The sequence below is a fragment of the Emys orbicularis genome, chromosome 20 (genome assembly GCF_028017835.1).
Source record: "Emys orbicularis isolate rEmyOrb1 chromosome 20, rEmyOrb1.hap1, whole genome shotgun sequence".
Taxonomy (NCBI): domain Eukaryota; kingdom Metazoa; phylum Chordata; order Testudines; family Emydidae; genus Emys; species Emys orbicularis.
In genome coordinates this window covers 4354264-4639441 of record NC_088702.1, presented here as the reverse complement: position 1 = coordinate 4639441, position 285178 = coordinate 4354264, and the positions used below count along the sequence as shown (strand labels likewise).

The 285178-nt window shown below is 50.2% G+C and overlaps 3 protein-coding genes across 3 annotated transcripts; 2 read left to right on the top strand and 1 right to left on the bottom strand.

The window, feature by feature from the left end:
- Positions 1–413: 413 nt before the first annotated feature.
- TTC24 (tetratricopeptide repeat domain 24) lies at positions 414–11451 on the bottom strand. Its single transcript, XM_065419806.1, has 11 exons — positions 10695–11451; positions 9584–9799; positions 8289–8417; positions 7835–7956; positions 7218–7337; positions 5317–5423; positions 5034–5197; positions 3734–3887; positions 2094–2176; positions 884–941; positions 414–516 (listed from the first exon to the last, which is right to left on the bottom strand). The coding sequence occupies exons 1-11, from the start codon at positions 11449–11451 to the stop codon at positions 414–416; spliced, it is 2013 nt and encodes a 670-aa protein (XP_065275878.1).
- Positions 11452–20004: 8553 nt separating this feature from the next.
- IQGAP3 (IQ motif containing GTPase activating protein 3) lies at positions 20005–56991 on the top strand. The gene is made up of 35 exons (XM_065419995.1): positions 20005–20084; positions 20940–21096; positions 23483–23560; positions 24318–24394; positions 26020–26087; positions 26910–27023; positions 27575–27753; positions 28128–28215; positions 31151–31314; positions 31652–31812; positions 32481–32605; positions 32692–32855; positions 33326–33416; positions 34060–34227; positions 35143–35285; positions 36230–36400; positions 37063–37146; positions 37959–38030; positions 39642–39711; positions 40170–40378; positions 42146–42298; positions 43209–43372; positions 44123–44347; positions 44439–44579; positions 45745–45829; positions 46296–46528; positions 49606–49738; positions 50240–50342; positions 51898–52045; positions 52346–52433; positions 53496–53708; positions 54312–54478; positions 54963–55064; positions 55588–55696; positions 56878–56991. The coding sequence occupies exons 1-35, from the start codon at positions 20020–20022 to the stop codon at positions 56989–56991; spliced, it is 4626 nt and encodes a 1541-aa protein (XP_065276067.1). The 5' UTR covers positions 20005–20019.
- Positions 56992–106434: 49443 nt separating this feature from the next.
- MEF2D (myocyte enhancer factor 2D) lies at positions 106435–273651 on the top strand. The gene is made up of 11 exons (XM_065419815.1): positions 106435–106754; positions 158678–158747; positions 203372–203649; positions 221424–221627; positions 242066–242203; positions 248515–248725; positions 250352–250408; positions 256448–256638; positions 264482–264608; positions 269068–269284; positions 273324–273651. The coding sequence occupies exons 3-11, from the start codon at positions 203596–203598 to the stop codon at positions 273649–273651; spliced, it is 1527 nt and encodes a 508-aa protein (XP_065275887.1). The 5' UTR covers positions 106435–106754; positions 158678–158747; positions 203372–203595.
- Positions 273652–285178: the final 11527 nt, after the last annotated feature.

The window sequence follows — 285178 nt, the reverse complement described above, 5'->3', positions numbered from 1 at the left end:
TGCCCCAAAGAGTTTATCATCTAAATTTGCATCGTGGATTTGTAATGTCAGGAAGGACCTCCGTGGTCATCTAGTCTGGCTAATACACGGCTGGGGGATTGCGCTCAGCCACTCCTATGCTGAGCCCGACCACTTGTGGAAAGACATCCTGTCTCGTGTCTCAGTCGAGATGAGCTGGGGATTCGGCAAGATGGAGGTTGCTCCAGAGGGCGAGGGATGCAGAGGAGAAGGCCCTTGCACCAGTGGTGGAGGGACAGAGAGGAGGACGGTGCCTTGAAGAAGTTGGGGGGAAGTCTGTGGAGGGCTTTGTAAACCGAGAAGGGTAAATGTGCCCTGCACCCTGCTACGACTCAATGTCTAAGCATCCCTGGTTTACTCAGAGCAGAGCAAAGCCGAGCCGCTGTAATTTACCATCACATGAGCGTGCACATTATGGACTCGAACCTGCGTCTCCATTGCTGTGGCCAGGGCTCCGGTCTCTCGCCAGGGAGACATCCAGCTGGGTTGGCAGCAGCTCTAGGAGGGGAGCAAACACGAGGGGAGCAATTAACGTTGTTTTTTAGGTGTTCCAGCCGTGACGCAGGGCGAGGAGTTGCAGTGACTCCGCACGCCGCCGGGGGAGCAGACAGGTGAGCTGGCGGGGCAGCGGATTCCACTAGCTAGCAGCTCTAGTTTCTCTTTCCAAGCTCCCACCGCTAGGCCACACTTCTTCCAGCTCTACTCAGTACCCGAGCAATGGCCTTATTTCCTCGCTGGGGTGCTGCAGAGAAGTTGGTGGGGTGAATTCAGTGCGCGATCCCAACCCAACTCCCAATGGACCTACTCCCGACAAACGATCCCGCCCCCATGGCCTGGGAACTGTTTCCACTGCAGCATCACCTACCGCTCCAGGGTCCTCGTTCTCAGTCGGAGGGTTTCATAGTCGTGAGGGCCTGTGAAATCTGATGGAAAAGAGCAACACTCAGCAACGCCCCAAGCGGAAACATTTACTTCCAGTCGATACAAAATATTCTCCGTTTGCTTGTATTTTACAGCTCGGTTTCAGTGGAAGACAATGGAGTTATACCAGGCATGAACCTGGCCCGATAAACATAGGAACGGCCGAATGGATCACTCCCAACGTCCACCTAGTCCATATCCTGTCTGTGACAGTGGCCAGCCGCGTGGTCAGAGGAAGAACCTTCCATTTCTTTAGGTCTTCAGAGCAAGCCTGTCTGCCTGCCTGGAAGAGACGCGTTAGCCAAACCCAAGTTCTTGGGCTCAGTTCTGCGGTGACTGGGTGGAATTTAAAGGCCTGTGTTATATGATCTGACCTTAAACTCTATGAATTAAACTCTGTGCAACCCCTGCAGTAGGCAGATGGGGGATTATCTGTCCCCTACGTAGATCTCATGCTGATTTTTAATAGTTAGGTCTCAGCTTCAGCCCTGGAGCATGAGAGATTCCTTCCAGAATTTGCTGTCATTAATTATGAAAGCTCCGTCTACTCCTGATACCCACCTAAATGTCCAATCCCTGATACGCACTTAATCCAAACCAGTGGATCACGTCTAATGACCACACACAGCCCCCATGGCCCGTTTTAAGGACTTATTCAGGAATAAGAGAACCCAGGTCTCTTGACACCCAGTTCAGCGCTCTATCCACTGGACCGTGCTGCCTCTGATTTGGTAGCATACTATGCACACTTTGCATAGGCGTGCATGCAGAATTGCCGCCCACAAGTGTTCAAAATGCATCAGCCCTCCTAAAATCAAGAAATTTAAAATAATAATAATTAAAAATAAAAGTTAGGGTTGTTTTTATTTAGTCTGGGGTATTTTTATCCTCTAGTGTTACACTCAATTCACATTTTCAAAGCTTTTCTTTGCAATCACAAGGGCTAGAACCATTTAAAAAGAACCCTGAGAGCTGAGATTCTCATGCAATCACCTGACTCCAGCAGCTGGGGCTTGAAGAAAACCCCCAAATATCGTAAGACTCGCAGAGCTTTGGACATGCTGCAAAGGACGGCACAAGGTGCAGGCCAATGGGGAATCAGAACCTAGCATTGCTTTCTTTATAAGGCATCAATATTTTGTTTTCCTGCTTACTTTTCGATGAATGATGGCATCTCCCATTCTGCAGGCAGTTGTAGTAGAAAGGATCTGGGTGCAGGTAAGTGTTGTTCAAATTGCTAGGCGAACAAAGTAAAGGCACTTTGATATGACAGTGACAGGATAATCAGAAACATGACAGGCTAAATTAGAGTCTGAATTTTCATTTACACTAGGGCCCCTTTACATTGCTGTGGCAATGAGAATTCACACCTAGATCTTCATGTATAATTCATAAACAAAACGACTCCATAGAACCCGAGCTACCGTTGCTCTCATTGGTCATTTCTCATTTTCCAAACCATACAAAATTCAGAAATACCAAGGCAAGGTTTAATTGTTAATTTCTCTGTGTAATGAAACATCAAGATTCATGTATTTTCCCTTTACTAAATCACACCCCAGCCTTGACTCCAATCAGCATACCAATTACAATTATTTTTACACCTGCTTGGAGTTAATATTATGTATCTTTTATCTAATAGGATGTGTAATTTTAGCTAATATCAATTCTAATTATTTTTATACCTGTTTTAGCCCTTCATTTTGAGTCTTATAAGGGTGGGAACTATCAGTGCTTAAAGTGGGCTGAAAAAAGTGTGTGTGGGGGGGGTCTATTGCCGTCTGGGAGCACCCGCTTTGGTAAAATGGTGCTTGAAGTCCACCACATGGTGACCCTGCTCTATTATTATTATTTTTTGGCTGGGTCTGTGACCCCTCTGACCCTCTCCCCACACATGTTAGGCACTAGTAACTACTATATTACAATCACTGTTATCATATTTTTCCATCAGTGTTGTGATGGGTGATCTAGGCATTTGCTGCCCCCCACTGGAGGCCCCACTGCCTTGGTGCAACCCCCTCGAAGAAGGCATCCTTTTGAAGAAAAAGAGCAGTGAATTCAGACCTCCAAGAACTGCCTAGAGAGTCCACCCAGGGTCAGTTGCTGGCAGGACCAACAAGAATTGGTCCTCCACTGGCTAGAAAGGCCAGGAGCAGGCAAAAACCAATCAGAGCCCATCATGGAAGATAAAAAGGGCTAGTTGCTTCTTCTAGGGGCAGGTTCTGGGGGAACTGGGACAGGGAAGGAAGGATCTCTCCTGTTTTTTTTTTTTAACCCAAGAAACCAGTCCCAAGATAAGCCCCTAAACCATCTTCCTAGTCATCCTTTCCCTGGCCATTGAGAGTGCTGCTCCCAGGAGTCCACTCTGTGTCCATTGCAGTAACTAGTAGACAACACTGGGGTTACCTTTGACTTCACCATTTTGGTTGGGCCCCTGAAGGACTCTAGTTCTAAAGGCCAGGCGGCCATCTTGAGTTAGACACTGATTTATTGCTATTAAATTAAGGCACACTTGCTTTGCAAGATGGCTCAGATGAACCTGGGACAAGTGTATCTACAATTATGTATAAATTTAACATACAACGTGGACGCTAAACTTTGTGTCTCTCCCAGAGGCCGCCTCAGTCTTCTTGTGAAATTTGTATCATGATACAACATCACTGAGCGTCTTTATGGTTACACCACTTCATGATGCAATGGCCCGGTGCACCATCAGTGTCACAACTTCCTGCTGAACAATTTCCTAGGGCACTTTTACCAGCCAGCACCTATTTTGAGTCTCTCTTTTACCCACCTATTAGCCTGGGGCTGGTTGTGATATTCTGGAGCCGTGACAGCGCTGTTGAGCTCCTCACAGCGATTGTGTGCTAGCACCGGGCGGCAGCGTGGGTCTCTGTGATCTAGCATGGATCCTTCCCCCAGGACCGTTGTCTGTGCAGCACCCACCTCTTCAAAGAAGAAGTTTAAATGGTTAGGTAATAATTATAATTAATACTATAATGCCTATCTGATATATTGCATTTTTCATCAGCAGATCTCAAAGCGCCTTACGAAAGAGGTCAGTATCATTATCCCCATTATACTGATGGGGAAACTGAGGCACAGAGCAGGGAAGTGATTTGCCCAAGGTCACCAAGCAGGCCAGTAGCAGAGCTGGTAACAGAACCCAGGAATCCTGTGCCTAAGGCCCTGGATTTGGGACTCAGGAGAGCTCGGTACAAATCCTGGCTCTGACACAGACTCCTTGTGTGACCTTGAGCAAGTCCCTTATATTTCTCTGTGCTGTAATTTGCCATTTGTAAAACGGAGATAATCCTTTAGAGAGACAAGGTGGGTGAGGGAATAGCTTTTATTGGCCCAGCTTCAGTTGGGGAGAGAGACAAGCTTTCGAGCCACACAGAGCTCTTCTTCAGGTCTGGGAAAGGGACTCCGAGCATCACAGCAAAATGCCAGGTGGAACAGATTTGCTTGGCATAAGTAGTTAGCTCAGATTGTAAGGGACCATTCAAGGCAGAGTGGCCCATTAAAACTTCTGCAGTCACAGGATAAAAAGAGGAGGTTAGTGGGTTACAGATGGTTGCAATAAGCCATAAATCCAGTGTCTCTGTTCAGTCCATGATTTTTCGTGTCGAGCGGAGTTAGGAATTTAAGCTCCCAGACTCGTCTTTGGAAAGTGTTGGGCAGGTTTCCTTTGAGAATGAGAACTGATAGTGATAGACAGCGATCGCTCTATATATCTGTGACCCTGGGAGTACCTTTCCCAGACCTGAAGAAGAGCTCTGGGTAAGCTCGAAAGCTGGTCTCTCTCACCACCAGCAGTTGGTCCCATAAAAGCTATTACCTCCCCCACCTTGTCTCTCTAACATCCTGGGACCGACCCGGGTACCACGACACTCCATAGCATAATCCTCTGTCATTGAGATATACATCCTTCAGGGCTGGGACTGCCTGTGCAGCAGTGTGTAGGTCAGACTAGATGATCATGCTGGTCCCTTCTGACCTTCAAGTCTATGAGAACAGGGCTTAGATCTCAGCTGGGACCTTGACACGTCGCTGTAGAACCAAACCTTATTCCAATCTGCCCAGCCTCTTACCTGAAGCCCTGTAACTTGGTCCCTGCAGAGGCTGCCTCCCAGTGTGCTGTGAGCCACCCCGGGCCCTTCGCTGTGGAGAAGGTCTCGGATGCATTGAAGCACCCAGCACGGACTCATATTGCTCCTCTGTGGTCTCTGCTGGGGGGATGTGCTTCACGAAGGACCTGTTATAGCCACAGAGAAGAAGGTTGGCTTTCTGGTTAAGGTACTGACCGCGTCCAACAAGACGGGAAAGGAAGGGGAAAGACCCCCACAGTGATGGGTGTCATGCTGTCCTACTTACGAATTGCTTCCCTGGTGCAATGCCTGGGGCCTGTTCCCATGCCCCTGGTCCAGTGCTGTGGAAAACCGGACCTGACTGGAGGTCTGTAACTTCCCAGGAAAGTGTTTCTGAGCAGAGAGATAGAGAGTGTCAGTGCCTAGAAACTACAGCATTGGGAGTGATAGAGATCCACCTCGAGGGGATAGATAGATAGATAGACAGACAGATAGATGGGTGTGTATGTAGATAGATAGATGATGATGGGTGTGTATAGGGATAGATAGATGTGTGTCGATAGGATAGATAGATAGATCGATCGATCTCAGGAAAAGCAAACAAACCTCTTTTCCTTGTTTAGCGATACAGAGCAGATTGGCCACTTGAGCTGTATTGTCTCTTGTTACCAGGGCCGGCTCCAGGCACCAGCCCAGCAAGCAGGTGCTTGGGGCGGCCAAGGAGAAGGGGCAGCACGTCGGGCTGTTCAGCGGCGGGTCCCTCTCGGAGGGAAGCACCTGCCGCCGAATTCCCACCGAAGAAGAAAGCGGCGCGGTGGAGCTGCCGCCGATCACAATTGCGATCGTGGCCTTTTTTTTTTTTTTTTTCCGCCGCTTGGGGCGGCAAAAACCCTGGAGCCGGTCCTGCTTGTTACTTGACCTCTCTGATCTGGTAGCATTTTTCACCCGCTGTAAATAAGTGGACAAGGAGCAGGGCAGGGAAGAATCAGGCCCTGAGTATTTACCCTCTAGTTTTCTCCACTAACAATCCAGACCCCCTGCAGAACCACCATGGTGAACGTCAGCGTTACGAGCCATTACTGTCAAATAGGTCAGACTAGATGACCACACTGGTCCCTTCCGGCCTTATAGTCTAAGACGCCATGTTGAATTTCTCACCGTGGGGAGCACTAGAAGGAAGTTCTCAGGGACATTCAAAGGTCCCTTTAGCCTTCATGGAATCACAGGCATTAAAGATGGAAAAGAACTATGGCCGACATCTCTTCTCTGTTACAGCTATGCAAGCTTATACGCCAATGGGCTTACACGGCTGTAACTGCGAGCAGGTTTTGCATTAAATCCCCTAGTCAACCTCCTCCTCCACATTCTGGCGTGGCCAAGGTAGGGGTGTTTGCTGAAGCATATTCCGCAGCACCGTGAGATTTTTTCGGCCTTGGTTCCATAGATTCCTACAGGACTGTTCAGGTGAGTCAGGGATGCAAACCCAGGCCTAAAGGGATCCAAGTGACGAGGCTTCCCCGACATCCCTAGCAGGACAATTTCATTAACTGTTCACCAGGGGGCCCATAAGGCTTGGGCGGGGGCGGTAAACGCTGCAGCAAAACGCTGCATTGGCTCTATTGCCGAATAACGCAGAGCTCAGTGGATTTAAAAAACCCGCCGGGGATAGAATCAAAGACGTGATGTGGGGAAGAGATACTCGCAACAGCCTTGTTCCAGCTGCAGCTGCGTCCCCTGCCCGACGGCGACACGCGAGGAAGGACGGCCCAGTGGTTAGGGCACTAGCCTGGCACTTACAAGACCTGGATCCAGTTCCCTGCGCTGCCTGTGGGCTGCTCTGACTTATGCTCTGCTCCCTGTGGTCCCAGGGAAGCCGAGAGAATAGCTGGAGCACAGTGCTCTCTGGCCACGCCCCACTCTGCCCCCATTGGTGGCGTCGTGTTGTGCCCTTAGGCCTTAGCTCTGCCCCGCCTGGAGGTTTTCAGGGGGCAGTTTTGGCCAACTTTATGCAGTCACAGCAGCATACGGCGCCTTTGTGCATGTGAGAATCAAGCCTCAAGAACGTGCCAGGGTCAGCCATGCAGACCCACCAGGGACCGCTGCTCTAAACACCCTGCGCCTGCTGATCACGCAGAGCAGGGCTAATTTCGGTCCCCGGAGGCCAAGGGGAAGCCGTTCGTGACTCACCAGAGGGGCAGCCGCGGCTATCCCGCCCCCGTGGGAGAAGCGGCTGTTCAGAGAGAGCTGGTACTGGACGGCATCCGTGAGCTTGTTCACGATCCGCTCCTGGGCCGTTTCGGGGACATCCTGCCGGGAAGTGGAAGAGGGCCCCGTTAGACCGAACGGGGAGAAGGGGTGACCGGTGCTACAATCCCGCACGTGGGCGTGGGTCGCCTGTCTGACTGAATCGTGCTTTTGAACTGCTTGGCCCCCCCCACGTTGCTTTCCTAGCAGGGATCCCAAATTAAACGGGAAGCGTTCGGATGAATGAATAATATCCTAGTTCACTCAGGCCTGAGGCTCTCCAAGAACTTTACAAGCCTAATAAAAGCCTCTCACCCTCCCCCACTGATCAATCTGGTCAGTATCATTCGTTCCCTTTTACCCGGGGAGGTCTCCATTTGCGAAGGCCGTAGCAGGCTCGTCCTCCCAGCCGTCACTTGAGGAGGAGAGACCAGCTCATTACGAGGGTGCAGACACCCCGAATTGCACAGCCAGGGCCTTCATCCTGACAGACGGTGCCCACTTGCTTTAGGGTCAGGCTTGGTGGGGTGTGGATTGGTCTACGCACCCAGACGCCTTACCCGGCACTTAGAGAGCAACGTTAGTGCCTCCTTGTAATGCAGGATCGCCTTCTCGGGGTCTCCTAAGTGGAAGCGGGCTGCTCCTAGCCCTTCACAAGCCTGCCACTGCCCAGGGAGGTCATCTGGACACAGAGGGGGAGACTGGGTCAGAAGAGAGAGCAGTAGGGTCAGACGTCATCCCAGCATTCCCTAGCGCTGTGCCAGCCCATTCCTGCAGTGCCGACTCCGAGGGAAGAGCAGCACCTCCCCAGTCACCAATACCGCTTCTTTTAGCTTCCTTGGCGGCCTCCCACCCAAGGGCTGATCCAGCCTGAATCTGCTTAGCTTGGGAGGGCTGCTAAGAGAACTGAGCGGCGCAGGCTGGTACCAGGCCCCCAACATGCTCCTAGGGAGAAAAACCTGCCCACGGGCTAGGGATGGCGAACGCCCCATCCTGAGCCGCGGCTCCCCTTACCCGAATCCTTGAAGGCCTGCATGGCGTGCAGATAGTTCTCCCCCGCGGCCTCATGGTCCCCCAGCTGGCTGAATGCATAGGCCAAGTTGCCAAAACACTGACCTTGAGCCTTTCTGTTCCCCAGCATACCTGGAAACAGACAAACACATCCCCTTTCAGAGCTGGTGTCAGGCTGGGTACGTCCACACTGCAATCGGGAGGTGTGCCTGAACTGGCTTTGATCTAGCGAGCTCAAGGAACATTACAGGCTGTGCGCTGGAGTATGCTGCACCCTTCTAGTAATCTAATCAACTAAAGAAGCTGCTGTTTGAAAAACTGCCAGGTCCTACAAGAAGTCCACCAGTCCTGAAACATCTTTGGAAGCTAAAGCATGAAGGACTTGCTGTACATAAAAAAAGGCTCTATATTTCCCTCAACAGAAACAGCACCACTTTGCTGGCTCAAAGCAAAAATTATTTAACCCCAATTGTCTGAAGAACATATTTTAAAGTTTCTTACTTATTTTAAAGTTTCTTATTGTGGGATAGCAACCTTCCCCATGGGAAATTGTGGAAGCTTGAGGTCAAGTTCCCATAATTCCCTTTGCTCCATCCCAAGGATACTTTTTTAAAATCACAACGCCTATTTAACTTGTGGAACTCACCGCTACAGGACAGCAAGGACATGATTTTAAAAAGGACTAGGCATTTATCATCCATGATTACATTAGATAAAATAAAGAAATTATTTGGGTTATAAACGCTCATGCTTCAGCGTACGTGTCTCATCACTAACTGAATGGGCTAAGAAGAGACGTTCTGGTTATTCTATAATTGTCCACTAGGGTTTTTTTTCATCTTCCTCTGACTCCGTGGCTCCTAGCCATGGGTCAGATCCCCTGTGGCAATTTATGTGTTCCTAAGATGTTCTAACTGCCATCATCAATGAGCCAGAGACCATCAATGCTGCATCAGCTCGGAAGTGCTGTGAGCGTCCGCTGTGTCCCATTGTTTGCATGTCAAAGAGAAAGGCACATGGGGGGAGGAGAGGGGTGCTGTTTAATTTGGGGTATCCAAGACGGGTGACATCCCCCTCCATGCTGAATCAGTAGCCGGGGGTCTGTGCTGTTAATGGATGGAAGACAAAATGTTATTGGTCTCCTTCCTCTTGTTATAGTCTAGCGCCCCTGAAAGGTTCTAGACTGAGAGGCCCAGAGACCAAAATTCTCCCTTTAGTGTTTGCGAAAGGTTTTAGATGGAGAGTTCCAGAGCCTTCGATTGCAGCGCTCTGCGTTCTCCAGCCCCGCTGCCACCTACCGTGCAGCAAAGCCGCTCTCTGGTGGAACCCCAGAGCCATGCCGAAGTTCTCCAAGGTGTTGTGGGCAGCGCCCAGGTTCTGCAGCACCACGGCTTCCTTGCGCCGGTCTGCCTGGTTGGCTTGGCAGAGCGGGAGGGCTTTCTCGAAGCTTTCGGCTGCCAGGGAGAAGACCTTGAGCTGGGCATAACTGAGGCCCATGTCGTTGTAGACCTTGCCTGTAGAGTGAGAGAGAACTGGGTTGTGGTCTTGGGTTCTCAGATGAAAGGTCGGAAGACAAGAGAAAGGGGCAAGAACTCAGACTTCAAATGCATGACTAAGTGAGCAGCATAAACCAAATGACCTTATCGGAGAAGTTAGAGTCGGGAACGACCGACTGGCCCATCCCACAGGGCGCTGGATCGTTCCTCACAGTCCAAACATCCCTGACTACCCATCATTGGACTACTCTACCCATGGCCCATTGGGTCCTCTGCTGAAAGGAGACAACTAACGTCAACTTTGTTGGGGGCTTTTGTGATGTGGTGAGTGGCCTGTGGAGCACTCAGACCCACCAAGCCCTGTTGGGTAGAGGCCCCCAAGCAGCTACTCCCTTCTCGTCTCTTCTGGTCTGTATACTGCTGGTTGGACTGCAGTGGTTTTCACTCCTTACCAACCTTGTTATTCTTTCCGTATGAAAAGAGCCACTATGTACTTTTGGCCTAAACAACTTTGGTTTTAGACAAAGGAGAGAGAGAGAAAGAGAGAGAGAGAGAGAGAAAGTGCAGGCACAGTGTGCGTGTCTCCTTCACAACAAGCTCCATCTGGACGGGACACAAAGCGGCAGCAGAGAGCTCCGAGGAATTTACTGTGCCATACAAAGGAAACCGCATTCGTACCGGGTTTGATCCGTAGCCTGCGGCCTCCATGAGGAAGAGCACAGCGTGTGTGTCTCCTCTGTAACATGCTGCGCTTCAAGGGACACAAAATGGCGCCTGCCTCCAGCTAGGTTCCTAGGAATGTAAAAGGGCCTTACAAAGAAAGGACAGGGCCGTGCACTACAGGCTTGTTATAGGCTTGAATCACTGAGCTGCAGCTTGCATGGCTTGGTAGTCCCAAGTCACCCAGCCTTACCCAGCAAGACTTTGTTTGGGATGTTCTCACACAGCAGCTGGCATTTGTTCAGCACCTCGATGATCTCCCCTGCCCCGTACCACCGGCTCTGCAGCATGTAATTACTGGCCTCAGCCAGGGCCACCACGGCACCTTCTAGCTTCTCAGCCGCGGTGTAGGCCTGCCCGGCTTCCTGGAAACACTGGGCTGCCCGTGAAGGGTCCTGCATCCCCAAGTAACAGTAGCCCATCTTCATATAGGCACCGGCCTGGTTGCCAGCCTGGGTTGGGCAGTAGTGACCCAAGGCCTTGCGGAAATGCTCCAGGGCCTTGGGGAAGTCCTGTAGCCCCTCATGGGCCACCCCCATGTTAAAGTAAAGGTCCCCCAAGTGCTCCCCAGCCTCTCCCTCCTTGGGCTGGGACTTGAGTAGGAACTCCAGGCCCTTTTCTGGCTTCCCGGTCTCCACGTAGGCCGCCCCCAGGTTGAAAGCACAGGCCTTCTGGACCTGCACGCTCGGGATTTCCAATGACAAGAGAAAGGCCTTCTTGAAGCAAGCCAAGGCCTCCTGAGCCTCCCCAAGCAACAGGGCCTGGTGGCCTGCCTTGGTGAGGTCTTCGATCTCAGCTTGGCTCTTCAGAGGCTTGTCTCCTCCTTCCCCTGCCTCCGCAGGGGCCTTGGCCTTCTCCTTCCATTTCTTCTTCTTCTTGGAGGCCAGAGGTGGGGGGGGATCCGGGTCCACAGGGGGAGCTTCTGACCCAGTGGATTCTACCGAAGCCATCGACAGTTCTGGCGATGATGGGACATGGAGGGCCTGCGGAAGACAAGAGGAGGGGTCACACAGATGGGTCCATACAGGGACTGATCCAACATGGGAGGCTTCCCACTGACTACAATGGCTGTTGAATCAGACCCAAAAGTAACATTAGGTTAGCCTCTAGTCAGGCCACTGCTCCCGTCCACCATTATCCCGCCCCACATCTGCGTGGGATATTTCATTGCACGGCTGCGACCACCAGCATTTCCTTGCAGGCAGTCGCTCCCACAAGCAGCACTTGAGCAGGGAAAGGTCCAACACGAGCCAATGGCCGGAAGTTGAAGCTAGACCAATTCAGACTGCAAATCAGGTGTAAATTTTTGACAGTGAGGGTAATTAGCCACTGGAACAATTTGCCAAGGGTCGTGGTGAAGTCCCCATCGCTGACGATTTTAAAATCAGGACTGGATGTTTTCCTAAAAGCTCTGCTCTAGGAATTATTTTGGGGAAGTTCTCTGGCCTGGGTTACGCAGGAGGGCAGAGAAGATGATCACAATGCTCCCTTCTGGAATCTACACATCGATGTATACAAGGGCGCAGATTTAACACCAAGCTCCAAGAGCAGCCAACGTCTAATTCATGGGAGATGGGAGGAATTTTTCCCAGGTGTGGGGTCATGGCGTGAAGGGGGGGCTATCCCATAGCAGCCTTCTGCTGGTTTCCTCTAAAGCTGTTGGGATTAGAGACAGGATAGTGGCCTAGATGGACCACTGGTCTGATCAATTCCTAAGTTCCTAGCCATGATGGCTAATATTTTGCCATGCACCACTCTGCCGCTGCTGCATATGGGGCCAAATGCAGCCCCTGGGATACTTGATGTATTTCTGAAAGCCCCTGCTCCTAGAGTCAGGTGATGACATGCCAATCTCAGCTTTCATTTTTTAAAAAATAATTAAGTTTCTAGCTCTTATGGTTGAAGAGAAAAAGCTTCAAAACGTGACCTGGGCACAGCCCTAGAGACTATTAAAAAAAAAAAATGCCTCTGCTCCCTCTGCAGATTCCTACTTGAATCGGGGTGAGGAGTAGCCTGCGGAAGACAAGAGGAGGGGTATAGCTAACGGCACAGTAGCTGAGGGAATATAGCCAGCTGGTTAATAGTCCTGCCTCTGCCACTGACTTGCCAGGTGACATTGGGTGAGTCACTTAACTTCGCTGGGGTCGATTTTCAAAAGACACACCTTCCATTGGATTTAGGTGCCTAAATGCCATGAAAAATCTCCCTCTCTGAGCCTGAGTTTTCTCAGCTGCAAACCAGGAATAATCCATAACATTACTTACCTAATGCTTCATGATTGTTTGCAGAGCGCGCCCAAGATCTTAGATGGCAGGTGCAGATCACGGTTCTGATGCCAAAACGCCGGTGGTCTCAAAGAAGCATCATGAATGGTTCTCAGGAATGTCTAAGGCTCCTTGAAATCATCCTTAGGCCAGGCTGCTTCAATGCCCAACCTTGCAACACCCCAGAAAGTTGGAGCTGCGTGCTCTGATCAGACCAGCTCCCTGTGAATTACACTCAAGCCTGCAACAGGCTGCTTGTTCCTCTGAGTGTTAAGAAAGCGCTAAGGAAATGAGCGAAACCCAGGCAGGTGCACCTGCATGGTTCTGTTGAGCTCTGGGGTTCTTCCTCCCGGGAATGCTTCCCCATGATGGCCCTTAGGGCTCTGGTTTCTTCTCAATCGCCTTCCCATTGCTTGAGACACATTGGGCCGCCCCATGGCAACCAGCTGCAACAATGCTGGGCCCTCCTCCGCTGGGGCATGTCACCTGACGGATGGTTAAATCGGCCTCTCAGGGCTCGCGGTTGGGGTGGGTGTTTATGAATCACACTTTATGGATTTTAAAGGACTAAAAGGTGGGTGAATAGAGCACAGGTGGAAGGTGCCAGATCAAACGGCCTGGCGACTGGAGTCCTCTTTATCCACAGAAAGGGGGACAGCCCTGGTATCGCTTCCCCCGCACACTCTTCATGTAGGGTGACCAGATAGAAAGTGTGAAAAATCGGGACGGGGTGGGGGGTAATAGGCACCTACATAAGAAAAAGCCCCGAATATCGGGACTGTCCCTATAAAATCGGGACATCTGGTCACCCTATCTTCAGTCGTGGAGCCTCTAGTAAGGCAGCCAGCAAAGGAGCCCGTTAGTAACAATGAGGGTGGCTGGTTTGGTGGATGGCTGAGACCCACCAAACTCACTGCACATAAGCCACCGATTTGCCATCAGATGCTGCTGCTCCCCTGCATTTCTGTGGGAGTTTTAGCCAGACCCAGCTGTTGTTCTGGTGCCACTGGCGGGGAGCTGGTAGCTCTTCTCCTGAGACACCATCCGCTGCATAGCTCTGTCTCCTGCCACAGTCAAAGGGCATGAAGAGATTTGCACACCAGTCGAACTACGTGATCATTTGTATTACATTAGCACCTAGAAACTCCAACTGGCAAGGCACAGCACTGTCTGTAAACACAGTGAGAGACAAGTTCCTGAACCAAAGAGCTTACGCTCTATAAGACAAGACAAAGGGTTGGTGGGGAAACTGAGGCACGGAGCTGCAGTGAGTTGGCCACGGTCACCCGGCAAGTCATTGTCAGAGTCAGGAACAGACCCCAAATCTCCGGAGCCCCAGGCCACCGGACCACACTGCCTCTCAGTCTAATTGTAGGGCTATTCTCTTCTCCTTCCTTAGTTTTGGCACCCTGACTTCCAGCACTGGGCAGGGTGTGTGGGGGTTAGGGATATACCCACAGCCCTTGCAGCTGCTGGGTATTTTAGTGTGCAAGCCAACAGGATTAGCATGGATCACTTCATCAGTGGCTTTTGCAGGGTGCTTTGTAAAACAAAGGAGGCCAACTCCTTGCTCCAGCTCATTCAAATAGGGACATGATGCATGACAGGTGCTGAAGACATGCCCCTTTCCAAGTAGCTGCAAAGAATCACAGGCAAGAGTTAGCCCAGGTGTAACTCCCAGGGCTCCAGTGGAATTGACCCCAGGGATGGATCTGGCCCTGCATTCCGCATTGTTCCAGGTCATGGTTGCATGAACAGCACAAAACAACCTGACAAAGCAGCACCATCACCTGCCTCCACTGACAACATTGGAGCCCTTTAGGGTGTATTAAGAGAGTGAACATAACACCCTGCCATTCTCACTTGTGCACCTCAGTCATTAATTAATTAAACCTCACAACACCCTTGGGAGGTAGGTGAAGGCTGTAAGGAACTGGCTAGCATGTGCGGTCTGTTGCCCTCTACTGGATGGAATCAGAAGGGCTCCGCTGTGTGTCACAGGCCCTATACTGGTAAGAGCTAATGAAGATTCTCTTGTAGTTCAAGTGGCAGGGGTCTGTGTGCTTGGAACAGAGGGGGCACATGTTTCAGTTCTGTCCCTGCAAACTTCTGAATGACCCCCATGGGGCACAGCATTAGTGACAGCTTTGAAGAATTAAGTGGCAGTGACTGTGATATCTTCTCATCCTTCCCATTTCACAGATGGGAAAACTGAGGCACAGAAAGGGGAAGAGAATTGCCCACAGTCAGATAGTGAGTCAGTCCCAGAACCCAGGAGTCCTGACTCTCAAGACCCCACTCTTCTCCCACTGGTGGGGACAGAACCCAGGAGTCCTGCTGTCCATTCTTCCTGCTCCAGCCACTAGATCTGCTTCTTCTCTATTGGTTTATATTAGGGGTGCAGATGTCAGAGGCTGCGGGAGAGAGAGGTCTCTATTCCCCACTAATGTAAGGGCTGTTTTGCAGGGGACTCAAACGCCAATGAGAGATGCAGTGGCAGCAGCTGCATTTTGCAAGCTGCTCCATCCGGCCTGCCTTGGCGAGACAGCCCCCCATTCCCTGCACACTACAGGGCTACTGAGAGCGGGGGTTGGGACAGTCTCTTTGCCCCTTTCTAGCACTTCCTCCCCCCCCCCTCCTCACACATCCTATGGGCTGCAGTGCATGGGGCAGGGAGGTGCAGTGGGGAAAAGGGGTAGATGTGGAGCCTGGTTTGTGGAGCCAGGCAGCAGATGAGCCCCTGGGGAGGGGAGTGCAAAACTACCCCCACCCCCAGGCTGTACCCAGTGCCCAGGGTACCCCCAAGCTGTGCCCTGGGTCCTCCCTGTCCAGGGGAACCCCCCAGCTGTGCCCAGGAACCCCCTTGTGTCCAGGGGAACTCCCCACCCCCCTGTGTCCAGGGGACCCCCCCTGGGCAGTGCTCAGTGCCCATGGAACCCCTCCCCCCTCTGTGCCCACCTCCCAGGACTACATTCCCCAGCCTCCCCCGCGGCGCAGCCACGTGTCCCGGAGCAGCTGCGGGAGGACTGGAGGCGGCGGGAGATTCAAATCCCGACTCCCGAGCCGGGCGGAGCCGAGCTGAGCGGAGCGGGATGGAGCCGGCGGCGGAGTCCGGGCCGGCCCGGGCGGGCTGTGAGTGAGACCGGGCGGGCAGGGGGGTGGGGAATGGGAGGAGAGGGGACAAGCAGCCAGGCTGGTGGACAGGAGCAGTGGGGAGTTGCTGGGATGGACAGACAGACATTGGTGTGGGGCAGGGGAGGAGAGGGGACAAGCAGCCAGGCTGGTGGACAGGAGCAGTGGGGGGCTGCAGACAGAAAGGGGTGTGGTGGAAGGGGGCAGACAAGCTGGGGGACAGACTGAAGGACAGGAGCTGTGGGGAGTTGCTGGGATGGACAGACAGACATTGGTGTGGGGCAGGGGAGGAGAGGGGACAAGCAGCCAGGCTGGTGGACGGGAGCAGTGGGGGGCTGCAGACAGAAAGGGGTGTGGCGGAAGGGGTCAGACAGGCTGGGGGGACAGACTGAAGGACAGGAGCTGTGGGGAGTTGCTGGGATGGACAGACAGACATTGGTGTGGGGCAGGGGAGGAGAGGGGACGAGCAGCCAGGCTGGTGGACGGGAGCAGTGGGGGGCTGCAGACAGAAAGGGGTGTGGCGGAAGGGGGCAGACAAGCTGGGGGACAGACTGAAGGACAGGAGCTGTGGGGAGTTGCTGGGATGGACAGACAGACATTGGTGTGGGGCAGGGGAGGAGAGGGGACAAGCAGCCAGGCTGGTGGACGGGAGCAGTGGGGGGCTGCAGACAGAAAGGGGTGTGGCGGAAGGGGTCAGACAGGCTGGGGGGACAGACTGAAGGACAGGAGCTGTGGGGAGTTGCTGGGATGGACAGACAGACATTGGTGTGGGGCAGGGGAGGAGAGGGGACGAGCAGCCAGGCTGGTGGACGGGAGCAGTGGGGGGCTGCAGACAGAAAGGGGTGTGGCGGAAGGGGGCAGACAAGCTGGGGGACAGACTGAAGGACAGGAGCTGTGGGGAGTTGCTGGGATGGACAGACAGACATTGGTGTGGGGCAGGGGAGGAGAGGGGACAAGCAGCCAGGCTGGTGGACAGGAGCAGTGGGGGGCTGCAGACAGAAAGGGGTGTGGTGGAAGGGGGCAGACAAGCTGGGGGACAGACTGAAGGACAGGAGCTGTGGGGAGTTGCTGGGATGGACAGACAGGCATTGGTGTGGGGCAGGGGAGGAGAGGGGACGAGCAGCCAGGCTGGTGGACGGGAGCAGTGGGGGGCTGCAGACAGAAAGGGGTGTGGCGGAAGGGGTCAGACAGGCTGGGGGGACAGACTGAAGGACAGGAGCTGTGGGGAGTTGCTGGGATGGACAGACAGACAGACATTGGTGTGGGGCAGGGGAGGAGAGGGGACGAGCAGCCAGGCTGGTGGACGGGAGCAGTGGGGGGCTGCAGACAGAAAGGGGTGTGGCGGAAGGGGGCAGACAAGCTGGGGGACAGACTGAAGGACAGGAGCTGTGGGGAGTTGCTGGGATGGACAGACAGACATTGGTGTGGGGCAGGGGAGGAGAGGGGACGAGCAGCCAGGCTGGTGGACGGGAGCAGTGGGGGGCTGCAGACAGAAAGGGGTGTGGTGGAAGGGGGCAGACAAGCTGGGGGACAGACTGAAGGACAGGAGCTGTGGGGAGTTGCTGGGATGGACAGACAGACATTGGTGTGGGGCAGGGGAGGAGAGGGGACAAGCAGCCAGGCTGGTGGACGGGAGCAGTGGGGGGCTGCAGACAGAAAGGGGTGTGGCGGAAGGGGGCAGACAAGCTGGGGGACAGACTGAAGGACAGGAGCTGTGGGGAGTTGCTGGGATGGACAGACAGACATTGGTGTGGGGCAGGGGAGGAGAGGGGACGAGCAGCCAGGCTGGTGGACGGGAGCAGTGGGGGGCTGCAGACAGAAAGGGGTGTGGCGGAAGGGGGCAGACAAGCTGGGGGACAGACTGAAGGACAGGAGCTGTGGGGAGTTGCTGGGATGGACAGACAGACATTGGTGTGGGGCAGGGGAGGAGAGGGGACAAGCAGCCAGGCTGGTGGACAGGAGCAGTGGGGGGCTGCAGACAGAAAGGGGTGTGGTGGAAGGGGGCAGACAAGCTGGGGGACAGACTGAAGGACAGGAGCTGTGGGGAGTTGCTGGGATGGACAGACAGACATTGGTGTGGGGCAGGGGAGGAGAGGGGACAAGCAGCCAGGCTGATGGACGGGAGCAGTGGGGGGCTGCAGACAGAAAGGGGTGTGGCGGAAGGGGGCAGACAAGCTGGGGGACAGACTGAAGGACAGGAGCTGTGGGGAGTTGCTGGGATGGACAGACAGACATTGGTGTGGGGCAGGAGAGGAGAGGGGACAAGCAGCCAGGCTGATGGACGGGAGCAGTGGGGGGCTGCAGACAGAAAGGGGTGTGGCGGAAGGGGTCAGACAGACAGACAGACACCGGGGAGTGGCTGGTGGGTGCAGACAGGTGGGGACGGACAATGGGTCGGAGATGGGGTGGGGGAACCGATGGGTGTAGGGCTGTGTGGTCCCGATCCTGGGGCAGAAAGGAGACAGGTCTGGGTGTGCAGGAGGGGGCAGAGAGACACAGGTGGGGGAGGGGCCAATGACCTGACTGTAGATAGGGCACAGAAAATGGGGAGGTGCAGGGATTGGTGCCAGATGGACAGACAGATGGACAGGCAGGCTGGGATCAGGCAGAGAGCTGGGTTTGGACCAGCCAGCCAGTGGTGTGTGGGCAGGGCTTGAGAGGGCTGACAGGATAAACAGCGTCCAGGATGGACAATCAGAAAGGAATCTGGCGGTGGGGGGAAGAGTGCTGGCCCCGAGATGGACAGAGGGACCGTTGCCAGTTAGGGTACAGTGTGTGGGTCTTGTTGGGTGATTCCTGTTTCTCCTTTAGAGTCAGGCGATGATCTAGTGGTCAGTTTGGAACTTGGGACATCCATGGTCAACGCCTTCCTCTGCCACAGACCCCCCGTGTGACCTTGGGCAAGTCACTTAGTTGCTCTGAGCCTCCGTTTCCCCATCTGTAAAATGGGGACAATAGCACTCCACGGGGGTGATGAGAGAATAAGTATTGTGAGGTGCTTGGATACTATGGTAACGGGGCCAAAAGGAGAGGAGCATAGGGGTAGGGGTAATATTTTGTGGGTAGGATGTCAGTGAGGGCAGAGCCCTTTCAGATGGTAGCCAATACACAGCGGGAGCCAGGAGACGGGAGGGAAGGGCTGGCAAGTTTTCTAGGGAATATGGCAAAACCCTGATTTTAGAGAGAGTGTGTGTGTGTCTGATTTTGTCTCTGTGAAGATTTGAACACACAAGGCGTGTGTGAGTGCAAAAAATACAAATCTGGCTGAAGATGTTTTAAATATGACCTATGGACTGAGTACAACAGGGACTTGTTGTTAATCCAGCTCGCACGCTCTCTCTCTTTTGGCTGGCCATGCAGCGAGGGAAGGGAAAACCAGATCTGTTTACATGTGAAAAAGAAAGTAGAGCATAATAGCCGTTAGATGGAAAGGGTTATTAAGTCATGTCATAGTCCATCCCCCCTCTAGCAATGTACAACTGTTCTCTTCAGTGTGTGGCCTCAGCCAGCTTGTGATTCATAACTGTAGATGAAGTCACTTCAGTTGGTGTTTTCCATGGTGGGAATAGAAGCTTGTGGCTTTTAATTTCTGCTAATGCTCAACTAGTCAGGACATGGCACTGGGGCAGAGTCTGCTGCTGTGGCCACTGAAACATAAAATTCATACTGTTATTGGTGTTAAAAAGTAATTTTGCATAAATCTAAGAGCTGAAATGGGAGAGTGCGGTTAGAAATACATATTTAAAAACTCTGATTTTTGGCAAACGCCTTTTGCTTATTGCAACCGACCGTTTTAAAAAATTGTCCTTCACCACCGATGCTGTGGTTCTGTCTTGCATTTCCTTCAGTGTGGACAGTGAGAAGAGACAGGTTGACTTCACTTTCAGGTTCTCGTGCATGAGCACGGTGGTGCAAAATATGTGCTGCAAACAGCGCAGGAGAGGTTGAGAGGCTATTGGCATTGGAAATCCTGGGAATATTTTTACTAAGTTTTCTGAAATCTTAATTGAAATATTTTAATTAATTATTATTATTGTTTTAACAAAACCTAAACTCTTGTCCACGCTTGACCTGGCCTCGTCTCTCTCGAATTGTCCAGATGAGCGTCTCACCGCCGATGAGATGGATGAGCAGAGGAGACAGAATGTCGCCTATCAATATCTCTGTCGCTTAGAGGAAGCGAAACGGTGAGCGAGCATGGAAGGATGACTGCTTCATTAGAGGGGCCCTGTCGGGGTTATGTTGACCTACCTTAACTGTCTCTTGTATAACAGGTTTTGCCTTCTAAATCAAACACCGGGCGTTTGGACTTCTGAAGTCACTCCTTTCCCCCCAATGTTGGCATGCATGGGCTGATCTGTTTCTTGACAAGTGGGTCGTGACCCCTAGGGGAGGGGGAAGGGACGTGAAAGGCAATAGGGGGGGAGTGGGGAGGAGTAACTGAAAACTGCTTACAATCTAAGCAAAGAAAACTTTGTGCACCCTGACCCTTCAAGGTTGTCTTTGCTGTCAGTCTCTCAAAACACACACACACATCAGCTAGATCGGGTTATAGCGATCAGCAATGCCTTTTTTTTTACTCTGACTTTTATAGCAAATGTAAAGAGGGGGCAGGGGTATGACACTTCTTTTTGCCTGTGAATAAAGGGTGGCCAGCCTGAAAAGCCGGAGGCAGTGTTGTTAGGCTACCAGCAAACAATAAGTGGAAGCAAAGGGCTCCGAGCATGGGCTCGGGCACAAGTGGCTTCTAGTCCTGACTGCTGCATTTTCCACTTACCTTGGGCAGGCCAAGTCACCTCTGTGCCTTGCTGTCGCCTGTCTGTAAAAATGCAGAAACCCAGGAGGAAAAAGCACTATCTGAACAGATGCCAAATATTTGTTCATCATGACACATCTCTGTCTCCTGAAGCCCAACCTGGTGGCTATGCTGTGTCTGGAACGCCCCATAGGGTTGGTGGGAGACCGGCACTTGATGTGGTAGCAGCGTCCTAGTCTTGTAACAACAACTGTCTCCCTAACTGGTTTTCCGTCTTCTGTGCCAGATGGATGGAGGCTTGTTTGAACGAGGAGCTGGCCTCCCCTACGGAGCTGGAGGAGAGCTTACGGAACGGGGTCATCCTCGCCAAGCTGGGCCACTGCTTTGCACCCGACGTCGTCCCGCTGAAAAAGATTTATGACCGCGAGCAGATGCGCTACGAGGTAAAGGAATCGGGTGAAGGGATTTGCTTGGGTTAGAGGGAGTGAGTTTGAGATTGGGACTTTGGAGACTTGGGTTCCAATCCTGGCTCGTTGTGTGGCTTTGGGCAAATAACGGAAACTGCTGGCACCTCTCCAACTGGAGCTGACGGGAACTGCCGATGCTCAGCACCTGTGCAAATCAGATCCTCTCTGAAGGAAATGCTGGAAATGAAACTGATGAGAGGCATGAATGAAATGGACCAGCCTATGTTCACTTAATAATCTGAATACCCCCCCCCTCCAGATTAAATGGGGGCATTGTGAAGGTTAATTAGTGTCTATCCAGCTCTATAAAGTGCTGGGTAGCATTATCAACCCATGTAGAGGGGGCATTGATCAGTAGAAGACCATTTCTCTTCGGATCAAGAGATCCCTGGTTGAAACCTGTGTTGCCAGCAAAGATTTTTAGATGCTCAAATACTGTGGTGATGGGTGGCAGAATAAAATTTAAGAGCTCAGCTTTAGAAATGGAGGTGGCTCAACTGGATAACCGCATGTGGGGATGCAAGTGCTCACAGCTTGTCACTCTGTCTCCCTCGTATAAAGTAGACATGTACCCCTTGAAGAGGCCAGTGCAAACGCTAATGAGCCGCTTAAATCTTCAAAATGGGGCTTTAAAATCTTGAAGTCTGGGAGTTTCAAAAGCCTGCCACACTGGCTTAACTCTGCACCCGTTCAAGTCAATGGGAGTTTTACTGCTCATGAAAATCCCACCTTAAGCACACTTTTCTGTAAAGGGGTGAATTTCAACCCATTCGTGCACAGATGATGTTACGCTGCCAGAGCGCTGTAAAAAGCCGGGGGGTAGGGCGGGGGAGCTTGGTGTGAATGAGAATTAAGGCCCCTAATAGGTTTAACCTAAATCCACTCTGCTAGGTCCAATGACTTTCTCTTAAACGCTCAATTTCTCTTAACACAGCAACATTTTAGCCACAGTATGCAACTGGCATGTGAGATGCTGCCTGTGTTGGATGTGTGACAGGTTTGTTATATGTGACCTAAAACGGAATTTATTTACTCTAACAATTAATTTCTTTGCTGACACAGCGGCATGTGAGTTCCATCCCCCTTTTTGTAAGCTTCCATCCCTGCTGCTTATTAAATCTCTGCACCTTGTTCCAGTCACATGGCGTGAATGGGAATCCAGGCAGAAAAAAGGCTCCTTTTTAAAGGTTGTTGGTGATTCATTCTAGACCCTAATATACTATTTATTGCCAAAAGGCAAGGGGTTGCTGCTGTGTAGCAATGTAGCCCTACGTGTGCCAGCCACATGTCTGCCAGCACCCAGATCGCCCTCGGCCTTTTCTGGGTGCCTTTGAAGTCCCCTTCTATTTCCAACATATCAAAGACTGTCTTGGATGAATGAAGCCCATGTGTCTGTTTCTGATACATAATGTGATGGTGCATAAAACATAACGAATCCAGAGCTGTAGGGGCCGATCCTGTTCCCACTGAAGTCAATGGGAAAATCTTTATTGGGTAGATGCTTTTGAATCCGTTCGTATCCTCTTAGATTAACTAACCCTACTGCATGAATGAAGGCTCTCATTTTGCAAAGAGTTAAGCACATGCTTAATCTGACTCATGTGAGCAGAGTTATTCAGGTGTGTGAGTCTCTGGACGATCTGGCCCTATATGACTGTTTGCAAAATTGTTTGAAAAGCAGAACATTGAAAAAGAAAATGAAATTAACACATTAGTCTCTGATCCTGCAATGCAACCGATCGGTTGATTTCAATGGGTTATTTACTGTGCTTAAAGTTCAGCTCTTTCGGGGGTAGGGACTATGGTTATCTTTTTGTTCTGTGTTTGTACACTGCCTAGCACGATGGGGCTCTGGTCCTTGACTGACGCTCCTATGTGCTACTGCAGTACGTACAAACAAATAAGTCTTTGCAGGATTGGGGCCTTGAATAAGAAATCCTTTAAATTCTAGGTGATGATATTGGTGTGTGCTGCAAGATCTGTCTGATTCCCCTGTGGCTCTCATTTGGCACGTGAGCCATTTCTTTGCTATGGGTGAAACTGGCGTTGCATCAGCCTCTCCTGCGTTGAAGATGGACGGATGGATTTTTTGGGGGCATGATCCGATGCTCCTGACAGAGCTCGCTCCAGACCCTGTCAATGCAGAGCTGACTGTCAATCAGGGTCACTGCTGCATCGTTCATGGCCTGTGCTGGCTTAAATGGGTTTGGAAGAACTAGATGTAGCTGGTGCATCTGGTTCAGTGTCCAGAACCAGCGTCATCAGAGAAAGGCGCAAGAAACCCCCTAGTGGGCAACAGTGGCATAACGCACCCAAAAGGGAAGAGTCATTCTAACCCCTGGTTAATCTCTCCTTTTTCCAGGCAACTGGACTTCATTTTCGACACACGGATAATATCAACCACTGGCGCGAGGCCATGACCCGCCTGGGGCTTCCTACGGTAATGTATTAGCATCAGCATGTCCGGGCCAAAAGCAGAGCCCAGAAAAGATGAGACGCGCTCTCTGCTTTGATAAAAACGCAGAGCCCTTTCGTGTAAGCAAGAGCCACTCGAGTGACTTCACCCAGCCGGGTGTATCATCCACACCTTGTGGAGTCAAAGGCAGCTGGTCAGGCTAATAAAATCTTCATTTGAAACCCTGTGGATGTGAAGGAACCTTCCTTTGTCTCCTGCACAACAGGGGCGTAAAACTTTCTAGGGCGCAGTCAGGTCTGCATGAGCGATCCCTTCTCCATCTGTGAGTTGCAGTGACCCGAGAGTGAAACTCGTGGAAGGAGGGGGCGTTAAGGGGTTGCTGCATTAATAGTAGAAGGCTAGACGCCTGTACAATCCTGCCAGACGCTCGACAGAGTTGTCTGTTGAATCGTGTTCTCCCCATGGGACCATGTAGAAGCCGCTCCCAACATGGAGCAGCATTGGCCCTCCGTGTCAGCAAAGACTGTAACGATAATCCCTAGTGCTTCTCAGCTTCAGGTCTTCAAAGCACTTTACAAAGGAGATCGGCATCACTGTCCCCATTTTACAGGTGGGGAAACTGAGAGGCAGGTCAAGGTTACCCAGTAGGTCAGGGCACAATGGGGAATCAAACCCAGGTCTTTTGAGTCTCCAGCCCATGCCTAGCCCCTTGGCTATACTGTGCTGCCAAATAGTTAAAGCTAATTGGCATTTACATGGGTGCTGTCTGTATTGCCAACAGATCTTTCACCCGGAGACAACGGACATCTACGACAAGAAGAACATGCCCCGGGTGGTCTATTGCATTCATGCTCTGAGGTAAGTGAGAAATCTAGGCTGTAACGTGTTAAAGCGTTGCGTGTCTCTGGGATTATAGCTAGGGCCCTACCAAATTCACGGTCCATTTTGATCAATTTCATGGTCACAGGATTTTAAAAACTGTAAATTTCATGATTTCAGCTATTTAAATTTGAAATTTCACAGTATTCTAATTGTAGGGGTCCTGACCCAAAAAGGAGTTGTTGGAAGGGGGGGTTGCCAGGTTATTGTGTGTGTGTGGGGGGGCGGTTTCCGGTACTGCTACCCTTACTTCTGCGCTGCTGCCGGCGGTGGTGCTGCCTTCAGAGCTGGGCATCTGGCCACCAGCTACAGCTCTCTGGCCACCCAGCTCTGAAGGCAGTGCAGAAGTAAACATGGCAATACCGCGGTTCCCCTAAAATAACCTTGCAACCCCCCCTGCAACTCCCTTATGGGTCAGCACCCCCAATTTGAGAAACGTTGGTCTCCCTGGTGAAATCTGCATCGTATAGGGTAAAAGCACACACAAGACCAGATTTCACGATCCGTGACGTGTTTTCCATGGCCGTGAATTTGGTAGGGCCCTAGTTATAGGAACTGAGGAGTTTTTTGCCTGTAGATTTTAATTAATGATACTTGCGCCCTCTGGTGGCTGTTTTATGTTTATCTCCTGAGGCCAGTAATTCTCAGATTTGGGTCCCGATCCTTAAACTCCCATGCACGTGTTTAACTCCATGTCTGATAGACGACTCCCATGCGTGTCAAGTGAGGGCATGCGTGTGTCTCTGTGGGATCTGCGTGACTGGATTTAGGTATCCAATTCTATGCTTAGGCCCCCTGGCTTTTTAAAAAAAAATGTGTTCCCCAAAGGTATTTCGCTGCAGCTCCCGTTGGCTGTAGCGGGGGTGGTGGTGGTGGTGCGGGGGCTCGGTGCCTCTGACAATCTGGCCACTTATTCTAGGTGCCCAGTCTTAGGCACCCAAGTTTGAAAATATCGGGCCTAGGTTTTAAAACGCACACGGAGAGGCCTGCCATAGACTCTAAATGCCATGACAAAATGTTATAAATATAATCCATGCAAAATACGGGGCATGGGGAGGAAGGGGGGTGCCCCATGCCTGTAAAGCCATTGGGTCTGGGCTGTTTCAGAGCAGAGGGGTGGGGTGATCCCAAAGCCGAGGGGAGAACACCCTGACAGCGTCCCCCTCCCTTTTAAGCCAAGGGGGGTTCTGATTGAACACATGTGACTGGTAGAGGGAGGGGAGAGATGGGGTCCAATTTATTTAGCGCTTCCAGGGTCAAAGCAACCACCTCAGTCTCTCTGGAAGGCAGCAGACAGCCAGTCTGGGTCACAGAGTGCTGGTGTCTGTGCTTTACAAAGGGGTATCATCCCTGTTTTACAGATGGGGAAACTGAGGCACGGGGAAGGGCTGTGACTTGCCTGAGGTCATACAGCGAGCCAGTCACAGAGCTGGCATTGTAGAACTTTGATTTCCCAGTTCTGTGTTCTAATGACCAGACCACAGAGCTTACTGTGTCATCTACTGTATGGATTAAAGAACCCTGTAGAGTGTGTGTTACTGTGTGTCAGTAAAAAACTGAATTGTTCAATTCATCCATGAAGTGTGTTTGTTTTAAATTTTCAGTTTATACTTGTTTAAGCTGGGGTTGGCTCCGCAGATCCAGGATTTATACGGGAAAGTGAACTTTACAGGTATGGGATGGTAAAGGACAAATCTGGGCTAGTTCCTGGGGGTTTCCTTGTTAACTCTAGCTGATCTGTATTTACTGCTTGTATCTCTGGAATTGTTCTGCAGACGGGATGCTTCAGCAGGCTTTTTATTTATAAGGAGCTTTGTTTAAGCTGAGATACAAAAAAAGTCAATTTTCTATCTCTGTAGCTAACTAAGGAGATCAGTGGCCCACTGTGCCAGGTGCTGTACGTACACATGTTAAGAGACCGTTCCTGCCCTGAACTGTCTAAATAGACATGATGGACAAAGGGTGGGAGAGAAAATAGAAGCCCAGGGAGGGGGAAGTGACTTGCCCAAGGTCACAGGGTAGATCAGTGGCAAAGGTGGGAATAAAATCTAGGTGTCCTGCCCACTGGACCACACTCTCTCATTTGGGAGACTGGCTCCCTGTATGTACCCAATTCAGCGCTGTTGACAATAGAGACAGAAGCACATGCTGCTGCTGGCTCCGTTAGCTTTTCCCTTTTGGGTCACTGAATGTCTCTTTACCGTATGGCCCTGATTCTGCACCGGATCCCTGTGCACATGTACAGCTCCAGTGAAGCCCGTGGCACTGCATAGGGGGCTCCTGGCGCGGATTAAATTGGCTGATGTACATTGACATCACCTGCCGTTTAGGGTGGGGGTTAAGTCTCTGTACAGTGCCTGGCATCCCCGGGGCCCGTTCCTGCTTGGGGCCTCTGCTTGCCATCCTCACGGTACATAGACATGTCAGAAAGAGTCTGGTGCCGGCCCTGGCCCAAAAGGGCGTGTATTCGCTGACTGGGCTTGCTCTGTTCCAGAGGAGGAAATTAACAACATGAAGCGGGAGCTGGAGAAATACGGGCTCCAGATGCCAGCCTTCAGCAAGATCGGCGGGATTCTCGCCAGCGAGCTCTCCGTGGATGAAGCGGCAGGTGATTTTACTCCCTGGGTGGTTTTTCCTGCAGCGGCGCTCGTCTGAGTCCCTCCCTGGGGTCTTTTGGCTTAATCCAGCTCTGTAACCCCTGACTGCGTTTGGCCTCTTTACGGGTCGGTCTAGGGCCGGCTCAGCCCGAACCACAGGGCTAATGGTTGTCAAGGGAGAGTTAGGTGCATGCTGCTTAGACCCCCCGACTCCAGAAGAGTGGATCCCGCCTGTGGATCACAGCCTTGCCTCCAGTCCGGGAGAGGGGTGGGACCCGTCGGCATCTCCCATTAGCTCCCTGCCTAGCGTGCTGGCTTTTGTGGATCCCGGTCCCAGGTGCCCCTCTCCCCCTGCATTGTATAGAGAGCAACCACCTCACCCAGGGTTTGTGGATTCTGGTGACTGTTTTTTTCAAGCCCCCCGAAAGCCAGGAGTTGCAACGCTGTGTCCCTGTGTAGATCCGGGCCACAGATAAATGGAAAGACTCAAATCCTCTCGCTCCAGCCTCTGACCACACGATGCTCTTCTGTCTCTGTCTCTTTCTTGCTGCGTCTGGTCTAGTCCACGCTGCCGTCCTCGCCATCAACGAAGCTGTGGAGAGGGGGGTGGTGGAGCAGACCATGGCGGCCCTGCACAATCCCAGCGCCATGCTGCTCAACTTGCGAGAGAACCTCGCCGCCGTCTACCAGGAGATGCTGTACCAGGTGAAGATGGAGAAAGCTGGCAATGCCAGGAACCGGGTAAGGGCAGAGCCCTCGGTGAAAGGAGAAGCTCCGTTACCTGGTGGTAGTGGTAGGCTCTTATCTTATATGTGGACCACAGCGGTGTGATGTGCATCATGATCGGGGAGGATGCGCCTCGTGCTTTGACACCTAAAATTCAGGGCTTGAGTCATCTTTGAAATGGATCGAGGGAAAACGCAGGGTGGGTTTCTCTGCAGCCAGGAAAGGAAGTGGGCCAGATCCTCCAGGAGGGCTGGCCTAAAGCTGGCTGAGCTGGCCACAGGAGGAACGCTGGGTGGGCGGAGCTGGTGGATATGGGGGTGCAGTTGCAGAAAAGGGGTGTGCATCTAGGCCAAGATGTGCAATGGTGGGTGGCTTCTCCCTCTTCTCAGTACCTGCAGGAGAGCCCAGAAAGCGAGGATATTTACGACCGGTGTCTGACTCAGGCTGAAATACAAGGGAACATCAACAAAGTCAACGGTGAGCAAAGCAACGCCCCCCCCCCCCCCCCCCCGAGAGCTGCTGGAGTAAATATGCTGCTTATTGAGCACGTCCCCTTGGCGTGGGAGATCTGCCCAACACTAACTAGCTCTCCCAAAAGGCTTTGTTTCATGTGAGACCCAGGCTGGGTTCTTTAGTGGGGGCATGGCCTCTGCTCCGGTTGTTTTCAGAGTCCTGGCCCGGAGGAATAGGCAGGGAATCTCTCCCTCCCCATTAGAGGGCAAAGGGTTTCATTTCAGGAGCAGCCTGAGGTTCTCCACATGGTTCCTTCACTGACTTCCCCTGGCACAAAGGGAATCCCTGAAGCAGGTAACCTGGGTAAACTCCTTATAAGAGCTTGTCTACACAGGGGTGGTGACGCTCCTATTCCAGGATGAGTGCCTTTATTGTGAATTAGTTTAACTCCGTTTTGGAAGTGGATTAATCAGGAATAGCTAATCCACTTTAAATTCACAACCTTATTCCGGATCGTCTTTCATGTGTCGACAAGCCCTAATGCATTGCCCCTGGGTGGGTGGCTGGTAGCGGGGATCGAACCCCAGACCTCTGGATTTTTGAAGCCCAAGCCTCTAATACATGAGCAGCTCTGTTGGCTGAAGTTGGGGCAGGCTCATGTTGGCCTAGTCATCAGTAGAGGTCAATGGAGCGCCACCTTGAGTGGATGTGGCCTAGTGGTTAGCGCACTAGATTGGGATGCCTTAGACCTGGGTTCTATTCTCTCCTCTGCCACCACCCTGCTGGGTGACCTTGGAGAAGGCACGTCCCCCTCTGTGCCTCAGTTTCCCCATTTGTACAATGAGGATCAAGATACTGACCTCCTTGGCGAAGAGCTTTGAGCTCTACTGACAAGAGCGCTTTGTAACTTTTGTTGCGGGTATGCTAGAAAATCAAAGCTCGTGGGTCATCAGTAGGGGGCAGAGAGTCGCTCCATCAGCTGGCAGCAGTAGCAGGCTCTTCTTATAGCAGTTGGCTCACAGAGGGGACAGGATGTAGCTAGCATATTGCACAAATATCAACCAGCCCTTTCAAAACGGGCTCCTCGACAAAGGACCATCCACGGGACAGCTGACGTTCCAAGCCAGCCAGCGCAGTAAATGGAGTCTAATCCCGTGCTCTGCCTGAGCCGACCCCCAGGCCTTTTAAATCCTCCCTCACCAAAGGACGCTGACGCTAGGGCTCCATGGTACCAAGCGCCCCAGGCTAGTGGCTCTCTAGCGGTGTCTCCGTGCCTCTCTTCTAGTGCACGGAGCGCTGGAATACGTGGACGATGCTCTGGAGAGGCAGGACCCTCCAGCCTTGTGCCGGGCCCTGCAGGATCCCATCCTGGCCCTGCGCGGTGTGCAGCGGGAGAACGCAGCCTGGTACTTGGATCAGCTGAGTACAGATCGGGAGCAGAAAGCACTGGTAAGGCCCAGCAGGGGATGTAGCCTGCATACCGGAGCTGGGAGGAAAACTGCAGGGCTCGGAACCAAGTGGTGCTGTGGGATCAGGCCCTAGCAGTCCAGACACCCTGTGCTGGGGCGGGTCTGGATCAAGTGAAAGCCCCATGCTCTAAAGGTTTCCTGTGACACATGGACATTCAGGAAGCCCTGCAGCCGGTCTGCATGTGAGCGACTTCCCGCGGAGGGATGGCAGGCGTGGCCCTGGGAGGGGAGCAGGCTGGCTGGGCTGGTCCCCCTTGTGTGCAAGCTCCTGCTGCTTTCCTCCTTGCAGGAGCTGGGCTACGTGGACCTGCTGGAGCAGGAGGAGGTGCAGGCGGGGATCTACGCAGCCAATGAGAAGGGAGATCAGGAACATGCCAGTAAGTCATGGCAAGTCCCCCATGCAGCGAAGGGGACCGGTACCGAGCTGGGGGCAGCCAGGGTCGCTGTGAATCTGAGGCCAGATCCAGGCTTCTCGGCCTCTGCCTGATGCGTCTGGGGCTTGCTCCAGTTCCTAGTGACCCTCGCCGCAAACCCCCTGTAACTGGCACCTTTTCTGGCCGCCTCGCCAGAGAGGCCAATGAATCGTTGAGAGACGCCTGCCCCGCAGGGACTCCCAGTCTCTGTTCACTTGCTGCATTTGATCCCGCTCCTGTCTTGGAAATGTTAACGCATTAGTGGCCCAGCCGGAGAGGGTCTGAACATCATGCTTGGCATCTGGCTGCTATAGGGATGGGGCATGTGCCAGCTGGTAGGTAAAAGGAAGGTAGCTTGCATCACCTCTGGGAGCTCCTGGGGCTTGGGCCGTCCCTAACTTGTGTCCCTGCTTACGGGGGACTTTGCCTGGCCCAATGGACCTATCCTGCCCCTGCCTTGCAATGCCGCACTGTTGCCAAGGCAGCAAAGAGCCGCTAGGGCCAGTCCCGTGCCTGGGCAGAGCGCATCACGCCTGCCCTGAGTCCCCTGTGCAGCAGGCGAGCGGCTCAAAATGCACGTGGTACGGAAGAGTTAACTGACCGGCAGCACGTGGTGTCTGGGTTGCAAAGCCCCGCGTAATAAGCAGAATTCAGGCAGCCCGGGCCTGCCTGGGCCCCAGATCTCCGCCCTCACATGCCCCCGTCGTCCCAAATTCAACACCCCACGATTATTGCCGCTGAACGGAACTGGGCAGGGCAATTCCTCAGTAGCCCAGAGCCGGGGCTCCAGGAGACCTGTGTCTTCGCTGGCGGGCTGGCAGCAGTGCTCCCCCTAACCCGGCTCCCGTCCGGACACGCAGCGGGGCTGTAACCTCCAGCTGCCGGGGTGGGGTGAAGCTGGAGCTGGCCACGCAGCAGCGAGGCAGTCGCTCCGTGCCGCTGGAGGGTTAGTTTTTTGCAGCATGGCCGCTCCCGCTCAAGCGGCGTGAACTCGGTTTGAGCGCTGCCTTAAGACCAGCCCCGAGTTCCGCCCCCCCTCCCCAGTTAATTTGCCTCGTTTGTCCCGCTGGCGCGCAGTGAGGCAGGCCGTGAGCCGCATCAACGCTTCGATCCGCCGGGGGGAGGCGACGGGGACGGTGCGAGAATTGATGAGCCCCGAGGCCCAGCTGCCCGAGGCGTTTCCCTTCGCCGCCCAGCTGTACCAGCACGAGCTGGCCCTGCTACAGCAACACCATCCGCAGGTGAGGAGAGGGCAGCGTCTCCGGGGGCGGGGAAAAGAGGAGAGGTGACAGAGGTGGTCGGACAGTCGGCTCTTGGCTGCTGTCCTGGGGGCCACCTTCACAAGCATGCACTTCCCAGACTGCAGTCCCTGCAGGGGAATCGCTACAGCTCATTGGCCTGGTGCTGAAAGCCCTGGACTGGAGATCTGGCTTCAATCTCTGCCACAGACAGCATGGGACAAGTCTCTCTGTGCCTCAGTTTCCCCCACTGTAAATGGATTCATGTTGGGAACTGTAGGGATTGGGGGGCAGAAAAGGATCATTGTTGTGTGTGCCCGTCCCCTCCCCGTTTCTGCAGGGTGAGTTGGGGCAGGAGGAACTGTACGTTGCAGTGGAGATGCTCTCGGCCGTGGCGCTGATCGACCGGGCGCTGGAAGCTGGGGACGTCTATGGATTCTGGAGTAGCCTGGTCAGCCCTGCCCTGGGCCTGTCTGACATCGAGGATGCGAACGCGCAGCGGTAATTGGGTGGATTTGAGTGGGAATTATGCCCGGTGTACCGATTCCAGTGGAGTGAATTGGCCGTGACTGAGTTAAAAGGCTTTGTGGCATTTAAAAATGACAGAGCCAGGCCCCTGACAGTTGTGAGGTGGGTCTAGCTGGGTGGGGAGATTTCTGAGGCTGTGAAACGGGACCTGTAGGAACCCACGATCTGAATGGTTAAACTCTGTCTGGAACCTGGTTCTGTTACCAGATGTCATCTGGGGCTGGCTGCAGATCTTCCCAGGAGCCACCACTTGGACCCAGCTTCCTGCTGGTCAGGTGGCAAGAGAGGGATCTGTTGCTGGAGGAGAAAACAATGTTGGTCCTATGCTAAGAGAGTTAGTGGTGAATTTGTGTATGGAAGTCAGGACTCCTGGGTTCTATTCCTGCCTGTGGCAGGAGGGGGGATGGTCTGGGTGGCCAAAGCCGGGACTAAGAGTCGGAACTGCTGGGTTCCATTCTTAGCTGTTATTGGCTCAACGCGTGACCTTCACTGCTCTGTGCCTCAGTTTCCCCATTTTGGAAACCAAGAGACTGCCTCCTGCGGCGGGGCGTTTTGACATTTTCTGACAGCGTTTTTCAGACCCTTGGATGCGGGACCTTTCAGTCCCGTGCTAAGCACTGGCTCTGTCTTTCCCCTTTCAGCTATTTTGACGACTTGTTGAAACTGAAGCACCGGTCTGGGAAAGCCGGGGTTGCGTTCCTGAGCTGGAACGACATCCAGGCCTGCGTGAACAGCGCCAACTCGGCGGTGCAAGACGAAAACGACAGTAAGTGGCTTTTATACCTGGGCGTTGGGCTCCGTGAGCTGTAGTGAGCTCGGAATCACCGTCTGTCTTTGTTCTTCCTGGCACAGAGATCCTCGCCATCAGACTGATCAACGAGGCGCTGGCGCAGGACGACCCGGAGAAGACGCTCACTGCTCTGCTGCTGCCCTCTGCTGGGTTCTCTGCCGTGACTCTCCCAGGAGCGAGGCGTTACCACGATGTCCTGACCGCCGCGCTAAGGCAGAAAGCCCAGGTAAGACTGTCGGTGTTGCGCTGCCGAGACCAGCTGGCTAGGGAAGGGGTGGAAAGGCTGTTGCTTGGGACACGTTAAAACCAGCATGTGGCAGAGAATGATCCAGCTGGATAGATGTGAGGGACGGGGGAGAACTGTCATTCCAAGGCTGGGTTAAGGATTCACATTCCTGGCAGTGGCCTTTTGCCCTGGGTTAGAAGCCCAAAGCCACAGGGCAACACAGGGAATTTCTGCCTTTTTGTCTCCAGGCTCTTGCCTGCGTCTTGCTCCACCTGGTTCCAAAAGGTCCCATTGCATTTTCCACAAGAGCCCTGGGGCCTTTAAGCCAAATTCCTCCCACTCCGTTAAATGCTGGTTTTGCCAGCCGCCCCTTCCCCAGAGGTGGCTGCATCTCCGTGACGGAAGCACTGTCTCTGCGTGCGGTTTGTAAAGATTCCCCGGCTCATCCCTTTTTGCCTCCTGTCTCCTAGGTGACCAGAGATGATGGAGCAGCTCTCTGGTGGGAGGAGATCCAGCAAGGGGTTTCCAAGGCCAATCAGGACACCGAGGCAGCCAGGAGACGTAAGGGCTCGGAAGCTAACTTGGACCAGGTTCAAGCTGGTGCTGCAGCCCGGCGCTCTTCCGTTATTCCCCTGCGCGCTAAGAAATGCAGGACGGGGAGAGACTTTCTAGCCCGGTCATGCTGGTCTTTCCACCCTCCCTGAATCTCCAGGGCTTGCGAGATACTCTCCGCTGAGGTCTTAAGGGATCAGGGTAGGCCCTGCGAGATGAGCTAAGCTCGGGGGTTCTGGGATGCTGACCCATAAGCCGCGGCAGTGAACGCCACTGAATGCTGTGCCAGTAGCGATCCTTCCGAGACGTCTTGCTTCTCCCCTGATCCTCCAATTGCAATCTGACTTGGAGCAGCCCCTAGGAACCTGTTCTCTGTACCATCTGGAATCCACATTCCCCAGGGGCGTAAAGGGTTAATCTCCTTCTCCAAAGCTTCATGCAACCTGCTGCTAACTACTCACTGGGAATGGCTGTTGCAAAGGTGGACTGGGCTGCCGATGCAGCAGGAACTCGGCTGTTGGAAGCTTGGAGACCACTGGCCGTGGTGACCTGCTTCCAGGCAGGCCTGGACCAAGCTGGGCTCGCTGGGGCTGTGTGGATGAATGCACCCTCTTCCTTTTCTAACCCCTTCCTTCCCCGTCGCTTCCCGTAGTGGCTCTAGGCATTGCTGCCATCAACCAGGCCATAAAAGAAGGGAAGCCGGCTCAGACGGCACGCGTGCTGTGTAACCCGGACGTCTCCCTGCGCGGCGTCGTGGCAGAATGTGCAGGGGCCTACCAGGCACAGCTCGCCGCCCTCCTGGCTGCCAAGAGACAAGCAGGTAAAAGGCCCCTGACTCCTCTGACCTTGAAAACGGCGGGGGCGGGGCTGAGTCTCCAGCTGCTAGCATTGGTTCGCCTCGAACACCCATAGCTCTTTGGGGCAGGGAGCATTCTGTGTCCGTACAGCGCCTAGCGCCGCGGGTCCTGGTCCGTGACTGGGACCCCGAGGGGCTACCGCAATCCAGAGCAATAACCCCCAATTTCCACGCACTCCACAAGAAAGACGTGACCGACCCTAAAGCTCTGACTGCCAGAAGCCAAGAGGGGAAGACTGGGTGGTCTTGCTAGCTGCCCTGGTTTGTACGCTCCCCCTGATGCTCTGGTACCAGCTGCTGTCGGACACAGGATCCTGGGCTGGCTGGACCATTGGGCTGACCCAGTATGGCCAGTTGTGGGGATGACCCACAGCCAGGGGAAGCTGAATGAGGGGGATGGCCTAGTGGTTGGGGCCCTAGCCTGGGATTTGGGAGACCCAGCTTTGCCAAGGACTCTGGGCGAGTCTCTCTGCGCCTCAGTTCCCGCTTATGGAGGAGGAGGAGGATGGGTGACCGCGAGGGGAGAAATAGGACAAGCCAGATGTCAAAACCAGAGAGGGGGCTGGCAGATAGTTGCTATAGGAAGGGCATCCGATGCGAGGGAGAAGGCTCTTGCTCTGGACGTGTGTGGGGAGAGCAGGGAGTTGAAAGCCGAACTCTGAAGCTGGGGACAGGGCTATAGAGAGCTGCCTAAATGTTCCATCAGCTGAGCCTTGGTTTCAAAACCTGATCGGAGGCTGCTGAAATCCATTTTGCTGCTGGATCGGTTTAACCCTGCGGCTGCCTCTCCTCTTGCCTTGTGTGTGTGTGTGTGTGTGTGTGTGTGTGGCTCTATTAATGCTCTCCTTCCCCTAATCCTGTCCCAACGGCAACGCTCAGGGAACGCCAAACGCCACTGGGTCAGACACCAGCTGAAAGATGGCAGCGTGTATTACTTCAGCCTGCAGAGTTTCGAAGGCAGCTGGGAGCGGCCGCGTGACTCTGTCCTTAACTCCACCCACCTCAGCCGGGAGGAAATCCAGGTGAGGGGCAGTCGCTAGGGGCTGTGATCAAAGCCCTCGTGTCTGGAGTAGTGCTGAAGAGTCTGGCTTGCTGCTGCCGGGCCCTGGATGTCGGTACGCGAGGCGTCCAGGCTAACGCGCTGTGCGTTAAATGCTCTGGCTGCATCCATGGTTCTAGCCCGTTATCCCACTGGGACATGTCGGAGCGCTTCAGAGAGGTTAATAACAAAGCCATTCGTTCTCCAGCCCTCTTGTTCTGCCCAGAGGCTTGCAAGAGAGATTGGGTCATATCACTGGAAGCAACAATCCCAACTCTTAAACATCCGGCTCATGGGAGTTGCCAGACTGGATGAGACCCGGGGTCCATCTAGCCCAGTGACCTATCTCCAGCAGCGGTACCAGCTGCTTCAGAGAAAGGTGCATGAATCCCGCTGTTACAGGATAACCTGCCCTAGGGAGATGTTTCCTCCTGACCCCGTTAGAGATTATCTCATGCCCTGAAGCATGAGGGTTTCTAGTGCTTCCAAAAGCCAAGGGATATTTTTATGCACTCTCCAGTCGTAGGATTATTCAATCCTGTCACTGAATCCTGCTAGCATACAGATGCCCCCGGGTTACGCAAACCCGACTTATGCAAAATTTGACATGCACAATTCGAGTTTTGCGTAAGTCGGGGAGCGTCTATATATACTTTTGGATGTAACACACTGGCAAAGTGTGCTTCTGTCTCCCTCTATTGGCTGAACTGAGTAAGAAGCTTATGAGTCTGTCCCTGCCTTTGAGCTGATTGGATCTGGTCCTTCAGCTCAAAACAGCAGTGGATTGTGCTTTTTAGGTCCAGATGGCCTGGGTTCAACCCCAGCTGCTGACCCAGCTGGGGGTGTTCCCTTCTCATTGGTGGATGGTGTACGTGCGTCTGACGCATACAAAGTCTTCCTGAACTGATCTGTCTCTCCTATCTGCAGTCGACGATCACGGAAGTGACCACGGCCCACGACCAGGAACGCCTCTGGGAATCCAACGCTGGATTCGTCGTGAGGCTGCAGGCCCGCATGAGGGGCTACCTGGTCCGCCAGGAATTCATGGCCCGCAGACATCTGTTGCGGGAGCAGTTACCAGCTGTTATCAAAATTCAAGTGAGGAGCGCTGCCAGACTGCCAAGCCGATCACACGCTGACATGCACGACATCATTTATATAGCGCTGGGCCTTCAGGGTGTTGTACAGGCATCCTGACCACTTCCCGTATTACCCCCTATTTACAGAGAGGAGAACACCTTTATTATTCATCCTGTCTATTATGGTAGGGCATCAGGACCGGACAAGAATGGGGGACCTGTGCGCTAGGTGCTGTACAGGGTGCTTACCAGTCCATGCCTCAAAGAGCTTGCCACCTGAGAAGACACACCCAGGGGAGGGGGAAGGGTGGAACGTGCAAGCAGAATCAGCAGTGCAATGGTGACAGTTGAAGGCCTGTATTTTTTCCATAGCCGCCTCGCTCTCTGGGGGCTTGCAGCCTGGGTTTTGGGAGGGGGTGCCGACCCTGGTTTCGTAGGCTGTGTCGAAGACTAACCGAGGCAGGATGAGCTGAGGAGTAGGGGTTGTTGGGAGTATTCTGTGCTCTCCCTAGGGCAGCTTGTGCTGCCAGCGGCTGGCAGAGGTATGAGGATTTCCTCCTGTGGGTACAGACCGGGCCTTCCCACACTGGAAGCTGGTGCCTTGGGTCACCCCAGAAATGTCATGCTGTAGTTGATTGGTGTGTGTGATATATTTTTTTTTTTTCCTCTTGGGGTATCCAGTCATGCTGGAGAGGCTACAGACAGCGCAGCGCTTACCTGCAAAGATTACGGTACTTGCGAAAAACCAGAGATGCTGTGATAAAGGTACTAGAGCCTTGTCTGCTTCTGTAATCCCATCCCCCCCCCCCCCCCCCACCACCACACCCTGCTCCTCTGTTTTCTAGTAGCAACAACATCCTATTTGCAGCTATTTTCCCTGTCTAGATCTGGGAATCCCTGTGGAGATGCAGCCATCTCTGGGGTGGAATGTAGCAGCTGTTTCACAGCAACAAGAATACATTGTTCACTTCTGTCCTAAGTCACTGCATCTAGTTGCAGGGGGAGTTTTAGGGAGGCAGGACATGGCTTCCCAAACTGGATGTTGACCCCAGGTGGGTGACACCCAAAATTCTTGCAGAGAGCGCTACAGTGGTCAAGAATCTTGGCGTTATCTGTGATCAGAAAAGACACCCGGGTGAGCCCAGCGCCCCCTAGTGCTGTGTAGATGGACTAAGGGAGCCTAAGGCTACATCTACACTACGGGGGGGGGTCGATTTAAGATACACAAATTCAGCTACACGAATAGCGTAGCTGAATTCGACGTATCAGATCCGACTTACCCTGTTGTGAGGACGGCGGCAAAATCGACTGCCGCGGCTCCCAGTCGACGGCACTTACTCCCACCTCCGCTGGTGGAGTAAGCGCGTCGATTCGGGGATCGATTGTCGCGTCCTGACGAGACGCGATAAGTCGATCCCCAAGAGATCGATTTCTACCCGCCCATTCAGGCGGGTAGTGTAGAGCTAGCCTCAGTGAAATGGATCAAATCTTTGTCTCGGAGAATACCCTCCAAGGCTTCCTGTGTCCCGTGTTACAATGGCCAAATCCGTCTCTCCTCTTCTGTTCCCTCCTCTCAGATCCAGGCATACGTGAGGATGTGGCGAGCTCGTAAAAGGTACCGGGAACGGCTGCGCTACTTCAGGAAGAACGTGAGTGGCTGATCCGTGAGCGCAAGTGAAAATATAACCCCAGAGGCTCTGAAAAGAGCCTCTTGCAAATAGATCTAGGGTACATTCACACTTGGAGCGGGGGGTGATCCCCAGCTCAAGGAGACGTCATTGAGCTAGCGTGCTTAGCTTACGGGCCAGCCATCCCGAGCGTGTGCCTATCAGAGATGCTAGGTATGTACTCAGGACGCCTCGCCCGTGCTACCGTGGCTACGTGCTATTTTTAGTAAGCGAGTTTGCTGAGAGCTGGTGCGAGTGTGTTACATCCCCAGCTCGAAGTGTAAACGTACCCCGAGAGTCCTTAGACCTCTTCTTCCTCTGCCTGAGGGAGACACTCAAATCCTCAGCTAAATAACTGTGTGGCGTTCCAGCATGGGACCTGGGGATGAGGGAGGAGCTTTGTGTTTCTAGGTGGGGGGGGGGCTAGAATCTGCCGCTAGGTTGCAAGATTTCTATGTAAGTATGCACCTGAAATGTACAAATCTGCAGGAAAAGAATCTGATGAAGAGGAAGGGGTGGGGATGTGTTCAGGTCCAAAGGCCCACATTTGTCAGTGCCTAGTGAGCTTGGATGCCGGATGAGAGCCACCTCAAGAAGGCTGATTTTCAGACAGGACTGAGTGCGTTGTTTTGAGGATGGTGTCGGAATGGCAAGCCGCATGTGTGCGTTTGGTTGTGTGGTTCCTTCATTCCTGGCCCTGCTCGCAGACTAGGGGGTTCTTGAGTAAGTGTTTGATCAGAAGAGCTGGTAAAGACCCAGTTTAAAGCAAGGTGGGGTGAGTGGTGCCTCGCTGCCTTAGGGAGCAGTCTGTTTTCTCTCTCTCTCTGTTTTTGGCTTCTTGTGTGTTTATCGTTCTGAATTCTAAGAAATAAAGTTGCGACGTTGCAACCTTCTAGCAAAAGGTTTTAGCTTTTTAATCTAACTTCTGTGTGTGTGAACATCACACCGAGCACTCTCCCTCTGCAAATCAGACCCCTTTAAGACCTCTCAGGTGTGGCACCCAAGGTTGCTAATCCCTTTTGAAAGTGTGGGGTAGGGAAGTCTGTTGCCTGTGAAAATTAAGAAGCTGAGTGTCTGGAGTTCATTTAGCCTGTTGCCAAATGTAGCGGCTCCTGAAGAAAGCAACAGCTGGTAAGACCCAGGGTAAAATTTTCAAAAGCATCTAAGTGACTGGCTCCTAAGTCCTGTTGACTTAGATGCTTTTGGAAATTTTACCCTAAGCACTCTGCAAACATATAAACCCTCGCAAATCCCCTGTGAGCCAGGAAGAGAGTAAACCCACTTCACAGATGAAGGGGAAATTGAGGCAGAGGGTGGGTCAATGACTTGCTCAAAGCACACAGCCTCACATCTAGGAATAGAACCCAGGAGTCCTGACTCCCTGCCTCATGCTCAGACCATTCCCTCAGGCATCTGGCTAGGAGTTCACTGTCTAGAAGGATCCCATTGAATACGCTCCCTCTGCCTGACAGCCCAGCTAATCAGTTTGCTAGTTGCATGGCTGGTATATATTTTTTTTCTCTCTTTACATTTGCTGCCTGCCACGGGGACGCTGTAGGAAACATCCCTCTTCCCCTTTGTTTATCTTGGCAGATTAATGCTGTAATTAAAATCCAGGCTTTTGTGAGAGCTAACAAGGCCCGTGGGGATTACAGAATGTTGGGTAAGTGCCTGTCTGTCTAGGTTTTATTTAATACAGATGTGGCTTTAATTAATCGCAAGGATGTTGCCTTCTCATTACCATTCCTACACTTCGGGTATGGGCTGAAGCCCCCTTTGCAGTCCCTGTAGTCTGGTGCTGTGCAGAGACCATGCCAGCCCTGGTGTAAAGTAGAGCAGCCTCAGGGCTGCTCTAACTTCAGGCCGTGTTTCCTAAGGGAGCTTGGAATCAACAGATAGCAGCATGCTCTGGCTTCACCACCTATCCATGCCTATGCTGGGAGCAGGCGCAGAGCCCTTGCACTAGCTCCATGCCAGCCGGGGAGGCCCTGGTGCAGGGGGCATTCTTGGTTCCCATTTCCACCCACTTTTTAAGGCCCCTTTATGCTGGCCCGGAGCACGACAAGCCCTCAGTAGCCATTTAACCGCATTCAAGGGAGAGTTCCCTATGTCCCCTGCCAGTCCACGCCAGGGACCCGCCACTGAGCATCGTCCGGCGCTTCGCCCACCTGCTGGAGCAGAGCCAGCACGACTTCTGGGAGGAGTCGGAGCTGCTGAAGCTGCGGGAGGAGGTGGTGAAGAGGATCCGCTCCAACCAGCAGCTGGAGAGCGACCTCAACCTTATGGACATCAAGATCGGGCTTCTGGTTAAGAACAGGATCACGCTGCAGGTCAGGGGCGGGGGGGTAGCTCAGCTGTCCCATGGCTTTTCCTCCACTAACCCTACTTTCCCATTCAGGGGCCAGGCTCTGTTCTCCGTTACACCAGTGTGATTCTGGAGTCGCTCCCCTGGACTGGACTAAAGCTGGGGTTCCTTAATCCCCTAGGCTCCTTTTATGTGCTTGTCTGTGCCTCTGGAAAACCTCCTCCCAAATCCAGCCCTGGTGTAGGCATGGAGCTATGCCAGCTTATGCCAGAACTGAGTTTGGCCCTTCAGGCTTATCTCAGTTCAGGGCAAGTGCACCTGTATTCCCGCTCTGTAATCTACCAAGGGCACCCGGCTCGCCAGTTGTCCCCTCAGGTGGAGATCCGCATCCCTCTCTCTCCTGACCAGGGTATCTACGCTGCCCAGCTCCCTGATTATACTGTGAGTTCCCTAGCAAGTCAGACTGCTTAAGCAGGCCTGCTTTGCTTTTCCCCCAGAGGTGTAAGTGACCACCCAGCCCTTTCTAAGCAAGCAGATTTATTCTTCAGGTGAAAGCATGACTGAGAAAACACAGATTTAAAAACAATAAAACCTACATGTGTGCTAATAAGCTGACCAGAGATCAACCGAGGTCCATTAACAGCTCTGGTTGGTGGTCAGTCCTTCAAACCCCAGCCAGGGGATTTTCTACAGTCACAAGTTCATAACAGCTGGTAGCTAAGAACAAGCCCACCTCCCCTGCCCCGTGAATCAGCCAAGTCCTTCCAACCCTTCCCAGGAAGGACTGCCCCCCCCCCCCCTCCTTGGACAGAAGGGCCCATCTGTTTGCTGGATCTGAAAGCAGGCCCTGAGTCTGTTCAAACTCAGGGGTTTTCTTGGTTGGTTCTCTAGAGAACCCAGTGTGAACCAGTATATGCCAGCCTCTCCGGCCGGGGGCACCTCTTGGGAGCTGTTACAACCTGAGGGACTTTGCCTAATCACACCGCCCACCCCTGTCCCTGGAGGGCTGGGGTTTCCCCTCCCCCATGGAATTGCATACAATCCCTGCCCTACAACGATACCTAACCTGAATTCAATAAGACGTAACTTAATGCGATGACGTTTGTCCAGGTTATTGCCATATCTGTCACCGGGCTTAATCCAGAACCCACTCAAGTTAGCGGGAATCTTTCCCCTGATTTCAGGGGGCTTCGGATCCAGCCCCTGATGAGCTGGGTCAATGTATAAGAGCTGCGTATTTATTTTTATTTTGTGGCACTTTTCATCCATGTGCCTCAAAGCGGGTCAATATCACCATCCCTTTTTTTTACCAGTGGGGAAACTGAGGCACAGGGCAGTGACTCGCCCAAGGTCGCCCAGCAGGCCAGTGGCAGAGCTGGGAATAGACCCAGGTGTCCGGACTCCCGGTCCGGCGCTACGCACTAAGTCACGCTGCCTGCTGTTGAGGTCGGCAGCACCTTGCTGACTTGCACGAGGCCTGTTGGGGAACAGGGAGCCTGCCAACTGCATGCAGAGCGAGCCAGGCCTCAGCCGTGCATGTGGAGCTGGTGGGTGTGGTTTGATGGGGGATGAATTTCCCCGTGGTGTGTAAATAGCAAAGCTGCGTGAATCCCAAGGCCCGAAGGGGTGGAATTTTCCCAGAGGATTTAGGAGCACAATTCCTATTGCAAGTCCAATGAGACCTGTGCTCCCAAATCACTTGCTCTCAACTATGCCAATGGGGCGGATGCTCCTAAATCACTTAGGCACTCTTGCCACCCTCCCCCTTATCTGCTCGCCCGCCCCACGACAGGAGGTGGTTTCCCACTGCAAGAAGCTGACGAAGAAGAACAAAGAGCAGCTGTCGACCCTGATGGCCATCGACAAACAGAAGGGGCTCAAGTCGCTCAGCAAGGAGAAGCGCCAGAAGCTGGAGGCCTATCAGCACCTCTTCTACCTGCTGCAGGTGAGTTGGCTGCTGGGTTTGGGGAGGCCATTTGTTACTGGGGGGGCGCAAACAGTCTGCATCCCCCCCACCCCATCCATCTGGTCATGTGCCTGCTGCCTCGGTTTCCCTGGAGGGACTGCCTGTGGGCTCAAGGAGTCCGCGCACAACCCCGTCTTCAGGCATGGGGTTACCAACAGGTCGGCGTCCGATCAAATGGAAACCCTGCCCGGCCGGGATTCTGCTGCCTCGGCCTTTCCTAAAGCCACGCCCGGCTGAGGCAGCGGCTGCTGCAAATGTCGTCTTCTCGCTGATGCAGAAGTGGGGTGCGGTTCCCCAAATCGATTCCCTGCCGTTGCAGGGGCCTGGGCACTGCTGGCACTTGGGGCTCTTGAGCCAATAGTCCCTTCTGGCCCTACGCTCTGTGCCGATTCCCTCCCCAGCGCCTTCCTCTCCCCTTCTCTGTTTGGACCAGCTCCCTCCTTAAAAGGAAGCGCCACCTCTGAGTTACCATCACCGGATGCTTTGTCACCTGCCCCAGCCAGGCGCAGGGGTGCGTGCGTGCACCCCAGCGGGCTGCGACACTGGGATCTGCTCATTAGTTTTCCTGCGATGGGTGTCCATTTGTTATCTAGTATTACGGTAGCACCTAGAGGCCATAACAGATCAGGGCCCCATTGTTCTAGGCCTGCATGTGAACATAGCAAGAGACTGTCCCTGTTCCAAAGAGCTTTGTCTAATCAAGCAAGACAAAGGATGGGAGGGCACGGAGAGGGGAAGTGACTTGCCCGAGGTCACCCAGCAGAGCTGCAAAGAGAACCCAGGTCTCCTGACTCCCAGTCCAGGGCTGTATTCACCAGACCATGCTGACTGTTCCAGCCCTCAAACCCCAGGATAGCCCTCCTCTTTAACGCCTCTCCTCTGTCCGCAGACCCACCCTGTGTACCTGGCTAAGCTGATTTTCCAGATGCCCCAGAACAAGTCGACCAAGTTCATGGAATCGGTGGTCTTCACGCTCTACAACTACGCGTCCAACCCCAGAGAGGCCTACCTGCTCCTTCAGCTCTTCAAAACCGCCCTGCAGGAGGAGATCAGGTAAGTGCTACGGGCACATACCATCGGCTAGGGAGGCCAAGACCAGGGCTGCCCTGATACCAGGGCTTGAAAGCCTGTCTGTCTTAAGGAGCTGGCAGTCTGTCTCTTCCCTGCATTCAGATGAAACCGTCTCAGCTGGATGCCTCTGGTATTCCAAGACCCCTCTGAGACACGTGGATGCCTAGGAGTCAACAGAACGCTCCCTAGCTGTCCGTGCAAGGATGTAGGGCTAGGTCCTGTCCAAACTCCTATTGACTAGGTTTTGGCACTCATCCCCCTCCGGGGATGGCTGGCCTGCAATCAGGTGTGTGATTGCATCATGTGTAGACAGACCCGAGCTGGCTTTAATCTACGTCGCTTGGGCATCCACAGCAGGACGGCTGCACAAGCCGGCCCGAGGCCTCGGGCGTGCGCTCAGGCAGCGAGCCCGTGCGGCCGTGGCTTCGCTGCTCTTGGTGCCCAAGTTGGCTCAGGTGTGTCTACACATGCTGTAGGTTTTAGTGCGGCCAGGCCTTTAGAGTTTGAGCACCAAAGTCTCTGAGGGGCATGGACACCCTCCTTGGACTAATCTAGACACGCAGGAGGTAGGCAGTGGTACCAGGAGGCCGGCTGATTCCACAGCTTGGCAGACCCCAAAGGCACAATAACTGCGCTGCTTGTCTTCAGTGGCTATTTGTTTGTGCTGGCTGCAGCTTCGAGCCCAGATCAGAGTTTTGTCCTTTCTCACCCCCCCTCCACCCCCCCGTCCAGGTCCAAAGTCGACCAGCTCCGTGACATCCTAACGGGGAACCCCACCGTGATCCGGCTGGTGGTGAGCTTTTACCGGAATGCCCGTGGGCAGAACGCCTTGCGTCAGATCCTGGGCAGCCCCGTGCAGGAGGTTCTGCAGGACAGAACCCTCAGCATCCGCACCAACCCCGTGGACATCTACAAGGCCTGGATCAACCAGCTGGAGTCTCAGAGCGGACAGAAGAGGTCAGGCCCGGCCCATGCCCAGCCTCGCCACAGAGGCCACGTTGGCTTGCCAACGTGCTGACGCTTAAGGGTGTCTTTCTTCTATCCACAGCAAGCTCCCATATGATGTTAGCCCCGAGCAGGCCCTGAGCCACCCCGAGGTTCAGCGTCGGCTGGACATCTCCATCCGCAACCTCCTGGCAGTGACGGACAAGTTCCTCTCTGCCATCACCTCTTCCGTGGACAAAATTCCGTAGGTAGCCCCGGGCCTGTCTGTTACAGCCGGTGAGGCAGCGTGGCCTACTGGAGAGGGTACTGGGCCGGGAGCTAGAGGTTTACTCCCAGCCCCTGACTTGCTGTATGACCTGGAGCGAGTCATGTCTCTGCTCCGTGCCTCAGTTTCCCCATGTGTAAAGCCAGTCCCGACCTTCCTCCATGGAGCGCTCAGACCTGCAGAGGAAAGGGGTCAAGCAGGACTCTTCGTGCTAGTTTAATTAATTAATGCCAAAGGTGCTTTCAAGGAAGAACGTATCTAGCGAGTCTGGTGGGAGGCGTCTCCTGCTGCAGGTGTCTTCTCGCTGATGCAGAAGTGGGGTGCGGGTCTATTCTGACTCCTTTGCCTTTCCTGGAGCGTGGCTCTTCTTTCTGCAATTCACATCCCGGTAATGGAGGGGGAGCATTTCCTTCAGAGGAGGAGTGGGATCTAGCGGTTAAAATGTGGGACTGGGAGTTGGAGAGACCTGAGCTTCCTCCTTGCCTGACCTTGGGCAAGTCATGCCTCAGTTTCCCCCCTGTAAAATGGGGATAATACTTTGGGTAATACTCTGCACCTCCATACGCAGGAGGGTGGTGCCATGGAGATTACCTAAGAGATAGCAGAGGGCTTTGAGAGCTCTCGGAGAGGCTCGCCGGGTGGCATATGGCACCACAGGCTGGCCTGACATGCAGGAAGATGCCACTAAAGAGCTTACACTGTCATTTAGGCAAGGTCTGGCCCAGGGAGCGCCAGGCTTGGCTTGGGTTTTGTTGGCAGTGGAGACATCACTTGTACCAAGTCACTGTTTTTGTTGCAGTGCTGGGGCGCCCCAGGACCCCACAGTGCAAGGTGCTGCACAAACCCAGAACAAAGACACCAACGCGCTTACAGTGAATAAGGAGCAGATTTTTAATGGGGAGGGTAATTGGCCATTAGAACAACTGGTCTAGGGATACGGTGGATTTCCCCCAGCATCTCAAGACTGGATAGCTTTCCCATAGATCTGCTGTCCTGGGCTGGATTCAAGAAGCACTGGGAGAGGTTGTGTCGGAGGCCAGACTAGATGATCGTTAACGGGCTCTGGCCTTAGCACATGTGAATCTAAGCCCGCTGGTTGACCTCTGCCCACGTGATGAGCCTCTTCTTCTCTGATTTCTTTTAGCTACGGGATGCGCTACGTGGCCAAAGTCCTAAAGACGTCCCTGGCTGAGAAATTCCCAGACACCGGCGAGGAGGAGATCTGCAAGGTGAGTAGAGGACGTAGATAGCTGGGCAAGGTGACAGCAGCAAGGTCTCTGCAGCTGGCTGCCTCTAAACATCAAGGCTAGAGAGGCGTTGGATAGCCGTCCTGCCCTCCCCCTGGCATCCCGTCAGAGAGGCAGTGTGGCCTAGGGGATCTGGATTCCAGTTATACCATGTGGCCTCGGGCAAGTCACATGCCTGCTCTGTGCCTCCATTTCCCCATCTGTGTAAGAGGGATAATCCTAGTGTAATGAGCTGGCTAGTGTAGGTGCACTGCTGCCCCCCGTGGGTTGCAACCAGAACTCCTGAACTGTGTTTCATAGGCCCCGTACTGCAAAGCTGTACAGGAAACTACCAATGTGTTATAGCCTGGAACAAACATTTAGGCAGCATCCAGACCAGGCTAGAGCCGCATAAGAGCAAGGCATCAGTAGTAGTAATATTTCCCTTTCTCTGCTCCCTGCACCCTAGATTGTCGGGAACCTGCTCTATTACCGTTTCATGAACCCGGCCGTGGTGGCTCCGGACGGCTTCGATATCGTTGATATCTCTGCCGGCGTGGCCCTGCACCCGGAGCACCGGCGCAACCTGGGCTCCATTGCCAAGATCCTGCAGCACGCGGCGGCCAATAAGATGTTCGAGGGGGAAAACGGCCATCTGCGGGTGGTGAACCAGTACCTGGAAGAAACCCACTCTAAGTTCAGGTTGGTGCCATGCGGTGGCAGTTGTAGCCACGGTCCCATTGCGCTAGGTGCTGTACGTACATGTAGTGAGACTGCTCCGATACCCTAAAGAGTTTAATTGAAACAAACAAGGCCGACGTGAGGTATTATTCATCCCTCTTTCGCAAATGGGGAAACCGAGGTCCAGAGAGACAAGGCGACTTGCCGAGTCTCCTGCAGGGAGTCAGTGGCAGCAATGGGAACAGAATCCAGGTCTCTTAAATTCTAAGCTAAGGTCTCAACCACAAGGTCAGGCTTCCTTTCGCTAGTACTGCGATCAGGGATGGTCTAGACAGTATTTGGTCCTGCCATGCGGGCAGGGGACTTTACTCGATGACCTCTCGAGGTTCCTTCCAGTCCTAGAATCTATGAATCTATGAATCTATGCTGCAAAGCCGGGGTAACAGCAAAGCTTTAATTGAGTTTTGACAGCAGCCGCCGCCTTAGCTAGGGACATGAGTGGAAAAGAGGATCTACACTTAACTGGCCAGAACTGTCCCTTTGTTCTGTGTTTTTACAGCAGGCAGCACCGTGGGGTCGTGGTCCGTGGCTCAGGCGTGAAAGCACTTTGACAATACAAGTAATTAATAGGAATTAAGGGAGTGATTTTTTTTTTTTTTTTTTTTTTTTAACAGATCTAGCTACACCAGTAAAAACCATAGTGTGGACTCTGTTATACCAGAATGCCTGTGCAGTAGAACCTCAGGGTTACGAACACCTCGGGAATGTTTGTAACTTGGAACAAAACGTGATGGTTGTTCTTTCAAAAGTTTACAACTAAACATTGACTTAATACAGCTTTGAAACGTTACTAGGCAGAGGAAAAATGCTGCTTTCCCTTTATTTTTTTAGTAGTTTACGTTTAGCACAATGCTGTACTGTATTTTTTTGGGGGGGGTCTCCGCTGTTGCCTGATTGTACCCTTTCAATACCAAATACGGTGTGTGGTTGACTGGTCAGTTTGTAACTTTGGGGTTTGTAACTCTGAGGTTCTACTGTACTTAGATCAGCATAACTTATGTTCGCTCCCCAAACCTGCATGACTATCCAGTCTACGCTCCTTTCTACTGGTAACTGTATCCATACTAGGTGGGGTTGTATCACTTTAAATAGCCCAGTACAATGAAAGCAGCAAAATGTTCCTAGTGTAGACAAGGCCCTTGGTCTGATCCCAGTTCAGCTCTAAATTAATACATATACACACCATGCGAGATCCCATTGCAATGATGCCTCCTCTTTGCTGTCCAGTTTAAACTGTCCCTGAAGGTAGTCAAAACTCTGTGCAACTCTCCCCCCCCCGCCCCTTCTCCTCCCCAGTCCTCTGTTGTTTCTAGCATTGGGCAACAGTTGAGAGTAATTAGCATGTGCCCCTTTGGTACCTCAGGATTCAATAAGCAGATCAGAGTAAAAACGAATGTGCAATGATTAAACAGCATTCCTGGCACTCCCCTCGGCCTCAGTGAATAAATTAGTCCATAATTAAAAACCTTTTAGGCACTTAGAAGAATGCATGTGTTTGCTTCTCCACCTTGTTCTCGGGGGACAGCTGATGGACTTGGCTAATGCGGAAGTTTGCGAAGCAGAAGAGAAGTGGCAGAGGGTCGGTCTGTACGGGGAGCAGCACAGAGCTCGGGTCCCAGGCCGAGGCCCAAAATTGACCAGGGTCGTCGGGGTTGATTTACTATTTGTATTGCAGTGTCACTTAGGGGGCTCAGTCCTGAACAAGCCCCCCCGGTGCCCCACAGACACAGAACGAAATGACCGTCCTTGTCCCAAAGAGTGTCCCATCTCTAGGATTTGCTGGAAGGGGCCCAATCCCATGAGGTGCTCAGTCAGCACCCCCCATTCCATGACTCCAGTGGGGGACTGAGGGAAGACGGCACTAGAAGTGGGAACTGTGTGTTCTTAAAGGGGCAGGATATGGTAACGCAACAGTCCTGCTGCCTTTCACACCTAGTTGCTTGGTGAGTTCTAGCCTGTTTGGGTGCCCAAAAGCACATGCCGCTAGCTAATGCATCCCAAAAACCCACAGGAGGGAGCATGTAGGCGGTAAGTTGGTACAGTACACCCTGGCTATAACGAACCCCTGGGGATCCAAACCATTTGTTCGTTATAGCCAGGGGTTGGTTCTAGGGAAAGAGACCTGCCGGGAGGTGTCGGGGGGACGGCGGTGGCTGACACCTCGAGCCCAGCAGCAGGCGCTTCTCTGGCCCTGGGGCAGCAGCGGGCTCAAGGTGCGATCCAGGAACCAGGTCTGCTTAGCCCAAGATTTGTACAGACCCTCCCCGACTTAAGCAAGCGTTCCGCTCTGATCCGCCTTGTCTAACTCGAATTTTGCGTAAGTCGGAAACGTCTACCCGACCATTACGCAAAAAAAAACCCTCCTATCTCTAGCTTACAGAACTTTTTCCGTACGTGCGGATTTGCTCACGTCGGGTTTGCGTACCCCGGGGGGCGTCTGTAATTGTGACGGGCGTCGTGCCCAGGGTGTACTGTACAACTGCTACCCAGGCTTCACGGCTATTTTTACTTGAGCTAGCGAGAGCCAAGTGAGCTCGGGTATGTCTACACGTGCTGCACTCACACCTTTGATTGCAATGTAGACATCCCCTGTGTAGGCCCCCAGCCAAATGGACCGTACCGCATGATGGGTGCATAGCCTGCAGCCAGGAACGCCGCACTCACCAGCCTGGGATCTAGCTAGCCCAGGATCATGTCTCGAAGTGCAACCTGGGCCACAGGAAGATACGAAAAACTGGGTCGCTTTGGGCTAAGCGGCCGCATGCTCAGCAGCTGTTGCTTCCCGTCACGGGATCAATAAAGCATTGCAGTGAAATTTCCTACAGTATCATTCCCGCTTTACCCCCCTGAGGATACAGAAGACACAGGCCCGGGCTGTGATGTGGCGTTCTCTCTACTGAGGCTGCCCAACACAGGCAGGCCCTGTGGTTCTCTCTGGTTCCCCAGCCTGTTCCCTACTCGCCCTAAATCCTGGACTGGATTCAGCAGTCACGGAAGGGATACGTTTTCTCCCCCCCCCCCCCCCCATTTCCCCATAGGAAGTTCATCTGTGCTGCCTGTTCCGTCCCTGAGCCGGAAGAAAGGTTTAATGTGGATGAGTACTCGGAGATGGTAGCTGTGGCCAAGCCGGTCGTCTACATCACGGCGGCGGAGATCATTAACACCCACAAGGTGAAGGGGCCCGAAACCTACTGTCTGGAAAGGATTCTGCCTCTGCCGTGGTCGGGAGGGGAAGGAGGGCTCACGCTGGTGCCTGTCACGATAAAGGACTCAAACCTTGGACCCGGCAACCCAACCAGTACCTGCGACAAGTGCTGGGGTGGGGTCGGAAAACAAACCCATTTGCCCCTTCCCCCCGCCCGGGTCGGGTCAGCTCTGCTCCTGCCCGTGGGCTCAGCGAGGCAGTGGCTGCGTGCCCTGGTCCTGTCAGTTACTGCCACCTTGCCGCGGCGGGACGGTGCCGAGCCATCTCAGCCTGCTCTTTTCAGAACCGCGCTCTAATTCTGCAATCTCCTTTTTGACGTGGGGCGACCGCTGCACATGCCGTATTCCAGACAAGGCTGGACCGTACCATTGGTTTATATCATGGTGGGCGCTTGTCTGGAATACGGTTTTTAATCTTCTTCCTTTTGTGCTCTCCACCTCGCTCATGGTCTCCCTCTGGTGATGTAGCTGTTACTAGAGCATCAGGACTCCATTTCGCCCGATCACAAGGACCCTCTGCATGAGCTTCTGGAAGACCTTGATGAGCTGCCTACCGTCCAGTCTCTAATAGGTACGTGCAGACCCCTTGTAAGTTTCAAGAACGCCCCTCCCCTCGTGTCTTCTTTCAAGTGAACATATATTGCCTGTTCCCACCTCTGATAGTAGCCTGGCTAACTTCCATTCACCTGGGCCAAGTAAATTACTTGTTGGGTGAGTAACTAGTGTTGCCACCTCCTTGGGTTTTTGTTTTTTCCCTTAAAGCCTCAACCCCTGAAGTCATGCGACTCATAGAACCTCCGCTCACATTCTTTTTAGAAAACCAAGTTTCTAGGCCTCGTGGTTGCAGGAAAAAAGCTTGAAAACGTGACCTGCGTGCATTAAGATCGGGGGGGCAGGGGGGGAGGCAAAGAGAACCCTATTTATATGTTAGATCTCCTGATTTTTAAGCCCATTTTGTGGGTTTTCGACTGCGTGAGGTGGGCAGTACTGTCGCATCCGTTTGTTTCTCATCCTTATGATCAAGTTGGGAGGGTCCATTACTTATTTCTATGATGCTCGGGGTTATCACTTTTCCTCCTTTGAGCTGGGAGGATTCCTGATTAGCAAGGAATAAGATGGCACCAGGTACCACTCAGTGGGATGGTTTCAGAGGGGTAGCCATGTTAGTCTGTATCAGCAAAAAGAACAAGGAGTCCTTGTGGCACCTTAGAGACTAACAAATTTATTTGGGCATGAGCTTTCGTGGGCTAAAACCCACTTCATTGGATGCATGCTGTGGAAAATACAGTTGGAAAATAGATAGATAGATAGATAGATATACACAGAACATGAAAAAATGGGTGTTGCCATACTAACTATAACGAGAGTAATCAGTTAAGGTGGGCTATTATCAGCAGGAGAAACGAAACGTTCGTAGTGATAATCAGGATGGCCCATTTCCAACAGTTGACAAGAAGGTGTGAATAACAGTCGGGGGGGAAAATTAGCATGGGGAAATAGTTTTTACTTTGTGTAATGACCCATTCACTCCCAGTCTTTATTCAAGCCTAGTTTAATGGTGTCCAGTTTGTAAATTAATTCCAGTTCAGCAGTTTCTCGTTGGAGTCTGTTTTTGAAGTTTTTTTTGTTGGAGGATTGCAACTTTTAGGTCTGTGATAGAGTGACCAGGGCAGTTGAAGTGTTCTCCGACTGGTTTTTGAATGTGTTAATTCTTGAGGTCTGATTTGATGTGGGATGGTTTATTGATCAAAGCCTCAGGTTTGCAAGCAGAAGCACAGAGGGGCTCGGAGTGATTTACCGCACATATAGCAGTCCACCCCAGTGGCAGGGTGCCGTGTAGAACCCAGATCTCCCCCCCCCCCCCCTGATCACCCCTCTCCCCTGATGAATGACCGAGTAGCTACTCATGACTTTCTTTGGCCTTTTTATATATATGGAGATATACCTATCTCATAGAACTGGAAGGGACTTTGAAAGGTCATCGAGTCCAGTCCCCTGCCTTCACTAGCAGGACCAATTTTTTTGCCCCAGATCCCTAAATGGCCCCCTCAAGGATTGAACTCACAACCCTGGGTTTAGCGGGCCAATGCTCAAACCACTGAGCTATCCCTCCCCCCCCCTTGCAGGCGAGAGCGCTCCGAACCCAGGCGATGGCAGCCCCGAGCAAGCACTGGCCCAGCTCGGCAAGCAGGAGGTCTCGCTCACCCTCACCAACAAGTTCGATGCGGTGGAGACCAGTAGCGAGGAGGCGGATACAAGGAGCTTGCTGCTGAGGTGAGAGCGGCCCTCTGAACGTGGCAATCCAGCATCCAGCGAGTCCGTGGCATGTCCTCCTTTGAAAGGGACCCTGTGGCCCAAGGAATTCAGTGGAGCTTTTCTGACACTCAGAAGCCAAGCCAGTAAAGGGCCATCTTGTTCTGGAGTCCTGGCTTTGCTCTGATATGTTTAAATGTCCTGGTAGTGGCATTTGCAAGGAAATCTTCCACTGTTTGGCTCATCGTCTTGCAGCTAACTAGCTCAACCCACCCCCCTCCTCCAAAATGGGTAACTTGTGCTCCCTTTCTTTTGTTTTAGCACCAAACAGATGCTAGTGGACGTGATCCAGTCCCAGCCGGGGGATTCCCTCTTGGAGATCTTACGGACAGCTGCATCAGAGGATCAGGTGGGGTGGAGAATAGCAGAGAGGGGTTGGCCAGCAGAGGAGGATGTTGGGGGCTGGGTGAATCGCAGCCTGTCTTAAACAGGAGGTGTTTGTTAAAGACAACCGCTACACATAACAAACAGGCTTTCACCCAGCTTGAGTTCCAGCTTTGCTTCCTTTGTTTACCGGGGGCTAACACCCTGCCTGGAGCTTGCTACAGCACGCAGTGCCATCTACTGGCTGAGATATATACTACAAGCACACATCATTGCAAAGGAGAGGAGCTTAACTGGAGCATATAGCACAGGTGTGGCTGCCCCATAGCGCCCCCTGCTAGTCGTGTGTGGTGGTGCTGCAGGCACTCCCGGACTAAATTTCCTCCTCCAAGGTGGGCCCCTTCAGCCTTCCCCACACAAGCTGAAGTTGATGCCCTGGCTTAGCCCTCCAGCCAAGTCACCGACTAAAACTTAACCCCTTCCGGGGTAACAAGTCCAAACAAAAGGTTCTTCTGCCCTGCTTGGGCTTTTCTTCAGCCTGCCTTCTGGGCTCTGTTCCAGACCCTTCTAGGCTCCCTATCCGCTCCGGGGTAGAGCAGAGTCCCCTGCTTCTTCCACACCCTATCAGGGCCTTCCCCAGGAGCCCAACATGTTCTCTGCCCTCTCCTGAAGCCCAGCTGTTTATCGGGCTGTCACTGAGCTCAGTTAATCCCACTTAGGCTGGAAGGCAGCTAATTATGGCTCAGGGGCGAATAATTGAACCGGGCTGGCCAGTGGCCTCCTGGTCTTTGAAAGGGGCAGGCCAGCCTGTTACAATCGCACCCTGGCGCGGGAGCATTGTTGATTCCTTCGGCCCACCTGTGCCCCACCCAGTCTGAGAAGCCGGAGTTCACTGTGCTCAGGGAGGAGATGTAGTTCTCTCTGGCCTGAGGCTCGTGTGTGTGTGTGTGTGTGTGTGTGTGTGTGTGTGTGGTTGCTGGGGGGCTGACTTCCTATGCTCTCCCCGCGGCCTCCAAGTCTCAAAACCTGCTTCCGGGGATGCTGCCGCAGGTGCCGTGTTGATGGAAGAAATGTTCCCTCTCTCTAGGAAGCCTTCCATCACCACCAGATGCACAGACGGGCCCTGCGCGAGGCCCAGACCCCGGACAGGTTGAAACGCAACCGCTCCCTGGCTGGCAACAGCCAGCTCTCCATGGAAGAGAAGAAGCGGAAAGTCATCCGGAACCTGCGGCGCTTGGAGAGCCTGGGGGTGGTGGACTCAGCCAATCAGTACCAGGAGATCATCAACGAGATGGCCAAGGTACCACGTCCTGCAGCCTGCCCCGGCTTAGAGAACCTAGGAGAAGGCCAGGGGACTAGGAACAGGCTCAATAACAGGATAAGCTGAAGGTGTTGGATGCACAGAGTCCATTAATACTGGAAGGGCTCAGTTCAGATGGGAGCCAAATTAATCACTAGGGTGGACAGACAGACAGATAGCAGAGGGCTCCAGCAGACAGCCTGGCTCAGGTCCTTACTTTGTCAGAGACTCCCTGTGTGACCTTGGATGAGGATAAAGACACTGATTGTGCAGTGCTCAGATGTGACAATAATGGAGTTCACGTTAGATACTGATCTGCACAACAGAGCTACTGGGGGCAGCTAGTGTTGGAGGGGGCGGATGTGTTCGGGGGACGTTGGCGGCCACTCGGAACATTCCTGTAAGTGCCTGAAAGAGAATCCGATGCTTTAAGCCCCGTGGTCCTTATCTTGTTCCCAGAATCCAACTGGCGTTTAGCTTGTGGTCAGCTTTGTAACCACGCATGAGTCGCTGTGATTCTCACTTCGGTAAACTGGCACAAGGCAAGAGGTTTTCCAGCTGTTTGTTTGTTTGTTTGTTTTTTCATCCCTGCCCGTGCTCCAGGATATTCGCAATCAGAGGCGCTACCGGCAGCACCGCAAGGGGGAGCTAGTGAAACTGCGGCAGACCCTCTGCGGCCTCAATTCCAAGACCTTGTTTTATGAGGAGCAAATCGACTATTACAATCAGTACATCCGGACGTGTCTGGACAACCTGGCTGCCAGCAGCAAGTATGTTGGACTATGTATGGGCTGGAAAAGAGCTCAAAGCTGTAACCGCCAACACTTATGCAGGATAAGCCGGAGGGTAACTGAATGTCATGCTTCATGGCATGAGCTGATCAGGGGTCAGGAAGGAATTCTTCTCCACTCTGTATGTAGCATTATATCCCTCTTTAGTTAACCTCAAGGCTTCTTGCTAGTTGGCCGCCTCTGTTCATCCAGCACTTACTTCCTCTCTTGGCTCAAGAGCCTTTTCCCCTACATCCCGTTAATCTGGAAACCCCTCTGTGCCTCTCCCCACCTCACTGACTTCCCCCCTCCGGCCCCACTGGAGATCTGACTCGTAGGTCCAGATCTGTGAGTCGGACGCGTCAGTGTAAGCGACTCTCTGTGTTTATCGCGTACCAGGCAGGCTGCTGGGTGACTTCATTTCAGCCCCTGGCGTTCTCTGCTTCTAACCCCCCCCCACCACCCCCATTCCTTTTCTTTTAAGGCTCAACGGGAAGAGCAAGAAGCAGCAGTCGCTGCATTACACGGCGGCGCGGCTCTTTGAGAAGGGCGTATTGCTGGAGATAGAAGACCTGCCTGTCAGCCAGTAAGTACTCACCGCCACCAGTGCTGCTCCGGTCTGAAAGCTGCCCCAGTCCAACAGCCACTCGGTTATCTGCCCGTGTGATAAGACCTGGGTCATCTCAGCCTGGCTCTGCTCACTTCCCCTTTGCTGACAGTCTCCGCCTAAAGGCCATACAGGCTGGGAGTCAGAGGGGCCTCCGGCAGGGCAGTGTGTAAGAGGGAAGATTATTCGAGCTGGCCAAAAAATGAGCAATTGAGAGAATCTCAGGTGCTTTCTTCCTCCAAGTCTGGTTGTTCGAATATACTCCTTGTGAAGCAGAGTATAATCTACCCTACTGTACAACAGGAAACAGACAGAGTGAAGGCTACAGAGCTGATCAGCGGCAGAGAGTGGGACTAGAACCCAGGCGTCCGGATTCCCAGCCCCCCACCCCGCTGTAACCATTAAGCAACACTCCCCTTCCAGAACGGGAATAGAACCCTGGCGTCCGGACGCTGCTGTCTCAGCCTTTCCGTTGCCCTCGTTTAACTCTCTCCCCTTCCAGGTTCCGGAACGTGATTTTCGACATCATTCCGTGTGGGGAAGCCGGCAAGTTCCAGGTGAAGGCCAGATTTATGGGGATCGACATGGAGAAGTTTCAGCTCCACTATCAGGTAGGGAACCAGCCCTGGCGCCTTGGCCCATGGGGATGCTTCTGTGCTGAGCATAACAGCAGCACAGAAGAACCGAGGTGGGGTCAATGCACCAATCCGTGGTTGGAGTTCGGAGGTGACACGGCTACAATAACTCTTGCCGTCCTAGAGGTATGCATTACATAGACTCCCCAGGGTTAATGTCACGGTTGGAGCAGGGGACTGGATAGAACCCAGGAGCCCTGGCTTAGGCCACATGCTCTACCCGCTAGACCACACTCCCTTCCCGAGCCAGGAACAGAAGTTAGGGTTCGGCTCCTGATAGGGGAGAGCAGTCTGGTGCTTGGAGCAGGAGATCTGTTATCTCCCTAGGGTCTATTCTTGACAGTGCAGCCAGCTTGCTCCGTAGACGAAGTGAAGTACCTTCTCCCCTGAACCCCAGTATCCCCAGGAAGGCAAACCCAGCAGGCAGTTAGCTTTGACCTCCCAACACAGATGGGCTATGAATCCTAGAATATCAGGGTTGGAAGGGACCTCAGGAGGTCACCTAGTCCAACCCCTGCTCAAAGCAGGGCCAATCCCCAGACAGATTTTTGCCTCAGATCCCTAAGTGGCCCCCTCAAGGATTGAATTTACAACCCTGGGTTTAGGAGGCCAATGCTCAAGCCACTGAGCCAGGGGGAGCCGAGCCAGGGGTGCTCTGGATAGTGAGGCTGATGAGATGTCTACCTAGAATCCTTAATTTATACCAGAGTAAACCCCTCCAGGGAGGAAGAGCGCTTGGAGCAGGGAACTGGTTGATAAGATTCCTGGGTTCTCTATTCCCAGCTCTGGAAGGGAGTGTGATCTAGTGGTTAGAGCAGGGGGGGCCAGGACTCCTGGGTTCTATGTTCCCAGCTTTGTCACTGACTCGCTGTGCACATTGCTTCCCCTCTGCCTCAGTTTCCCCATCTGTAAAACGGGGGATAATGCCTACCGCTGGCGGGGGTGTTGGGAGACTGAACGTTCGTCCGCTGCTCAGAGAGCCTGGGATGCAGCGGGCAATAAAATCCCAGCATGATGTGCCAACAGCAGCTCAGAAGGAGCTGAGGGAAGGATCCAGAGCTCCTGGACGTCGAGGGAAAGATTCTCCCTTGACCACCAGGGGCGTCGGCTCGGGCTTCACCAAAGACCTGTCACCAGTGGGACTTTCTCCCTCCCAGGACCTGCTGCAGCTGCAGTACGAAGGTGTGGCCGTCATGAAGCTGTTCGACAAGGCCAAAGTCAACGTCAACCTGCTCATTTTCCTCCTCAACAAGAAGTTCTTCAGGAAGTAGCTGGGGGGTAGGAGGAGGGGGGGTGGAGGGAACCTGCCAAAGAGATTTCAGGGACAGAATCCGGCTTCTGAACGGTACCTTGCTAAGGAGAGGGGAAAACTACAGAACCGGAGCCATTGCCGTTAACGCTCTCCTGCCCAGAACTGGCACACTCAAGCTCTTCTACATCAAGCTGCAACTTGTTGCCTTGGGGGTTAAATCTGGATCCCAGCATACGTGTAGGGGGCAGGGGGGATGACGCTTGTGCCTCCCCTATTCAGGGGCTGGCGCATGCTCTGGCAGAGAGTACAGCACCCCTTACAGTTGCCCTTTTTGTTGCAATGGTCCCTAGGGGGCTTTGCAGTGGTCTAGAATGACTGGTGTGCTGGTCTGCCCCATCTGCCTGCCCCCTTGCAGCTGGGGGGCTGACGGCTGATCTGCAGTCCCTTTGTGGCAATGGAGCCGGTGCCCCAGGGTCTGATTCCTCGGTGCCTTATCCCTGCTGCTGCTGCTTTGACTAGATAGGAAACACTATTACTCCGAGCTGCCGCCCACTTCCTATGAACAAGGCGATTGTTTATTTTATTTTGTGTGTTTTTAACTAGCCTGAGACTTTTACGCATTGAGTAGCTGAGCTCTGGCTTATCCCTTCTCAGCCACGCGAACGCGAGGCTGAACGGCAGCGAATCGGGCTCAGGCCTAGTTGAACAGCTGGTATTGGACTACTGTTAGCACAAGGCGTGGTTGGTTGTGTGTGTGTGAGAGAGAGAGGGGGAGGGGGTTAGCAGTCTCTGTGGCTTTTTAATGTATATTAAACCCGTTTTTTAAAACTAGTATTTTTAGATGTTTGAGTTCTGAGCTTAGTTCTCTCGGGTCACTTTGCCAGTGGCCGTTTAAGGACACGGAGGGGTTGTAGGCTGCAGACCTGACCTTTGACATTTTAGTTTTTTTAAAAGATACATTGATTGTAATTTTTCCCTACCCCAGCAAAAAAACCCGGCTACCTCTGTTTTCTCAGTCAGAATCAGACTGCCCATAGAAGAAGAAAAATCCCATAACCACACCAGTGTTGGCCACCCTACAATAATAAACACTGTGTGTGGGCTGCTGGGCTGCCTAGTACCTTTGGGCCACCCTACAATAATAAACCAGTGTGTGGGCTGCCTGGGACCCATGGGCAGCCCTCCAATAATAAACCAGTGTGCAATAGAGAGCAGCTGAAACCTAATTAAGGCCACTAACTTCATTTTAAAGCCTCCGAGGGGTTCCAGTGGGGAAAAATGGATCAAAATAGCTCCGCTTACCATGGGGCCCTGGCCAGACTGGTTCACCCATTGCAATGTGTCATAAAGTGCAGGGGAAGGGGGCCCGGGCATGTCAAAATTAGGGAAGACCTCGATGGTGTGATTTTTGGTTTTGTTTTGTTTTTGTTTAAATCTTCATGTTCTCTAGGTGGTCTGTACCCCTGGCAAATGGAGGGAATAGCAGGGTGGGGGCAATCGCTCTCCATCTTGGAAGGATCGGAAAGAGGGTAAACGCGAGTGGGTAACATCTGACCGAGGCGACTCTGGAATGAATAATCCCCAGGGGACAGGAAGGGAAGTACAAACCAGGACCTTGGTCGTGCGAGATGCTCCTGCATGTGTTTAAGCAGGAGTGCTGCTATTGATTTGAACGGGGGGGGGGGAGGCCTGCTCACCCCAGTCGTGGCCCAGCACTCTGGGGTGCTAGGCGCCGTCAAAACCCAGAACGCAAAGACGGCCCCTGCCCCCGAGAGTTTTCAATCAAAAGTGCCACCAGCGTGAGTCGGTGCTTGAAGCCGAGCGTGTGCGTTTGTGGGGGCAGGGGCGAGGATTGCCGATGCCTGTACCAAAAAGCCCCCCTCTTTCTTACGACCTGAATTTTTCTTTTAAATAACTTTTAGAACCCCATTAAGACGCTAATGAAACCTGCCACCCAAGCACCAGTAATACTGCACTGCCTATGCCGAGGCATGTACTGAGAACGCTTACACGTGCCTGGTATAGTCAGGCACCAAAACAAGGCTTGAAATTACTTGTGTTTATAAGATGGCGTCACGGGTGGGCAGGACACTTCGCAGGGCTCATCTTCACGGCAGAGTGAACTCGAGTTCTGGCCCTAGCTCAAATTCCGTCCGCACACGCGCACGCCCCCTTTAACTCAGGTTGGCTGCGGCTTGAGTTAGCCCGACTCGGCGGCTCCCACAGTTGCTCTCTGCAGCTTAAGTGTGAGCAGCCACACTTGAGCGAGGCTAGCTAGAGAGGCATAACCTGAGTCTGCAGCGAAGACATCACCCTAGATAAGGCAGTGTGGTTCAGTGCCCTGGGAGCCAGGAGCCTGGAATTCTAGCCACAGCTCTGCCATGGACCTGCTTGGATGTGCCTCAGTTTCCCTCTGTGTAAAACAGGGATAATATAATACCTACTTCATTATATAGATAACCATTTAACATCCACCCGCATAAAGCCATTTGAGATCTGTGTGTGAAAAGCCTTGTGTTAAAACTGGCAGGTCTCTGACCAACAGATCTTAGACTAGATAATAGATATATAACTCTGAGGATGCTGGCGTTTTCCCTACTGCTGGCCAGATCCTCATCTGATGCGAACTGGCAATGGAGCTTGGCTGACTTACACCAGGTGAGGCTCTGGCCTAGCAGGTCTAAGGGTGCAGCCTTCAAAAGGCAAGAGAAATTCCCTGAGTTCAGTGTTCATAGTAACGAAGGACAATTGCTTTAGCAGCTGCAGAAAATTTAGCTAAAAATCCAGCTTCAGTGATGAACCCCTTTTTCTCCTTTGCTGATCCAATGACACCTAGTGGCCTAAGAGAATATTGCCTTTTAAAATACATTTCAGCTTCAACCTTTTTGAATGAGTATGAATCGGGGACAGTGAGTTGGCATTAGCTTTACAAAGCAGTTTTATACCAATTAGCCTTTTATTTTTTGTCCAACGGCATAATGATTTTGCAGAAGCTGGGTAGTGAGGTGTTATTAAATCGTATATAGTTTTTAAAGAACTAGGAGTTATGGTAGATCAAACTGAGTACGAACCAACACTGTAATGGTGGAGTTGCAAAAAAGGCTAATATCATTCTGGGGTGTAGTAACAGGAGTGTCGTGTATATAAGACACAGGAGGTAACTATCCCACTCTGCTTAGCAGTGGTGAGGCTTCAGCTGGAGTCCTGTATCCTGTTCTGGGCGCTGCACTTCAGGAAAGACGTGGATACATTGGCGAGAATCCAGAAGACAGCAATACAAACGATCAAAGGTTTAGAAAAGCTGACCTATGAGTAAAGGTTAAAAAACCTGGGCATGTTTAGTCTTGAGAATAGAAGACTGAGGGGAGGGGATCAGTCTTCAAATATGATCCGAGTGAGGTATGATCAGAGTGGTCAATTGATCTCCATGTCTGCTGAAGGTAGGACAAGAAGTAATGGGCTTAATCTGCAGTAAAGGAGATTTAAGTTAGCTAGTAGGAAAAAAGTCTCAGGTGTACTTCATCCATGATCATCTCGACTGGCTGTTTCATAACCCCCACAGCTGTTAGATTTATACTACACTCCACATGAAGACAGAGCCAGCTATAAACTTAGGAGTCCTGAACGTCCTTTGTGCCGGGAGCTGTACATACACGTGGTCAGAGACAATCCCTGTCCCATAGAGCTTTGGCCAGGTCTGCACGAGGGTATAGCTATGCCAGTATACTATGCTGCCAAAGTGCTCCTAGTGTGGACGCAGCCTATACTAGCAAACCCGCACAATTAGCAATGTCGCTTATTCCACCCCATCACTGAGCGAAACAAGCTATCCCGCTAAAAGCATGGTTTTGCCAGTGTAACTGGATTGGCACTCGGGCTTTCTGCTGGCTCAGCTGTGTGGATCAGAAATCACTCCGGATTGCCATTGCTACGTCAGCAGAAGGCTGTAGTGTAGACGTGGCCTCAGTCTAAATAGGTAAGATAGACAAAAGTTGGGAGAAAGGGATGGTTTATCTCCAGTATGCAGACGGGGAGCTGACACGTGTTTACGCACCCTCCAGCAGCGACTTGGTCCACAAACTCGGGTTGACACTAGAGCGCTAGCCCCAGCCGGCTGACCCAGACATACCCAGAGTGGCTGGGCTTGATTCTCTGTTGCTCTGATCCTCACAGAGTCCTTTTGTGCCCGGACAGAATGGGTGTAAAATGCTGTCCTGATGTAGCAATGGACACCCTCTGCCAGGCACCAGAATTGAGCCTGCTTTCACTCAGGAAGCTGGGCATTAGAGACTCCGGTCTGGGTCCCGATCCAGCGCCTTAACCGCTAGGCTCTCCTATTAGGAGGGTGGGGTGGGGATTTACTCTCAGAAACTCTGCCGGTTCCATAAGGCTGCAGCGTGGCAGGGCCTTCCCTTTATGATGCTGGGGCAGGGTAAAGAAGCCTTAAAGTGGCTGTAAACCAGTCACACTCACGTGGTTGTGACGCTAAGTGCACTGAAGATTGCAAGGTGCTTGGGTACTACCGTTACTGGAAGGCAGATCAATACCAAAGACACTTAAAGGGGCCTTAATATAAACGAGGATTGTGCTAGAAGGGCTCCCGAACCTGGCCAAATGCAAGATCTACAGCGAAGCGTGTGTGCCGTCAGGATTCTGCCTGTGTGGCTAAACGGGAGCTGCTCGCCCATCCAGCCTGGCGGCTGCTCTCCTGGTTATTTATAGTTAGAGCTGATGCGGTTTGGAATCCGTTTTAAAACGTAGCGTCATTAGGGATTGAGCTAAACCTGTCGCTGCTGCTTTCCATGCAATGATACGTGTTGGATTTAGACTTCCGACCAGCCCAATGGCCGGAAAAGGCCTAAAACAGCCAACGTTTCGGGGGCTCTTTCAGTTGGTTTTTAACCCAGACCAAAGGACATGGCACGCTCTTTTTGTCTAGTGATGTTGCAGTCAATCAATTGCCAGCTGTTCTATTAGGGCCCAATCCTGTGGGGGTGCTGAGGGCACTGGCCCTGATTCGGGAAAGCTCCTAAGCGCGTGCTTACTTGCTAAGCAGGTGACTAATCCCATTGAAGCGAATGGGCCCATTTGCCATGCTAAATGGGGGCTAAAGTGCTCTGCGCTTGTCCAGGATCCAGCCCCCAAATAGGCCTGATCCTGCCAGCTTTGCACATGCTCCATTCCCTTGAGACCAGATCCTGCTCCTCTTTGCATTGGAGTAAACGGAGAATAACTCTGCAGAAGTCAGCAGCATTTCGCTGCTACAGGGAAAAAATGGTGAGCAGAACAGGGTTGGCAGACATCAGTAGGGACAGAGAGTGCTGGGGGTCATGCAGAACGGGGTCCTAAAGCGAGATCCTGGTAGCAATCAAGGACCTGACCCTCATGTACACTCAAGCCCCCTTCGCACCGCTCTGGCAGCGTAAAGGGAGCTTCAAAGGAGTCTAAATTACAGTTGAGGCCTTATATTTTAACTGTAACTTACACTGAATCTAAGTTTCCATTACCCGGCCAGCACAGCGCAAAGGGGCCCTGTGTGTGAATGAGGATCAGACCCTCACACCTATACATTTTGCTCATATAACTCACCTTACGGTGTAGGCTTGCTGCTCTGGGTTATTCTCTCACAGAGGGGTTAAGTGAGGAACTGTAAGTCTGTCCGTCTTGGAGCTCTGTTCTTGCTGTGTCCCTGGAAGGAATTTTTGTCTGTTTTGTGTCTTTTTGTTTTTGTCATTCACTTGCTGTACATAGTGTGTTAATCCTGCCTCTCCAGGCGTGTGCCCGCTGTATTCAAATCTCCATTGCTTCTCTGTGCCCGCGCCTCACTCGGTTTATTCTAAATAAACGTCTCTATGTGGACAAAACAGTAGTTACGTTGTCCTTGTTACAGATCAACTCTGGAGCAGGAGGGTGTAGGCAGCAGACCTGGATTCTATTTCTGCCACTGGCCTAGTGGGTGACCCTGGGCATGTCACTTCCCTGCTCTGTGCCTCCGTTCCTGCCTTATAACCTAAATAGATAAGATGGCCAAAGGGGAAACAATCTATTCCGAAGAAGTGAGGTTTTTACCCACGAAAGCTTATGCCCAAATAAATCTGTTAGTCTTTAAGGTGCCACCAGACTCCTTGTTGTTTTTGTAGATACAGACTAACACGGCTACCCCCTGATACTTAATCTATTTCAAGATTATCTATATAGACTCATAGACTTTAAGGTCAGAAGGGACCATTATGATCATCTAGTCTGACCTCCCGCATGATGCAGGCCACAAAAGCTGACCCACCCACTCCTGGAATAATTCTCTCCCTTGACTCAGCTGTTGAAGTCCCCAAATCATGATTTGAAGACTTCAAGTCGCAGAGAATCCTCCAGCAAGCGACCCCTGCCCCATGCTGCGGAAGAAGGCGAAAAACCTCCAGGGCCTTTGCCAATCTACCCTGGAGGAAAATTCCTTCCCGACCCCAAATATGGCGATCAGCAGAACCCCGAGCATGCGGGCAAGATTCTCCAGCCAGACCCGCATTGACCATTGATACTAATTACCTGCGATGGCACGTTATTGACCTATTGACTAAAATCATGTTATCCCATCAAACCATCCCCTCCATAAACTTATCAAGCTTAATCTTAAAGCCAGAGAGGTCTTTCGCCCCCACCGTTTTTTACCCACGAAAGCTTATGCCCAAATAAATCTGTTAGTCTTTAAGGTGCCACCGGACTCCTTGTTGTTTTTGTGGATACAGACTAACACAGCTACCCCTGAATCTATATCAGTGGGACTGAGACCTCAGTGATTCAGATGCCAAATAAGCGATCAACATTACCCAAAAGAGCCGCAGTAGTGTGAATTCATTGTTTCATTTACTATTTATAATTTTTCTTACAGCAGAATGACTGACCAAATATTATTTTATCAACTACAATTGGTTAAGAACATATTAAAAGCATCCTGATTGGATGATTTAATTATTAACCAATCTAAGTCATTAACCAGTGTGTTAATATGTGCTACAAAGAGCTGCAGGAGACACATAAAAGAGCCACTTCCGGCTCCCAGGCCTCCATCTGAGCATCATTGATCTAGACAGACAGCGCCTGGCGCAGCAGGACTGTGATCTTAAATGGGGCATCTAGATACTACTTTAAGTAACAATAAGGGCCAAATTCTGCCTCTGGTCTATGCATGTAAATCTGAGGGGGTTGAACAGGAGAACCATGCCTGTTTCCAGGGACAGACTCAACGTGCAAGGAGACGGCGCATGCTTTTCAATCCATACTCTTACCAAAAACGACCCAAGCTTGATCGTCTCGAAATGCCACAAACAAACACTTTTATATTGTGACAAAGTCAGGCCGGAGGGTCCTGGAAGGCCGGATACGTTAGCACAAGAATGTTAAAGGCCCTTTTTCCTACAAGCTGAGAAGGGGTTACCTCAGGTCAATTAGGGACACCTGAATCCAATTAAGGGCTGCCTGAGGCCTCTAAAAACCCCTCCTCTGGGAAGAGAGAGACAAGCTAGTGGCAGCTGGGAAAGAAGCGGTTTCCAGGCTGAGAGGCTGTGCTCCTCCCCAGAGGGGAACAGCCAAACCCAAGTGCCTGTGAGAGGAAAGACAGACACCCCCCCGGACAAGCAACAGGACGACACCTTGCCCCAGCGGGGAGGCAGGAAAAGGTATCCCCTTTTGTTTTTGTGTTTACAAAACTGTTTCCTTTTCGTATGGTGGAGGATCACCCCTTAGGCCAACCCTGAGGACAGCCAAAGGAGCACAGAAGGGGAAGGTAAACACTGCCCGGAGTGGGGCTGATTTACCCCCAGGCCCGCCATTGCCAGAGGGGGAAGGGCTAAGTCTGGCGAGCTGGAGGAGGTGCCTTTCCACGATATTTATACAGCAGCATCTTTATGTCTAGAGGGATCTCAAAGCACTAGGTGTAGAGGTCAAAAATCATTTGACCCTCTTGTGAAGTGCAGCCACTGCTGGGGTGAAACGCATCTGTTGTTCCACGGCAACATACAATTCTTCACTTGGAGCAGCTATGTCCAATTCAAACCACAAGATGAAATCTCTTAAAGCAAGAGCAATGTAATTACCCTCATGGGATTCTGGCCAACGTAAAGGCACTGCCCTCCCTCTGCTTTTATGAAGAGTGAAATAGGATAAGTGGCTTCTAATTCTCTCATTGCCCCCTGGCCATCACAGTTCATTGGGAGGAGCGCTATCTCTTGCAAAGCACGCCTTAGCCTGAGCTTACACAATGAGATCCCGTATGGAATTTATGGCTGAGAGGTAAAAAGTGGCCCGACCTACAGGCAGGAAGGCTGGTACTGGGGTGAAAGTACAGGGTTTGGCCTGGCAAGATGTGGCTTCAATCCCTGGCTCTGTTACAGCCTCATTGTGCTGGGCAACTCACTTAACCTCTGTGCTCTGTTCCTCATCTGTAACATGGGGCTAATGTCTCCCCCTGTGTTTAGATTGAATGTTCTTTGGGGGGCAGGAACTGTCTCTCCCTAGGTGTACATACAGCACCAAGCGCAGTGAGACCCCCAGCTCAATTAGGGTTGCTTCTCTATTAAGCCAGGAATTTCCAAAAGGGAGGAGTGATATTCCCCCCCGCCCCCGCCTCCAGGTGCCCAATCTCTTTAAAGGGGCCTGATTTCTCAGCACCTGCCCTCTGACAATCCAGCCCCACGGAGGCCGCTCCAAAATAGCTGTTGGAGAACCTCCACCAAAGTTAATGATTGGCCAGCGGGGGCTGCTGGCCAGGTAGATGACTGACTGTAGCTAGGTGGTGTTCGCGTGGGCAGGGCTTTGCTATTGAGACACTTGTGTAGTTTGAAGTGTGGACAAGCAGGCAAGGTTTGGAGGTCGCATTCTTATTTAATGTTTGTATCCATTGATATTCCACGGAGCTGATAAACAGGCTCCCGCAGCAAACTGCACCCCCATATCTCACCTGCACCTCCCAAAGATTAATCTGCATCGCAGATGACTCGGTTGATAATGAGCTAGATAATAGCAACATTAGCTTGGAATGGGCTTCATTTAAGTCGCACTGAGTCAGATGCTTAGATATCTATTCAGCTCTTGTGCAGGGAATTTAGGCCACTTTCAGACACACTTAATTCTTACATAAATACTATGATTACATCTCATAAAGACTATGATTATATCTTTAAAAGAATAAATTTGTAGCAAGCTGCAGAAACGCTTCACGTTCTAAAATAGGAGCGAGCGGTAGTTAACCTGTTGGCTGCTGCGCCGCCAGGAGAAAGATCATGTGCATGAATAGGCAGGCTGGGGGGTTATGTGGTTTTTCTTCCATTTGCGGCTCAGAAATAATAAATCCTTCTCTGAAGCACACGGTTATCTCTTTAGTTGGGACTCTGTGTGATTAACCCTGGCTCTCGGCAATCTAAATCTTTCTGCCTCAACGTGGTTTGAGCTAGGAAGCTGCCATCGAGACTTTCGTAAGTAACCAGTGATTTTTTTGGGTGTGTCAAGTGGGTAGAGGCCCAGCGGGAGATCCCTTTAATAATAATACTGCTGTAAAGAGGTAGGCATTAAAGCTCTTTCTTTACAAAGGAGGTCAGTAGCATTTATCCCCATTCACACCTGGGGAAACTGAGGCACGGGGAAGGAAGTGAATTGGCCAAGTTCACCCAGCAAGGGAAGGGCGGAGCCTGGAATTGAACTGCAGTCTCCTAAGTCCTGGTGTTCTTTCGCTAGGCCAGACTGTCTCCTCACCCTCTGAAAATCAGGCCCCCTTGAAGGTGTCTTAATTGAATACCTAAAAAATGACTTGCCCGCTTTGAAAATTGTGGTTTAGATTTTGGTGGGAGCTTTACTCCTGAGACACTTCTATCACACTTATCCCAAGGGTGTGTGTGCACCAGAAACCTCACCCCCACCCTGTGTTTGCTCACCCTGCCCAGGCAGTAGTATTCTCTTCATTATACAGCTGGGGAAACTGAGGCACAGAGCATCCGGGTCTGGTTCTCTGCTGCCAGGCACACGGTGGCAGTCCTTTGCAACAGTGCAAAGTGAATGGGGAAACGCGCTACCATTTAGCTCCCTTTTCACTAGTGTAAATATCTGCACGTGTGGAGGGCAATGGTGAATTGGGACTCATGTGAGAGTCTGTGACCAAGCCAGGAATCAAAGCCTGATCTCTTTTGTCCTAGAGCAGCGTCTTAAGCACAGGGCTCCCCCTCCGGCCGTGTATGTGTTTCAACATTGGGCTCACTGGTGTCAAAGCACAAGTCCATGGAGCAGATCCTCAGATCCCCATTCCATAGCCCGCGTCGACTCCCACGACATTGGACTCCAACCTTAAATCTGGGAAGCCGCGGGCAGGGTTTTGGGCCTGCATTATAAGGCTTGCTGGGCAGCTCTCTGTCAAAACCAGGTGACCGCTTTTGTTTCCTCCCTGCCTGCTTAAAAAAGGGGGTGGGGTGCCAGGCTGAAAATGTCAGCAAGCTGCCGCGCCAGCACAATCTCCGGCAGCAGCTCCACTAGATGTCGTCGTAACCTGGGGAACCGCATGCCGTTGGGGGATTCTAGTCTGTTGGTCTGGCGATGCTGTTCTCTGGGATTCGACAAGAATATTTCGAGTTTATATAATAATTCAGCTGTGGCGCTCGGCGATGGACACGTCACGCTGCCCCCATTTTAAGGAGGGGGAAACTGAGGCACGGGGGAGGGCTGTGACTTGGCCGATAAGCTCTTTGGGGGAGGGGGTTGCCTTTTTGTTCCGGCTAGAGCGCCTAGTGTCAGGGGTCCTGGTCCATGGGGCTCCTAGGTGCTACCTCTGTGCCAATACTAATAATTATTATGTATATAATAATACTAGCAGTGAGAGGCTGCAGCCAGGATTGGGATAGTGTTGTGCCAGGCGCTGTAAGTATGTGTACTCGGAGACAAGCCCCTGTCCCAGAGAGCTTCAACTCTAAATAAATAAGGCATTAAAGAGGGAGGGTGCTGCATCAGGCCAGGAAATAGAGCCAAATTCTGCCTCTGGTCTATGCAGGTGGGGGTCAGGTGCTGGGGATAGAGACACAGGGCAGTTGGACGGTCACATAGGACTTTAATACACGCCTGGCCCTGGGCCGCCTGCTGTAAATTCCCACCAGACCGAGCCTGGCCCCTCTACTTTCCCAGCTCGGCATACAGCATGTCACCTCGCCCGGGATGCGGCTGCCGAGTGAGACAAATCACCAGTTGCCATGCAACCCCTAGCAACAGCGTTCCCGCTTCCCAGCCCCGCTCCGTCTCCCTCGTTATTTATTATCATAATTGCCTCTGCGAGCATAAACTATTTTAAATGATGTGACAGATTGGTGCATTCTTGGGGGGGGAGGGGGGAAGTTGTTGTTGTTTTAAAAGTGATGGAATGCTACCAGACACGTGAGAGCGAGGTGGTTGGGAGATGGGGCACCTATGAAATATTTCACAGGTAACGTGGTCAGTTTTCAGGATTCAGAGTTAACCCCCACAGCCCCCCAGAACGGACCATTCTGATCATTGAGTCTTAACCTGTCAGCAATTTGGGGTGGAGACTGTCTTTTTTGTTCTGTATTTGTACAGCGCCTGGCACAGTGGGGACTTGGGCCATGATTGAGGCCCCTAGGTGCTAACATAACATACACACACCAGCAATAACTATGTACTTCCTAGATGTCAAAACACTTTACAAAAGAGGAGAGCATCCTCATTTTACAGATAGGGAAACTAAGGCACAGAGCGGCGAAGTGAGTTCCTCAAGGTCACAGAGCAGGTCAGTGGCAGAGCCAGGAATAGAACACCGCAGGGCTCCTGTGTCCTGACCCAGTGCTCTTACCCCCCACCCCCAAAGCCATGCAGACACTAACTGCCAATATAGTCCCATTGCACTGGGGTGGCATTACCCAGTTTGCACTGGTGAAACAAGTCGCCATGGTTGAAATCCCAGAGAAGAGAAGGCCTTGTAAGTTGGGTCAGGGCCTTATTCTGAATGAGGCTGAGGCCTGTATGGATGCCAGCTGTGTGGAGTGGTTTAGCCAGCAGGTACGCAGCATCTCTGGGTCTCTCAGGCATATCGCGGTAAGGGCACACAGCAGTGTGTGGCTGTTAAATAGCCCTTTTGCATAAGAGGAGGAATTGGCCCCATTGTTCTCAGCAGGGCCGGCTTTAGGCCAATTCCCCCGATTCCCCAGAATCAGGCCCCGCGCCTAAGAGGGCCCCGCGCCTTAGGCGCCTTTTTAAATTTTTTTTTTCACTCCTACTCACCCGGCGGCGGCCCGCTCCGGGTCTTCGGCGGCACTTCGGCGTCGGGGGGGGGGGGGGGTGTGTCCGCTCCGGGTCTTCGGTGGCACTTCGGCGTCAGGGAGTCCTTCAGTGCCGCCGAAGACCCGGACCGCCGCCAGGTATTCGAATCGGGCCCCGCAGGTCCTAAAGCTGGCCCTGGTTCTCAGCCACAATTACCTCTTCTGAGCAGCCCTGATTGTTTCACCTCTGAAAATCCAGATCCCTCAACACTGAGGGGAAACAAAAATCAGGCCCTATTAGATTTAAAATTTCAACATGGGGGGGGGGGGGGTTGCTGCACTCCACCCCAGAGCTGGCTGCCTTTCTGAGGGCACGGTAACTTTGCAAAAGACGCCGAGATCCTGCTGAGAGCAGGGGTGCTGGAAGAGTTTGTATCGTGGGGGTGCTGAGAGCCATTGAACCAAACTGCAAACCCTGGATATGATGGAATCCACTTTAAGCCAGTGGGTGTGGCAGCCCCCCCTAATTTCAGCACCTGTGGCTGGGAGGCAGAGGGCACTATACATGGAAGAATAATATTCTCATTCTCTTCTGCGGGTAGCAGCTTCCTTGCAGGAGAGGGGAAAAAGGACCAATCGAACGGGGGAAGCAAATAAAACAGGAATGTTTGCCGACTGTCTGGTGTGTGTTGTCGCTGTTTGTTGTGTTTCTCTGGTTGCCATGGCAATGCCAGGGAAGACATGCCAGGCTGCAGCATCCTGAGTACCAATGCGCTGATAATAAAAATGTCAGGGGGAGGCTTTGTGGGGAGGGGTCCCCCCCTCCCTCTCTCACTGGTCTGTGGTCATTTCAACAGTCTGGGGAAAAAATCAGTCATCAGGAGACCCTAGTTTGTTAGGGGCATGTGTTTAAATTAAGACATGTGCTTAGGTCCAGTGAAGACGAAGGAAGGGTTTGTCTCCATGGGGAATAGCTATTCCAGAATAAAAATGTCCAAACAGGGAGTTAATCCAGAATAGCTCTAGCTCTTTAAATTCACACCCTGCCTCATTCCCAATTAACTTCCCCACGTGGAGAAGCCATAAGGTTAAGAACCGTCTGATTTCCTGACTCAGTATCTTGGGCAGGACTGAATGCTGCTTGTTCGCATCACGGCCTAGGGGCTAGAGCAGAAGACTCCAAGGCCTGCTCTAAATACAGATTTGACACCAGTAGAACTGTGATCAGTGGTTCTCCCGCGTCCACTGAAGTAATGGACAAGAAATAAGGGGCTGAATCAGCTGCAAAACAGATGAAGGGTGCACATTTTTTGTTTTAAACCAGTAGTTTTGCTGGTACAACCCGCTACTGAAGCCCGGCAGCAGCTCTAAAGGGGTCATAGCCCCCGGAGGAACAGGCCCACGTCACACAGGGAGTCTGTGGTGACTAGGGGCTTGAAGCTGGGTCTCCGGAGTCCCACTGCCCCGCATTAAGCACAGGGAAAATCTCAAGTGCCATCCCCCGCCTGCTCAGTCAGTGCCCGTAACGTGAGCTGCAAGAGAACCAAGCCAGGCGGGGGCTGAGAACAGGATCATGCCCACCTCCAGGGGGAGATGGATGGATAGGTGGGGGCCCTTCCCCCGACTCCTCTACGCTCCCACAGCCCTGAAGCAACCTGCCTCAGCGGGCGGAGCGGCGCTTTCAAGCCCCCAGCCAGTGAGGAACGCCCAGAGGCATCCCCCGGGGCTTAACTTTGTTCACGGGGGGGGGGGGGGGGGGGGGGGGGGGGAGCAGGTGAAGAATTTGCCTCTGGGGCCGCAGAGCCGGATTGAAACACCCACGCATTCCATGGCTGCCTATTAACCCCCGACATGCTGGAGGAGGGCAGCTCAGCGCCGAGAAGATCCACTGAGCTGGGATGTGGGTCATGGCTCTGCTTCTGCAGCAGGCAGCTAGCGTGTTCCACCTTCTTTTGGGGTCATCTGCTTTTGACGGGACCACCGGACCGAGCCCCACTCCTCTCCAGGGCTGGGGGCGGTTGCCATTCAGGGCACATGCCAGGAGAGCAGAGTGGGGCTGTTAACATCCTCAAGGCTAGAGGTGCTCAAACTTTTTTTGCTTGGGGCCCCCCTTTGAAAATATTTCAGGCTGTGATGACCCCACCCCCAAAAAAGTGACAACCCTGCCATAGCATGCTACCCTTACTTCTGCGCTGCTGCTGACGGCAGCACTGCCGTCAGAGCTGGGTGCCCGGCCAGCAGCCGCTGCTTCTGGCCGGGCACCCAGAAGGGTGGCAATACCGTGACACCCCCCCCACACACACAATAGCCTTGGGTCAGGACCCCCAGTTGGAGAAACTCTAGACCTTTGCCTCATTATCCTTGGCCAGACTCGTCTTCTGAGCAGCCCAATCGGTTTAATGATGTGTCAAGTATATTTCTGTTCTAGGCAGGTTCTTATTCCACCCTCATCACTGCCTTTGTGGAGCCCCTTCCAGTCGTGCATTCAGCCATGTGGCCCACATCCCTCGCGTGCGGTTTCTTCGGTCTCAAGCCCAGGGGAGATGGGAGTATGCGCTGGGGTGGGTGGGTTGTTTTGGTAGGGTCTCCTTTTTAAATGGACACACTGCTCTGTGTTCCTATCAGAGAAGGCTGCTTGGAGGCATGGTGAGGAGATCTGGGATGATCCTTAGCTCCTGTGGGAGTTCGCTCCAGGGTCTGGGGCCAGCCCCTGACGTGCCTGAGTCCAGGCCCCCGACTCCTGTATGCTGGTACTCAAATTCACAGTTTATCCCCGCAACAGCATCCCAGGCGTCCAGCCCTCTGCGTCTGCTTGAGGCTGCCAACGAGGGACACCAGTGGTGGTGGTTTGCGACCTGGACGCCTGTCCATGAGTGACTGGGCTGAGGCCCAGCAAACTCACTTCACGTAGATCACCAGTGGATGGTGGCCACTTTCTTTCGCTACCGACCGGAGCAGGAATCGAATGGGTGACCTTGGACCGAAGGGTTTCGGCTTCCATTACTATGGAGGGGCCCAGGTCTATTCTATAGACCACATCCCCTCCCAGGGCTCAGAGACCCCACAAATTCTGATCACTCTGTCTTCCTGATCTAACCATCAGCCACCACCGCCACCCAGAGCTACAGACAGAATCCAGGAGTCTTGCATCCCAGTCTCCCTGCTCTAGTCACTAGACCCAATTTGCCTCCCACAGCTGGGAAAAGAACCCAAGCTTCCTGACCCCCACTCCCATTCCCACGCCGCCCCCTCGTCCTAGCTTCTAGGCAACACACCCCTCCTAATCTAGCCTGCCGTGTAAAGGGGCGAGGGCCTTTCTTTCGGTTTAAATTTCCTTCTGCAGCCAGAGGTGCACAGAAAGCTCCAACTCCGCGTTAATTAAGGGGGTCGGTTGAATTAAATAATGAACGATCCTGTCTCCAAGTGGCACATATTTGAGCCGAAGCCAGGAGGTGCGGCCTTAACAGAAGGGCTCACCCTTTTTGCAGGGTCTGCCTGCTGCCCTGGATTCAAAGCCAACTCATTCTCTTTCTGGCCTCGGGGGTTGCCGCTGGCTCGCAAACAAACCCATGGGCTTCCCAGCCCAAGGAAGGACTGGGAGATCGCTGCGTGCGTGTGCCACGGAGGTTATTCAGTGCCTGCAGGCACTGCGCTTAGGTGGTCTGTGGATCTCAAAGTCCCTTTACAGACCTGCGTCCGTATCGTGATTCTCCTTTCTCAGCTGGGGAAACTGAGGCACTGAGAGGGGATGGGAGCCTGACCGGGGTGCCTGTTCCCTGCTCTAACCATTAGACAAAACTCCCTCCAAGTGCCAGAAATAGAACCCAGGAGTTCTGGCTTGTAATCCTCTGCTTTAACCACTAGGCAACATTCCCTACCTATTTAGCTTAGGTACTTATCTGGCCTCAATCACTGTATGATTTAATTGCCTCAGAAGGCCCCTGTGAAGCAAGGTACTGTGCAGACGGGGAACAGAGAGTGAGTTGGCCAAGGTCACGCAGGGTGCAACGTTACCAACACACACACACGCACTTGCATTCAGATTTCTTTCTCCCTTGCCTCCCATGTGGGCCTTATATTGCTCCAGCAGCCAAGCAGCTCCAAGCAACCCTGGCGCCGCTTCCTGCCAAAGCCTCCTTTGTGCTCAGGTTTGCCAGACCCCTCTGTCCCTGATGCACCACCTCTGCCATTTGGCTGCCTTCCCACGGCCCTGTTGCCTCTGTGTCCTTGATTTGCCCTTGGCGGATTGCAGAGCCCCCAGAGATGTAGCCTTCCACTGCCTGCTCCCAGCCTCTGCCCTGGCTCCCAGCCCCTCCTTTCCTCCCACAGTTACATGGGGAGGATGGTACCAAATCAGCCCCGTTTTTCTTTCCTCTCATCTGTTCATTACAGACTCTGGGCAGGTGGGAGGGGCAGATTCCGAGACCAGGGTAAATCCAGAGTCACTCCACAGATTTATATCAACGTAGCTGAGAACAGAGTCTGCCCTATGTTCTCAGCTTCTGCAGGCAAGATTCTGCTCTCCCACGTGCTAGTGTGACCCCATTGACCTCATTGGAATCAGGACCAGTGTGTCTGACTCACCTAGGTATTATTAATTAGTTAATATGTTGCACGTAAGGATCTCCCAGCACTTTGCAGTCATTAACAACTTAGCACTTTCACCTTCAGATATCAACGAGTTGAGCAGGGCAACCCTCTACTGTCCCAGAGGGCATTTTCTCCCCATTTCACGCATGGGGAAACTGAGGCACAGAGTGGGTAATGACTTGCCTGAGGACAAACAGCAGTAGAGTAGTGAATAGAACTCAGGAACCCGACCTGAGCAAGCACTACGCTAATCTCTAGACTACACTTGTCTCCCAGAACTACGAAAGGAATCCTGATTTCCAGGACTTGGCTCTAACCACTAGACCACACAAAGGTGGCATCAGATCACAGTCGATGCAGTTGTTCGATGATGTGTGGGGATCCCACATTAGCCCATTTTCCAGAAGGGCCAGAGGCTTTGACTGTTGTGAATCTCAGTTCTTTTTTTCTTTTCTTTTCTTCTTCTGTCTCATTCTCAAACAGCCAGGGACTGTCTCCTCCCAGCCACACCCTTTGCATCCCTCCCAGATAAACAAGTACAGCAGAGAATCAGAACTGGTCGAGCCCGGGGTCTCAATTAAAAGTTGAAAGGAGAGATTTTTCTGCCGGGGCGCAGCATCTCGATGCCGTCGGCACGGGAACGACCACTGGGAGGGGTTGAAATCTCATGGGAAATACACGGGAGCCTTTAGTCTTTGTATTACAATAGCACCTCGTGACCGAAACTGAGATCGGGCCCCGTTGTGCAAGGTGCTGTACTGATGTCTAAACAGCCCCGCCCTATGCTGAAGAGCCTACAATGGAAATACACAAGCCGGACAAAGGGAAGATCAGCCTCCTCCGTTTACAGATGGAAGTTTGGGCACAGAAGGACAGATACCCCAGGGCTCAGTCCCCACAGAACTCCGCATTCATTTAGGGGCAGGTTTTCAGGCGTTCATGCCCCAGCAGCTCCCACTGTGACCCTTAGAGCCAGTTACTCCACCCAACGCCCTCAGCTCTTTCGAAGATCTGGCACTTCAACGGGAGCTGGACTCTCGTGAAAATCTGGCCCATTTCTGGTCCGGGAGTCCTGGGGAAAACCACGCCCATGCAACTTGCCCATGTCTACACAGGGAACCCGTGACAGAGCCAGGGAATAGAACCAAGATCTCCAGTGCCTTCAAGCCCGGCCTCCCGTCTCAGCTTAGCCTTCCTGTAATGAGCGAGGGACCTGCGTATTCTGCCAACATTCAACACGGGAGCCGTGCCTTGCTGCTGGTTGGAACGAAGGCCGCAGCCAGGAATCCAGAGCACGTCATGCTGCAAAAGACTGACTTGAACGAGTTCCTGGGCTAACAACTCTTCCCAGAAGGGAGAGACAAGTTCTTCCCCAACACGCTGCGAATGAACTCGGAGCCTGCGCAGAAGTCCTAGTGCCACCTGCGAGGGAATGCAGTGCCGGTCTGGGTGCAGTACCAGAGTGTTTTGCAGTGTGTCTGCTCGCCCTTGGGCTTGGGCACCTTGAGAGAAGTTATAAAGCCACACCCAGTCCATGGGGTGCTGTCCTCTAGTGCCCCCTCGGCCAAGGTTCACGTGTTACACTCCTAAGATTCTAGGTTCTATTCCTGCTGCCGACAACTCGCCCAGGAGGGTGGCACAGAGACATACCCTGGCTATACCTCCCAGCAGTAGGGTGAGCAAGAGGCCTGAACTGTGGCTGGATTAGCCACGGGGATCAAGCAGTGGAGCAATTAGCTAAAGCAGCCGCATTTGTGAGGGATTAGAGCTGGGGGAAGCCAAGGCGTTGCAGGAGTGAAGGAATGTATCCAAAAGAGCGAGCGTGATTAGTCAAGGTGCTGGAACTCCAGGGACAGTGAGAGAGTAGGTACAAGGCCCAGCGATTAGATAAGTGAATCAGGACTTCGGAATGATTAGGGAGAGAAATCAGGTTTTACACCAATTAGGTAAAGTCCCCCAGCGATTAGATACGGCGGGTGTCTGGAAACAAAGCTTCCCAGAGGCCCTCAGTGGAGATGGGGCTGAGAATTGATTAAAGGAGGCATGGGAGGCCAGGAGTAATTTGATAAGAAAACAAAACAGTGGATCAATTAGCTGGCGAAAGAGGCCGAGGCTGGGAGATAATGAGTAGAGGGGAATGGAGCTGCAGAAGGACTGGCTGGTAAAGCAAATCAGAGATCCAACAAAGAAATGCAGTGAGGACTTGAGAGGAAGAAGGATCTAACAGGTTGGTTCTCAGTGTGTGTGTGGGGTGTTCTCCAAAACAGGGGGCTGCAAATAGTCTTGTTTTTTTTATAGCTAGATGAGGGGTTCCCCGAAAGCTTTTTCCCCCCTGTGAGGGCCCTAATACAGTACAGGTTGAGAACCACTCGTGTTGGGGTTAAGACACTGGAATGGGACTCAGGAAACCTGTGTTCAGCTTCTGGCTCTGCCACAGACTCATGGTGTGACCGTGGTCATGTCACTTAGGACCAGCTTTTTAAAAAATATGTAGGTGCCTTTGACATTTGAATTGAAAATTGAAATGAGTGGGAGTCCGGTGCTTTTGAAAGTCCCGCTAGGCACCTATCTGCATCTTTAGGTGCGTAAATACCTTTTAAAAATCTGGCCCTTTATCTGTCTGGGCCTCAGCTCCCCATCTGCAAAAGGGGAGATAACCGTATTCTTCTTGTCTATTAGTTTATAAGCTCTCCAGTGCAGGGACTGCCAGAAAGAGTTCATGTGCCCCTTGTAGCTGAAGCAGCTAGGAAGGTAGATCCAAGCAAGAAAAGGCTTGGAATAACTGGGAGTACATTGGGCCTGATTCAGATCTCATTTACATGTGTATAAGTGTTGATTTGGAGTCATTCTGGATTGATACGTATGTAAGTGGGCCATTGGGTCAAATTCTGCTCTCATTTATACCAGCATTAACCCAGAGTAACTTTACTGGGTGAGGCCAACAACAAATTCCACTCTCTGGCTTCAGTGGAGTCACTCCAGATTCACACCAGTGTAACTGAGAACAGAATCTGGCCCTTTAACTCTTAATTATTCATGAACCAGATTCTGCTCTTGTTTACACCAGCATAAATCTGGAGTAATTCCATTCCCTTAAAACTAGGGTTACCATATTTTGAGCCTCCAAAAGGAGGACACTCCACGGGGCCCCGCCCCCGCCCCAACTCCGCCCCCTCCCCTGCTTCCCGCAAACATTTGATTCGCAGGAAGCCTGAAGCAGGTAAGGGGGGTGTGGGGGAGGAGGCGCGGCCCAGTCTGCCCCCCCCCCCCCCCCGGTGTCTCCAGCCTGGGTCGGCTCGGGCTCTGGGGTGCCGGCCCCGGCCCCTGGGCCCCCGGCCGAGCACCCCCGGCCTGCCCAGCACTGCCAGTCCCCGGCCCGGCCCCCGGCTCGGCACCCCCCGGCCCCCGGCTCGGCACCCCCCGGCCCCCGGCTCGGCACCCCCCGGCCCAGCACCGCCGGCCCCGCATGTCCCGATTTTCCCGGACATGTCCGGCTTTTTGGGATTTCCCCCCCGGACGGGGATTTGGAGCCCAAAAAGCCGGACATGTCCGGGAAAATCCGGAGGTATGGTAACCCTACTTAAAACGGAGTCACTCCAGATCTGCATCCACGTAACTGAGATCAGAACTGACCCCAGGTGCTTGGGGAGCATCTAGATGAGGGAACCAGCCTGGCAGAAAACCAATTAGGTAACGCAATGGAGCCTTGGAATAATTAGACCAAGGAATGCAGCTTTAGCGAGCCCAGTTCAGTGAGGAAATGGAGCCTCAGAGACCGAGATGAGAAGGACAATCAGGTCGTGGTGCAATTATCTAGAGAAAGTCTGATTGGAGGAAGAGGAGAGAGCTGTGTAGGCAATTAGGTGAGGAAGATGACTCAGGGCAGGAGCTGGTGAAGGAAACAGGGCCTGGATGACATGAGAATAGCTAGATCACTGGGAAGGTAGCTATCCAGTGATCAGGAATTAGACCGGGTAGCTAGATCAGGAACTTCAGCCATTGAGGAGGGAATGAGGTTTAAGGAGGCCCTAGATGGGTGGGGATTGGAGAGGGCGTTAGGGAACAGAGCACAGGTTTGGTGCAGTGGGTCAGGGTGCTATCTCCCAAGGATTAAATATGTGAACCTGAATCTCTGATCTGGTGAGGAAGGGGAACCAGGGATCCCAGCCATACATAGAAGGAGAAGAAGAAGAAATGGTAGCTTGGAAGGGTAGCAGCTGGGAGATGTGGTGGCCTAGTGGTTAACACATAGCCCATGGAGTCAGGCTGCCTGGGTTCTACTCCTAAGTCTAGGAGAGAGTTATCTAGTGGTTAGATCTGCAGTGAAGACTCCTGGGTTTTATTGCCGCTTCCGGAGGAAGCGTGGGTTAGAGCAGGGAACCGAAAGTCCGAAAAAAAGGTTCTATTTCAGATTCCCCATGTTGCATGTAGTTTCCCCTAATCTGTAAAATGGGATTTGTACTTTGTGCCTGGAAAAGCCAAGGGCAAGCAGGTATTTTGCACCTTCATGACCTTTATTTTAGGTCAAGAAAATAACAAAACCAAAGACAGAACAGAAATAAAGTCTCCGTGAGAGAGAGCACAGTGTGTGCGTCTCTTCTATAACCGTCTGCACCGAAATAAACACAAAATGGTTCCCAGGCCCTGCAGCCCTCAGAGTCCTTAGAGATTTAAAAGGTAGAGACCACCGAAACAGAGCTGTAACAATGAAGTATGAAGCTATCGATACCACCTGACCATTCAAGGGCATTTTGAGACTTAGGGCCAGATTTTCAAATGCTCAGCACCCACAATTGTGATGGCTAAATGGGAGCTGAGCTCTTTAAAAATTCTGGTCTTTTTTAGGTACTTACCTGGTCCCTATTATCATAGTATGCGAGTACCTCATGTTCTGTAATGTATTATCCTCCTAACACACCTGTAAGGTAGAGCAGTGCTCTTATCCCCATTGCACAGATGGGGAAACTGAGACACACTGACTTGCTTAAGGTCACACAGGAAGTTTGTAGCAGAACAAGGACTTGAACCCAGGTCGCTAAGTCCTAGACTAATGACCTAACCACTAGATTTCCCCTGAACAACCAATACAGCTGGTGATGTTCAGTATATATAGCAGTGGCCTAGGAGTCCAGAGACAGAGGTTCTACTCTTGACTCTGCCACAGACTTCCTCTTTAACCTTGGGCAAGTCATTTAGTTTCAAATCCTCAAAAAGTGCCTAACTCTCCTTGGAATGCTCTTGAACTCCCACTGATTTCAATGGGAGTTTGGTGCCTAAATACCTCTGAGGATCTGGGCTGTAATCTCTCTGTGCTTCAGTTACCCAATATCGCCAGCCTCATACATTCAAAAAGCATGAGTCAGGCCCTCCAAAAATCATGAGATTTTAACACCTCACCCATTGGGGGGCTCATTTTATGGGTCTTCTGGATTCTGAGCCTTTAAGTTTACACTTGGTTCATATTTTCAAGTTTTTCTCTGCAACACTGGGAGTTAGAAACTTGCTCTTTATTTTAAATAAAGCTGTGATTCTCATGTAATCACATGACTGCAGCAGCTGGGGCTTTAAGGAACACACCGAGTATTGCCTACTTGTTAAATTTTCAGACAAGCATCTTTGTGCTTTCTCCCACGCTTGGGAGACACCCCCAGGAACCATCCACAAAACTACCTCATTCCCCTTCCAGTCCCTCCTTAAAACTCGCCTTTGCCAGTGAAGCTGCTGGTGTGCTGATATCTCAGCCAGTCATGCTGACCAATACTGACTCATTGTTTTCCCTGCACGCCCTCCCGTCTGTCTGTCCGGCTCCGTCTGTTGTCTCTTGTCCTATACTTCCGTAACCCTTCTGCCAGGTGTTAGCAGCAGCAGCAAGGCGGGCCGGATTCAATGATCTAGGGATGCCTTCTGTCTGAGAACTGAAATAACACCAGCTCGAGCCCTTTTGTACAAGCCTGGGACAGCTACGGGTGTGTCTACTTTGTGCTAATAAAGTCCCACCGCACCAAGTCCCCGAGTCCATTAATTCAGGCTCGGGCTGTGGGACTAAAAACAGCATGGGAGGCGTTTGGGCTCGGGCTAGAGCCTGGGCTCTCGTGGGGACTCGGACCAGCCGGAGCCCGGAACATCCACACTGCAATTGTGTAGCCCCAAGTCAGCCGCGGCTGTGCCACGGGCCTTTTAGTGCTGTGTAGACGTATTGTAAATTCCCTCCATATGGCCCCTGGGATGGGCAATACTTCCTCACCTGCAAGCACTCAGTCCAGGGGTTAGAAACCAAGCTTGGGGCTGGGGACGTGAAGGGGGCAGGCACAGAATAAACATGGGAAAACCGGCAATTAATAAATCAATAAAATCCATTAGGTATGACCCCCCCTTCCGCTGCCCACCTGGGTGGCTTGGCAACAGCCTTAGTCTTAGCCTCCGTCCTCCACCCACCGTTGTGAGCGACTATGGAGGCAACGTACTCTAGCATTAACCACTGCTGCATGCTCACCCTTTGTTGTCCAGGATTGGCGGAGTCCAGAATTCAGGAAGGTCTGTCTCTAGCCTACTAAGGGAAGTGCTGCTGCTGGAGTTCCACCACCGGTCCCAGCTGAAAGTGATCATAGCTTTGGTACCGGGAAGGGAGGACCCAGCATCCTTCACGTGGGCTGCAGCTTCAGCTCAATATAATATCTTAAAGCCAACACTGTGCTATCAGTGGCTCTGCCCTGACTTTTCAAAGAGAGATCAGGAGCATATAAGACCCTTAATGGATTCCTTATCACCAAAGAAGCATCCTAAATAGAAAAGCCTCTTTTGTGCTTGTTCTGGGCTCTGCTACCCACCCATGCCAGACCCTAGAAAATCAGGGTGACTCCTTCACTCCAGGCATACTTGGTGTATTTTTCTTGCCCTTTCATTTCTCAACAGGGACAACAATGTTCTCTTACCCCCAAACTCAAAACATAACTGTATTTTCACCAAAATGTCCCCAAAGTGACATAAAACTGGCATGCAAATGAGGCCTGGCCCCTTTTCTGGTGTCCTCTGGCTCACCAACAGATGGCAGCAGAGAGCTCCTTCCCTATGGCACCCTGTCCATCTGGCATTCTCAGGCAGCTCTGGGCCACTCTTCTCCCTGTTCACCTACAGGTGTCAATAGGGAGCTTTGTAATCTCTAGGGCTTCTGGCCACAGAGTTTATACTTAGATTTTTTCATGCTTTGGAGGCAGGGCCATCTTTTTGTTCTGTGTTTGTACAGCACCTAGCACCCTGGTGTCCTGGCCTGTCACTGGGGCTCCTCCGATAATACAAACAGTAAATCCTATTAAATTCATGACAGCTGGCAATACTGTTTACCCATCTGTAACATAGGGTCATGTCTATTTAAACTGTAAGCGCCTCAGGGCAGGGGACTGTCTCACTATGGGTTTATACAGCACCCTGCTCTTGCATACTCCAGGTGCTACCATGAAACAAGCAATAACAGTGAGCTGTAAACAGAGCCAAGTCCAAGATCACGTAGCAGGACAATGGCAGAGATGTGACTAGCAGTTGCTGCAACGTTGGGGGATAGATCGTTATTCAATCAGCTTTGGCTGCCCGTTGCTGTCATAGACCTGCATGGCTTTCTCTACTCCAGCGTGATCTTTTGTTCGAGTTTGCACGCTGAGCTGGGATGGGGCTCTTTGCAAGTTTGCTCCATTCACACAAGAAGAGAGGAAAGCGAAGCCAGCAGAGAGGAAAGGACAGAAGCACAGCATCCTCCTCGCACGTGATGCTGACTTGGGCGCTGTCGGAGGGGAACTTGTGGTTTCGCTGTCAGGTCAAATATCAGGCCTTGGAAATGACCCCTGGGAAAGATAAGCGGTGGCTTACCAAGTATGGTAAGGACTAGAGCTCTGCACTGCTCCCTTCTCCGGGTGAGGAGGAGAGATTGCAGGACATCGGAATGTCACTGAGCTCAATGCTCCAGAGTTGTAAATGGTCCCTTCTCAGATGCTTGCCTTGCTGCACATGGTGCGGGGCCCCTCCGATTCCCAGCCATGCCAGCAGGAGCCCAGGAGCTCAGCACTTCACAGGATCGGGCCCTTTGAACGGGACTTTCATACAGGGGAGCATTTTTGAACAGCGATCAGGCCTAAAAATAATAAACCTGTTTCCCTTTTGCAGGCTTCAGCATTTGTCTTACCATGTGGTTGGACTGGAGATAGGGTTAGTCATATAATCTAAGGGTTGGTCCAGAAGTAGGATACAGAGTTAGTCATATGGTCCAGTGGTTGGAGCAGGAAATTTAGATTAGAAGCGCTTTACATAGGGACCTTTTCTTTTTTTTAAAAAGCTGTTTTATTTTGTACACAGTGCCTAGCACCATGGAGCCTAGGTCTGCGACTACCACAATGCCAATAATACAGGGTTAGTCCTCCGCTGATATAATTCAATCTACACCAATTTATTCCAGCTGGGGATCTGGCCCCTGGATTTTATTCCTCTGCTGGTTGACCTCAGACAAATCATTTAACCTCTCTGTGCCTCGGTTTCCCCACCTGGAAAAATGGAGGCAATCAGATCGGAGGCGGTGAAACCGGAATGCCTTTTTTTCAGTCTACTTCCACCATACATCTTTCTGGAAACTGCCTGTCTGCTGAAGTAGCAGCCTTCTTGTTCTCAGAGCTGCTGCAGGCTCTTAAAGAAGAGATGCACACACCGTGCTCTCTCTTGTTCTCCACGGAGACTTCACTTTTGGTCTTTCTTGTGGTTCTCCTTAAATCTAAAATAAGCTTCATTCAGACTAAAAACGTAAGATACAGGAAAGATAACAGCCCCTGGCTTTTAACTGCCTAAGATCCCTGAGTGAAAGGTGCTATGTAAGAACAATTGGCGAGATCCTTATATGTTGGGGAGGGAGAGTTGCCTAATGGGTAGTGCACTAGGCATCTGGAGACATGGGTTCTATTCCTGGCTCTGCCGCTAACCTGCTGTGTGACCTCATGCAAACCACTTCCTCCCTCTGTGCCTCTGTTTCCCCATCTGTGAAATGCAGATAAGGATTCTGACATGCTTTGAGATCTGCTGATGAAAGCAATAGCTCTGTTGCTATCCCTGCCGCTAAGGATCTGGTCCAACAATTGCAATTCCCTCTCTGGAGCATTGACCTTACAATGATTCTCCTCCTTCTTACACCACCAGGAGCTTTCATGGCGCAATGCCTGATTTGCAAGTGGAGGACGCAGCTCTGGGATCTCTGATGAGCCACCTGTGGCATTGTCTACTTTAAGGACATTGGCTTGGCACGAGTGTACTACTTTGGAAGCAGGGCCTCAGTGTGCTAGGCGCTGCACACAGTAAGACAGAGGCCCTGCTTCCAAAGAGCTCGATAATGTAAGCAGAAAGGTGAGAGGGGAAGTGACTTGCCCAAGGTCAGCCAGTAGGTCAGTGGCGGAGGTGAGAGATTAGCAGCTAGGTCTCCTGATTCCTGCCTCTCAGCAGTCCAGGCGGGGAGCCATGTAGACAAGGCCTCTTCTCCCCCTGACAGGCCCTATAGCAAAGCTACTTGCTCGTGTCCCTGTCTTTCGCTCAGAGAGCCGCGCTGCAGCAGGAAAGAAGCTGTGCTGACAGCACACGGGGCGGCCTTCAAGACGATCAGCTTGAGCTGTCACCAAACGCCCTGCAGTGTAGTAGGAGCAGCCTTCGCTGCCTGCCAGTCAGCCGTTTGCACCACACAGGGCTGCGGGGGAGCTGACTTCGCCCCGTTCCTGCATGAACAGGCCGACCCCAGAGGGGTTGAGCTGGAAGAGGCGCCTGGAATTCTCTAAGGCCCCCACACGAGCGCTGTGGTTTTTGGCTTATGCAAACACTTAGCATTTTTTTAATTTAAATTTCTTAGTGGGCTCTTCAGAGCCAGAGGCCCAGCTGTGGTGGTGGTGGGGACGGGGACGTTTCTGATGGCAAAGCCTGTCCGCTAAGAACTGAGACCCACCCTACTGGTGTCATACAGACCCCCAAAGAGCTCTCGGGTCCAAAGCGGCAGGGTAGACCAGTGGGTAGGAAGCTAGCCGGCCGTTCTGGGGAAGAAGATTTAATTCCGCCCTCTGCCATGGACTTCCTAGGTGGTCTTTTAGGCATCTAAATATCTTTGTGAATCCCACCTTACGTGATTTGCCTAAGTCTCACTGATTTCAGTTTCGAAGCGAAGCACTTTGGAGCACGTGTGGACCTCTCTGCCTCCGTTTCCCATCCACAGCATGAACTAGTAGTCTTGTGCACCATAGATCCCTCAGGGATGGTGAGGTGCTCCGTTACTGTGGGGACGGGGGTCACAAATCTACCAGAGATCCAATGATTATCAGCCTGGGCTGAATTTGAGCTTGGTAGCCTAGAAATTCTTCATCTCCCAGGCCCCTCGGGACCACCCCAGCCCTTTAGACAAGGAGCCTGCACCTTTTCTGGGACAACCCTCACATACGTCATCCCATCAGCATCTTCGGAACGTGGGAAGAAAAGCAGGAAAGGCTCTGAAACGATGGGGCCATCGGGGAATAGCACAGAGCTGTTTGGGAAACCATCTCTGGGCTCGATTCTGATCTCTCGCTAGATTTATGCCAGTGTAACTCCATTGCCTTCAGTGGAGTTATTTCTGAGGTACAACCGCATGAGAGGAGACTGAGGTCACGTCTACACTTAAACCTGTCGCACTTCAGTGTAGACACTCCCTCCAGCCATGGCAGGGGTGTGCCTGTTGCTGTCGTTAATCCATCCCCCTGAGAGGCGGTAGCTAGGTTGACAGAAGAATTCTTGCGGGGGTCTACACCTAGGCTCCTCACTAGGTCAGCCTAACTACACCGCTCAAGGGTCACACCCTGAAAGACATAACGAGGCCGATGTAAGTTTTCAGTGTAGACCAGCTCTCATGCATTGACCTTTGTAGAGTCAGGAGTGCCTGAGAACCGAGGCCCCGCCTCACCGTGCTGTGTCATCCCCATGGCCCCGCCCATTCCTGCCTAGGCCCCACCCCTCACAGACTTTTCTCCTTAAGACCCCACCCCCTGTTCACTCCTCTTCCTCCCATTGGTTGCCCTTAGGGCTGGTAGGATCATAGAATCATAGAATATCAGGGTTGGAAGGGACCTCAGGAGGTCATCTAGTCCAACCCCCTGCTCAAAGCAGGACCAACCCCAACTAAATCATCCCAGCCAGGGCTTTGTCAAGCCGGGCCTTAAAAACCTCTAAGGAAGGAGATTCCACCACCTCCCTAGGGAACCCATTCCAGTGCTTCACCACCCTCCTAGTGAAAAAGTTTTTCCTAATATCCAACCTAAACCTCCCCCACTGCAACTTGAGACCATTACTCCTTGTTCTGTCAAAAGTGTGTGTGTGGGGAGGGGGGGGCATGGCTTCACTGCGTAGAGTTACTTCTAATCTACACCAGTGAGCGGGGAGACTTGGGCATTGAATTCTGTGGAGTTACTCCTGATTTGAGAGCAGATGCCGCACCTATACGTCTAGCTTTAGTCTTCTCCCTGCTGTCAATTGCTGTCGTGCCATTAAAGTCGATGGGCCAGATCCCCGACTGACGGACAATATGGGCTTCAGTGTTATGATTTTTTTTTAAATTGCTTTTTACATTTCAATGAAAATTGATAGGAGGAAAATAGAAACTTTTGGGCATTTCCCACCTGCCTGCAGGGCTGGGAGCGTTCTGACCGTGGAGCACGGATTGCGTGTGTGGTTATGAACCCCAGCACAAAACTCAGGCTCCAAAGATGTGTGTGTGTCTCCAACTGCCTCGCTTTGAGTTCACACTAGGATCGAAAAAGTTTTGCACATCAAGGAGGAGGAGAGATGCAGCCCTGCCAGCCCCACCTGTTCAAAAGCGGTGACACGCAGGTCCCCCCGAAATCACAAGGGATAAATAATTCTTGGATACTCATTTATTTACCCTTCTGGTTTTTGAAGCTTTATAGGTCAGGTTTTTCGGCTTGAAGCTTGGGCCCGGCTCCTCAAAGGTTTGAGAATCTGGGTCTCGGTATTTATTTGTAAATGAAAGTTGAGCGTCTCGCGTCATCACTTGAGTCCAGGAGTGGCAGCTTTAAGCGGCGCACAGAGCAAAAGGCAAGAGCTAAGACCGCCAGAGGTTGGGGAGTGTTAGCTAACAATGCACCACCCTCTCTCTGCTTGCAAGTTCAAATCCACCGTGTGCCAGCTGGGTGGGTCTCTGTTATACAGACCCGATTCATCGTTGCCATAGAGACCGGAACAATCCTGCTCTATTTTAGGTACTTACGGGGCTCGTATAACAAGAGAACCTCACAATCTTTAAGTCACCTCCCCCCTCTGGGGCAGGGCAATGCTATTATCCCTCTTCCACAGATGGGGAAACTGAGGCACAGAGACACCAGGAGTACTTTAGGGAAAGTCATGCAGGGAGTCTTCGGCAGAGCAGAGCCCTGAATGTGGTTCTGCCCAGCCCTAGGGAGGCAGGATGCAGAAGGGACAGGGTGTAGCTGGGCAGCCCCGTACCACTGCAAAGGCCTTTGTGGTGTCACCTGAGCCTACCCTGACCTGCGCCGGGGGCTGAACTGGCCTCCCAGTAAAGGCACAAGCTGCCCGGGCCGCTCCCTGCCTGTGCCAGTGGAGGCATGAAGCTGCCCCCTAGTGGGCAGGTGGCCATACTGCAAAATCCTCCATGCACCTTGCTGGCAAGCTCAGCAGAGAGGACTGAATGGGCCATGGAGACCCAGCTCCCCCTTTCCTCCCCAACAGAGGTACCCCTAGGGAGCGAGGATGGAGCTCACTGCTGTGGATAAATGGGGGGGGGCTCTGAGGTTCCAGGAGGCTCCTCGATCCACCGCTACCTTCCCAGGACCCAGAGAACTCCCCCCACCCTGAAACTTGCTCTGCCCCACCCCATTTTTCTATCACAGCCTCATTCTTCATCTCAGGGAGATCCAGGAGAAGGGGCTAGACCTGTTCCCCAGAGCCCAGGCTGGGCTGTAACCCCACCCGCGGCCAGGGGGGACTGGACTATCAGGACTGCAGAGGCCTCTCCCTCCCTCTCCCCTCCCCCAGGTCAAGGGATGCTCCGCTTTTGTTACGTGGTAATATCAGCACCTCCCCCCCCCACCCCCGCCTCAGCCGCCGCCTGGCCTTCCCACTCCCATCTCATGACTGGATCTTTGCTGTCAGCCCCCCTCCCCCCCCCGGCACACATGCTCTGCCGCCCGCCGAGAGGTGGGCATTTCATCCAGACCTAGTGGCCCTCACTGGATCCATCACTGCCCCATGGCTCCTCACGCAGCCTGTAGAGCCTTTTGTCAGAGGGTTTGCGACTGTTTCCCTCCAATAAAGGATCTCACAACAGCTCATCTGATCATCCCCCCCCCCCCCAGGGTGCTGGCATCATAGCAGTGTGGGGCAGGGGCAGTCCTGGGGCTCAGGACACCTGGGTTCTATTCACAGCTCTGCCCCTGATGGAGGGCAAGTCACTTGCCCTTTCTTCCTCTTGTCTATTTAGACTGTAAGCTCTCGAGGGCAGGGCATACTATGTGTGTGTACAGCACCTGGCACCGTGGGGGGGGGGGGCCTCTGGCTGCTACTGTAATACAGGGATGGGAGCGGGTTAGATCAGAGAGCTGCAGAACTGAATGGAAGCCTTCCAGTAAACTGGGCCAAAGGGTCCTTTAGGTTGCCAGAGGGCTGGGACCCAGTTAGCCACAGGGCGATGATGTTCCCAGAAGGCCCTTTCCCACCTCTAACTCCTGCGAGTCTACAGATCTGTTAAGTTTGTCTTGTTTCCTCCCGCTCCCCCCCCCTCCTCCCCCTTCCAATGAGTCACCAGGACAGAGAAAAATAAACATGTCTAAAGAGAGCGACGCCTGTGACTGTGTCTAACCAGTGGGCTTGACAGCACTGCTGTCTAGATCAAGCCTTACGTTCCACGGGCTCAGGAGACAGCTGTCCTCTTTCAGACAGAGCCGGGAACAGGGAATCCGGGCGCCTGGGTTCTGTTCCCAGCCCTGGGAAGGGAGCATGGGAGGGGTGTAGGGGGTAGAACAGGGGACGGGAATCAGGAGTTCTTGTTCTCCGCTCAGGCAGGGTAGGACCTAGTGGTTAGAGCAGAGGACTGGGAACCAGGATTCTAGTCCCAAATCTGCAGCTGTGTGACCTTGGGAACCTAGGGGGACCTAGTTCCCCCTTCTCTATCTAGGGCGCAATGAGCCCCACCTCCCAGGCGCGAATAATTTGTGTTTGGGAAGCGCTCTGCAATCCTCGCACTGAAGTTGCTACAGGAATGCCAAGTATCCTCACTAGCTGCCTTGGGAGACAGACTTACTCTGCAGCTCTGCTCTGAGAGGCGATTTCTCCAGCTACTTTTTTTATTGGCTACGAAGAACCTCATACTCCCAGAGCCTTCGCTGTATGAAAGGTTGAAACTTTCAGCTGCGTCGGGCCAAAAGTTGGTTGGGTTTTTTTTTTAAAGAAAAATGATTCTACTGCCACCTACTGGATAGAATCAGAACAATTCAGGTATGTGTCCAATGCCCTATATAGCTGTTGGCGATTCTCCCATCGCTCAAGTGGCCCAGGCTTTAGAAGCAGGAGGCCCCGAGTTCTGAGCAGGCATGAAGTCTTAAATGGCTGCATCTCCACTGCAAGGAGATTTTATTTGGAGATTGTGGATGGATCAACTCATTAGCTGACCCCAGAGGCAGAGTGCTGGGATCTGTGTTGGCAAATCCTTTCCTACGGTTTCACACTCGGGGTGGGAGGCAGCCAGCAATTTGCAGGCCCCAGCCAGATGCCATTTACCTCGTGGGTGGCTCGGGCTGTGGGTGGGATCCAACTCCTTCCCCCCACCTCTCTCTCTCTCTCTCTCTCTGCACTCGTTAACGTGACCCCTTATTACACTCTGCAGGCTCTGCATCGCTGCCGTTGCCGAGGCAACGTGTCGTCTCCACGGCAACCGTGACAACCTTATGTTCATTAATTTAAAAAGGTTCACAGTGTAACAAATGAAATAGTTATAAGCTTGTCAGGGTGTTAAGGAGCAAGGGCTGGGAGCGCACATCCCCCCCCACCCCGTCTCACTAGTTCTAGAATATCAGAGCCCCATCTGTCCCCCCTACCCACCACCCTAGACTCATCCTTGCCCAGTAGTCCCTGAGCGGCCCATTTTAGAGGCTTGCCTGTTGTTTTACATAGGTAAGGAAGAGGGGAGGTGTGCCCTAGAGACCTGGATCCAGACGCCGATCCATCTCCGGATATAGAGTCCACTGGGCAAAGGTGGCTTTCCATCACCATTGCGCTTCCCAAAATCTGGGTCTGGCTGGGTTGAAGAGGCCCCTGTTTGTCCCCCAGCGTAAATTAGAGCAGTCCCAGGGCTGCTCTGACGTTTGGTGCTTGCAACGGCTCCCTAAGGAGCTGTCCAGCAGTCCAACTTAGCTGTTGCGTGGAGCAGTCTGGCCCTGTCCCCTTCCACGTCTGATTCTTGCTTCTTCAGTGGGTGAGTGATGTTGGGGGAGGGTGGTTCCCAATTAGGGAGACCCCTTTGAGGACCCCAGCAGAGAAAAGGGGCTGAAATGCAGCCCAGTCAGCGTCTTGACTTGGATGTTTGACTGCACTTGTGTGTTGTCAGTTTCACTCTTTCCCCCATACGGTCAGTTTCCAGGGCTGTTTGTGTGGGTCTCACACAGCCATGGGGCAGAGAGACAAAGAGGACATTTGCGATTGTAAATCCACCAAAAAATTGGCTCGGGGCAGGTGTGGTTCATGAAACTATACTCAGGGCCAGATCCCCCGCTGGTGCAAATCAGTGTCACTCCATTGAAGTCAATAAAGCGATGCTGATTTACATCAGCTGAGTAGGTTGCGTGTAATTCATTTTTTTTTTTTTTAACCTGACTAGACTGTTTGACAGCGTCCCTTTAATCTAAAACAAAGGCCACGCTGGGCTCCAAATGTTGTGTAGAAACATGAAAGGAACGGGTTATAAAAACCTCCTGCCATTGAGATGCCACTCAATGAGCTGAAAATAAGGTCACTTTTCAGCAAGAAACTCCTGCTTTTCTTGCTGAAAAGTGACCTTATTTGGCGTTAAAAACTCCTGAGCTGTGAGCCAGGGGATCAGCTGGTCTAAATCAGGTTAGCGGTGGAGCTGCGCGGATTGACAGCAACTCAGAACCTGGTTCTGTATTTTCAAGCACAAATAGAATACAGTTGTAATATTTAATATTTCTAGAGGGTACCATAGGTTTGGATGGAACCTTACAGCGCGCTTTGCAAAGGAAGTCAGTGTCGTGACTCCCCATTGTACAGATGGGGAAACTGAGGCACAGAGAGGGGGGGAAGACGCACAGCGGGTCAGTGGCAGAACCAGGAGTAGAATGGTGGTTTCCTAACTCCCATGCCAGAATTTTAGCCACTAGGCTGGACCGTCTTGTACAAGGAATCCGACTGAAAGAAAAGTTACTCACTGACTTCAGAGTCTGCAGGATTGGGTGCCAGCTTGGAGGCAGTGTGTGGCAAGGGAGTATGGCCTAATGGGGCCCTGATCTTGGTTAGGGCCTCTGAGTGCTGCTGTACTACAAATAATAATCCCTAGCTCTTATATAGCCCTTTTCATCAGTAGACCTCATAGCACTATACAGATGGGGAAACTGAGGCACAAAGAGGGGCTGTGACTTGCCCGAGGTCGCCCAGCGGCCCTGTGGCACAGCTGGGCACAGAACCCAGGTCTGTGTCCTAGCCCAGTGCTCAATCACTAGGCTACACTGCCTCCCCTACAGCGTGTGAAGTGTCTGTGGTGGATGTTGGCCTCTTCCCACAAAGAAGTGGTGCAGTGGGAAAAGAATTGCATGGGTGCGCCTGTCATCAACTCCTGAGCTTAAATAGATCCTTCAAAATCTTTCTCAATAATTAAACAAGCCAGGACTAAAAATAGCAGAGAGTTCTACAATCTGTGGCAGGATAATTTAAGGGGAAAGCAGGGCTCTAGGGAACAAAATGTCCTACCCCCAGTCTCTCCTGATGATTCAAATAACGGGCATTGGACGGGCATATCAATTTTGCCACATATTAGATGAAAGACTCCTGCTGATGGATGGTCTGGATGTCTTTCAAAATGACTGGGCAAAATGGGCACTGAAAAATTTTACTCTGAGGAGGTGAAGCTGTTTATTCTTTCTTTGTATTGCAATAGCCCCTAGAAATCCCCAAATGTTCTGCCCTGTACAGATTCATACACAATCTCTGCCCCAAAGAGCTTGCGAGCTGTTGTGTCCCTAGCACGCCCATGGAGAAGTTAGATAAAAACATAAAATACTCTTTCTGGAAAGCTGTGATGCAACACAGCTTTCTTGCGTAGACTCCGGAATGATAACACATAAGACCAAAAAAAAAACCCAGAGAGAAACAAAACAGGCTGCTCCCTAAGACAGAATGGCACCACTCACCCCACCTTGCTCTAGTATGGCTCTTTGCAGACTGCCTCAGATGGATCCCATGCTTCCGGCCAGAGCCCCCTAGCCTGCAAGCAGGCCCAGGAAATTAGAAATTAAAATGACAGCATGTTGTTTTAACACACTTTTCAATGCAAAGAGACAAGAGGTGCGAGAGGAAACAGAGGTGGGAAGTGCTGTGATCTAACTCAGGGTGATGGCACAGCCTGGAACTGCACCCTCAGGTCCTAATCATAGGTCACAGCCAACCCGCAAACAATGGCGTCTCTTCAATGTGCTACTACGTCGATACAGTCCTGCTGTTGAGCCGATAAGAATATCACTTCTAAGGTGAACTCTCCTCGGTGTAGCTTCCATAGGGAGGAAGGCTGGTTTGTGGTTCAGGCCGTGTCTACATTACAGTGACTACAGCAGTGCCACTGTAGTGTAAGTGCTTCCTACACCAACGGAGGGAGGAGTTTTCCCGTTGTTGCAGTTAACTAGGGTGCTCCTGGCACAGCATTTCCCCCAGCCCTGAGTGACGTAGCTAGGTTGATCTCTTTTTTCAGTGTAGACCAGGCCTCAAGCACAGGGCTAGGACTCCAGAGACCTGGGGTCAGTCCCTCGGTTTGCTACAGGCACGGTGAGTGACGTGGGGCCGAGTCCCGTCATCTCTCAGCTCGCCATCTGTAAAATGGGGCTAGCGATTCTGACGTCTCCGTTTAGACTGTAAATTCTTCAGGGCAGGGACTGTGGCTCTCCCTGTGCGTGGCTGCTTAGTAGGCTAGGACCTTGCTCTTCGCCGAGGTTTTTGTGTGGTCCTGTAAGTATAATCGACTGATTACGGAGCGCTGCACCAGGGTGAGTGAAAGGCGTATCGAGCCCTATGGATCTAAGATCTGAGCACCAACGGGTTTAATCTCACAACTCTGCTCTGGTAGTGTAAATTATCCTGATTCTCATGGGGCCTGGGTGTGACTCTGTTGGCATCAATGAGAGTTACTCCTGATTTCCACTGATGTAACCGAGGGTATGTCTACACTACAGAGGCACAGCTAGAGTGTAGACACGGTGGCATAGATGCTTCCTGCATCAACAGAAGGGTGTATTTCTGTCGCTGTAGTTAATTCACCTCTCCAGGAAGTGGTAGCAAGGTCAGCAGAAGAATTGTTCCCCTGGCCTAGCTGAATCTACAGTCAGGGGGTTAGGTCATCAGAACTATGGCTCTCAGGATGCAAAATTTTTCACAGCCGTGAGCGATGTAGAGCTATGATTTAGGTTTAGACCAGGCCCAAGAATCAGGTTGTACTAATCAGATGCAGTAGCATTTCACCCACACTCAGTACTGGTCTAAACGATTGCACAATGCGCGGGCAACAGACTTGCCCAAAGTCACCCAGCAGGAGAAAGTCAGAGGCAGGAATAGAACCCGGAACTCGTGAGTCCCACACCGGTGCTCCATGACAGTCTAAGAGCCAGATCCTGCAATCTGAGCAATGCAGAGCTCCACTGAAGAGAGAGAGAGAGAGAGAGAGATCGATCTTGGCTGGCCAAGTGGGTCCACGCACATGTATCCGAATGCAGAATCCAAGGCCTGACTGGCCGTGACTCACGCAGGGTGGGGAAAGGAGAGCCAACAGCCAACGTACAAGCAGAGCGAACCAGGGGATGGAAGGCGAATGTCATGACAGCTGAACACATGTTCAGCATGAAAGGAATGACACTAGGGCTATTACCGCTCATTAATGTAGTCATTATGACAGTAGTGCCTAAGGACCAACCAAGAATGGGGCCCTGGCGTTAAATTCCACTTAACGTCAGACAATTACAATTTCCCAGGCTCAACGTGCATACGGCCTCTCCTCCTCACGCTAGGCGCTGTACAGATGGTCTCTGCCTTGGAGAGCTTACAATCGAAATAGACCAGACCAGGGTAGGAGGAAAGGGGAAGAATGCACCTGCAGAGGAACAATGGGGGGGGGGAACATGCAATTTTTTGGGTGTGGGGAGGGGTTTAGTTAGAAGGGGATCAGCTAAATGGAAAGAAAAGTGGAGGGAGGGGGGACACGGAGGGGAAGGAAGATGAGGGAGGCAAAGCAGGGGAGAAGAGGCATTATGATAACAATCCTTGTGATTGCTGTTCCCTGCAGTGGAATAATCAGTTGGCATGGGGTTCCCCTCCCTGGCCCTGTCTCCAACACGTCCCCTTGCAACACGAAGAACGCAGCTCAGCCACACATTACATAATCAGGAAAAATGTGTTCTCTGGAGCCCAGTGGCTCCTGGCCAGCATTTGGCATTAAAGCAAAGGATGCTGGGAGGGAAAGTTGGATTACATGGGTAGGGGATGGCAGCAGGTCACTGTGCAATAGCAAATGAGCAGCAGCAAATGCCTTGGAGGGGCTTTGTTTTAAAGGGGAACAGTCTGGAGAAGTATCACTAGCAATTGATTCTCTACTGCCCTGCACCTTTATGCCACCGTCAAGTGGGTGTAAAATGCTCCCAGGCCAGCTCCTCGGCTGAAGGCAGTGGGACCATGTGGATTTATGCCAGCTGGTGCCCAATCATGTTTTGATTGCAGACTCACTTTGCAGAGGTGTAACAATTTGCAGGACAAGCCAGAGTCCGGTCCTATCATTAAAGCCTGATCTACACAGAGAAGTTGCTCTTAAATTAACCCAGCAACATTACCATGGAGTGCCAGCTGGTATTCTTTGCATGATGAGAATGGGGGAAGTCTTGTAGATTTCCACTGAGGTGTTCTAGCCACATAACCTGGGGCCTGAGTCTGATCTACTGGTGGAATGCCATTAACTTATTTGCAGTTCCTTCTGATTTAGGTCAGCAAGGTGTCCGCTGAAAATCAAACCGCAGCCGTGCAGCGGTACTCCTTGTGGGTGCCAGAAGCTTGCTGAATGAGTGCCGGACTGAGCTCAGAATCGGGCCCAAGATAAAGCCACACAGCTCACCAAAAAAGGGAAAGCCGGGGTGTCATTTTGTGCTTTAAAAAGAGAGTGAGAGATCTGGCTAATTTGAAATCTCAGACGCTTTGCATTTTTGTTCAGTGAGATAGACACTTTCACAGCCGCGTTAGCTGATAAGCGGCACTGCTGGGCTCAGTCCTCCAGGGTGCTGCAACACACCTCCCTTGCCAATAAAGCGAGAACACTGGGGATTGGGAAGGGATCTCTCCATACGGCCTTGTGCATGCTGGGAATTTGCCCCAGTTACAGCCACTGGGGTAGCTGGAAACCCCCAGGGTAGCCAGGGAAAGCTGTGATTAGCTCCGACTGACTTTATCCCAGGCAGGGGTAAACTCCACCAGTGCTCATAGCAGTTTTGACAATGTTCAGCAGGTTTAGTACTGCCACCGATGCAATTGTACCAGTGACTGTAATGTTATGTCCAGGTCCTTGGAAGTGATGAGTCCTAAGGCCCCTTTACACCACTCTGGCAGCAGAAAGGGACAAGAACAGTGTAAAGGTGTGAATCATCTGTCGAAAAATTTTCTACAAAACTTTTTCCCACTAAAAAAATGCCACTTTGTCCAAACTGTTTCTCAGGCCCAGGATGGGCTTTTCTGCTCATGAAGGAAACACCCTGGAAGAGGGAAGGGTGTAGTGGTTAGGGGAGTCGCCTGGGATGTGGGACACCAGCATCAAGCCCCTGCTGCAAATCAGATATAGCAGGGATTTAAACGTGGTTCTGCTACCTCCCAGGGGAGTGTCCCAAGCACGGAGTAAGTGGATACCCTTTGGTTGGATGGTCTCGTATTTTGTCATGAACGTTTTTGGAAAGGGCTCTGTTTTGTGCCGCTGCGGAATGAAAAAAAGTTCCAAAACCTTGAAAGCTTTTGCAAAATGGAAATGTTGTTTTCCAGCCAGCTCTACAAAGAGGATTTGAAATCCAACTTTGGCAGGCAGGGCCAGTGGGCCCTCAGCTGAGGACAGTTGGCTTCACGGCCTTCAAAGGTGCTGTGCTCATTGACATCAGCTGAGGACCCAGCCTTTTATGTTTATAGCTAGAGCTCTGCAAATCTGCAGATATTCGCATCCGGGGATATCTGTGGACCTGCAGATCGGATGCGAATACAAATTTTGTATCCACGCAGGACTATATTTATAGGGGACAATGGGCCAAATGAATGGATCTGAATGCTAGGATATTTGAAATCCAGCTCCAAATTCTGCAGCTTGATCAGCTTTACTAAAAAGGAAGGTTGCCCTTTCCCCCCCAACCCCCGATCTGAAAATAAATTCAACCAACTGGAATGAATAATAAATAATAATGTAACAAATTAGATCCCATTCCCTGCAATTACCCACTACCCTGCACCTGGCACAGTTGTTATAGGGATGTTGTAGCCTTTTCCACTCATGCCATAGAAAGGAAGGTTGGCCTAGTGGTTGGGGTGCTAGCATTGAACCTGGGATTTGTGGGTTCAATGCCTTACTCTACCGCAGACTCCTTGTGTGATCTCTGGCTGGTCTCTCTCTGACTCACTGCCCCAGCTAGAAAATGGGGACAGGGGTGGTGCCCGGCTTCACAGGGGGAGTTGTGAAGATGAATACGTTACAGGCTGGGGGGTGCTCAGATGCTATGGCAATGGAGGTATAAGTACCTAAGAGATACTTGACGAGGAGCTCTGTGGCAGCTCGAAAGCTTGTCTCTCCCCCCAACAGAAGCTGGTCTAGTCAAAGATCTTACCTCACCCACCTTGTATTGGGTGAATGGCTGCATGGTTTCCAGCTGTCACTTTACTGAGAACTGCGCAATAAAACTGTTGCAGTGAGGGAGGTCTAGGTTGGATATTAGGGGAAACTATTTCCCTAGGAGGGTGGTGAAGCACTGGAATGGGTTCCCTAGGGAGGTGGTGGAATCTCCTTCCTTAGAGGTTTTTAAGGCCCAGCTTGACAAAGCCCTGGCTGGGATGATTTAGTTGGTGTTGGTCCTGCTTTGAGCAGGGGATTGGACTAGATGACCTCCTGAGGTCTCTTCCAACCCTAATATTCTATCAAATCAGGGCTAGAACTTGGGTCCTCCAGCCTCTAAAAGCCCTTCTTAAGCCAAAGGAGAATCTCTGTTAGCTGTATAAAGTCTGTAACCCACAGCTCTGGTGTTCCAATACCATCCAGCAGAAGGCAGTGACACTCATACCAGCCACCAGTTTGTTACAGTATTATTAGGTAGAGAGGTCAAACGATCCTATTTCAAGGCAGAGGATTAGGCATAGGGATGAAAGTGCTCATGCAAATACTATAGGAACCTAGAGCCGCAGAAATGTATTGCAAATAATAGAGGGGAAGGGAGCAAAAATACATCTCACTGCTGCACTGTTGGCTTACGCAGGAAGCGGAGAGTTTACAAGGGTGGGGTGGGGGGTGGAATTTCTTTAGCTCCAATGCCCAGGAGAAAAAACGGCAAATGGATCTAAAGGATCACACCTGTGACCTTGCAAATTTCATGTACCTCCCGTCTGAGATCGTGCACAACTCATTCTACCCAAGGTCCTGCATATCGCATTCTGCCCAACACCCCAGGCCACACACAACTCCTTCCATCCCATCCTCAAGATCCTGCAGAACTCAATATACCACATGCCCACGCCCCGCTCCGACCAGTCCGTGGCTGAGACCACACACAAGTCATTCCACCCCACACTGCAGCCCCTTCCCCTCGTGTGCAAACTAAAGCCATGTGATTTCAGCGAGTGGGGACATTCAGCCAAACGTCATTCAGGGGTTTGGGTTCATTGGAACCCAGACCTCAAAGCAAACCTCAGCTGAAACCAACAGGCTTAGCTGGTTCAGCACGCCTGGTATGTCAATAACAGAGGGACTCAGGGGGTTGACCTGGCCACAGAGTGTCCTGGGGCTGCAGCCTGGAAGGTTGGAGAAACGCTGTGGAGCGGAGCGTGGTTCAAGGCCGTGACGAACGGTTTGCACATGTGGCTCTAACGCAAACCACTTTGCTTGGCCCATTGCGAGTCCCTGACAGGGAAGGGGTTTCGGTTCAGGATCTGGTGGAAGAGCAGCAGCTGTAAGGACGGAACATGCCGAGATATTGGCCTGGGGGCAAAATGCGCCAGTCACTGTGCCCTCCTTTCCTGCACCCACAAACTCGAGGCCTGCAGTTTCCCTAGGGGATCTCATCTCTCAGCTCACCCCAGCCCCTGCTGCAATCCAGGGCTGCAGGCCCTGAGGGTGCCCCCTGCCCCTGATGCAATCCAAGCCCCTGGAGGCTCCCTGAGCCCCCCTGACTGCTCTGGTTGAGTTTGCACCCGCGACGCCCGCCTCTTGCAACCCAAGGGGGCTGCAGCAGCCCCCAGCGGCCGGGAGCCCGAGGAGGCGCCTGCCCCTTTAAATCTCTCTCTCCCACGTGCTGTCTGGTCGTGCTGGAGACGGTGACGCACGCGGGACGTCAATGGAGGTTGTGGGAGAATTTAGAGGGGGGGGGAAAGGGAGCCCCTTTGCACTAAAGCTCTGCCCAGCCAGGAGGGGGGGGGGGGTCGCGGAGCAGCAGTGCCCAGAATCTCGTGCATGCTCTAGCCGGGGGGGGGGGGGGGCAGCCTCAGCCCCTCCCAGGGTGCATTCACCCCCCCCCCACCCCATTGCCCAGCCTCTGATCAAACTCCATTTTCTCCCTAAGTGACAGCTTCACCGCCCAGGCCGTGCAGTAAACACGGTGTCCCTCCGCCACCAGCTGGGGAGGGCAAATAATCCGCCGCCCGCGCGTGCCAGGGTCAGCCTTGGCTGGGGGTGCGGACACGTGACGGCACACGGGGGGGGGGGGCAGCTGGGCTCTTTGCACTGGGAGCAGCCAAGCAGCTGATTAGGGGCATAAAGCCAGGGCTGCCCCCCAGCCCCACTGACCAAGCTGCCCCTGGCATCCCGCATGCACCCAGCCTGGCTCCTTGTGGCAAAGGCTGGTGCATGCCCAGATCCCAGGGCTGCTGCTCCCTGCAAGGGCCCTACTCCTGGCATGGCCCCAGGTCAGCCCCTCACGTTGCAAGGGTGACCCACTGGCTGGTGTGTACGTGTCCCCAGCTGTGCCTGAGCGGGGCCGCAAGTGGGGTGCCCCATGGCTGCCCCTTGTATATCCTGCATGCATGCGGCCTGGGAGCACTGATTCCCCGTTCCTCTTATCTCCAGGGGCCTGGCCCAGTGCATACACAGTGCTGGGTCCTAGATAGAACTCTTGGCCAGTCACCAGACCTAGGGAGAGGCCCCTGGGGAGAGGGAGATGGAGGAGGGAGTGGGCTTTTTTAAATGTTGCCATGGAAATACTGGGGGGGGGAGGAAGGGGAGGGAAAAGACAATAACAAAAAAGATGAAATATTTTCATGCTGGGTTTTGAAAGTCAAAAAAAAAAAAAAAGTTTTGGTCTCTTTTTTTCATCCACAAAATCAGTCATTTTTGAAAAGCAGGACGTTTTTATTTTTGCAAAAACATTTGTGTGTTTGAAAAGGGCGAGTTTTCCTGGGGGGGAAAAAAATGTCAACTAGGTCTAGTGATCCGGGAGCATTTCGCACACCGTTTCCACTGGGGCGGGTAACACTGCAAGGTAGAGCCCTGCGCCGGACGAGTGCAGAGCCCTGCAGCTGGACCAGGATCCCACGGGTCCTGCAGGATCCGCTGCCAGGAGCGGGATTAAGAATAGTCCTGGTTCTTGCGCAAGATGCAGGGCTACAGAGGATGGAGGCTGCAGTCTCAGGCTCCCTCCTGAATTCCCTGTAGAGCCTTGAGGGGTGGGGTCAGCCATCAACCATGGCCCAGCGGGACTGGAAAGAACAGCCTGCAGTGTTGTGGGATTAAAGTCGATCTTGAGGGAAATTGCTGATTGGGGATATGCCTTTTGCACCAGGGAGCAACTGGGAGGATTTACATCTTGATGAGTGAGAGACTTTGCCCTTATGCTATACAGTGCTTCTGTCTCACGTGGCTTCACAACAACCGTCCTAGTGGCACCACACCCCTGCGTGGTAGGGAAGTATTAACATGCCCATTTTGGAGATGGGGAAAACTGATACCCAGAGTGTGAAATGAACATGAGCCCAAAGTCAGCACAATGGGTGTGGGAAAGGCAGTGTGGGATCGTGGATAGGGCAGTGGGCTAGGAGACCTGGATTCTGTTCCCAGCTCGCCCATTAACCTGCTGTATAACCTTGAGTGAGTCGCTACTCTGCCTCTGTTTCCCTTCCTGACCTTTGTCCTGTCTATTTAGATTGTAAGCTCCTTGGGGCAGAAGCTGTCTCTGACTCTGTTTGTATAGCACCTGGAGCCCTGGGCCCTGATCTCAGCTGGGGCTTTGAGCTGCTGTTATAATACTATCATTCATAACAATGACAGAATTAGGAAGAGAACCCAGGAGTCCTGGCCCTGTTGTCCATCCGCTAGACCATGCTGCCTCTTGCCAAAGGTGTGAAACTGTTCACATCTGCCATTGACTCACTCCTTTGTGCCTCAGTTTCCCCACCTATAAAAGGAGGCTAATGGCACTCGCCTACCTTGGGAGGCGGTTGTGTTAAAAATACTCTTAATGATCCTCAGAAGAAAGGGGCCACTGAAGTACCAAGTATAATTATACTTATACTGAGCTTTTTCCAGCTGTGCATGGCCTGCTGCAGGGGAGACCCTAGCGCGTCGGACCGCAGCTCAGGAGACCCAAGTGCTGTCCATGGCTCTGCCATGGGGCAACGTTGGGCAAGTCACGTCACTGCTCTGTGCCTCAGTTTCCCTATGTGTATCACGGGGATAATGCTGCTGACTTCCCTTTGTTCTACGGATGAACAGTGCGATATAAGAGCCAGGGATTGGTTTTTAACCCCATGATAGACCCAATAAACTCACCCCACAATAGAGGCAGTTCCCACAGCAGCCTGATTGCACTGGAACCAAATCCCAAAGGACTTCTCCCGGCTTGGAGGTGGGCTGCGGGGGGGAGGGGGTTGTGTTTGGCAGGTGGAACAGCACCAGTGGAAACAAGCAGAAGTGGCTGACCGGCCAGAGGCAAGAAGCACTGGGAAATGCCCATGTAATAACAACCCTCCCGGGGCTCATCAGTGGGGTCTGAATGCAGGACTTTCAGCTCTGCTGCTACTTGGGCTACAGGAGGCATGCCACGGTGCACTGTGACTCTTCCTTGTCCTGTAGTGGCTACTCTGCATACGTTGGCTAATGGAATCTAAAGCTAAAAGCCCTGTGAATTTGAACCCCACCGATGGCCCCAATGAGTGCTGGTTCCTCCGGCAGCAGTAGTAAGTCGTTTTCCTCTAGTTGACTAACCACTAGAGAGGGATGTGGTACATGCCAGTGTGCTACCCATAGTTATGCCCGAAGGGCCAGATCCCCAGCTGGGGTAAATCCACATAGCTCTGTTGAAGTCAATGCTGACTTACGCCGGCGGATGATCTTCATCCCAACTGCGGGGAAATTATACTCCTGCTATTTGCACAATGTGTGAAAGTAGCAAACGTTTTTCACCCTTCGTCTGAGCTGCCCGAGCCTAGGTGGCGCGTATTTATGTTTGAGCACCCAGGAGTCCTCCTCCTACCCCGCCCCTCCCGGCGTGGGGCAAGGGAAAGTAATTTCCATTGTCAATAGACTGCATACCAGCCGTACGAAAAGATCAACCCATCGCCGTGGTGTGGGAAGAGAGTTACTCAGCATTTGGTTCCCAAGAGAAAAATTGCAGCTGAAACTGACTTTCCAAAATACTTTGAGGCTCACAGAAATGTTCTAATCTTCCAGGGGCTGCCAGGAGCCTTGGAAATATCCTGGGCTTCATTCTTCCCTTGTTTGCACCAGTGCAGATCAGGAGGAATTCTCCTATACTAAACTGGCGTAGGAGAGAGAGTGGGGCCCATTGGAGATGATTTTTTTCCCCTGGTTACATGATTGCAGCTGATTGAAAAACAAACACGCCAGATTCTGTGCAAACAACCCTCAGTGGGATGACTAATTCTGTCTCCGCATAAACTGATATGGTGCTAAAAATAGGACCAGTAACAACAATAATAATAATAATAACAATAATAAACCCAACTGCAAACAGCCCCAAAGCCAAACAAACAGAAAAGTCCACCAGCAAGATGCATCTTGAGATGACGTGGGAAGGATCTGACATGAAATTTGCTAGGATCAGCTGGGCATATCTTCTTCGTCGATTCCACTGGCATTGTTCCCCATAATCCTCCCTGTTCTTGGCCTGGGGTACCACAATTATTGAGTCTCCTGAGCTCTAGGTGGTCCCTTCTTGCCTCTATGAGTCCATGAAACTGTAACCACGGCAGACAAAGGGAAGATGGCAGGGTTGTTAATTAAACAATCCTTATCATTGAACTCAGGTCCAAAATTTAGATCTCCTAAAAATAATAAGGTATAAATATATTTTGTTGCACAAAAAGAAAATCTAATATGGATAGAGGCCTTCGCATGAAACGGATTCCTTATAGGTCAGTCAAATGCTTTTAGGCCCCGGTCATTCGTGTCAGAACTTTCCATTGGGACTGGAAACTCTTTGGGGCAAAGGCTGGGTGTTTGTTCTGTGTGTGGATGGTCTCCCGATCCCAGAGTGAAGCCTGTTCGTACTAGTCCTGTTTATTGTGGTCGTGCCAAGGGGCCAGCGAAGAATTGTGCTAGGCACTGATGGCCGTATTTGGGGTCTGCAAGGCATTTCCCTCCGGGTCAGATTGGCAGAGACCCTGGGGGTTTTTCACCATCATTTATTTATTATTTGTATGTCAGTAGCACCACGGAGCTCTTCTTATGGACCAAGACCTTGCCGTGCTAGGTGCTGTACCAACACAGAACAGAAAGACAGCCCTTGCCCCAAAGAGATTGCAGTCTAAGGATCAGACGAGAGACAACAGCCGGATACAGACCGACAGGGTAGTACAAGGAAACAATGAGACAGCATTGGTCAGCATGACAGGCGGTTGTCTCCCTGCCCCCCACGGGAACATACAACGTCCTTTATTAGCTCCGCTTTAGTATAAATGCAATGTTTATGTACCTCTCCCTGCCATAAAGTCTCCTGATGCTGCGTGTGTGTACACACACACACACACACACACACACACACACACACACACACACACACACACACACACACATATATTGTGTAATTCGCCGCCTACCTTCCGTGCACTAGGAGCCTCCTCCTACACCAAACGTATTGTAAAACTTCCCTATTCCTCCTCAGCCTGAGTCACTCGCTTTGTGGATCCTCCCACCGGCGCTGGAACTTATGTTCTGGAAGAGGCTGATTGCTTGTGTCAAAAAGGCTTAACTGGAGTCTGCATACGGCTGAGCCCCTAACTCGGAATTCTTTTTGGTCTGTGTCTGTACAGCCCCTAGCACCGTGGGGGGGGGGGTCCTGACCCATAGCTGGAGCTACTAGGCGCAACTGCCACACAAATAATAAATAATGATCATAATTTTTGCTGGCAGAAATACAGTCCTCGCCCTGTCATCCTTCCCATTCCACGCTTCCCCTGATTATTCTATGGGCCTGACGCTCATTTGCTCCGTTCCTGTGGCTGGGGCAGGGATGAAGGTGGCTTTAAGGCCACCTTTGTGCTTCTCAGATTCTGAGGCCATGTAGGGCTCTGCACAGGTCCTGATGTAAGTGGGAGCTGCCCGATGGCTGTCTAATTTACATACTGCTTCCTATGCTCCCATAATGCAGTGTGCTCTGGCTACACCACCCTTATTTCAGGACTGGAAGCAGGGTCCTTATACCAGCGCCACGCTGGCTAGAGAGGATCCCTGTGCAGGAGGGGATTCTCAGGGAGCCATATCCACCCACTTTAAGGCCCTCTGTGCTGCCTGAGCGGCCTAAGTGGGCCTTATTGTCTCTGGGAACCAGGTCTTTCAGATCCTCCATCAAGAAGGAGGCAGGTGTCTGCCGTGTCTGCAGACCACATCACAGAGGAAGTGGGATGCTATGTAACAGTTGTGGTAAGTGCGTGGTGCTTCTAGCTGTCCTGAGGATTATCTCATTTCCCAGAGAAGTCATTCCCAACCTGTCACTCACACACCACTCTCCAGGAACTTATTATTTAAGGTCTCAGTCAAGATCAGAATGGGTGTGGGGGCCTGGTGGCTTCTCCCTTGGCTTTAATGGCTGCTGCATTGGTTACACTCTGGGCAACTCTCTGCTTTCAGAGCAATTGTCTCAGGCTCTCTGCAGACTCAGGCAAGACATCACTGTGCTGGTTACATTCAGGTCACATATCCAAGCATTTTATCACAACCACAAGGGCTATAAACATAAATTCTTTTTTAAATGAAAGCTGAGATTCTGAGATGCTCTCCTGGGATGCCATGAACGGGAGCACCAGGCATGGGTCTATATAGTCTGTGCCTTAAACTGGCCTTACTCCAGGGGGTGGAACATTGCAGCTAGAATCATTCCAGGAGACCTTCCCCCCCCCTTTTTTTTTAAAGGAGTGTGATCCCAGCATAATTAATCCAGATTGAAACTACATATAGGAAGAATTTAAGAAGGTGGAATGTAATTAACCTGGGCTGGAGCTGGGCCAGGAAATTGTGGAACACAAGAAAAATATTAGTATTGGAAGTTGGGTATATGGATTTGATTGGCTTAGTAAAGTAAGATTGTCATTTAAAAACAAAGAATTAACATCCTTAGTTTTATTCTTATTGTGGCCAAATAGGCCAGTGAAGGGCTAGAATAGAATGGGATAGAATTCCTATTAATGCCTATACGAGAGAGGCAGTCTGGTCCACTATATAGCGTCCTGGGTGACCTGGGGGGAAATCATTTCACCTCTTTGCATAGTGTGAGCTCTTTGGGACAGGCACTGTCTCTTGCTAAGTGTTTATACTGCACCTAGCACAGGAGAGCCCTTAGGTTGGTTGGGGCCTCGGGGTGCAACCAGTATTAAAAGTGAGCAAGCTGATTTGTAGACCCAGTAGAACTAGCCCTTAGCCCAGCTTTCCAGAGCCCATCCCACGTTTCCGATGATGTGTTTGATATTATTGGCCCAGCACTTTGAACAAACTATTTTCAGACAATGGGCGTGTTTTGCAAACTACTTGCTTCAATTCGTGTGGTGTGATTGCCCCCCCCCCCGAACCACATGGTATTGGTTCTGCTCCCTGATTGGGTGAGTGGAACTTTTAATTTCATTTATGTAGGGGCCACCCTCCCCCTGCTGTCTGAGCACCTGACAGACACTAATGGGCATGACATTAAGGCCCCTTTTCCTTGCCCTGTCAGTAGAAAAGGACCTTAAAGTGGATGTAGGTATAATTAGCACAGCCTTTAATGGCAGAGAGGTGTCAAGGGGCCTTAGAGTAAATGAGGATCAGGCCCTAGTTGTTCGCACCCTTGTCACTAAATTGATGTAGATACACCAGCGCAAATTTTCTTAGTCCAGACAAGCCCCAAAATTGGTGAGGGGCGGGGGAGAGAGGGGAAATGATCCAGTGCAATCAACCATTCGGGTTAGGCTGTAAGCTTCATACTGGAATCAAGTGACTTGCCCGAGGTCATCTGGGGAGGCTGTGGCGGGGCTGGAAACTAAATCCAGAACTCCTGGGTCCCATTCTGAGGCCTTAGCCACAGGACCAGCCTTGAAACATTAGAGGAGCAAAGAGTGACACATTTTCCAGTGTGAATTTTAAGACTAGTAATGACTCATGCCGAGGGATGGGGCTAGGGGCCAGGAACTCCAGAATTCGAATCATGCCTCTGCCACTGAGTTGATCTAGTTGCGTCACTGCTCCGTGCCTCACTTTCCCCTCTAACATGCTGATAATCTGCCACCTCCCCATACAGAGGGTTGTCGGGTGTTAGTGAATATTTGTACAGTGCTTGGAAATGGTAAAACACTAAGTATTATTATTATATGTTATTATGTAAGGTGAAAGTACATTTTTGGCTTTAAATATTTTGGGCCAGAGCCTCAGCTGGTTGAAATTGACGTAGCTCCATTTAAATCAATGGGACCGATTCCTACTGTGTATACATCACCTTAGTTCTGTTGAAGTCAATGGGTTAGATCTCTAGCTGGTGTAAAGTGGCATTCATTGCAATTCAGGGCCCAGTTTCTTGTTCTCATCCCATGCCCTTGTGGAGCGAGGAACAAAAACCCAGGAGTCCTGACCTCTACCCTTCACCTGTAACCACTAGATCAAACCCGCCTCCCAGAAACAAGAATAGAAGCCAGGAGTCCTGACTCCCAGCACCCTCTTCTCTAACTACTAGGCCACACTGCTTGTTATCTGAGATACAGCTCGCAGTATTGCTCGCTGCATGTCTAAAAACACCCCACTGCCTTCCGAATTTCACCATCGGTGCAGGGGCGCTGCTGGAACAAGGCAGGCAAAGAGGGAGGGGCTGCCGCACCGCCTGGCTTGAAATGGTTTCCATCATATACTGGGTTTACAGTTTGGTTCAATGGCTCTCAGCACCCCCACTGTACACATTGTTCCAGCCCCGCTAGTGCATGGCTGGAAGGCGCTCAGATGCTACGGTGAGCTCGCGGCATGAGAACCAACGCAGACCAGAACTAGGGTGACCAGCTGGCAAATGTGAAAAATCGGGACGGGGTTGGGGGGTAATAGGCGCCTATATAAGAAAAAGCCCTGAATATCGGGACTGTCCCTATAAAATCGGGACATCTGGTCACCCTAGACCGGAACTGGGGTTGCAATTGTCCACGCCTGGAGGATTTTGCTTGAGAACAATGCCCGGGGGGGGGGGGGGCAAAAATAGAGGTGCAGAGGGTCTGAAGGAGCGCTCTCCTGATATAGGGTGACCAGAGAGCAAATATGAAACATCGGGACAGGGGGTGGGGGGTAATAGGAACTTATATAAGAAAAGGACCCCCAAAATCAGGACTGTCCCTATAAAATCAGGACACCTGGTCCCCCTATCCTGACATCTAGTGACGAGTTGGGGAGGGGGATGGAGACCAGAAAGCAGCCAAGCCCCTTGAAACCCTGCAAAGATCAGGCTCCTAACTAACCCTGCTGCTAATCCTCCAGGCGGAAGGATTCGCAGCAAGCCACGCTGCAGCCTAGCTTGGGGGGAGGTGGCTTGGGTGCAGGGGTGGGGGGGTGGAGAGGAGGGTGCTGGGTAGCTAATCCCTCCCTCCCTGGGCCTTGCGTCGGGCTTGGCCATTGGTGGGTGGGGAGCCATCTGTCCGTCCCGGCATGCTAGGCTGCACTAGCTGGTGGTTACGTTGTGTCTTTTCCCCGGTGGGTTGGAAGTAGTTACCTTTGTAGCCAAAAAGGAGGAAGGAAGGAATCGACACACACACACACACACACACACACAGGCAACCCAAGGGAGGAAGTTCATTGAGACACTGAGATTGCTCCTGGTTGCCCGGGCTCGCCTCTGAAGTGTGGCTGCGGTGCTGCTGTTGTTGTTGTTTTGTTGTTGTTGTTTCTTTGGAGCCTCCACTTCTCCAACAACACCCCATCCCCGGAGGGGGGCTCCTGGCTCCTGGCAGCGACTTTTTTGGGGGGGGAAGGCAGCGCGGGAGCGGACGCTGGAGGGTAAGTCGAGTCCTGGGGTGTGTGTGTGTGTGGGGGGGTAGCCTGGGGGTGGCGGTGGACTGACAGCTCTTGGGAGTCCGGGTGGGGATGGTCTTGGGTGGAAACCATTTGGCAACAGCCGGGGTTAGGGTGACCAGAGAGCAAGTGTGAAATACAGAGGCGGGGGGATAGGCGCCTCTATAAGACAAAGCCCTGACTATGGGGACTGTTTTTATAACATCAGGACAGCTGGTCGGCCTCGCCTGGGTACCACGGTGATGGGCGGCTGGGGGCGGGGGGGGGGGGCTGTTGTACAGAGATGGATCCATAGATCGGGATCGATTCTGGCTGCGGGGCGGGAGGGTGGCGAGCGCATCCTCCAGCAGCCTCTGACATTTCAAAACAAACCCTCGCCAAAATGGTGCAGAGGTGAAGGGAGGAATACAGGCGGCGGCGAGGTGTTCCCTCCCTTGTGTCTGCCTGACACCAGCGGCTGTTTGCAAAGGGGGGGGGATCAGAGCTGGGGGACCGGTGCGGGGCCAGGGCACTGACAGCTCCGCAGGGCGGCCGAGGACGGGGTGGGGTCGATCCCCCTGTCCCTCCCCCCGCCTTGGTCTTAGATGTCGCTTGGGGTGGGTGACAGGAAAGAGAGAGAGGTTCTGGTGCCATTTGACAGCAACCACCGGAAAAAAAAATGGTGCAGACGGGAAGAAATGTTGCCAGGGTTGGAGGTGCCTGGGGGAGGGTGGCTGGGAGACAACAGCTGGGAAGGGGGGGGGGGGAGAGAGTCCCAGATCTGTGGTGTTCGCCTGTTGTTTGGGGAAAGTGTGTGTGTGTGTGTGTGTGTGTGTGTGTGTGTGTGTGTGTGTGTGTGTGTGTGTGGCTGACAGCTGAGGTTGTTGCCGAGGGTTACGGGGGGGGGGGGGGAACGGGGACTTTGGATTCTGCCATTTAGCAGCAGCCACCAAAATGGTGCAGAGGGGAAGGAAGATCTGTCCCAGGAGGGTGAGTGGGGAGGGGGGGCTGGGCGAGCAGCGGGAGTCTGGTGGGGGATAGGGGGTGTCTGGTAGCTGGGGGGGCAGAGGTGTCTGATGGGGGACAGGGGGTGGCTGGTAGCTGGGGGGATAGAGGTGTCTGGTGGGGGGCAGGGGTATCTGGTAGCTATGGGGGTCAGAGGTGTCTGGTGTGGGGCAATGGGGTGTCTGGTAGTTGGGGGCAGGGGGTTCCTGGTATCTGGTAGCTAGGGAGATAGAGGTGTCTGGTGGGGGGCAGGGCAGAGGTGTCTGGTGGGGGGCAGCAGGTGCATGGAGTCTGGAAGCTGGGGGGATAGAGGTGTCTGGTGGGGGGCAGTGGGTGCATGGAGTCTGGAAGCTGGGGGGATAGAGGTGTCTGGTGGGGGGCAGGGCAGAGGTGTCTGGTGGGGGGCAGCGGGTGCATGGAGTCTGGAAGCTGGGGGGATAGAGGTGTCTGGTGGGGGGCAGGGGGTATCTGGTGGAGCATAGGGGGGTATCTGGTAGCTGAGGGTGGTGGGCAGGGGGTTCCTGGTGTCTGGTAGCTGGGGGGGGGGCAGAGGTATCTGGTGGGGGGCAGGGGGTGCCTGGTAGTTGGGGGCGGGAGCAGCAGTGTGGCGTAAGTACAGAGAGAGGGTCCCAGAGCTTCTAAATGCCAAAGTGTGCGTCTCTGCCATGGGGAGGGACAGCGCCCTGGGCAGCGGCTCCTTCCTGGGGTGATGGGCGACAGCTAAAGCCACCAAAATGGGACGGGGGATTGGAGCAACACCCCCACCCTATGCTTGGGGTGTTGGGAGGGTGGGAGCAACAGGCCCCCCCTGTTTGGGGAGCTGGGAGCAGTGCCCATCTCTTTGGGAGGCTGGCTGGCTTAGTATATGGAGCACCGGGGTGGGGATGGGGGGTGGGGGGGAGGAGGGAGAGATATTTGATTGGCAACAGCAGCTTTTAGGAAGGGCGATGGTAAATAGAGTCCCAGGGCTTCAATGACTTGGACGGCTGCCTGTTCTGGGGACTGACAGCTGTGGTTGTTTGTTCCTCTCTGGTTGAAATGCTGCTGAAGGCTGGTCTGTGTGTGTGGGGGGGGGGGGGGGGGAGAGGTGGAGAATAAGGTGCCATGGTGAGGAGCCGAGACTCCCCTCGGGGTGGGAGTAGGGGGGCGTTAGGTGGGGGTGGGTGCACGCCTCGGGGGTGGCAGCAGTCGCCACAGGACAGTGTGCGTGCGGGTTTCTGGGACCTGGCAGCTCAACGGGATGCTGAGGTTTGTCTCGGAGGGTGCCAGTGTCGCTGAGGGTGACGGGAGACAGAGGCACGTCCCACGACCTGAATGGGGTGGCAGGCCAACAGAAATATCGCGGGGGAGAATGGGGGGTGGAGGACGGGTTTAAGAAAGACTCTGTGTCTCAGAGGCCCGCTGAGGTGCCGTCGGATCTGGGTGTTGTTTGGCATATGTGTTGCATCTGAGATGCTTGTTTGCCATCAGTAGATCTCTGCTTGCCCCTTTGCTTGGATGTTGTCTGTCTCTTGCACAGACACAGACATGCACACGGCTCTTTCCTTCTGCGCTCTGGGTGTCTGTTCTCACCCGGTGCCAAATCCCCAAGTAGCTGTCTCCGCATGTGAAGGAAAAGAGGGGCTGATGGCTGGGAAGGGTCAGCCATAAGTTGGTCCATTTCCTTCTCCTGCGTGCTCCCCCCCCCCCCCCCCCCCAACATCCTCTGCCCCAGCTCTCCCGGCTGTGCGGAGCTGACATTTCACGGAGGACCCTTTCTCCACTCTCCCTGACGGTTTGGTTTTGGGAAGGCAACGGGAGCTCAGTGCTGGGTCTTTCGACTGTAGGTGGAACAGAACGTGGAGCGCACCTACCGAGGGCTGCTCCATTTGGAAAGTGATCGTTGAGCGCCATACCACCCATTCGAATGTCTGATTCTCAGTTGCACTAAGGACCCTTTACCCATCTCTGTCTGCACAAAGGGGCCTGAGGCCCGGCTGAAACACAGATTTTGCACCCCTAACTGACCTAGTTATTCTGTTACAATTCCCCCCCCCCCCATATAGTTGCATCTGAAGAAATGAGGTTTTTTACCCATGAAAGCTTATGCCCAATAAATCTGTTAGTCTTTAAGATGCCACCGGACTCCTCGTTGTTTTTGTGGATACAGGCTAACATGGCTACCCCTCTGATAGTTACACCAGGACAACTACTAGTGTGGGTACAGTTATAAAGGTACCTTTATACTGGGATATTTATTCTCCTGTAGCTAGACCAGTATAAGCACCTTTATCCTGGTATCACTGCATTCACACTAAGGGAGGGGTATATATCACTTTAACTATACTGCTATAATTAAAGTGGTACAATTTGTGCCTTGAACTATTTTTCTCTCTGTCTGGGCAAATGTGTTATAGATGGACAGGGCCTGGTTCTCCGTTGTCCGACAACTTGCGTAGGCTCTGGAGGGAGAGACACGTTCTCCCCCCATACACCGCGAACCAGCTCCTAGTACGGCTCCAGTCAGCAAGGCGCTAAGAACCCTGCGAAACACCCCCTGAAATCCTAGTGTCAAACCCGGGTCACTGCAACGTGGCTGCGGCTAGACGGGTCTGGAGGGTGCGTGGCTCTGCCGTGGGGGTGCTCAGCAAGCGCAGGTTCAGTGCATCCCCTCAGGCCTTGATTCAGCAAAGCAGTGAAGTTCGTGCTTCACTGTTAGCGTGCGATATTGAAGTCAAGGCCACTCCCCTGCTTAAAGTTAAGCACGTGTTTAAGTGTTAAGCGGAACGGAAGCCTCACAAAGTGGAGGTAACAAAAGGTACCATTCTGCTCTGGTAGCAATTAGCACCCACCTGGCACTGGTGTAAATAACAACTCAAGGTGAAAAGCAGGGGAGTTTGCACCACCCTGGATTCCCTGTATGACCTTGGACAAAACCTTGTCTAGACGTTAAAGTCTTAGCGATATAACACTTTTTTTTGGAGAGGGGGGGAAGTGAGGGGTGGGATTTTATTTTTTACCAAAATAATTATGCTGATAAAAGCCCTCGTGTGACTGAGTTATACTGAACTAGCTTATTTTGCTTCCTAAACTACAGTGTGTTGTACTGATATAAGCACTTTGATGCCGCTATAATTGCATCCACAGCGGAGGTTTTTTTTTGCCGCTTTTATTATGCTGGTATAAAATCAGAAAACTGTAGAGCTGGAAGGGACCTCACGAGGTCATCTAGTCCCAGCCCCCTGCGCTGAGCCAGGACCAAGTAAACCTAGACCATCCCTGACAGGCGTTTGTCCAGCGTGTTCTGAAAAACCACCAATGACAGGGATTCCACAACCTCCTTTGGACGGCTTAACTCCCCTTAGAGTGAGAGAGTTTTTCCTAATATCCTAAATCTCCCTGCAAATTGGGCTGGTTTTCCTTCTTGTTGTATCCTTGGTGGACGTGGAGGAACAATTGATCACTGTCTTCTTTCTGTCAACATTTTGCTGTTCTCATGTTCTTTCTCAGTCTTCCCTTCTCTATGCTAAACATGCCCATTTCTTTCAAGCTTTCCTCATAGGTCATGTATAATTAAAGCAGTACTACTTGTCAGTGTTCACAGGTCCTCACTGTCCCTATGCCTCATTTTCCTCATCTGTAAAATGGGCATAATAATAGCTGTCTGTCTCATCCTTTGATGTCTGTCTATTTAGAGTATAAGGCTTTTGGACCAGGGACTGTCTCTTAGTTTTATTACTGAACATTTGTATTGTGGTAGCGCCTAGAGGCCGATCAGACCTAGATCCCATTGTACTAGGTTGCCGTGTAAACCTATAGCAAATGACAAGTCCCTGCCCCCAAAGAATTGAGACTTAAAGACATAACCGGTGGCTGTGATAGGCGGGGTGTCAATATGTGGGAGAGGGCAAGGTAACAAAAATAATAAAACGTGCACAATGCTTAGCCAGTTGGGAACAGTAATTGGAATGGCCTTGGAATGCATGACTCTGTTAATGTAGTCTTAAGTGTGTGTGTGTGTGTGTGTGTGTGTGTGTGTTTGTGTGTGTGTGTAGAACCTAGCACAGTAGCAATACCTAACCCCCATCTAGCGCTTCTCCTTAGTAGATCTCAGAACCCAAAAGAGGTCAGTTACCATTATCTGCAAGGGAGCTGTGATCTCAGTTAGAGTGTCTGGACCTCACCATAACGCTCCCAAAAATAATAATCAGGGGAGAGAGAACGGGTCGCTGTTAAATATGTGTATCTAAAGGAAATGCTGCTTTTTTTTTTTTTTTTTAATATGTTGAAACAGTTTCAGATTTTCTTTTCCCGAGTTGTTTCTCTCTGTTAAATTACTTTTGTGTGTATGAAAATCAGTATTTGGACGTTGGTGTCTCTAAATTCGTGTTTGTTGTCGACAGGGTGCTTGCCTGGGATGCTCTATTCTCCTGGCTTTGCTATTGACCAGGAACATCTCTGTGCGTCTGTTTCCACTCCCACTCTTGGTCTGTTTTCATTGCAAGCTCTTTGGAATAATAATACTACCACCTAGCTTTTGTACAGTGCTTTACAAAGGTCAGTTTCATTAGCCCCATTTTACAGGTGGGGAAACTGAAGCAGAGAATGAGGACAGGGCTTGTCCAATGTCAGATGGCAGCAGAGGCAGGAATGAAATTCAGGTCTCTGGAGTCCTAGTCTGGTGCTTTATCCACTAGGCCACACTGTTTTTTGCTGGGCCTTAACCTATGTGCAGAACTTGCTCTGATCTAACTAACCGTGTTTCTAAATTAATGTACTTAAATTGGTGTGACTCCCTGGCCGTAAATTGGTTTAGAAAAGTCCACAGAAGGCGATTGCAGTGACTTAGCTAAAAGCTAATCTCCACACACATTTCCACTGAAATAACAAATAGTGTGAATTAAAACCAGGGCTGATTGTCATTTACTCTAAAGCCGTGTCTACACTACAGGCACTACAGTGGCTTTACCCCTCGCCCCAGCCCCAACTTCCCAGCAGCATAAAAGGGCCTTTAACTGGGGATGTGGTAATTTACACTCGTTTTCAGGCTGATGCAAAGGGGCCAGAGCGTAAATGACAGTTGGGCCCAGCTGACTTTAGTTGAGTGCTTGGCTCGGCGCTGGTGTAGCTTTAATCAATGTAGTTGAACGGAAACGATTTCGGTGTAATGCATTGCCCTGCCGTTTGCACTGGTGCAATTCATTTTAGCCACTGTTAACTCCAGAATAAGAATTCCCACACTGGGTAGCTTGGAAAAAAGGAGTGTTCTTAATTTGAGTTAGGGCTTGTCTACATGGGGAAAGTTAATCCAAAGTAACTAGGGGTATGTCTACACTACAGCGGCTACGGCAGCACAGCTGCTTCCGTTGCATTGACCTTGCTGCATCTACAGCTGGGGTTAGGTTGACCTAGCTACGGTGCATACAGGGCGCAATTTTTTTCATAGTTTTAATTGTACAGGAGACCCTCCACGTGTGACTTTGAAGCGGATTGGTTAAACTGCATTAAATCCTTGTGTGAACGCTGTTCTTCCGAATGAAAGTGGCCTACATTTGGTTCCATAAGTGAATTAAAATAAATCAAATTAAGGTCATTTAATTCTGAATGAGGGTGCTCACACAGGGGTTGAGTATGGTTGGAATAATCCACTTCAAATTGACACCTCTACTTAATTCAGATTCATTTTCCTGGATGGCTCCCTGTAGACAAGCCTTTAATTGATTTAAAAACCGATTGAATTAAATCAGTGCCATTTCTGTGTGTAGAGAAAGTCCTGTTTACTTGTACAGCCCCTAGCACAATGGGGTGCTGATCTTGGTTGGTGCGACTGCCATTCAAATAAGGAATAATAATAATTAGGCCATCAGAGTTAAGATGGCACAGATCAGCCTACGGCTTCCTAAGAAGTGGCATTTGATACTTTTCTCTCTCTGGCATTTATCTCTTCTTTTTTAAAAATTACATAAACCTATCAATAAAGAGCTGTATTTTGTTAAACATCTGGTTTGAGCAGAGCTTCGGTGATGTTGGGAAACCTCTAGGCTGACCTTTTTTTAGTATATATATATTTTTTATTAAAGAAGCAGTTTGCTGCGTGTGGTGCTTTTCCCTTTAAGGTGAATCTAGTCCTCTTCCGACTGTCGTCTGCCAGCAGCTCTCCCTTCGCAGATCTGTCGTTTTCAATCTTTCACTCTGGCGTCACGTGCTCCATCCTTTTTCTTTGCACTTGTTTGCTTGCAGCTTTTTTTCCCCCCTCCTGCTTAAAACAACAATCGTTCTTGTTGATAATAAAAAGCACGGGGGCTATAAAATAAATCTTTCTGCAAAAAGTATCCAGGAATGTATTCAAACCACTTTATTCTCTGGACTGGGCAACTGACTAGTGCTTTCTAAAGCCTGGAGCAGAAGGGCTAGGTGAAGAGTGTGTGTGTGTGTGGGGGGGAGGGACATGCGGGGGGGGGAATGGTCCAACCTCTTAGAACTGCTCTATACTAAAAACGTTTACTGGGAAAGCTTGCCAAATTCCCATAATTCTCAGAGAGACATGTGGGTATCCCATGATATTGTTAGTTCTTTGGGGGCAAGAATGGTCATTGTGTTCTCTTTTTGTACAGCACCTGGCACGATGGGGCATGACTGATGCTCTTGGGCGCCCCCACAATATAATAATTGTACACAGCAGTGGCCCACTCTATGCAGCAACAATTTCCCACAAGGCAGTGCACCTGACGGGGGGGGGGGGGAGAAACACTGGGATGCCCACCGACAATGCACTATGCTTGGTGCTGACGTACCAGGAGCTGTATGGACATAAAGCGCCAAGTGGTAGACTGTGAATGCACTTTTCCAAAATAGTTTTGTCCGTGGCACTGTGCCGGCAAAACTTTTGCCAGTGAAACTTCCTACTGTAGGAAAAGCCCATTCAGCCTGAGTTTGCAGAGAGCCTGGAACAATAGCTCTAAAGTGTCAATTGTCCCATTCATTTAAATGGATGCTAACTTAGATGCTCAGGATGCATTAAATGTCGACACTGGTAAGTATTTCTCTGTTCGACTAAATGTGTTAGAAAGGAGAGGGAAGATCAAATTATACTACAGCTCTTTTGAGCCATAGATCTCAAAGTGCTTTACAAAGGAGGTCAGTATCATCAGTCCCCCAAGGGGAAACTGAGGCACAGAGGTGCAGTGACTCGCCTAAGATCACCCAGTAGGCCAGCGGCAGGGCCAGGAATAGAACTCAGCTCTCTTGAGTCCCTATCCGCTAGGCCAGACTGCCAGTTATGAAGGATTTCCCAAAGGGGTGTGTGTGAGGCACTAGCTGGTGAAGGGAGAAAGACATGTGAATGTGTCAGCCACGCTTTGAGGCATGGCTCTGAGCTGGGGTCGGCTCCACCGCCCGAGGCGTCATCCCACTGACTCTGAAACGTTCCCAGCTCTTAACCAACTCCTCTGCTGAAACAGCCAGGGACGCGCCGAGCGTCAGAGATGCGTGTTTAACTTACTGCTCTGTGACAAGCAGGTCATAGATTATTCCTGCAACGTGCAATTAAGTGCTGGTCTTTCTAGAGGCCGAGTGTGTACGTCTCGCGAGTGGAGCTGGAACTCTGCCACGCTTTGGCTAGTATTGCGCTGTGTAAATGTCTCAGCCCCTACCTGATACATGTGCTGTGTTTGTATAGAGAGGAACTGAAGCCATAGACCTTATAATCAATGCCAAAAAAACTGATGCCCTCTTTCCCTGCTTCTGAGTAAAGATCCAAACAACAGATACTCTTATGATAGGATTTTATTGTTTGTATCAAATTGATACTTACTAACATGCTATGAAGAATGGTGAAACTAAAATGGAGGGCCTGAATTCTTTCCTGGTGGTAGCATTTTGGGTTCTTAAACAGGGTGTGCTTGAGAGCTGCATTCACCCAACGCCCCTTTCCACTATCAGAGTGGTGTCAAGAGATCTTATCGTAAATGAGAATCTGGTCCCAGGCAATTAAAATAAGAACCCTGTCTTGCAAACAGTTTACATATATGTGTAACTTTACTCATGCGAGTAATCTCATTGAAGTCAATGGGACGACTTGCTGGAGTAAAATTGCTCATGTGCATCAGCGTTTGCGGGAACAAGGTCTAAAGGGCTTTTTTTTGGGGAGCGGTGATATTTTAGGCATGATTTTAAAAACTGTGATCTGACATTTGCACTCCGGCCCCATTGCAGCATAAAGGGGATTTTAAGTGAGGTGACCAAGGACATGTCTACACAACAGTGGCTATAATGGCATAGCTACAGGGCATTAACTACAGTGGCATAGCCCCATAACATAGACGCACCCTACAGCGACGGAAGAGGCTTTTCTGCCATTGTAGGAAACATTCTTCTGTCGACCTAGCTGCATCTAAACATAGCTACGGCGCTCAGAGGTTTGGATTTTTCACGTCCCGAAGTGTTGTAGCCATGTCAAACTAAATTCTAAGTGTAGACCGGACCTGTAATTTACATCCAGAGCAGATGAAAGGGGCCTTAGTATAAATGAGAATCAGGCCCTTTAAATCAGTAGTAATTAGGGTCTTTCCAGGGAAGAAGAAGGAGACGTTCCCTAGCGGGCGGTGGTTGTTTTTCAAATGGTACCCTGTTTGAAGCAGTTCATAGCTTTGAAAAGTTGTCACTCCACCAGAGATGTGTTGGTGGGCAGAGTGCAGGTGAGAGCGCTAAAGAGGCATGAAATTGATCACGTGGTTCTCCATGAGGCACAAATTAGTGATTTACGCAGTAGTTGTCTCATGGACATCATCCCTCCATATGGGGCAAATACTGTGTAGACCAGTGATTTGTTTGTAAAGTGCACTGAGGTAAAAGGCATCATGTTATTTTAAATTTAAACACCTTAGGGTGAATGCTAGTGGGGGTAGGGATCGCAGGTGTGAGTTTGCCCCATTTATTTTCACTAGGAATCTTACAGTCTCCTTTCTTTGTTCAGTGGATGGCACCCATCAACAGTATCCCATTCCAGGTGTGTTAACTGGAGCCTAAATGGGTGCGTCTACATTTGAGCGGGGAGGTGTCATTCCCAGCTGGCGTGGGCCTACCTGTGCTATCTTGAGCTAGCAGGCTACAAATAGCCATGTGGCGGGGTGGCATTTGAACCCCCTGGGTATGTACTCGGGTACCTAGTCTGAGCTGCCACCCATGCTGTCCTGGCCACCCGGCTATTTTTAGCACGCTAGCTCTGCTTAAGCTACTGAGGGCAACTCTGTGTGAGCTGGGAATCACACCTCTCAGCTCAAATGCAAACGCACCCGATAGCTTGGTCTTGCTGTTCTTTTTAAGTAGGTCAGATCCTCGGCTGATGTAAACCGGTGCCACTCCATTGACGTCTAGGGAGCTACGCTGGTTTACACTCGCAGAAGGGATCTGGCTTGTACAGGATCAGCTGAAGTCATTGTTAGTGCAAAAGCAGCATCTCAAGATGGTTAATAGACTGACAAAGCCCATTGCCTGTCGCTAAGGCTGCTTTCTCTGGGCCTTAAAGGAGCCGTCTGCAAAGCTTGCATGCTATTGCTTCTGTCTTACTGCCCCGAAGGGTTCTAAGATGCACTTTTACTTTATATTGAGTAAATTGATTAAATAGATTGGAATGGGTGAATAAATGACGGTATAACCGTGTTACAGACGTCGTCATTATTGACGATCTGTATTGTGCCAGCATCATGGACCACGGCGTCTAGGTGCTATTGTAATACAAATAAATAATAAGGAACAGAATCCAGTTCTCTTAGCTTCTTGTCTTGTGCTTTTAAACTCTGGACCATGTCCCCTTTAGTCAGTGCTAGGCAATCTAGAGGCAATTACAAAGAAGGGGTGTGTCTCAGGGCGTGGGATTTGTCATGAAACCAATCTCAGCGCGCCTATTGGTCAACACGACAGAGCCCTGTAATTTACTTGTCATGGAGCTGCCGAGCAGGTAGCTTGTCCAATACAGGTCTTGATAACTCCACTGAATACATAGGTCGGTTCGTTGGCCTGCCAAGTTATTACCCTGAAGTCTAGAAAGAAAACTGCCCTGCCGTGAAATGTTTGTGGGCTGATTCTTTCCTCTGGCTTCACTGGGGGTTAATCCTGATTTCACACTGGTGTTTGGGAGAAGGGAGCCAGGCTTGTGAGAGAGCTAAATTTGGAGATTCCCTCCCCACGCACCAGTTTTCCTGACAGTCGTGATCTCTCTAATTATAATTGAATGGGACCTCACTCTGCAGGCATCCCTCTGGCATGCAACTTTCCTTGAAATCAGTGGACAGTTGGCAGGACTGGGCCCCTGTCTTTCAGTGTTGGGGACAGTTCTCATCTTCTGCTAAATCTGAAAGTCATTGTCATCTGTATTACAGCCGTTCCTCAAAACGCCATTGTGTTAGGCTATACAGAGCATGAGAGAGTCCTTGCTTCAGAGAGCTTACAGTTTTATTAGTCAAGGCCAACAAGGATTATTATCCCCATTTTACAGGTGGGAAACTGAGGCACAGAGTAGCTCAGCAATTAGCCCAGGAGAGTCTGTGACAGAGCCAGAAATTGAATGCAACCTCCTGGAGCTCTAGGCCAGTGTCTTGACCACAAGACCAGCCCACTGTTGTGCTGTGTCTCTTGTTGTGACAGATGTCACCAGGCATTGATGTTGAGGAGAGATCTCTGGAAGATATGTGTAAATAAAGCAAGCTTAGAACACACTTAGAACATACCCAGACTTTATGCTACTAACTTCTGTTCCCCTGGGAGGCCGATGTGCAAAGGCCATAGATACCTGCTACTGCCCATCAGAGAGATGATGGTCGTGTCAGAACACGACACTGGTGTTGGAAAAAGGAGCATCAATATTCCTGTTGTTCTAGCACGGCTTATGAGCTGTTGAAAACTAGATGCTTGAGAAATAGTAAATGCCATTGAGGAGAGCATAAGCCCCAGGTTTAAGTGGCACATACGTACTGCATAGGGATTGTGAATTTCACCTTTAAAGCCATGGTGGCGTGTGCAAAAGGAAAATTTTTGTGTAATGCATACACCGACTCTGGCATTTGCCAGCCGCACAGCTAAGAAATATGCTGGCCAAAGACCTGAGCCTCTCATGCATGAAATCATGTCATTATTAATGGTACTTATATATCCATATCCATCTATATCTATATATACTGCAGTTCACAGACCTTGATGAATAACTTACTGGAAACCCAGTGCATTAAGTCATGTGTTTGCACTGAGAACCGAGTCTCTCCTACAATTCTCACGCTGCCCAGGGTCCTGGCAAAGGGGTGAAGTGCCAGGAAGTTTGTCGCTTGGGCCCCCGGGTGTGGTTATGTCAGGGTGCACCAAGCACACCCTTGAGACTTGCCCCTTGCTCTTACGAAAACTCTGTTATGGAAGCAGATTGTTTTGATGACTGGAAAGTGGACTGGGTCAGATGGGGTCAAACGGGTCCCCAAATGCTAGTGTATTGCACTGGAAAGGGGGTTTTGTTTGGTTGTTTTTTGCTTTTTGGGTAACGTTTATGCCGATGCTATTTAGTTCTGATTTATAAAATGAAACTGCATCCCGTGCATGGGCTGAACCCCAGGCAAATTCAGTGCAATGCAACTTTATTTGCAGGTGTAAATGGAGAGGAAGGATGGCCCAGTGGTGAAGGCACTGGAATGGCAGCTAGGGGACCCGTCTTCGGTTCACATCTCAGCTGTGGATTTTCAAGGATGGAGTGCCCAGAAGTGGGGCTTCCCCCCCCCCAAATAGTCCAGCTCCTGTTTAGGCACCTAAATAAAGGCCAGATTTTGAAAGCTTTCCAGCACCTCCCACTGTGAAACTTCTGGCCATGTTTTCAAGAGCTCCATACCCAACGTGCTTTTGAGAATCTAGCCCCGGGTGACTAGCCAGGAGTCAAACCCAGATCTACTGAGCCCCATTCTGGTCCTTTAACCACAAGCTCAACCCTTCCTTGACACCCGTACAGCCATCCTTCCTACCGGCTTGCAAGATGCCACGTAGAAAGCTGACAGTCATAGTTCTTTTCTACTCATTTGCTCAAAGTATCCGAAGCCCAATCCCAAAGATGCTGCCCAGAGCTCTAGCTGGGGACTGCTACCTCTTCACCCTGCAGAAATCTGTCGCCTTGATCTGCAGGGGGGAGAATGGGAGACGTGTATCTATAAGACCCTCGCTTTTTAAAACAGAAGCGGACCAGATGGTCTAAGCAGGATCCTTGTTGCTTGAGCAACCACGTCTCTCTTCCTAGGCAGCTGGTGGCTTGTATGGTTCTTGCTCCCTGCACCAACCGACTGGAAGGGGGCTGCTGCTGTCCTTTCGCGTGGGGGTGGTGCTCGGTGAAAAGCTGCCACGTGGCATTTAGCAGCATGGAAGCACGTTCCCCAGTTCTTTTCACTCAGGGTGCACACGCAAGTTCCTGTTTTAACTAGACACTGGTGCATGTCCCTCCGCCACAAGCAGAAGGAGGCGCCTATTATTATTTATTATTTGTATTGCATGGACCCTATTGTGCCAGGCGCTGTACAAATACAGAACAAAAAGACAGACCTGGCCCCACGGGGCTTACAGTCTAAGCTGTTGCAGTCATTTGCACCAGTGCGAATTGAGAGTGAAAAACTGAGCTGGTAGCATGATAGACTCATTTTGCACTGGTGTAAATTACTGCATCAGGTGCTGGGCAATCAGGGCCCTAATGTAGACAAGGTTGACACCAGCGCTGCAGGAATTGCACTGGTGCACATTACCAGGTCGGAAGCCAGGCACCGGTGCAAAACATGTCTACACTAGAGGCTTGCCTGGAGGCAGCCGATCCCACCGTAGGCAAGGCCTAAGAGGAACTGCCTTCTTCAGGGTCGTTGTTATTTTGGGTGGCTCAGACTTAAAAGGAACATTATTCTTTTTAAAACATAAGCCGAGCCTCCTACATGTTACGGTACAGCAGCTCCGATCTGGCACGTCCGACGGGTGGGAGAAAGCAGCGCACAATCAGATTGTTCTCTCTCCTCCATCCTTCCATGAATCCTGTTGTGATTCCCCTACCCCTCCAACTTCTGATTCTAAGGAACCGTCTCTGAGTCACTCGGCAGAGCTGGGGTGGCCTGGGAAGTGTGAGATTGGTGTGCGACGGTCACAAAATCTTGGCTTGGTAAGCGGGTGATTGGAGGAGCGTCGGGCGGTCACCTTTTTCTGCATACCAAAGGAGAAGGATGTGAGTGAAAGCATCAGAGGTTCCCAAAGGACTTCACGAACGGGCTCCCAATCGACTGTACAAACACAGAGCAGCTTGCAGTGGTTTTGAGGATTTCAAATGTCTCCCCCCCCCCCCCGGAAGCCATCTACCCCCCCCGGAACTACTACATCTAAGCCCTTCCACTGTCCCACGGCAAACTCTTCCAGGGTGGGTAGGGGGCTGGTATATCCTTTGTGTTGCCAACCCCAAATGTTCAAAAATCATGAGTCAGGCTCCCCAAAATCATGCTTAAAAATGAGATAAAAATACATTTTGGCTTCTTTTTATTTATCTTCTGGGTTTTGAGCCTTTGGGCTTCATAGATTTTAAAGCCAGATGGGACCATTAGACTCATCTGGTTGGGATGCATTGAGGTTAGGTTTGCAACTATGAGGGCTATTACTTGCTTTTGTTTTTTCAGGTGAAAGCTGAGATTCTCAGATTCCCAGGGCTCCAGGAGGTGGGGCTTGAGAAAAAAAATAGCAATTATCCCGAGACTTGCAGTAAAATCATGAGAGTTGGCAATGCTGTGTTTTGCATCCGTTTGAAAAGAACTGGAGAGCTGATTGTTTGTAATAACTGAGGTGTTAGAAGGTCTATCAGTTTGAAGAGGATTTTATTTAGATGAGTAGTGACAGCAGGTGGTACAAGAACATAGGAACAGTTGATGAAATAGAAAGAAGGCAAATTCTAAACTGATAAAGGAAATCTGTGTTAAGGCAGCACATAATTAGACTGTGGAACCCATTGCCACATGATGTCATGGAGATCAAGGCCCAGATCCTCAACGGTATTTAGGCAACTAACTCCCACTGAAGTCAATGGGAGCTAGATGCCTAAATGCTCAGCAGATTTTAAGAAAACCTAAGGTACCCTGGTATGGGAGGAGGTACTCAGAACTCCTGGCATGGGGGAAGATTGGGAGGAGTTACAGGGAGTCTCACAGGGAGATTGTGAGGTGGAATGCAAGGAGCCCCTGGTCACTTAGAAGTGCTGTAAAACCTCATGCTTCAGGGCATAAAGCAACCTCTAACTGATCAGGGTCAGGAAGATACTTCCCTTAGGGACAGGTTATCCAATCACTGCAGGGATTCTTGCACCTTCCTCGGAAGTAGTTGGTACTGGCCACTGTTTTGAGAGGACTAAATGGATCGCTGGTCTGATGTGTCAGTTCCTATAGTCCTCGATGTATTGCTGTGGTACTTGAAAAGGTAGGGAAGGTTGCTTTGCATATGATCTAGATCTGACACAATCCAACAGAGCAGATGTGGGGTCTTTTTGTTATGCAAATGCCGGTTGGCCCAGCTTCTCTAAGACGAGTCAGTTTTCAGGCAAACGTGGCAGCTCAGGATGCTTCTAAAGGCAACCTTACCATCTACACAACCGTTCCATTAGACTCCAGGGATAGATTTTTCAGAGCTCAGCTCCCATCAAGGCCAGGAGTTGGGTGCTGGGCTCTGTTGAAAACCCAGTCCCAGTTCTGAGTGCTTAAAAATCTGGTTCCAGATCCCCAGCTGGTGTAAATGGGGCTAGATCCCGAGCCGGTGTAATTGGATGTAGCTGGGGCCAGATCCCCAGCTGGTGTAAATACACATCACTCCATTGAAGTGCAGGGAGCTGTACTGATTTATACCATCTGAGGCTCTCATCCCAGGTGCTGTGCACCAGAGCAGATGCCGCTTTTCTCACCTCCTCTGCCAGGCTTCAGCTGTTGTGACTATCTGGGTGCGTGGGAGAGGGTGGCAATGGGCTGAGGGCGTGTGGTGTCCCATGGGCTTTCTGGCTTCCTTTGGGGCTTTGATGGAGGTTTTTCACCTGGGAGTTCTGCTCAACCTTAACTAGGGTGCGGCAATATTTTTGAAAAACCAGCCGGCTTTAAATCAAATGATTAGTGCCCAGAGAGGGGTTTGCATCTGTTTAACTCAATCAGTTTAACAAAATCACCAGTCTAGTTAAACCGGTAAAACTTTGTATGTCATCCTAGTCCCTAATGTAGACGCTTTGCCATTTAATCTTGCTCCCAATAAGGACAGAGACTGACAAAGCTGCCTGGAGAATTTTGAGGCACAACACCCATTTATTGCAGCATGGCTCTAAATCCTCTGGATTTGAAAGTCTCAGGCACAGTGTGAAAAATGCTCGCGACTGCCGGAGCCTTATCTATACTAGGGCTCCCATTGGTACAGCTGCAAAAAGATACCCTCGTGTCAGCTGGGTCTCTTTGCATGGGAGCTAATCCGCTCGCCTAGGCTTGAGATCGGGAGGGGGCTGGGGACAGCTGAAGTCAATGGAATTCCACCTAGGAGGAGCTTGGTTCAGAGATTTAATTGGTTTCTCCTTTTCCCCTAATGCTCCTTACCCCATTTTGCTAATGATCAAAGATCCTTGATAACCGCTTATATCGCATTGGGTGCATCCCTACAGCCCAGCAAGAGCTGGGAGTTGTTCAGAGACAGTTGTAAGAGACCGTCCCTGCCCCAAACAGGTTGTAATTTAAACAGACGAAGAACGGATTATAATCAGATAGGGAGCGAGAGCTCTGGGAGATTAATTGACTCACCCAGGGAGTCCATCGGGGTGTGACTGCTACATGGATTTGCATACGCGTGCTAGCTCCAGTCTAGCTACCTCTCATCTAGCTAGCACGGCTGAAAAGAGGACACAGCGGCAGGAGCTAGCAACACAAGGGCCCCAGGTGCTGGCGTGTCTTCACTGCTATTTTGAGCCCCACTAGCTAGCGTGGGTTTCCCAACCCAGGCTGTAATCCGATCTCCGGAGATATTGCAGACACGCCCCGTGACGGGAGCAGAAATCGAACCCGCGTCTCCTGAACCTCAGCGCCGGGCCTGAGCGACAAAGCTGCCCTTCATCTCTAGCGGCCGTCTGGTTTGAGCCCATGTGTTTTGCCTTCGTCACAGTTTTGGTGCCTCTGCTAACAAATGATAGCATCACAGTCATTTCCATGGCAACGCTCTGGGATGCTTAAAAAAAAAAAAAAAAAAGAACCCCAATCCCCCTCCCCCACTGGATTATGACTTCACTGAAGGATCAGGCTGACGGGGAATCTGGGTCACAGTGGGAGGAAGCTTGTCCTCCGGTGTCTCTTCAGTAATTCCTAATGCTATCCGGGCAGTGCTGAATGCTGCTGGCAAGGGAGAAAACAATTGAGGTGAGAAGGATATTTAGCACATAGATTGTCCTTTTCAAGTATTAGCTCATTTAATCTTTCCCAGTGCACTACAAGGCAGGGATTATAATGGGCTGGGTGGCTGCACGTGCATGTGTATGTAAGATTGCCCTGTGCTGGATGGAATCAGAATGGCTCAACTGTGTGTCATTGGCCCTATACTGCTAGCAGCAAGTGGGGAGTCTCCTTTAGCTCAACCATCAGCTTGCAGCAGGAAGAGAGAGCTCTTAACATGAGCTTTTGCAGCAGGAAGAGAGAGGCTAGGATGATGCGGAGTAAAGGGGCCAGAACACAGCTAAGAATCAATGCCCAGGTCTCTTGGCTCCCAGCCCAGTGCCCAAATTGCTGGATCATTCCGAGCCACCGCCCTATGTTAAAAAGAGGGCCATATAGGGTATTATGGCAAACATGGAAACCACCCTTGCGATGAGAGGGGCTGACTCTCCTAGGTGGTATATGAATGAAATCTTGTTAGATTCTCTAGGCGTAAGCCCCAGGAAAGAATATACTTAGTAAGTTAAGTATTCCCACCAGAAATCTTGGATCTTAAACAAAAGTCTTTATATTGCGAGGCGCGCAGTGTTGGCAGGAGCGACAGAAACACTTCTTTTTTTTTTTTTTGCCTCCGCAGTTTGTACATTGCAAGTTTTCTCTCATCCCCCAAAATAAACACTTATTTTTTTTCCACACCCCCGGAGCCGCTGTTGCTCATGGCAGGTTGCCCAGACTCCGTAGGAACTCAGAAAAGCTGCAGCATCCAGGGCCTAACTTTGCTCTGGGTTTTCAGTCCTAAGGGGATAAAATGGGAGGGCATTTTGTTTCTTTTTCCTGAAGTTTTAGAGACTTTCCCACCAGTCGAGACAAGCACATTGCTGGACCAGGGCAGCAAATTTCCTCTGTAAGTTTCCAGCCTCAATTTCCCTAATCTTTGGCCTCTTTAAAATTCAGGTGCCTCTTGTATGTTGATTGTTTTGAAACCAGTTGACACCAAGGGCTGCCTGCGTCCCCTGGCTCACCGGCGTTTGTTTTGGGACAACAGGGTGGGGATGTACCATGTGATGTCTTCGCTCCCGTTGGACCCGAGAGACAGTTGTGTCTCCTTACCGGGCAATTTGAGTTGAGCTCAGAGGTGGTAGCAGATGCTGATGTGTTTTTGGGGTAACAAGGGACAACGTTGGATGAGACCTCCCCTTCTATCTATATTTCATTAAAAGCCAGAATTCTAGTTCTGGGCCTCATCTTCCCCCCCATGCTAATTTCCCCCCCTACTGTTACTCACACCTTCTTGTCAACTGTTTGAAATGGGCCAACCTGATTGCCATGACAAAAGTGATTTTTCCTCCTGTTGATAATATCCCACTTTAATTGAATTGTCTCATTAGAATTGGTAAGGCAACTCCCATCTTTTCATGTACTATGTCTCTATACCTTCCTACTGTATTTTCCACTCCATGCATCTGATGAAGTGGGTTTTAGCCCACGAAAGCTTATGCCCAAATACATTTGTTAGTCTCTATGGTGCCACAAGGACTCCTCGTTGTTAAGGCTAGAATGGTTATTAGAGCATCCAGTCCAGGGGTTCTCAAACTTCACTGCACTGTGACCCCCGTCTGACAGTAAAGTTACTACATGACCCCTGGGGAGAGGGGGGTCGGCACCCCAGGAGGAGGGAGAGGGGACTGTAGCCCGAGCCCCATTGCCCCAGGTGGGGGGTGAAGTTCAGGCTTCAGCTACAGCCCTGGGTCCCAGCAAATCTAATGCTGGCCCTGGCGACCCTATAAAAATGGGGTCGGGACCCAGTTTGGGGTCCTGCCCCGCAGTTTGGGAACCACTGATCTAGCCTGTATAAGAGAGGCCACCGAGTTTCCCCCATTTCCTCTGTATTGAGCCCAATCACTTGTGTTTGACTGAAACTTCTCCTCCAGAAAGGCATCCAGAGATGGAAAATCCACCGCTTCCCTTGGTAGTTTGTAAAAGTCACTTTTCAATGTAACTCGGGGCCGGAAGTAGCATGGATCACACTGGAAAAGAGTGGCACTTCCAGTCATCCAGTAAGACTATTTGGGTGCCTCTACTGTGTATTTCCAGACCCTGAATGTGTTTCTTTGCTGTTTTGCCTTAACTCTGAATTCCCTGGCTTTGCAAGGCTTATTCTGGGGATAATTGCAGCATTCCTGGGATTGATTTGTATTCTTGAATTACGGAGAGGTGTTCTCGGCCTTGCAGTGTTGTTGTTTTTTGTCTTCGAACATAATTTAAGGGGCTGAATCGCATTTACACTACAGGCCCTCTTTATAGTGTAAAGGGATGCTCACTTTGGAGCCGCTTTGAAGGGGTCTTAGTGCAAATGACAATGAACTCCTTCATCTGCAATTATCAGCTTTGTCTGCACTGAGCGCCAAGCCAATTTTAGCCAGAACTGGGCACGAGGGATTTAAGAAAATGACCAATTATGACGTATGATGGCATTGTACAAAAACACTTTTTACCCTATATAACCTTAGGAAACCCATAAGGCACTGGATTGGTGTTACTTATTAAAGTATATTGTTATTTATTATTTGTATTGATAATACTTTCAAAGTGCGTTAAGCTAAACAGGAACACCACACCCTTATTCTGGAACAAGAGGGTCTACACATGGATTTATTCAGAGGTAGTAATTCCTGAATAGCTCAAAGTACAGCATAGGTAAGAGAAGATGGAAGGCCCCTTCACACCACACCTTAAGTTAGGTGTCACTGTAATTTACTGTCATTTTAAGTCTCCTCTCTGTGTGAAAGGGATGTAGTGTAAATATGAATCTGGGAGAAAGTATTATTATCCCCATTTTACAGAGGGGGACCTGAGGCACCAAGAAAGAAAGGTCCTGATGCTCTCTGTTGGTTTGAATCTTGCACAGTCTGCGTTGCGCTCATGTAATATTCTGCCATTCTGATCGGGAATTGGCATTTCACGCTTACTGCGCACTGGCGTAGGGCAGGGTGAATTGGGCGTGGAGGGCCAGACTTTCAAGCGTTCAGAGCCCACGAGTGGGGCTAGATTCTCAAAAGTGTTCAGTGCCCATTTTGGCCCTAAATAAGGGTCAGATCCAGAGAAGAGTGCAGTGCCCAGCATTCCGAGCGCTCTTGAAAACCTGGCTCCAAAAGTACGTCTACACTGCACTGGGTCTCTGGGACCCGGGCTTGTGGACTCGGTGTTTCTAAGCCCGCATTTGAGCATGGGTTTACAGTTGTTGGGCCCGGGTCTCACAGCCCTGCTAACGCGTCCATACTGCGCTACAGAGACCTTTTGATGTTGGTCTGCGGCTTGAGTCAGAGCCCGGGCTTAGTCTGCAGTGTAAACACACCCTAAGTGACTTGCCCAAGGTCACATAGGGATCCTGTAGCAGAGTGTGGAATTGAACTTTGATCTCCTGAGGGCCCCCAGTACATGAACAACAAACGCTATCCTCGGGATGATGCCGTACTTCCCAAAGTCAGGGCAAGTGACGCACAGACGTAAATTACAAAGTGCTCGGCGTTGAGGTGACTCTTCTATTTTTGGATTGAAAATTAGCAAACAAGTCGGCTGGCCAGATCTCTGCAGGGAGAGAATCCCAGGAAAGTGGGGGGCAAAGGCTCTCTGTTGTGGATGCAGTTAGGGGGAGAGCTGGCTCGTTCCAGGTCCTGACGCAAACTTGGAGAATGCGCAAGAGCTGGGACCCAAAGAGAAGATGGCGAGAGAGGCATAAAGCACCACCAAGGTGACCCGAGGAGGACAGGAATAAACTAGGTTAGTCAGAACCAAGGACATGGGGCTGGAAGGGACCGCCTGGGTCTCTGCTGTCATCATACATTCCCATTCATAAACTGACCAAGCTCCATCTTCCAGCTAGTTAGGTTGTTTGCCTCCTGCTGCTGTAGAACGTCTCTGCTGGTTAGAAACCTGCTCACTTCTTTCCCTGCTGTGTGACGGATAAAGAAAGCCTGATTTTTTTTTCTTCTTCTTCTCCTTGATCTTTATTATTCTGTATTTGTATGACACTAGCATCTAGAGGCCTTGGATGACATCAGGTCCCCATTGTAAGAGACTGTCCGTGTCCTTAAAATCTGACGACTTAAATAGATAAAGGGTGGGTCTGCCCCCCCCTTTTTACAGATGGGGAACTAAGAATCAGCGAGATTAAGCGGTTTTTCCCAAGGTCACACAGGGGGTCTGGGAACTGGACGGAGTTCTCATTGGTCCCTGAAAGAACCAGGGGTTCAAGTGGTACAATTAGGAAATGTTGGGACCTAAACCTGGACCAGAAATAGAGGCGTATGCTGAATCACTGACCACCTGGGCTTGGTTCTTTAGCTTCAGCAGTGCAGGCTCCCGGGTTTTAGATGCAACAGCTCCCAGGCTGAGTCTCTGCCCAGCGCTGTGGATCTCTGAAGCTCAGGGTAGGTTTCCCAAATCAGGGTGACCCCTGTGAATCCAGGGTGGACTTTGTCCCCTTCCAGTGCCTGGTTACTGTATATCACCGAGATGGACATCGTGGACGCGAGAGCCAGCTGGGGGATCCATGATCATTGTGGGCGGAGAGAGTTCCGTCGATTTGGAAAGGCCGAGAGGGGCCGCTGACCTGGCTCACTTTGGTGAGGATGTTCCCAGCGCAGAGGAGGGCACGGGACACTTATTCTGCCCTTCCGCCCCAAATAAATACATAAATAAAACCCTCGCATGATTGGCATTTAGGTCGAGCAGAACTGCAGCCCTTGGGCTCAGGGTCCTTACCTCCCTAGGGACACATGGGGCCCCCAAAAGGGGCGGGGTGGAGGCGGGGCAGTATCTCTGCTTCCCCCTTGTGGCTAGTGCAGCATAGTGAACTGCATATCAGTGGGGTGTAGCAGTGGGAATACGGCTTCTGTTGTGGGGATTTTAATAGGGATTCTGAGTCCGAGCCAGGGCTCCCTCTGGGACTCAGTCCTCCCGCTCTTTGTAAGAGCTGTGCTGAGATGAGATTTAGGTCCTGGAAACTCTGGTCCAAATGTCTGATGATTAATGGGATTGAATCTTAAGTTCCTAGTGATTTCATTTTGCGTCTGGTTTTCTCAAGGGTTGGTTTTGTTGTTGGTTGTTTTTTGGGACGCTCCATTCTGAGATCTGATAAGATAAGGGAAAGATGCCTGTGAAAAAAAATTGTTACCAGATAATTTATTTATACCTCCATGTGCGTCACTAGTAAACATCTGGATCTGCTCCAAATATCTTCATTTGATTTGTTTTAAAGTCTCTGACATGGATGTTTTCAAATTCCCTCCCATTCCCGCCCCCACCCCCCGCCCACCAGGAACAATTTGTATGGCGGGGGGGAGAGGGAGAGTGCTGAGAGCCATTGATCAAAATTGTAAACCCTGTATATGATGGAAACCACTTCAAGCCAGGGCGTGCTACCGCACCCTTCGTTCCACAACCCCTGCCCCCAGCCTTCCTTGGGTTGCATCTGTTATTTACGACTTTACCAAAATTAGGGGTAGGGTGTTTTTTAAGGGGGCCTAAGGCAATCGGGCACCACCCACTCAACTCCTTATTGGGAGTCTAGTGATGTTTGGTGTCTTTCTTAAAGCCCCAGCTCCCGGACTCCTGTGAGAAGCTCAGCTTGCATATTTGAAAATAAATAAATAAATCCAAAAAGTTTCTAGCACTTGTGGTGGCAGAGAAAAGCTTGGAAAAGCTCTAACACCAGCAGGCTAATAAAGAACACCCCCCAAATATTATTTTATTTCAAAATCTCATGATTTTTTAAGCTAATCGTATGATTTTGAGGGCCCTGATCCAGGATTTTGGAGCACTTGGGCTTGGCATAGTCAGCTCCTTTGGGGCAGGGACTGTCTTTTTGTTCTGAATATATGAGGCAGCACCTCACTGGTCCATGACTAGGGGCTCCTCGGTACTATGGTAATACAAATAAACAGTAGTACCTCCCATTGAATGAGGATGTCAATTCCAAGCTACCTTAGGTTCCTTTGAAAATCTCCACATAGATGAGTAACTTTACCATTGACACTAGGTACCCCGTCATCCTGCCCTTGTGCCGTCCTTTACGTCAATGCAAATTGGATACAAGGTGCCACCAGATCAGAATGGTAGGGCCTGATTTGCCTTTGTGCTACGGCCCCTTTTGCGTCGCGCTAAGTGCTTAATCTGTGCCAGGGTTTGCCAGGACTGAGCCCTGGCACCTCTGGGCTTGGCCATTCATAGTCCTGGCACCTCTGGGCTTTCTGCATCAGTTATGGCCCTAGGTATTTTGCTGCCCAGGGAAGAAAATGCCCCCCCCCCAACAAAACAAAAGACTGAGCAACGTGATGCCCCCTCCAGATGCTGATGTGGTGCCCCCAGAAGTTGATGCCCAGGGTGACTGTCCTGATCACCTGCACCTAAGGCCGGCCCCCCTTTGCTTTAGTCTGGCTCTTTGCGGACTGACTGCACGAGACCCAGAACCCACGGTTCCCTACGAAGCCCCCAAGCCTGCAAACAGGGCTAGGAAAATCCCCAGAGAATTTCAAGTAACAGCTTGCGATTTTAACACCGTTTTCGATACCCCACAGTTAGAGAGGTGGGTTCCGCTGTATGGCAGATCGTTTTTCTCTGCCGTGGGGAGGATGCGTAATCTCAAGCAGGTGTCTGCCTAAGTGAGTCATGCACACGCAGAGGAAGATGTAAGCTACACCAGCTTAAACTCCCAGTGACCAGTCCCCTATTGTCTGATTTTCAGAATGTCAAATCCCTTTGATTTCAATTGCTACTAAACTGGAAAGAATAGTTAAGTTGTGAGGGGCAGGGTGGCTAGGGCACCTGCGTGGGAGTCAGGACACCTGGGTTCTATTCGTGGCTCTGCTGCGTGACCTTGGGCAAGTCATTTCGCCTGTTTCCCCTCCAGTCCTTGTCTCTTTAGCCTGGAAGCTCTTTTGGGACAAACATGATGAGTCTGATTCCTAGGTACTCTAAGGCTGTGTCTGCACTAGGAGGAAAGGTGCATTTTTAACCCGTGTTAAGATAACCGGTGTTAAAATCTTAGTGAAGACAGGGCAGTTGTCATTTTAAACTATGTTAGTCCAGGTAAACCCTAGTAGCGGAGCGGTGGATTTACCTTGATTGGCTAATGTGTTAAAACTGCCTTGTCTTCACTAGGATTTTAAAACAGGTTCGCTTAACATGGGTTGGAAACGCACCTTTTTTTTCCCCTTAAGAAGACAAGGACTAAATCCCCTTTACTCCACTACAGGGGCTTTTACAAGGTGTCAGTTACGTTCACACTGATGCCAAGTCCCTTTTTTTTAAACCCTGTCAGAGCGGTGCAGATGAGAATTCCATGCCCCCCGACAGCTCAGTGATTTTCCATTTTGCTGTGATGAAATCTACCGAGGATGGTGGAGCTGGTCAGCTGCCGCTTAGTCAATCCCAGACTCAATCCAGCCGACCACTCGGCGGGCCAGTTTAGAGTTCACTGGGGAAGCAATGAGAATGACATGTTCTTGGGCAGCACACCGTCTGGAATACTAATGTGAGCTCCCAAGGGAAGAGATGTAAGAAGGTTCTAAAAACTCACGGTGGGAGGGGAGGGGGGCCTGATTCTCTTTTATGCTAAGGCCCTTTTACACCGCTCTGGCAACGTAAAGGGGTCTTAAAGTGAGTCTAACTGCCAGGGAAGTGTAATGGGCCCTTAATGTATCTGACAGTCAGGCCCAGGATAATTATGGGATGCAGTCTCTAAAGAGAACCTGGCAGGCTAAATCAATTGCCATATTCATGTTACTGATGCACTATTAAAAATACACTACGTAGAGCTTTTCATCCGAGGCTTTTTGAAGGTGTTATCGGTATCTTCATCCCTGTTTCACAGTTGGGGAAACTGAGGTACAGAGAGGGGAAGTGACTTGCCCAAGGTCACCCAGTAGACCAGTGGCAGAGCCAAAAATCGAATCCAGAGACCTCATTCTCACTATTGCCAGTCCCAGCCATTGAAAAACCATGACTCTCGCCCCCAAAAGTCATGTGATTGGGATTAAAAATCATGGGATTTAAATAGTAAGAAATGTCGGGTTTTTTTCATTTGCCTTCTGGCTACCAAGCCTGTAGGGTCATGCTTTTAAGCTTTGCTCCATGATCTTGAGAGCTAGAGACTTTCTTTTTGTCAAGGAAAGCTGAAATTCCCATATTATCTCCTGATTCCAGAAGCTGGGAGCTTCAAGAACGATGCTACCTCTGGCAAGACTCCCAGTAAAATCATGAGAGCTGGCAACGCTGTCGCTTCCTTCACCTTGCAGCAGGTCTGAGCATTTACGCCAGTGGAGAACTGGTGTAAAACAGGGTTCTGAATTCTCATGCGTTCAGAGGCTGTTTGACATCGCTCTGACAGTATAAAGGAATCTTAAAGGGGAGCCCAGCTGTAATTTACCCCCAGTTTCATGTTACTAGAGCAGTGTATCATGGCCTTGGTGTAAATGAGAATCCGGGCTTAGGAATGTTTGGAATTCCTTTTCTCCTGCAGCTTTTTGCACTGAGAGGCATGAAACCCTTTAAACCTTGCCTTTACTTTGCATAGCTGCCTGCTCCGGCTCGGAGAGGGCAGTGCCTTTCAAATGCATCTCTTGTCTTTTCCTATCCCTATAATTAACATTGGCTCCCTGCCACCCTATACTGTACAATCCTGGAAAGAGGTCGCAGCCTCTTTTGAAATTCCTGGGAACGTAGCTACTTTCACAGCTGGGCAAGCGGTGGAATTTTCGATGCGATAAGAAAAGGGGGAAAATGCAGCTCGCTCCCTAAAATAACGTAAGGGGGGGGGAGCATATTCGGCATCTGGATGTTCCCCCGCCGTACATTGCTTGAAGGAACAAAATGATCCTCTTAAGTAACACGGCACAGCTGGGCCTACAAAGAGGCTGAAATTCCCAGCCGCCTTCAGATTGTTGCAAGGTATCTGTACAAACCCAGAATGCCAAAGGAGGGAGTGGGTGCATGCAATGCTAGGGTTGTGTACATTTCAGTATAAATCTCACACCTAATGTCAATTGTGTATTACATGGGATTTTTTTTTCTGTTTTGTTTTCCCCTCCCTCCCCTCTCCAGTTTTAGGGCTTGTCTAGATGTAGGGAAATTTGCAGCGGTGTAACTATAGCTACATAGTTCCCGGCTGCAAACTGCTAGAGTAGGGTGACCAGATGTCCCCATTTTATAGGGACAGTCCCCATTTTTGGTCTTTTTCTTATATAGGCTCCTATTACCCCCACCCCCACCCCCATCCCGATTTTTCACATTTGCTGTCTGGTCACCCTATGCTAGAGCCTGATTCTTTTTTACAGTAAGGCCACTTTGCACTGTCAAGCGTAAAGAGCCTTAAAGTGAATGTAAATTTCATTGGTTCAGTAACATTTGACACCCGCTTGGTACCGGTGTAAATAACAGGGCGGAGGAGAGTCAGGGCCAGTGGCTCTGCTCAGCAGGAGACAAATTATTCATGCATGTAAGGGTCAGAGTCTCATTTAAGCTAAGGCCCCTGTACACCTCTCTGAAAGCAGCTCAGGGGAAGCGGTAGGGCCTAGTGGCTAGAACACTGGCCTGAGACTCAGGAGACTTGGGTTCCCTTCCCAGTGCCGCTGCTGGGCAAAACCCTTCCCTGCTCTGTGCCTCAGTTACCCCCTCTGTAAAATAGGGACCGTGACACTGACCTCCTTTGTAAAGCGCTTTCAGATCGACCGATGATAAGCTCTGTATAAGCGTAAGTTGTTTTATTATTATATTCAAGTGAATTGTAGGACTGGAGGGGACCTCGAGATGTAATTTATGTCCAGAGTTGGGTCCAACGGCTTTAGTGTAGCTGAGGCGCAAGCAGTAAAAATGATTAAAATCTATAGCGTGATGTGATTAAGGTCCAATTTATAGTTTTAAATAAAACGTATTGTTCTGAGTCTCATATACATTAAATGAAGGCCCGTCTACCCAGCTTTGCCAGTTTACACACATTTTAAGACCCCTTTATACTGCCAGGGTCGTGCAAAGGGGCCTTAGTCCTTACCCACAGGAGAAAGCTGTACTGATTTAACTTAATGTGATTTTTTTAAAACCGATTTAGCTGAACTGGTGCAAACCCCTGTGTGGGCGCGCTCATTTTGGTTTAGCTGAAGTCAGTTAGGAATTGAATTAGGCTAAACCAAAAGAAGCCACTTTTTTACTGAGCATCCCTACAGGAATTTGAACCAGTTTAATTAGAATGGTTTAAAATCACACCTGAAGTTAAACTGGCGCAGCTTTCTCATGTAAACAAGGCCTTAGGGTGAGAATTAGACTCTAATGTCCAGCTGCTCTGATGGGGCACAGGGGCAAATTCTGGTCTTTTGATGAAACACAAACTTTGGACTGATCTAAGCTTTAGGAGCATGATTGTGTCAGTAAGGGGTGTGATTTTTTTTTTTTTTTTTTACTGAAATAGTTATGCAGGAGTTCTCCAAGCCCTACACTATGATGCTGGTATAAAATGCTTTATATTGCTATAGATAGTTTCGCTTTGCCAAACTGGAATAAGCTATCCTGTTGTTAGCACTTTTATTTCAGTATAACTGGGTCTGCACTAGGGAGGTTTGTGACTCTAGAGTAGTAAAACTTTTAAGTGTAAACCAGGCCTGCTAGGACAAAACATCTAAGCCCTTTTCATCCCATGGGGGATGGAGTTAGGAAATTAGACTACCCCTCGCTGATCATCCCCTCTGACTGTGCCCAATCCAATATTCAAAGTGAAACAGTATTTTTAAAATGTAAAACTCCCTGCCCACCACGGGGAAGAAGTTCCCCGACTAAAAAGTTTCTGAAAATTCAGATTTTTTTTTAAAATAGTACAGTAATTCTGAGAAAAATGTGTGATACGTATAATGCAGGGGAAGATGACAGGAATAAACAATATTGCCTTGATTCTCCACTCCTGATCATTCAGGAGTTGGGCCTCCCAAAAATCATGATTTTTTTTTTAAATACTACATTTTACATTCTTTTTATTTGACTTCTGGTTTCTGAGCCTTTGGGGTTCATCTTTTAAATCTCTTCTCTACAACTATGAGGGCTGGATGCTTACTTTTTTTAATGAAAGCTGAGGTTACCGCCTAATCACGAGTCCAGGAGCTGGAACTTTAAGAAAAAGTAAGGGTGAAATTGTGGTCTCACTGATCTCAGTGGCAGTTTTGCCAATGACTTTCATGAAGCCAAGGTTTTAGCCCATATTGAGAGGCTCACAATAAAATTGTACAAGTTGGCAATTCTGTAGCAACATTGATAACATCATAAGAGGTGAAAATCTTATGATATTTGGTGATTGCTTTTTGACACCTAGGGGAGGGGTGTCAAACACAAGGCAGAATGCCGGATTCTATGCGTAAGTAAGGCCCGTGGGCCAGGGTACCTGGATAACCTTAATATCCAGAGTTAGAATAGTTCATGCTAACATAAAGTTTGGAAGAAATATTAAACCTCATTCTTCAGCTCTTAAGCCTATCTCTGAGGGCTTGTCTACACAGGAAAATTAATCCAGAATGCTTTAAAGTGGATTAACAATTCCTGATTAACTCCCTGTGTGGACGCTCTTATTCCAGAATAAGAGTGCCTTGTTCTGAATTAGTTTAATCCCTTTTGGAAATGAATTAAATTATTTAGAATAAGGTACTCTTAAGAGCATCTGCACAAGGCATTAATCAGGAATAGTAATTCTGCCTTACATTTGCACCCTACCCACATCTGAATTCAAGTATTTCCCTGTGTAGACAAACCCGTAACCATAAGATCATATTTCCTCTCCAGAGAAAGTCATCTGTTTAGAGTTGTTGAGGCAAGATTTATTAGATTAGTCCATTATCCTATCAGGTCAATTTTTAGGCCCAGCCACTTTTGCAAAGGCCCTTTGATGGCACAGATATCGCAGTGTCCCTTGGCCATTCTGAGACTTCTTAGGGCAGGTCTTCACTATGGGGGGGGGGGGGTCGATTTAAGATACGCAAATTCAGCTACTTCGCGTAGCTGAATTCGACGTATCAGAGCCGACTTACCCCGCTGTGAGGACGGCGGCAAAATCGACCTCCGCGGCTCCCCGTCGACGGCGCTTACTCCCACCTCCGCTGGTGGAGTAAGAGCGTCGATTCGGGGATCGATTGTCGCGTCCCGACGAGACGCGATAATTCGATCCCCGAGAGATCGATTTCTACCCGCCGATTCAGGCGGGTAGTGTAGACCTAGCCTTACGATGACTCTCCTCTTGGACCGGAACAATCCCTATTAGGGCATGTCTACACCGGGAGCTATTCTGGATTAGCTATTCCTGATTGGCGCTCATCTTCTGGAAGAAGTTGAAGTAACCCCACTGAATGCCTTGGTGCTACACTGATGCACACCAGCTGAAGACCTGGCCCTGTCATTCGCAAGCCCCAGGCAGGATTTTTGGTTTGCTGGAGGCTGTTATGTCCACCCCTGGCTGGAAGATAGGGCATTCTCCCCTCCCCTGTCTGCTTGTGCTCGCTGGATCCTGCGGCAGTCACGAATCAAACCGATTCCAATCAGAGACAGCTCTGAGGGAGGTCAGCACACGAAGGCCTTTCACGTGATTTCTGGGAGGAGTTTCCCAGCAGGGCTGTAGCGTGGGATGGGCCCACCTACCATTATGCTCTAAAAATACCCCTGGGCTTCGAGACCCTGTGACCTCTAGGTGTAGCTCCCATGGAAGCATGCAAAGCACCTTCTATTCTTAACAGGCAGAGTCCTGTGGTCCTGACTCACTTAAAACTCCCTTGGAGTCGAGGGCAGCGTTGTTTGTACAAGCGCCTAGTGTGATGCGGCCCAACATTCTGTGTCTTACAGTCGCATCTGGAGGCCCGAATCACGATTCATAGGTTGCCAGGCTGGATGGGGTGGTGGTAGCTCAGTGGTTTGAGCATTGGTCTGCTAAACCCAGGGTTGTGAGTTCAATCCTTGAGGGGGCCAGTTAGGGCTCTGGGGCAAAAATCTGTCTGCTTTGAGCAGGGGGTTGGACTAGATGACCTCCTGAGGTCCCTTCCAACCCTGATATTCTGTGAGTCTATGGGTCTACTCCAGGGCCGGCACCAGCTTGCCAAGCAGGTGCTTGGGGGCGGCCACTCCGGAGAGGGGCGGCACGTCCAGCTATTCAGCGGCAATTCGGCAGACAGTCCCTCATTCCCGCTCGGAGCGAAGGAATTGCCGCCGCATATCGTGATCGCGGCTTTTTTTTATTTATTTTTTTTTGCGCCGCTTGGGGCGGCAAAAACCCTGGAGCCGGCCCTGGTCCACTCTGAGCATCTAGTGTCTGCCCTCCTGCATAGGGCCGATTTCAACACACACACACACACACACACACACACACACACACACACACACTGAAAAAGCAGGACAGGGGTGGGGGGTCATAGGAGCCTATATAAGACAAAGCCCCAAATATCAGGACTGTCCCTATAAAATCAGGACATCTGGTCACCGTAACACAGGGGTCAGCAACCTTTCAGAAGTGGTGTGCCAAGTCTTCATTTATTCACTCTAATTTAAGGTTTTGCGTGCCAGTAATACATTTTAACGTTTTTAAAAGGTCTCTTTCTATAAGCTGTAATATAGAACTAAACTAGTGTTGTATGTAAAGTAAATAAGGTTTTTAAAATGTTTAAGAAGCTTCATTTAAAATTAAATTAAAATGCAGAGCCCCCCGGACCGGTGGCCAGGACCCGGGCAGTGTGAGTGCCACTGAAAATCAGCTCGCGTGCCACCTTTGGCATGTGTGCGATAGGTTGCCTACCCCTGCCCTTACACAAACTGATTTCCATGGATGACCGCTGAAATTTACCGACGGGCAAAATAAGAAGAATGCTGCTTGGGGACTGATCAGAGCCTGATTTAAGGATATTTACGTTGTATCTTTTGACAGGGGTTGTTGACCGTTTGTGTGTGAAGGGTTATAAAGCTATAATTCTTTGACTCTCAATATCAACTGTCAGTAAACAGTTATTGTCTGAAACTCACCCCCGCAGCTCTCCTTAACTTCCTGTAAGTGTGAAAATTTGAACAGATAAAAATTGAAAAAAAAAAATGCTTAAAAACGAACATGGAGAGTATCCGTCGAAATTATAAAAATGTCAACACCGAATTCTGCCAAGCCTAACTCTAGTGCATGTAGTCCCTGCTCCCAAGCGCTCACAGACACAAGAACGACAAAGGAAAGATTATATTTTCCCCATTTTACAGATGACGAACTGAGCTTTGCTTCTTCATTGCCCTGCACTATGTGTGGTCTTTATACCAGCACAGGGACACCAGCCTAAATAATCACACCTGATTAAGGGCCATTGTGATCAGAAGGAACAAGTCACACAGGGAGTCTGTGGCAGAACCAAGAATTCAAGCTAGATCTCCCGAGTCCCAGTCTGATGCCGTAAGCACAAGGCCAGCTTTTTTCTTGGCAGAAGTTCCTTTTTATTCTCCATGGCAAGACACCTTTAAGGGGGACCGAAAGCTCCAGGTCGTTAAGGCGGTTGGCATTTTTTGCACCTTTCTGCTGGGCTCTGTAGTGAAATCCAGCTCTCTCCTGATCCAGAGGTGGGATGATCCAAAAGCTGAATGGAAAGCAGTGAGGGGGATTCAAAGCAATCTGGCTAATTTACAGCTCTTGTGTGCCCCGTACATAGCAACTGCATCAACCGTAAAACATCTCAAGGCCTGGGCTTTGATATTTCTTTGTCTTTATTTGCAGTAACTAATAATCAGCTGGGTGCTGGGCATGGTAAGAGATTAATGACTCGCTTGTGTGGTCCTTTGGCTTCCCCTCAGTCAGTTATTAACCCCCCTAGGAAAAGCCCTGTGCCTCAACTCATTAGGGCTTAATTACAGCCAGGAGGTGACTTATGACCTGCCTCTGTTTGTCAGCGTGAGGAGAGTTATAGGCTGGAAGGTTTGGACCTGGGCGGACATGTTTGTTTTGTTTCCATGGCGAGAGGACAGGCTGAGCAGTCTGTCAAAGCCCCGAGCTGCTCACGGAGGCGTGGGCCTCGTGAGGTATAAAATGTCCCGTGGAAGTTACAGGGCAGGCGGCTGCTGACTCATGCGAAAGGGGAGTGTGGTGGTGTGAGAGAGAGAGCGAGCCTTGATCTTCCCCTTCTCTCTGCCCATCTCTGGAAGGGCACTGGCCCGTGATCAGACTCACAGCCCTTGCCCGGGTGGGGAGCCTGCAGCCGGCCACGCCTCACCTGCCGGCCATGGAATTTGGACCCGACTCTCTGATACAGCGCTGAGGCCACATTCCCCACCCAGGGCCCGAGAACGAAGCTTGTCCCAGCCCTCCCGCACTTCCCCTAAGCGTCCATTTGCCCGGCCGGGGAAGGGGCATGTGAGGAGGGGGCGGAGGGTATCTCTTACCCAGGTCTCATCCGGTTACTGGCCCTCATGAGAGCTGGCTGCCTCCCAGGTTGATTTAAAATCCCAGCTTCTGGGAGGCTGCAAGGTGATAATGGCCTGCCTAAAATCAGCCTGGCTGGCAGCTTTGCTTCCTTCACCGGATGCTAAGGGCCAAATCCGTCCCTGGGGTAGCGGAGTTATAAGATCGTGCCCGAAGAGTTTTCTCATGTCTTCAGCAGGTTTCCTCATTGCAAATGCCCCGGAAAGAGGGAGGACTGGCTTGAATTGACTAAATCTGGACTCTTTCCTGTTAAACCCTATTATATGACGCTCCTGCCCTGCCTTTCCTCTCATGGGCCATCGCCAAGGTTTAAAAGGCAGCATGGTCCAGTGGTTAGCACACTCGACTGGCATGTCCGAGACCTCAGTTCTGTTCCTGGCTCTGTTGGGCAACCTTGCGCAAATTACTGCCCCTCCGTGCCTCAGTTTCCCCTCCCACTCTGTGCCTGTTGTGTCTATTTTGTTCGTAGGCTATTTGGGGCAGAGAGCGTCTCTCATGATGTGTTTGTGCAGTGCTCAGCCCAATGGCGCCTCTGGTGTACTACCATATACATCGACACAACAGCTTTTAACTCGGTTTGTAACTGGTTTTGCATTCGAGTGGGCTCTGAAGAGAGTTTACGTCCACACACAACTCTCAGGAACCACGGCAGCAACCTAACCTGGTGCATGGACGTCTTCCATTAGCTGGCTCCGCACACAGGTTCACTGTAGTGTAGGCAGCACCCGCCTCATTGTGTTTATGGAACCAGTTTGGCCATGCTTACTTCCCAGTTGTCAGTGCCATGGGGGACATCCCAGAATGCATTGCCGCATGTGGTGCTGGTGCCTTTCTGTGTGCGCGTCTCCCGTGGAGGCATTCTGGGATAGCTGCCTGGATTTTCCCAGAATGCACTGGTCTGGCAACAGCCATACACACATGGTCAGCACAAAAAAGCTTGCACAATGCAACCAGGACTGTTGTAACAGAGTGAGATGAGTGTCGTAGTTTGGTTACAGAAATGCAGTTGTGCTTGTGGGGTAAAGAGGGCCCTTAAAATTCAATTCATTGTAAACGTAATGCTGATCTGAACATGCTCAACCACTCAGCAGTTGTGGCTTGTGGTGAAACAAGTAGCGCTTAGCTTTACCTTTGCAGAACCTTCAAAAATGGGCCCCCCACCACCAAAAAATCTCATGCATTACTGGCATTGATTTGATCGCTACGTTGTATATTTGTAATTCTTGTGAAATCACTCCGATCAATGGGCAAAGGGGCTCCAATTACAAATGGAAGGAACAAATCAATAAAGCAAACAGAGAGCCTGATTCTCAGGCTTGGTTTATGCTTAAAATTACATCAGCATAGCTATGAAAAAAAAAAAAAACCACACACACCCCACGAGTGACATAGCTAAGCTGACAAAACCCCCAGTGTAGATGCAGCTGCGTCAAGGGAAGAGGGCTTCTTTTGACATACACTGACAGAAAAACTAGGCCGTGTCTTCACTGGGGGACTCTGCTGCGATAGCTGGATGCAGGGCCGTGGGAATCAGGCCCGTGCAGTATTTGTTGGGCGTAAACGGCAAAGGAGAGGGAGGACTATTTCATATGGCCCCACTGGGGATAGAACTAGGAGTGACAGGTTGAAGTCAAGAAAGAGAACATGGAGGCTAAGTACCGGGGGATGGGGGGAGGATTTCTGAGGTTGAGATGTATTAAACTCTGGAATAGGCTTCCAAAGAAAGTGAGGGAGACCTCTCAGGGCTGGTCTACACTAGACAGTCTGGTCGACCGAGCTGCGTCGCTCAGGGCAGTGAAAAAATCGCACCCCCCTGAGAGACGTAGTTAAGCCGACCTAATCCCCAGTGTAGACAGCCCTAGGTTGCCGGAAGAATTTTTTTTTTTTTAGCTCCTGCCTCTTGGAGAGGTGGATTTAATGCAGTGCCGGAAGAACCCCTTCTATCGCTGTCGTAAGTGACTACAGCAGCGTCGCTGTAGCGTTTCTGGCGTAGACATACCCTGAAGCTTGGGTGGATCAAAAGCCAAGAAACATACTTGTAGGGAATGATGGTGCAGGAAGTTCGGCCAGTTGGATCTTCTCCATCGCTAATGTGTCTGATGATGCCACAGAGTTCTTCCCCAGCTGATGAAGCAAAACTATCCTTAAATGATTTTTTTTTTTAAAATGCAGTGGGTCCCAAGCAGGGAGGGAGGATGGTCCTTTGGTTAAGGTAGTGGCTGTGGGCTCAGGAGATGTGGGTTTGGTTCAGTTCTGCCATGGACTCATTGCATGATCTTGGAAAGGTTGCACAAGACTGGCTTTTCTAAAGGGCTCAGCTCCCAGCCAGACACCTCTATGAATTAACCAGATAGTGACTGAGCTTTTGAAAACCTGGCATTAATCTCTCTGTGCCTCAATTCCCCAGCTGCAAAGTGAGGCTGATGATTCTGTCTCCCCCTCTTCGTCTTGTTTGTTAAGGTCTTTAAGGACAAAGCAATGGGTCAGTGTGGAATAGAATCGAGGTCTCCTGAATCTCAGGCCAGGCCCCTATCCAGCGAGCCAGACTGCCTCTGGTTGTTTTAAGGGCAGGGAATGTGTCTTGCTGTGTGTCTGTGCTGCGCCTAGCAAAATGGGACCCCGATCTCAGTTAGTGCATGCTTCTGTGTATTATTGTAATACACATTAATAAATGGAGTCCCCAAACAATCACTTGTTAACTGGCTGTCTGTTACTGTGGCAGCCTGCCTGCAAGAGCTCAGAGACTTAAGTTAATATGATTTGCACTGCCTAGCTTTTGTGCAGTCTGATATTTACCAAAGGACTGAAACACCTAGATTACCACATTAGCACATCTTTGATTGCATGTATAAGCAGCATACCTTTCGGCCTTGTGCTTAGGCAGATCTTCTTGTCCTCCGCACAGCTTTTCTATTCCGTTACATCCACAAGCTCCTCATTAAGGAGTGAAACCAAATTTTCAGCACTTAGGAGGATTGGAGCGCTAAGCGTGCAGGTTGGTTCTCCTAATGCAGGGTTTGTGTTGGTGTGGGATTTATGGGCCTTTGGGGGCATGTCTACACTAGGCTCAAAGATGTTTAAAAAGCACGTAACTAACATGTTTTAAAACCCTTGTGCAGACATGACAAGATGTGTGGTAACATGTGTTAGCTGGTTGAGATGAAGTCTAGGAGAGAACCTAGTGTTCACTGTCGCCAGTGAAAATGTTTTACGATACAATTTGCCTTGTCTGCACGAGGTTTTTAAACCATGTTAGTTAAAACGTGTTAGCTAACATGCCTTAACCCCCTCCTCCCACCTTTTATCCTAGTGTGGACAAGCTCTGCGTGTCTGTGTAAGCCATTGTTCAGTGTGTATCACATGTGCGTAAAAGGCTACCATATCAGAGTGGCACTGTTTTAAACTCCCTTTGCACTGGTCTAAATGACAGCATAAAAGTCTTTGTTCTCTTGCGCACATGGGGACACTCAGGAAAATTAATCCAAATTAACTCACGGTGTGAATTTAATTTGGATTAGTTAAACCACATTAAACACCTGTGCGGATACTCTCATTTGGATTTTAAATGGCCTTCATTTGGTTTAGCTTAATTAATTTTGGAAGTGAATTAAGATAAAAGGTGAATTAAGCTAACCTAAATTAAGGCCACTTTAATTCTCAATGAGAGTATCCACACAGGCATTTAATGCGGTTTAACTAATCCCCCGGAAAAATTAATTCAGATTAACTTTCCTGTGACCCATGTAGACGAATCCAAGGGCTCGCACACAGAGTAAAGAGGGCTTAACATTGTCGTAAATTTCACTTTAAGGCCTCATTGGACTGCTTGGGCAGCGTCATAGGCTTTAGTGCAACTGAGAATCAGGCGCAAAGTGCAGGCCATCCGAGAATCAGGCCCCTACACACCAGCAGAGGAGGACGTTTAGCACTGGCTCACGTTCATTGTTTAGGGTGATGCTGGGCTAGAGCGAACTATAGTATTATATAACACTGCAGCGTACCTGGCATGTGATTAACCGAAGGCCTTTAAATCATTAATGCCTCATGAGCTTTGCAGCCGTCCAGGGCTGCCGGTAAGTGGGTCAAAAATTAGCTAAGAAAACTGAGCGGTGACTCCTTTGATTGGACCGTGAATGTGGTTGTCGATTAGATGTTGTGACCTTTTTGCCTCAATGTTGACACACGCTGGAAGTGCGTGGTGCTTGGAGCAGCAGAGTGGGCAGTCGCACCGAGGCCGGTGTCTGACATTTCGGTGCCTGGTTGATTTTGAGTTTACGAGTGCATCTCTTCACGATGTCCTGGGTTTCAGAGGTTTAAGTTTAGCTGCATTCCGGGAAGGGCACGAGGCAGCATTGGGCAGTCTTAACTCTGCACTAACGAAGTTTGGGTGCAGTTAATTGACTTAGATTTCACAGGCTCATCTCTTAAAAAATCTCCTGCAGTAGATACACAGTTTTAATCAACTATAAAATGGGTCCCATAAATCGTTAAGAAAAATCACTAGGCGCGTAGTCTAGTGCACAAAGCACTGGACCAGGAGTCAGGATACCTGGGTTCTCTTTGGGTACGTCTACATTGCATTGTATACCCAGGACTGTGGGACCCAGGCTTGGGGACTTGGTGTTTCCAAGCCACTTCTTGAGTGTCCATAGTGCATTGTAGACCTGGGATTACAGTTGGTGAACCCAGATCACACTGCACTACGCCGAGCTTCTGACTCGGGCCTCTGGCTCGAGCTGCGTCCACACTGCCAAATGACAGGGCTTGGCCCGGAGTCGCAGTGGGACCTGGGCTCTCGCCCTCCTCCCCAGCAGGGTGTTAGGCTAGGGTTGCCAACTTTCTAATCACAGAAACCCAAACACACTTGCCTCGCCTCTTCACCAAGGCCCCGCCCCTTCTTGGAGGCCCCTCCCCCGCTCACTCCATCCCCCCTTTCTCTGTTGCTTGCTCTCCCCCACTCTCGCTCACTTGCTCATTTTCACCGGGCTGGGGCAGAGGGGTTTGGAGTGGGGGGAGGGGGAGGAGCTCCAGCTGGGGGTCAGGGCTCTGGAGTGGGGCTGGGGATGAGGGGTTTGGGGTACAGGAGGGGGCTCTGGGCTGGGGATGAGGGGTTCAAAGTGCGAGAGGGGGTTCAGGGCTGGGGCAGGGGGTTCGGGTGTGTGTGTGTGGGGGGGGATGTGGGCTCCGGGAGGGGGCTCTGGGCTGGGGGAGGGGGTTGGGGCATGGGATGGGGTTTGGGATGCGGGCTCCGGACAGCGCTGACCTCCGGCAGCTCCCAGGAAGCAGCGATATGTCCCTCCAGCTCCCGGCCAATGGGAGCTGTGGAGCCGGCGCTCGGGGCGGGGCAGCGCGCAGAGCCCCTGTGGCTGCCCCTATGCCTAGGAGCCAGAGGAACATGTCGCTGCTTCCCGGGAGCCAGGCCGAGCTGGGTAGGAAGCCTGCCAGTCCCGCTGCACCACTGACCGGACTTTTAACAGCCCAGTCAGTGGTGCTGACCGGAGCCACCATGATCCCTTTTCGACCCGGCGTCCCGGTCGAAAACCAGACACCTGGCAACTCTGTGTTAGGCCTCTGGTCCTGAGCGCTTGCTGACCCATGTCAGACTGATTTGTGTGTGGACGGAAGGGGGGCTTGGACTCAAACCTGCGTCAGAGCCCAGGCTTAGTGTGCAGTGTAGACAGACCCTTTTTGACTCTGACACCAACCAGCATTCTGAGACCTGCATTCTGTCCCGAAGGCGGCAAAATCCAGGCTCTGGTAAACTGAGGCAGGCGGTGAGTTCCAACTCCAAGTAAACGTAGGGGGGCTGTTAGCTTGAGAGCCATAGAGGGTTGCAACTACAAGGAGAAGGGATCCAAAACTGTTAGAGGGATATAAGTCAAAACAAACAGAGGGAGAAAAGAGCATCTGGACTCCTGGGTTCTTTTCCTGTCTCTGTGAGGGAGTAGGGCCAGCTGGTTAGAACGGGGGAGCCTAGGAATGAGGACTCCGGAGTTCTATACAGCAGGGGTTCTCAACCTTTTTCTTTCGGACACATCCCCAACATGCCATAAAAACTCCACGGCCCAGCTGTTTTTCTGCATATAAAAGCCAGGGCCAGCATTAGGGGGTAGCAAGCAGGGCAGTTGCCTGGTGCCCCATGCCATGGGGGGAGCACTGCGGATCTAAGTTGCTCAGGCTTCGGCTTCAGCCCTGGGTAGTGGGGCTAGGACCCCCGGCTGCAGTCCTGGGCCCGAGTCTAACGCCGGCCATGCTTGGCGGACCCCCTGAAACCTGCTCACGGCCCCCTAGTTGTGAAGCAGTGCTCTATAGAGCTCTGGAAGGGAGTGTAGTCACGTGTTTGGAGCAGGGAGGACTAGACATCGGGACTTCTGGGTTCTGGTCCCAGCTCTGGGAGGGAGTATGGCCAAGTGGTTAGAACTATAGCGACTTCTGGATTCTCTCACGCTGATTTACTGTGGGCAAGTCTCTTAGCCTCTGTTACGCCTCAGTAAAATAGGAGTAATAGCGCCTGGCAGTGGAGCTGTAAGGGTTAATTGCCATTTGTAAAGTGCCCGGAGGTCTGCCAGAGTGCCGGGTAATTTAGAAGCACTGTGTCTGGCTGGCAGAGAGGTTTGGCACTGCTAAATTGCCTGGGCCAGTAGGTGTCACTCTGGGTCAAACTTCTGTTCTGTAGGGCAAATATGAAAAACATAGGGCCGGATTCTCAGTCGCCCTGTGTCTGGCGTTGCCAGGTACGCCCATGCAAAGTGGGCGTGTGCTGTGCACTTTGCCCGGGTGTAGATGACTGCCCGAGGCGCAGGGCAAGAGACTGTCAGGCCCTCTGTGTCCTTGGTTCAGCTCTAAAATCAATTCGACACCAGTGTCTCCCCACCTCTCCCGCCCTGTATGTTCTCATTGCCAAGTTCGGCTGCTGAATCCTCCGGCCAGGAATGGGGGAGCAGGCTGGAGATGGTATTCTGGATGCAGAGGGGCTAAGGGAGGCGTTATAGGGTAGGAACTAGGGGTCGGGAGAGCAGCTCAGTCAATAGGGTCTGGGCTTGGGAGCTAAGACTCATGGGTTCTGTTTCCAATTCTGCTGTTCGCGCTCTGTGGCAAGTGGCGTCATCACTCTGTGCCTCAGTTTCCCCTTCAGCAAGAGGCGTGTACCGATGCTTGCAGGGCACTGCGAGATCCTCGGATGGCACACTCTGTAAAGCGCTGAGGGCCCCTCTGCGCTCTGACGCGTCGTGTATCCTCAAATGGTGTGAACTGGTTTGGCTCCATTGATGGGATCTTGCATGGGTGGGTGGGTGGGTTGGGAAGCATTCCTGCTGTGTCCAGATGTGGGAGGAGGGGTGGATTCATGTTGATTCCACTAGGGTGGGGAGTGGGGGGGGGGGCGACACTCCTGCTGCAGCCAGGTACCCGCCAGCCTGGGTCAATGCAACATTTTTTGTAGATGCCCCAAATATTTTGCTCGTTAACGTTTTCCGTTGCACAGCAACGGGCTGTTGAGGCGCCGGTCTCAGCATGATGACTTGTTTACATTGAGCTCCATGCTAAATCCCCATCCTCCTTACACCTCCCGCTCCTCCTCATCCCCCTCCCATCCCCCCTGCCCCCCCCCCCCTCCAGCATCCATCCAGCTGTCAGTTTCACTTCTGTATCCGCCCTGGCAAGAAGGAAGTTGGCCAGTGAGAGCGAAACTCGGCAGCTCTAACGGTCACACATCACCCCACATTCTCTCCTTTGAATCCCACGGGCCTGGCATGGCCTATGGCCCCTCTCCCAACACCTGCTCGCTGCGTCGTCCATCAAGCTGCTCCGTTGCTGTCCCACCAGCCCTCCTTGCCACCCAACAATTGTCCCTCTGGCTCAGTGCGTCTTGAGCTAGCCCAAACCGGGACCCCACGCTACAACATGAAAATGTTTCAGGGACTCACCCAACCAGCTATAAAGAAAGGGGAGGGGGATGATGCTCCCCCAACGCCTGTTCACATCCACCTGGTGGAGCAACTGTGGTCTATCTATCTTGGGGACTTTTATGGTCCCCATTTTACAGATGGGGAAACTGAGGCACGGAGAGACTAAATGACTTGCCTAAGGCCACTCAGGGAGTCTGTGGGAGAGCAGGGACCTGAACCCCAGTTTCTGGTGGCCTGCAACTTGATTCCAACTGCTGGTTCGTCCTTCTTTTCCTAACCTTGTCTTTCTCCCTCTTCTGCTTGCTCGCTTTCTTTCTAGCTGTGACTTCACAGCAATAAAAGGTGTGTTTTTACACCCAGATAGTTCTCTCAAGATCACCTTACCCCTACATCCCCCAGCTGTGTTTGGGGGTATAGTGTTGACCTGGGCTACTTAAATCAAGCTAAAAGCCACCTCTGCCTTGTCTCCACTAGGATTTTATGCTGGGCTAGCTATCTCCTTGGGAAACGCACACCTGTCTGGGCAGTGAAGACCCAGCCTCCCTCTCTCTCTAATTCAGTATTATTCCTCATTATTGTTTGTATTCAGGTAGCAGCAACCAGCCTCTGGGGGCCTGTACCCACACACAGCGTCACACTGGGAGTGGTGCCTGCCCTCCAAAGCATGGACCACCTGCACAAATGAAACAGACAAAGGGTGAGGGGTGAAACAAAGGATTTAGGCAGCAGGCCAGCATCAGAGCTAAGACTAGTCCCAGGGCGGGACCCTGAGCTCAACACCCGATCCACTGGACCTCCTTGTTAGCTTCCTCGTTTTCTCTCTCTGCGGGACAGATTCTCAGCTCAGCATCCTGATTGACGCCGGCGGGGGGTCTGGCCCAGTACATTTGTCTAGTTAGTCTCCAGTGTCCATTTGTCTCTCTCCCTCCTTTCCTAGTCTGCTCTCTCTTTCCTCGGCTTCTACGGCTCCTGCCACCGTGGAATCTAGGGTCTGGTTTGCAGAAAACCCACAGTTCCAAGCACAACCTCTGGGGCTTCTCAGGACTGCTGAGAACCAGGCCCCTAGAGGCCGGGGGTAAACATAGCTCCCCCTTTCCATGACGGCTCCCCCTTAGCGCGCCACCCGCCCCTGTTCTCTCAGCCGCAGTAACTTTCCTAGGGGAGCACGCGGGCTGGGAAACCCACGGCCTTGTCCATATCCGTTCTGCTGGGGAAGCTCCGTCCGTCCTCCCCCCACCCCCGCTTTCTGATCTCTTCACAGGCTTTCCTTCCTTCTTGTCTTCTGAAGCCAGCGCCGAGAGGCAGAAGCCCCCCATTTGGCCCAATGAAGAGCTGGGGAAACTCCCACTGCCCAGTGCGAGCTGTTTGCAGCTCGGAGCCTTTGAATCTCGGGCCACATGTTTATTGGCCTGAGATGGAGAAGAGCCGACTCTTATTGGTTCTGGTCATGCTCTGGCTGTGCAAAGGGGCCTTAAAGCGAGCGTATAGGTGGTTCTCCTCCCATTAAGGCCTCTTTACGCTGGCAGAGTGGTGTAACGGAGCCTTCGTGGAATGAGAACGAGGTCCTGCCTTGCTGCGTGTTAAGTTTGGCCCGTTGGAAGCCAGGAAGTCAGGTACCCAGGGCCCCTCAGAAATCAGAGATGGCTTAGGAGCCGCACGCGCCCCGAATGATGGGGAAGTTTGGGTCGGAGACCAAATGTTGTGGTCCAGGCTCGTTGCTAGAGGAAACTCAAAAAAAGGGAAGGGGAGGTTGTGGTAATGCCATCCTTCCCCCTCCACAATCTGGGCCTGGTTCTCAGTCGCACTCTGATCCCTTTAGGCTGCTCTGATGGAGTAAAGCGGGTGGGCACCCCCGCCCCCCTTAGAATCTCCCCAGGGCATGGGGCCTTCCTGGCTGGTGTGGAGCTGGCATAAGGGATCTGCTCCCAGCCTCTGGTGGAGGGGTGGATTGGGGGCATCGCTGAAGTGCAAAACACTATGGCTACTCGCTGCTTCACAGAGCCCATAGGGGATTGTGGGGAGCAGAGCGTAAGTTAGAGCAGCCCTGAGGTTGCTCTAGCTGACACCAGGGGCCAGAGCACAGAGGTGGCTTAAATCCACCTTTTCCCACCCCACTCCGCCCCTATCCTGAGCGCAGGAACAGAGGACCTGAAAATCAGGCCCTGTGTCTTAACAGATGCCCCCTAAGCTAAGCATGAAAGTTACCCTGCTGCAAGTCCCACAGCCTCTGGGGAAACTGCGTTTAATATATATGGAGACATACCTATCTCATAGAGCTGGAAGGGACCCCAAAAGGTCATCGAGTCCAGCCCCCTGCCTTCACTAGCAGGATCAAGTACTGATTTTGCCCCAGATCCCTAAGTGGCCCCCTCAAGGATTGAACTCACAACACTGAGTTTAGCAGGCCAATGCTCAAACCACTGAGCTATCCCTTAATGAAGGAGAAATCACCTATACTTTCGCTTTAAGGCCCCTTTGCACAGCCAGAGCATGACCAGAGTGTTAAGAAACTCTCCATGTGGGCGTTGGCCTTTCGCAGTCATTAGCCACATCCCCCTGCCTTATCTAAGCGGGGCTAGTCTGGCTGCATGGGGAATGAATGCAGTGGAGAGTTTGGTTCCCATGTCCCGGGCGGTTCACATCAGTGGCTTCATTGGCTCACGACTGATTGAATGATGGGGCCGGGACTTCAGCCTTTGGGCGGAGGTTAGCAGGGGTTTCCCGGAGACCCTCCCTCTGTGGGGTGGAGCAGGTCTTGAGGGTTGTCATTAACAGCTGGCTGTAAGGCACCTTTATACCAGTCATACTGTGTCCACACTGGGGTGGTCCTGGTATTACTGTATTGCTGAAAAAATCAGTCCCCTGTCCAACATAGTTATACCAGGAACAGCCCTTGGTTCTAGTCCTGGCTCTGCAGGAGGGTGAGAGGGGAGCGACTGGTGACTCGGGCTCCTGGGTTCTCTTCTGGGCTCTGTCACTGCCTTGGTGTGCCCTTTCAGTCAGTCAGTTTGATCCTCTTTGTGTCTGTTTCCTTCTCTGCCAAAATAAAGGTAGTCAGACCTGCCTCCACAGGGTGAAAGAGAAGCACTTTCGGTTTTCGAAAAGGAACAATTTCCCCTTTATTCAGGCTCTTTTTTATCCAACATTTTCTTCTTTTCCTCCCTCTCTCCCCCCTTCCCCAGTTTTCCATTTTGCCACTGAAAAGGAGGGGGGAGGAGAAGAGGAAACAAATTAGCCCCCCCCCCACACACACACACAAAAGCCAACCCTGAAAATATTTTGTTTTCAGGTTCTGCCAAAATGATTATTTTTGGGGGCAAATATTTCCATTGTCAAAAAAAGGCCATTTTACCAATGACATGGGAGCCAAATACGGCTGGATTAGACTTGCTTGCTGTGAGCTCCTAAATTATGTCTGTTTGAACCACTGTAGTCCCAGCCTGGGATACAGATTGGCCAAAATACTCACTCCCTCGCCTCTCCCCACCCCACTACTGTGCACTGCATGACCTTTGGAAATCTCCCAGAATGCACTGCTTCTGGGAGCTGGGCCAGGTACGGCAAGATAAATACCCAGAGGGCATTGCAATGGAAACTCTAGCACAGAGCCAGGCAAACTTGCAAAGGTTCTTAACACAAACCAACGAGGTTCATGCCGGGGGAGGGGGGCCTGAGCTGTCTGTGCTTAAAACAGTCCCCGCCAATGGGTCAATAACTGTAGCATAGTTTCAGCTCTCGTGGGAAAGGTGCTTCCGAGGGAATGAACAGAACAGGGCAATTATGGAGTAATCCATCCCCTGTCATCCAGTCCCAGCTTCTGGCATTCAGATGAATTAGAAAGGTGCTTGGAGTCTCTTAACCCCGAAGTCAGGGAGTTTTGCCATTGATTTCATTGGGCTTTGGAGTAGGCTTTCAGAAATCCAACCCCCTGCTCTCACCTGTCAAGTTAAACTATCCTGTGACTAATCCAGGGTAACTGAGGGCTTCTGAGGTGTCACCGTGTTGTATGTCACAGCCAATGGGAATGTCGCAGCAGTAGTGGGAATAGAACCCATCGTCTCTCGATCCAAGAGTTTAAGGAGAATCGCCATTAGCTGATAGGAATATAGGGCATAGGACACACAGGCAAGCAGTTCCAATTGAACGCACTGACTAGAGGATGATAAATGTGCATGTGCACACTCTCTGAACCCCTCCCCCAATCATTACAATACATTTTAAGACACGTATTTTAACAGGGAGGCGTGATTAACCATTGGAACAAACTACCACAGGAAGTGGTGCATTCTCCATCTTTTGATGTCCTCCAATCAAGACTAGCTGTTTTTCTGGAAGAGGTGCTGGATCCAAACACAAGTTATTGGGCTCAGTACAGGACACCTGGGTGAAACGTAGTGGCCTGGGCTATACAGGAGGCTATACAGGCTAGGTGATCTTAGGGTTCCTTTTGGCCTTAAACTCTGTGACTGAATTACGGCACATGACTGGCTTTGCCGCAAATAAAAGCTGTCTGCGTCTCCCGATTCCAACCCGCTCCCAGGGAACATTGTGTGGTTCCTGTATTATTTCCCAAAGACTCTAAACGTCAGCTTGCCAGCTCCGGGTTCGGCAAGCAAAAATCATTACCACTTGATAGTTTGGTACCTTTCGGTGGCCTTTAATGTGAAATGTCTCTTAGGGTCTCTGTCCAGTTCCTGCTAGGAGTCTTTATCTCACCGCTCAGCAGACAAGCCAAAGTTCCAATGGGATTCAGGATAGACCTGTCTTTCTAAGGAGCTTCTGGCCTCATCAGGTGCCGCTCCATAGGGTGGGATGGCGTATGAGCCGTGTGCGAGGACCCTAGAGACCGGGAGTCAATTTCTAGCTGTGTTACAGACTCCATGTGTGACCACGTGCAAGCCAGTTAGCTCTAGAGGCTAAGGTCAGATTGGCAGGGATCTTGTTTTTTTCCACCTTGCTCTGCGGCCTGAGGCGTGGGTCACTTGCTAGGGTCATCGGGGTATATCTCACTTAATCAAGTCTCTGCCATTGCCAGGGCCTGGGGCGTTGGTGCATCTTGGTCCCTCCTGTTCTCTGCCTGTGGCACATCATAGTCTCCTGTGGGCTGTGATACTTTGGTCTAATTTCAGTTGTTGGGTTTAGCGTGCGGGTGTTGGTTGATGGTTAGTGGCCTGTGATACGCAGGAGCTCAGACTAGATGGTTTGGTGGCCGCTTCTGGCCTTAAACTCTGCGGGTCTGTCTACACTGCAGTGTAAGCCCAGGGTTAGGAGAACTCGAGTTAACAGATCCTGGGTTTGTTAACCTGGGACTGGAGTGTCTACACTCGTTTGTAACACTAGGTTAGGAATTGTTGAATCCTGGGTCCCAACCTGGGGCGGCAGCGTCTACACTGCATTATGCGGGCCTGAGTCCCGCCATGCATATCCCAGACTTCTGAGTGCCCTCCCAAAAGGTGGCCGCTCCACCTTTGTTCGTGGTGCAGTGTGGAAAAACTTGGCTGTCCGCCAAACTTGACCAGCCAGAGGACTAAGAAAATTGGCCCGTGGGTCTTGGGATTATGGGGTACTTTTGGCGGACTCCCAGAGCACGAGTCCAGTGTGACTGCGTTTACACTGCAAAGCAACAGGGCTTGAACCCTGGTTCCCGGCTTGACTCGGGCTTGGATCCTCCACCCCTGTGGGGTCCTGGGACCCTAGATCCGAGCCCTGGGTTAGTGCGATTTCTGTGTAGACAGAAGGGGGGTTAGGCTTGAACCTGAGTTCAGGGTGCTGATAGGTGCTGCCCAGACATGTAGGGCGAGACAGTCCCTGCCCTCAACGAGCTTACAATTAACTACACAAAACAGATAAAGAGGAAGCAAAGAAGGGTAGCAACTTCCCCAAAGTCAGACGGCCGATCAGCAACTGCAGACCCACGTGTTACAGGCCAGCGCTCTGATCATTTATCCGCATTGTTTCTGTGCCTGCCATCTTGGGGTTTCATTATGCTGGGAGCTTTACATACCCACAGGCAAGACAATCCCCTCTCCGAAGAGCTGGGGCCCGGATCCTGAAACGTATGTAGGCGCCCAACTTCCAGTGAAATCAGTTGAAGTTAGGAACCTCCGGACCTTTGAGGATTTGCCCTGGTGGTGGTGGTGGTGGAAATCAAGAAGGTGGGGGGTGGGAAGAAAGGACTAATGCTGTTTTAGCATTGACTAGCTGTGTGTCACAATTCTTAGTCACTCCGTAGCAGTCAAACACAACAAGCCACGTGGCCAACGGTTCCCAGAGGGCTGCGATTATTTACAATCATAGTAACGAGAGACAGAAAAATCTTCCCATCTGTAAAAGGTTGTTGTAAAGGGGATGGCGATCAACTGTTCTCTGTGCCTACTGAGGGTGGGACAAGAACAAATCGGCTTAGCTTGCAGGAAGGGAAACTTAGGTTGGATATTAGGAAAAATGTTCTTCCTTAAGGGTGGTTAAGCATTGGACCCGAGAACCAAGGGAGGTTGTGGAATCCCGTCACTGGAAGTTTTTAAGAACAGGTTGGGCTAACTCCTGCCAGGGGTGGTCTAGCTATATTTGATCCTGCGTTGACACGGGGGGTGAACTAGGTGACCTCTTGAGCTCTGTTCCAGCCCGACAGCTCTGTGATTAATAGAACCACTTGTTCCATTAAAATGTCTCTCTAAATAAACAGAAACAAATTTTTTTGCTATCTCTTTTGTGGTCTTTGTAAACAATAGCTGACGTTTCTATAGCACTTGCCAGGCTCTTGAGAGGAAGTGGCCTAGTGGTTAAGGCATGGCCTGGGATGCTGGAGCACTGGGTTTAAGTCGCTGGTCTGCTACAGGCTTCCTGTGTGATCTTGGGCAAGTCACCTAGTCTGTCTCTGTGCATCAACCCCCCTTCTATACAATGGAGATAACCTCACGGGGCTGTTATGATGTTGAAGAGCATGAGGTGCTCAGACAGTGAGGTAATGGAGGCCAGATATCTATGATAGACAGAGGCCAAAGGGCACGTGATTGATATATAGGTGTGGTCTATAATTAAAAATTAGATCAACCTAGCTATGTCCTGACTCAGGGCTGTGAAAAATTATGTGCCCCGAGCACCATAGTTAGGTCAACCTAACCCCCAGTGTAGACTCGGCAAAGTGACAGAAGAATTCTTCTGTCCACCTAGCTACCACCGTTGGGAGCTGTGGATTTACTACAATGATGGAAAACCCCCTTCTGAAGGGAGATGCTGTCGCGCAGACATAGCTTTAGTCCGGGTTATTGAGCCACATTTCCCCTGCCCCTTGAACAGTCTTTTCCACCTGTGCAAAGTAGGTCTAAAATGCTGCCAAATCAGAAAAGTAACCTTTCACACCCACTTTGCGCTCATTTGGCCCTGGTGGAAATAACTGCACAAGGTACAGGGCAGTAGAGGATCGAGCACTATGTATAATATAGTGACCACTGCACTCGCCGCTGAAATGCTTCCACCTCTGAGCGGGAATGCAGCAGCTGTTTTAGCAACATGGGGCAACACTGCCCAGCAACTGGGGGAGGGAAGTGAAAGATACTGCGTACACTCAACTCAGGCCTGCCAACACTTGTGATTTTTATCACAGCCCTCATGATAATTCGGTGTTTAAAGCCCCAGCTCCTGGACTCAAGAAATAAAATCTCAGCTTTCATTTTCTTCAAAAAAAATAAGTTTCTAGCCCTTGGGCTTGCAATAAAAAGCTTGAAAATGTGGCTGCTGAAAGCTCCAAAAGGAGAAGGCAAATCAAAAGAATGCAAATGTATTGTTTAAACACCCTCATGATTTTTTAAGCCAATCTCAGGATATTTTGGGGCCCTGTCTCGTGATTTTTGAATGCCTGGTGGTTGCAACACTGCTAACTGCTGGAGGGAATTTAAGCCTGGGGTATACACAGTTTTTGTACTGGTATCACTATGTCTGTTAGGGGTGTAATATTTTACTGATATAGTGAAACCTGTACAATCGCCAGTGTGGATGCAGTTATGCCTGTATAAAGGTTCCTTTACACTGGTATAACTTATTCCCCTTTCCGCAAAGGAATAAGCTGCACCAGTATAAGCACTTTGATATTAGTATAACTGTGTCCAGACTAGGGGGTTTGCATCGCTGTAACTATACTGGTTATGCATCCGCACACGGGAGTTACAGTGTCATTACCCAAAGTGGAATTTGGCCAGGACATTAGGGTTAACACCCTGACTCCTACGTGTGATGCCTCGGTAGGTCAGGAGTTGCTGTGGGTCGTATGTATGGTCTGAAAGACAGAACCCAACTCCACTCATATAAGGGGGCTGCTGGCCTGGAATGACCCTGATTAGCTGGCGATCTGAAAGGATTGCAGTGCAGGGATGTGTTTGCTACAGGCAAGAGCTTGCGGAGTTGCATGTTCATCTGCCTTTTACAGCCCTGTGGATGTGCTCGGAAGCCAGCCCTGAGAACAGGGGCAGGGAAGGAGGGTGGAGGTGTGGGGAGAGGACGCGGTTAGGGCTCAGCGTTGTAGAGCAAACCCTGCACAGTGACCTAAACCACATCTTCACACATCCTCCACCCACACGGCAGCCCCCATCCCTTCACTCTGCAGGGTGTTGGCAAATTGCTGTCTGCACAGTTCACGGGGCACTCAGACCAACACCAAATGCCCCTTTAGGTTCAAGAGGACTCATTTTTAGAGCAGCTGTGGCTTCCGCAGAGATCACTGGGAGCGGCACATGCCAATACAGAAGCACCTAGAGGCCCCAACTGAGCTTGGGGCCCATTGTGCTAGGTGCTGCACAAACCCATAGTGAAAGACGGCCCCTGTCCATAAGAGCTTCCAGTCTAAACAGGCAAGTGGATTGGCCAGGGTCATACAGGGAGCCTATGGTAGAGCCAGGAATTAAATCCCTCTCCCCTGAGTTCCAGCCCAGTGCCTTAACCATAAGACCCAGACTTCCTCCCTTTGAAAACCCCCCTCTCCCCTTGCGACAGAGGAATTGATCGGATCTGGAGCCTTCATTTCTTTGGACTGCTCCTCTCTATTAAGGGAAGCGAAGGGCCAGAATCGGAGCTGACTTGAACTTAACACACATAAAGTGCCAGGAAGCTGTTTGAGGTTAATTATGCATCATGTTTCTGTTGCTACCCCAGATCCAGCCGAGGAATAGGGTTGGAATCTCCCTCCACCCCTTCTCTGTCGATTTTTGAACTAAGGAGATTTACTCATTTGCTTCAGTAGCTGCAAAACTTTGTAGCTCATCTGTCCGAAGGGATCTGGCCCTCACGTTTCAAGGTTTGATGCGTTCTGACAGCTCGAAAGCAGTCTGTGTTTCAGCTGTTTTGAGGAATGACCTACAGCATCTTCCTGTGCCAGGCCGTTTGGTGAGGAGATATTTGTTACAGCGAAGGCCTCGAGTTCGAGGTGGGGCCATGAACTGAACCCTCCACTGGCCTCCAACAGACCTGAGCTGTGTTGGGGGTAGGAGGGCTTGGATGAGGTTCGAAGCTGTGCGGTTCTCTGGCCCATCTGTGCTCGGGTTGAATTTTGTAATGTCAGGAAATGAGCTGGTGAGGGGTAGGCGGCTCAGCAAGAGGAAGGCTGGCTTTGTGGTTAAAGCGGAGGACTCGGACTCAGAAAAAGTGGGCTCCGTTCCCAGCTCTGCCACGGACTCCCTGCGTGACCTTGGACCAATCACTACACTGAAAACGTAGGTCGGCCTTGCTACCTCGCTCAGGGGTTTAAAAAATTCACACCCCCTTCCAAGAGACATAGTTAAGCCGACCTAAGCCCCGGTGTAAACAAATGCTTGGCCAATGGAAGAATTCTTCCGCCAACCTAGCTACTGCCTCTCCCTGGGGTGGATTCACTACGGCGATGGGAAAAACACCTTCGTTAACTATAGCAACTGTCTACACTACAGCGGCCCACCATGGGGCCTCCATTATGTCTACACTACAGCCCCCTAGAGCGACACAGCTGTAGCGCCGTAGTGAAGCCGCTTCCTACATCTGTGGAAGGGGCTTTTCGGTTGACGTACTTTATCTACCTCTCCGAGAGGTGGTAGGAAGAATTGTACCTGGGTTCCTGTCTGTTTCGAGTCACAAGGGAAACGAGTTTGGTGACGTCGTTGAGTCCCCAGTGGGATGCACGGCCTCCAAAACCAGGGCCTGATTTCCAGAGGTGCTGAGCAGACGCAACCTGAGTTGAAGTCAATGGGAGGAGCTGTCGGTGCTCAGCGCCTTTGCAAACCAGCCCAGGGTGGCCTCTGATGGGCTTCCACCTCTGGAGTACTTGGGGTGAGGCAGATCCCAGAGTGACGTGCAGCGGCTGCGCTCTGTGTTTGGTAGGGCTGGTTGACAACTTTCCATTTGAACTGTGTTTTGACGGGACACTGGGGTTTTGAGTCAATTCAACGTTTCAGCAAAAGTGTCAGTTTTCCATAACAAATGTTAATTGAAGCCCAAACCCTAAACTATTTCAATTTGGCTATGCTGTGGCAGTTCCTTGTGGTATTAGTTGTTCGACTGTCTCATGTCCCCACTCTCCAGTATGGGCTGGTCTCCCCTAGCCACACGGCATTTCCCATCGTGCACCGGGACTTCCAAGAGAACTCCAGACTTACACTGGTACGGCTGAGAGCAGAATGTGCAAACCGCACAGACCTGAAGCATTAGCTGCAGTGGGTTATGCAATCTTTGACTGCTCAGGCTTTGTAACACCTGAATTCAACCTGGGGCACTGTGGGCTATTCAGCTGTGTCTTTCAGTCCACCAGCTATTCCTGAATAGCTGGCAGGGTGGACAGCTGGTTTTCCATTTCTTAAAGCTTCAAGATCATATTTTTCTTTCTTTCAAACCTGCAAGGTCTTGTATCCCTCAGCTCCAAGGAGTAGAGGGCCCTTAGTACCTTGCAGGATCAGGGTCTTAGCTGCCTTTCTGTCAGGATTCTTGTAATTAATTGTCAGCCAGGTCAGAACAAATCTCTGGAGTATGAACCTTGAGATCCCAGCCCTTCAGGGACGAGGGATGCCCTAACAGGACAGGAACCCTGATTCCCGGTATCCCCTTGTACCCAGGTCAGGACAGAATATGCACTTTACCTGCATTCGTCACTTTATCCCCTTGGAACTGACGGGCATTTTCCTTTTTCAGTTTGATTGACAGGCAATGGCTACAAACTGCTGTCTGGAGTGAGCTGAAGATGCAGCCATCTGACTAACAGGTAGGAGGGAAAATCCCTATTTAACACCCACTATTGTTTTTTGTTTATTTATTTTTTTTGACAAAGAGAAGACTTTTGGGAACAGATCCCCAATGGGGGGGGAGGGGTCAATTGGGGCAGCTCCATTGGGATCAATGGGCCAGATCCCTATCTGGTGCAGATTAGTGCAGCTCCCGAAAGAAGGGGCGTGTTGCTAGTTTACACCAGCTGAGGATCTGACCCCTAATTATTAACTAGGGTTTTGTTTCAAGGCAGAAAGCCATGGGGGGAAAAAATAGCTGGTTTCCTCCCTGTCCAGTGTGGTGTTCTGTAAATGGGGCATTGCGCCATTGATGTCAATGGGCCAGATCTCCAGCGGGTGCAAACCAGAGTCACTCCATTGAAATTCAGCTGAAGACCTGCTCCAATATCTCCAGGGCATCTTCCTTCTTAACGGGACAAGATCGTGGTTCTCTGGCTTGTATTTTGTACATTTCCCCGCAGAGCCCTGGTCAGTTGGTCCACGGGGCAAAAGGTTCTGGGACCCCAGCATTGGTGGGAACTGGGCGGGGAGGTCCACAGGGTAGAGGATGAAGTGGTTTCAGGACAGAATCTCTCTCCTGCCTGGGCTGCGTGGAAAACCTGGAGAACGGCTCGGTTTAGGGAGTGTGCCTCCTCTGTGCTCCATCCTTCCAATTATGGCACTGTCTTCCGTCGGGGGCTGCTGTTTGCTGAGAGCGAGCGAGAAGGCAGAAATTTCCCCTCCCTATTTGGAAGGAGAGGCTGAGCTGAGATCACATTTCCTGTGGTCAAACTGGAGGGGGTAGTAGCAGTTTGACGTGCAGCTATTTCAGAGCACGAGGCTGCCCACCCCCTAGGCGGCTTCGCCAGCCTCCGCTGGTGAGCCCTGCGTGGGGGTTGTGGCCAAATCTCCGTTTGTTACCAGTTGCAGGCAATAGGTGGTACAGTAACTGCCCAATCTGCCTTGAATGCAGGCTGAGGATTCAGGTCATAGAGAGAACTTGCATGCTGGGGTGAAATGAGTGAGGGCTCTGTAGCTGAAACGAATGGGACCGTGGCTTGGGAGCAGCTAAGGGATTGTCCTAGGGTCAAATGAGAGAATGGGTGGCACCCCTACAGCTTTTGGGGAAAGGCACCTATCCTTTTAAGTGGCTAATGGGATCCAGAGCCTCTGAGGCATTGGTTTGAATCCAGCCCAGGTGTGTAGTGAGTGAATCCATTGCCCTCTGAGGGGTGCTGCGTGGTCTTTGTGTGAAACTAGTTAGCTGGGGCACAGCCCAGGCCCCAGCTGGCAGCGGTCCTGCTTGCCACCCGCTGACACTAATTAGCCCGTGTGCAGTCAGTTACACTAGTACAATGTGGGAGTGAAGCGCTACCGGGCCAGAACTGTACAGCCACTTTGCACTGGTGCAAATGACTGCACAAGGTGCAGGGCAGGAGGGGAGCAGGCTCTGAATTCCCCTCGTCCCTGAAAGGGAGGGTCCCACCGGACTCAGAAGTGTGGCACATTGGCAGGGGGCCGTCTGGATGGGAATCGCACCTGGCCAATGGCCATGCTGTACCTGTTCTAAGTGTGTGTGTGTGTAAACAGAGGCCTTCGGTCATCAGTGCATTCACAAGCAATTTAAGGGGGCCTTAAAGTGACCTTAAATTATAGTTGCTTCCACTTTAAGGCCCCTTTGCACCGCTCTGGTAACATAAAGGGGCCTTAATGTAAATGAAAATCTAGCCATGAATCCACATGACAGGCCAGATTCACAGTTATGCTAGTCTGGCAGTGCAAAGGGGCCTTTAACATACATGCAACTGTAATTTCTTCCTATTTTAATAACAATGATAATCCCTACCTCTTATATATTGTACCGCTTTTCATCCGTAGCTCTCAAAATACTTTACAAAGGAGGTCAGCATCATTATCCCCATTTCACATGGGGAAACCGAGGCACAGAACGCTGAAGCGTCATGTCCAAGGTCACCCAGCAGACCTGTGACAAAGCCAGGGACAGAGCCCAGGTGCTCTATATACTAGGTTACAATGCTTTTAAGGCCCCTGTATGCTGCCAGAGAGGCGTAAAGCAGCCTCAGGGCTTCTTTATACACCCACTACACACGGTCAGACTGAGAGGACATTTCAAGTGGGGTCCCACAGGGTGCATCCTGGGTCCAGTACTATTCAATATTTGCATTAACGAGCAGAGGACAGAGTGGAGAGTACACTTCTACAATTTATGGATGGCATCAAGCCGGGAGGGTTGCAAGCACTTTGGAGTGCAGGCTGAGAACTCAAAATGATCGTGATAAACTGGAGAATTGATCTGAATTCAGTCAGGTGGAATTCGGTAAAGAGAAGGGAAAGTGGTACATGTGGGAGGGGAAAATCAAATGCATAATACACAATGAGGAGTAATTGGCTTGGTGGCGGTACTGCTGAAAAGGATCTGGGAGTTATCGTGGATCAGAAATTGAATGTGAGTCAACGGTATGAAAAAAGGCATTCTGGATGTATTCACAGGAGCGTCATATGGAAAACGCTGGCTGTAACTGTTCCGCTCTACTCGGCACTGGTGAGGTCTCAGCTGGAGCAGTGGAACAGGTTACCAAGGGAGAGGCTGTAGAATTCTCATCACTGGAGGTTTTTAAGAACAGGTTAAACAAGCATCTGTCAGGGATGGTCTAGTTATATTTAATCCTGCCTTGGTCTAGAACAGTGTTTCTCAACAACTGGTCCGTGGACCGGCGCCAGTCCCTGAGATCTCCCTGGCAAAGTTTAGGATGGCAGTAAGCCGGTCCCTGGTATCAAAAAGATTAAGAAACACTGGTCTAGATAACATCTTAAGGTCCCTTCCAACCCTACATTTCTATGGTTCTATGGAAAGTTGTACCATTTTAACTGTCCTGGTACAGATAAAGGGATATAACCCACGTCTGTGGAAGCAGTTCTACTGGTATAAAAGCGCTTGTACTGGTATTGCTATTCTCATAAAGGAAGGAGAATAAGCGATACTGGCGTAAGGCACCTTTATACTGACACAGCTGCATCCACAGTAAGGGTTGTACTGTATTTTGGTAGAAAATCACAGCTCTAAATGACATAGTTATCCCAGTACAAAACCTGTGTGTAGAGCACACCTGAGTGTAATTCGGAATCAGGCCAGTGTCATTGACACCAATTCAAAGTATCTGCACTAGTGCAAAGTGCCACTGTAGTGTAGACATACCCAGTTGTGGTTTGGTAGTGTTTTACATCCACTCTGCACTGGTTTAAGTGGATACACAACCTGAAGAACAACATAGAATCAGATCCTTAAATCTTCTAACAACAAGGCTCTCGGATGTGGGTGGGTATCAGGAAGGATTAGGGTGACCAGATGTCCCGATTGTATAGGGACAGTCCCGATTTTGGGGTCTTTTTCTTATATAGGCTTCTGTTACCCCCCACCCCCGTCCCGATTTTTCACACTTGCTGTCTGGTCATCCTAGGAAGGATACTCATTTAAAAGTTCTGTAGCTAGCCAAAGAGTCCCACAAAAAGCAGTGAGTGGATGTCTCCTAGCCTTTATTCCTCCAGCCACCTCCCGAATTGAATATGTCCTGTTAACAAGGTTGTAAATTCCCCATGTCAAAAGACATTGCAATAAACAAAGAACAAGATGAGCGCAGATTTGGCCACAATGGCTGGGCTTGTTAATGCAAGAACTCAGGCGTGGGCAGAAAACCTGGTCTTCTGCTGTGCCAGCTTGCAGGGGTCTGGGAGCAGTGCTGATTAGATAACTACAGGGCCAGATCCTGAACTGGTGTGAATCAGCTGCATCTCCTCTGAAGACAGTAGCGCTAGGCAGAATGACATCAGCTGGGTATCATGTGCCTCTTAGGACCAAGATCTGAATTCCCGTTTACACTAAGGCCTTTTATGCCAGTGTGGTAAAGTAAAAGGGTCTTAAAGTAGTTATGAGTGTAACAAATTGACACTCACTTCAATGCCCCTTTGTAAATAAGAATCATGCCCCAGATGTCTGTGTAAAGGTGTGGCCATGAAGCTATTGGATGGAAGAGAGGAATCTCCGAGCATCTATTTCTCTGTCAAATAATTCGTTGCCTTTATGTGAAGATCTCTCACCTGAGGCTTTCAGAGTGCTCTGCAAACGTTCGTTACAACCCAGAGAGATAAGTATCATCACCCTTTTATAAATGGAGAAACTGAGGCACAAATATAGTGATGGGAGTTTCCCACAACCACACTGAGATTAGGTGGCAGACCTGGGTACAGAACCCAGTTTTTTTTTCTGCTCTAACCACTGGACTCCACTCCTCTCCAATGCCAGGAGCCCCGACACCCTGTCCTCTGCTCTAACCACTAGCCAACATTCCCTTCCCGTGAAAGCAGATTGTATACTTGTTCTCATCCATCATGAATCTGAAATGCTGTATAAGTGTGAAAAGACTCTTATCCTGTCCCTATCTCCTTCCCTTCCCCGGAAATGAGGACTGCTGATGGCATTAACAGGGCGGGGGTGGGGGGGGGAATGTCGGAACAATTTAAAAGAGGGTATTTTTTTTCTAGAACTCGTATCCCTGTTTATTGCTGTTACAGTAAATGTTTGCATCTCCATTGTCTGTAATGAGGTTGTGGGTAGAGACGAGGCCGGGTAACCGTTTTATGAGGGTTCTATGGTTTCATGTAATGTATATTCTGTATCTGATATTAAAATCAATACAAGGAGAGATTTTAAAAATAATCTGACACCAGCTCTCGAAGTGGGCGGTGGGGGTGGGGGGTTATTTTCTCTGCTGAGCAAGCAGGTTTTGCTGGATGTTCAGAAGAGGATTGAGATGGCTCTTTAATATCAGATCGGGGGCAGATAATATACTTGAGATCATAGTGGCTGTATATGGAAAAGACCGAGTGAGGTCATTGTCCGTTCCCTTGCAAGGTCAAGATGGAGGTCCTAATTCTGATCTAAATGACACCAGTATAAATCACGGAGATATGCCAGTGTAGAATCAGTATAAGATCCCGTAGTATCTCACGAGATGGAAGATCTGCTGGATCGTAATATGTTAATTGTTGTTATTATGTGTTACAGAAGTGCATAAAGGCCTCTGCCGAGATCAGGACTAAATGCTGCACAGACACGTAAAGAGAGATTGTTCCTACCCTCGAGAGCTTACAATCTAAGGTCATGTCTACACTAAGGGTGCTCCCCCTCTGCCGCCGTAGTGTAGATGCTTCCTACCTCAACAAAAGGAGTTTTTCTGTTGCGGTAGGTAATCCGCCTCCCCGAGTGATGGGGAATTCTTCCATCAACCTAGTCCCTTCTACCCCAGGGGTAGGTCGGCTTAATTTATGGCGCTTGGGGTGTGGATTTTTCACACCCCTGAGCAACGTAGGTGTGTCAACCTCATTTTCAGTGTAGATCAGGCCGGGATGTAGAAAATAGAATCAGGCCCTAAGGCCCAGGCTTGGTCTACCCCTAAAACTTAGGTTGACCTAACTGCATCGTTCAGGGCTGTGAAAAATTTTGCGCCCTGTGTGACATAGTTAGGTTGACCTCACCCCAGGGGACGTTGACGGAAGAATTCTTCCGGTGACTTAGCTATCATTGCTTCTCGACGAGGTGGATTAACGACATCGATGGACAAACCCCGTCTGTCGATGCAGGAAGCGTCCACGCTACAGCGGCAGCGCCAGAGCGGTGTCACTGTAGTGTAGACACACCGCTCGATTCACAAAGGTATGTAGGTGCCTAGCTCCTGTGGGGTTCACACAGGGACTTTGTAACAGAGCCAGGAACTGAACCCATCTTCCCCATCCTATTCCTTACCTGCCTGACCATTCTTTCACTTTTTGTAGTGGAACCTGATCTGCACATTCCTTGTCTACACTAGAAAGTTTTGTAAGTTTAACCATACTGGTGAAACTAAACCGATGAACCCCTCCTAGTGTGGACGCAGCTACGTTGGTATAAAAGTGCTTATTCGGGTATCGCTTATGCTGGTTCAGGAACAGCTGAATGTATAGGTATGAGGTCCAGTTAGACTGATGTAACTGCAGCTTATACTGGCTAAAGTTATATTGATATAAAATCATCCACCTAACCAACCTAGCTATATCGGTATCACGCTTCCAGTGTCGACCAGGCCTAGGCTACAAAGTGGTGCTGTTTGGAGGACACCGGGGTTGTTGCCGGGTGCCCAGACATAGGTTTTAATCGTAGGGCAGAAGGCCCCAGGACCGGTGGCTGATACGCTCTATATTTTTGATCAGGCCAGGGCTTTTAGCAGTTCCTCTGAGGCTACAGAATTGCTCACTCAGTGGGTTGATGCATGAGGTTTGAGGTTGGAGGAGGACTTTTGAAAAGTGCTGCTTTGAAACTCATCCCCTTCCGTTCCCCAAGCCGGCCTCACGGTAGGAGTCGAGCGATTATATAAGCGCATTATTGACCCTGCCTCAGAAGTATGTGACGACCAATACCGGGGTGATTTAAAACCCACGTGGCCCCGTCCTCGCGTCCTGGAACGCACGGCGCTGCTGTCCGCGATCAATAGGCACTTTGGGTTCCTGTGTCCAACGCAATTTGAGGTACGCCAAGAAAACCTCTCCTGCATTTTGTACCCAACCACTTCTGGTGCAGAAAGGCTCTCCGGGACAGTGACCTTCCTTGAATTGATGCTTGCGCCTTCCAGCGCCCGCAGCACCGTCCCATTGCAATTGTACTCGGTAAATCACGTGCCTGGTAGTACCGTGCACTCCATCTGCAGGGCCTATGCTTTTGGCCCGTGCCAGTCCGGGAACAAGGCTCACTAAATGAGCCTCCCTTTTATACTGTATGCCATGAGCCTGATTTTCAAAAGCGCTGAGTCAATGGGAGCAGTGGTTGCTCATTACCCCTAAAAATCTGGCTCGATGAGGAGATCGATCATGCTCCAACCATATCCCACATCCAAACTCGGTGATAGTTAGGGTCCAGAGCTGACTCCATCTCTAGTTTGAATGAATTCATGGTTTGGTTTAACTTATGCAGTAGCTGGAATGTTGGGTCCCAGGGTTGAAAAGGTGCCCTCCGGGACGTAGCATTGAAAATAAGGACCTGGTGTTTAAGGTTCTGTCCTAGGACTAAGGCGCCCTGGATTCAATTCTCTGCTCTGCAACAGACTCCCTGTGTGACTGTGGGCAGGTTATTTACACGCTCTGTGCCTCAGTTTCCCATAAACTTTTTGGAGCAGGGGCTGCCTCTTATATGTATGTCCAGCACCCAGCACAACGAGGAGCTGGTAGCCGGTGGGAGCACTAAATGCTACTGCAAAGCAAATAGTTATACAGCATTGCCAGCTCCTAGATGTTCAAAAATCATGGGTCGAACCCAAAACGTCATGAGGCTGACTTAAAAAATCATGAGATTTAAAAAAAAAAATTAGATCAATCTTGGGTTCTTTTCATTGGCCATGTAGTAACGGCCCTTTCAATGAGAAATGGCTTTTTGTCAAAAATGGAAATTTTCAGAGAAGAAAATCTCAATCTTTAATTACATTTTCCCAGTCTTTCCAGGAAAAAAGCCTTAACCCCCCAAAGCCCCTGGTGGGGTGGGCAATGCTTTGCTCTTTGGTGTAAGGGGCGGTGCTGTCCTTGCTGTTCAGAAAGATTCCTAACCGGTAAATCCTAGAAATCCCCATTTCATAGATGGGGAAACTGATTCACATTAGACAGGCAAAGTGAATTACCAGAGATTACACGGCAAATCAGTGGTACAGCTAGGGACAGAACCCAGGAATCCGGATTCGCCAGCCTCACCTGCTTCAACCAGTAGACCAGGGGTAGGCAACCTATGATACGCGTGCCAAAGGCGGCACGCGAGCTGATTTTCAGTGGCACTCACACCGCCGGGTCCTGGCCACCAGTCCGGGGGGCTCTGCATTTTAATTTAATTTTAAATGAAGCTTCTTAAACATTTTAAAAACCTTATTTACTTTACATACAACACTAGTTTAGTTGTATATTATAGACTTATAGAAAGAGACCTTCTAAAAAGGTTAAAAGGTATGACTGGCATGCAAAACCTTAAATTAGAGTAAATAAATGAAGACTTGGCACAGCACTTCTGAAAGGTTGCCGACCCCTGCAGTAGGCCATACTGCTCTCCCAGAGCTGGGGCTAGAACCCAGGAGTCCTGACTCCCAGCCCCCCCCCCCAACCAGGGCGGCACATGCTAAGGGGCGGCATGCTGTCCATTCTTGGGGCGGCAGTCCGAGCGGCTTTTTGCTTCGGCAGTTCGGGCGGCAGTCCGAGCGGCTTTTTTTTTTTTTTTTTTTTTTTGAGTGGCAAAAATGGTAGAGCCGGCCCTGCCCCCAACCAGTAGGCCATCTTCTCTTCCAGAAATCAGACTGAGAACCTAGGACTCCTGATGTCCAGCCCCTGTACTCTGACCCCTAGACTTCACTTCTGTCACTTATAGCGTAGGGCAAGTTTTGTCCTTCTAATGCATCCATTGCCATTTGGTATTTTGCGACTGACTGAGATCCATTTTCAAACCGCGGATGGAAGAATCCTTTCCCAGCCTCTCACGCCGTCTTCATCGGACACTCTTGTCGACGCACGCATGCGTTCCTGCTTTAACCATACCTGTATCCGAGTGTGGATGCAATTGTATCAGTACAAAAGTGCATATATTGGTATAGCTGTTCCTGTACGGGAAGGGGAATAAGCTATACTGGGAAAAGGCACCTTTATACTGCTACAACTGCGTCCACGCTAGGGCATTGAATCACTGTAACTACACTGGTGTCGTTAAAGCTGTACAACTTTTGTGTATGTGTGTGTGTGCACACCCTCAGTGAGTCTCCCTGTGGTTGCATATTTGTTCCAGACGAGTTTGAAAAGTCCCAAGTGTGCAGGCGTCCTCTGGCTCTGACCAAGCCCCCTGCGTCTGGATCTCTCACCACCATTTACCCCAGTGCCAAACGCTCCCATTCTGTCTGAGTCGCCTTTTCCAGGGCCCCGGCGAAAACGTCCACCCACCATGCAGCGCAGTGGCAGAATCCGGCCCCGAGGGTTTATTTACCAGTTCCCTTTCCATCACGAGATTGCAGGAGCGAGTGGGGCGATAGAGACAGGACGGATTATGGTGCGTGGACGTGCAGGGGGCATGCGTGTGCGGGTGTGGACGTCGGAAGGATTTTCGGTCCAGGTAATGCTAGACTGCCTTGCTGTCTGATCTGCTAGGCAGCCCCCCCCCCCCCCCCCCACTGTGGTCACTGCTCCTTTGGCTGCAAAGGAAGCGAACCAAGCGGCTGCTTTCAACAGCTGTTTCCAGGCAGGCTGCTTTGGCTTCTCCCATCCCCCCCCCCCCGCCCCGCGCTTTACCACCTCCCTCTAGTTTTACATCTGTCTCTGCCCTTTAGACAGGCCGAGTTCTTTCTGTCACTCTAGGACAGTGTTTGGGGGAAAGGGAGGGGGGTTGGCTCATTCCCTCTATGGTGCTGTCAGTGACAGATTGGGGACAGTTGTTGAGGTGCTGGTGAGGGGTGGGGGGGAGGAACACGGGACACAAGACGGCTTTCCTGCAGGGTTGGGACTGGCTCCCTTGTCCTCAGAGCTTCCTTTCAGCCGTCCAGGGCTGAGCATACGTGGAAAAGGACGCAGCCATCCTGTCTCCTGTAAGTACCTCTCACTCTTTCCACTGGGGAGTTTAAAATTAGCAGCGTCTTTAAAAAAAAAAAAACCCAGGCGTTGCTTTAGCTTGACCAGCCCAACTGGGTTAGGTTTTTTGTTTGTTTGTTTTTGGTTTTAAGCTTGGATGACGCTCCAGTGGCCCATGGGGTTTAGGAGACAACTCAGCAGCCGACAGCCCCGCACCCCCCACCAGATCAGCTTTCAGAGAGACTGCCCTGTGCTGAGAGACCATGCTGTGTTCAGCCTTCTTATCGATTGTCACCCTCTGGTTTTGTTGCATTGTTTCTTTAGCTGGAGGTTTTGTTATTAATATTAGTAGTAACCATGAAATAGACCTTCGGTGTGTGTGTTTCTTCTTGAGTCACTTTCTGAGCAAAGTCGGGAGCTGGTTATTATGTGTATTATGGTAGCACCCTGATGCCCCACTGGGGATCGGGGCCCCGTTGTGCAAGGTGCTGCACAGGCACATAGCAAGAGACTGTCCTTGAAGAGCTTGCGGTCTAAATAGACCAGACAGACAAAAAGGTGGGATGGGGAAACCGAGGCACGGAGCGGGGAAGGGACTTGCCCAAGTGGGCCAGTGGCAGAGCCAGGAAAAGAACTCAGGTCTTGCGAGTCTTGGTCCAATGTATTAGCCACTTGGCCATGCTGCCTAAAACCAAACAAAAGCCCAGCCATGCAGATAAGATCGTTGAGGGCGTGGGTTCAGAATCCACATCTGAATGTTGTCCCTGCCCCTAACTAAAAACGGGCATCCTGACATCCACAGAAGTTTGCATCATGGAGGGGAGGGAACCCCTTTTCTTCCAAAAAGAGGAACGCCGCTGCTTTAAGAAGTCAAATAGCTCCCATCTCTCAGGGACCCAAGGGTGTTTAGAAAGACCAGATTCAGCGGACACCCTCACAGCACCTTTGTGTTGGCTCTGCTAGGAGGCTCACCTAAAGCCCTCACCCTGGGGGGATGGCTCCTGCCAAGCACAGAGCTAGAGCCGATAACCCCTGCAGGAGTCTGTTCTGGGGTAAGCAGGGAATGGGAGACAGGGACTGTCTTTTTGAAATGTGTTTGTACAGCGCCTAGCGCCATGGGGTCCTGATCCCTGGCTCCTATGCTCTATGGTAATACAACTGATTAATAATAATAAATTCCTGGTTGCCACGAAACCCATAGAGTTATGGCAGTGTAGGAGGCAAGTTATACTGTAGGCTGTTAGGGGCGGGAACTGTCTTTTCTTTGTAGGCGCGTACAGCACCCGGCGCCATGGGGCTATGATCCTTGATGGGCGAAAGGGGGGCGTTTAGGCGCTCCTGCAGTACAGATAATAAATTAGGGCAGCCCTGGGACTCAACTGGCTCAGGAAGCCCCAGAATAGGGGAGACATAAGCTGCTCCCCCACTCTCCATGGGACAGGGTAGGGATGAATATCTGCATCTAATCTCAGCGTGGCAGCTCTCAAACATAGTAAGATGGTCAATTTCAGGGCTGTGACAGCAGCCCGGAACATGCTGCGAAAGAAAACAGGAAGCAGGGTTGGGAGCAACCCACTTTATTTACTAGGTTTTACCCAGGCTGTTTATAGTGGTTCCTCTGAGGTCTTTCTTTTTTCCTCTAACACCCTTCTGCAAAAGCAATTGCACAGGGTGGTTTTGTTTCCATCAGGTTTGTTGTATTGCCGAGTGGAAATGTACACCTTGGGTGGGACCGTGAATGTGTCCGGAGCTGGATTTCTTCCAAAATTACCCAGGTATCCCTGAACTCAGCACCCACCATTGGGGGTAAGAGTTTCCAAAGAGACCAGCACCCAGGTAGGCACCTAAATAAGGTGGAGATTTCAGAAGCGCTCAGCGGCCAATGTGCCGATATTTCTGTGGGTGATAAGATGGGAGCTGAGGTCTTCTGAAAAATCTGGCCTTGGATTCTTGTTGCTAATGACACCTAGCTCTTTTGGTCAGTGGACCTCAACACGTTTTACAAAGGAGGTCACCATCATAATCACCCCCATTTTGTAGATGGGGAAACTGAGGCATAGAGAGGGGAAGTAACTGGCCCAAGGTCAGAACCAAGTATCAAACTCAGGTCTCCTGAATGAGTCCCAGTCAACCGTTCTAGTCACTTGGCCAGCAATACTCAGATTGAGGTGCAGCCGCCACGAGTGGCTCTTTAATGTGTCTCCTGCAGCAGTTTGCAGCACATGATATTAAACCACTGGGTGATTTAATTATTAAAGAGTCTAAGTTATTAACCAATCAGGATGCTTTTACTATGTTATTAACCAATTGTAACTGATAAAATAATAATAATACTTGTAAATGGAACAATGAATTCACACTATTGTGGCTTTTTTGGGTAATGTTGATTGCTAATTTGGCTCCTGAAGCACTTGGAGAACAATGGTGCACCGTTGTGCGAGGCGCTGTACAAACGCCGAATGGTAGTCAGTCTCTGTCTCACAGAGCTGACAATCAAATAGAGACCGCAAACACAGGGTCGGGGGAAGGGGTAGAACACACATATTTTGCGTGATTATGTATGCTGAGTTCTTTTAAAACTTCTGGCCTAATTGTACTGGATCAGATAGGACTGTTGGCTACCTGAGGGTCTCCCAGCAGGCTGTTTTGGAAATCCTGGCTGAAAGCTGAAGGCTGATGGTCTCTGCTGCCTAGACCTATTCATGAAGCAGGAGCATAACATGTAGCAGAAGAAAAAATCATCAGGCAAGGACCCAGAATCAGGGTGAAAATCTTCTAATGATGGGCCTGTTTTTCTAGTACCTTGTGCCGTCATTTTGTATCTGTGCAAAGTTGGGGAGATCTCCCCAAATTTGTTGCTTTAAAGAAGAGCAGGGGTCCTCTCTTATTCTGTTTTTTTTTTCACTTCCCCCATTACCATGGTATCTGAGCACTTGCCAAGCTGGGTATCAAGCGATAGGACTGGCATTGTTCATGTGGGTCTCTTGCCTCTTTTCCCCTTTTCCTCTCTCTAGGGGGAAAATTGTGTGTGGATTTTTTGGGGTGTTTTTGGTGGAGGAGGGTTTGATTTTGGGGGTAGGAGGGATGGGTCATTCAAAATTTCAAAACTCAAAAAAATAATTGGATAGGTTGAAAAATTGGAGATTCCAACCAGCTCGGTGGTCCACTCACCATTTTTATATCCCTTTAACGTATCTGCTTAGAAGCTACAAACATGCCTAGTGTGGATGCAGTTATACAGACCAGTACAGCTTATTCCCATAAACTATGTGTCAATTGGCTCCTAAGCATGATGTGCTGTATGCGTGTATCAGTGAAGACCAGGTCAGCGCGCCTTGTGTGTGAACTGAATGTGGTAAATCCTGGCTCTCTCTTGTCTCTAAGCGTTACTCTCAGTGACCTCTCTTTTAAGCCTCCCGCTCTACGGGAAGCAATACGGCCCAGCGGGTGGGACACTGAGCTGGCAGTTGGGAGCCCAGGGTGCTAGTCCTGCTCTGTTTGTTCTGTGATCTTGTGCATGTCACTTCTTCTCTCTGAATCTCACTAGGTGGGTAATTGATGCTTGCTTCCCTTTCTAAAGCACTTGAGGGTTATGGTTGATTAGACCTAAGTTTTGTTATGTCTTAATAATCTCACTGTTACTGCTACTGTGGAGGCTAAGGTGGAATAAAGAAAACCAATGCGTATTCCACAGAACTTCAAACGTTTCCACCTCCAATGGACAGGACACTGCATTGGGAATCAGGACTCCTGGGTTCTATACTGGCTCTGTGAGTGACATTGGGAAAATTCTTCGCTTGTCTTGTCTTTTTAGACTGTTAGCTCTTTGGGGTAGAGGCTGTCTAGCATGGTGATCTTGGCTGGAGCCTCTAGTCACTGCTGAAATATAAATAATAATAATGTAGATGTAAAAACCTCCATGAAAAACTAAAGGACAAAAGCGCCTAAGTAGGAAAACAAGGTCTTGTTCAAATACTTTTCCCACCCAAAAAAAAAAAAAAAAAAAAAAAAAACCAATTAGACTGTGGAACTCATTGCCAAAAGAAGTAACTGAGGACAAGAGTGTAACAAGATTCAAACAGGGATTGGACATTGATATGGAGATCAAGAAGATCCAGAGTTGTCATAATTAATGATAAACATTCCGGAAGAGATACTAAACTTCAATATTCAGGCTTAAACCAAAAGGAGACCAGGAGAACCCAGATCTATTGCTGCTGGGTTCTCACACCTTGCCCTGCAGTACCTGTAGCACCCAGGATACTGGGCAAGTTGGACCTCAGGCCTGATCCAGCCTAGGGATCTCTCTGTTTTTATCCTTAAAATGACTGTATCCATACAAACGAGCTAATACATTTTTACTTAGAGTTAGAGAGCAAGGAATAGAACCCTTCCTATCATTGACCTTGGACACATGAATCTCCATTTTGTGCCTCAGTTTACTCAGTGTTCAGAAACTTACAATGACCTTTCACGTCCCTGTTTGCTGTCTTTCATGCAAACAAATAGAGCTGGGCACATTTTTTTGTCTGGAAGTTTTTTTCCGACAAAACAAGTTTTTTTCCCCCCGTAAATGAAAATGTTCACAGCATGTTTTCATTTCTGTCCAAATATGTCTGGGTTTTGAAAACTATACATTTTTCTTTCTTTCTTTTTTTAATGAGCCTCACCCCCCTCAAAGAAAAATATTTTTAAATGAAAATGGTGTTTCTTTAAAAGAATTTTTTTTGCAGTACATACGTTTTCTGAGCAGCTCCAGTGATCAAGCACACCAGACATAAATTTGCTCCTTTATCTGTCACCCTTAAATGACCACAAACTACTTCTCAGCACCTTACAGTCTTTAAGGTATTTATCCTCATAACATCTCCCTGAGGTAGGGCCATAATATTATCTCCGTTCAACAGACAGAGACACAGAAAATTTTCCAAGATCATACAAGAAGCCCATAGCAGAGTAGAGAGCTGAAGGCAGGTTTTCTGAGCCATAGGCTAACACCTTAACCACTAGACCAGGGGTCAGCAATCTTTCAGAAGTGGTGTGCCGAGTCTTCATTTATTCACTCTAATTTAAGGTTTTGCGTGCCAGTAATACATTTTAACGTTTTTAGAAGGTCTCTTTCTATAAGTCTAATATATAACTAAACTATTTTTGTATGTAAAGTAAATAAGGTTTTTAAAATGTTTAAGAGGCTTCATTTAAAATTAAATTATAATGCAGAGCCCCCCGGACCGGTGGCCAGGACCCGGGCAGCGTGAGTGCCACTGAAAATCAGCTTGCGTGCCGCCTTTGGCACGCGTGCCATAGGTTGCCTACCCCTGCACTAGACCATTCTTGCTTCCCTCCGTCCCTGCTCGAAAGGCTTTGCTATCTGCATACCTGAGGCAGCTTTGAAAAGCTCAGCCCTTGATTTTCTCTTTCAGGCCAGTTTGTAAGCATATGCAGCCGTAATCCATGGCCATCCCATATGGCTGGCAGGTGATGCTTCCATATGGAGCCGCTCTCGGTCTTTTCTCAGTTCATCAGCCCGAGCGTAACTAGCGTGAACTCCACCATCCTAGAGTGCTGGTGTCTTCACCCCATGGATGTGCAGTGATGTTTTTGGTTTGGAAGCCGTGTAAGGGTTTATCGGGGCCTGTTGTGGGAATCTCATTTGGATTTACGATACATAAAGCAATGCTGTTTCAAGTAAAGCCATTTAGTCTTGTGGAACTATATTTATCAGAGAGATGTCTGAAGGCCAAATTTCCTTGCTGAGTCAGTCGTGGGTTCCATTCCCAGCTCTGGAAGATAATAGGGTCTGGTGGTTAGAGTAGGGGACTGGGCGTCAGGACTCCTAGGGGGCCAGCTCTGGGAATGAACGTAGCCTGCTGTGAGTCTATTTCTGGCTTTGACTGGAAGTGTGTCTATGCAGGGGTTCTATTACCGACTCTCTGCATGACATTGGCCAAGTCTCAGGGGCCTCAGTTTTCCCATCTGTGCAATGGGTATATTTACCCTCCAAGGTATGTTGACTGTATGTCTGGTCGGAATCACGGCCGCTCCAGCAAGATGTCCTTTGGCATTGGTTCAGCAGTGACTCAGAAGGAATAGCGCCACTTAATGAATCACCGTTTCCTCTAACTGCAGAGGCCTCCCTGCTGAATGCTCCTCTGGTTGTCCTGCTTTGCTGGTGGGAGCTGGCAGGATGACTGCCTGACTTCAGGCCATGAGAATAGCTTCATCCATCCATGGCTCTCCTTAAATGCTGTGATAGGAGATGTTAATATTCATAACACGGCTATTGCCTTTGCTGGCTTTTGGGATTTGAAGGGTATCCTTTCCACTGGGGTGGGTGAAGAACTTGGATTTTGGCAAGAAGTGTCATGAACTGGCATGTGTATGAGAGAGAGCACAAGAGCGTGAGAGAGCTGCCCTCTACTGGATAGAATCAGAACAGCCCAGCTATGTATCATATACCCTATACTGCTAAGCATTAGTGGCAATTCTCCTTTTGCTTAGGTGGCAGAGACCTGCTCTTTTGGAGCAGTAAGATTAAGGGTCTAGCCCCACCGTCACCATCAAGAACACACTACATGTTCATGTAGTGCAGGACAGAGGCAGCTAGTGGGCCACTGATTTGCATCAATAGTTTGCCAGGCTGCTTCTGCGGGGAAAAATTCCTTTCTTCTAAGAGGACTGGACAGGAATGGGATTAAAAATCTTCCTTATAAAAGCAGATCTGGTCTGGGGTAGCCTTCTTCGCAAACAGGAAACATTATGCAGTGAGTCTGGATGAAATTTTCTTCTGTACCTTGAGATGGGGCAAGCTTATTTATTTTAATTTTCACTTCCAGTTTGTCCCAGCGCAACCCATGTAATTTACAGACAGCAGGGCCAGTTACGCAGAGCAGGGGGGACAGGTTTTGTGTGTGTGTGTGTGTGTGTGTCTGTAGAATATGTTTCCTATGAGTGAGTGGCAACAGCTGATAACCAGCTGTCTCTTTGCATTTCAGTTCCTTAAAGAGCCAGGGCCTGATTCTCATTTGCACCAAGCCTCCTTTGTATCAATCTGGCTTTAATGTGGGTGTCAATTGGCCCCTTTACATTGCCAGGCTGGGTGTAGAGAGGCCTTAGAGATGAGGATCAGTCCCCAGGTTCCCTCGTTAGCCTTTTGCTTGTAGACATACGTGCGTGGGGGCTGTTAATGAGTTAGGGGACGGAGCTGTATCTCTTACTGGCAGGTGGGAAGGGCCTTTGTCCAGGCTGGCCTGGGGATGTGCCTGTGAATCGCTTGCGTTCCTTTGAATGCGGTAATAGGCATGACCGAATGTACCTTGTCATCATGCAGTCACATGCCCTGGCGGAGCCATGAGTCATGCAGCTGAAGGCAAAAGGGACCCATCCCCATGGCTCAGTTTCCCCTGCCCCTTGTGTGGTCAAAAGCACCGGTGCAGAAGGCGTGCAAAACGCTCCTTGATTCGGATTCGGTTCTATTCAACCCGCTTTGCCCTGGGGCCAATGGCTGCACAAGGTGCCGGGCAATGGAAAATCAGGGCTATTGTCAGAGAACAGCCTGGCAGCAACCCCGATATCCAGCACCCCCAGAAGGGAAAGTTCAGAATCTAGGGACCAGTGTCCTGGCTGAACCCCCACCAAAATAAGTAAGTAAGTAAAAAATCTGGATCCCTTGAAAATCGAGAGGTTCAAAGCCAGGTTCTGAACTATGTGACTCCCACCCTAACTTGTCACTATGTTACATCTCCTTTTGCCTGCTCTTGGTTGGCAATAACAGCAGTTGGTATCAGAATGCTAGTCCTGAGAGGTAGTGTGGTCTAGCGGCTAGGAGACTGGCTTGCGTGTCAGCGTCTGTTCTCATCGCTGCTTCTGGGTGAGGTTAGGTGGCTAATTGTGCCTCCGGTGCATTGTCTGCTTAGACTATAAGAAGCTTGTCTGGGCAAGGGCTGCCTCTCTCTGTGTCTGTGTGTAGCGCCTAGCACATTGAGGACCACTACTATTTATTACTCAGATTATTGTAGCACTTCTGAGCCCCCGTTACGGACCAGGACCCAGTTGTGCTCGGTGCTGTACAAACACACAACACACAGACAGTCGCTACCCCTTGATCTTGGTTGATCACCCTCGGTTCCACTGCAGTACAAAAAATAATGAATAAATCCATCAGAAACCTGATCCCCTTTATTTACAACAGCTCTGCCTGCTGGAAATCTTCACTCTCGTGCCTAAAGGAACTCTGTGTTTTAACTTCCAGCACCGCTGGTTCTACAAAATCTCACAGTACATAAAGCAAGGCTTTGAGCTGGCCGTGTGTGTGTGTGTAGGGGTCTGAGTTGATTAGAGGATCAGTGCGTTATGGTGGGGGAACGGAGGGAACTATGTACACTTCTGTATTTTATTTGTGTACATGATCTGGATTGATTTGATCAGTGCTTCACATACGAGTGCAATTAACATTTGGGTAATGCAAGTAAAACCCACTACCCCGTGATGTTTATTATTGTTATATTATTGGCCAAGATTTTCAAAAGTTACTAAGGATTTTGGATGCCCAACTTGAAACATATTAAAGATGCCTGATTTTTAGAGGCAATCCAGAATGACAGCCCTTTCTACCTCTAAACTCCTACCAAGCTCCTCCCCTCAAAAAATCAAACCAAAACCCCAACCCCAAGCAGAATTTTGAGTCTGAAAATGGAGAAGTGCCAGAGACTCCATGAAATCTACTAGAGACTTTGCTATTGCTATTGGTTCTACATGGTCAGATACTGAGGCGATGGATCACAGTATAGAATACAATGATAGATACACCAAATAGCTATTATTTGTACATCAGTAGCACCTCGGCCAGGGAAAACATACACGAAGTGGTAATCAAAAATGGATCATTGGAAAATGAAAATAATAACTGGAAAATTGTAACAAGAAATTGAAAATGATAGCTGAAAGAACCCCGGCGATTAGAAAATGAGAAAAAAATGGATAACTGAGAAAATAAAAATGAAAACAGTTTAAAAAAAAATCCCCCCGTTTTTGAGAAGAAACATTTGAAAAATGGAAAACAATGAGAAGATCAAAATGTTTTTGTAAAATTGTTGTATTTGAAAAAATGGCCACATTTAACTGAAAAGTTTTTGTTTCAAACCAAAAATTTCAGCCAGCTCCAATCACTGTGAATGTGCCATTGGCTTGAGCCATATTCATTAATTGCTGCCTGGTGACCTATATTATTATTAATATTATTCATTACTGTGGTAGTACCATTCATGGACCAGGACTCCATTGTGCTAGGCACTGTACAAATATAAAACAACTATTCTATTCTATTCTATTCTATATAGACTCTTCTACTGCCTTCATCACTGTAATAGCTGAGTGCCTGGCAGTAAAGCAGGAAGCGATATAGCTAACATCTGGTGGACATGGGTGCTGTCCATCCAGAGAGCTCTCTGAGAAGGAAGAGCTGGGGGTAATGGGCCTGATTCTCCTCTCATTTATGGCGGTTTAAATCAGGAGTGTCTCCGTTGAATGGGGCTGATCCTTGTTGCTCGGCAGCCTGTGCGGTCAATTACAGCAGTGCAACGTGGGATGTAGAACGGTACCAAATCAGAACGGTAGCATTTCCCACCCACTTTGCACTGGTCTGAATGACTGAACAAGGTGCTGGGCAACAGAGAATCAGGTCCAGTGGAGTTTCCCTTGGGTAAAACCCACACATCGGAGAGGACAACCAGCTGCTATGATTATTGGGGGAAAACCCAACGCCCACTATGGATAGCCCCTAACTTTCCTTTAGAACATATTCTCCTCTTTGCACCCTGTAATGCTTCTTAACTTGGTGTTTTGCCTTGGTTCCAATCTCCAGTGCGCAAGATTTGACTTGGGGGCGAGAATCTCATTCTTCTCAGGCCCTTCCATACCGTCCTTGGGGTCGTCTCGGCATTTCCTTCTTCCCCTTTCTAAACTGCTGTCCTCTCGCTGCCTTTCTCAGGCAGTTGGTTCACTGAAGTCCTTCCACTGATTCCCATGGCCCAGGGGTTAGGATTTGAGAGACCTAGATTCAAATCCCTGCTCTGCCCCAGACTTCTTGTGTGACCTTGGGTAAGTCACTTAGTCTCTCTTCACCTTCTATGTGAAATATTTCACCCCAGTGTGAAATATTCGGGCTTATGACGCACCTTCTCTGCCATATAAAAGGGAGAATGTGCTATATCACGGCACCTTGATACTGAACTGCATCCAGGGGCTGTGAAACTTTGCCTGTATTGGCACAGATAAAGTGGCATAACTTTTATGTGTAGACAAGGCTTTAGTCTGTAGACAGCTAGCTAGGGGATGAGAGCAGTCAGGGTGGTTTAGTCAGCTTAGCTCGCTGGTCAGGGCAGGTGTGCAGGGCTACATCTGAGATCGCTATCGAGATCCTTCCGTATATGGGAGCTGAACACATTTCAGCTTTGACGAGGTCTCAGTTTCAGATGCCACAGATAGGAAATGGTCAGTGCCAGCCAAACTGACTTAAAAGGTGCTAGGGGATGGAGAGGCGTTGCCTAGTGGTTAGAGATGGGGGGAAGGACTGGGTTACTGTTGTCTCCACAACCGCATCTCTGCAAGACCTTAGGCAGCTCGCTTTCTGTGCAAACCATTTCCCTACTTAAACTCCTGTTTGACTGCAGCTTATCCTCCCGATCCATCTGTAGTCACTTATGTCTTGGTATATTATTATTATTATTATTTATTATTTATTATTATGTATTTTCCAGTAGTGGCTAGAGGCCCCAATGGAGATCAGGGTCCTGCCGTGCTAGGAGCTGTACAAACACAAAGTATAAGACAATCCCTGTCCCTAAGAAGTTACAGTCTAATTAGGCCAGAGAAAGGCTGGGAGAGGAAAGAGAAGCACAGAGAGGAAATGGTTGGCCCAAGGCCCCTTGGCAAGTCAGTATAACTGCGTCTACACCAGGGCTTTTGCCAGGATAGAAATGTGGCCAAAAAAAATCACACCCCTAACTAGAGCTGTGTGACTAAGGGACTTTGGGATTCACTTGCAAATGTGTGTGTGTGGGGGTATATATGTGGAAGAATTGTGTCGAGTCAAACTGCAAATTAATTTTTTCAAACTTTTCGGTGAATGGACAAGCTGAAAAATGTTTGGTCTCGAACAAAGCATTTCATTCAGATGAAATCAACATGCCTGGGTTTGATTTTGACTCTCTTAAAACATTTGTAATTTTTTAAAGGAAATTAAAGGAACTGTAGAAACAAAAAGTCACTTCAGGCTGAAAAATCAAAACATTTTGATTTTTTTCTGTTTGTTTTTCTTTTTGGACTGAAACAATTCGGCCAAATTGACACAAACTCACAGAATAGTCAGGCATCACCAAATCTGCATTTTTTCACCTCCCCTCCTCTTCCCCTCCCCCCCACCCCCCCCGCAAAAGTTGTGTGTGAAAAATTTCACCTGGCTTTACCAGTAACATTGCTACACCTGTGAAAGTTTCTAGGGAGCTCTGGCCTGCGACGAAGTCCTGCTTTTGCTCTTGAGATCACTGGGGAAATTCCACTGACAGTCTCCTGCTTTACCCCAGCGTGGATGAGACCAGAATCCAGCCTATAATCATCTCTCTCTCTATGTGTGTGTGTGTGTGTGTGTGTGTGTATATATATATATATATATATATATATATATATATATATATATATATATATTAATGAGCCAACCTCTCATCTGTCACATTAAACCTCCTCATTACCAGGTATCTAAATTTTGCTCTGACAATAGTGACAGGGGAAGCGGCAGCGATCCTGCCATGGCGTGGGGCTCTGGGGAGTTGGCAGGTGGTTATTTCATGCCCTGCAGGGAGCCGAGAGGGGTGGGCGAGGGAGCGATTTTAATGGGCTCTCGCTTCCCTTCATTTAGAAAACTGTAGTTCGTGCAGAGGAAAATTACCCGAGTCCCCGGCTCGGGAGTCGTCGATTGATAAAGACCGGTAGGGAAATGAAACAGCAATGCCGAATGAGACTTCTGCTCCCCCCTTTCCCTTCCCCTGCTGGAGAAGAAACTAAAATTCAGGCTGCACATAACTCAGGCAGCTTAGTTCAACTTGCTCTTGGCTTGTCGGCCTGGTGATTGGAGCATGGTACTGGGTGGGAGTCAGGATGCCTGGGTTCTCTTCTGCCTCTGGGAGGGAGTGTGGTTAGAGTAGGGTGCTTGGAGACAGGACTCCAGGGCTTTAGTCCTATGCTCCGTTCTGGATGCCCCGAGACCTTGGGCAAGCCGCTGGCCTTAGTTTACCCTCTTGTGTGATGGGAACGATGATCACTGCACACGAGGGCGCTGAGGCACAAAGTACTTTGGGACACGCCGTGTGCTGTTCACACCTAAGTATGTCCCCAGTGAACAGCCATCAGCAGCCACTGAACGTTGGAGAGTTGGGGACCCAGACTTGGAAGCTCGTCCTCGCCCCGTAATGGGTGGAACCAGAACTCCAGATCCGAATGTGGGGCTTAGGCTCCAAGCTCTGGGCCTTGAGTCCATTTCACGGTTCTTCAAATCTTGCCACGTTTCACAGCGCCGGCTTGGCTCAGTCACTGGGTGGGAGACCTTTGGGGAAAACCAGCAGGACGTGATGCTGGCAGAGCTCTTCTCTCAAGGGCAACGTGTCCAGCTGGGGGGATCACGTAGGGTGCCAGGGAGTCGTGGCCACCCTGCCCTTCCTCTGCCGGGCTGCTGCTCTGAAAAGGTTGAGAGTCTCTGTGCTGCTGTTGAGACCAAGCCCGAATTTCGCGTACCCAGCTCTGGCAGTCGATGGGATGCGAGGCGGGCGACTTAACCAAAGGACTATAAACCCCGTATGCTGCCCCACTGGTTTCTAGGCCAATGGGAGTCTTTCCACTGTCTTCAACGGGCTTTGGATCTGGCTGCAGACACTTAGGAGGAGTGTTGGGAAGACGGCGTCTGATCCCCACGCTACTTTTTTTCCCCCCTCTCTGGATCCTCAACTGGTGTAAATGGGCCAAGGATTTGGCCCATGCTACTGAAGCTGGGAAAATGCTGTGGCCAGCTGACCCGATTGCGTTTCTCTGTGAGCAGGAGAGGATTGGCTGGCTTTCCTTGGGAAACCACTCAGGATAATGAGTTACAGATCCTCCCTTGCCCTGAGTTTCTGAACTCTCTCTCGGAGTCTTTTCTCAGCCTTTGCTCAGGGTAGGAAAACTCAAAGCCGACCAGCTCTTGGTGGGCTCTGAACAGGAGTCGCGGACGTGCCTGCAATATCGCTCTCAGAGATCACCGGTTAGAATCGCCGGCTGCCAGCTGTCCTTTCCAGAAAGCAGCTGCAGCACTTACAATCCCGAGGATGATTCTCAGTTACACTAAAGCCCCTTTAGGCCATGCTGGCAGTGCTGAGAGTTGGTGCAGATGGCCCCCCACTGATTTCTCCCCTCTTCCCTCGAGGCAAAGGATCTCCCTGGTTGGTGTGGTGATGGCATATCGGCCTGCTCCCAGCCCTTGGTGCATGGGTGTGGCCGGTGTGCACCATGCTGTGGTTATTTTAAGGCCTGGTCTATGCTTAAAAATTTGATTGACCCTGCCCTGTCGCTCAGGGCTGGGGAACATTTCACATTGAAGTCAGGTCAACCTGACCCCTGGTGTAGGCGTGGCTAGGTCAACAGAAGGATTCTTCCGTTTACCTGGCTACCGCCTCTCAGAGAATTGGATTAACTTTGCCAGCCGAAAATCCCCTTCCGTTGATGGAGGAAGCGTCTGCATTATGGCTGTGCTGCTGGAGTGTACGTTGCAGCCACCCTGAGTTAGTACCGAAGCAGGTTAAAGCAGAGGAGGGGGAATCCGAGAACCTGGATTCTGTCCCCAGTTCTGGGGCTGTGTGGGATTTAGGGGGCTAAAGTAGGGGACTGGGAGTCAGGACTCCTGTGTTCTATTACCACCTCTGGCCAAGTCACATGTCCTCTCCATGCCTCAGTTTCCCCATCTGTACAATGGGGATTATGTTTCCTTACTTCAGGGGGTGTTGTGTTACATTAATAATAATCCTTTGCTGTTATCTAGTGCTTTTCATCCATAGATCTCAAAGCGCTTTACAAAGGAGGTCAGTGTCACTGCCTTCATGTTACAGATGGGGAAACTGAGGCACAGAGCGGGGAAGTGATTTGCCCAAGGTCACCCAGCAGGCCAGTGGCTGAGCTGGGAATAGAACTCAGGTCTCCGGAGTCCTAGACCAGTGCGCTATCCACTAGGTCCCACTACCATTAATGTTTATGTGGTGCTCACTTCCTGTAGCAATGAACACTATGGAAGTGCTTTCAGATAAAGAACCCCTGTCCTACAGAAATGCAAAGGGAGGGAGTTGAACGTTCTGACTGCTGGTCTGCTGTGGTAAAAGGCAGTCAGCGTGATTCCCTAGTGCTCTGCAACTCCCGCCGTCATTTGCACCAGTGCAAAGTGTGGATGCATTTCACACTCTCTTTACACGGGTGCAAATGACTGCACAACGTGTCGGGCGGCAGAGACGCGGGCCCGGTATATTCATTATTCCTTACCCTTCCCTTCAGCACCCCTCCCGCAACACACACACTGGTTTTCAAGTGTTGTAGGAGGGTTGTGCTTTTCTCCACCGAGGCTGCAGATCTTGGCATGGGCTGTGGTTTTGTTACTGCTCAGCAGAGTTGACTGTGCTGCAGCTGGCATCTGCTTTTCTCCAGAGAATGCCTGAATCTGGGTCAGGAATATATGTATCTTTTAAAATTCCTCAGGGGCCTTATTGAATCCAACCTCAATTTTTATCCTCGGAGCCTCCTGAGGATTGTACCTGACGCCTCGGGGATGGATTCTGTTACACAGGTGTACGGGCCTGATCCAATCAATCCACTGGAACGGGCCTGATTCTAATCTGATCCATCTGTGCAAAGTGGGAGTCGTTTCCCCTGAAATCCATGGAACGACACCGTTGCGAGAGTGGAATCAGGCCCACTGACTCCTGTCCAGTTTACTCTGGACTTACAGCCCTTGGAGGGTGGAATTTGGCTCCGTGAGGCTGAGCCGAGAGGAGCAGGACGCCGATGCTTGGTCCTTGCAGCTGCATTTCCGAGGGCGAAGTTTGTTTCAAGGCTGCACTTTTGTTCGCTCTCCTTCCCCTCCCCGCGTCTGTAGGCTCGACACCGGAACCTAGATAGCATCATCCTGAAACCAGAATAGAAGCTTTGGAGGAGACTTTAACATGTTTGTGCGGTTTTGATCTTGGTTTGCAGATAAAGAGGTGCTAAACAATTCTGTGTTTGGTGACTTGTTACTCTCCACGTCTCTGAGCACCGGGGCCGAACGGGGAAAACACGCACACACACAAACACTCACGCATGATGTCATGTCTCTCTGCCTTCTGCAGTAGGGGGCTTTAGTGCAGGTTTGTGCAGCTCTTGCAACGAGCTGTTTGGTGGGTTTGCACCGAATGAGCACCGGGTTTCATTTTCAGAGGGTGAGTGCTCAGACCTGCAGCGGGAGTCGAGGTGAGTGACAGGTGCTCAGCACCTTTAAAAACCAGGCCTTTACTGAGCAGCATTCAGTCCCATGCCTTACAGACCAGGGTTCCCCCTTCCCCGGCCTCTTTGCTCTAACCAACTTTGCTTGGGCCGTTAGAGGGACCGGAACCTATGGCCTCTGATGCTATGAGCATGTGTCACCAGATCCGGGGTGCAGTTCCAGACCAGTAAGGGGGGATGTCATCCTTTGCCCCTAAACCAATCCAGGGCTGTGTTTGACCTGGTGACTCCAGTTAAAGGAACAAACGGCTGGACACTGACTCTTTAAAGGAGCAACAAAGGTTCACGTTTCTTGGATTGTTCCAGGACACCGGACGGTTCAGAACACACGTTTTTGAGGAAATTTGGGGCTGTGGGAGAATGAGTCCCCTGACCCGTTGTGAACCAAGCCTGGTGGAAGAGCTGTGGTATTGCAGGCAGGCGCCTCCATCCAAAGTGTTGGACTGGGGCTGCCCAATAAATGGACAGGAAGTGCGTGCTTGTGGCTGATTGTGGGCCTCCCAGGCAGAGAACTATAGTCGCAAAGCCTTAAGGCACTTATGGGTTATAGGGTAAGAGGTGACACAATAGGCTGACCAGATAGCAAGTGTCAAAAATCGGGACAGGAGGTGGGGGGTAATAGGTGCCTATGAGAGAAAAAGACCCCAAAATCGGGACTGTCCCTATAAAATCGGGACATCTGGTCACCCTATGACACAACTCTTCACCGGTCGGGATTACACCCCAGACTGTAACAGCATGAGCCTCTACTGCTTGTGCTAAAGGATTAATGTCTGCAAACTGCTACATGTGGCAGAGTCGGGGACCAGCCGCTAGAGAGGGACAAACACCTACCCCCTCTGTGCATAGGCTGTACTGGCATTCTGCCCCACTTGTGCTTGGGGGGATCTCCTGTAAAGATCCACCCAGCTACTCAGTGGTCTCCTTTAAATCTCTCCTTCAGCTCTCCTGTATTGTGATGCCTATGCAGGGCCGCTCAGAGGATTCAGGGGGCCTGGGGGAAAAGCAATTTCGGGGGCCCCTTCCATAAAAAAAGTTGCAATATTATAGAATACTATATTCTCGTGGGGGCCCCTGCGGGGCCAGGGGCCTGGGGCAAATTGCCCCACTTGCCCCCCCCGGGTGGCCCTGTGCCTATGTGCCGAGAACACAGCTTATCCCGCTGGCCAGGGTTGTCGTCTTGTTTCCTTGTGCTCCCCTGTCAGTCCGTATCACCCTTCTCTCTTTTTTCAACCAAAATGGCTTTTTTCAAAGAATATTTCCATTTTGGTAAAAAATTTTGGTTCATTCCCCCCACAAACAGCCAGAAACCGGAAAGAAAAAAAAAAAGAATACAAATATTTAGCCCAAAACCCCAAATACTTTGTATATTAAAAAAAAAAGTTTTCAGATTTTCATCAATAAAGTGAAAAATCTTCACTGGAAATGTTGGGGAATGATTCTCCCCCCTTACATTTTGCATGAAAAATAATGGCCATATCTGTGATCCTCTTTTCCTTTGAGATTTTTAGACCAGTAATGTCCAGCCGGTGAGATCGTTAAATGATGGCTTATTAGAACAGCTAAAGCTAGAATATGTGCCAAAAAAAAAAAAAAAAAGGCGACAAGAATCGCCCAGGATTTGGTTCAATAAGTTAACTGTCGTTGAGTAACCACAATGTGATTCAGTTCAATATCCTTTGGAGGGGGAAGAAAGGTACCAAGAAAGGAGGATTTTTCTTTTTTTTTTTTTAAAGGAAGCTGGTCAACAAGAATCTTAAGCCAGTGAGGAAATTACAATCCTTAGACTCAGTGTGGCGGATAAGTAAGAAACAATAACTGAGTCACAGAAGGTATGCATAGCCCTCTATGAAAAGGAAACAGGAAGGCAAGAACTGTGGTTAAATAGCCAAGTTCAAGAGGTTATTATAGCTAAATATGTATTTTTCAGAAAATAGAAATCAGGCCTGCATCTGCGGTAGTGATGGCCGGTCTTTGGGATCAGCCCTGCCATGGGACCCAAGAGATCTGGGTTCGATCTTGGTTCTACCACAGATTTCCTTGGGCAAGTGACTTAGGTCTTTTGACATTGCATTTTGGGCCAGTTTAAGGCCCTTTACACTGGCTGGGCAGTCTGGTCTACTCCCAAAAGTTGTACCCTTTGAATTATACCGGGAGCGCTAATGTGGTATAACCCTCCTGAGTGTGGATGCAATTGTAGCGGTATAAAAGTGTTTATACCGGGATAGTTGATTCTCATATGGGAAAGGGAATAAGTTATATTAGTATAAAGCGCTGCGTCCACACTGTATTGGCATAATTGTATCCGTAAAAAATCACACCCCTAACCAACAGTTATACCGGTACAAAATCAGTGTGTAGACCAGGCCTTAGTGTAACTGAGAATTCAGACCTGTATCTCTCTGTGCCTCAGTTCCCCGTGTGTAAAGTGGGGATAATAGCTTTTTATCTAGCTTTTCAGGGCAGGGACTGTCTTGCTATAGTATGTACAGCACCCAGCACATCAAGGCTCTAATCTCAATTGGGGTTTCCAGCTGCTACAGACAATTATTAATAAGAATAGCCACATTGAAGCCAGCGGAAAGCAGCATAAACAATGCCAAGTGAAGTATAAGATGGAAATTGGGGGGATATAGGGGAATATGAAGAGGAAATAGTCAAAGAGATTAAAGAACAAATCTTTCCACTCGGAAAGATCATCTCAGTCCTACTGGCCTGAGGCAGTGGAGTTACTCTAGTTCTACACTAGCGCACACAGGATCAGAAGCTTGTCCTCTTAAGTTCATGAGAAGCAGGAAGCTTGCATGACAATTGGGGAGGGGGTAGGTCAGCTGGGAGTAAAATGAGACGTTAAGGAGGATGAAGGTCGTGCAGTGAAATCACGTGATTTCGTGCTGTCAGTGTTCACCACAGCGAATGTTGGGGAGATACCTTGCCTAGATCGACTCCTTTCAGGTGCCTGTTATACAGTGAGATGCCACATAAAAACTATGAACCAGGTGAACCCTAGGGCTTTTTAATTAGATGTGTCCTCAGTGGACACAAGTCATTCAGGAGATGATGAGGTAAATATCCAACAGATTCTGCGCTCTAAGGGCAACCATCTGAAACCCACTGAATTCCATGGGAAAGAGTCCTGCATTGACTTGAATGGGGTTTAGATCAGACCCCGAATCCACAGCAGGATACAAGTACTTCTCGTTGATTTCAATGGGAACTTACCCAGATGTATAAATATAATGAAAATCTACTTGTAAGGATTTTTTCTTGGCATGGCTTTAGAGCTAAGGCTGCCGGTTCTAAGCCCACTTTATTTCTGTGCAAGAAAGAACTGAGCAACTCAAATCTAGGAACAGAAGAATAGAGGAATTGTGAGCCTGGATTTGGGCTCCAGGTATCTCAGTATCCTGTCTCTGACAATGGCCAGCACCAGCTGCTTCAGTGGCCGGGGCAGGACACCCTGCAGTGAAGGGATAACCTTCTATAACAGGGATATGCCTCCACTGCCATTAAAAACCCGCAGCTGGCTTAGGCTGCAGGGCTGTTTCACTGCAGTGTATCAGTCCCACCGTCCAAGCCCCGTGAGTCTGAGACAGCTGCGGGTGTCTGATTGCAGTGTGGACGTATCTAGGGTGGCCTGCCCCTTAAAGGCCAGGAGGCCTGGGGCTAGCCAGCCTTGGACAATCAGCTGCCTCCAGCCAAGGGGCAGAACTAATTGGTGACAGGTGACCGCCTGCTAAGCACCAGGGCCTCATAAAAGGGGCAGAGAAGGCAGTTTGGGGAGGAATGGCAGGAAATCAAGGCCACCCACAGAAGCCCCATTTAGGTCAGGTGTGGCAGGACTCTAGGGAAGTAGGCTGTAGGTCAGTGATCTATCCCAGAGCTGGGAAGACGGAAAGGTTCCTTAGGGGACCTGAGACTGGGCAAGGGGAATGCAGAGAAGAAGCCCGGGAGTCAAGGCTCTATTCCAGAGAGACTGAAAGGTAATCCTAAAAGGACTGGGACCCGAGCCCAGAGGGAAGACTGCAGAGGAGCCCAAAGGGGGACAGAAGAACCTTTTGTTTGTCTGAGACTTTTGTTTGACCTCCCTCTGGAAAGGGATCAAACTCCGAGCGACCTGGCTGGATGCCTGAGCAGTGTGAATCCCCGGGTGAGGGGAAATCGCTGCAGGGAGCACCTGCAGGGCCATGCTCAGCCAGCAGGGGGCGCTCTAGGGCAGCCACGCCCTATGACACCTGCCCCAATGAAGGCATTTTCCAAATCCTAATTAGAGGTTGGCTTTTGTCCGGAAGCAGGAGCATTTCTCTCTTCCAAAAGTCTTGTTTTCTTTTGAATACTAACTCTTGGACCTCTGGCTCTTCTTGCTCTTCGCGTCGCTGTCCCTTTATCAGCTTTAAACATCTTGCTTTCGTCGACCATCCCCTGCCCCTTGCATTGTGGGACACGGCCCCCAATCTGCCTTCATTCAGTATCTCATCAGCTTTATCAGGTTCCCTCTCATTTATCTCCTCTATGAGCAGTGCCAGTTCTTTCAGTCTCTCTTCATAGGAGAGATTTTTCCAGGCCTCTCATCATTCTTGTCTCTCATCTCTGAGCCCCTCTTAACCTGTCACTCTGCCCCACTCCCCATACCCCTACTGCCTAGGCATGGTACGAATGACAAAAGAGGGGCTCCGGGCGGGTTACAACGTAGCGCCGCTCCGTTGCGCGGGTTGCGGTTGGGAAAGCAGGTTTGAGAGCGGGAGGTCGGGAGACCGTCAGTGACACAAATACACCGACAAGACAAAATCTCTCTTTTGAATACTTTGCACACCTGGAGCTGCCTTCCATCTGCCGGTCTCGATGTGCTTTGCAAACATCCCCTTTTTAAGACTCTCCATGCCCTTGTGGATAAATGTTCTGCAGATGAGAGATGTGGCGGCAGAACCAAGCATTCTGATTCCCACTCCCTTTGCTCTTAACCACTAGACTCACATGTTCTTCCAAAGCTGGGAGTGGAACCGAATCCTTTGCCTTAGCTACTAGACCATATTCCTTCCCAGACCTAGGAATAGAACCCACGTATGTGTTCCATCCTCCGATCTAACCACTAGACCCCATTGCGACGCATTTTAAAACCAGTTACTTATCTTCCATTTTCTAAGTTCAGGATTCTATGCTTCTGCTATATGAGGTCAGGAGGGCCTCACCCTCTGCAACTGGTGCAAAGGGGGCAGATTTAACCACTGGTGCTTGTTGTGACAGGGGGACACAGGATCTGAAACTTAAGGCTTTCTAAACACACTCAGGATAAGATTTTTCAAGGGAGCCGACTCATTTTGACTGCTTCAGTTTTCAGGAGCTCCGCTTGAGAGACCTGAAAGGGGCGTGACTCCACTCCCTGAAAATCAGGCCCCTTAAAGCATCTTCAATTGGGCACTTGGAAATAACAAGTTACTTTGAAAATCCGGGCCAGGTTTTCCAGGAATCTTTTTAAAATGCACTTGTGATTTTTTTTTTTTGTCTGCACAAATTCTTTCACTGATTTGAGAGATTAAATAGTTTTCTTTTTTTTAAAAAAAAAGATTACAATTCAGTTATATTAAAATATGTTTTTAAAACAAGAAGTGTCATTGTATTACTAATAATATTGAGATGATTAAAACTGAAAGGGTTTTTAAAATCCAAAGTGACATTTCACTCTCTGTGGATTGTTCACTTTGTTACATTTGAATGACCTTGAACAATGAAAAAGGACTGGGCAGTTTCTAGTCAATTTCACTTTGAGCCTTTGAGCTTACTGTCCTAGTGTGGGGTTCTGATCATCCCCTCTGGAGAGGATATTTTTGCATTAGAGGAGGTTCAGGGACAGCCTGGAGACCAGAGTGATTAGGACAGGGGTCGGCAACCTTTCAGAAGTGGTGTGCCGAGTCTTCATTTATTCACTCTAATTTAAGGTTTTGCATGCCAGTAATACATTTTAACGTTTTTAGAAGGTATCTTTCTACAAGTCTATAATATATAACTAAACTACTGTTGTATATAAAGTAAACAAGGTTTTAAAAATATTTAAGAAGCTTCATTTAAAATTAAATTAAAATGCAGAGCCCTCCGGACCGGTGGCCAGGATCCCGGCAGTGTGAGTGCCACTGAAAATCAGCTTGCGTGCCGCCTTTGGCACGCGTGCCATAGGTTGCCTACCCCTGGATTAGGAGCATGGAAAAGCTCCCATGAAGAGAGACTGCAAAGATAGGAATTGTTCCAGTGTTGTCAGCTCTAAACTTCCAAAAAAACCAAGTCAATCCCCTCCCGCCATCAAATCATGAGTTTGGCTTAAAAATAATGAGCTTTTAAACATAAATAAAACTTAGGTTTTTATTTGCCTTCTGGTTTGGAAAGTGATGAGATGTACAGAATAATGAATGGTCTAGAGAAAGTGGATGTGGAATTTCTATTCACCGTGTCTTGTAGCATCAGAGCAGTGAAATTGAAAGGTGGTGAATTAAAAAATGCTGAAAGGAAATACTTTTTTCCATACAATCCACTGTCCAGTAGTAAGAGATTTGGATGAGATACAAACCCTCTCATTGAATTGCCTGCTCCCTAAACCTGGGGGGATTGGATCAAGTGGACCCAGATTCCTAAGCACCCCTGCTTGTGCAAAAATATTTCCCAGCGGAGATGATTTTCCTCTCCCCTTTGCCAATTGCAAACTCTGCTCCTTCGCCCGTCTCTCCAATTTAAAGCAATTTAGCTAGAGTCGGGTATGAATTACTCAGTGCAGAGTTAACCAGCACCTGCTTGTATTTAATTGGCATGTCTGTTAATTGCTGTGATAGTCATACTTGTATAATAGCGAGGAGGTGGGAGAAGCGATTCTGGAGTTCTCTGCTTCCTGCATTCTCTAACAGGTTCCATAGCCCAAGCGCTTTGCTGTGTGCCTTGCAGAAGGGACTCACCAAAGCTCTATCACCTTCCTGGGTTGATGGTTATGTATTGGGCACCCTTTAAAGGCCCCAGGCCCCTCAAGCCGGTGAGCTGGCTATATAGGTCTCTTCTGAACTGTACAAATATTTGGTGTCCAGTAGCACCTAGACGTCTCAACTGAAGTCAGCACCCCATTGAATGAGGTGCGGCGGGACCGCACAGTGAGCGAGGTTAAAATCAAAACAGCCAAGAAAAGAACAGCTCTTCCCACTTTGCATGTGGGGCAGTGAGATGCAGACAGATTGGATGGTTTACCCAACGTCACATGAGGAGTCCAAAGAATTGGACCCAAATCTCCTGAATCCCAGCCCGGTGCCTTAACTGCAAGCCCATTCTGCCTCTTGGGAGACAAATTTCAAGTGCAGGCTGGGAAGTCAAGGCCTGAACCAAAAACCCGGAGTGGAATCCTGGACGTCTGGATCAGATCTAACCTTTGCCTTACTCTGCCAGATTCCCAGAGGGCCATATCAATAACACATACCTTCTCTACAGGGCATGGCAGCTAGAGATCTCAACGTGCTTTACAAAGAGGCCCCTCCACCCATTCGCAATCCCAGTTGTAGTCCATGGGGGGTGTGGTGTAGTAGGATTGGAATGGAACTCAGGAGAGCCAGATCCTGCTTCCAGCTCCGCCACTGACTTGCTGTGTGGCCATGGGTGAGTCACTGCCCCTCTGTATCTCTCAGACTTCTAAAGCCACCATCACTGTAGTATTTAAGCACCCCTCAATTGCCATCTGAGGTAGGACAATCCCATTTTACAAGCTAGGTAGTCACACTGTTGAGCGCTCTAACGCTACTGTCATAAAAATTGTTTGGGTCGGGGCTCTGGCACAGCAGGGCCGTGCCTAGTGATTGGAGAACGGTTGCGACGTATCTTTGGAGACGGTCGGGATAAAGCAGTCGGACTCGTACAGAGTCGCCGGCGTCTCTGACACAAGCGAGCGCTCGCCAGTCAACCTGCCGGGGTTAGCAGCTTTTCTTGCCTCCACTTGCACCAAACGGCATAAAAACCCGGCGTGTGAGGGAAGAAAAGTCGAAGAGTTGTTGCATGGCAATGGTTGCCATGGAGACCACCTCATCCGTAGCCATGTGTTAAGAGTGTCTGGCTTGCTTTGTGCCCTGCTCTCAGAGCCGCGAGATTAAGGTGATAGAAAAACGGTGGCAGCGATGGAACTGGGATAAATTCAGGCCGGTTGGAACCAATGGAGTTAAACTAAGGAAGATTTGTCCTAAGATTTGACTAAGTCCTAGATTTGAAGGCCAGAAGGGCCCATTGTGATCACCTGGTCTGACCAACTGGATAACACCACGCCACAGACCTTCCCCAAAATAATTCCTACTGACTGTATGGGGTAGTGTCCTATGCAGGGCCATAAAAACCCGGGCCCAGTTCCTACTCCCGCCATAGATTTCCTTCTATGACTTAGGCTAGTTACATAATCTGTTAATGATCGCGAGGATCTGGGATACTGCTGGACGAAAGCTAGATCCTTGGATTGTAAGCACCTTAGGGCCGGGACCGTCTTTTTGTACAGCGCCTAGCACCATGGGGTCCTGGTCTGTGACTGGGGCTCTCAGGTACTACGCTCATATAAATCAAACCAATTAATGAATAACATAGCTATGAGCTTGTGTAGCGTGAAATGGCAAAAGTTACGTATCAGGACAAAGCTGGTCTCTCTCAACTTAATAATAATAATAATTATTATTAATAAAACATTATTTGTAGTGGGGTAGCACCGACAGGCTGCAGTCAAGGGTCAGGGACCCATTATCTTATGCACTTTACATCCACGTAGGAGGAGGCGATCTCTGCCCTGGAGAATTTACAATCGAAGGACAGCACAAATCAAATATTGGGACCGTCCAGTGGTGTGTTAGGTCATAAATCTTCCCTCTCTGATAGCCATTTTTCATTTGCCCCTTGCAGAGAAAAGTCAGCGTTGTTATCCCTATTGTACAGATGGGTAAACAGAGGCACAGACAGGGGGAGTGACTTGCCCAAGGTCACCCTGTGGGCCAGTGGCCAAGGCAGGAACAGAACGCAGGTCTCCTAACTCCCGCTCTCATGCCCTATCCATTAGGTCTCACTGCCTCCCTGCTCTCTCAGCAATTCTTTTATTTCTGTCGCCTTCATTGCCCTGCGTCTTGGGTAGTCATTTGCGCCGGTAGAAGGCAGCGTCTCCACACCGCGTGGCACTGGTGTCGGTGACTGCATGAGGTGCAGGGTGCAAGGACCTCTCACTAGATTTCCTTTGCATGCAAGTACTGGCTGAAAGCACCCTGTTGTGGTTAGTCTAAGCGGCCAACCGGTCCGGCCACTTGAAAGAACAAGTGGGTTTTAAAGTGTGTGTAAAGCAACCAAAGTGTAGCATCACTAATGCAGGTGACTTGTCCCTTCTCTTGGCCAGCTGATCACCCACACGCTGCTCTGCACGGACCGGACCGTGAGCTATTGTCTGTCATTAAACAATCGACGCAAGCGAGGGCAGGTCAGGCTGTCTCTCCCTCCCTTTGAAATAGCCAGGCAGATGGGTGGATTTTCAAGCATCTTTAAGCATGTGTCTGTCAAGGGCTGGATTATTCTTTACTGACCTCTTCACCTCGGCTTGGATGCTGAACTCAAAATAAAGCCCACCGCAGCCTGCAAGTGGCTTCCTTCCTTTTCTATTCAGGGTCTTCTGACCGTATTGCAGCACCATCTAGAAGCCTCCTTGTGCTAGGCGGATCCCATACAAGGTCACTTCACCTAATTGATTCCCTTCCCTTGCAGGGGCCTGGGCCGTTGGTGCACCTCGGTCTTGCCTGTTCTCTGCCTGGGGCACACATCCATTCAGTCTCCTGAGGACTGAAATGCTTTAGCTGAGCTCAAGTCATTGGGCTCAATGTAGGGGAACGTGGGTGAAACGTAATGGCCTGTGATACACAGTAGGTCAGAGTAGATCAGTGGTTCTCAACCAGGGGTCTTGGGCCTCCTGGGGGGCTGCGAGCAGGTTTCAGGGGGTCCGCCAAGCATGGCCGGCATTAGACTCACTTGGGCCCAGGGCAGAAAGCTGAAGTGCCGCCATGCGGGACTGCAGCCCAGAGCCCCACCACCTGCGGCTGAAGCCGAAGCCTGAGCAACTTAGCTTCGTGTTGCCCCTATGGTGTGGGGCCCTGGGCAATTGCCCTCCTTGATACCCCGTAACCCCAGCCCTGGCTTTTGTATGCAGAAAACCGTGGTTGTGGAACTGCTGGGCCGTGGAATTTTTATAGCATGTTGCGGGGGGACTTAGAAAGAAAAAGGTTGAGAGCCCCTGGACTAGATGATCTAATGGTCCCGTCTGGCCTTAAACTATTGGAAACAGGTGGGGTGCTGCACAGACACCTAGTGAGAGACATTCCCTGCCCCAAAGAGCTTACAGTCAATATAGCCAACTGGTAGGTGGGGAAACTGAGGCAGAGAGAGGGACTGTAACTTTGCCAAGGTTACATGGCGGAGCTGGGAATGGAACCCATCTCTTCTAACTCTCATGGCAGTGCCTTATCCACTAGATCCCACTGCCATTCTTGCTGCAGTGATATCTGAGTGGCTGCAGTCATGTGAGGTTAATTCCTCCTTTCCTTGTTTTTCATTGATGTGGGTTGATCAGGAGGGGGTGGTTCTTTCCACAGGTCTCCAGTGCTTTCTTTGCCTGCCCATTCATCCCTTGTTCTTACTTTGATCAAGGGCTGCTGCCCTAGGGTCTGCGTGCCAGGTGAAAACGTCCACTCGGCTCTTAGATACCGTTTCCATTTCAATCATGTAACAAGTGCTAGCTAACGGGGGCTGTCGTGTGCTCAGCACCTCTGAAGATGAGATGGTAAGTGACTTGCTCCCAGGATGATACACTCAGCCAGTAGCACAATCAGTAACCGCACTCAGGAGTCCTGACGTAGGTTCTGAGCTCACTGCTAGACAATACTGCCTCAGGAACGGAGCCCAGCGTCCGTTCTACAACCCAGAAATCATGAGTCCTTGCTGCTGCTCTGACCACACCCTCTCCCAGACCTGGGAAGAAAACACATTTCAGTTCCCCCCTGTTCTAACTGCTAGACAATGCTCCCGTCCAGAGCTGCAAATAGAAGCTGATGTTCTGGCATGCCCCTTCCACCTGCTCTAATCTCTAGTCTACACTCCCTCCCAGAAGTGGGGATGGACCCTAAGGGTATGTCTACCCAGCAATAAAAAAACCCTCAGAGCCTGGATTAGCAGGCTCAGGCTATGGGGCTAAAAATGGCAGGGGGTAGACACCAAGGCTGGAGTCCAGGCTCTGAGATCTCCCCCTTTACAGGGTCTCAGATTCTGGGCTCTAGCCCGAGCCTGAATGCCTACAGCCCTGTGAGCCCGAGTCCGGTCAGCCGCAACTAGGGCTTTTATTGCAGTATAGACAGGGCTGCTGGAACAATGTGTGTAGTGGGGGTGCTGAGAGCCATTGAACCAAACTGCAAACCCTGGATATGATGGAAACCACTTCAAGCCAGGGGGCGCGGCAACACCCCCAGCACCCCTAGCTCCACACCTATGACTGTAGATGTACCCCAAGAGTCTATGGCAGCTGGTCTCCCATGCTTCCTTCCTGGAGGAAGCTCCAGCTCCCAGTCCTCTGCTCAATCCACTAGGCTACACTCCCTTCCTCAAGGTGGGAATAGAACCCAGGCATCCTGACTGACTTTGGCTCCAGACACTGTGGCTTCAGGGCTGCTCCAATATAAACTATGGGTTTAGACGAGTCGGCTCCAAGTTCCACACCTAGACAGATCTCCATTTCTCTCCCCTGCCTTATGACAAACACGACTTACGAGAAGGCAGGATGAAACCAGCAGAAGCTTAGCATCCCGGGGCTGCGGGGCCTTGATTGGGCTGTCAGATTTGGGAGCCTCGTTTTCCTGCCTCAGGGGGCCTCGGTGTTGCTCATTATTGAAAAAGGGAAGAAAAGGCAAGGACTGTGAGCAGAGACTGCCTTGCAAGTCATCCCCTTTGTATGAGGATTAACCCAGCTCCGTTCATTGACAGCCGAATCTCACAGTGGAGCTTAATAATGCCTCGCTTTTCTGAATCCTTTTCTTCTCCCTCTCAAAGGTCTGAATTTGTCTTGGGCTATTTTTTGTTTGTTGGTTTGTTTGGGGTGGAAAGGATACATTTTGTAAAGTCACAGATTCTTTTTTTCCCCCCTTTGCGACGGACACAGAAGCAGTGCAAAAATTTCTTTTTCCGACAGTGTTGTCTAGTGGTTAGAGAAAAGGACTGGTGCTCAGGATGCCGGGAGGGGGGGGGGGGTTATCCAGGTCAGGAAGGCATGTTGTCTAATGATTAAAAGAAGGAGCTATTTGCCAGGACTCCTAGGTTTTCTTCCAACTTTGGGAGGTAGTGTTTTCTAATGGTTAGAGCAGGAGACTGGGCTCCAGGACTCCTGGGTTCCATCCCCAGCTCTGGAAAAGAATATGGTCTAGTGGTTAAAGAAGGTGACTTGTATTATGACACCTGAAGGGGAGTGCTGTCTACCCCTGCCACTGCTACTTTGTGTGACTTGGGGCAAGTCACTTATGACTTGATTTTCAGAAGTGTTAAGTATCCACTGTAACTCTGATAACTTCAGGATCCAAATCTTTTTTTTTAAAATTCTGCTAAACTCTTGGCCTCAATAATACCTTCTTGCTAATCGTGGAACAGTACATTTGTGGGGAGCTCCTATTGACTCTAATTATGCAGAATTAGACCCTGAGGCCTAAAACTTCAAATATGACCATTTTGGGTGCCATTTATGTACCCATCATCAGATGAGTGGGGCTTGCTTTTCAGAGGTGTTAGGAGTCCTTGACTCTGGTTGACTTTGGGGGTTTTGAAAAGAAAGGGTTTTGAAAGGGTTTTGCTTGGTTTTGAAAAGAAAGGGCTAGGGAATGTTGCCAACTTGCACATTTTTAATGCAACATATAATTAACATGTGGAACTCACTGCTGCTGGATATTATTTAGACTTGCAGTAGCCATATGCAAAATAGGATTAGACATTTAACTTTTTCATGTTCTCTGTATGTATATATATTTCTTACTATATGTTCCATTCTATGCATCTGATGAAGTGGGCTGTAGCCCACGAAAGCTTATGCTCAAATAAATTTGTTAGTCTCTAAGGTGCCACAAGTACTTCTCGCTCTTTTTATTAAAGACATACGCACTTATATATGATAGGATTAAACATTTGTAAGGGATGTAAATACTCATGCTTCAGGGCAAGAACAGAAAGCGCATGGGTTAGGAAGAAATTTCTCTCCTGAGTAGATTATTACATATTTGTACATTAGCGGGTTATTTCTATCGTCCTCTGAAGCAGCTGGTGCTGGCCATTGTAGGAGGCAGGATGCTGGACTACATAGACCAAAGGTCTGATTTTGTACTGATGTTATGTTATTTCATACACCTTGAGCAGAACATAGTGCCCTTTCAGCCCGAATGCTTTGTATTTCAGATGAAGGAAAGCAGAAAACAAAGGAAGAACCAACGTAAAGTATCCATGAGAGAGTAATCACTGCAGATCACTCCCCTCTCCGTTAATTACTAGTTCAGATCCTCAGCTGCTGTAAATCAGCCAAATTTCCAGGCTGATATATGCTAGCTGAGGTCCATTATGTACATTTCCAGCACCAGGATCCTTCCTGTTGTGATATAAACAGCTAATAATATGCCAGTTTGAGCTGAATGAAAAATTTCCTTTGAAACCCTTTTTTAAAATAGCAAATACCCTTTGAGTAGAAATGGTTCATGTTTTGACCAAAAAAGAATCGAACTCTTTGTTTAATCTCAATGGGGAAAAACCAAACAAACAGCTCCACTTTTTTCACTTTTCTCCTGGGGGCTGATTCAGGGGACAGATCTCCTAGCAGACTAGCTGAAAGTTTGATCTTCTAGACCAGTGGTTTTCAAGCTTTTTTTCTTTTCATTTGCGGACCCCTCAAAAATGTTGAATGGCGGTGCGGACCCCTTTGGAAATCTCTGACATAGCCTGCGGGACCCGCAGAGGTCTGCCGACCACAGGTGGAAAAGCACCACTCTAGACCATTCTTCTTAGCTGGCTAGAACACTGTCCTGATCTGATGTAGCAGGAAGTGGGTTACTTGGCTAGAGACCCTCATGGTCTGATTTGGTACTGCAGAAGGTGGGCTACTGATGGACCAGTGATTTATCTTGGTGTGGCAGAAAGTGGGATACTGAGCTAGTGGTCAGAAGAACGGCCACACTGGGTCAGAGCAAAGGTCCATCTAGCCCAGTATCCTCTCTTCCGACAGTGGCCAGTGCCAGGTGCCCCAGAGGGAATGTACAGAACAGGGAATCATCAAGTGATCCATCCCCTGTCACCCATTCCCAGCTTCTGGCAAACAGAGGTAAGGACACCATCCCTGGCCATCCTGGCTAATAGCCATTGATGGACCTATCCTCCATGAGCTTATCGAGTGCTTTTTTGAATGGTCCAATATGGCCTGTCCTATCTTATCATCATATAGAGCGGGCCCCCATCTCACATGATCATATCGGTCCCACTTCCCTTTTGCTGCCGCTCTTCCATTGCCAGATGACTGCAGTTGCACTACTGTTTATTAACGGCAATGGGAAAGGTGCGTACGTTTCAATAATGTAAGGAAGAAAACCGGGGTTCAGCTGGTAAATGTCATTTCAATACGATTTGTCCTTGTAAAGAACCTTGGTACGGGGGAGGTAAAAGGAACTTTTTGTTGCTTGTATGTCTGTGGCCTCCTGTGAATACATGTGTCTTAACCGTCCAAGTGTTCTTCTTTCATGGAAAATGAATAGTGGGTTTCGGAGAAGAAATCTTCCCCCTGGTATGCTTTGATACCTGAGTCAATAGGACTGACAAAGAAGCCAATTCCTGCTGCTGTGCCATTTTTTATGGCATTATTAGCAAATGTGATTTATAGATATACATGTAAACCCTTTTACCCAGAATTAAAGTAACTGAGGCAGAAGAAATAAATTGGACACTGGCAAACTTCATGGCAAGCTTATAAGGCAGGGAAGGCTGGGATTGCTTGGTTTTTGGGGGTGTAGACTAGTGATTAGGACAGGGGGACTGGGAGTCCTCGGTATTCTTCTGGATCTGGGAGGGAGTATGGTCTAGTGTCAGAGCAGGGGCCTAGGAAGCAACATTCCTAGGTTCTCTTCATAGTTTTGGTACAGTGGAGCAGTGGGTCAGTTGCTTGGCCTCACTGATATCTTGTGGCAATGAGTTCCACAGGTTAATGATGCTTTGTGTGGAAAAAAATAGTACTTCCTTTTGTCATTGTGTGTGGTAGGGCTGAAATTGTATTGGTGAAGTCCTTGGAGACCTTAGGATGAAAGAGCTGGGACTGTGTTTATCTCTGTACAGCACCTAGCACACGAGCCCCGATTCTGATCCAGGCCCTCAAGTCACTGCTGAAATACAATGCAATATTATTATTGCTGTTTTTCTTGCTCCCTGTAAAAAGAAGCAGAGGGAAAAGCAGAGGCACAAATTTCATCCCCATTTTCCCTACCAAAACGTGACATTTCAAGGAAAAATGATAATCCTGAATGTTGAACTTTGAAAAATGTCCTGCTGTTGTTACTGTCCACGGAAAGGAACAGTGCGGGGCTCCAAAACCCATCCAGGGAGCTGACACTTGGGCTGAAAAAGAAGCGGCCAAGAGCTTTTAAGGTTGATGTGGTGAGCGAGAACAGCTCAGCCTAGTAGAAAAACGAAGAGCTGCCAACTTTGAAATCCTATTGCATGCCGCTTAGCCCCACTCCCTGCTGAGACACGCTGTCTCGTTGGGGCTGGTTGTAATGCTAGACAGCTTGGTGCTTTGTCTTGCTGGGTCACTTCAGCCTCTTCCAAACAACCTCTGAAAAGATTTCTGCCGTTCAGGTCTGTTTCCAGGGCCATTTAGCAGGCGAGATTCAGGGCTAGCGCTGAGCGTGGAGAGGAGAGGCAGGGTGAGCTGCGGGTCGAGCAGCAGCCACAGACTTGGGCTTACGTCCCTGCTCTTCCACAAACTTCCCGTGTCACCTTGGTCAAGTCACTGGGCTGCCGCAGTTCCCCATTATAAAATGGAGAGGAAAGTATGGCCCTGCCTCACGGGAGTGTTGGGAGGATAAACACACGAAAGACTGTGAGATCGGGGACATCAAAATGCTGCCGATCGCCTTGTGCTCTGACTTCCCCGCGGCAGCATTCTGCCCGTGTGCTGCCGAAGGCAGGATCAGAGCCTGAATAAACCAATGAAGTGCAATTATCCCCTTTATACAGATCAAGGAACTGAGGCCCAGAGTGACTTGCGGGGTGTGCCTGCATTGCAGTCAGGGGGTGTGATTGCCGCTCATGGAGACATACCTGGGCGAACTTTAGCTAGCTCGGGGAGCAGAGCCGTGGCAGGTGGCAACTCAGGGGCCCTCGCCACTGGAGTAATTACGTAGGGATCCAGGCAGGTATGTCCATCAAGTCTGTGTCAGAGCTGGGAATACAACCCAAATTGCCTACAGCCTAGTGCTTCTCCCCCCCACCCCCCAAAATCCTTCCTCTCCACGTCACAGCTGATACCTGTCTCTTCACCGCACACTGGATCCCAGGGTTCCTAGAGTAGGAGGAATAGCTAGCTAGTGTTATGGTTTTGTAATTGGGAACGAGGTTGAGTTTTACACTTCAAGCTGGGATTCCCTTGCTTGGTGATGTGTGAAGAATGACAACACATCTGCCCCCCCCCCCTTTCCCCAGATTGCTGCGCTTGTTTTTTCTGAGGACAGAATCTTAAACAGAAGGATTTAAATAAACACAGACATCAAACCAGATTGATCAGAGCACTCCAAATCCAACTGGTGTTAATAACAGTAAAACTCCAGGGTTGCCTTGGCTTCTTTTTAAAATTTTCTCTCTGATGCCCCTTAAGGAACACCTTTCTGTGGCTGTCCAGGCACAGACATTTAAAAAAATGCAAAATTGAAGATTCAGGCAGAAAGCGGCGAAGAATTTAAATGACCCAGGCTAATGACCGGCCACTTGACTTCTTCTGACTTAAAAACCAAAAAAACCAACCCCCCCACACTGCTTTTTCAGAATGTCACAAAAGAACAGAAATTCACTGGTTTATTATGGCTGTCTTCTCCCACCCTCACATGTGTACAAAAATGCTTCCTGTTTGTGCCCTGGATGGTTCGCTGCTGTCTCAACAGGCCTGTGGAACTTGTGGCTAAGATTTGACCCTAGATTCACTTCCCTGCTCTGTCCCACCCTTGCTGCGTAACCTGCAGCCAGGGTTTGAGTTGCTGAGTGCCTGTGATTCGGGGTATTTTCGAAAGTGCTTCAGCTCCCAGTTAGGCAGTTACTAAAGGACAGATTCTCAAAAGGGCTTAGCACCTACTGTCCACGTCTACGCTGCTCCATTTGGTGCCTGATTGAGACCTGAGGTCTTCTGGAAAGCTGGCCATGAATCACTCTGCGCCCCTGTAAAATGGGGATAATACGCCCTGGTGTCAGTGAAATTTCCATTCGCTGTAAGGCTCCTTTGTGCTGCTCATCAGCGCACGTGCAATGGATCCAGTCATTTAACAGCGTCATCATCAGCCAGGTGGTGAGCCGGTAGCCCGCCATCGAAATGAGTCAGTGGGCCCTCGACAGTGATATGCGACAGAGTCTGAAATGAGCAGCATCACGGGTCATTCGAAAAACTCCCATTTCAAGAGATTGGGCGCACAGTTGCCCTGGCCTGCGGCTGCTGGAGAGGTATAAAGGGGCCTTAGGGTAAATAAAAATCGGCCCCAGGAGTGCCCCCTCTCTCGCATTGTTGTCTGCCGTGTCTAGTTAGACTGTAAACTTTTTGGGGCAAGGATTGTGTATGTAGGGTTGCCAGGTGTCCAGTTTTCAACCGGAAAGTCCGGTCAAAAAAGGGGACCTGGCAGTGTCCAGTCAGATGTACTGACTGGACACGAAAAGTCCAGTTAGCATGGGCAGAGGTGGGGGAGATGCAGGATCATTAACCCTCACCAGCCCCTGCTCAGCCAGGGGTGCCTACTACCTGCATCTTTTGGGCAGGTAGGCAGCAGGCTCCGAGTCAGACTGCAGCTCCCATCCCAGCCCCGGAGTAGAGGGAGCCCAGCTGGGGTGGAGAGTAGGAAGTGGAAAGAATCGAGCAAAGGGGAGGGGGAGAGCAGTGAGTGATGGATGGAGAGGGGATAGGAGCGAGCAGGGGGGCGGGGCCTCAAGGGAAGGAGTGGAGAAGGGGGCGGGGCCTTGGGGGGAGAGGCGGGGCAGGAGGGTCCGGTTTTCAGAAATTAGAAAGTTGGCAATCCTGTATGTGTTTGTACAGCATCTGGCTCAGTGAGGCCCCCATCTCAGTCCCGACCCCTCGGCCTTGCACGCAATAAATAATTAAAATGTAAGGAACCACTACAGGTGAATCTATGCCAAGTCTTCATTTGTCTGCAGGCTGCCTAGATTTTTAGACAATGATATAAGAAATACCTTGGTTGGACAAACAGATCGGGTTTAAATTAGGCAGTCTGGAACCTGCTCTAGACACGGGTTGTGTCCTGGTATAGCTGTTGGTTCGGGGAGGGTGATTTTTTTTAATTGATATCGTAATATCAGTACAACTGCTAGTACAGCCTCACTTACACAGTTATAAATATATGCATCAATATAGCCTAGTCCCCTTCCTATATGGAAATGACTATATCAGCATAGGCACCTTTATACCAGAATAGCTGCATCTACACTCAGTATAATACAGTAGAGTTCAAGCAGTGTTTAGGCAAGACCTAGATTGACCTTTCACCCCCTGAGCGGTGTAGTTAAACTGAGTCCCCCCTCCTCCACCCCCGACTCCCCCAGGTGCAACAAGCTTGATAGAAAAATTCTTCCGTTGACCTAGCTATTGCCTCTCGGAGACGTGGGCTAACTCCAGCAATGGAAATCCGCCTTCCGTTGATGCAGGAAGCGTCTGCACTATGGTGCTACAGCGCTAGCCGCGTCTGTCGTGTAGACATGAACTCAGACACAGTGGTGATGGGCATGGTATAAACAGAGAGAGAGAGAGAGCGAGAGAGTAGCTGCTTTCTGTTACCAGAGTCGAGGTAAATAATCTTCATGCAGTTGTGTTTGTCCTGAGGATAGGAATTTTGCTCGGAGTCCTTTTTTTGGGGGGTCATTTTCTTGGTGACTTTATTACAGTTGCAAGCTCCTTGGGGCTGGGATGGTGTCTCACTGTGCGTCTGTGCAGCGCCTAGCACTGTGGCATCTGGATACCACTGGGGCCTCCCATAGTTTGGCTCAGGGACTGTCTTTTTGTGCTGTTTGTACTACCCCTAGCACAATGGGGTCCTGGTCTGTGACTGAACTCCTAGGGCTATGGTAATAGGAACGAGAATAATTAGGAAGGCTTTGCTTGAAAAAAATGTTTTAATTCCTTTTTTCCTCTCTTCCCTAGGTTTCCAAGCAGCCCCTGGAGGCCCAACGCGCCTGGAATTAACCAGACGGCAGCATAACATGAACTGAGAAAGAAGCAACCCGGATTTTTTGTTTGTTTTTTTGGTTTTAAAAACTTTTACCTACCGAAAAATTCGTTCATGAAAACGTTTTAAAACAGGGTTATTTTTCCCCCCTCCCCCACACAAGAAAGTCGTCCCCATACGGTGAGGATTTCCGGAGAAGATGGGGAGGAAGAAGATCCAGATCCAGCGGATCACGGATGAGCGAAATCGACAGGTCGGTAATTCCTGATTGGATACCTTTTGTAGGGCTGATCCTGCCCCTCCCCCCAACCCCGATTGACGCTCAAAGACCAAACTCCCATGGAGTTGTGCCTCAGTTTCCCTATCTGTAATATGAGGATAACGGTCTACATTTTCCAAAGCGAGGAGCGATTTTGGCTGCCCACGCTGAGACACCTTAAAGAGGCTGATTTTTTCAGACCGTGCAGAGCATCTGTTCCCTGAAAATCTTCCTTTACAGTGTCTCAAGTCAGGTCAACCGGGATCACTAGTCGCTTTGGCAAACGTGGGCCAGTGACACGTGCCCACCTTTATAACGTGGTTTGAGATCAGCAGATGAAAAGAGCTCCAAGGAGGTAAGCCAGCCAGGTTTGCGCCTGGGGAGTCTGAGAGGTACACTCCCCAGCTCGGTGCAAAACACTGGCGTTACTAAATAGCGGTGCATTAATGTGAAATCAGTGGCTAGAGGCTGCAGCTGAGGTTCTCCTCTTAGAGCTCAACAAAGCTTTTCCATTGAAACATTTTATTCCAGGTGGAAAATGCCCCCTTTCCCCCCATCCCTTGGGGGTTGTGACCTGGCCCAGTTGGGTTTAGCCTGGAGGCTCCTCCATCATGATAGAGGGGTCAAATTTCAGTGAGTGGTGTTGTGACCCAGCATGCGGGGTTTTAACCCCACTCAGGTGTGGGGGGGTGCCCCTTGGAGGGGCAGTGGGGCCAAACCTGAGCTTTGTTGCGACCCCGAACACCAGGTTGCAACGGTACGCAGTTTGGAGGGCAGCGCGAACTGCGGGGGCGGGGGGGAGAACTGTCCCTTTTTGCCCCCACCCTCTGGGTAGCCCCATCAGCACTTTTCAGGATCGGGCCCATGGGGTGCATACGGCGTATCAGTCTATCCCCTCGCAGCTGCAAGATTTTGGGCATGAGTGTGTGACACCTTTGGCTCTGCCTGGGTTTTATGGTGACCCTGGGCTTGGCTTGCCATGTGCCATGTGCCAGGTGACATTTGGACCAGCGCACGGGGGATTGAGTTGCAGACCTCTCGACCTAAAAGCATCAGCTGCGCCAAGGGTCTGTAATTTGGAGCTGTAATACTGTATATCCCCTGTGGCTTGAGCACAGATTGGGGGTGAGGGTGTCGGGTTCTATAATGATCTGCCCACAATCCAACACCAAAAGACTGCACTGTCTCCACTCAAACCGATGGGCGGGGGGTTGTCAGTTTCCCTGAGTGTGGATGGCATGGCCGAGATTACATGGGGGAAGAGAAACAATCTCCTAGGGGATGAGTGGGCACTAGCAGGAGGATGGATCAGATAATGGGGATCAGATAATCAGCCAGCCCCCCCCCCCCCAAATAAGAGGAGCAGGTCTTATTTATAATGAGCAGAACGAACCCTCATCTGCAACATGCCATGTTGATTGCTGTACTTGCCAGCGGCTCTGCAGTTCTGTAGCTAGCATTGGAGATTCTTTGAGTGGGCTGCTATGGGGAAGTTGTGGGTACTGCTGCAGCAGAATTCTCCTAGCCTTCAGGGAACACCCTCAAAGTTGTGAGGTCTTAAAATTAACCCACCGTGACAGAGGCCCTATTGAGTAGTTATTTCCTTAAGGATTCAGGTGGGTTTGTTGTCTTGATGGCAATCCGTGGGGCGATGTTTTCTTTAAAAGAAATGCCTCCGAAGCACATGAAAAAAATAAATAAAAGCCCTGGTGTGCATATTCTGTGTGACAAAAGCTCAGTGAGGGAGTGTGGGCTAGTGCATAGAGCTGGGGGCAGGGAGTCAGGACTCCTGGGTTCCATTTACCAGCTTTGGAGAAAGTTTGGTGTAGTGGTCAGGGCTGGGGAGTGGGAAGCAGGACTCTTGGGTTCTATTTCCCATTCCGAGAGGTTGCGTGGTCTAGTGGTCAGGGCTGGGGAATTAACGTTAGAATTCCTGGGTTCTGCTCCCGGGTTGTCTAGTGGTTAGAGCTGGGGGGACGGGCAGTCAGAATTTTGGGGGTCTATTTCCAGTTCTGGGAGGAAGTTTAGCTTAGTCGCTAGAACGGGGCGGAGTTGAGATCTAGACTGCTGGGGCCAGATTTTCCAAAGATCCCAGCTCCCCAACTCCCGACATGCAACTGGAGCGACTGAGCACTGTTGAAAATCTGGCTTCGTTTTCAGTGCCTGAATGGCAGCTGTTAATCGTGTCACGTAACGCACGACTGGAAGGTGCTTCAAGGCTACGGTGAAACGTACGGGATAAGGACCTCAATAGCTTAGAACAGAGATAGGCTCTTTGGAAAATAGGACCCCAGTAGTTCTGAGAACTTGAAGTAGCCTAGCTTCAAGTGACTTCCCAAGGTCGCCCAGGGCAGCTGTAGCAGAACCAGGAACTGAACCTCTGTGTCTCCTGCAATGAGTAAGGTGCTTCTTCTGAGGGCCACTTTGCCTTCCTTTCAAAGCCAGCCTCCAGTCTTGCAATGTGGACCTCAACACCTGGGTGCTCTTAGCCTGGGACAAGGTCTGATGGCACCACCTCGGACTGAAAAATGTCGAGAGTTCGCCGATTGGAGAGACACGCGAGGCGTCAAGGTGAAAGCAGTGTGCCATGCACGTTCACCTCCAATTGCCATCACCTGTGGCCCTTGTGGATGGGGCTGCAGCCCAAAACTGGTCTCCGGTCTCATCTCTGGGCCCACAATCAGTGCCTGTAGCTTCTCCGTCGAACTCGATGGGCGATTCCTCATCATTCCTCACCCAGCACCAGGGCTTTTGCTGCTAAAAGAAAAACCATTAGCACTGCAGCAAGTTCCCTCCAGGAGCTTTATTGTTCCACGGTGAAACAATAGAAAATTGCAGGTTTTCTTCATTAAAGTTTCACTTGGGTGGGCAAAGGGGGGGAGGGGAATATTTTTGAAAGTATCCCACTTGCTCAGGGCAGTGTTTATTTCCATAACGAGCAGGAAATGGTGCATTAGTGATTATTAAAGGAGCTGGAGGTTTTTTTTTTATTGGGGCAGCACAGCTCTCTGGCATGCCAGCGCGTTGCTGAATGCCGTACATGGGCGGGAGGTTATAACATATATAAAGCCGGTTATTGGAGCCCTGTTCAAAGTTAAAATGAATGGAAAATATTTAGTAATCCTGGAGTCCGAAAGCCTGCTCTAGCCCTGTTTTATAACCCTTTAGGAAAGGAAAGAGTGAATTCACTGCCAGAGCCCAGGGTCCCAGTGAGCTGTAGGTTGGGGGCCGGAGGGGTTTGACCGGTGGAGGAGGGGTTGAGCTGTAATATGCTGTGTGAGTTCCTTTAGCCAGACTTTGGTGAGAAGATGGTTGGCACTGGAGGAAGGTCTTGCGATTAAAGCGCTGGAGTAGGATGTGGAAGATTTGGGTTTGGTTCCCGGCTTTGTGCACTGACTCACCTTAGAATCTCAGGGTTGGAAGGAACCTCAGGAGGTCATCTAGTCCAACCACTTGCTCAAAGCAGGACCAATCCCCAGACAGATTTTTACCCCAGTTCCCTAAATGGCCCCCTCAAGGATTGAACTCACAACCCTGGGTTTAGCAGGCCAATGCTCAAACCACTGAGCTATCCCTCCCCCCTTGGGCAAGAGACTTAATCCCTCTGTGCCTCAATTTCCCAATCAGTAAAGTTATTGTACTCGACTCTAATAGCTAATTGCCCCAGCTCAGGGCAATGGGCAGGGGTTTATGATCTGGGAGGGGTGTTCTTTTCTCAGTTGTCCTCCTGGGTGAACTTGGGCAAGTCATTGCCCCTTTCTGTGTCTCAGTTTCCCCAGCTGTAAAATGGGGGTAGTCCATCCCTTGTCTGTCATCTTATACATAGATTGTAGGCTCTTCGGGGCAGGGAGTATCTCTGTTCTGTGTTTGTACAGCGCCTAACACCGGAGAATCTCGAGCCGGGACTCCCTCTTTGCTACCATCGAATAAATAAATAACAATGAGGAGAGGTTGTAAAAATGAATGAGGAGGGGAGTGTTAGCTGTCAGACTCAGTTTCTCCTGCCTGTCACCTTAGTGAAGGGCTTTTCTCAGCTGAGCTTTTGAAGGTTGGGTGGGGAATAATAGAAGACAGCTGTGACAATCTGGTTCCCACAGGAGCTACTACTCAGGGTTGCCAATGGCTGCAATTTTATTGCAAGTCTCACAATACCTGGTGCTTTTTTCAAAGCTCCAGCTCCTGGAGTCAGGTGATCAGGCGAGAATATTAGCTTTCATCCTTTTTTTTTTTTAAAGTACATTTCTAACTCTCACGACTGCAGAGAACAACTTGGGAACGTGATCCAAAAGGCTCAGAAACCAGAAAGCCTAGAGAAAGCACCCCGCCTTTTTTTTTCTTTAAATCTCACGATTTTTAAGCCAGTCTCCTGATTTGGGGGGCCTGCCTCGAGGGTTCTGAATGGTTGGGTGCTGGCAACTGCGCTGCTCACGCTACCACAGCTCTGGGTGGGTTGGGGGCCGGGCCTGCTCACTTCAACCACCAGGCTCTTCATTTAGAGGCGAAGCTCACCCCCGCGCAGCCTCGGTTAAGCCTTGGGCTAGCTCTCTGTGCGGGGGTGGGGGGGGAATAAACCCCTGGCCACCTGGGGCTTGGATTTCCAGGGGTTCTGAGCACAACAGCCCGCGATGAAATTGACAGCACTGCGGATGTCCCCCGGGTGACTATGAACCACATTGTCCGTATGCACTGGATCCACTACCGTGCTGACCAATACCATGTCATTGTCTCCTTGTGTTCCCCTGTCTTCGGTATCCATCTGTTGTCTTGTACTTAGGGTACGTCTACATTGGAGCTGGGAGGTGTGATTCGCATAGACCTACTGGCTTGAGCTAGTGCCTAAAAATGTGTCTGCGACGGGCACGTACTTGGACGGCTACCCCAAGCTACTACCCGTGTTGCGACGGATACACTGCTATTTTTAGGTGCTAGCTCAAGCGGGGGGGGGAGGGGAAACACCCCTCCCAGGTCAAAGGTAGATGTATGCTTAGATAAGGCAGGAACTGTCTGTTCTGTGCTTGAACAGCACCGAGCACCATAGGGGCTTGGTCCGTGCTCCTAGGTGTTATGGTAAATATAAGAGCAACTGAGATCATGGCCCCAGTGCGCTAGGCGCTGTACATACATACAGTGTGAGAGAACCCTGCCTCAAAGAGATCCCAGTCTAAATAGATAAAGAGGGGGAAATGAGACCCAGAGAGAAAGTGACTTACCCAAGAGGTCAGGGCTGGTGCTAGTACCCGGGTTTCCAGAGTCTCCGCTCTGGGCCCAGTCCGCCATGTTACGCCTCACTCCCTGTAGTACCTCTCTCCTCCGCCTTTCTTCCTGCTTTGCCACAGCACCCCCGGCAGGAGAGATGCAGGCAGCTTGGGAGCCAGCGTGAGGACAAAAAAAAAAAAAAAAGGGAATCTGGCAGTGGGATTTATAGCTACTATAAAGAGCTAATGGAAAAAGAAAAAGAGAGAGAGTACAGCATGTACATGTTACCTATAATAAAAACACAAAGTGGTCTGATACAAAGAGAGAGACAACTGAGGGCTTGAGAACATCTGGCTGGAACGGTTGCCTGGGGGCGAGTCAAGGGGCTCCTTTATCTTTCCTGCAGCTCCTTTTTTTTTGTATCTGGTTCTCCCTCCACCCTCCCACTGTAATCACAAACATTTGGAACGGGGATGCTGCTTATCTGACACCGCTCGGATTCCATAAAGAACCTCCCCCCACCCTCACCACACGCTTTGAACCGCGCTCTTTGCATGATCAAGGAATGTATCGGCCGGCTTTTAAAACAAACCCAGCAAAACCCTCTCAGAGCCAGGAAGTTAACGAAGCAGCAGGGCTGTTTAATTGGTCACCGGAGCTGGCTTCGGAATCAATTATTTCCCCCTCTCCTTCCCTTGCCCAGCAAGGATGCACCGTGACGAGAGGAAAGAAGCCGCTTTTGGAGGAAAGAAGCAAAGCTCTAGAAGAGAGCGGGTCCGATCCCCATCTGGTGTAGACCGGCTCAGCTCTGTTGCGGTCACTGGCTCTATGCTGACGTAAATCAGCACAGGAAATGGCCCATGGTCTATTTAGGTATTTCGATAGTCCCTATCGCCCCTCACAGACCCAGGTAGCGTGGCCCAGTGGATTGGGTGCCGATCTGACACTCTGAAGACTCATGGACTTTGAGGCCACATAGGGTCATTATGATCCTGTAGTCTGACCTCCTGCATAGTCCCGGCCCTACAAACTTAGCCAGGGATTCCCGTATCAAGCCCTTTATCTTCCGGCGGCACTACCCGTTAGCTTTAGAAAGAAATCCAGCCCCAATTTCAAGGCTTTGTGTGAGGGAGAATCTGCTACGTCCCTAGCTGAGATCTAGGCAGCAGAACCCGTGATCAGAGGCAAGCACACAGCCCTCTGATCCAAAGTCAGACACCTTATCCATTAGGCGTGTTCCTGGGACCTGCAGCCTGTTGTTGGCCCTGCTACAGTCTTCCCGTGAGACCTTGGGCATGTTACTTAATGTCCTCAGTTCCTCATCAGAAAAACAGAGATAATAATCCTACCTTTTCCTGCCCTTGTCTATTTCGATTGTAAGATTTTCAGGGGAGGGGCTTTCTCTCACAATGTGTATGTACAGCGCCTAGCACATGGGGCCCTGATCTCACTTGCGGTCTCTAGGCGCTTACAAAGGTCCCACCTTCCTTCCATCATTTCTCTCCCCTCTTTTGTTTCAGTTCAAGGATCTAAACCAGTGGTGGGCAACGTGCGGCCCGCCATGCAAATGGGAGCTGTGGGTGGTCATGCAAATATAAACAAACTGTCTGGCGGCCTGCCAGCGGATTACCCTGATGGGCTGCGTGCGGCCCGTGGGCCGTAGGTTGCCCACCACTGATATAAACTGTCCATAGGGGTGCGTTTTGGACATAGCGTGACTAGGGAACTGCCCGAACTAGTTGCACGGTACTGACTCCAAATGTTAGTTTCTCTCTGGGGTGGGGAAAACTGGCTTCAGTCCAAAGCTCAGGTCCGCCCTGCGTCCTTAGCCCATGCGTTGTGGCAGCTCAGCTGGTAAAATTTCCATTCCCGTCTCCACAGAAGCTTTCCTGAGGTTCAGAGAGGGGAGAATCTCTCCTCTCTCGTGCTGCTAACCAGTAGTTAAGGAATCCGATGCTGCTGAATTATGCATGTGCTTTCATGTCATGGCTCTGCCTCTGGAAATCTAGGTCTTCCAGTTAAAGCTGCTTTGCATGTGGGATGTCTCCGCACATGCCTCTGTGTGTGTGTGCGTGCGTGTCATATGTGCTCTTTGCTATGTACATGCTTGCTTGCATACCAGCGCTACTAGCTCCCAGCAGAACCTGACCTCATTGAGAACTTGCAATTAGCTAGGTTATTGGATTGTCATTGTTGAACATTTATATGGCAGTAGCACCTCGAGTCCAGGTCCCATAGTGCTAGGAGCTGTACAAACACGTTACAAATGCCCCAAAGAGCTTACAGACTCAAAGGGTTCCCAGGCACTGTCCCTTTTCTCAAAGATGACTGATCTGTCATTATTATAGGTATTACGGTAGCACATAAAGGACTTAAGCTTAACCGGGACTCCATTTTGCTAGGGTGCGGCACCCACAGGTAGTAAGACATGGACCCTGCTCTGGAGAGCTTACAGTCTGAGTAGAAAAGACAGACCAAGGAAATATTTTACAGATGGTGACCTGAGGCCTGCACCAATTAAGTGACTCATCACAGGTCACACAAGAGAGTCTGTGGCAGAGCCATAAATTAAACCCAGATCCCCTGAATCCAGCTCCAGAGCCTTGGCCACAAGACCTGTGTGGATGGTCTCTGGGGAGTAACCAATGATTCTGCTACCTTTGCAAATTTAATTCATAAATAATCATTTGCCTCTGCAGTGTAAGGAACTCCAAGACATTGGGGCCCTGATCCAAAGCCCAGTACATCTGTGACCAAGTTAAAACCGAACACAGGTCTCCTGAGAGCTAGTCTGCTGCCTTGGCTACAAGACCAGTCTTCCTCTCTTGTGCTGTGTCTGTCTCGTAGGGAACTTGCCCGACCGGATCTGCACCTTTGCAACCTCAGGGCTAGCATGCTGCACCGAGCTCTCCTGAGAGTCTACGGGCATGTTTCTGGTCCTGCCTGCCGAGCTAGGAGACCAGGATGATTCCCCTGAAATGAATGGAGTTACCATTGATCAGTGAGCCCAGAATCAACGCCCTAGTGTAGAAGCCTAACACAAGAGAGGAGAGCCAGTAATAGTCACTAATGACATTAGAGGATAGGATAAGATTTGCCATGGCACATCAGCTCACTAGTCCGTCAAAGCAGGTCTGGCAAAGACCAGTGCCTGATGCGTCAGGGGAGGGCAAAAATCCTCTGATAGTGCAGTACTGTGTGTGGAAATAATTCCTTCCTGACCCCTATGGCGATCAGCTTATGCCCTGAAGCATGAGATTTAATTACCCTCTTAGTCTTATAAGGTTAATTCTTCTAGATGAGGGTCAGGCCCATGTAAATCCCAGCCTGTCTGCTTATCTATAGTTGAAAGGTTTTTGGTTTCTTTCCCTTTTCACCGTAACGTTGGTAGACTTGAATGGCAGGATAATGGTAATTGATGGTTTTAGATGTCAGGGGCTTTGCTAGTGGCTAGAACTAAGTACTGGAAGTTGGGACTTCAGGGTTCTATTCCTGGGTGTGGAAGGAGGGGTGGGTCTAGTAGATAAAGAAGCGGGGATTGGTCGGCGGGACTCCCCGAGTTTCAGTTCCTACTTCTGGAGAGGAAGTATAACCTAGTCATTAAATTGGGGATCCTGGACTCCTGGGTCCTATTTCTGACACTGCCAGAGACGGGTTTGTTAAACTTGGGTAATTGGTCTGACATTGTTTGCAAAGCAGGGAATTTAACTCAAGTCTCCCAAACCCTAACCACTGGCCCGTCCTTCCTCTCTCAGAGGGCTGAGAGCAGCCAGGCCTTGCTTTCTTTGCTCTCCCCCTTTTCCAGCTTCAGACCTCCAGGCATGGCCAAGAGCCACCTCCCTGCCCCATCTGGCCCAGATATCCCTATTATTGGTCACTCTGAATAGCGTTGCCAGCGCTGAGTTGGTCCAACGAGACAAACTCCAGCCGCGACCCCATCACCGCGCACTGAAACGTCACAGCAGCGTGTCTATGGGCTGTTGATTGACACATGACACTGCATCAAATCACCATAGCTCCTGACTCTTCCTTGAGATGTGCGTCTTATGTGGCCATTGACACCTGGTTGAAGTGTGTGACATGCTACCACCGTGAGCGGAGCTGAGTGAAAAATCCGGACGTATTATGTACCTATTTAGTGCAGCTGTAGTTTGTCCACATGCCATGGCAGGTCCTCAGCTATTGCGATATGGTATTGGCCAAATTCATGCGTGGTGTGACTCCGTCAAAGGCGAAACAATTAGACAGGGAATGAATCTGGCACGATGTTTTGTGGAGTCCCAAAATGGAAACCTCTAAATAAAGCTCTTCATCATTTTTTTGCGTGAACTTTTTTGGGGGTCAAATCATGGCCTTTTTATTCAAAACCAAAACTTTTCATCAACGGTATCATTTTTTCTCTCACTTTCACAAAACTTTCCATGATATAGTTTCCTGGCGCTTTTACAAAAATCATTTTCAAAATGATCGGAAAATTGTGTACCGAAAACCTGAAAAACATGGCGGTTTTGGTAAAAGAACAATTTGAGTAAAAAGGTAAGTATTGTGGGAAAAGTTCATGAAAAAACTGAATTCGTCTTGAAGCCTATGAAATGGAAACAAGTTTGAAATTTTTCGCCAAATCATTTTCCTGTTTTTTCCGACCACCTCTATCTCTGACTTTTTCTATCCCATAAAGGCTCAGTGTTTACTGTTATTTGAAGGCTGGAGAAATGGGATCAGATAAACTAAGAGGTAATGAAGTTTTATTTGGAATACAAATAACCTCTAAAATAGTCCCCCAGAGCTGGTCACATTATTCATTGCAAGTGTAACCCATGATAACAAGATTTGGCTCTTTGTCCCCCTCTAGTGATTAGTCCATGTATAAGAACATAAGAATGGCCCTACTGGGTCAGACCAAAGGTCCATCTAGCCCAGTATCCTGTCTTCTGACAGTGGCCAGTGCCAGGTGCCCCAGAGGGCACAGAACAGGGAATCATCAAGTGATCCATCCCCTGTCGCCCATTCCCAGCTTCTGGCAAAGAGAACCCTGCGGCCTGCGCCACTTCCTGCGGCTCCCATTGGCCGGGAGTGGCGAACCGCAGCCACTGGGAGCTGCAGGTGGCTGTGCCAGCGGACGATCAATGTAAACAAACTCTCGCGGCTCACCAGCGGATTACCCTGACGGTCCGCGTGCCCACCACTGCACTAGAAACTTGTGCTTTTAGATCCACGTTTCTGGGTTCAATCCCGGAAGGCAGCCCGAGAGGCCATGTTGTAACACAAATAAGTTTTCAGATTAATTTCACCCAATCACCTGTAGCAGAATCACTCACGGACAGATCCAGTTTCTGTGAACCTATTTCTTGTGCATAGGTGTCTACCAAACAACTTACTAATGGCGCAGGTATGTCTGCCCAAGCTGGGCATTCCACCTCCAGCTCCAGGTCTAGAGATACCTTTAGGCCCCTTTATGCTTCTCTGGTAGCATGAAGGGGCTTGAAATTGGGCGCCAAATGAAATTTCCCAGTCCTTTAAGGTCTCTTTGTGCTGCCCGAGCCCTGTCAAGGGGCCTCGGTGTGGATGAGAGGGGTTCGCTCTGTGGACTTGAGAACAAAACGCCGTTGGGGCAGCTTTGGGGATTCGTGGCCATTTTCACGGATAGCCTGGCTGTCACGCGACTGCTCGTGGAGCCGACTCCCCACCTGGAGTCGTGAGAAGACGTACCAGCTGCTGTGGGAGTTACTCGCCCAGCTCTTCAAGAAACCTTTTCTTTGCAGAGGGGAGGATCAGATTTATTTCAATCTCTCGCTCTCAGTTCATGTGTATAGTTCTATCTGTCTAATCTATCTATCTATCTATCCCCATGCACACCCCTCTGTCTATCTAGCCATCCCCATGCACACCCCTCTGTCTATCTAGCCATCCCCATGCATACCCCATTATCTAATCCAGTGGTTTTCAACCTGTGGTCCGCAGATCCCTGGGGGGTCCGCAGACTATGTTCAAGATTTCCAAAGGGGTCTGCACCTCCATTCAAAAATGTTTAGGGATCTGCAAATGAAAAAAGGTTGAATATCACTGATCTATCTATCTATCTAGTGCCCACCTGTCCGGTTTCTGAGCCCTGGATTCAGTTGTTCAGATGCTAAGCTGTTCTGCCACTAGACAGAATGAGGTGCCTTTCAATGGGAGACGCTGCCCCTTATAAATGTGAACACACAGGGCATTTTAATTTCTCTCTCCTTGCAAGAGCCAGAGTGGTCAGAGGCTCCCCACTTAAGCTCCCGGGAGCACAAGTTTTGAGCTGCCAAGATATCCTTATCATGCAGCAAAGCTAAGCTTGCCCCCCCCCCCAATCTGTCAGCGGGCAGCAGAGAGAGAGATGCAGTCTGCCGATGACACTCGCGCTGATCCTGAAGTAATTTGATTTGCCGTTGAGCAGGCCGGAGCTCTCGGAGACCCTGGCAACGTGACCGGGAGGGCTCAGAGGCAGACCGAGTTAGCCCAGAAGACAAAGTCTCTGAGGGGTTCAGCAGCCTCACGTGGCGGAGAACAGCTGCGTGGTGTGCCATCCCTGCACTTTAAAAGGGCTGAGACGATTAGAGCCGAATCTCGTTACTACTTAATCACCTCAGAGAAGGGAGGGAGGAGGCCGGGGGAGCTGGCGGCCACCGAAGCGAAGTCCCACGTGGGAAGCTGTGATATGCAATCTAAACGCCAGGGCCCGATTCTCGTGGACGCTGAGGCCCTGTCGCCCTGTCTACATTTGGAACGCTACCGCCGCAGTGCCTCGGAGTAGACGCTAGCTCCGCCGATAGGAGGGGTCTCCCTGTCGCCATCGATAATCCACCTGCCCAAGAGGCAGTAGAATTCTTCCATTGCCCCAGCGCTGTCTACATGGGGACTTAGGTCGGCTTCACTATGCTGCTCAGGGGTGTGGATTGTGCTAATTTTGTAGCGCAGACCAGGGCTAAGGCCCCGGTAACACTGCCAAAGTCCGGGAATCAGAGTGAGATTTAATATGGAGATATACCTATCTCATAGAGCTGGAAGGGACCTTGAAAGGTCGTTGAGTCCAGTCTGCTGCCTTCACAGCAGGACCAAGTACCTTTCCTGACAGACTTTGCCCCAGATCCCTAAATGGCTCCCTCAAGGATTGAACTCACAACCCTGGGTTTAGCAGGCCAATGCTCAAACCACTGAGATATCCCTCCTGGGGATAGGCTGGGCCATAGTGAGAAACAGGTCCTGCCCCCACGACTCCACAGTCTAAGGCTCCAGTTCTAGGAAGGGTTGAAGCAGGGGCCTATCTTTAAGTGGCGAAGCCCATCTGAACCAGGGATGCTTTCCTCAACTGGGACCTAAATGGGCCACCCCACTCCCTGGCCTCCAGCCTGAGCCACAGCGTCAGAGGGCTGCTTTCAGAGCACTGGCATGAGCCCCGCTAGCCCGCATCTGTGGAGCTCCTGCAGGCTCCAAAACGCAGTGTCGCTGTAGCCTCGGCGGGCGGCAGGCTACTGCGGGGTAGATTTTCGCCCCAGCTTGCGGTGAGCTAAGTGTCCATGTAGACGAGCCCTGAGATTGGGAATTCATCAGGGCCAGGACTGTCCCTCTCGATGTGCATGTGCAGCACCCAGCTCCAGGAGCTGCCGAAATCCATGTTCGAGCTGGACAAGAAAAGAGATTGATTAGCTCACTGGTGTGGTCTCCTCTGCTTCCCCAACTTCATGCAGTGTCACTGAGTTCAGGGCCCTATTCCGCTAGGCACTGCACGTGCACACAGCGAGAGACAGTCCCTCCCTCCAAACAACACCTTACAGCTTAGGGTAGAGCCAATAATTTATATGACTAACCTCCTCTGACAATTTTGTCGAGATTTATTTGCTGTTCTAAATGTTGGGCCGGGTCATTTCAGCAACGCGGTTCTTGTTCCGTCAGCTGTTTGCAAGCATTCAAAGTCTGTGTGGCGCTGCTTAGTTTTTGATTGGCTGAACTGGTTGCTTGGTTCCTCTTTGCCCTCCCTAATTGGATGAGGGTGGTTCTTAGGGCATGATCCTCATTTACCCTTAAGGCCCATTTACACCAATGTCTGGCAGTGCAAAAGGATTTCCACCCATTTTGAAAACCTCTTTATACCGCCACAGCCATGTAAAGAGACCTTAGGATAAATGAGACTTGGGCCTATTTCAATCTGAATGGTAAAGGCCCGATCCTGCAACTCCTTGCTCTCTCTCTTGAGTATTCCTTACTCCGGTGGGTGAGTCATTGGACTACCAGTGGGAGAAAGGGTTTAACAGGGATCGGGGCCCAGTTTGTTAAAATGATCGTCAGACACGCCACCGTTTTTATGGCCTTGTAACAGGGGAGGCCTGCCAACCGTAGTCCCAAAGGAGGCACACACCTGAGCAGGGGTTTGGCTGATTCCCCTATACGGAGCAGCAGGAAGCTGCAAAGAGTGGCTCCGGCAGTGAAATCTGGGATTTGGGAGTGAGCTTACGTGCATGTGAGACTGATCTGTTGGGAGCCTAGCTGTGAGGCCTGGCAGAGAGAGAGATTGATGTCAGGATGTTGGGGGCCCGCCTGGAGGCAGTTTGCTCTCTCTGACAGGTCTGGTTCTCAGTTGCCCAGCAGCCATTTGCACCAGTGCAAAGTGGGTGCAAAATAAACACAACAGCACGGCGGTGATTTACACCCCAGCTTTGCATTGGGGCAAATGGCTGCACGACCTGCAGGGCAATGGAGAATCAAGCCCTTTAATCTTCCCCGACACAGGCTTTTCAATCCAATAAGAAGCCAATCCTCTGAGCGCTCTTCAGTTTCCATTTGCTGTGCTCTCTGCTGAAGTGCACAGTGCGATAAGACGCAGCCTGCCCCGGATCAGGTGGCCTTATCAGCAGATAAGGGCAGGCAGCGCTCCCATTTGTCAGGAGCAAACGGAATAGAGGATCCGTCCAGCAAAGGACGCCTCTTCAGTCGACATTGCTAATGACAGCTAATTTAGAGGCGGGGCGGGTGGGGAGGACAGGGGAAGCGGTCGCAAGTGCAGTGACCCTCCAGGTCTGACAGGCGATGTGGAAAAACGCTCGGACAAGGTCATTAGGACAGTGGGGATGCAGCGGTGTACCTGATGTGTTGGGACACCGCAGGAGACAACCCTGGTGTGTTTAAAGTATCCAAATGCTCAGTGTGTCTCTGAGAAAAGAGCAGGGCCTGAAGGAAGAAAGGGACAGGTGTGCATACTGGCCCTCCCGTGCTCCGAGGAAAGAAGGGGCAAGCTATTATTATTTATTGATTTGTAATATCCTACCTCTGCAACTGAGGCCTGGTCTACACTACCCGCCGGAATCGGCGGGTAGAAATCGACCTCTCGGGGATCGATTTATCGCGTCCCGTCAGGACGCGACAATCGATCCCCGAATCGACGCTCTTACTCCACCAGCGAAGGTGGGAGTAAGAGCCGTCGACGGGAAGCCGCGGAGGTCGATTTTGCCGCCGTCCTCACAGCGGGGTAAGTCGGCTGCGATACGCCGAATTCAGCTACACTATTCGCGTAGCTGAATTTGCGTATCTTAAATCGACCCCCCCCTGTAGTGTAGATGTAGCCTGAGATTGGGGAACTGTGACGCTAGGTGCTGTACAAACATATAGTAAGGGTGTGTGTACATGGGGAGTTATTCTGGAGTAGCTATTCCTGCTTAACTTTGCCTGCTTAACTCCCTGCGTGGAGACTCGAGTCAGGAATCAGAGTTCCTTATTCCAAATTAGTTTAATCCACTTCCCAAGTGAATTAGTTTATCCATTTTGGAAGCGGATTAAGGGCACGTCTTCACTACCCGCCGAATCGGTGAGTAGCAATCGATCTATTGGGGATCGACTTATCGTGTCTAGTGAAGACGCGATAAAATCGATCCCCGATGGCTCTTCCGTCGACTCCGGAAATCCACCGCGGCAAGAGGCGGAAGCGGAGTCGACGGCGGCGCGGCAGCGGTCGACTCGCCGCCGTCCTCACAGCCAGGTAAGTCGACCTAAAATACGCAACTTCAGCTACGCTATTCACGTAGCTGAAGTTGTGTCTCTTAGGTCGACCCCCCGCTGTAGTGTAGACCTAGCCTAAGCTATTTTGGAATAAGGGACCTCTTATTCCAGAATAAGAGCATTCACACAGGATGTTAATCGGGAATAACTATTCTGCTTTAAACTCGCACCCTACCTTAATCTGAATTAATTTCTCAACGTAGACAAGAAGAGACAGTCCTTGCCCTAGAGCTTCCACCCTGAGTTGGCAAGGCAGGCAAATGGCCCAGTGGGTAGGGGAGTAGAGGTGGAAGACCTGGGTTCCATCCTGGCTCTGCCATTAACAGGCTGGGTGACCGGGAGGGCAAATCGTAGGAACTGTCAGACTGGATCGGACCTGAGGTCCACCTTCTCGAGGATCCTGGCTCTGACAGCGACCAGCTTCATCGCTGCTAATGCATCCACACTATGCTATGCCAACCTTCTGACTCGGGCTTGAGCTGCATCCACACTGCAAAATGATAGGGATTGGACCCGAGTCCCAGGAGGATTTGGGCTCTGACCCACACCTCAGGCACGGTCCTAAGACGCAGGTCCTAAGTGCTTGCTGACCTGAGTCAGACTGCTCTGTGTGTGTGGATGGAAGTGGAGCTTGGGCTCAAACCTGAGTCAGAGCCCAGGCTTTGTGTGTAGTGTAGACACACCCTATTAGTTAGACTCTGTCTAAAGCATAAGGTTTCCCTGCTGTGTGCTTCACTTGCCCCCTTCTTCCTTTTTTCCCTCTGGACCATAAGATCTTTGGGCACTCTGGCCATGTATGTACAGCACAATGGGGAGATTTGGGACTTGTGTTCCTAAACCCCTTAGGCGTAATAGAACGAGTGTGTTAGTTTAATACAAATAAAGGATGAAGACAGGGAGCCTTATCCTCCTTTTACTAATGGGGAATTAAGGCACAGCAAGATGAAGTAGCTATTCCAGGGAGTCTGTGACAGAGGCAGGAATGGAACCCACGTACCTGATACCCAAACCGACACCTGAACCCCATGGCCGGCCTGTCTCTCTATCTCTCTACCCATTGAGGTCAATGCACTGACCCCTTCTCTTCGCTGCAGCATGGGGGCCTACAGAGTGGTGCACTGGGGCACTCCTGACAGCCTTGCACCTTAGCATGTGAATTGGTGGCTATGGTGGATTTAATAAGGGCCGGAGCAGCGAGTGGTTAACGAAGCAAAGGGGAAGGCACCAGCATTGGCTGTGGCCTTGGAGGAGCTGGGATGCCGTGTGAGAGAACCCGCTATCTATGTGCCAGAAGCACAGAAGACCGGCAGTGACCACTGCTGATTTGGAGTCAAGGGAAGGCAGAGTACGATGGCAGGGAGTTATGTGCAGTGCGCTCTAGCTGGTACCTCTGTGTCATGCAGTAGTGACAGGTGCCACTTTGGGGCCAAAGGGAGAGGGCTTGATTCACCGTGGACTCACACCTGTCGTGCAAAGTGAGTGTGCAAGGCTGCCGGATCAGAATGGGCAGCATTTCCCGCTCGCTTTTGCACTGGTATACAGTGACAGCGCGAGGTTCAAGGCAATGGAGAATCAGGCCCAGAATTTGCGACGCCTTTGAGACAGGATCACAGAAACCTACGGGCCTGATTCTATTCACCCGGTGCCTTGTGCAGTGGTTTACACCTGTGCGAATTGGGGGTAAAACTCTACCATTTGGGTTTGGGAGTTGGCAAGGCGCAGGGCAGCGGAGAATCAGGTCTGCAGTTCTTATTGCCATTGGAGCCTGAGTCTCGAGGCCCATTTATCTAATCTGGCCTTAGGCCCCTTTACGCTGCCAGAGTGGGGTAAAGGGGCCTTGGCAGAACTGAGAATCAGCCCCCTTGGCTTTAGTTCTGCAGCTTCCAGTGAAGCGTGCGCTTTGAGCTACCGCAGCCCGTGCCAAAGAGATCTCTCCTGCTCAAAAATCAGGCTTAAAAGCCAGACAGATGGTGGCTCTGCTGGGGATTTTGCTAAAATGTATTTTCCCTTGATTCTGCCATATGTAACTTCCAATGGCGATCATCATCCTTGCACTTTGGTAGCATCCGCCTTGGGAAGCGCTCGGCGGATATGAATCGGTTAGGCTCCGCAAGGGCCCAGAGGAGGAGGGGGAGGCTCAGTATTATCCTCCCCATTGTCCAGTTGGGGAAACTGAGGCATAAAGAGGGAAAGTCTTCTGCTCCCACCACTCTGGCTGCATAGCCCTTTAAATTTCCCATAACACCTCACTCGGCAGCCTGCCCATAGCGTGTGTTTTCCCTTGTGTTCCCTTCTCTGTCCATACTAGCAGCGTGGCTGGCCCAGTCAGGAGATCCATAACCCACATAACCCACATGGATCCAAAGTCCTTCCCCCCTCCCCGCCCTCAGATCCAGATTGGATGCCTTTCTGGACGAGACGCGTTAGTCAAACACAAGTCACTGGGCTCAGTCCGGGGGAAACTGGATGGAGCTCGGCGGCCTTTGTGAGGCAGCCGGTTGCGCTGCAAGATCTATCTATGAGTCTACGAATCTCCTGCCTTCTCCCTGCAGGTGACCTTCACCAAGCGGAAGTTCGGTTTGATGAAGAAAGCCTACGAGCTGAGCGTCCTGTGCGACTGTGAGATCGCCCTGATCATCTTCAACCACTCAAACAAGCTGTTCCAGTATGCCAGCACGGACATGGACAAGGTGCTGCTTAAGTACACCGAGTACAACGAGCCACACGAGAGCCGGACCAACGCAGACATCATCGAGGTGAGACCTGGCCTTCCCTTCTCCCCACCCTCAATGAGGCTAGAGTCGGAGGCCCTGTTTGTAACTCCAGGGTCGCCAACCCTGGAGTCGCTACAGGTTCGCCAGAATGGCGAGGCTCGCCATGTTTGGTGTCTCCCTGGAGGCATGTGATGGTGGGGGAATCTTAGCTTTTCTTTAAAAAAAAGAAGGAAGTGTCTAGCCCTGGAGATTGCAGAGAAAAGCTAGGAAATGTGGCCACTCAAGATTCAGAAATGAGGAGGCGAGTGAAAGGACCCCAACTTTATTTCTTTCTTTAAAATCTCCTGATTTTAAAGCCAATCTCATGATTTCTTAGCCCCGACTCATGATTTTGGAATGCTCGGGGCTGGCGCGTCTGTAACTCCAGTGTTGCCAGCTCTTGCGGTTGAATCGTAGTCTTGCACTGTGTGGTGTTGCTCTTAAAGCACCAGCTGCTGGAGTCATGGGATGATATGAAAATGTAAGCTTTCTTTAAAAAAAAAAAAAAAAAAAGTAAGTTTCTAGCCCTGCCTGTGGAGAAAAGCTGGAAAATATGGCGTGAGTGAACTCTAAAGGCTCAAAACCAGATTTCAAATAAAAAGAAGCCCAAATTTATTATCTTTTACAAATCTCATGATTTTTGAAGCCAGACTCATGATTTCTTGGGCCTGACTCATGGGTCGTGAATGATGAGGAGGGGCAGTCTGACACTCCAGCTAATTATGTGCCAATTAATTCGAGTTAACCAACCCCATTGGAAAATACTAATGTAGACACTCTGAAAATGCTTGTATTTACCGCTCCCCCCCCATGTGTTCAGGGGGTATTTCTTTACTTTCTTCCTCCAGAGCATGAGGGGTGGCCACGGCTGGGGATGGGACATTGGAGGGGGAGGAATTCTCTCTCTCCGGTGCTTGGCTGGCTGGTTCTTGCTCCCATGCTCAGGGTCTAACTGATTGCCATCTGTGGGGTCAGGAGGGAATTTTCCCCCAGATTGGCAGGGCTGTTGGGTTTTTTTTCACCTCCTCTGTAGTGTGTGGGTGCAGGATTATCTGAGTCTGTCTCAATCAGGGCCCTCGGGCTCTGGTGCACCTCGGTCCCTCCCGTTCTCTGCCTGTGGCTCATTCGAGGCTAGTCTCCTGTCCTGTGGGCTGTGATATTTTGGTTGTTGGGTTTGGTGTGTGGGTGTGGGGCGATGTTTCATGGCCTGTCTGCACAGCTGCTCAGACTCGATGATCTGGTTCTTGGTTCTGGATGCAAGGAGGCCGGGGAGCAGGGTATCTTGACCTTGAGCTAAAGCTCTAAATTGCAAATAGGATCGAGGGGATGATAGAAACCAGGATCCCTACCCACACACAATCCCTGCTCCTCTGTGTAATCGCCATGATATCAATGGGCGTATTTACATGAGGAGGAAAGCTTGCTGGAGCCGATTTCATGAAATGAGTGTGGATTTGCCGCACTCAGGGAGTCTTTCATAAAATTAGGTGTTGTACATTGAGTGATAGGTGCCTGGGGGAGATGGCTGGATTGGCGTAGGGGATCAGTAGCAGAGCCTTTCACCTCCAGGCCAGCTGCTAACATCCAATCCAGGACAAACACTCGGACACGTCTGGTTGCTGCTTGGTGGGTCTCAGTCCAGTTTCCAGTGGGCAAGTGGCCATTGAGCCACATCAACCATTGCATTAATTAGCTGCCTTCAACACAGGGGCCAAGGAGTGCATGGGCGATAGAGACCGAGCTCCCGTCTCTGCCCTCATGAGGATCCGGCTGAATTAGGAATGAGGCACAGTAGTTGGGCTAGAATTTTGGAAGAACTCAGGGACAAATTTCCAGGGGGTCAGCATCAGCTCCCAGTTTAGGCACCCAAAAAAGTGGCAGGGTTTGCACAAGGGGGCAGCACTTTGGATAACTGTTGGGTGCTGGGCTCTTCTGGAAGTTTGGCCATCGGTGTCACCACGGGAGCTGCGGTGTGCAGAAGTCTTTTGCAAATCTGACTTTTTTCTTCCGGTGCCTAGACGGATCCGAGCAGAGCTGGTTGCTTGGTTTTTTTTGATTCAGTAAAAGCTTTTCAGTGAAAAATAAAGCAACCAATTCTGCTCCTCGCATTTTTTTCCATGAAAAACTCATCGAAAAACGGGGGTTTTAATCCAAAACAAAACTTTCTACCCAAAAACGATAGTTGTTGACAAAAATATTTGGATTTTCGTCAAAAAAATAAACAGATTTTTTTTAAAGGCCGCATTTTTGTGCATTCTTTTTTAGTGAAACTATTTTGGTTTTCATTGAAAACGGGGGAAAGTACCGTCACAACCCTAACATTTCAGGGCAGAACATTTTCAACAAAAAAAGACTTTGTTATTTTTGGTCTAAAATTTTCACCGGGGGGGGGGGGGGGGTCGGGGTCGTTTCCCAGCCAGCTCTAAAGCTGGATTCTTCTAAAAAGCTGAACCCGGTTGTGGGTGTTGAAACAAACCAGGCGTGAGTATGCGTGTGTTCGAGCACTAGCATGTGTCCACATTAGAGTGACCGTATTGGCAGCTGATGCGTTGTGCTCACTCGAGTTTTAATAGACGCCGTTCCTGAGTCATTTTTCACTGCAGAGTTAGCTCAAGTGATCTACACTCGAGTGACTCCTCTTGTGTGAGCCGAGCTCGGGTGAGAACTGCCACATGGTGAAATAACCCTCAAGTTGCTGTGTCCACACTGGCACTGGTGCTAGGACTTCTGGGGACACATCCCGGGGTCCTTAGCGCCGCAGGAAGCTGAGCTGCTCTATGAATTTTTTCCCAATGAATTGTGGGAGAACCTTTCCGGACGCACAGGGGGAATTGTGGGAAAGCATTGGAGGACTAGCTGCACTTGAATGCTGCTGCCTTGTGTCCACACTACAGAGTGGTCGTGTTAACAGCTGATGAGTTGCGCTCACTCAGGTTTTGGCCTATACATCCCTCTCAGGCCAGACAGCTTGAGTGAATAGCATCACTGCACGTGAGTGATAGGGTTTTGTGTGTGGACGGGGTTAGGGGCAACCCTGGGGTTATAACTCGAGTTAACTTCGCAGTGAAGATGACTGGGTTTGTGCAGAACTTGCACTGTCGCAGACACCACTGAGAACCGTTCTGCATTGGAGCATCTCCACCTCTCAGCGGTCAATCCAGCTCCCTTCCCACCAGCAGCGAATTCGCAAGCACGAAAGGACCAGCGAGACGTGCGCCATGTTCCCGAGAGCGGAGAGAGCTCTGATTAGAGCCGCGCGCTTGTCACTTTCGATGAAGAAGCTGCATGTGGGCAACTCCCTCTACGTCCGAGCAAATTTAGACAAATGAATGGGTTGGCTGGGTAATTATTGCCATTACAGGCGGACGTAAATTAACACACAGAGAGCACACAGAGCCTCTAGTCATTCAATTTATCTGCTGGAGATGGCATGGATGCAAAGGATCAGCACAACCACTGCACAGGCAGAATGATGGCGCGTGGACCTCACGCAGCAGCAAGGTTTAACCTCTTCAAAGCGCTGCTGGAGAAATAATTTCCCCCCTGCTGTTCTGGCCATGTCACGTCTGCTTTTAAATCCTTGTGGTGCGATCTGGCAGCCTCCCTCATCTCTCTGAGGCTTTGATTTCATGGGGGCGGTGGGGGTAACTGGAACCCTCCCAAATCTTGCTTCTTTTCTTTTCTTTTCTCTTCTTTCAAATATATGCCTCATTGCTTTTTTTTTTTTTGGAGAGCAAGCTTTGAACTAAGCTTCCACCTCTTTGATCAGCTGATAAAATCCTGGAGCCTGATTCTCATTTAGGCTATGGCCTGGTCTACACTACCCGCCTGAATCGGCGGGTAGAAATCGATCTCTTGGGGATCGACTTATCGTGTCTCGTCAGGACGCGACAATTGATCCCCGAATCGACGCGCTTACTCCACCAGCGGAGGTGGGAGTAAGCGCCGTCGACTGGGAGCTGCGGCAGTCGATTTTGCCGCCGTCCTCACAACAGGGTAAGTCGGATCTGATACGTCGAATTCAGCTACGCTATTCGCGTAGCTGAATTTGCGTATCTTAAATCGACCCCCCCCTGTAGTGTAGATGTAGCCTATGTCTACATTAGGAGCACTTTACCGGTATTGCAATACCAGTCTACTCGAGCGGCAAAGCGCTCCTAGAGTGGACGCAGCTGTACTGGCAAAGCCGTGCTCTGTACCCGCATAGTAAAACCACTCCCCTACGAGCGAAGCAAGCTAAACGGTGTTGTCGTTATAACTTTATCTTGTGCCAGCACAGCTCTGTCGGTCAGAGATTCCACCCCCCTGACTGATACCGCTATGCCAGCAGAAGTCTGTAATGTAGACTTGGCCTCTCTCACAGTTTTTGTACTGGTATAACTATGGCAGTTAGGGGTGTGATCTTTTACCTATATACAGTACAATGCTTAGTGTGGGTGCAGTTATATGGGTAAAATGTTGTCTTATCCCAGTGTAGCTTATTCTCCTTCTGTACAGGCGTAGCTATACCAGTGTAAGAGCCTTAGGCTAGGTCTACACTACCTGCCTGAATCGGCGGGTAGAAATCGACCTCTCGGGGATCGATTTATCGCGTCTCGTCGGGACGCGACAATCGATCCCCGAATCGACGCTCTTACTCCACCAGCGGAGGTGGGAGTAAGCGCCGTCGACGGGAAGCCGCAGAGGTCGATTTTGCCGCCGTCCCTACAGCGGGGTAAGTTGGCTACGATACGTCGAAGCTGTAGTGCTTTGAATTCACTAGGGCGACAAGGGATGACGCTGTTTCTTACTGGACCTGTTTGCATGAAGGCCCCTTAACACAAGGGTGACCAGATGTCCCGATTTCATAGGGACAGTCCCGATATTTGGGACTTTTTCTTATATAGGTGCCTATTATCCTCCACCCCCGTCCCGATTTTTCACACTTTCTCTCTGGTCACCCTACTTTACGCCGCTTTGGCAGGATAAAGAAGTGTTGGCGTGAGAGTGGGTGTAATTTACGCCCACTTCCGTACAGGCGTGAATGAGTGGAAATGAGAACCGTGTCCCTTGGGTAGTTGTATCTACACCACTGCAAAGTCAGTGAAAAATTCTGCCCTCCTGATCTAATGGGGTTTCACCCCCGCTTCGCACTGGTGTAGATGACCATACAAGGTGCCGAGCGAGCCCACAACGGCTCTGATACTGCTTTCATTGACACTGGGGTAAATCCTCTGTGACTCAAGTCGGTGGAATTACCCTGGTGCCAGTGAGCTCAGAATCAACCCCCTGCCTGGGCGGAATAACTGCCCCCACCCAAGAGATGCAGCCGTTTGCTCCCACATGAGTGGAGCTGTGTGAAGTCCCTTCTTTGCTAGTCTATAATAACATCCTCACCAGCCTTCTCCATGGTGCTAGTTCCGCTTAGCTCGCACCATTCGACAGATTTGTCTTGGCCTAAAAATATCATAAACATTTTGGGCAGCGTTCTCCTCTCCTTATGGTCCAAGATCCAAACACTTGAAATCCAGCAAGTTTCGTCAGTCAGCCCCTGGCACTCGGGGAAATGCTTTGTTTGTATCAAATAAATAGATGGATCCGCATCCAAAATTGAAATAAGAAAAAATGCATCGGGAGAGGAAAAATACGAGTTGATGTGCAAGAAAACGGAATGTTCTGGGCTCTGCAATCTGCCAGTGGGGCCACATAGCACTGGATTCTCCCCTGCCCAACCACCCAGCAGAGGAAGACCCCATATGGATGGGCTTTTAAACCTCCTTTATAACCCTTCCTGCCCCAGACTGCTTCCCCAGCACAATTTAGAGCAGCCTCGAGGCTGCTCTAAGTTTTTCCCAGCTTCCCCCAGCCCGAAAAGGCTGTTCAGGCAGCGAGGGATAGCCAGCACACAGAGGCACTTCAGACATGCTCCCTTTCCCTTAGCCACAATCCATGCACCGAGTGACAGGAAGTTGCTTCTTTAGGAGCTGGAGCCGACTCCCACTGAAGCCAGCGATCTAAGCTGATTTGCTCCAGCTGAGGATCTGGCTCAGGGGACCCTTCCTAGGCAATAACACCAGGGTCCTTGTCGTGGTTTGGAAGCTGCTTTGGGCCGCCTGGTGTAATTCACTGTCTGCCTCCCTCCACCCTGAACAGCATCGTATGACTGAGCGGCAGCTTCCAGCGTGCACAGAACGCGGAGTCTCCTTTGGAGCCCCGAGGACAGAGAGTTTTTAATTTGCTGCCTGAGCTGATTGTTTTTTTTGCTTCGCCGGCGAGACAAGCCCTGATATAAATCTCTGTTAAGGTGTTTCCTCTCGAGAAGGGATTAGACGGCTCATCCCCACGTAGGAGCAGCAAGTGGCTTGTTTTTTTAATTTCAGGCATTGGCTCACAGCACCGCTGGAGATCTTTTGCTTTCAGATGTTGCGAGCCAGAGGCTAAGCTGGGGTAACCTGATTGCAAGGGAGTTCCACCAGTTTGCACCAGCTGAGGGATCGGGACCCCTGATTTAAGGATGTGTCGCTGGACTCGCTACACTGCTTCCCTCCCTCCCCCGCAAATTCAAGCCAATGGGGCTTCCTCACCTCCCGTTCAGAAGAGACAACATGGTTCAGTGGTTAGTGTGTTGGACAGGGAGACCTGGGTTCTATTCACAACCATGCCACTGGCCTGCTAGGTGACCTTGGGCAAGTCACTTTGCCCTCTCTCTCTCTGTACCCCCTCCCATCCTTTGTCTTGTCCATTTAGCTTGTCAGATCTTCGGGGCAGGGATTTTCTCTGGCTGCATGCAGTGCCCAGCACAGTGGGGCCCTGATTTCGGTTGGTGCCTCTGAGAGATATTTACGCCGCTTCTGGATACAATATCTCGTAGTATCATTGACACTGCTGCTACCCCAGCAGAGAGGTCTCCTTGGCATTAAATGTGACCTTGTCCTCAGATGCAAAGCTCCATCCCGAATGGAATTGCTTTCCTGCCTCTCCCTTCTAGCCCATGTGTCTCTAGCCCCGGATGGAGCATCGGCTCTGATCTGCATTAACGAACCCTTGGGTAAGCACTTTTAGCGGGCAGTCCCCGTGATGGAGAATCTGGTCTGCAGACAGATTGGGATGTGCAGGGTGGGAACCAGGAGGAGGTGATGGCATTGGTCTCTGAGGAGGGAGGACAGCTGTTTATTCTGTGCAAGGAGACAAGCTGCTGGCTGGGGAAGCAGGGAGGTTGGTGTTAGCTGGAGAGGTGTCAATTTAGCCTTGTATCAGCTGCAGGAAGGGTGCTGTGAATCAGCCAAGTGTGAATGTGTGTGTGTGAGTGTGTGTGTGTGTGTTTGTTTGAAGAACAGGATGTGTGTGTTAATGTAACTATGTATGTTTGAGTACGAATGCGAGCGAGTGTGTATATGGGTATACACCAATATGCGTGTGTGAACGAACATGTGTGTAGTGGGTATATACATGGGTGAGCGTGGCCATGTGAGTGCATGTGATCATGTGTTGTGTGTGTGTGAATGTGAGCTTGAGCGTAGGTGTGTGATTTCATGTGTGCGCATACGTGTGGGCCAGAGAGATCTAAAAGCGGCTCTAACTTACCTGGGGGGCTAGGCAGGGCCCTAAAGGATGGGGAGCACAAAGATGGCTTAAAACTGGCCTCTCTTTATCCCAGACATGAGTGCAGGAACAGAGGCCCAGATACTGAAATCAGTGGGAGTGAGACCTTTGAGGGTCTGGGGTAGAGTAACTGTGAATCCGACCCCCACTTTCCCCCGCCATTTGGTATGTTGTAGACACAAGACATTGCCTTGACTTGTCGTATGGTTTGCAGTGACAAGCCCCGTCCTCTTTTTTTCTGCATGTACATGCCAGCAGCCAGATGGCTCTGGAACTAGATCGCCAGTATCCTGGTTGCACGGACCGGAAAGGATGGCAAGCGTCTCTGTGCTCTCCAGGGGTAATTCGCAGAGAGCGAAGCACCTTTTCTTTTCTCTGATGATGGGAGGGAGACCCAAGAAGCAATGTCCCGGTCTCCTTGCTGAGTGCAGGGCAAACAGAAGGCTCATAAAGAATAAACGCCCCTTGCTAGACCCTGGGGGTTGCCAGCTTTGCTATCCTAACCCTTGAGCTATCTTCACAAAAGCACTTAAAGAAACAGGGCGTTGTCTGTCAGAGCTGCACCCTCTTTAAAGTGGGGATAATGGTGCTGACCTCCCATGTGAAATGCTTGGAGATCTATTGATGAAAAGTGCTAGATTAGAGCTTGGGATTATTATTATAGGAGAAATTTGCAGAGAGCCTAAAATAGGTGCTGCCCCATTTAATGGGCGCTGACTCAGATGGTAACAATCACGCATGGAGTGTCAGCAACGAGAACTGTGTCACAGATCATCAAATAATGGAAGAAAGGAGAAGTGTCCTATTATGAAGTTGTCCACCAGCATTTCTCAAAATGAGAGAGGGGGGTGGCAGATGTAAAAAGGAAGCTGTGCAGGCTGCTATCAGCACATGGCAGGGTTTTGGTGGGGCGGATCAGTTTCATTTTCCTGACTGGGGCAAGGAGAGGAGGCTGACGCTTAGTTTTCAAAGGTTTCCAAACACTGATAAGGCGCTGTCAGCTAATGATGTTGTCGCGAGTCTTGCACGTGGTTCCCTTGAAGCCCCAGCTCCCGGAATCCTGTGATGATTGAGAATCTCAGTTTTCATTTTTTTAAAAACAAGTTCCTAGCCCTTCTGGTTGTGGAGAAATGCTTGAAAACGGGGCACCCGAAGGCACAGAAATTAGATGGAAAATAAACGCAAAGAAACAAACGTATTACGTTGAAACCAATCTCAAGAGTTTGGGGAGCCAGTATCATGATATTTGAATGCTTGAAGTTAGTAATACTGCACGGGTCTAGTGGATAATCAGAGAGAGAGAGGGAGAGAGTGAGGCATGAGTCACACAGTTTGGAGAGGGCTAGATCTGGCCCAGTTTAAGAGGGCTGCTTGAACTCCAGCAGCCATTTAGGGCCAGTCTCCTGGATGAAATGCCCTGCAGAGAAATGTTGCAAGCATTAGTGAAATGGCAGCGTCTGTCAGCAGAGGATTTTAGCTGCATGCCCCCGTGGCTCTTTCTGGCGCTGGCAAAGTTCTGGCTGTTCCAAGCTTTTAAGTCTGAGTAAAATCTCTCCTAGTGCAAAGGGGGGTTTCCTTAATCGGGCGAGGGACAGATGAGTCTCCGAGACAGGCACGCTGGCAGCCACGTGATGGTTAAAGTTGAGATCACGCCGGCTTTGCTCCTTGCTGTCGCTTCTCATTTCCCCCAGCCTGCCTGACGTGCCGGTTTCTGGTAAGCGACTTGGACGGGAGCAGGGCTGACAGGGGACTGGACGCTCAGAATCCATTTAAAGTCACGCAGCGTTCTTCCCTTCCCTTCCCGCCTTCAGCAGCCCTATCTGGGGCCTGGTTTGTTTCCCTTCCGGGCACGCTTGTGCTGTCATTTTCACACACCCAAAGCGCTGCCAATGGCGGCTCTTTACGCCGGTTTTAAATGACAATGCACGTTGCAGGGGATGGCAAAACTGGCATTCGAGGGTGAAGATGGTAAGTTCTAATCAAGATCCAACTTTTCCAGCATTTGGGGTTGTTTCAATTACAGCCTTTAAAGGAAGTTGACCCCATCCTGAGTGAGCATCCTTTGCTCTCAGATGCCCTGAATTTCCCACTGGCTCTTGAATTAGAGTGCTGTCGCTTTAAACGCAAAGCAGGCTGGGAATCTCTTCCTGGGTATAAAATAAGAGAGCTGCCATCTGCCAAAGGGAAGGGCATCTGTGGCAGGCCACACCGAAGGGACAAACCGACGAACATAGCAGTGACGGCTCTTCAGCCAGGCTGGGCAGGGATGGTGTCCCTAGCCTCTGTTTGCCAGAAGCTGGGAATGGGCGACAGGGGATGGATCACTTGGTGATCACCTGTTCTGTTCATTCCCTCTGGGGCACCTGGCACTGGCCACTGTCGGAAGAGAGGACACTGGGCTAGATGACACTTTGGTCTGACCCTGTATGGCTGCCGTTCTCATGTTCTTATCAATGGAACTAAGGCTGGTTGAAAACTGAGAATTCTTTTCCACTAACAATGTTGAATGAACGGAATGGTTTTTTCTCCTGTTTGAAAACGTTCCAATTTTTCGATGGAATTAAAAAGTGAAATTTTTTTGTCTTAAATCCGTTTGTGACCCACCTTTGCTCTTCTGACTGCTCTGGCTGTCGACCGAATGGGACCTGGATTTGGCCTTTTGTCCTTTGAATGCAGTTCGGAGCTCTGAGATCCAGAGGCCGAAGCCTCACTCCGAGCATGTGGCCCACCGTTGGGGCTGTCTCTGCTCCAGCCGGTGGCACTTTCCATCCATCAGAGCAGCGTGTCATCCGAGCCTGGAAAGAACCAGCCTTGCTCTTGAACAAACAGTGGTCTCCCCCTTCCTCCTCCTCCTCCTCCGAACAAGCTGCCCAAAGGCCAGAAAGGGCCGTGATGGAGATTAGCAAGTGCTGAAGAATCTGCAGCCTACGTGACACATGGCGTTGTTGTTTGCCACAGAAGTGCAATGTGCTTCCCCACTGCAGATGGATTCCCTGCCCCAGAATGATCAGTCTGAGACGAGAGCCAGCAGAGGAGGGCTGGGAGAGCAGTGTAATCATTTAGGAGGCCAATGTGTGTGTAAACCAGCAGAGCGAAATGGGAGGTGGTGTGATCTAATGGATACAACGCTGGACTGGGCTGGGAGTCAGGAGACTTGGGGTCTAGTCCCAGCTCTGCCTCTGACCTGCTGTGTGACCTTGGTCAAATGCCTTACTGTCCGTGCCTCAGTTTCCCCTCCCATCCTGCAAGCACTGCAGGGCTCTCATGCTGTGTTAACACAGAGCTCAGGGCAACGGGGGTCCGAATCTTGGTTGTGGGTGCTACTGGAATCCAAAAAAATAATACCAAGAGCTGCTTTAAAAATGGGCAGGAGGGGTTTTTGGGTTTTTTTTTTTTTTTTCCAGAAGTAGAGCTGAATTTCCCCCAACTCCATTTTCTGTCTTGACATTTCGATGAAAAAATCTCCTTGAAACGTCACAGTTCAAAACATTTGGACCAGCCCTACTAAGTAGCCGTGGTTAGCGGCAGGCTGGCTGCTGGTAAACGCAGTGCTGGCCAGCGATGGGGAGTGGGAACTAGCTTCGTGGGGAACCTCGGGCTAGATCCTAAACTGGTGCAGCTCCCTTGACTGCAGGTACTTTATAATGACTGGAGTATGGTACTTCCTGTAAAATCACCTGTTCTCAATACCAGCCAACACCCCGTCCCCAGAGACAGCCCACTTGTGAGGGTGGAACGTTCCCCAGTTGGCCAAAGGTATTTGCTGTTTTTACAGTGAATCCGAGCCGTGCTAAGCTCTGTACCTGCTACGTGTGGCATGTCCATCAAATTAAGCAGGCAGCTATTCGAACAGGAAGGGCCTGTTTTTCCTCCTCTGGTGGAACCTTGTGAAAAACCAAGACCTGCTGAAGAGCTAAAGACGCTTTTAACGAAAAATGGCATTTCGTCAAAACCCCCAATTTGCCTCTGAATCACCGTTTTGACGGACATTTTCAGCCAGCCCTGGTTGGTAGGTCATACCTGGCCCAGCCCAAGACAAACCCCGCTTTTAATTATCTTCCAGGAACCCTAGATCTGTCATTTCAACCCTAGCCTAAATTTACAGTGCCGTATCGTGTTAGGTATGCCAGTCACTCAGGCCCTGATCCAAAGCGCTTTGAAGTCAGTGTGGGAGGATATCCATTGACTTCAGTGGGCTTTGGATGGGACCCTATGTCCCTTTTGCTGGAGAGGCTTGTAAGCACTCCCACAGAACGTCTTTGAGGGCAGACTTAAAGGAGATTTCGTCTGAACATTGTTCTCCCTTTGCACTCCCATCTGCGGCTTTGTTCTATATCCAGACGGCAAAATATATGCCGGTTGGGGCAGAGCTGGGGTAGTTGAAAGGATTCAACCCAAGTATTCATCATGGAAAATGCCAGCCAGGGTTGAATTCACCTCTTTGAAAGTTACCTAGAGCCTTCTTTGATCTTCCGTTTCACCCACTCACGTGGGAGGCAATTAATTTAACCTCATCGCCGAAGGAAACCACCTGCCCACCCCTTCCCCCCAAGCGTTTTCTTGCTAGAGATTTCAGTGCAATGGGACAGGGAGATATAAGCTGTGAGAGAACTATAGTCGCTGCTGATCATGAAAACCCCACTCGGCTCAGCCACCGGCCTGAACGAGTCAATTCATGTCTCCGTTCCTCAGTTTCCCCATCTGTAAAATAGGGATAATGCTACTGCTCTCCTTTGTAAAGCACTCTGAGATCTACTGATGACCAGCCCTAGATAAGAGATAGGGATTATTGTTATTTGAAATGCTTTGTGAAAAATTTTGCTTTGGAGCGGGTTTCCCTCCCTCTTTTTTACCCCCAACTCCCATTTTTGTTGTTTGTTTTTTCCATTTCACTACCGAAAAGGGAGAGGAGCGAGGAGAAAGGTTAGAATGAAAAACCAGAGAAAACAACTACATTTGTCATTGCTGGGAAAATGGAAAATTTCGGGAAAAATTCTGATTTCCAAACAAGGATGAGTTTTTTCCACCAAAAACCAAACCAAACCAAAAGCAATTTAGATTTTTTTTTAACCAGTTCTAAAGAAAAATACAGTGAAAGTCTTTTACTTTGTTAAAACTCGATCGCTTGGTTCTTTTACAAGGTATGTGTGAGTGTGTGGGGGGGGGGGGGGGGGGGACCGGAGGTCTTGGCCAATCCTTGGGCGTGGTTGTGAACCCGTCCGAGCCATCTCTCTCCGTCAGGCCACCCACACAGCTGTGCTGGGCGTAGCTGGGGTTCTACCGGTACCCGGCTCCTTCCAAAGAACTGCCACGTCCCATCTGCTTTGGGAAGTCACCTCCATTTGTGATTGGGTCGCCAAGCGAACCAGCGTGCCAAGCGCAGCTGCTGAGAAGTGCGATTGTTGTTGTTGGAGCTGGGTTTATTTTTAGCCTTTCCTGTGCTGGTGGCCTTACCAGCTGGCTTGCTTCTCTCTCCAGGCAGGAAACCACTGGGCTCCTTCATTGTGACCTTTAAACCTGCCCTTTTGCATCACTTCCCAGACACACACACCCTGGCAAGACCCTCCACCCCGACCCAGACAAAGGCCTTCAGATAAACCCCCGAGAAACCAAGGGTTTCGCTCTTGCCCTGGCTCAGACCTGAATGCTGATATCTGGGGCCTGATCCTCAGGGGGTGTAAACCGGCCATCAGTGCTTTGGTGACTTGGAATCCCTGAATGTTCCTGTGTGTCCTCACTTGCTGGGTGCTCCGTAAACCAAAGCACTGCGAGCGAGGGGCATAAACGCTGAGCTTCATTGATCCCATCTGGGCTGCGTGGGCATCCGCCCTGGCTAAACGCCCAAAGTCCGGGCTCAGTCTGTACTGAGCTGGATGTGAAACCTGGGATGGATTCTGCTGGGGAGGGCATTCTTTGATGGCTGCCAATCCCGCAACAACCTCCCACGTGGGAAGACCGCTGTAGCTTTGAGGGCCCTAGTAGAGTGTGCATGACTGCAGGGAACGGCCCTCCCAGATTTTATTGCAGGACTGGGGCTTAAGAACATAAGAATGGCCATATGGATGGCTCTGTACACACACATCGTGAGGGGTTGTCTGCACGCAGATTTGCATCAGTTTACTAGTTTGTCTACATGCAGAAATGAACCGGAATAGCTATTGCAGAATAGCCCTTTTGCAATAAGTATTCCGGAATACACTCTTATTCTGGAATAAGGGTGTCCGTATGTGGAGTTATTCTGGATCAGTTTATGCATTTTAAATTCACACCCATTCTTAATCTGAAATAATTTTCAAGTGTAGACAAGCTCTTAAACTGATTTAGTTAAACTGGTGTAAACCCTTTGTGGAGGCTCTTATTTTGCTTCAAGAGCAGTTTGTTTCATCTGATCTTTTTTGACTTAACTTTAACCCTAAACTAAACCCAAATAAACCCGGTGTAATCTGGAAGAAGAGCAGTCTTTTGTACCAATTTAACACCATGCCTCAAGCTAAACCAGTGGAAATCTGTATGTAGACAAGCCCTTAGAGACTGTCCCTGCCCCAAAGATCTTACACTGTAAATAGACAAGACAGACACAAGGTGGGACAGGAAAGAGAAAAGGAGAGTGATGTTGCGGAGCGAGGTTTAGAACTCGGGTCTAGACATCTAGACTCCCTGTTGCATGTACCTTGTAAGTTTACCTGTTCCAGGTGTATCGGCCCCTGTATATACAGGTGTGCTGCAGTATCGATGCAGTAGATGCACTGAATTGTTAGAGGCCAGATTGCATTTGAAGCTGCTAAATTGGGTAAGCAGATGCCTTGAATGGGCTTTCTTTGTGGAGCAGCATTTCCAGCCACCTCTGTCTCAGAGAATCAGGAGTGTTGCGTTGGAGACCGCATTGCTTCATTTTGCAACCAGTAAAACGGAATGAAGTTGTTCAGCTTTCATTGGTGTGAGTGACTCAAGCAGGCATGGCTCTTCCCTCTGAATCAGTCCCGAGCCCCTGCCCTGCGCTATGCTGCAGGGAGCGGTAGGCGGTGCTTTCCTCTCTGAGTCAGTGCTGACGCAAATGTCCCAGCGTGGGGCTGGGGAGGGGAGGGCTGGTGCTACAGGAAGCAGGGTGAGCATCTCAGTAGGAGGCGCTGTTCTCTTGGGAGCGGCGTCCAGCACGCGCACGTGCGATTGGAGATATTGTCTTGTAGATACGGTGTTGTTCTAACAACATAAGACTGGCCATGCTGGGTCAGACCAATGGTCCATCTAGCCCAGTGTCACGTCTTACAACAGTGCCCAGTGCCAGATGCTTCAGAGGGAACGGAACAAGGGAAATTATCCATCCCCTGTCATCCAGTCCCAGCATCTGGCAGTCAGAGGTGTAGGGACGCCCAGAGTACGGGGTTGCGTCCCGTGACCATCTTGCTAATAGTCATTGTTGGGCCTATCCTCCATGAACTGATCTAATTATTTTTTGAACCCAGTTATATTTTTGGCCTTCACCACCATTGAACTCAACAGAGTTAAGTTGAGATTCTGAACGGAGTTACACGGATGTTAACAGCTGTGAAATTAGGATCCCAGTCACTGTTCGGGTCCTATCCCAGCAGTACTGGCTATTTGGATTTGGGAGCTTTGGGTTTTGGTATGCCCAGCAATGCCGAGTAGGGTTGCCAACCATCCAGGATTGTCCTGGAGTCTCCAGGAATTAGAGATGAATCTTTAATTAAAGATAATGTCATGTGATGAAACCTCCAGGAATTCGGCCAACCAAATGTTGGCAACCCTAATGCCGAGGCATTGGGATCTGAAGCTTATGACAGGCCCTGTTTCACGAGCAATCACTGATGCAGCAGGCAGTTAGAGTTGTAGGAAAGAGATCTTTATTGAATGTGCAGAGAGGCCCAGCCTGGCTATCAGGTTGCACTCCAGAGCCGCTAGACGTCACATCAAACTAGCTCCCTCCTGAAACCTGACTCACTTTCTTCAGTTCCGCTCTCACGCCTCAGACTCCAGGCCCTGTCTCTGTTTTTAATATTGTTGTTGGGCCCAGACCGAGGAGCCTTCTCCTGTCTTGCAAAGATGTCGCTCGGGCAACACAAGATCATACGAGCGCTGCAAAATGTGTTACATTTTGCAAATGACAGTGTGTGTTGTGTGTTGTATGTGTTTACATTGCGGGAAAGAGGGAAGAAAGTACTTTACAGCCCTTTAATGTTCAAAATAATAGTAACGTAATAATTAATTATTATAAAACTGATGGAAACCAGGCAATAGTCAGCCCTCCATTCATGTGCCATCAACAAGCCGGATACTACAGTGATGAGCATTGTATAAAAGCAGAATGGAACGGGCAACAACTCACAGTGACAAGCCCTGGTGCACAGTTACTGCACTTGTGTAATAATTAACTAGTCGATGCACTCCAGGCTCATGGATCACCCTACAATAACAAACCAGCATGCCCCCTATGATTTGAAGTAAGTTAGCACGGAAACTGAGTTCACTTTCATTCAGCCAAAGGATTATTAGAGATGATTGAAATTTTTATGCACAAAAAAAGGTGTGTGTGTGTGTGTGTGTCTTTGTGCGTGTGTGCGCACGCACTTTTTGGCAATGTATCTTGCCACGAGAAATGTATTACTGAAAATTTCTGGGGTTTTTTGCCAAATTTTCCATTGCATTTTATAATCGAAATTGTTAGCAGAATGGTTTGCTTACTTGAAAACCCAAACAGTTTTGAAAATGATTTCAATTAAAACATTGGGAACAAATACTGCTTTTTAAAAAAAAATTGGCAAAAGAGCGGAAGGGAAATGGGTGCATTTCAAACACTATAAAACAGAAGCAGCTTCAAAATATGTCATAAAATCGGTTTCCCCATTATTTTGACCAGCTGTATACAATATTTAATAATATGATGTAACATTTCCTTTAATGATAAAACCTAGCTCGTATAGAACACCTTTTCATCAGTAGATCTCAAAGCACATTAGCAATTTCTTGCAGTAGCACCTCTGAGCTCCAGAAATGGACCAGAACCCCAATGTGTTAGGTGCTGTACAAACACAGAACAAAAAGCCAGTCCCTGCCCCAAGGACCTTAGAATCTTAAGTGAGAGAGACATCCACTGTTGCTGCGTCAATTCCATTATAAACCCATATTTCCCAGTGCTCAGTGTAGGTAAGGCACCTCTTTGAGATAAAATTTGGCCTAGAAGCAGATATGTTTATCTGTGTTTGGGAAGACGAGAGGAGAATTGTCAAGGGATTTTTTTTCTCTTTCAAGTTTGGCATGAAAAGAGATCAAGACTTCCAGGAAATTATATGTTGCTTTGACTTTTTAAAAAAACCCAAAAAACTGGCAAGTGCTGGTTCCATAATAATGCCTAATTGCTTCTGGTATTTTGAAAATAAAATGATTACATGTGCGTGTGTAATGCAATCTGTAAATTGGCTACTGAACACGAGACAGGAACTTTTTGTCCAAACTCTCTGAAGGATTCTCACTGTACGCCATGCACAGCCTACACGTGGAATGCCTGTGTTTCCAATTAATGGGACTTCCTTAAGAGTACAAAGATGGTCTTGCATTAAGGAGCTGCAATCAAACTCCAGATTTAGTTCCTGGCTCTGCTACAAACTCCTTGGCCTGCATTCTCTCCCCTGCTAAGGGCTTGTCCACACTAGATAGTTTTAGGTCACGTTTATACTAGGAGTGTTTTACCGACATACTGCACCAGCAAAGCGATCCTCGTGTGGAAGCAGCTTATCTCTGCAAAGTTACATTCTACTGGTATAGCTTGTTAACTCCCCCCCCCCCCCCCCCCAAATGAAACAAGCTCTACTAGTAAAAGCACCTCTTTGTCAGTATAACCGAGGGTATCTCTCCACCACAGAGGCACACCTCTGGCACTGCAGCTGTAGCGTCGTAGTGTGGATGCTTCCTACATCAACGGAAGGGGTTTTCCCGTCAACGCAGTCACTCCACCTCTCCGAGAGGCAGTAGCTAGGTCGAGGGAAGAATTTTTCCATGTCTACACAGGGGGTTAGGTCCACCTAACTATATTGCACAGGGATCACGCCTCTTCACACCCCTGACAGCCATCACTGTGCTGGCAGACGTCTGTAGTGTAAACAAAACCGTACTGCTTTAACTATACCGGTGTCGTTAAAGTGATACAATCCTCCTAGTGTGGCTGCCATTATATTGGCACAAAGGTGTTTATACTGGTATAGCTATATGCCTACACTATAGAGATTATACCGGCCAAGCTACGTCACCATAGGTATGGCTTTGTCTACACCAGTGGTTCTCAATCTAGGGCCGCCATTTGTTCAGGGAAAGCCCCTGGCGGGCCAGGCCGGTTTGTTTACATGCTGCGTCTGCAGCTTCGGCCGATCGCGGCTCCCACTGGCCACGGTTCGCCGCTCCAGGCCAATGGGGGCGGCGGGAAGGGTGCCCAGCACGTTCCTTGGCCCGCGCCGCTTCCTGCAGCCCTCATTGGCCTGGAGCGGCGAACCGCGGCCAGTGGGAGCCGCGATCGGCCTAACCTGCAGACGCGGCAGGTAAACAAACCGGCCCAGCCCGCTAGGGGCTTTCCCTGAAGAAGCAGCAGCCTTAGTTTGAGAACCACTGGTCTACACGATAGGGACTATAATGGCATAGCTACAGCTCCATAGTGTAGACACAGCCTACACCGATGGAAAGGGTTGATAGAACCTCTCTTCCTTTGACCTAGCTGCATCTACACTGGGAACTAGATTGGCACAGCTATGGTGGTTGGGTGCCCTGAGCAGTGCAGCTATGTCGACCTAAATTTGAAATGTAGACCAGATCTAAGTCACCTTTACAGCAGTAGAACCGTTCACAATAGGGCCTTTACTTGTGTCTATTTGAGTAAAATAAATCACCCTCTTAACTGAAATCGTTTTATTGGTAACACTTTTAAGTGTAATCCAGGCCTGCACCTGCTCCTGCGTGGCAATACGTCCCATTTTCAGGCCCCTTTACATGAGCAGAGTAGTGTAAAAAGACCTTTCGTGTAAATGAGGATCAACCCAAAGTGCCTGAGCCACAAAATTCAGTTCCAGATTTCAAACACTGCAAAGATCCGAGCCCGGTCAGGTTAGCTCATATCGGCATTTCCTCTGGGTGCAACGTTCTTCTTTGAGATCGGCTCTAACTGGGTCATTTGAGTCCAGATTCTGAATGCCCCAAAGGCTAGGTTGGCACAGAATCAGGTCTTTCCTTGTTTTGTGAGGTGCCCTGCAATTTGGGGGCATTTGATAAATAACAGGTAAGACAATCACAAAGCCAGAGCAACGGAATTAGAGAGCTGCTAAGCATACTGGGACAGATTCTGATCTCACCTCAGTGTGACTCCAGAGTGACTCCACTTCCCTGCAGTTGTGTTGCTTCGGATTTACACCACTGTAAGTGAAATCAGAACCCGACCCCCTGATTTCAACCGAGCTGTAACTCAGCTTATGCCAAAGGTGAATTTGGCAGCTGGCCAATGAAAAATGTGTGCTTGTTTATTTTTTAAGTTAAAGAAGGTCATTGCCATACAAAGTATACATCATTTATTGGTGCAGACACAACCTACTTCTTTAATACAGTTCTGCCGTGTTGGTCTTGGCACGTTCCATTGTACATTGCCCCAAACCCCTTACATCTGTTTAAAACCATCTTGCAGAATTCCACCCACCCATTTTGCTCGGGGCAAGTAATATTTTTGTCTTTTAATAGGAGAGGAAATATTTTAATAGGAGAGTAAATATCATTAGGGTTCCCCCCTCCTTACCCCCCCCAATCATTATAATGGTGGGAGAATAGGTTATGTGTCTGAGCTGGCACAGGGCCAAAAACATTCCTGATGTAAATAGAGCCTTTGAAGTCAATGGCGTTCCACCCACTTGCACTGTCATAGGGTCATATTCTCTTCCAAAATAGAGGCACAATCCGAACCAGACCCTATGGGCTAGATCCTTATTACAAATGAGAGTAAGGCCCATAATTGAATCTTTCTGACTCCTGCTAATCTCAGTGGTCTCTTGTGGCTGTGAGTTCCATGGGTTAACGTGCGTTTCTATTAGTTTATAAAACTCTATTCAGTTCTATCGGAGGGTTCCAAAGACCCATTGTCTATTAAATACTACCAGCCTGATTCTCATTTATACCACTTCGGCAGCGTAAAGGGCCCTTAAAATGGGAATTCATTACATATACACCCACTTGAAAGAAGAACCCAGGCCTCTGGGATTTGCCCATGATCACATAATGAGTCTGTGGAGAAGCCGAGCTTTGAGCTCATAAGGATGAAGCCAGAACAGCTACAATTATATCATAATAGTCCCAGCGGTGTCACCACAGCTCCATCCCACTAAAGCAATGTGGAGGAGTCCCGGGGTAAATGAGGATCCGGCCTTGTAGGCTTTTTCTTTGTAACTGGGAAGCAGAGCTGGTTGAATTTTTGGTGATTTTTTTGAAATAGAAATAGACATTTTAACGCTTCCCCCCCGCCCAGTTTTTTAATGTTTTGAAGATTGTTTTTGAAATTATTCATTTTCTTCAAATATTTTAAATTTGGGATTCCTTTTTTGACCCCTTTACATTTTGTGGATGTTTTCACTCAGTTGGTTTTTGAAATATTGATATGTTCCCCAAATTTCAAGTAAATTTCCCCCATGTTTCAGCCACATTGCCTCCCCCCCACCCCATTTCCAAACCAGCTCTACTGGGAAACTAGCGACGACGTTTTAAACAAGCTCCCGCCATCTCCATCCATCACACACCTGCATCCAACACCCCTCCAGCTCTCCCTTCTCCAACGTACCCCTCCTGCTCCAGATCTCAACCTGTCCTGGTTGTGTTTTCAGACATTAAGAAAGAAAGGTTTTAACGGTTGCGACAGCCCGGAACCGGACGGAGACGACTCCATTGACCAGAGCCCCCTGATGGAGGATAAATACCGCAAAGCCAGCGAGGATCTGGATATCCTCTTCAAACGATACGGTGTAAGTACTGCGCCCCTCTGGCCAGAAATCCTTCATTATGTTTTTCTTTTTTTCTTTTGTTCGATTTCTTCCCAATCCTACCCCCGTCCCCGCCACCTCCCCCCGCCCTCTCAACGTAACAGGCGCTGAACAAGAAGCACAGGGGATGCGAGAGCCCGGAAGGGGACGAGGTGTTTGCGCTGACCCCGCAGACGGAGGAGAAATATAAAAAGATTGATGAGGAGTTTGATAAAATGATGCAGAGTTACAGGCTCGCAGTGAGTAGCCGGTGGCCTGCACAGCCTGCCCTGGACCCCTAGCAACGTAGAATGCCGAGCGGCGGGGGTGACGACTTTGCATGGCTTTGCTTACGGAGCCTTGCTCTGCCTTGTTCGTTTGCTCCCATCGGGCGTAGCAAACCCAGGGCTAGGGAACGTCTGGGAGGCAGCATGGTCTAATGGTTAGAAACAGGCCTTGGTGATGCCGAGGCCCCTTTCGGTCGCTCTGCCAGCATAAAGAGGTGTTAAAGTGGGTGGAAATGCCTCCCTCCAGCTGGTATGGAGGTGGCGGAACATCCCTGTGCCCATCCTAATCTCCTCTTCTGGCCTAGAACACAACCTATTATGGTTGTTCCCTCCTATACAAGGCCTGAGTCTCAGTTGCACCATTCTGGCCTTAAAATGGGTATAAATGACCCACCTTAAGGCCCCTTTACGCTGTCAGAATGGCGTGAAGAATTCTCAGGCCTGGTCTGCACTTAAAAGTTTTAGGGGTATGACTCTTTTTGCTTGGGGGAGGGGGATCACCGTTTACTGACATCATTATATCAGTCCCGCCCCTAGTGCGGCTGCAGTTAGAAAAGTGCCTTTCGCCAGCATAGCTTATTCCCCTCCCCATGCAAGAATAAGACACAAGCACTGTAGCTGCCGCTGCACTAGGGGGGTTGCGCTGCTTACTGATCAATGCCGCAGAGACGCCCTTCACGTAAATGAGACTCCGGCCCGAGGGCCCAAATCCTCAGCTAGATTTAGGTGCCTGATTCCCATCGGCAGGGCCGGCTCCAGCATTTCTGCCGCCCCAAGCAAAAAAAAAAGCCGCGATCGGCGGCAGCAGTTCGGCAGCAGGTCCTTCGCTCCTAGAGGGAGTGAGGGACCTGCCGCCCCCGAATTGCCGCAGGTGCCGCCCCTCTCCCTTGGCCGCCCCAAGCACCTGCTTGTTAAGCTGGTGCCTGGAGCCGGCCCTGCCCATCAGTTTTGAAGGGAGTTAGGCGCCTAAACACATTGGGCTTCGCTGTCTAACTTTGAGCCCCCACATTGGAAATGTTAAGACCGAGGACCTTAAAAATCGGTCCCATTGCTATTAATACTGAGTCAAACCCTGAGGTTCTTTTTACTCCAGCGAACTCCTCTGAACTTCAGTGGGAGTTTTGCTTGAGTTCAGAACCTCGGTATATGAGCCACGGCGGGGAAAGGGAGGGTCAGGTGATGACAGTTGCACCCGCTTTGGGATCAGATCCAGTTTGGGGCCACTCTGCTTTCAATCCAGGCGAATCCATAAGGCTCCCGGCGCAGCTAGTGGATGTGGCAGAAATCCAGGGTGGTTTTAGCCTGAGACGACGGCCCTGGGGTGGCATCAGGACAGCGATGAAAGGGATTTGTGTCGAGGGAGGGAAGAGGGGCATTGCAAATTAGTTGTTAGTTCAAGGGAGCAAAGACTTTTGAGGCAGGCAAGCCATCTTCAGGGAGATTAGCCTTCCAACTCGGGCAGCCGTAATTAACTAACGTTGCAGGAGTAGAAAGGGAGGCAGCTTTCCAAGCGCTGGATGCAGGATAAAAAAAATACCCCAACTCCTTCCTGCTGTTGCTTACCACAGGAGCTCATTTTTTCTTTTCTTGAGACTTCACTCTTGCAAAAGCCAGAGGTGGGTTTTTTTTTGGCTGACTCTGCCAGTAAGAGATTGTGGGCCGGATGCTCATTTTCCCCGTGCCACCCCTCTGGCAGCATAAAGGGCCCTTTACGTGAGTCTCATTCGCTTTACACCTCCAAAGTGGGGTAAAACGGGTTTTAGGGCTTATCTACTTAAGGAGTTGTTCCTAAATAACTCCCATGTGTTGACACACTTGTGTTCTGGAATAAGAGTGCCTGCTTTCTGTTTAGCTTAGCTCCCTCGGAAAGTGGGTTAAACTAACCACAGAATACAGCCCTCTTATTCCGGATTCAGAACGTCTACACATGGAGTTATTCAGTTACAGCTGTGGCACTTTAAAGTCACACCCTCCATGAATCTGCATTCACTTTCCATTGTAGACACGCCCTTAGTGTAAAACGCTGCCAGATGAGTGTGTAGCATTCAGCACTCGCTTTGCCCTGGGGCAGATAGTTACACAAGGGCAGGCGAATGGGAAAACAGGGCGCTATCAACCTATGAATTTATTATTTGCATTATAGTAGCGACTACAGGCTGCAGCCTGGGACCAGGGCCCCATTATGGTAGGCGCTGTGAACACTTATAAAAGAAGGAAAGTCCCTGCTTCCAAAATCTTGCAGTGCGTAGCATCCCAGAAGCAGGTTGATTAGTAGCCAAAGCATAGCATCTGCCTCCTTGACTACACCTCTCTTGCAACAGGATTGAATAGTGGATTGTTGGAGCAGATGCTTTTCTTTTTAACCAGCTTTTTGTGTGATAATGAGAACTAACACAACTCATCTGCCGGGGAAGCTAATGACACCCTGGTCCAGAGAAACTGGCCTTAACAGGGTTCTGCATTCTGAGTGCATTTGAAACTGGCTTTCAAGAAAAAAAAAAAAAGTCATTGGCGTTTGGCTGATTAATGAACCTCCCCGATCCCCCACCGGATTTTGGATTGTTGTGTTCATTTCAAACCTTTGCCTGCCATAACACTGCATCTCCCAGTGTTCTGCAATCAGCTGCTGGCCTCTGGGAGAATGGGAGCTGCTGGTTGAGGGATCATTTGCGTGTGCACAACTCTCTCCCCGCCTGGGCAAGAGCATGGGGAAGATTGGTCGGTTAGTGGTTCAGAGGTGCAATGTGATAGTTAAGAGCTAAGGGCCGAATCCTGTCCTCCAATCCATTCATGTAACTCTCACTTACGTCAGCGGGCTTCACACGTGCATCTGGGGTAGAACTATGCCCTAAGTTAGTTAGTTTCTTTCTTTCTGTCTGTCTTTCTTGTTATTTATTATGCAATATTGCATTGCAGATGTGCACAGCCAAACATTTGAAGGCCTGATTCTCACTGACAGTAGGGGCGTGTCTACACTAGCAATGCCACTGTAGCTGCATCGATGTCGTGTAGACACTTCCTACAGAACAACAGAAGGATTTCTTCTGTTGCTGTACTATAGCCATCTCTCTGAGGCCTGGCATACTCGGCAGGGTTAGGTCGACGTAAGCTGCCCTGCGTCAACCTAGCTGTGCAAGTGTCTTCATGTACATTTCGCTCCCGCCCACGTAAACGCCTCTCTACGCCGATTTCGTACCACCAGCTCCCCGAACGGCGTCGCGTCACGGTCGATGTAATTAGGACGACGCCGTGTCAGTGCAGACGCTCCGTTGCTTTTGTGGACTATTACTGGCTTTCAGCAGCCATCCCACAATGCCTCACCCCGACAATGCCATCGACACAAGCGCTTTGGTGAGGACGTGCGCCGCCGACGCAAGGAGCCAAGCGTGCGCACGCACAAGCGATTTAATAACTGTGGGGGCCGTATGCCGACGGAAGTTAGGTCGACGTAGTTTTGTAGTGGAGTCGTGGTCTAAGAGGCAGTAGCGAGGTCGACAGAAGAGTTCTTTCATCAAGTTAGGCTATGTCTCAACTAGCACTTACATCGGCAAAACTTTTGTCTCTCGGGGATGTGAAAAAAACACCCCCCCTGAGCGACATCAGTTTTGCCGGCGTGAACTCTCTTGCGTACAGCGCTACGTCGGCGGGAGATGCTCTCCCGCAGACGTAGCTGCTGCCGCTCGTTGACTTGGTTTCATCATGTCCACGGGAGAGCTGCCTCCCGGTGGCATCACGCGGCTACACAAGTGCTCTGTATCAGGACAGCTGTAAGCTTGTAAGTGTAGACCTGGCCCTAGCTGCGTCTACACTGTGGCTTAGGTCGGCTTAATTCCGGCTGTACATTTTTCACAGCCTGGAGCAATGTCGTCAAGCCGGCCTAACTTTGTAGCGTAGACCAGCCTTGAGTATCCTCTATGCCGCATTGGCTGTCTGGGTGGGGGGCGAGGGAGAGCCCTTAAAGGGGCCCTAAAGCTACGCCAGAGTCATGTGAAGGGGCCTTAGTGTCAAGGAGCATCTGGCTCATAAAGTCTCTTGCCCTGCAGAGCTTACGGTCCTAAGGCTCAAGTCAAAGTGACTTACGGCAGCAGAAGCCACAAGCAGGGAGTGGTCCTTTGCACCTGCTTGCTGCCTGAAACGGCTGGATGCCCTGGAGATCTGTGAAGGGGCTGGGGGATGATAGGTAGGGAGGCGGCTTTCCCAGCCAGGAGCCCCTGGGAGGACAGAGGCGCGGCTCTGCCATCCTCTCTCACGCTCGTTCTTCCTCTCCTGCAATAATACAAGGCTGCATTTGCCCAGCAACGCTTTTGTAATGACATCTCGGCGACACCAAAAGGCCGGGAAGCTTCCTGGCTTCGCAAGGCCAATGAAATTAAAAGAGGGTTTTAGCAAAGCCCTGGGAAAGCCGCTGAGCAGGTGCCTGCTCTCGCTAATGAAGAGCGAATCAGGGACATAAGAAAGAGTGATCGGATCATCTGGGCAAAGTCTGGCTTTAACAGGAACCGAGCAAGGTGGATCTGTCCCTCGAGCCAGGGGCCAAGGATCATGAATTAGAGGCGTTTCCACTGCTTGAGGGTCAGAGCCCCAGGTCTTTCCATTGACTGGCACCCCAGCAGCTCCATGAATCGATAGGAGCCATCTACAGGCTTCTTTGGAGCAAAGCTGCACCTTGGAAATGGTCCGATCTGTCACTTTCTATTACAGTAGCCACCTAGAGGCTCCGGTTGAGGTCAGCTGTGTGGAGCAGGGACCGTCTTTTTGTTCTGTGTTTGTACAGCACCTAGCGCCATGGGAGCCGGGTCCGGGACTCCGAGGCACTAGCTCTGTACAGAACATGAATAATAATCGGGGCCCTTTGTGCTGCATGCAGGACCCCATTGTACAAAAGATGGTCACTGCCTTGTAGAGTTTACGACCTGATTAGACAAAGGAAGTATTATTATCCCCATTGAAGGGGTGGGGAGTTGAGACACAGAGGGATTAAGTGACTTGCCTAAGGTCTTTCATAGGGTCTGTGGCAGAGGTGGGAATGCCCCAGAGTCCGAGGGTAGGTTAGTACTGTAACCCCAAGACCATGCTCCCCCGAGAATGAGCACAGGCACTATCAAACTTCATACTAATATGGAGGGAAGAGCAAGCTCTTCAGGGCTGGGTCTGTGTGTCCGTCCAGAGCCTCGCACAATCCCGATTGGAGCCTCTGGGTGATACAGGATTACAGATAGTAGCTGCGAGTAGGGCCCTGGGATCTTACACTTCTGTGCAGAATTTACAGGATCTTTTCACTGAGAGAGACTCAGCCGGATCCGCAGCGTAGCTCCACTGACTTCAGAAGAGCCCTGGCCACTCACACCAGCGGAGGACCTGGTCTATTAAAACTCCACGAGGCTCCGTTTATCTCCCTCGGAGGTTGAAGGGCAGCTGCTGGCCCTTGTCTCCTGTGGGTTCAGAGTGTCTCATGCTAAGACACTGCACTGTTCCCCTCTCTGGCATTCCAAGGGAGCCGCTTTGAGACATTTCCAACTCTCTGTGAGCTGTTTTAAAACCACTTTGCTGAGCTCTGGAGGTAAATAAATGCAGGTGTTTAGTCAACACCCCTCTTCCCCCGAGGCAGCCGATTGCAATGCTTTTTAGCTTCGATGTGCCCAGATGGACATCCGTTTGCCCTTCTTTCTCCGTCTTCCTAGAGGGGATCCATGCCCCTTTGTGCCTGGGGCCAGATTCCCCACTGCCCGCCACCATTTTCACCCGTGTAAAGTGGCTGCAGAACGCTAGCAAATGAGAATGGTGCTAGCTTTCACCCACTTTGCACTGTTATAAACGACCGCACAGATTGCAGGGCAATAATGAACTGGGTGCAAATTTGGACCAGATCCGTAGCTGGTGTAAATCAGTGTCGCTGCATTCCGGGCCGAGGACCTGGCCCGTTGGTCGCGCCATGAACCAAACAGAAACCTGCTCCTTGGCGGAGCGAAGTGCCTTTGGGTGACTCCCTCGGCGCCAGTCCCCGCTTTCATCTGCCTCTCTGTTCAGTCTGCAGTGCCCGCTCCGAACTTCGCCATGCCAGTGACGGTTCCGGTGACCAATCAAAACACGTTACAGTTCAGCAACCCCGGGGGCTCCTTGGTGACCCAGTCGCTGGTGACCTCTTCGTTGACGGATCCAAGACTCCTCTCACCACAGCAGCCGGCCCTGCAGAGAAACACCGTGTCGCCGGGTTTGCCGCAGAGGCCAGCTAGCGCGGGTGAGTGTTTGGCCTAGTGCGAGAATAGCCAAGAGAGGGCACCAGTGTCTTCATTTCTCCCACCCCTCACTTCTTCTTTCTGTTGTCTGTACAGCACCTAGCACGGTAGGGTCTGGTCCGTGTCTCAGGCTCGTAAGTGTTACTGCCGTACAAGCAATAAATAATAATAATACTTGAAACGGTCCTGGATGCTCAGCAAAGATCCCATGCGATGCAAATGGCAGACGCAATTCCTGTATCACCCCTAGAGCTGGGCAAAGAACAGAGTTTTCAGTTGGCTGACAATTCCGAAAAATGGGGGGGGGGGGGGAAATCGATTCGGGTCGAACCATTTGTTTTGAGAGGAGAGCATTCCTTCCCCATCGGTTCAGAGGTTCCTCTGAGGCAGCTGCCGTCAGCCTTCCCGTCTGTGCGTTGCAGAAATCCAGTTTCGTAGGCGCTGCGTGCTTGCATGGTAGGAAGTGCGTTTTCCGACGCACGTCAGAGGAGAACAGCGAGCCCCACTGTCTTTTCTAAATCAAAAGCGGTGCTAATGGAGCGGAGCGTGTGGTCGCCTTGTGTGAGGTCAAGGCTATTGCCCGCAGCTCCAAGGCATCTCTGAAACGGGGATGCCGAATCCTGTGTACTGTGTGTGTCTCTGTCCTGGAACATCAGGAATCTGAGGTCAGTTACGCGAAGGCTGGCGTTAAAGTGAGTGGAACTGTAATGTACACCCCCTGGAAAGCCCCTTTACGTTGCCAGCGCTGGGTAAAGGGGCCTTCATGTAAATGAAAATCTGGCCCTAATTATCTACCACTGGGAATTCCTGGGTCAAAAAATCCTGGTGCAGATACTCATCTGAGGATATGAGCTCCTGAGTTCTATTCTTAGCTCTGAGAGGGGATTGTGGTATAGTGGTTAGAGCAGGGGACTGGGAATCAGGACTCCTGGGTTCTCTTTCCCCTTCCGTGAAGGAAGTGTGGTCTAGTGATTAGAGCAGGGGACTGAGAATTAGTATGCCAGGGTTGTGCGTGGGCTAGTGGTTAGACCAGTGACATGGAAATCTGGACGCCTGGGTTCCTTTCCCAGCTGTCTAGGCGGTTATAGTGAGGCAGAGGGATTGTGGATTGCTGGAAGAAATAAGAGTCTCGAGATGTGGTCGAACAATTCAAACTAGCAAATAAATTCGCAAAACTCAAAGTCTGTTTGCAAAGGGGATAAAGGGCTTGATTCCCTGGGAATAGCAAACGTTCCCTGGGAACAGTTTCTCCGGCCACCTTGGGAATGGTTTCCATTCGGTGCAAATGTTACAGGATTGATCCTCTTTCCAATCCCGGAGCTGGGGGCGGGTTCCCTTCTGCAGAGTGTGTCCCCCCAGGAAGGCTCGGAACAGCAGAGCCACACTGTTTTCCAAGCCTAGTCTTTTTGGAATGAGCGTCTGTGCTGCGTGCCGCATCCCCAAAGGGAATGTATCTGTGTAGATATTGTTTCCACGCCTGGAAGTGCTGTACATTTTACCCTGGATTTTCTCGATGGGAATGTAACACTGTTGATTTCCCCCCGTCCCCCACGTGCAAATAGTCAACTGCTGCTCAGTGCGCCGAGTTCTGAACTAACTTTGTCACCGTGTCTCTCGTTGCTTTCCAGGGGCGATGCTCGGGGGAGACTTGAACAACACCAACGGAGCTTGCCCAAGCCCAGTCGGTGAGTGAGAATGTGGCCCTCCCCGTTTTTGGATGCAGGCTTGCCTAGAGCACTGGACTGGGACTCAGAAAACCTGGGTTCCGTTGCCAGCGCTGCCACTGGCCTGCTGGGTGACTGCAGGCATGTCACTGCCCCGCTTTGTGCCTCAGTTTCCCCACCTGTAAAATGGGGATACTGATACTGCTCTCCTTTGTAAAGTGCCGTGAGCTCTATTGATGAAAAGAGCTAGGTGTTATTACTGGCAGTAAAGATCCCCTCAGACAGCTAAAGTCAGGCCTGATGTGCAGTTTCAAACACTACCAAGTCTTTTAGATGTGGATTTTCAGGTCAGTAAATTTGGTGTGGCAGGAGGGGCCTGTGGTTAAACTGCTAGACTGGGCTGCGGGAGGTCTGGGTTTGGTTCCTGCCTCTGCCGTAGGGGATAATTTTCTCTCGCCCGCCTCTGCCCCTTTTTATAGTTGTGTCTCAGGGGAGACATAAACCCAATAGAATTAAAATCTGAGTTAAACTTTGCTTAGTCTGGTGGAGGAGAATGGTAGCCGTGTGGCCAAAGCAATTGGCCGAGACTTAGGAGAGCTACGTTCAATTCCTAGCTGTGTCACGGACTCTGTCTATGACCTTGGGCAAGACATTTAGGGTCTGCTTCTCACTTATGCTAAGGTCCCTATATACCACTCCGGCATCATAAAGGCACCGTAAATGTTGGCGCAACATCCACTGCCAGAGTGGGATAAAGGGGCTTAGTGTCAATGCGAACTGGGTCCTCTGTGTCAGTTCCTCATCTGTAAAATGGGGCTAATAATACTTTACTGGTCCCACGTCGTGTCTATTTCAATGGTAAGCTCTGCAGGGCAGGGACGGTCTCATATTAGGTGCATGTCCGGCCCCTAGCGCAGCGCAGCCCTGATCTCAGTTGGATTTCCAGGTGCTCCCATGCTGTTACTTCTAATAATAATGAGCAAAATTAGGCAAAAAGGGCCCTAAATCCGAACGATGTGGCTGGGTTTAATGAGAGTGGGTCACGCGCATCTTTGGCACAGCATAGAGGGGGTTTAATCAAGAGTGAGTTTGGCCCTGGATGCTTTGATGTAAAGGAGATCGGCATTACGCTCCCAAGTGGGATTCAGGATGCCGGCTCACGACTGAAAACCCTGGGCTCTGGATCCTACAGCCACATGGACCCTTTAGAACAGGGCCAAACTCGAACCCCGCATCCACGGTGCTGATTCTGTGCTGCCCATCCCAGGCTGCCTACGGGCTGCCAGGTAGTCCAGAATCCCTATCGCACCATGCGCTGGGGCCAGGTCCCAGCAGGCCCCGTACTCAGGGCTGGCTGTGGGAGCGGGGCAACCTGAGGCAGCTTATGGCAGACAGCCCCTCCCTTGCCCCTCTGCGGTGCCTTTAGGCCTCTGGTATATTGCCAGAGTGGGGAGCAGGGACCAGAGCCTGTCCCCGGGTCTTTAGAGCCTTCGAAATCTGGCTCTGAATTTTGCTGCTCGAGCTCATCTGCAAAGTCAGGGCTGCTGGGAAAGAGGCAGTAAGGACTGGCCCGTACCTCCAGGCAGAGACACGCTCTGTCACTTTCTATCACCCCCCGCCCCCCCCCCAACTCACCCACCTCCCCTCGGCCCCCACGTCAGCTGTTGTGAGCGGCTGTTCCAGCTTCTAGCTTGGCAGGTCCCATGAATGTCAGAATTGACGTCACTGAAGCATTCCTCTCATTCCTCCAGCCACTCCAGGAAATGGAAGCGGGGCCGCAGGGAGCCCTGCGATTCTCTCAGCGCCTGTTGTTTTCAACCCAGGCCTCGTTCCCAAGATCCCATCTAGCCCCTGTCCCCACCAAGCCCCAGACAAACGTCAGATGGCAGCATTCGGGGGCAGAGAAGTGGGGAAGGGGGGCGCGCCCCTCGTATTCACTAGGTAGATGAGGCTCTACGGAGCTTCCAGAATCTTGGGGCCAGCCGTCGACTTCGGGTTCCACCTGAGGCAGTCGCTCCCCTCCTCTGTCCCCGTCCCCCTCACTAGCGCCTTTCTTCCGTTCTCGCTCCCCTCCTCCGTCCCTGTCCCCCTCACTAACGAGGGAGCTGAGCCTGGCAGGCACTCAGTCAGCGCTGTGCGATCACCTGCGACCCCGGGCGCATTCCTCCCTCTGACCGCAGGCCTGGCTCCATCCCCTGCGCCCAGCCCCAGGCGGAGAGAGGGGATTAGGGGTCCTGGCCAGAGCGCGTTGCACTGCGGGTTTTCTCCGATCCCCAGGATTCGCATGGGGGCAGATCGGGACCATGCCTAGAGCGCACTGTGCCGTGGCTATTCTGTGCTCGCCAGGATCCACAGGGAGCAGAGCGTAGCAGTCATGAGGCTGCTCTAACTTGCCCGGGGGGCTGGGCTGGCTGCAAACAATCTCAGGATACAGGTGCAAACACATCTTAAGGTGTCCCCACTCCCAAGTACAGGAATAGAGTAACTGAGAATCAGGCCCCATGTTTTCAGCCCTCCCTTGCTTATGCTGAGTCCTGCTCTGCGGAACAATGCAGGGCTATAGGATGAGGGTCTTCAGGAGAGCAGCTAATACACTGCAGGCCCTCTGAAACCAGCGCTGCTGCCGCTTAGCTCCCTCCCCCTATATCCCCCCCTTTTCCCTTAGATGGGGGATCAGAAATGCGGGACAGTCTCTGGGTCAAGGCACCAGACGTTTGTGGCCAATGGAGTGTGTGATCCGGAGGCGATCGATGTCGCTGGGAATCCAACCCGGGATTTTGAGGGGAACTGGGCCTGAGCAGAAGGCTCTAAGATCCTGCTTTTCTGCTGACTTGTTTTCCTCTGCCCCCCTGCGGTCAGCGGAGGGGACAGAGCGGAACAGCTGACATGTGGCACGTTGGGTTCTCAAAGCAGCATGCTTCCTGTGTGGCTTGAACGCACCACATAAGGGTTCTGGGCCAGATGCTGGCAGATGGCCAGCAAACAGTAGCAGGCACCTGGCCAGCCGTGTTGCTGACTGTGGGGGTGGGATGCAGAGGAATCCAGATGGGTGAGGTTTTTCTTCAGCCGAACTTCAACCTGCAACCCACATCTTCCTCCTGTCCCTCCACTGCCCCTCCCAACCCCCTGAAAGACACAGCTCTGTGGATACAGGGGACTGCATGATTATTGCTATTCTGCACTGGCTCAGAATTTCATGGTGATATCAGGGTTACAACTCAGATCTCCCTGCTCCTAAAGTGCAAGCCCATGCTGCTTGAATTCAAGGAGAATCCCTGACAGCAATATAGGGCTTATGACACATGGCGAGATGTTCCGATTCCATCCCGCAGAGGGAAGTGTTACGCATACACATCAGCTAGCCCATTGCAATGTACACCCCCAGATCTGCCCAGCCAGTAAGGCAAAATGGTTGCCATGGGAACCATTTGTGTGTCTTATGTTAAGGAAGCCTTATGGCTGGAAAACATAAGTGTTTTGAACATCATTTGGCCTTGCCCCACTCTGCTTGCACACGGTCTTGCACAAAACCCTATAGCGAGCGGCTGTGAAAAGAAATCTGCGGAAAGCGCTGAAGGTCGCACAGGAAATTTTATGCACCTCCGTCATCAATTAATATAAAAGCCGGTGGCCTTGCAAACGAGATACGGTCTATGCAGAACACGGTGCGCCCCTGGAACAGGCTAATGTACTGATTTACCAACGTGCTGGGGAGCTGCATTTGACGCAGGGGTATACACACACCCCTCCGAGCCCCTTTACAGGGCATAAGCCAGCCTCTAACTATTTGGGGTCAGGAGCAAAGCTTCCTCAAGGGCAAGCTATCCCATCGCTACCAGGGTTCTTGCAGCTTTCTTGGAAGCAGCGGGTACTGGCTCCAGCAGTTGGTACTGGTTAGAGGCAGCAAACTAGGCCGGATAGACCACGGGTCTGGCAATCCCTATGTTCCTTCAATACAAAGCAGCCCAAAACCGAGCAGATTCGACTCCCCCTTAGAAGACCCTGTCTCCAAGGAAAGGGGAACAGCCAGAGTTCCTTTATGTTCCAGTGATCTTCCGCTTCGGGCCAAATTCTGGAGGCCGTTGGCAGCCAATGCAAATTAGAGCAGCCTTGAGGCTTCTCTAACTTACGTGGGGGGTTCCAAGCTAGCACAGAGCAGTCGGATGAGAACAAAGATGGCTTTAAGATAGCTTTGCCATCTCCCTCCTGCTCAGCTGGGTCAAACGCTCCTTAGCTGTAGCTGAGGATCGGGCCCAGTAATCTGACAACACATCTCCTTGTTGGCCCGCACGTTCTCACTGGGCCTGATCCCCCTCTCCCCAGCTGTAGTCAGTGGGAGCATTTCCATCAGCTACGGCGAAGCCAGACATTTATGATGGTGTGGTAACTCCTTTGACTTCAGTGCCGTTCCAGATGTGTAGCTATGCAGAACACTGCACTTGTGCACCAGGCCAATGTAAACACCCACACCCACCTCCCTCCAGTGTCAGGGTATTACCATTTGGGGTCAGCAATCTGGCAGGGTAATTAATGGGTATAAATTACAGCACAACTCACTTTAAGACCCCTGCACCAGAGCAATCGCGAGGCAGGTCAGACCTACGGGACGACTGACAGTAGCCAGGTTGCGCGGGTTTTCGCCCCAGCTGGGCGCACGTCATGTCTGAAACACCACTGCCACCAAGCCGCCCCCTGAAATGCAGACGTAGCGCGATTGTGAATCTGATTAATAATGCAATCAGCGACCTATTTTTCCCAGTCTAATGTGTGATGAATATGAGTGCTGAATCTTGGTGATTGCTAAATGTCTTTCTATCTTAGGGGCCTATTCAAAAAATAATAATAATAATCTCATCAGAACAATAATCTCATCCAATTGATTCTTTTCCTGACGTTCATCAAATCTTTTTTTAATTTCTTTTTTTTTTTTTGCTTCGCACGTACAATTCTAAATTGGGGTTGGGGGAAGGGGAGGGCGGACCTCTGCGCTTCACGGGGGTATTTAGGAACAAATATTTTGGTAATGGGCTCTTCCGTCTAGCAGAGAAAGGTCCAATATGATCCAAAGGTTGGAAGTTGAAGCCAGACAAATTCAGACTGGAAATAAAGTGCACAATGTTGGGTAATTAACTACTGGAATAGCTTGACCCAGGCTCACGGGGGATTCTCCATCCCTGGCAATTTGAAATCAGGATTGGATCTTTTTCGAAAAGATGGAATTATTTTATGGAAGTTCTCTGGCCGGTGTTACACAGCAGGTCAGACTAGATCAGAGGTCCCCAAACTGTGCAGCAGGGATGGAAGAATATTGGGGGGAGCGGCGGGGCCCGGGCCAGCCCCCATGGGGGGCGGGGTGGGAGCGCCACCCAGCCCCACTCCCAGCCTTGCCCCCTGGCCATGGCTCCATTCCCGGCCCCGGACCTAGACCCTCCCCTAGCTGCGGCCCCATCTTTGGCCCCCTTACCTCTGTCCGTGCCCTGCCCCCACCCCTGCAGCCACGGTCCTATTCCCGGCTCCTGGGGGGAGGCATGGACAGGGATGGGGGGGGCGACTGTGAAAAGTTTGGGGACCCATGATTACAATGATGCCTTCTGGCCTTGGAATCTATGACAACAAAAATGCATGATAGCTTGTGAGGTGCTCAGAGACTGTAGTGGTGGGACCAGTTGAGAACTAAGCTGGGTGCTGGGCATTGTGGTCAGACAGCCCCTGCCCCAAAGAGCTCCCAGTTCGAAGAGACCCGCCTGACAAAGGGTGAGAGCGAGGAAGGATCACTGGGCCCGATTCTCTTTTACACGAAGGCCCCTTCGGGTCACTCCAGCAGTGCAAGGGGCCTCAGAATGGGCAGAAATGACGTTAAGCCCTCGTTGCACTGTGTAAAGGGGACTTGGTCTAAGTCAGAACGAGGCCCCTGCTTTTTGGCGTTGCAGCCTTTGAACGCTCATTCCGCAGGGGTGTCAATGGGGGGAATGGGGCCCCAGGTGCAGGGCAATGGAGAACCGAGCCCTGCGTCTCCTCTTCCGACTGTTTCCGAAATGTCTTTGCTTCCCCCCCTTGCAGGAAACGGGTATGTCAGTGCCAGAGCCTCGCCGGGTCTCCTCCCGGTCTCAAACGGCAACACCATGGGCAAGATCATCCCGGCAAAGTCGCCGCCGCCGCCCTCCCACGGCACGCAGCTCGCCGCCAACAGCCGCAAGCCGGACTTACGCGTGATCACCTCGCAGGGCGCAAAGGGTTTGATGCACCATTTGGTGAGTGCCGCTGAATTCTGAGGGGGGGAGAATTCTCTCGGGATCTGAGCTGCTGCAGCTCCCACTGGCAGTCGGCTTCCCCAGCCATAGCCCATCCTGCTGCAGCAAGGCGGGGTGTTGCCATTGGCTTGTTACTCTAGACTGCTGCGGTATTTCCCAGTAACGGTGCATAATGCTGCAGCTGATGACAGCGGAGCCGCAGGATTATTACTCTAAAGTACTCTTAGTATTCCCCAGTAATGGCCCATAACGTTGCAGTTTACAATGGTGTTGCTATAGACTATTGCGATATTCCCCAGGAGTAGCCAGGCTATGACATGACAAGCTAACAAGATTTTACTTGGTCCTGCCTCGGCGCAAGGGGCTGGACTAGATGACCTCTCGAGGTCCCTTCCAGCCCGCCATTGCTAGGATTTGACGATTCTCAGATTGTAAAGGTGGATGCCTGGCTCTGTCTTAGGGGCCTGACTCTCGTCTATACTAGGGCTGCTTTGCACCCCTCTGGTAACACAAAGAAGTTTTAAAGCAAGCGTAAATACAGTGGGCCAGATTTTCAGTTACGCCCAGGCCCCTTTAAACCCCTCATGAAGTGACCACAAGGTGTAATTTATACTCATTTTCAGGCCCCTTCGGACTGCCAGAGCGGTGTAAAGTGGCCTCCGTGTAACTGAGAATCAACCCCTGGGGGGAAAGGGGCATTTCATTCTGGGCTTGTCTTCACTGCAAAGTAAACTTGAGTTATAACCTGAGCGTTGCCTCTCCCTTGAGTCCTGTCCACACGCACAAACCCTTAACGCAAGTGGGGTGCTATTAACTCACGCTGGCTGGCCCGTGACGGGGTATTGATTACCGCTTGAGTTAGCACATCAGCTGCTAACACATCACTGTGGTTCTGTCCACACTGCAGATAAAAGGTGTGTGCTTCATGTGGATTAGCTAACTTGGTTTAAAATAGCAGTGAAGACATGGTAACTCAGTTTTTAACTCAGGTGAGAGCTCAAATTCAACCCCAGGCTTCCCCTGGGCTTTAATTCAAGTTAAGAGCACAGCTATTTTGCAATGTAGACCTGCCCTCTGGGTACGGATAGCTCACTGGAGTGGGGTTAACTTGAGTGTAGATAACTCGAGTTAACTCTGCAGTGAAGACATAGGTATTGAGTTAGCTAACTTGGTTTTATACCCCCCTCACACCTTTCTTCCCATCTTAGACAGTCCCAGTCAGAGTACTCAGAATATGTCTACACTACAGCTGCTAGACCAGCAAAGCCACAACATTGCAGCTGTGCTCCTGGAGTGTGACATTTTTCTCAGCCCTGAGCAACATAGCTAGGTCAACCTACGTATTTTGGTGTGGACCAGGCTTCGCATGCGGAAAGTTACCTACTCACATAAGCGTATGCGGGACTGGGGCTGAAGAGAATCAGTCTAAACTGTCTATGCAAAAAATAAAACTAAGCAAAAGATTCAGATGCACAAAAAGCCATGGAAAAGTTTGGAAAAACAAAACAATATTGGCCAGTTCAAATCCAAAATAATAGACGGGGATCACACCACGTTTCTGAGACCTTGTCTACACACAAAAGTTGTCCCACATTAACTAGACCAGTCTAGTTAAAGGGATGCAACCTCCCCTAGTGTGGACACAGTTATACTGGTATAAAGATGCTTACAGACGCCCCCCGACGTACGCAATCGTTCTGTTCCGGAAAACCTTGCGTAACTCGAATTTTACGTAAGTCGGAAACGTAGACCCTCACGTTCCGAGTCTCTATACTCTCCTGTACGGGGGTTGAATGGGGATAACTGTATCGGTTGTAGCCCACGAAAGCTTATGCTCAAATAAATGTGATAGTCTCTAAGGTGCCACAAATACTCCTCGCTCTTTTTGCGGATACAGACTAACACGGCTACCCCTCTGAAACCTGACCTATATAGTTGTACTAGTGCACAAACTGTGTGGAGAGCAAGCTTTAGCTATTTTGAAGAAGTTTCTCGGGAAGATAAATGCATTAGCCTCTTTATTTCTGCTCATGAGAACACAGCACTGAAGACTGCAGGCTTGAATTCCCAGTTACGCTAAGGCCCCTTTACACCGTGATGGCAGCATAAAGGAGTCCTAAACTGGATGTTGTTGTAATTTATGGCCACCTTAGGGTCCCTTTCTCCTGCCAGAGCTGGGTAAAGGGGCCTTAGTGCAAATGAGAATCAGGCCTTTGGAGTTGGGCTTGGAACCAGTTGGCGAAAGGCGTAAATGTAACGGTGCCTCTTGGTTTTATTTCTGTTCTTCTGCATTCAGACGGAGGACCACTTGGATCTGGTGAGTTGCCTTGTGCTGTGTGTGTGTTTCCTTTGAGTCCTGTCCTGACATGAGTCTTTTTGTTTCCTTTAACACCTCCTTAAACACCAGGCCTGGAGGGATGGGGGCAGGGGTTAAAGAAGGCATTGAACGTCATGGGCCTAATTCTCATTGACTCCAAGGCCCCCTTTGCACTGCTCTGGTGGTGCAAAGGAGCCTTAAAGTCAGCACAACTGTAATTTCCAGACCTATTATTTTATAGAGCAGCCAAGAATTGGGCCCTAGGAATCTATATGTTAGGGAAAATCATTTTCTGCATGGCAGAGAAAAGCTATAGGCCTGGGTCCCCAGCTGGTTTAAATTAGCACAGTTCCATTGAAGTCAAAGGGCCAACTCTCCAGCTGGTGTTAACATTGGTGTCACTCCATTCTACTCAATGGGCCAGATCCCTAATTGGTGTAGACTGGTGTCACTCCACTGGAGTCAATGGGCCAGATCCCCAGCTAGGATAAATCAGCATCGTCCCATTGGCGTCACGGAGCCATATCCTCAGCTGATATCAATCGGCATAGCTCCAGTAAGTTCAAAAGAGCTACGCTTGGGGATCTGGCCTAACGCTGTTACCAAGGGAAGCAGGAAATAAATCAAGTTCTTCAAATACTAAGAACTCTTTAAAAAAACAACAACCCAAAAAATGGAAAGTGAAATCTGAATTCTCCGTCCCACACGTTCATTCCCAAGAACTAATTTCTGCAGAGGAACACGGCTTCTCATTATTTGTATAGCTTTTCCTGCCAGCAAAGTGAGTGCTGTCACCTTGTTTGTGGCAATAATACCATTTCGTCCTGATGCTATTCTGGTGCAGTGCGGATGGGTAACAGGGTCGTGGCAGTCAGGAAAGGTTATAATAGCCATAAATTACGGTGTGACAGAGCACTGCTAACAGGCAGTGTGGCCTAGTAGGTAAAGCATTGGATGGGGGCTCAGCAGACGTAGGTTCTACTCCTGGCTCTGCTGCTGGGTGACCTTAGGCAAGACACTTCCCTGCTCTATGCCTCAGTTTCTCCTTCTGTAAAATGGGGATAACGGTATGGACCTCCTTGATAAAGCACTTTGAGATCTGCTGATGAAAAGTGCTGTTTAAGAGCTTGGTAGTTTTATTGCTGTATAAATCCATCCCATTTAGTGCAAACACTCCCTTGGCTCTCTTAACACAAAGGTCAGCTCAAACCGTCTCCTCCTACTTGGCTCCCTCCCTATTGCTCAGCCCACCTCCCAGGTCCTCTTTCTATAAACAACCTCTCCCACCTCCTTTATACACAGGCATAGCGATGAGTCACCTGCCTCTCAGTGAGTCAGCAGAACCCACTTAACCCTTCGCCAGCAGGATCAACCCCAGCTAACAGAGTGGGCGTGTTTCTGGCAGCTTCTAAGCCATAGACCGTGGAGAGCACCACAAGAGGGTTCACAGACTATTTAAAGGGATATTACCCTATTCTTATACACAACACTTGAGACTTTTCATTGGAAGTGTAGAGCTATCCCCATCCATCACGACGTCAGTGACAAGAGATTTCACCTGGGAGCATGTATGCATGATGTTGTAATGATCTCGAATGGAAGTGTGGCACTCCGAACAGTTAACAATCTCGCATGGCTGTCAAAATAACCAGGGGCAGTGGAGATCATTAAAATGCCGACAAAATTTGCCTGCATGGAGAGGCACTAAAACTTTGTTAATTATAACAATCTGGCATGGCGTGAAATCACAGCGAGTCCTAAGCTGATGACTTGATTGCAGTGTTGGGGCCTGATTCTCATTTACACTAAGGCCTCTTTATATCACTCGGGGAGTAAGTGTACATTACACTTACACCTATTTTAAGGCCCCTTTACCCTGCGAGAGTGGTGGGAAAGGGCCGCAGGCCCCTGGGTGTTTTACAGTTTTATCATCTTGCTATTGGTGTAACACTCCCATCAACCCTGCAGAACGGAAGACGCTGCATCCCTCCATTTGCTCTTTGGGGGAGTTGTTTTTCACATTGTTTGGGGGAAAAGCTGTTTGTTTGGCTTCATCCTGAACCTTCCTGGGATCTTCAGAGTCAAGGAATAGGACCAGTGCTTGGTCCTTACAGGCTCAAATTCACTCCTGCGCAGAGGAGCTGTAGAAAATCTAAAGGGCTTGTCTACATTGGAGGAATTGACCAGAATCGCTATTATGGAATAAGCTGTTCTACAAAAACTATTCCAGAAGATCTCTTGTGTGGACACTTCTATTCTGGAATAGCTATAATGCTTTAGGGTTTGTCTACACGCGAAATTTATTCCAGATTAAAGTAGGGTGTTCATTTAAAGGAGAGTACCTATTCTTGAGTAAGTCCATGTGTGGGCCATCTTCCAAAGTGGATTAAGCTAATTTGGAATAAGGCATTCTTAGGCTACATCCTCACTACAGGGGGGGGTCGATTTAAGATACGCAAATTCAGCTACGCGAATAGCGTAGCTGAATTCGACGTATCAGATCCGACTTACCCTGTTGTGAGGACGGCGGCAAAATCGACTGCCGCGGCTCCCAGTCGACGGCGCTTACTCCCACCTCCGCTGGTGGAGTAAGCGCGTCGATTCGGGGATCGATTGTCGCGTCCTGATGAGACGCGATAAGTCGATCCCCAAGAGATCGATTTCTACTCGCCGATTCAGGCGGGTAGTGTAGACCTAGCCTTATTCTAGGGCTAGGTCTACACTGGGGGGGGTTCGACCTAAGATACGCAAATAGCGTAGCTGAAGTCGGCGTATCTTAGGTCGATTTACCTGGCCATGAGGATGGCGGCGTTTCGATCGCTGCCGCTCCCCCGTTGACTCCGCTTCCGCCTCTCACCGTGGTGAAGTTCTGGAGTCGACGGCAGAGCGATCGGGGATCGATTTTATCGCGTCTACACTAGACGTGATAAATCGATCCCCGATAGATCCGGCGGGTAGTGTAGACATAAGAGCATTTATACATGGAGTTATTCCAGAATAGTTATTCCTGAATAGCTATTCCAGAATAACTCCAGGTATAGACAAGCCCTTAAATTTCCATCCTACCTTTTTCTGAAATAACTTCTCCTTGTAGACATGCCCTTACACATGCCACTTAAATCCTAATCTGAGAACTATGGGCCTGAGTCTCCCTTGCCCTTTACCTTGGGCAAAGTGGATGCAAAATACCACCAATCTCGTCTGGTAGTGCTTTGCAAGGGGCCTGATTCCCATTTACTCTAAGGCCCCTTTACACCACTCCGGTTATGCAAAGGGACTTACAGTGACTGTAGCAAACCCTTTCTAGTGTAGGCAAGGCCTTAGTAGAAATGTGAATCAGGCCCAGTGTGCAGTGGGGGAACCGGGCTCTTGAAATGAGACTGAAGTGGTGCATGGTCCTTGGGCTGGTGGATCCCAGCTCTGATTTCCCTTCCCCTTGTCTAGGAGCTCAAGTAAGGTCTGTACATGGGCGTCTCAGGAGCCAGAAAATGGCTTTTGGAAGGCCAGGGTCAGAGCAGCACACTGCACCCAATCCCAGAAGGTAGTCATCGGCGTGGCTTGTTACCGTGGGCTGGCTGGACCCCAAACTAAATCCTAGCCACCACTAAGGCATTTGTCTTAAATACTCTTAACCCATGGGGCAGTGGTCACAGCCCGGGCTAGCGTTGGCTGCAGGATGCGTGCCTCGGAAACCTGTTTCTCCAGCCTCAAGGTTTAGTCATTATCGCCCGTATAATCGTCCGCCCTTGGTTATTTGGAGCTGATCTGTCCACCGACCTGCCGCTTTGCAAAGAGCTGGCTTCTGAAACTGGCGCGCCAGGATGCTGCCAGGCTAAGGAGACACTGACTGACCGTTTGGTGCCTTCAAATGCTAAGGCGCGGCGGAGTGGGGAGGCTCGGGAGTTGCGTCAGCCTTGAGCGTGAATCCTGTCTAAATCTGCCTATGTCTAGAGGCCCTAGAGCACCCGTCTCTGAACGCTTCCCGGGTAAATCGGATCAGCACAGCCGAGGTCTCCTGGCGGCATCTTCACGTGCCATTTTCGGAGGTGGTTCCCTTGCTCCCTGTCCTTCACAACCCGCAAGGCAGCTGTCGCCCTCCACTCCCATTGACCGGGCGCAGACAGCAACTCGCTGTCTCGACCGACCGGGGCCCGAAATGACCCGGCGGGCATCGCGCCATGCCAAGCATGGTCTAAGCTGGATTCTGTTTCGGGTTTCCTTGGGTGACATGTGCCCGGGTGCCTCGGATTAGAGTCAAGCCTCTTGAGTCTGATTTAAATCAGATTAACATAGGCAGCCCGGATTATCTGGTTTGCAAACAGGGCCTAATCCTGCCCTCAGATCCACCCAAATAACGGGGGGGGAGGGGGGGGAAGGGTTAGGTGGTGCTATCCCAGGGCAGCATGTCTGCATAGTGTGCCAGTGGGCCTCAGGGGGCCACTCTTTAAAATGGGGGCTTGTTAATGACTGAGGCCCACAAATCTCACTCGGGGCCCCATCCAGCACTGCCAAGAGATGCTGAGTACCCTCGATTCCCAGGGAAGTCAAGGGGACTGATTCTCAGGCACGTTCGATACAGGGATGGAGGAAGTTAAGATAGCTTTAAGTCACCTTTGTACTTCTCGGGCCTGATCCTCTTTTACACTAGGGTCCCTTCAGACTGTTCTGGTAACATAAAGGGTCCTTAAACTGGGTATAAATTACCTTGGACAAGTCAAAGTCTATCCGTGCCTCAGTTTCCCCCATCTGTACAATGATAGCACTGCCCTACCTCACGGGGGGGCATTGTGAGGACAAATGCATTAAAGACTATAGCACGCTCATGTACGGGGGTGAGGGGAGCCAGATAATTACCTAAAATAAATAGTCTTTCCAGCCCCTGGTGTGTAAATTAGAGCAACCTCAGGGCATTCGTCTTAAGAGTAAAATTCACCTCTGTGCAGAGTGCCAGCACAAGAACTATGCAAGCCAGAAAAATAGGATTTAAGTGGGACATAAGTGGCACATAGGACCTCTCTGCGGGGTGAGTGTCCCTGAAAGCCCTGCTACAGCCTCCCCTGCTGTTTTGTTTAAAAAAGAAGCATCTCTTTGAACCAATTCACTTTGGCTGGTTTGCTTAAGGCAAGTTACATTGAACTATATTCTCCTTTAAATGAAGGCCTCTTTTCCCTGCTCTGGCAGGGAAATGGCACCTTAGTGCCATGGAGAATCAGGCCCGGGGTATTTTAAACATCAGAAGGAAAAGAATAAAATAAAACCCAGCGCAAATGATCCAGCTACTGAAGGGCACACGGGTCCTGAGAGCCTGGAACTGATGGATTTGAAAGTGGTCTGGTGTTTTAGTCCGCTGCGTACAGGAATTCCCCAGGTGGCTCAGACCAGCGCTCCATCTATCCTACCGCTCTGTCTCCAACAGTGCCCAGCGGTCGGTGCCAGGAGCCTTGCAGTCGGCGGTTACAGACCTAACCCACCGGTGGTTTAAATGCATCTAGCTTCTAATTCCTTCTCCGTTTGCTTCCCCAGCAGAATGCACAGAGGTTAGGAGTCTCCCAAGCAACTCATTCTTTAACCACGCCTGTCGTGTCGGTGGCCACTCCAAGTCTGTTGACACAGGGCCTGCCTTTCTCTGCCATGCCCACAGCGTACAACACAGGTAAGTGCGACGGACGTGAAACTATGGTGTTGATTGGAACCGCCGCCAGGATGTTGCCAACTTTTCCCACACGATGCATAACATCCTGTGGAACTCCTTGCCACAAGATATCGCTGAGGATAAGAGCTTAGCAGTATTTTTTGTTTTTAAAGAGTGGTCATTTATATGGATAATGAGAACATCCGCTGTTACATCAGTAAGGATTTTAAGGCCATGATTCTCATTTACACTAAGGCCTCATTACGCCGTTGTGGCAATGTAAAGGTGCCTTGAAGTGGGTGCTAATTACAGTTACATCCACTTCATGGCCCTTTTATGCTTCCAATGCAGTGTAAAGAAGTCTTAGTGCAAATGAGCGTCCGGACCAAAACCCAGCATCCTTCTGGGCATAAGCCAGTTACTAACTGATTGGGGTTAGGAAGAAAGAGAGATGAAGGTTATGGAACATCTGTCCCCAGAAAAGGCAGTAGGTCTCTGGAACCTGTCCCACACCCGTGCAGAGTGGAAGGTTTGGCACCTGCTCAGAGAATATCTTGTAAAAATGCTGTATGAAGCTGTTTGTCTGGAAGAGCCCGGAGTAGGCGGGTGGGGAACACCCTCTTATAATTAATAGGTGTAGCCCAGCAGATGTCTGCTCACAGGCAAGTAGAAGTCTCCTCTCCTTGCCTGGATTTCAACCTTGCCCAGAGCGTCCAGGGCAAGGCTAGATTATGAATGCAGCATAGGCTTGTGCTCATCCCTCTGCATAGGGGTGACAGGGGGAAAATGTCCAAACGTGGCTGCCTGAATATTTGGCTAAACGGCCTGATATCAGAGCTGCTATTGTGATGATCATTGCTCATATGACTGTGGGGTCCCGCTGTCCCAGATGAGACCAGGGCCCCTTTGTGCTGGGGGCTGCATGCACACACACACACGATGTGGGACAGTCTCTTCCCCAAAAAAGCTTCCAGTCTGAGACATCTCATCTTTCCTCCGCTCTTTGACGATGCAGAATTTTTCTCTGCTGTGCATTTGCTAGCGGATGAGCCAACCGGCTGTTCTTAAATAATAACCATTTCCAAAGTGAATTAATCTAAACCCAGTTAAGCCGACCTGAATTCTGAATGAGAGCATCCACACGGGGGTTTAATTCAGTTTAGCTAATCCACTTTCAATTCACACTTTTCGGTAATTGAGATTAATTTTCCTGAGTGTCCCCTGTACACAATCCCCAGTTAGGGTTATCTGGAATTTGGACTGCCCTGGGCTTTAGATGGGCTTGGGGTGAGCGTCCTCCATCCAGGAGAAGTGTGTAACCCGCTCAGCCGTCTGCCCCCTCTATGTCTGCTCTGCAGAGCCTACCAAATTAGCTCAAACTATAGCAAGGTACATTTCCACGTGTGGGAAAATCTGCAGTTCAGTCCCCAAGTGTTGCCTAAAGCTGGTGGCTGTCACGCCCAGTGGCTGTAAAGTGCTACCAAGCCTGAATGGTTCCCGGCTGGTGTAAATGACTGAGCCAGGCACAGAGCCGCAGAGAATCAAGGGTTGGGACTTTCTGGTGGGTGTGCCGCAAATCGGCATAAGTAACTTTGGCAGCCTTTCAGCTCCCCTTCAGCCATCTCTTTGTGACGTGCTGCTGCAGGCAGGTTTGTCCCTGCAGGGGTGGGGAAGACTGAAACCACAAACGCCCAACATGAGAGGTGGGGTGCGGTGGGGTGATGAGTGGCGCACAGGAATTCTGGCTCTATTGTGTGCGCATCAAATGCTGAGACAATACAGCAGAACCGCCTTTGATCAAAGGTCAGTTCTTTTAGCAGAAAACAATTCTCTGGCAATGCATAGTTACTCCCAGCCTGGCCAGCTCTCATGATTTTACAGCAAGTTTCATGATATTTGGTCTTTTTCTGAAAGCTCCTGCTCCTGGAGTCATGTGATTATATGAAATGTCATCTCGTTTTTTAAGTACATTTCTAGCCCTCATGATTGCTGAGAAGAGCTGGAAAACATGACTCCTGAATGCTCAAAAAATAGATTTTTAAGCCAGTCTTGTGGTTTTTCAGGGACATGATTCATGCTGTTTAAGCACCTGGGATTGGCAAAATTGTTATTGTCTCTTTGGGATTGAGGTACATAACAGATATCTCCAGCCCCTGAGAGGTTACAAGAATTGTATGTATAAAAAATACTTACATCCCCTAATGTGGTGGAGTAAAGAGGCCTTAATGTAAAGTGAGGCCCAGTATCTCTCTGTGTGTAGTTACTAAACCTATGCGCGCATACACACACACAAATTGTCACTAGAAATTTGCCCTTCCCCCACCCTCTTGCCCAATTGCATTTTTCAGGGCACCAAAACGATTTGTGAATCAAATTTGCAAAATAGTTTCAGCTGAACCTCATCCCCTCCAAAAATCCCTGAACACAAATCTCCGAAGTGTCAAAATGGTTTGTTTAGAAAGTATCAAAACAAATTACTTTGACATTTAATTTCAAATTGACTTTTTTTAAACAAAATGTCAATTTGAATTAATGTTCAAAATGTTTTGTTTGACCTGAGTGAAACCATTTTGGCTTTTCATTTTGTCCAGAAAACTGAAAAAATTCCATTTTGGTTCAAAACAAATAGTAAGGGTTTTTTTGTTTTTGTTTTCATTTTTTTGGTTTGGTCACCAAATTAAAAAAAACAACAAAACAAACAAACAAAAAAAACCCCACCCAACCCAAAACTAACCACAACCAATTTCTTGCTCAGCTCTAGTAGTTAGTTTATATGAATGCCTTCCACTGGCATATGAGAATAGGGTGTGTAGTATTGTTCATAAGTTTATATGTTTGATAGAGTTGTTGGCTCATTGCAAGATTGTTTCCTAGTTGAGCAACTATTAAGACAAGCTATTGACAGCCCAAGGCCTTGTCTACATGAAAAAGTTGCTCCAAACTAACTACAGTCGGTTTCAAAACTGGTTTAATGTAAGAAAGCGGATTAATACGGTTGAATCGATCCTTAATCGATTTAAGGTAAACTGAAATGAGCCGGGTTGAAACTGAAATAAGAGCATCCACACAGGCGTCTAGAGCAGGAGCAACTTCCTGGGGTAGACAAGTTCTGATTCCAGTCACTTACCCTCTCAGTGCGTGGCAAAGGCCAGCCGTGCCTGGCCACAGCATGACAGGAACACCTGCCTCAGCTTCCCCTTTAAGAGTTCCCCTGAAGGAGTCCAAACAGTCTTAGTGCCAGTAGTCCTTGTAGGAACTCCCACAGCCCTCTCTGCTGGGAGCCAGTGGGAAGCAGGTTAGCGCCTCCAATATTCCCCTGCCTTCAGCCTTCTCTGACCCTTAGCTCTAGCTTAGAGCCAGCAGGCTGCCCCCTCTGCCTTCTCCTCCTCCTGCCTTTGGCATGTACAGCACCTAGCACACTGAGGCCTCTAGCTGCTACCACGATATAAATAAGGAGATGACAAGATCTTTGAAAAGCCTGAGTCTGGAGGGAGAAGAAAAGGGAGGAGGGGGCTGCCATGCGCTGGAAGGTGGAGTGGAGCAGATTTGGAAGCAAAGATAGCTTGTATCTGATTACGCAGTATGATCACATGGAGTTCGTTAAAGTGATGGCCTTGCTGATGTGTCAGCTAACTCAATTAAACAGCAGCAAGATCAATGTCTGCAGCCGCTTTTATCATGCCAGGCATCTCAAGGAGCTTTCATAACAAAATAAGACGCTGATCAAACACAATAAGTTTATTATTCCATTAAGAAGCAAGCGCGTCTTTGGCTCAGATGTAAACGAATTCTAATCAACGGAACGTACTAGTCCCGCTTCCACTTCCTCTGTACTGCTTAGCCCTGCTGTGGGGTAGAAGTGCTGCTTGGTGCACTCTATAGGGTGTAATTAACTAGTTAAGCGTATGCATGTGTACACCACTGCCCAGTACTTCTGTGGGTCTACACTGGTGCCCTATACTGTGTGGAATCGGTGTGCATGTTTGTGTTTATATCCTACTATTCTGTACTGGAAATTGTGTGTGTGTGTGTGTGTGTGTGTGTTTTATATACCACTACCCTTTACTGGATGGAATCAGCATGTGTGTGTTTCTACACCACTTCCATGTACTGGATGTAATCCCTTTATGTGTGTGCATGAACTACTGCAGTCTCTTGGATGGAATCAGAGCTGCTCGTTCGTGTGTCATGAGCCCTATACTGCACATGGTGAATGGTGATTCTCCTTTAGCTCAAGCAGAAGGGGTCTGTGATTTTGGAGGAGGAGGATGTGCATTCTATCCCCAGTTTTGCTGGGCTGTCCCAAGCAGCTGTTGTGCACATCACAGTGACACCTGCAAGGTTCCTGAGCTGCCTACAGATTTGTTACAACATGGAGAAGGATTTGCTCTCCACCCTCATTTGTAGCAGGTGCCAAGCTCAGGATTTGGTGTGGATGCAATGAAGGGTTTGCTTCTGAGCAGCGTGTCTTCTGTTTCAGATTATCAGCTGACCAGTGCAGAGTTATCCTCACTCCCGGCGTTCAGCTCACCCAGCGGGTTGTCGCTTGGCAACATCTCTGCCTGGCAACAGCAACATCAGCAACATCAGCAGCAGCAGCAACAACAACAGCAACAACAACAACAACAGCAACAACAACAACAACAGCAGCAACAACAGCAGCAACATCTTGTTCCTGTATCACTAAGCAACTTAATGTAAGGGAAATGGAGGAGTTGGGCATTCCGCTGATGCTGCCTTCGTAGTTGCATGGTTCCATAGGGCTTAAGGCCAGAAGGGATCATTAGACCATCTAGTCTGTCCCCCAGATACCCTCTATCGAGCCCCGTAACTTGGCTTAGACGAAAGCATTTCAGTCCTCAGTGAGTTTGTTTCCTTGAACACGCACTGCAGCTGTGTATTTCGACAGCAGTTATTCCTGATTTGGGGAGGCAGTTTTGCCTACTGGTTGGAGCAAAGGGGATGTGGAGCTAGCACTCCTGGGTTCCATGCCTGGCTCTGCCACAGATTCCCAAGTCACTGCCCTGCTCCGTGCCTCAGTTTCCTCAGTTGAAAAATGAGGAAAATGATACTGATCTACCTCACAGGGCCTTCATTTAGGTGTTTGGAGATTCTGGTCCAGACATTTCTCTAGAAGGACAAATTCTTATTTCTTTCACGTGTGAGACGGTTGACATTTTGGTGAAAAATCAAAAACTCACATATTTCTATTCTGAAATCCTGCCTCATGGGAGTTGCAGTTCGGGTGCCTCATGCTCCCATTCTCTATAGCTAGGGCTCCCTCAACAGACAACATTTCCCATGATGCTCCCTGGGTTTTGCCCTGGTGAGGGGAGGCAGTTGCATCATGGGAGTCCCTGGCATGGTGCATCATGGGAGATGTAGTCAAGAGCAGGGATATGAGGAAACTGAGCTGCAGCTCCTATGAGGCCCCACAGAAGCTATGTAAATTGAAACATTTCAGTGTTTTGGCTGAAATAACTAGTTCGTTTTTCTGATGAAAATGGAAGTTTTCTGTGGAAAGCGGACACTTTTTGCAAAAAAAATTCATTTAGTAGAAAACCTGATTTTCCATCGAAAAACTACCCTAGCTCTGAGTGTCATCGCTAGAGGAAAGCAAAATATTCAAAGCGAAATGTGAAATTCCTGACAAGTTCAGAACCTGTAGGACCTGCTGCCTGAAGGTGCTGTGGAGTAATAATACAGTGCTGTTACACGTTCCGCTCTAGGCTACCGACACCACCTGCTACGCCCCCAGGTTTTGTCAGTAGCGAGACTGATCTACACACTGTGGGTGGCCCATACGATACCCCTGTAACGAACCAAACCAAAACAGCCACGAACTTTGAGGAATTCTGTATCTGAACTCTGTTATTAACGCCAGTGGCTTCATTTGCTATGGGGACACGGGAGGCAGTTGCCTCCCCCCCGAGACCTACCCCCTTTCTGGGGTCTCAGTGCCCAGGCTCCAGCCCAAGCCCCATGAGCCTGAATCAGCTGACTTGGGTCAACCATGCCCATGCCATGGGTCTTTTATTGTGTAGACATACCCTTATTGAGAGACAGTTCCTGCCCCAAATATCTTGTAGTCTGAACAGACAAAGGGAGAATTATTGTCCTCATTCCCAAATGGGAAATCGAATCCCAGAAAGAATAAGGGTTTTTCTAATGCGGACGCTGACCCAAACAGCTTTTGTTCAATATCTCCCCTTGTGGACACTTTATTCTGGACTAAATCGGGTGCTTCCCAAGCAGAGGAATTATTCTGCAATAGAAAGTCCACACGGAGCAACTTCAGTCAGTTTCCCCATGCAGACAAGCCCGAAGGGTATCTGAGAGTGAACTTCCCAGCTGCGGTGCACAGACTCATGCCCATGCGCTAAGAAAAGCTGTGTGGATGTCACGACCTGGGTTCTCAAGCCCGGGGGGGGGGCTTGAGATCCCGAATGACAACCTCAATGTAACATCTTGCTCCCAGGTGCAGGGCAGACATAGCCTCGGTGGCTTGCTGCAGGTCACCCAACACGCAGGTGGTGGAGGCAGGAATTGGACCCAGGTTGTCGGCTTCCTAGCCAAAGGCAGGCTGCCAGGTTTGATCAACCAAGGATTGATCAAGTGCCGCGCATTCAGGCCGAGCTGTCAGTGGAATGAGCAGGAGCCTTGCACCTCTGTGCAGGGGTGCGTGACCTTTCTCCGTCCTTGGCCTGAATTGAGCAGGACAGAGGGTTCTGTTGGGTTATCTGCTGGGAAAGTGCATTCACTCCAGACAGGGACAGTTTGTTTATTCACATTATATGGAATCTAGACGGGCCTGATTTTCAGTCCCCAGTCCGGACGGTTCCTGCTTTTCTCCCCTCAAAACACTTCTCATGTATACCGACCCCCACGGCAGGACCTAAATACACACTGCGGGGGTGGGGACAGCTCCTCGGCAGGCGCAAATCGGCAGCGATGGAGCCACCCCAGTAGACGTCAGCTGAAGATTTGGCCCGGTTGCTGTAACAATATCGCATTGTTTGGATGGGCACTGTGCTGAAGTCTCTAGTGTAGCAAGGAGCAGGGAAGGGGATCAGAGTGTATTCAGACTACTGGCACAGAGGAGAATGTTGCAGTCAGCTGGCGTGCATGTGTGTGTGTGTGTGTGTGCGCGCGTGCCACTGCCATCTACTGGCTGGAATCAGAAGGGTGTGTTATAGGCCTTAGACTCAGTAGTGTAATTTATATTATGATGATTGTTTACTTGTATTGCCATAGCAGGTAGGTGCCCTATTCGTGAACCAGCAGCACTCCAGTGTGCTAGGCATTGTACAAACACAGAACTGTGCTTAGAGGACCTAGCCAAGATCCCCCCTCCGCATTGTGCTAGGGGCTGCAACAGACATTTAGGGGGCTTGTCTACATGCTGGGGCGCGGCTGTAGCGCGTCACTGAAGACACTACCTACAACAACGGGAGGGGTTCTCTTGTTGGCATGGCAATCCACCTCCCCGAGAGGCGGTAGCTAGGTTGACGGGAGAATTCTAGTGCTGTTATACCGGGGGATAGGTGCTGTCTGTACTGGGGCTCGCTCAGGGGGTTGGCTTTTTCACACCCCTGAGCGACGTGGTTTACCAACCTAATTTCCTCGTGTAGACCAGGCCATAGTAAGAGCCCATCTTTGCTCCAAAGAGCTGACAGCCCAATAGAACTGGCTAGAAAATAATGAAAAAAATTAATTAATATTTTGTCATTTTCAGCTAAAGTTTTCTATAGTGTTATTGTAGCTGTGGTGGTCCCAGGATATGAAAGAGACGAGGTGGGAGGGGTAATATCTTTTATTGGACCCACCTCCCTGGGTGAAAGAGACAAGCTTCAAGCTACACGGCTTAGAGTCTAGTTAGACAAGACAAACAAAGGCTGGGATGGGAAAGAGATCCACAGAGAGAGGAAGTGACAGGCTCAGGGTCACACAGGCCGGCAGCGTGGCCCAGAACAGAATGCACCTCTCCTGGTTCCCAGTCTAGTGCATTCTCCATGTCTATATTGCCTTTCCAAGTCCACTAGCAGCAGCAATAGCTGCATAGCAAGGGCTAGCATCTTTCTGGCCTCAGAACAATCACACCATCCATTGCAGCTGGCCAATTACAGAAGCACCCTAGGACGTTTAATTCCAGGCAACCCCGATGACTCCCTAATGCCACAAACATCCTTTATCCTTCGAGGAAGCGCATTTGATGCTGTGCTGTCATTGCTAACGCAGCGGGTTTCACTGCTGAACATTAGGGGCCAGGTTCTCCTTGGCGTGAAGGAGCAGCATAGAGGGACCTTAATGGAGCTGGAGGATGCCAGGTAGGGTGGTCTTGTGCTAAGGCCTTAGGTTGGGCTGTAAGAGACTTGGGTTCTCGTCCTGAGTCTGCCCCAGATCTGGGTGATTTGGGGGGTAGTTACTTCCTTTCTCTCTGTCTCAGCTTCAACTGTGTAGACTGATAATATTAAACTGCACTGAGATGGATGGATGATAAGATCTCTGCATTTCTATGATAGAAAAGGCCTTTACAAATGTTAATTATCAATATTTCTCTCTTCCCCTTTCTCCATCTGTTTCTTTTTCACCTTCTCTGCATCTGTCTCTTATTCCTTCACTATCCCACGTGTGCACTCCTCTACGTTTTCTCCCCCTCGTCTTCCCCATTCCCTTCTTTTCTCCTGTCTCCCCTTTCCCTCTCTCCACTCCCCATCCCTCCGCTGCCACCTGCAGACAAGGGGGTCACTTATCTCACACCACCACGTTGACTGTCAACACCAACCCCAACATCAGCATCAAGTCGGAGCCCGTCTCGCCCAACCGGGAACGAAACACTGCCACGCCGCTCAGCTCCTTCCCGCACCAGAGCCGGCACGAGCCGACGGGGCGTTCTCCCGTCGACAGCCTCAGCAGCAACGCCAGCTCCTATGAAGGCAACGAGCGGGATGACCCCGCCAGAGCCGATTTCGGCTCGTCCCTCGGCCTCCTGAGACCCACGACCGAGGCCGAGGGAGAGAGCCCGTCCGTAAAGCGCGTGCGGCTGGACGCCTGGGTAACATAACCAGTCCCAACTCTCTTCGAGCTACTTTCTGCTCACGTCCGGGTGGGGGCGGGCAGATGTGTGTGTTGGGGGGGTGGGGGTGGGGTTGTTACCAGTGGCAGGGTTGGGAGGGGGAAAAAGGAGGGCCGGGGTGGAGCTAAATGGGTTTGGGGTGGGGGCGGGGACTTATTATAAACTGCCTGAGAAATAGCTTTAGGATTTTGTAGGCATTCATTCTAGCGCAGCAGGCAATGTTTGCAATACGTAAGGCACTCCATGGCTGAGAGCAGCTTAGAATCAAGAATAAGGGGGTGGGTGGGGGGAACGTGTCACCAAAAAGAAAAAAAATCAATCACTTATCCCAGCGAGCAAGTGTCGGGCGTGCGTGCTAGGTTGTTGTCGATAAAATTCACCCACTGGCGACCGGGAGTCGGGGAGGGCTTGAGACGTGTGCCCAGTTTATAAGGTCGGACCTAATTCTGAGAGAAGAGTGCCTTTGATGAGAAAGTACCTAGGACTTCTATTTGGATGCAGAGAATTTCTTATGCACACACAAACATATGCACATTTTAGCTCCAATTCCACATGGCTCTGTGCACTCTAAACGCCCACTGATGTGCAGCCAAATTCAAATACAGCTGAGATTTTTTGCCACCCCGTGCTCCCAATCAGAGAGTGACCGGGACCGCCGTGCAGAACGACCAGCGTGAGGTATATGCACTGCTTAAGTTCCTCTCAAAAAAATAGCACTTCGGTGAGATTTAAGTGATGCCTCCCTTTCCTGGCCCCTCAGCACAATAGGGGTGGATGTCACTCAGCATGAACTGGTAACCTACCAATGCTGCTGGGTCAGATGTCGTAACTCTGCTCTGTATGTAGCAGAATGCTGATCAATATCCCAGTTCGGAGGCTTGGCTTCATCTAATCAGTTTCAACTCCAGTTATGTTGCTAAATTAAAAATGAATAATAATAATCATCTGTGCAAAGAGAGTTTTCCCAATGCAATCTATAGGGCCAGATTCTCAGCCAGTGTAAGTCACCCGAGCTGCGTTGTATAACTGGTGAGCAGTCTAGCAAATGTTAGTAGAGTTCGTGCCACTTAAAGGCCACGTTGCACTGCCAGAGCCATATCAAGGGACATGAGTGTATATGAGAATCAGGCCCCTGATTTTTAGGGCTTTATCTGGCAGTTCAGATGAAATTTAATTAAAGAAAACATCCCCACTGATAAGTATCAGGGGGTAGCCGTGTTAGTCTGTATCTACAAAAACAACAAGGAGTCTGGTGGCACCTTAAAGACTAACAGATTTATTTGGGCATAAGCTTTCGTGGGTAAAAACCTCACTTCTTCGGATGCATAGATAGATCGACAGAGTAGTGCCACCCATCTTTGAAAATGGCAGCTTTTCAAACACCCCACGGAGGTCTAGAATGGTGCATAGTGGAACTATTGCATATACCTGAATTTAAAAAAACCATTTAAAAGCAGGGGAGGAGGGGAGATCTTTTTCTTTTTCTTTTTTTTAATAAAGCAGTTTTGCCAACCATAGATAGGAAAAAATGATAAAGAAATGTTTAAATCTCACATCAATTAAAATTCATACTAATTAGATGTTGGTGAAGTTTAAATTAGAGCTGATTTTAAAAAAAAACAGGAAAAATTATTCATGGACATTTCTAAAGTTTTTTTCATTGAAATTCTAATTGTTCTTTGAAATGTGAAGAATTCTGAAAAGGCCCTTGAACAACAAGTGAGGAATATTTGCAAAAATGTCATCAACTCTTTTTCTTCCTCAAAATGCAAAATTTGTATTAGTAATTTGAAATTAGAAAGTTCTGGTCAATTCTACATTTGGTTGAAGAATTAGGGGGAAATGTACAAAAAATTCATTGGAAATTGTTTTCCTTCCCCACCCCCTCATCCAAATCCAGAACTTTTTTTGTCATCAATTTGAAACTCAGAAGTTCTGGGCTGTGCTATCGTTTGGTCGCAAAATGGGTAAAAAAAAAAAAAAAAAAAATGGCAAGTCTTTTACTGCTCTTCCCTCCCATTTATTTTTTAAATATTGAAACCTTGATTAAAATTTTCTTTGTGATTTGAAAAATTCCAACTTAACAGTTTACATGAGGGATTCAACGGAGGGAAGTCAGCCCAGTATAAACTGGTGAGGGCATCGCCCTGTGATACTTTCTTCCAGTGCAGGCCATTCAAGCTGATTTCTCCTGTCACAATGGCTCAGGCAGTTAGCTACATCACAGATGGAACAGAACATGCACCTTCATCCCCTCCTGACAATATTACCACCAATGTACTGTACTGACCCGACCCTAATATACTGTAATTGGCTCAGTTAAAGCTTTATACTATCCAGTGAGCAGAAACACACACGTTGTGGAAGGGAAAATAACGTTTCTCCTGCTTAACCTTTACTGATGACAACGTTGTCACTGTAAGACTTTATCCGATGCCCGATCAGGTTTATGAATTAGCAGGACAAAAAAATACATTCTATAAGGGGCCAGATCCTTTGATCTGACCTCCCATTGCTGTCCATGGGAGCTTTGCCACCCATTTCAGTGGTAGCAAGATATATGCCTAAGGGTTGAGCTGAGAGAGAGCTTATGTGCTTAGTACATATTCGTGTAGGGTAAAATTCCCCCCCAGGCAGAGGCCCGGGTACCACTTAAGTCCTGTTTGGGGGGTTTCTGGTGATGTATAGACATGGGACTGGCGAATCTGCATGGGTTGAATTCCAGCCATCCTGCCAAATCCCTGGTTGCATTGAAGTAAATGGTACAAAGCTCTCATTCGCTTCAGTGGGCCGGGAGCCATGTGATTACGCTAAGCAGTTATCTGACGGGGCCTTTGTCCCCTTTGGTTACTGCCCCTAGGGGTAGTGTGTGGAATTAGAAAATCTGTTCAAAGTCAGGAGACGGCACGTTTCTCCACCGCGGGTCTCAGGTCACTCAAACTTACGCCTTCGCCACGTAGGCGTCACATAAGGGTTGGCACAGCTGCGAGGCATCACCGTGGTTCACATCTTTGTTTAAATGGCAGCCGCTGGGCATTCCAATCAGAAATGCCAAGCTGACTCCCCTCTCCCCCTATACTCTCTACTCCTTTAATTTGCCATCCCATACATCTCTGATCGTTTTTATTTTGTCCCCCGATCTCCAGCAGGCAGGAACACATTTTTCACTCTTAACTCCCCTCTGTCCCCCCCCAAAACTCCCTCCCCCAAATTAAATAAACCAAAGGGCAACATCCTCGCTGGTGTACGTTGATGCGTAAACGCCAGATTGACACCAGCTGAGGAACTGGCAACGTGCATGGTCATCCGAGGTATGGGGAGCATGGGAGACCGGGGGGTGAGTGGCGAGAGAGGGGGTTCATTAGTCATTTCCAGCAGGCCTTCTTCTCCCTGTGAATAGTGGTTTAGTTTACACGTGTGTGCTGCACTTCCAGTTCATTGCCCACCTAGCAAACGCTGGTGAGGCTGTGGACGGGCAGCTTCCTCTCTCATCATTAGGTAAGATCTTCAAAGGCTTTGTTCTCCATACTGGGTATCCCCATTCCTGTCCCCCTCCCCCCCACTGCCCCGGGGTCAGCAAATTGAAACGAGAAGGGAAGCCAGTGCAGTCTGCTCAGGAATCTTGTACCGAAGGGCTTTTGGGAACTCCCGCAGATAACGTCTGAGTCCCCTGCAGACAAGCGTTCAGTCCCTCCTTTCGCCTGCATTTGCGAATGGATGAGCATTAATATCAGGGCTCAGTTTATCCCCTTACCTGCTCTCCCATCCCACCTTTTACGTTTATCCTCTGCTTGGGATCATGGTCCCCCACCAAACTTGCGAGGGCATCTCAGTTCTGCAGCGGGGAGCTTTGTTTTCACTGGGTTAATTACCTATGCCAGTGGAGTTCTGCTACCATTCGTGGCTGCTCTCTGAGATAGTTGAGAAAGCAAATTCTCTTTCAGCATCTACAAGCTCAGTGGCTTTGAGATCCGCCAAACAGGCCCAGAAATACTTCAAAGTGGAGGAGGAAAAAGTCATGGTAGGACTTGCGGGTGTAGTCGGCTTCTTGTAGCCCACCATTTATTCCAGAAGTTTCTAGACTTTTAGAATACTTCCAACTCAGCGCGAGATGGAAGACTGAGAAGCAGAGACCTGTTGAGATTACAGCAGCTAAAGAATAAGAATAATAAAGCACTAAAAGGCGAGATGGTTTCGAAACAGAACATTTTTGTTTGTTTTTCGATATTTTCCGCAACATTTTGGAACTTTTTCATCTTTTTGTTGTTGTTGTTGTTCCATTTTTGAAAATTCTCAATTAGAAAAATGGATATTTTCAGTTTTGAAATGAACGTTTTTGGTTTAGGAAATGTTCAGTTTTGGAAAAGCCCTTCCATGCGACTATGCTGACCGACCAAAATTAGCAATAAGGGAAGAGGGGGAAAAAGCCCTCCAAAACCCAAAAATGAACAGTTACATGAAAATGCAATGCAATAAATGCAGGTTTTCTTAGGGGGAAAAAGGGAAAATGTAAACAAAATCTAATTTTGAGAGGTGACATTTTTCTTTTCTTTTTTTTAAAAAAGGCCATTTTTTTGTTGAATTAGTTTTTCATTTAATTTTTTTGGGGGGGGGCCTAGTTCTCCCAGATCTAAAGCCTCTCTAAATATATGTGTGCCGTTAAAACACAGCTCTCCTTGGCAGATTTCAGTTCGTTCCCCGAGTGGTCATGAGTTCTCACTGGCGCAAACTCGACCCCTTTGCTTACAGCCTCTGTAGAAAGGCCCTGGATTGAACGTGCCCCTCGGGGAGTTGTTCCAGAGCAATGAATAGCAGTAGCAATGCTTTTGGCTGCATGGTTCTATGGATCAAGGAAGGACTTCATTGTCCAGGTCCATCAGCCTTTCTCTAGTGAATAGCAGGGTTCAACTGGCACTGCTTGTCCTATATAATCAGATGCTAACGTAGCACTTTGTTTGGCAGTTCAGATGAATTCGCTAGCAGGTTCTTCCATAGATAACTTCTACCATGACTTTTTCCCCTTAAATGAAATTCCTCTATGTGCAAAGGCCCAGTCAAGGCCTGAGGAGCATTAGACCCACTAGTCTCCAAGCCATGGGGCTTAAATAGGAATTAAGTGGCGTACACATCTCGTGTCGGCCCCTCTGCGTATGGATGAGTTTCATCCTGGGGGCTAGATCTCCAGCAGGTGTAAATCAGGGTTATTTCCATTGATCTACACCGAGGATCTGGCCCTTGGCGAATTCTGGGTTTATGGACTACTGCCGCCTTGCAAAATTATCGTGAAAATGGAGCAGCTTGGGAGCAAAATCCTCCTCGCCATAATGATGGACAAATCAACAAATTATTCTGTTTGCTTGTCAAAGAGACCTCGAAAGTTGAGCAATTTGCAACTTTGACAACACTTGATTTGAGAAAAAGTTTTGATCATTATTACTTTTTGTTTTATTAAAAAAAAGTTTCCAAATGTCAACAGCATTTTTTCCACAATAAAAATGTTGACTACTTTCCCCATGGGCTCGCAATCCAGAATGGAGTTTTGCAAGGCTACGTGGGGCTGTGTTGCAAACCTAGCAGTATGTGGGAGGTCTCTGTGGCAGGTTTTATGTTGCCTCCATATGTCAATCTAAGCTGAAGTCCCCAATCTGAAACTTATCTGACCATCAAAATCAGACCACGCCCACCTTACTGCATTAGCGATGTATGGGTACCATCCATCCAGCCGAAGGCTTTGCACGGCCATGCTTTGAAATTAAGCAGAATACAAAGCATTTCTCATCAATTTTATTTTTCCGTCGCTATCCTGCAAATAAACACTTTCTCTCCTGTTGGGAGACTTCCGGTGGAATGTCATTTGCAGCTCTCAGTGCATTCTGTAGTCAAGAGGATCCGAAATGGTTAACTCCATTGACAGGTATAAAAGACCATCTGGTACTCAGTCATCTGACCTGCTCAAACATCAATGTAGAACAAACCTGAGGAAAAACCTTTTTGCTCATTAACTTCATACCCTAACTCCCAATGCAACCTGGGTGCATATATATATTTTGAGAGAGAGATGGAGACAGACCACCAATTGACTGGCTAAATCGGTTACAAAATGGCATTAAACTGTGGCACCAAGCAGCTAACATTTCAAATAAATAAAAAGCCAAGGTTCAAAGGTGATCTTCAGAAATCTGGTGGTGGGACTCTAAAACGTGCATTGGCTCAACCCGTTTGGAAATATGCTTGTGGGACAGTTGGGATTGCACCATGGGAATTGACGGAGGGGGATGTGGGGTTTGACAACCGCATTAGCTTCACCGTTTGGGTGAAATGATTTTTGGGTTTGTTTGGGTTTTTTTCGTCTGGGTTATTCTCTATTTCCCCACAGACTGTAGAATCCAGTCAACGCCTCCTGATTTTCAAAAGACAACCAGAAGAATGACAATCTAAGAAATCAACACCCTCCTTTGTGCTTCTATAAATATGTTTCTGATCTTTTAATTTTATTTCTTGTGCTCCACTGTACTGTTGACAGTTACATTGTGTATAATTTTTTTTTTAATTTGGAATTTTGCGTTGTATAGGGTTTAGTTTTAAAAATATATATATATATTTTTTCCATTTTTTAAAAAGGGGTGTTGCAAAAAAAAATTGCACGATTTAAATGACAAACAGTTGAAATGCTGCAGTTTTTAGAGATATGGAAGCAAAACGGAGCTTATTTATTCTCAAAAGCTATAAAAGGTGTAAAATGCATGAAGAAAAAAAACATTTACAAAAAACAAAAACAAACAAAAAAAAAAGACAAAAAACGTGTAACCTGAACAAAGTGTAGCGTTAAAAAAAAAATTTAAACGATGACAACAATGAAAAACAGCTAATATATTGTGTTTGGCTAGTTTGCTTTTGTTTTTAATTGTTCCTTTTTTTTTTTTTTTTGGAGAATGAAATACAATTGTGTATATTTTCATATAAGAAGTATGCACTGATATGTTTCAAAAAAATGATATATTACTTTCTAAAGATGTGGTTACTTACCAAAGTCTGTTTCTGATCTTTTCCTTCTTGAAACCTATGTGGATCCTTCAACATACATACTCTGGGGTTAAATACAAGGGGCCTATTTGAAGTTACACTAAGATCTCTTTACATTGCTGTGGGAGAGCTACAGTGGCATGATCATAAATCTGCTTTACGCTGCCAAAGCAGCGGAAAGAGTGCTTTGTGTAACAGGTTTACTTCTCAAGTGACTCAGATGTGGGGTTTGCTTTGATGTGTGGTACCTTCCCTACGAACACCAAAAATGTAGGGCGTAGCCTAGGTTATGAACAGATTTTAACCATAGGTTAAATGTTCCATCAAAGACTGTTTTAACCCATCAGGAGAACAAAATTGTCCTTCAAGGATGGGGCGTGAGACAAATCAAGACATGCACTGAGGATTTCCTGGGTAAATTAAGAATCAAACACAACACTGGACTCCTGTTTAAAGTCATATTTTGTCAAGTCGATTCCAGTGCATGAAATTGGATCAGGAGTTTCGTCCGTATGCATCGGAGATGGTGCTCCTGGGAGTTGTAGCATTTTGGTGTCCTGGTGGCTGTTCATTTCAACCCCTGGGTGTGCTTATGTTTGGCCACGACAGAGGCCATTTGACTGCGTTGGGACAGATTGTGGTCATGTGTATGGTTTTTGCAGCCCTAAGGCTTATGGAAATTTTAGGCCACTTCAAAAATAACGTGATATTTCCTGTCATCCCTTCAGGAAAGCGGTTGGGTTTGATTCGCCTTTTTCTGAATAAGGAACTGGGGTGGGAGGCAGGGGGAGCAAAATTTCAGAGATCGGTGTAGTTTCAAAATGTGGGTTTGCAGCAAAATATTGTCAAAGGTGCAATGAGTCTATGGGACATGGCATCGCCCGCATGAGAAGGGCAGAGAGAAGATCTCTCTGAAGCTGGAGCAGAGTGCAGACTAGAGATTGGAGATAAACTTTACGGAGCCTGATTCTCCAGCAGAGTAAGGGATCTCAAAGTTGGAGTCACAGCTGCACCTACTTTAAGGCCCCTTTATGCTGCCAGAGTGGTGGAAAGGGGCCTGGGTGAAGGAGAATTCAAACTTGTAAGCAACTGAATAGAATGAATTGGACAGCCAAACTCCTAACAGAGTTATCCGGTGGCAATCAGGTACCATTGCATATGGGAATGGGTATAAATTGGGTTGAATGAAGTACTGAATGGGGATAAGCCAACAGGAAAATCTTGGCTCCTCCCACCCCTTCACTTTGCCGGAGGGGTCGGAGGTTGGCTCTGAATGCAAATTTCCTATTTGGGTCCTATCTCTATAGTGGGCGAAAGCCAAACACGAGGGGCCTGGTTCTCCGCTGGCCCGCTTCTCATGTAATCACTGGCACTGCTGCAAAGTGAGTGTAAAACACTGCTGTTTCATCTGGTAGAGTATCACACTCATATTGCACTGACGTCAACGAGCGAACAAGGGGCCGGGCAGCTGCGAATCGGGGAGAGCAAAATCCAGAGCAGTGTTGCGGTCTGAGCCCACCTCTGGACTTAGGCAGCGAAGCACATGGGGCCAAATCCTCCACTGGTGTAAACTGGAGTCAGTGGAGCCATGCTGAGGCTGTCAGCATTGGGGGGGAGGGGGCTGTGCTAAATGATTTCTCTCCAAACTCAGCATTACTACGACCACTCGTTCCTTCGAGCTTAGCCCAAATTTCCTCCATAGGACATATTTTGTCAGCAACAAATCATACGGTTTTCTGAAATTTTGCACACCAAGGCTAATCCCCCACCCCACCCTCAGTTATACAACCATAAAGCAATATTACTACCCAGAAGCTCACGTGGGGATATAATTGAGGGCAAAATCTGGTGTAAACTAGAGCCGGTTGAAAAACAACAACCACCCAAGAGCGACTGTGTTTCGCAGGAGGAAGCAAAGAAAATTGTCTTAACTTCCGCACTGCTGAAAAATCTCATCCATCTGAATCAACAAACTGATTTTTTTTATTTAAAAAAAGTTCCTTTTTTTGGGCCAGAAAATTCTGTTGAAATTTTGAAAACTAAACGTTGACTGGCTTAACCAAAACCAAAACCAAAACCCAACCTCACAAATTTCAACAGCAATTTGAAACATTTTGACCAGCTCTAGGATAAACATTGTAAAACTTTGAATAACCACGTGGACGGGTAATCTAGAGAGAAATATTTATTTCTTTTAGTGGCTCTCTTAAGAGATATTGCAGGAAAAGAATATATATATAAATATATATATGGCTACACGGGAGTTCTTAAACTCCTTTTTTTTTTGGTAAATGCCAATTCCCTACATTGCTTAACTATCCCTACTAGCGGCAAGGTTTCTAGCGAACGTTTACACGGTTTTGTAACCTGATGGAGTCAAAGAATTGTTTTCAGTTTGCTAAAAGGTTTCAGGTGTGTTTCTTCCCATGCCTATTGTTCCATGCCATTCCCCATTTCATCGTGATGTCGTCCTCTCTTCCCGGTTCATACCCCCAAACGTTGGGTAGGATTTTGAGAGATCCCGGCCTTTGAAAGCATCTGAAATATATTCTTCGTTGGCCTACAATTCTGTTTGCCCAATAAAATCATGGGGGGGGGGAAGCAATGGAGGGAGCTGCCTGATTCCTTCGTGGTCTGTCCGGTTGTCAGCCTTTGCTTCACGTTTGGGTTGGTGTACGACTGTTCGACCACATGGCTTGGTGGCAGTGGGGGTGAGGAGAGGCTGGCAGAGGGATGGCGGAAAGGCAGATCCTGTGCTGGTCAAGACAGGGATGTGGGAGCCAGGTGCGCCTGGCACTTGAGTGGTGGCCTGGTGGCTGCCTCCTGCCCTACATCAAGGACTGCCTCAGTTGTGAAGGGGGAACAGCTCACTGGCAAAATGGCTACCCTGCACTCGAGTTTAGGTTCCCCAGTCGGGTTTAAGGAGGCCTCATGCTTCACAGGAATAAACTTAAATACTCCCCGGTGCCCCCCGGCCTCCTCTATACAAGGCTGACGCAAGATGAGCCAGTGTAGTGACCCGGGACCTTTAGCACCAAAAGCCTAGGCCTCTATCACTTGAGCAAAAGGAGTATCTCCCTTAGCTGGTAGCAGTAGCAAGCTCTTATCCTCTGTGTGGACCAGCCACTAGAGGGGGACATGGCCGCCTCATCCGGTGTGTTGCAGCAGCTTTGCTGAAAAGGTCAGAGGGCCCGTTCGCGGGGGGACAGGGTGTAGGTCAGCGCTAGCTGAGGCAGGGCCGCTGGTCTCCAACCTGTGCCGGGCTAGAACACTTGATAGCAGGAGCCAGCGTGCTCTGCTCTCTTGGGGGAAGCTAAGGCTGAATGGGACTTCCTCATGGTAGATGGCAGGAGAGTAAATCAACGGGGCTTACTCCCATGAGGAAAGTGAGCTGGGTTGGGCGCAGAGCCATTCAGAGGGTGCTGAGGTGGGGGGGGACTCATCTCTACTGTTATAAAAGGCCAGACTGAAGCTTCGAATCAAGATGGCTTCTCCGTGTGCTAGGACACAGCCCTTGGGGGGCAAAGAGCGAAGGCAGTTTGGGAATGCCCCCCTGCAGCCGTAATAAGAGTCTGACTAGCTGTGCGAGGAGAGAGAAGAGTGCTTGATCCTGCCTTCCCCCCACACCCCAAAGCTGCCCCTGGGGGGCGTTGGGAAAGCAGGATGGGGTCAGATCTGGCCAGCTTGCCTTGGTAAGTGGGAGCTGGGCAAGGAATAACCCTGTCCTGGCACCACAGATATCGGAGAGCCTAGAAAATAACATTGCCCTCCTCTCTCTTACATCTTAGCGTAAGCCACATCCTCAGCTGGGGTAAATCAGTGGCGCTTCATTGATGAAGCCAATTTAGACCCATTGAGAGCGAGGCCCTGTATTTTCTTCCTTTCTCACCTGTTTCCATCCTTTCCCCCCCCCCCCCACTTCACTCTCCCTCCTTCCCTCTGCTAAAAACCCCCACCCATTAATTGAGTGTTACGTTCTCGCTACCTCCGTCATCCCTCCTTCCGTCTGAAAACCAGAAGCCATGAACAGTTTGTAGAAGAGAGCCTTTCCTCTGTTTTTTCTTTCTTCTGGAGCTCCAGTCTCCCGGTCTTTCTTCCCTTCTCTCTGATCTTTAACTTGTAGTATTTTACCTGGCTCCTGTAATTGTAAATAGCAAGTTTCAATATGTTAGCAATGGTAACAGTACAGGGAACTGTTTTTTTGTTGTATTGATATGAAATGAGATTATATTTTTGTCAGAGTATATTGTAATAATACTGACTTTGAACATGGCCGCAATTGTACAGATTATTCTTGTTTTACCCTCTCTTGACCTGTCCTTCTTCCTTTCTTTTATCCACAGACCTGCTCCCCCTTCCCCGCCCCTCCCCTGTTTGTTCTATATTGCAGAATTTAAACCCATCCAGGCGACATGCCAGGGTGGATAGAGGGCTGGGAGTTGGTGATGGATTGAGCAAAGAGAGAGCTTGCCACAGAGCCCAGAATGATGAT

Coding starts and splice junctions, on each gene's coding strand:
- TTC24 (XM_065419806.1), bottom strand. CDS start 11,451: ATGGCTTCGGTAGAATCCACTGGGTCAGAAGCTCCCCCTGTGGACCCG. Junction 8,418..9,583: donor GAGAGCGGCTTTGCTGCACG/GTAGGTGGCAGC, acceptor GTCTGTTTCCAG/GTATGCTGGGGAACAGAAAG. Junction 5,198..5,316: donor TTGCACCAGGGAAGCAATTC/GTAAGTAGGACA, acceptor TGGCTATAACAG/GTCCTTCGTGAAGCACATCC.
- IQGAP3 (XM_065419995.1), top strand. CDS start 20,020: ATGGATGAGCAGAGGAGACAGAATGTCGCCTATCAATATCTCTGTCGC. Junction 27,024..27,574: donor CTCCGTGGATGAAGCGGCAG/GTGATTTTACTC, acceptor CGTCTGGTCTAG/TCCACGCTGCCGTCCTCGCC. Junction 44,580..45,744: donor TCTTCCGTGGACAAAATTCC/GTAGGTAGCCCC, acceptor GATTTCTTTTAG/CTACGGGATGCGCTACGTGG.
- MEF2D (XM_065419815.1), top strand. CDS start 203,596: ATGGGGAGGAAGAAGATCCAGATCCAGCGGATCACGGATGAGCGAAAT. Junction 242,204..248,514: donor TCCTCTTCAAACGATACGGT/GTAAGTACTGCG, acceptor CTCTCTGTTCAG/TCTGCAGTGCCCGCTCCGAA. Junction 269,285..273,323: donor GTATCACTAAGCAACTTAAT/GTAAGGGAAATG, acceptor TGCCACCTGCAG/ACAAGGGGGTCACTTATCTC.